Below are 231149 nucleotides of genomic sequence, written 5' to 3' on the forward strand. Positions count from 1 at the left end.
CCCACTGCCCCGCGTGGCACAGCTCCTGCCACTTGTGGTCTTTAACTGTGTGTGGGCCGCTCCCCCAGGGGGAACCCAAAGGCTTCCCCCACGGGTGCCCAGTGCAGAGCCACTTCTGGGGATGACAGGCTGGCCACCTGAGCACTGCTCGGCCATGGAAACAAACAGGAAGCAGAGCAGGGAAGCACAGGAGGCGGGCGTGCTGGCGGCAGTGGAGGAATGTGGAGAGTTGGGCATGGGGCAGGAAAAGCCAGGGCAGCCTTTGGCTGCGTAGACGCGTCTAGTGAGGTTTTGCTTGAGTGTCTTAAGGTGGAAAAGACTGAGTTTGATCCTGATGGTGAGAATCCTAGAGAGAGAAAGATGAGGCTGGGGCATCAACAGCAAACAGCCAGAGGTGGGTAGAGGGCAGGAGGGGCAGAGCCTCTGTGTAACTGTGATGGGGGGCAGGGGTGGGCGGGCGGCGGGGGCTGAGGGCCAGACTTGCCGTGATGCAGGTCTGTTTTCTCTGTGAAAGAGGCCAGCGGGGTCATCTCTGAGACACATGAGCGGGCACCAGAGGTTTGAGGAAACTGCAGAGCGAAGAGCGCTGGCCAGACGTGGGCTGGCTGGGCGGCGGGGAGAGCAGCGACCCACAGCTGGGGCCGTGGTGTCACTGTGTGGTGCCACTCCGCACCAGCTGGTGCTACAGGCCTGGAGGAGACGGGTGGGCAGGACTGTGCGTGGTTGGGGTTTGCCAGCTGGGTACAGTGAAAACAGTCGGGGAGGTGGGGGCGAGGGTGTTGGCAGGGTGACGGGCATTGGAGCCATGCCAGGTGGGGGTGAAAGGACGGAAAGGGAGCCAAGGGGCCCAGGACTGGAGAAGGCGCGCCCGCTGCGGGTGGGAAGGTGCAGACGCTCAGGAGCAGGGGACGCACCCTGAGGGGGACAGATACAGGGTGCTAGCAAGAAATCTGAGCAGGGGCATCATGCTCGGGAAGCGGCCCTAACCCTACCGTTGACCCTAAAGTGCCTCTGAGAGGGCTCAGGGAGTGCGCTCCTTGCAAACAGGGCCTGAGGGTGGGGGAATATAGGGGGCAGGGTCCCCACCGTCTCTGCAGGAGAGTCTGTCCTGGGCTCAGGCGCCAAGCCAGAGGGCTTGTCGGGGACACTGCCTGCCCATGCACGAGCTCAGTGGTGTGGCAGTGTGGTGGCCAGGACCTTTTGAGGTAGAAGTGAGAAAAACCAATTCCAGCCAGCTGGGGCAGAAAGGAGGGGTTCTCATCCCAGCACTCATCAAAAGCAGAAGAGGCTGTGACAGGGCCTGTGCCCAGGACAGGGCGGGGGGCCCAGTGGTCCTCTCCTCCAGCCCTCTCTGAGTTGGGTTCTCGGGGCTCCCGCCTGCGAGGGGGGAGCAGGACCATCAGCTGCTGCTGCTGCTAAGTCACTTCAGTCATGTCCGACTCTGTGTGATCCCATAAACAGCAGCCCACCAGGCTCCCCCGTCCCCGGGATTCTCCAGGCAAGAACACTGGAGTGGGTTTTCCCACTCCAATTCCTTCTCCAATGCATGAAAGTGAAAAGTGAAAGTGAAGTCGCTCAGTCGTGTCCGACTCTTCGCGACCCCATGGACTGCAGCCTACCAGGCTCCTCCGTCCATGGGATTTTCCAGGCAAGAGTACTGGAGTGGGGTGCCATCGCCTTCTCCGCAGTCTGCTCCTTCACAGGTTCTTAAAGCGCCACACTCATCCAGGAACGAGTTCCCGGTCCCAGTATGTCAGCGGCAGCCCCGAGGCTCCCCCCACCGCGTGGCGCGTCTCCTAGTGTCTGCCCCCAGACTCTGAGACCCTCCTGCCCATCCGTGTGCCATGCGGGGCCCGAGGGTGGGCGGCACTGCCGGGACCCTCAGCGGGGCAGCCTGCTCCCTGCTCTTCACGGCAGGGTGTGCGGCGCGCTGTTTTGAAGGCACGTATGTTAAGCGTTTTTTCGCCTCACTGAGACCGGGCTCCCGAGTGGGGCCCGTGAAAGTGGGGCCTCCGTTCCTCAGGCAGGGAACCCCAAGGGCAGGCCTGAGTGGGCCCCCTCCCTTGCCAGGATGGCGGCGTCCGGGACGTCCCAGGGCCCCTCCCAGTCCCGGAGGCCCGTGCGCAGGGCTGCGCCTTCCCGTCTTTCTCCGGGCTGACAGCGCGGGCGGGGAGACCCTTGGAGCCGCGCGGACCCGAGACTGAGAGCGCCCGGGGCAGGGCCCGAGCCCCCACGCCTTGCGAGGGCGCCGCGGCCGGGGGGCGCGCTCCCACCCGGGCCGAGCGACCCTGCGACCCGGAGCCGCTGCCGCTGTCACCGCCTGGGGGCGGGGAGACGCGGAGCCCCGCCCCCGGGAGCGCGGCCCAATAAGGGCGCGCCGCTTCGGGTTCCTCCCACCAGGGGCGAGGCCCAATGAGGGCGCGCGCTCCGGGCCACGCCCTGCAGGGGGCGGGGCGAGAGCGCGCAGGCGCACGGCGCGGCCGGGCGGGCCGGCGGGCTGGGAAGATGGCGGCGCGAAGCCTGGTGGCCGCCGCGAACCTACCCCGGGGCGTCCGGGGCCCGCGGGCCGGGGCCGGGGCCGGGCCATGAGCGCGCCGCCCTCGCGTGCCCGAGCCGCGGAGCCCGCCCGCGCCCCTCGCCATGGCGCGGCTCGCGGACTACTTCGTGCTGGTGGCGTTCGGGCCGCACCCGCGCGGTGAGTGCCGGCGCGCGGCCGCGGGCTGAGGGCCGGGGGCCGGGAAGGGGCGGGGGCGCGGCCCCGGGCCCGCCGGGCACTCGCTGCGCCGGGCCCGCCACCCGGGGTCGGGGGTCACGGGGCCCGGCCTCCCCGACGTGGGCCGCGCGGCGTGACGGGGCGGGCCGAGCTCGCCGGCCGCCGTCAAGGCAGAGGCGGCCGGGCCGCGCCTCGGCGTCGCCGGGAGGCGGGAGGGCCCGGGGCAGCTCGGCCTGCGCCTCCCAGCTGGGTGGGACGGGCTCCCTTCGCGGGGGCCGACCGCCGGACGGCCCTGCCTCCAGGGGCACGGGCCGGTCAGCTGCAAGCCCCTTCTCTGACCCCCGGGACCGCTGGCCTGGAGCCTGTGGCCCCTGTGCCGTGTCTCAGGCCCGGGAGGCTGGGGGGCGTGCAGACAGGGTTGGGGCTCAGGGACTGCTTCTTGAAGAGGCGGCGTTTGAGCCGGAATTCGGAGGACTCCGGAAAGAACTGTGGGGAGGAGAGACAAGAGTGTTCCTGGCAAAGGGCCTGCCCACCTCATACCTGCCCACCGAGCCTGGTGACTGGTGCCCGTGGCCGGGGGGTCCGTGTCTCGGGTCACCACCTGTGTCTGAGAGCCCTTCAGCCCAGAGGGTAGGAAAAAGCCTGACGATGACATCAGCACCGGCCGCGGAGACGTCGCGTTGGGGAGCGAGCTCCGTGTGCCAGGCCCCGCACCGCCCTTTGTGTGCATGAGTGCGTTCCCTCCTCCCAGCAGCCTGCCCAGGGTTCCCTGTCGTTGCCCCCATCTGTCCACTGGAGTCCGGGTGGAGAGGTTGAGTACCTGGTCTGAGCCACTACAGAGCGAGTGGGACTCGCACCCAGGCTAGCCCAGAGCCTCGCTGTGGCTCAGACCCCAACTACAGGAGGGCAGGCATGGCTTTGGGGCTGGTGGAGACAGCTGTGTGGTCAGGTTGGGGCTGAGCCTTGAGCCTGAGGGTGGGGCCAAGACCCCCAGTCTGCCCTGCTTCTTGGCGCCTGGGCTGCCGCTGCCACTCTCCTGGCCTTGCCTCTCCCCGAGCCTGTGCCTGCTGGGCCCCCACCCTCCTCAGCGCCCTTTCGTATAGCGCTTACTCCTCTACCTGTCCTGTCCGCCCGACACCCTCGACACCCTGGCTGCTGAGCACGTCTCTGCCTTCAGGGGCGGCGTTCTGGGCCAGGACCAGTCGTCCTCGCCGTGCAGCCTGCACGTGGCAGGCTGTGAGTGTCGTTCAGGCCCAGAGGGAGAGCCGTCTTCTCCAGGACATGTGGGGTGGGGCAGCGAGAAGGCTGTGCCACCTGCAGCAGGGGGTGCACAGGGTCTGGGGCGACCGGGCTGGCTGAGGTGCGGCCCCAGCGTGAGGGCCCCAGGACTGCGTAAGCAGTGTGGGCTTGGGGGCTGAGGGCGCCGCAGGCGCGCAGGGCGGCTGAGGAGGCAGAAGCCGGGGGAGGCTGATGGTGGCGGCAGCTGGAGTGCGTGTCAGGGAGAGGAGAGGCAGCCTCGGTGGGCTCCACGACGAGCTGGCTGGAGCCTCGTGGGCGGTGGGCACCCGCGGAGCATGTGGCCTCTGAGCGGGACAGGGCGGAAGGCTGGCACCACAGTGCCAGTCACCCTGAGCGACAGGAAGGAGGGAGTCTCAAGATGTCCCCTGCAGTAGGGCTGGGGGCCGTGGAACCCCCTAACCATTACCTTCCAGGATTGGAGCTGCTGCTGGAGCTGCTGGCTGGCCACCTCGCCTCAGGGCCTTCCTTGGCAGGCCTGGTCCAGCCTGTGAGGAACAGCCCCCCAGGCTGAAGCAGAGGAGCACAGCCTGAGGCTCCTGCCTTGCCTCTTGATGCCTCTGTGACTTCGGGCCAGTCTTGCGGCCTCTGCGCCTCAGTCTCCTCTCCTGGTGACGGGATGAGTCACGGAGGCCTCCCGGCCGGCTGTGTGAGCACGGGGTGGGCATGCACACATGACGAGTTCACACAGGAAGCTCCAGGAAGTGACGGGTGCCTTGTTGATGCTGAGCCGCACACGTGTGGACGCTCGCGGCAGTGGGCGCCTTCGCTGGAGGTGGAGGGCCCCTGCCTGCTGGCAGGCCTCGGCCTTGAGCCCAGGGTCACGGGGCCTTTGGGTTCAGTGGAGAGGGTAGGCATGGCAGGTGTCTTGTCCCTGGCTGGCATCTGGACATCTTCCTTGCTTGAGGGAGCTTCTGGTTTTGTGGGGCTACCTAGCAGAAGGCTCTAGGTAGCAGGGCAGGGAGGGGCTGGGGTGGGACCCTTCCATTCATCTCAGAGGCTGCAGGCTCCTCCACTGATGAGTTGGGGGCACTTCTCACTGAGGACCTGGGTTTAGCACATTTTACACCCTGGCCCAGCTCTGGGGACATCATGGGGGCCAGAGAGCCCCTTATGCCCATATCCTGGCCAGGGTGGGTGGTCTTGTCTGAGGACAGGGCTCTCCAGCCCTGAGCCAGTCACCTCTCCCCACCCATGGCCTTGCCCCTCCCTGGAGCAGGTCGGAGCTGTTTGGGCTGGCCAGGGCTGGGAGCCCGAAGGGTCCAAGGCCTCAGGTCAGACCCAGGCTTGTCTGACCGGCAGGTTGGAGAGGCTGCAACCCCTCTGCCGAGTCCTGTGCTCTGGCCTCGGGCAGGGGGGCCCTGTGTTGAGGTCTGGGGGGTGGACCAGCAGGAGGGTGCTGTCCTTCCGACGGCCAGGCTGGTCTCCGAGCGTGAGCGCTGAGTGGGAGGGGTGGCCGAGCAGGCTGCCCCCCTTCCGTCGCCTCTGCCCCCAGCACTTGCTGGCCTGGGCTGGCCCGCGCGTCGGAGCCTGGCACTGGTGACGGCGTTGCTGGGGATGACAGCCGCGCGCTCTGTGTTCCCCCCGCGGGGTTGACTGTGCGGAGAATGGCTGCAGGAGGAAGCTCTGCGCTGCCTGCATCTCAGGGGGCATCTGTGTCCTTCCTCCAGGCCCCCAGAGGCCGGCCCTGCAACTCCCCGCCGGCTGGCTGCGTCAGTCCTGTCACGGGGGTGGGGGTGTCCTCTCTTCTGTCTACCCGAGGTGGGGCAGGAACTTCAGCTGCTCTAGGTCCCCTCCGTGGCCTCAGAAGCTGGGATTGCTGGGGGTGCTGGGCGATGTGGCAGATACCTCCCACCCCCAGAATGCAGGCCCGCAGCTGGGTTGCAGCCAGGCCCCTGTTGACACAGAGCAGAGGTGTAGGTTGGGGTCTTGGAGGAGGGGGAGGGCATCAGGGGAGGCCCACGTCGCGCCCAGTGTGAGTGGGGCTCAGGAAGCTGCCCGCACTTCCCCCCAGGAGCCAGTCTGCCTGTGGGGTGGGAGGGGCTGGGCGTGGGAGCTGCGGCGAGGCTGGTTAGCCTGAGGGCCATGGGGCACAGGATGTAGCTTCTTGGTGGTGGAGCGCCTGTCTGGCCGGCAGGTGCCCCAGGAACCCCAGAAGGCAGTGGTAGGGGGTGGGAGGTTCCTGGGGTCCCACCGCAGCCCTCGTGCGTGGGCAGGATTCGGAGCGCTGGCTTGAGGAGGTGATGCTCGTTGGGCTGAGGCCTGAGGGCCAGTTTTGGGGCTGGTGTGGCTCAGGGGAGGAGCTGGCGGGGTCCGCTTACCACCCTGCCGCCTCCCCAGCCCCCGCTGCCTCTCACTTCTGTCGGTGGCTTGGGAGGGCTCCGGGTCCAGGAAAGCCTGCTCTTTGGAGGCAGAGCCTGCTCTGGGAGTTGACGCTCTGCACAAAGGGTGGGCCATGGGGGGCCAGTGGCCGGTTCCTCTGCCTGCCTCCAGAGGGTGGGGCGTGGGGAGCAGCCCTCTGCAGGCCGCCTGCCCCAGCTCTAGGGGGTGCTGGGGGCAGAGGCTGCCTTCCTCAGCCGCGCACCCCCTCCTCCTCCCTCCTCCTGCTGCCTCGTGGCCAGAACTGGGTGAGCCCTGGGTGCGGTTTAGGGCTGCACACAGGCAGCCTCTGGGGGCGTGGATGGGGAGGAGCCCCGTGCAGGGCGCGCGAGTCTGGGCTTGTTGAGGGCAGCCCTCGGGGTGGGCCTGGAGGGCCCGGGGTGTGTGTGTGCGTGCACGCGTGTGCGTGTGTGTGTGTGTGTTTGGGTGTGGCGGCAGCAGACACCTGTCCTCCCCACCCTGGCTTGTCTGCCACCTCCTTCGGTGTCAGTGGGGGAGGGGAGGGCCGCAGGAAGCTGAGGTTTTGTGAGTCAGAGTCACAGCCCTTCCCCCTCCCCAGCCAGCAGCCACCTACCTGCTCCTGGTCTTCCTCCTGGAGGGTGGTGGGCGCGAGACTAGCCCCCTCCCCTGCCCTCTGGGGCCTGTTTGCCAGCGCCCTTGGGTCCAGGCCCCAGCTCTGTCTGAGGCTCCTGCGTCCGTCCGTTCAGGTTCGGGCTGGCTGGACGTGGGACCGCGTCTCGCAGGTCCGCAGAGGCTGCACACTTCGGCTTTCCTGCCCTCCCTCTGCCCCTGCTCCTCTGCCGGCTTGGGCGGCAGTCAAGGCTGGTCTGAGCAGACGGCGGCGGGACCTGCTTGAGAGTGGGACGTGGAGGTGGAGGGATTTTATCTTTCCTGCTTGAGCTGCTGCCTTGCTGGGTCAGAGACCCCTGTTCATCCTCCTCGAATTCTGTGAGGAAAGTGGTTCCCCGACTGGGCTCGCATCACGCCTCCAGATTTGGCTCCGTGGAGGGTGGGCAGGAGGGAGGGGTCTCCAGCTGGCCCTGCCTGTGTGGGCTGGACTGGGAACAGTGCCTTGCGCCTGGAGGGGGTCTCTGGGGAACACGTGGGAGCTAGGAGGCTGGGGGCACAGGGACATGCCCTTCCCCTGGTCCAGGGGGCCCAGGGCTGCACACAGCCGTGTGGCGTGTGCACGGTGGGTGTGCGTGGTGGCCCGTGTGGGCAGGGGGCAGAGCTGTGCCCACCAGCTTCAGGGCTCAGAAGAGCCTTCCTGTCCTTCCTGCCAGCCCCACCCTTCTCTGGCCTTCTTCTGGGACCTTTGCTGGTCCTGTTTGCCTCTGAGGCAGCAGGAACACGCAGCAGTCTGGGGCCATAGGCACGGGTGGTCCTTTCCTGGCACCCACACCGGTGTGAGACCTTTGTTGGGCTGGCGGGTGAGGGGAGGCAGGGCTGTGGGCTGAGGGCCTGAGCTGGGGGTTGGCTGGGGAGTCAGGAACAGCTCTCCCCTTCTGGAGCTGGCTCGCAGTGGGGGGCTCTGATTGGGGGAACAGGCGTGGGGGGCGGGACCTGGGCCCAGGGGCTGAGGGTGGGCGGGTTGAGCTCCCCTTGCTGCCATCCCCTGGGCCAGGGCACCTGCGTTCTTTTTTTTTTTCTTTTTGTGTTTTTGAGGCTCTCATAGTTTTACTGTTTAAAATTTCCAGGTCATTAAATTTTTTTTTATTCGATTATAGTTAATATATAATGTGTTAAGTTTCTGCTGTGGAGGAAAGTGAATTAACTATTGAGACAGTGAAGAATCTGCCTGCTGTGCAGGAGACCCTGGTTCAGTCCTCCCTGGTTGGGAAGATCCCTGGAGAAGGGAGCGGCTACCCACTCCAGTGTTCCAGCCTGGAGAATCCCATGGACAGAGGAGCCTGACGGGCTACAGTCCACGGGGTCGCAAAGAGTTGGACACGACTGAGCCAGTAACACTGACACAGTTTTATAGATTCTGTTCCCGTGAAGGTCATTGCAGAGCGTTGGGTCGTTTCCCGTGCTCTGCAACGGCCCCGGTCGGTTACCTGTTTCTGTTGGTGGTGTGCAGGCGTCAGTCCCAATCTCCCAGTGTATCTACCCGCCCTGCCCGCTGGCGACTATCAGCTTGCATTCTATTCTGTGGGGAGGCCCATGTGCTCTTGGGGACCCCGACCCACAGCCGGGCTCCTCTCCACACCCCTGGTGGCCCTGGGCTGCAGAGCCCGGCAGTGTCTCCTCATGCGATTGTCTTTAGGGAAACTGTAGGTCTGGGAGCTGGGGCTGGTCTGGTGCCAGATGAGGGCAGGTGAGAGAGATGGCTCCGCTCGGACCCTCGAGGCTCCTGTCGCGTGGGGGTGTGGGGCTCGGGCGGTGCCCTGACCCCCGCTCCTGTCCTCAGGGAGTGGGGAAGGCCAGGGCCAGATCCTGCAGCGCTTCCCAGAGAAGGACTGGGAGGACAACCCATTCCCTCAGGGCATCGAGCTGGTGAGTGGGGCGCCCCAGGGCCTGGGGCTGAGGGCTGGGGGTGCCGAGGCGGCGGGGCAGACACTGCGGGTCACCACAGTGCCTGGCCCTGCTGGGTACAGGGCGACGTCGCTGCCTTGGAGGGTGGGGAGCCCCCGTCACGTCCCTGCCTCACGATGGGGGCCTGTCCCTCGTCTCAGGGTCCTCATCCCTACGGAGCGGCCAGAGGCTCTTCCCTCCTCCTGTGGGCAGGGTGCTGAGCTCTGGGAGGCAAGGCACTTGGGTGGCAGAGCCTGCTGCCCCCCGGTGCTGGGCCTGACCTGCGGCCCCTCGAGGGCTGGGGGCAGTGGGCGCTGACCGCTGACCCGCCCTCCCGCCCAGTTCTGCCAGCCCAGCGGGTGGCAGCTGTGTCCTGAGCGGAACCCGCCCACCTTCTTCGTCGCTGTCCTCACCGACATCAACTCCGAGCGGCACTACTGTGCCTGCCTGACCTTCTGGGAGCCTGTGGAGCCCACGCAGGTCAGCCCGCCGGGCCAGCCTCCGGCTGCGGACGCTCCCCCGCCACGCGTGTCTCTCCCTGTCTGTGTCTGGTCCTCCACCCTGCGGAGGCTGCACTTGCCAGCTTGCCAGGCCTGTCTGCGTTGCCTGGACCCCCGCCCCCTCCCCACTGGGCTTGGGGATGCGCCCAGACCCCGGCAGACGGCTTCTGTCCGCAGGAAGAGCTGTGTGCCCGGGACGCCGCCGAGCGGGATGAGGAGGCCGATGAGGGGGGCCCGGGGGCACTGCCGCCCCCCACGCCCGGCCAGCTGTTTGCTCCAAAGACGCTGGTGTTGGTGTCACGGCTGGACCACGTGGAGGTGTTCAGGGTGAGGCGGGCAGCTGGCTCCCCAGGTCGGCTGTGGGGTGCCCTCGCTGGCTGGACTGTCATCCCCAGCCTGTGATCCTTGCAGAACAGCCTTGGCCTCATCTACACCATCCACGTAGAGGGTCTGAACGTGGGCCTGGAGAACGTGGTCGGGAACCTGCTGACGTGCGTCATCCCCCTGGCCGGGGGCTCGCAGGTGGGTTGGGGGGCAGGCCGTCACCTGCAGCCTCAGGCCCTCCTGTGTCCGAGGCTGTGGAGTGGGGCCTGGAGGCCCTCGGGGTCCCGTCTGGTGGAGCGGCCCGCCTCGGATGCCCTCCTGTGTCGGTGCCGCTGGCAGCTGCCGCCTCCCGTGGCCCTGCCGGCCTCGTGTCCCGGCTCCCGCCTGGCTCTCCACCCGCAGCTGTGTGTCCTCTGCCCACGCGCTCCTCGGGTGTGCCTGTCTCTGGTTGTCTGTGCTCCCGGTCTGTGCCCCCGCGTGTGGGTGTGTCTAACCGTGTCTCTCTGCCTGTCTGTCCTGTGCAGCTGGACTCTGGTGAGGATGGAGTGGTACGGATTCTTTGTTTCTTCTGCCCATTTAGGCCCTATCCTCACCCCAGGTCAGAGGCCCAAAGTTTTCTCTGGAGCGCTGCTGGGGCTGGCAGAAGCCGGGCTTGGCCTTTGCCCCTCCCCATCCCTGCCAGTCCCACCTGGGGGTCTGTCCACCCCCCAGGCTCTCCTGAGGCTGTGGAGCCCAGGGCTGACGCAGGTCTGGTCGGAGCAGCTGAGCCCTGGCCCCTCTCTCTGCAGAGAACCATCTCTTTGGGCGCTGGGGACCGGCAGGTCATTCAGACCCCGCTGACCGACTCACTGCCCATCAGCCGCTGCAGCGTGGCCCTGCTATTCCGCCAGCTGGGTGAGCCTGGCCCCCCGTGAGGCCCCCCAGCCCCCCTGCACAGTGCCCCGTCCGCCTGCCCGGCCGGTGGTCCGACGCCGAGGCCACCCTGCGCGCCAGGCCCCTGAGCCCGTCTCCCCCCTCAGGCATCACGAATGTGCTGTCCCTATTCTGCGCGGCGCTCACCGAGCACAAGGTGCTCTTCCTGTCGCGGAGCTACCAGCGGCTCTCGGACGCCTGCCGGGGACTCCTGGCGCTGCTGTTCCCGCTCAGATACAGGTGCCTGCCTTAGTGCCGCCCGCGGCCCCTCTGCCCGCCCCAGCCCTTGCGGGGCGGCCGCACTGAGCCCCGGCCTGTTGCAGCTTCACCTACGTGCCCATCCTGCCGGCACAGCTCCTGGAGGTGCTCAGCACGCCCACGCCCTTCATCATCGGAGTCAACGCCGCCTTCCAGGCAGAGGCCCAGGAGCTGGTGAGGCCTGCTCGGGACCTGCCTTGCTGCTCCGGGCCGGGCCGACCCCGGGCCCTGCCGAGCGGCCCGTGGTCCCTGACCTCTGGCTCCCTTTGCTGCACAGCTGGACGTGATTGTTGCTGATCTAGATGGCGGGACGGTGACTGTCCCCGAGTGTGTGCACATCCCTCCCCTGCCTGAGCCGCTGCAGAGTCAGACACACAGCATCCTGAGCATGGTGAGGCGCGCGGGGGCCGCGGCGGGGCCGCGTGGTTGGCAGAGAGGCCCGTGGCCTGGGGCTGGTGTGCAGCCGACCCTGGTCCTTGCTGCCTCCACAGGTCTTGGATCCAGAGCTGGAGCTGGCCGATCTTGCCTTCCCTCCACCTACAACGTCCATTTCCTCCCTGAAGATGCAGGTGGGCGTCACTGCAGCTCTGGGGGCCCCCAGCCGCTGAGTCCTGGAGGAGGTGCCATGGCGGGTGTGTGGGGGTTGGGCAGGAGGGTGGGGCGGGGGCTCAGCCGCGCGTGTGCCCCAGGACAAGGAGCTGCGCGCCGTCTTCCTGCGGCTCTTTGCTCAGCTCCTGCAAGGCTACCGCTGGTGTCTGCACATGGTCCGCATCCACCCGGAGCCCGTCATCCGCTTCCATAAGGTGGGCGCCAGGCGGGGCGCGGGTGGGCAGAGAAGGGTGCCCAAGGGCTGACTTCTTTGTGTACCCCAGGCAGCTTTCCTGGGCCAGCGCGGGCTGGTGGAGGATGATTTCCTGATGAAGGTGCTGGAGGGCATGGCCTTTGCAGGCTTCGTGTCCGAGCGCGGGGTCCCCTACCGCCCTACGGACCTGTTTGATGAGGTGCACCCCCACCCCAGCTGGGAGGAGCCCCCCACCCCTGTCCTGCCCCAGCCAGCCCTCCTGACTCTGCTCCGCCCCCAGCTGGTGGCCCATGACGTCGCTCGGATGCGGGCAGATGAGAACCACCCCCAGCGAGTTCTGCGTCACGTCAAGGAACTGGCCGAGCAGCTCTACAAGAACGTAAGGCGGGTGACGCGAGCTGGGGGCTGGTCTGGCGAGGCCATCCTGCTGCCCCGGCGGGGCCGCTCGCCCACCCTGCCTGTGTCCCCAGGAGAACCCGTATCCTGCTGTGGCGATGCACAAGCTGCAGCGGCCGGGCGAGGCCAGCCACCTGCGGCGGGCGCCCCGGCCCTTCCCCCGGCTGGACGAGGGCACGGTGCAGTGGATCGTGGATCAGGCCGCAGCCAAGATGCAGGGCGCGCCCCCAGCTGTGAAGGCTGAGAAGAGGACCACTGTGCCCTCGGGGCCGCCCATGAGTGCGTAGCTGGGAGGGGGGGCGTGCGTGTGGCTGAGAGCGGCCACGAGGTCAGAGGTGAGCGTGTTGTCTGCTCCCCAGCGGCCATTGTGGAGCGGAGTGGCGGGCTGCATGGTACCAGCGCGCGCCGGCTAGAGGTGGTCCGGAACTGCATCTCCTACGTGTTCGAGGGGAAGATGCTGGAGGCCAAGAAGGTGAGGGGTGCCGGGCGCTCTGTGTGGCTGCTCTGGGCCGGGACGGCAGCCCCCAGAGGAGCCCTGGCCCTCCTCCCCTGTGGGCCACTGACGGGAGCTGGGCCGGCGAGAAGGGCGGGTGGACGCCAGGCCTGGGTCCCCCTCCCTCCAGCTCAGAGCAGCTGGAGGCGGCCTGCAGGGGGACTTCCTTCAGCGTTTAGGTATCAGAACATCCTAAGGGTTTTAGTGGTTTTTCTTTCTCTCTCACAGAAAGTAGTGTAGATGTACAGGCATCTGTGTTTTTTTAATTTGTAGAAAGTGGACGTCACTTAGCATTCCACCCTGTGATGTCCACTGACGCTTCAGGTCTCTCAGGACAGTCAGTTGCGTCTGTCTTGTGGGTCGTGGCTGTGTGGTTGTCCATGAAGCACTTAGTGCTCACAGCAGCCCCGCATGGGTTCCTGATCATTTCAGAGAGCACGGTAGTAACAGAAGTCTCAGTGTAGCCCTTCTGAGCCCGCGGTGCTGAGCTGGCTGCTGGCACATGTGTTCTGGGCACAGGGACTGGCCAGCCACGGGGTCACCTCCCTCAGAGCCCCTCGGCACGCGGGCCGTGTCGTGAGCCGCGTGTGGGCAGGGCTGGCTGCGCTGGAGTGCCGGCCTCTCCTGGGCAATGGAGCGCCGAGTCTGGTGCAGATCGGACCTGAGTGGCTTCCAGCCTCCTCTGAGCGGAGAGCCTGTGCTCCAGCCCCCACCTCTGGGCCGGGCCTTCCCTGTGCCTCCTTGCAGACCCGCGGGGCACGGTGGGGGTGTCCACAGGCTGGAGCCCTCATCCCTGTGGCTCTGTCTGCAGCTGCTCCCAGCTGTGCTGAGGGCCCTGAAGGGGCGTGCGGCCCGCCGCTGCCTCGCCCAGGAGCTGCGCCTGCACGTGCAGCAGAACCGCGCCGTCCTGGACCACCAGCAGTTCGACTTCGTGGTCCGCATGATGAACTGCTGCCTGCAGGTGAGGCCAGGCTTCACACCCTGCTGGCGAGGATGCCGCGGGCGGGGGCGGGCAGGGCTTTTGCAGCCAGCCCGTGAGGGTGCCTCTTCGGCAGTGCGACAGCTGGGAGGCCCTGGTCTGCTGCTGAGGGTGGCCCAGGAGGGCTCGCGTGCAGAGGCCTCCTGCTCTCAGCCTCTGGGCAGCCTGGGGACTGGTGCAGACAGGTCAGGGATGGCAGGAGGTGCTGCTCTTGGCGGCGGTGCCGGTGGGGCGCACTGGGCAGGGTTCCGACACCCCTGGCTGCCGCAGGACTGCACCTCCCTGGATGAGCACGGCATCGCAGCTGCTTTACTGCCCCTGGTCACTGCCTTCTGCCGGGTGAGTGCTGGGGTGGCCGGGGTCTCCCTCCGCCCGCTCCGGCTGCCCCGCTGACTCTCGCACTGGGCCTCCGCAGAAGCTGAGCCCAGGGGTGACGCAGTTCGCATACAGCTGTGTGCAGGAGCACGTGGTGTGGAGCACACCGCAGTTCTGGGAGGCCATGTTCTACGGGGACGTGCAGACCCACATCCGGGCCCTTTATCTGGAGCCTGCCGAGGACCGAGACCCCTTCTTGGTGTGTGGGGGCTCCCTGGGCCGGGGGATGGGCGGGCCTGGCTCTCGCTCACCTGTGGCCCTGCGGCAGGTAGGGGAGGCGCCTGTGCAGGAGGACGAGCGTTCTGCCCTGGACGTGGCGTCTGAGCAGAGGCGCCTGTGGCCCACGCTGAGCCGAGAGAAGCAGCAGGAGCTGGTGCAGAAGGAGGAGAGCACCGTCTTCAGCCAGGCCATCCACTATGCCAACCGCATGAGCTACCTGCTCCTGCCCCTGGACAGCAGCAAGAGCCGCCTGCTTCGGGAGCGCGCGGGGCTGGGCGAGCTTGAGAGCGCCAGCAACAGCCTCGTCACCAACAGGTGGGGCCTGGCCTGGGGTGGGGACGGGTGGCGTGGGCCTCAGGCCAGGGTGGGTGCCCACTGTGCCCCTCCCTGGCCAGCATGGCAGGCAGCATGGCGGAGAGCTATGACACGGAGAGCGGCTTTGAGGACGCAGAGACCTGTGACGTGGCCGGGGCTGTGGTCCGCTTCATCAACCGCTTTGTGGACAAGGTCTGCACAGAGAGTGGGGTCACCAGCGACCACCTCAAGGGGCTGCATGTCATGGTGCCAGGTACGGGGTCTGGGCCTGGAAACACCCCCCTTGGGTGGGCGGGCCCAGGCCTGGGCGTGAGAACTGCTCTCCCCCAGACATCGTCCAGATGCACATCGAGACCCTGGAGGCTGTGCACAGAGAGAGCAAGAGGCTGCCCCCCATCCAAAAGGTGAGGGGGCGCCGCGGGGGGTGGGCCCAGGACCCGGCCGTGTCCTGAGGCACCACTCCCCTCCCCAAACAGCCCAAACTGCTTCGGCCACGCCTGCTGCCTGGAGAGGAGTGTGTGCTGGACGGCCTTCGCGTCTACCTGTTGCCCGACGGGCGAGAGGAGGGCGCAGGAGGCCCCGGGGGCGGCCCTGCCCTGTTGCCGGCCGAGGGTGCCGTTTTCCTCACCACGTACCGGGTCATCTTCACGGGGATGCCCACCGACCCCCTGGGTGAGCCTCGGGGCCTCTGCACCCACCCCACCCTCGCTTCCCCTCTCCTCCCAGGTCCCTGGGCGAGCGGGACTTTCTCTGCCCCTCCCTCTCCCGTCTCAGGGGTGGGGGGTCTGTGGAGACAGGCTGTTGTTTACCCCTCCCTGCCTGCCCCGGCTGCCCCGTAGCTCTGGTCCCCTGAGGCTCTGTGACCCCCTTCACTCCCTCTGACTCCGCACCCGGCCTGTTCCAGTGGGGGAGCAGGTGGTGGTCCGCTCCTTCCCGGTGGCTGCGCTGACCAAGGAGAAGCGCATCAGCGTCCAGACCCCTGTGGACCAGCTCCTGCAGGACGGGCTGCAGCTGCGCTCCTGCACCTTCCAGGTGGGCGGGGGTCTGAGGGCCCCTCGTGCCCTCCTCACGGGCGGGCAGTGATGCCGGCACCGAGCCCTCTGTGGCCCTGACTCTGTGTGGGGGCCGTGGCGCCTCAGCTTGGGGTCCTCTGCCCATGCCACATGCTGGCCATTGGGGCTCGCCGTCTCGTGTGTGAGGTTGGACCCCAGGATCCGGGTCGAGTGTGCTGCGTGAGCACGCCTGACTGAAACCCCTGCGGAAGGGATGCACACAAAGATGGGGGCGTCCGTCTCTAGCTGCGTGCGGTTTGGGGAGCAGACCCTCCGTTAGCCCTGTGTCCTTGGGGTGCTCCCTCAAGGGTGTCCGTCTCTGGACGCAGAGACGAGACTGACCTTCACGGTCCCATGGTAGACCCAGCCGCCTTCTCCGGGGCCCGCCTGGCCATAGGGCTCTCACCCGTCCACCCTATTAGAAACACTTGCGTTCCGCTGATGCAGTGTGGGCTGTCCCGGAGGCCTGTCTGCCTTGGTGGCTGGGCTCAGGCCCACAGGCCATCCAGCCTCTGAGGCCCTCCTGTCTGACGCAGCTCCTGAAGATGGCATTTGACGAGGAGGTGGGGTCTGACAGCGCTGAGCTCTTCCGCAAGCAGCTGCACAAGCTGCGGTACCCACCGGACGTCAGAGGCACGTTCGCACTCAGCCTGGGCTCTGCCCACACCCCCGGCCGGCCGCCGCGTGCCAAGGACAAGGGACCTTCCTTCAGGTAGGGCACTGGGCCCAAAGGCCAGGACACGGTGTGTGTCCCCTTGTTCATCTCATCTCTGTGGCTGTGCTCTCCCACCCCCCAGGACCCTGTCCAGGAACCTGGTGAAGAACGCCAAGAAGACTATCGGGCGGCAGTATGTCACTCGGAAGAAGTACAACCCCCCCAGCTGGGAGCACCGGGGCCAGCCGCCCCCCGAGGACCAGGAGGACGAGATCTCTGGTGGGGTGGGGAGCCCTGGGTGGTCTGGGTGAAGACCTTCACGTGGAGGGTAGGGGACCTGGGAGGTCTGTGAGTGATGAACCGTGTGTGCCTGGTCCGCCCCAGTGTCAGAGGAGCTGGAGCCCAGCACGCTGACTCCGTCCTCGGCCTTGAAGCCCTCGGACCGCATGACCATGAGCAGCCTGGTGGAGCGGGCGTGCTGCCGGGACTACCAGCGCCTGGGGCTGGGCACGCTGAGCAGCAGCCTGAGCCGGGCCAAGTCTGAGCCCTTCCGGATCTCCCCGGTGAACCGCATGTACGCCATCTGCCGCAGGTAAGCCCTGGCGCGGCCCCGGGGCGCTGGCTGCGGGTCCACGGTGGCTTTGCCGCTGCCCTCACCCGCCGCCACTGCCTCCTCGCAGCTACCCCGGGTTGCTGATCGTGCCCCAGAGCGTCCAGGACAACGCTCTGCAGCGCGTCTCCCGCTGCTACCGCCAGAACCGCTTTCCGGTGGTCTGCTGGCGCAGCGGGCGCTCCAAGGCTGTGCTTCTGCGCTCTGGAGGCCTGCACGGCAAGGGTGTCGTAGGTCTATTCAAGGCCCAGAATGCGCCTTCTCCAGGTAGGCGCCCTGCTCCTGCTAGGGCCTCGCCCCGCCCCGCCACCCTCGCCCCGCCCCGCCCCGCCCCCCTCGCCCCGCCCCAGCACCTGGCCCCCTCCCAGGGCCCAGGGCCCCACCCCACCTCCGCCTCCCCCGCCAGGCCAGTCCCAGGCCGACTCCAGCAGCCTGGAACAGGAGAAGTACCTGCAGGCTGTAGTCAGCTCCATGCCTCGTTACGCGGATGCATCCGGCCGCAACACGCTCAGCGGCTTCTCCTCCGCCCACATGGGCAGCCATGGTGAGTGTGTTTGGACGGGAGGACTTGGGGGCAGTGGCGGCATTTACGGAGGGCAGGCCCAAGGGGGCAGTGTCTGGGTAGTGCGACCAGGTAAGTGTCCTGAGGCCCTGCTCTGACCACTCCTTTGGGGGTTTGCAGAGGAGGCAGTAGGCCCAGGGCATGCACCAGGGGCCATCCTGGGCCCTGCCCCTCGCCCTCAGGACACAGGTGCCAGGTGACTGGGGAGGTGCTCAGTGGTGCAGGAGAGCTTGTGGTGCTGTGCAAAGGGGATGGTGTCCCGGGGTGGGAACGCTGTTGTGAGCCGCGTGAGTACCTGGCACTGAGAGAGGATTCTAGACAGACATCCACGAGGGCCCCAGGGCCTGCAGGCAGGGGAAGGGTGTGTGCTGGCAGGAGCAGCCTCCCCAGGGGTCTTGCTCCGAGGCAGTCACCTCTACATTGCGCTTACCCTCCCCCAGCCCCATCCGGCGCCCTGACCCCCTCCTTGAGGCCCTGTGATGGCCTCCCCTTTCCCTGCCCCCGTCTCCCCTCCCCAGCTCCCCTCCTGGACCCTCATGATGCTCTGGCCTCTTCTGGTTTGTTCTCTTGGCCCACTGGGCCTCCTCCAGCTGCCATGTAACCCCTGTTGCTCCTCTGTGTTTGGGGCTTGGTGATCAGAGGCCTCTCAGTCTGTGCTTGGAGGGCTCATCTGCCCGCTCGAGGCACGAGGTCTGGGAAGCTGCCCACCCTTGGCCTGACTGTGGCCCAGATGCTGGCCTGAGCCGACTGCCGCCTGTTCCTCAGCAGATGTGACAGTCTCCACCTGGGACCTGTGCACACCTGGTGCCGTCCTGGCGGCTGTGTGTGCAGTCGGCAGAGGTCACATGGGGGTCACCTGTCTGTGAGGACCCCCCTTACCCTGTCTGGTACAGGGTTCACACCAGGGGTCACTTGTCACTCAGGCCTTCCTGATTCCCTCCCTCGCTTCAGACTTGTCTGCGTTTTCCTCTGCTGTGGCTCTAGCTGCCAGATGCGCTAGGGTCCTCAAGTGGGCTCGGGGGCTGGTGGCACCGCCTGTGGGCCCAGCCTTCCAGAAGCCCAAGCATCTTCCTTGATTCTTCCGCCGCCCACTCTTGACTCCTGTGAGCTCACCACCCACGTCTGCAGCCCTCCCTGCGGTCAGTTGCCCCCGCCCTGAGGCACAGGACCTGTGTCGGCTGTGGAAACGGGCGGTCCCACTGTCATGGTGGTGGTTAATGGGGATGCCGACCCAGGGAGGCCCAGCTTTGGCACCCAGCCTTCTGAAGGGGCACACACCTTACCCCGTCATTTCTCTGCTGGGAACGCCGCTTTCTAGTTAATAGTGTTCCGTCCTTCAGTACGTTTTATGGTCGTGCTGTCTTGCCTTCTGTGCCCTCCAGAGATTCTGAGCAGCCCCTGCAGGCAGCAGGCACCCTCTCCACAGGGCCGCTCGTCCCCTGGTGCCTGGGTTCCCCTAATGGTGCTTGTGCTGCTGCTTGGTACCCCCAGCTCTGGGCATGGGCTGTGCCCGCATTGCCCGGGGTGGGCAGGGGCTCAGCTCACCTCCGCTGTACACGGTTTCGGCTCCGACTGTCATGAAGACACAGCGTGCTTGCTGTGGGTGGCGATGCTTCTGCCTGCAGCGGGGCAGGCTGCCTTCATGCTCACCTCCAGTGGCCTGCACCCCGCTCAGAGGAGGGGCGGGGCTTGGTGCTGGCTTTGGAACCCAGAGGCCAGGGCAGAGCCTCGTCCTGCCAGCTCCCTGCACGTCCAGCCCTCGAGCCTCGAGCCTGCCTGTGTCCTGGGTTGAACCAGCCTCGGAGGTCCCAGGCTGGGGGCTGCCTCCTCTCTGGGCCGCACTTCATGGTCACCTCCTGCTGCCGTGTGCCTGGCAGGGAGTGCTGGGTGGCCACGTCATGAGCAGCCCTGGCAGTGTCCATGGGCTGAGGGTGCAGAGGAGGCCCAGTGTCCTGCCTGTCCCCTCCCCTCTCTACCTACCGTTGGGTCCTCTGTTCCCTGGGGGCCCAGAGGGTCTTGGTGCTGACCCCCACTGTCTCTGTCTCCCCGGGGCTTCCTGGGGGTTTGGGGCAACCCAGCTCTGCACCCAGTCTCCTCGGGCCATAGTTCCCCCCTTGCTGGGCACCCCCCAGGCCTGGGGCCAGGTCTGAGCTTTCTCTCTGCTGTACCCCCAGTGCCCAGCCCCAGAGCCAGGGTCACCACGCTGTCCAACCCCATGGCGGCCTCGGCCTCCAGACGGACTGCGCCCCGAGGTACCGTACTGGCCACTCAGGCCGGCTCCCCCACATCTGGCCCTGATGGTCCCCATGGGACTGAGTGGTCATGGGCACTAATGTCCCCATGTCTGGCACTAACGGCCCCACTTGACAGATTGGTGTAACCCAGCCCTCCCCACAGCCCTGGGCACTAACAGCCTGATGCCCCGAGTCCCGCCCTTACCCTTCCTGGGAGCTCAGCCCTAGGTAAGTGGTGCCCTGGCCCCGGTCTGGCGCTTACCTGGCTTCTCTGTGCAGGTAAATGGGGCAGCGTCCGGGCCAGTGGGCGCAGTGGTGGGCTCAGCACTGATGTGGGCTCCCGGCTAGCAGGTGTGGGCCCCCCCCAGGCCAACGGGGCCCCTCCTGAGCCAGGCTTTCTGCGGCCGCAGCGTGCAGCCCTGTATATCATTGGAGACAAAGCCCAGCTGAAGGTGACTGGGATGGGGTCCCAGGGCCGGGTGGGGATGTGAGGTCTGGGCCCGCCTTACACAGCTGGCTTCTCCCAGGGTGTGCGGCCAGACCCCCTGCAGCAGTGGGAGCTGGTGCCCATCGAGGTGTTTGAGGCGCGGCAGGTGAAGGCGAGTTTCAAGAAGCTGCTGAAGGCCTGCGTCCCTGGCTGTCCTGCCACCGAGCCCAGTCCCGCCTCCTTCCTGCGCTCACTGGAAGACTCAGAGTGGCTCATCCAGGTCTCTCCCCTGCCCTGACCCTGCTGTGGGGGATGGCACCGGGAGGGGGTGCAGAAGCCACGGGGAGGGACTGTCCAGTGGCCACCTGGCTTTTTGCCCCCCAGTTATTTAGGGCCACAAGTGGGTGGGGTCTGGACTTGCTCATTGGCTTTGGGAGGAGGTCATGGCTGTTTCCCAGTGGTGGGAGGTGGACAGGGGCGGAGGCCAGGGCCCGGCGGTGTGGGTGCCCACTGCTCTGTCCTGGTGGGACTGGGCGTGTCAGGGAGGGTCTTTGGGGCCAGAAGGCGCTGACAGGTGGGCGGGAGGAGGGACGCACCCCTGCGCCCTTTGGGCCTGTCCAGCCTTCCCACGGCACAGGCTGTCCCCTAGCGGGGGCCTGCACAACCACCTCTTCCGTGGATGTGTGGGGCCTGGGGGCCTGGGAGGTGCTGAGGGGTTCGGGTCCCTGCAGATCCACAAGCTGCTGCAGGTGTCGGTGCTGGTGGTGGAGCTCCTGGACTCGGGCTCCTCCGTCCTGGTGAGCCTGGAGGACGGCTGGGACATCACCACGCAGGTGCGCGGAAGGGGGGCGGGGACACGGCGCGGGTGCGGGGGGCGGGGTGCCCACGCCCTTCTGACCCTCGCTGCTGCCGCAGGTGGTGTCCCTGGTGCAGCTGCTCTCAGACCCCTTCTACCGCACCCTGGAGGGCTTCCGTCTGCTAGTGGAGAAGGAGTGGCTGTCCTTCGGCCATCGCTTCAGCCACCGTGGGGCCCACACCCTAGCTGGGCAGAGCAGTGGCTTCACTCCAGTCTTCCTGCAGTTCCTGGACTGTGTACACCAGGTGAGTGGGTGGCCGTGGCTGGGGGCTGTGCGTGCTGACCGCTCTACGCTGACCCCTGATTGCACACAGATCCACCTGCAGTTCCCAATGGAGTTCGAGTTCAGCCCTTTCTACCTCAAGTTCCTTGGCTACCATCACGTGTCCCGCCGCTTCCGGACCTTCCTGCTGGACTCGGACTATGAACGCATTGAGCTGGGTACAGGGGCAGGGCGGGTGGGTACGGGAGGTGGTGGTGGCGGCCCGGGAGATCACGGGGGTGGGCGCGGTCCGCGGTGGAGGGCGTGGCCTGCGGGAGGGGCGTGGCCCGTGGTGAAGGGCGTGGTCAGCAGGCCGGCGCTGCCCCCCAACCCGCCCGCAGGGCTGCTTTATGAGGAGAAGGGGGACCGCCGGGCCCCACAGGCCTGCCGCTCGGTGTGGGAGTACGTGGAGCGGCTGAGCAAGCGGACGCCTGTGTTTTACAACTACATGTATGCGCCGGAGGACGCGGAGGTGAGCCGGGCCCCGGACGAGGTGGCCGGGCCCCTCCACGCCCAGTGCTCATGCCAGGCCCGCCCCCAGGTCCTGCGGCCCTACAGCAACGTGTCCAACCTGAAGGTGTGGGACTTCTACACCGAGGAGACGCTGGCCGAGGGCCCCCCCTACGACTGGGAACTGGCGCAGGGGCCCCCTGAGCCCCCGGAGGAAGAGCGGCCAGATGGGGGTGCCCCCCAGAGCAGGCGCCGGGTGGTGTGGCCCTGCTATGACAGCCGGCCCAGAGCCCAGCCCGACGCCATCTCCCGGCTCCTGGAGGTGCGTGCGGCCCCGGGGACTGGGAGTGGGCTCCCCCACCCGCCACTGGCCTGCAGTGCCCACCCTGACTGCTGTCTGCAGGTAGCGGTGGCCGAGGCTGTGGGGAACCCCCCAGTCTGAAGAAGGTTTGGAGTTACCCTAAGGGCTGGCAGGGTTTTCGCAGAGCCTGTGTCCTCTCTAGACCCCTGCGCTCTCCTTCCTGGCTGTGCACACCCCCGTGTGGACGGCGCTCTGCTGGGCTCCAGCTGCCTGGTGTCTCTTCAGAGAAGCTTGGGGTGGATTCTCAGGTCGCTCTTGTCCTCTGTCTGCCAGACCTGGCGGGTGCGCCCTGGAATAGAGGGGGCTGTGCGGTAGGCGGAGCCTCCCGCCCCGCCCTTGGCTGGGTGGCTTCGGGGATTTCTTGGTGTCCTGAGCTGCTGCTGCCTGTGTGGAGAGCGGGCAGCGGTGAGGAGCGAGCAGGCTGTAATGTGTGTTGAGAACCAGCACTGGCAGCCTGCCACCCAGGGTTTGGGGGAGCCTGGGTCCTGGCTCTGTGGGTGAAGGGGGCTCACAGGCGCAGAGAGCGGCCTGTCCTCCCCCCATGCTACTTGCGGCCTTGGAGTTGGCCTCCGAGACCAGCATCCGTGTGGCGTGTCCTGCCTGTGCTGCTTCCACTGCTGACTGGTCTGTGTCCTTCCAGTTAAGCTGAGCTCCTGGTACTCATGTGGTTAGGTCTTCTTTTTATCCATTTCTATCTTTCATTGGACTTCTTGGTCTATTTATATTTGTATTTTCACGTCTAAGTTTTTCTCTTTATTAAAAAAAATTTTTTTTTAATCTAGTTGGGGGATAAGTACAACCCTGTGTTAGCCTCTGCCGTGCAACACTGTGGATCCGGCAAAAGCATTTACACTTAATCACCGATGTGTGATGGGTTTTTCTGGTGGCTCAGAGGGTGAAGAATCCTCCTGCAGTGCGGGAGACCCAGGTTTGATCCCTGAGTCGGGAAGATCCCCTGGGGAAGGAGACGGCTGTCCACTCCAGTGTTCTTGTCTGGAGAATCCTTTGAGAGGACTGCAAAGAGTTGGACACAGCCGAGCAGCTAACACTCTGACTGACGTGGAGCCTGACCTCCAGCCTGCTCTCCTCGCTGCTCTTCTCTTGCTGCTGCTGCTCTCCTGATGGTTGAGCGCTGTCGCTCCCGTTACCAGCACCGTGTGGCTTTGAGCTGTATCTCTGCAGCGCGTGTAGCGGCCGTTAGCAACTGCAGCCGCAGGTCTTCTGGGACTGAGTTGTGCCCACAGCCCTGCCCCACGGAATGCCCGCTGCTGTCATTGCCCGTCTTACCTCACCTGAGCTGTCAGCGCTCAGCGTGGGTGACGAGGGCCCGCCTGTCTGCCGCCCAGTGACTCCTCCTCTCCCTGCAGGTCTGCTGTTGCGTCACTGCTCTTCAGCCTGAACTTTTATCTCTAATACTTATGTATGGATTTTATTTATTTGGTTGTGGGGGCTCAGTACTTGTGGCACACGGGCTCAGTTGCCCTGCAGCACGTAGGATCTTAGTTCCCCAAGCAGGAATTGAACATGTGTCGTCTGCATTGCAAGGCAGGTTCTTAACCACTGGACCACCAGGGAAGACCCTGAAGAACTTTTAATGTTTCTTGTAAATCAAATCTGCTAGGGATAAATTCCCCCAGCTTTTTTTTTTCACTTGAAAATCTCTTTATTGTGCCTTTTTAATTTTTTTTATTTTCACCATTTCTTTTTTTCAAAGTACAGTTAATTTACATTGCTGTGTTTCGGGTGTGTAATAGAGCGATTTAGGTGTATCTGTATATGAAAGTGTCAGTCGCTCAGTCGTGTCTGACTTTGTGCAACCCCATGGACTGTATAGCCCATCAGGCTCCTCTGTCCGTGGGATTCTCCAGGCAAGAATCCTGCAGTGGGTTGCCATTCCCTTCTCCAGGGGATTTCTGCGACCCAGGGATTGAACCTGGGTCTCCTGCATTACAGGCAGAGTCTTTAGTGTCTGAGCCACCAGGAAAGCATATATATATATAGTAGGTTTTTTTCCATTGTCGGTTTTCACAAGACACAGCGAGGCTCCCTGTGCTGTGCAGGTCCTTGCTGATTACCTGTTTTACACAGATAGAGCATGCACGCTAATCCACACTCCTGACTCGCCCCTCCCCTCAGCCCCTTTGGTGACCGAGCTTATTTTCTGTCTGTGAGTCTGTTGCTGTTGTGTAAATAAGTCCACTTATATAACTTCTTTAGATTCCACATTTAAGTGATATCAAATGGTATTTTCTTTCTCTGACTTAGTTTCACCTGGTATGATAATCTCTAGGTCCATCCATGTTGCTGCAGGGGCGTTACTTCATGCTTTGCACGGCCGAGTGGTACTCCTCTGTGTGTGCGTGCCACACCTTTATCCACCCATCTGCTGATGGACATTTACGGAGTTTCCATGTAGGCTATCGCAAATACTGCTGAAGTCAGTACTGGGGTGCGTGTGTCTTTTCGAATTAGAGGCTTTGTCTTTTCTGGATGTGTGCCTGGGGTGGGATTGCAGGGTCACGTGGCAGCTCTGCTGTTGTTTTTTAAGGAGCCTCCACACTGTTCTCCGTAGCGGCCGCACCAGTTTACATCCCGCCAGCAGTGGGGCTGGGCTCCCTCTTCCGCACACCCTCCCAACATTTACTAGTTCCAGAATTTTTCATGATGGCCTTTCTGACTGGTGTGAGGTGGGACCTTACTATAGTTTTGATTTGCATTTTTCTAATAATTGGTAACAGTGATACTGAGCATCTTTTCACGAGCCTGTTGCTCATATCCATGTCTTCTTTGGAGAAATGTCTATTTAGGTCTTCTGTCCATTTTTTGATTTGTTTTATTTTTGGCTGCGTGGCTTTGTTGCAGCGAGTAGCCGTTGCTCTTGCTTGCGGTGAGCAGGCTTCCCGCTGTGGAGGCTCCTCCCGTGCGGAGCGGGGGCTCCAGGCACACGGGCTTCCGCAGTCGCAGCCTGAGGCTCGGTGCTTGTGGCTCTGCGGCTGCGGCAACTGGGGTCTTCCCAGATGAGGGACCGAGCCTGTGTCCCCTGCGTTCGCAGGTGGGTTCCCAGCCACTGGACACCAGGGAATTTCTGCCGTTCACATTTTGCTGTCTTAGGGTTTTGTCCCAACCTTGTGTATGTTATCAACGTGAAATTTTCAAAACTGATGCTTTGTGAAGTTTTGAGTGAAGAATTTTTCAGTGGATCTTACGCAGATGCTGTCTCTGATTGTCTAAGTGATATATGCACTAATGTCTCAGAAGATGATAGTTCTTCAGAATACAGTTCTGTTCAGATGATGTGAATATTAGATCAACGAAAGCCAAAAAAACCTTAGTGATTGATTCTGAAATGGGAAGTGAAAATGAAACTCATGGTACTGGAGAACGTTGGAAACAGTGTGTGGAAATCAGCTTCACAGGCGGGCCATAACCTGCAAAGTGCGAAGAAGCAGGTGAAGTTTGGGCCAGCTGCACTATAAAACCACTGGCCACAGGCGCTCGTTTCTGCAGACACTGGCCCGGTCAGGAATGAGCTAGCAGCGCTGACTCCCCTAGTCCCAGAGCGCGTGGCGTCTTCCCCGCTGGCCGGGCATCTGCAGCTTCTCCCCTCGGTGTCTCACGGTTCTCCGCGTAGGGCCTTCTGCCTCCGCGGGCAGGTGCGTTCCTGGGTGTTGTGCTCTTTTTGGTGCGCGGCAAACGGCGTTGTTCCCTTCATTGCTCTCTCTCTGCTTTCCTTCTTGAAAGGGTGTTTTCCTTGGATGCAGAACTCTAGGTTGACAACTTTGAGCCCTGGCAGTTAAAAGGCGTCATTCCAGGCTCTTCTGCTGGCGATGTTTCTGAGTGCTGACGCTCCTTCTCACCCTTGTAAATTGTCTGTGACGTCACCCTTTTTCCCCGACTACCTTTCAGGTCTCCTCTCCATTCTGACTCATTTACTTGTGGCCCTGCTTTTCTCCAGCTGCGGTGTGCAGGCTTCTCAGTGCAGCGGCCTCCTCGCTGCCGACCTCGGCTCTGGAGCACATACAGGCTCTGTAGTGGTGGCACCCGGCCTTCGTGGCTCTGGGGCGTGGGGACCTCTCTGGACCGGGGCTCAGGCCTGTGTGTCCTGCGCTGGCGGTCGGGTTTCTCAGCACTAGGCCCCTGGGGAGCCCTCCTCTTCACCTTCAGTGAATTTGGCCATCATGTTGGCTTTCCTGTGTGTGTTTGTTCTGCTTAGAGCTCTTGAAGCGTCTTAGACGTTGTGGGGTGATGGTTTTATCAAATATACCAGATTTTAGACCACTATTTCTTTAAAACGTTTTTCCTCTATGATTACACCCTCGTTTCTCCTCGGACTTCCTTGCCCCGTAGCTCATTAAGGCTCTGCGGGTTTTTCGTCTGCAGCTCACGTTGTACGATTTATATTACCTGCTTTCAAGTCCACTGCTCTTTTCCTTCTTATGTTTAAAATGCTCTGAAGCTTATTTAATGAATTTTCTATTTTAGATATTAAGAGTTTTCAGCTCTAGAGTTTCCATTTTCTTTAGTTTTTTTCTCGCTAGAGATTCCCCATCTTCTCAACCGTTAGGTTCATCTTGAAATCTTAAATGTACTTACAACTGCTTTGAACTTCTTGTATGCTACTTGAGTATCTAGTTCATTTCTGGGTCTTCTGTTCCACTTTCCTCTGACGATGCTTCTTCCCTCCCTGCCTTCATGCTTGTCTAAGAATTGTTGTGAGCTGGACATTGTTGAAGATCAAAATCTCTTTGTCTTCATTCAGGGTCATGGGTTTTCTTCCTGCTGGCACTTAGTGACCTAGTGGGTCAGCTTGGTCTTTTCAGGAGCTGTTCTTACACTTTGTTAGGCAGCTGTTCAGTTCAGTTCAGTCACTCAGTCGTGTCCGACTCTTCATGACCCCATGAATCGCAGCATGCCAGGCCTCCCTGTCCATCACCAACTCCCAGAGTTTACTCAAACTCAAGTCCATCGAGTCGGTGATGCCATCTCATCCTCTGCCATCCCCTTCTCCTCCTGCCCTCAATCCCTCCCAGCATCAGGGTGTTTTCCAATGAGTCAACTCTTCTCATGAGGTGGCCGGAGTATTGGAGTTTCAGCTTTAGCATCAGTCTTTCCAATGAACACCCAGGACTGATCTCCTTCAGAATGGACTGGTTGGATCTCCTTGCAGTCCAAGGGACTCTCAAGAGTCTTCTCCAACACTACACTTCAAAAGCATCAATTCTTCAGTGCTCAGTTTTCTTCACAGTCCAACTCTCACATCCATACATGACCACTGGAAAAACCATAGCCTTGACTAGACGGACCTTTGTTGGCAAATGTCTCAAAGCATTTTTAATATGCTATCTAGGTTGGTCATAACGTGCCTTCCCAGGAGTGAGCGTCTTTTAATTTCATGGCTGCAGTCACCATCTGCAGTGATTTTGGAGCCCCCAAAAATAAAGTCTGACACTGTTTCCACTGTTTCTCCATCTATTTGCCATGAAGTGATGGGACCAGATGCCATGATCTTCGTTTTCTGAATGTTGCGCCTCAAGCCAACTCCTTCCCTCTCCTCTTTCACTTTCATCAAGAGGCTTTTTAGTTCCTCTTCACTTTCTGCCATAAGGGTGGTGTCATCTGCATATCTGAGGTTATTGATATTTCTCCCGGCAATCTTGATTCCAGCTTGTGCTTTTTCCAGCCCAGTGTTTCTCATGATGTACTCTGCATATAAGTTAAATAAGCAGGGTGACAATATACAGCCTTGACGTACTCCTTTTCCTATTTGGAACCAGTCTGTTGTTGCATGTCCAGTTCTAACTGTTGCTCCCTGACCTGCATACAGGTTTCTCAAGAGGCAGGTCAGGTGGTCTGGTATTCCCATCTCTTTAAGAATTGTCCACAGTTTATTGTGATCCACACAGTCAAAGGCTTTGGCATAGTCAATAAAGCAGAAATAGATGTTTTTCTGGAACTCTCTTGCTTTTTTGATGATCCAGCGGATGTTGGAAATTTGATCTCTGGTTCCTCTGCCTTCCGTAAAACCAGCTTGAACATCTGGAAGTTCACGGTTCACGTATTGCTGAAGCCTGGTTTGGAGAATTTTGAGCATTACTTTACTAGTGTGTGAGATGAGTGCAATTGTGCAGTAGTTTGAGCATTCTTTGGCATTGCCTTTCATTGAGATTGGAATGAAAACTGACCTTTTCCAGTCCTGTGGCCACTGCTGAGTTTTCCACATTTGCTGGCATATTGAGTGCAGCACTTTCACAGCATCATCTCTTAGGATTTGAAATAGCTCAACTGGAATTCCATCACCTCCACTTGCTTTGGTTGTAGTGATGCTTTCTAAGGCCCACTTGACTTTACATTCCAGGATGTCTGGCTCTAGGTCAGTGATCACAACCATCGTGATTATCTGGGTCATGAAGATCTTTTTTGTACAGTTCTTCTGTGTATTCTTGCCACCTCTTCTTAATATCTTCTGCTTCTGTTAGGTCCATACCATTTCTGTCCTTTATCAAGCCCATCTTTGCATGAAATGTTCCATTGGTATCTCTAATTTTCTTGAAGAGATCTCTAGTCTTTCCCATTCTGTTGTTTTCCTCTATTTCTTTGTATTGATTGCTGAGGAAGGCTGTCTTATCTCTCCTGGCTATTCTTTGGAACTCTGCATTCAGATGTTTATATCTTTCCTTTTCTCCTTTGCTTTTTGCTTCTCTTCTTTTCACAGCTATTTGTAAGGCCTCCCCAGACAGCCATTTTGCTTTTTTGCATTTCTTTTCCATGGGGATGGTCTTGATCCCTGTCTCCTGTACAATGTCACGAACCTCCGTCCATAGTTCATCAGGCCCTCTGTCTATCAGATCTAGTCCCTTAAATCTATTTCTCACTTCCACTGTATAATCATAAGGGATTTGATTTAGGTCATACTTGAATGGTCTAGTGGTTTTCACTACTTTCTTCAATTTCAGTCTGAATTTGGCAATAAGGAGTTCATGGTCTGAGCCACAGTCAGCTCCTGGTCTTGTTTTTGCTGACTGTATAGAGCTTCTCCATCTTTGACTGCAAAGAATGTAATCAATCTGATTTCGGTGTTGACCATCTGGTGATGTCCATGTATAGAGTCTTCTCTTGTGTTGTTGCAAGAGGGTGTTTGCTATGACCAGTGCATTCTCTTGGTAAAACTCTATTAGTCTTTGCCCTGCTTCATTCTGTACTCCAAGGCCAAATTTGCCTGTTGCCCCAGGTGTTTCTTGACTTCCTACTTTTGCATTCCAGTCCCCTATAATGAAAAGGACATCTTTTTTGGGTGTTAGTTCTAAAAGGTCTTGTAGGTCTTCATAGAACCGTTCAGCTTTTTCAGCGTTACTGGTTGGGGCATAGACTTGGATTACTGTGATATTGGATGGTTTGCCTTGGAAACAAACAGAGATCATTCTGTCGTTTTTGAGATTGCATCCAAGTACTGCATTTCGGACTCTTGTTGACCATGATGGCTACTCCATTTCTTCTGAGGGATTCCTGCCGGCAGTAGTAGATATAATGGTCATCTGAGTTAAATTCACCCATTCCAGTCCATTTTAGTTCACTGATTCCTAGAATGTCGACATTCACTCTTGCCATCTCCTGTTTGACCACTTCCAATTTGCCTTGATTCATGGACCTAAGATTCCAGGTTCCTATGCAGTATTGCTCTTTACAGCATCGGACCTTGCTTCTATCACCATTCACACCCACAGTTGGGTATTGTTTTTGCTTTGGCTCCATCCCTTCATTCTTTCTGGAGTTATTTGTCCACTGATCTCCAGTAGCATATTGGGCACCTACTGACCTGGGGAGTTCATCTTTCAGTATCCTATCATTGAGCCTTTTCATACTGTTCGTGGGGTTCTCAAGGCAAGAATACTGAAGTGGTTTGCCATTCCCTTCCCCAGTGGATCACATTCTGTCAGACCTCTCCACCATGACCCGCTCGTCTTGGGTGGCCCCACACAGCATGGCTTAGTTTCATTGAGTTAGAGAAGGCTGTGGTCCATGTGATCAGATTGGCTAGTTTTCTGTGATTATGGTTTCAGTGTGTCTGCCCTCTGATGCCCTCTTGGGTTTTTCTTACCTTGGACGAGGGGTGTCTCCTCACTGCCGCCCCTCCTGACCTTGAACGTGGAGTAGCTCCTCTCGGCCCTCCTGCGCCCGCACAGCCGCCCCTCCTTGGACGTGGGGTTGCTCCTCGTAGAGAAGCCTTTCCTCCAGGCTCCACGGACACGATCTTTTCAGGTTTCAGCAGGTGGTGTCATCAGCAGGGCGTCCCCATGGATTCTGCATCTCCCCGCACTGTGTGGCCTCCAGCGTCTGCACGTAGCTCACAGCTTCTGAGTAGCTGCTCTCTGCCAGGCCTCGTGGGATCTTGCTGCACACGCGGCAGTTGCTCTTGGCTAGAGATGCTGGGGGCGGGGGGTGTCTGTGGGGAGACGGTCGAGCTCCTGCTCCCCCCACCACTGCCTCTGCCCCACCTGCCGGGGCCCCGTGTGCCCCTCTTGGGCCTCAGGCCGTGGGGCGGCCCCGTAACCGCTGAGCTCCACATGTGTGTGCCAGCCAGCGCCTTGTTGCTCTTTTGAAGATAGCGTGTCTTTTTTTTCTGGCTCGTTTTGGAATTTTCTCTTTGAGAAGTTTTTCTGTAATAATTTTCAGAAGTTTTTCTGTGGGGTGTGTATGCTCAGCTTGTCTTGTCTGGGGTTTGTAGTGTTTTGATTGCATTGTTGATGTCTCTTTTTAGCTGTTTTCTCCAAGTGCTGGTTTCGTCCAGTCCCTCACGCTTGCACATCTTCCTCGTGGATGACAGTCACACACTTGTTGCATCTTTTCACCGTCTTCTTTCTGCGGTCTTTATCCTTTTGTCTTTAAGTGTTCCCTTCTGCAGAATCTTTTACTTCACTGGTTCCCCCCCGCAGGAGATGCAGCGGCTGGAGACTGAGCTGGGCCGACCCCCCGAGCGCTGGAAGGACGCCTGGGATCGGGTGAAGGCGGCCCAGCGCCTCGAGGGCCGGCCAGACGGACGTGTGAGCAGGGCAGGTGTGGGGGGTGGACGGGCAGGCCTGCAGCCAGGAGGCGGGGAGGCCCCCCTGACCCAGGCCCCCTCCTGCCTGCAGGGCACCCCCAGCTCCCTGCTGGTGTCCAGCGTGCCCCACCACCGCCGCTCGCTGGGTGTGTACCTGCAGGAGGGCCCCGTGGGCTCCACGCTGAGCCTCAGCCTGGACAGTGACCAGAGCAGCGGCTCTACCGCGTCCAGCTCGCGGCAGGCAGCCCGCCGCAGCACCAGCACCCTCTACAGCCAGTTCCAGACGGCGGAGAGTGAGAACAGGTCTGCAGCAGCCCCCCGACGGGCGTGTCGGGGGCGCCTTCGGGGGGCTTGCAGGGATTTTTCAGGACTGATTGGTGGGGGAGGCCCTGCCGGTGGCCTCCACATGATCTGACCAGTGCTGGGAAGAAGCAAGTGGGCTCAGCCTTTGGGATGTGGAGCTGGTGACCTCAGCCAGAGAGGGAAGGGACGGCTGGGGTTGGCACGGGCCCTGTGGGGTGCACCCCGCTTCTGGGCCCAGGGGCTGCGTGGCCAGTCGTCGGAGACCTGCCCGCTTGTCGGGACCTGCTGTGCGTGGGACGTTGTTGCCCTGAGGCCCTGGCGGGGCCCTCGCGAGTGTCTGTCTGGGGACCAGGGCTCCGGGGTCGGGTTGGCTTGGGGGCAGGCGCCTGGGTCTTCCTGCCAGGCCTGGCAGGGGTGCAGAGAGGGCACCGGGGCCGGGCCCTGAGGTGGTCTGGCCGGTCCTGCTGCAAACACAGGTCCTACGAGGGCACCCTGTACAAGAAGGGCGCCTTCATGAAGCCCTGGAAGGCCCGCTGGTTCGTGCTGGACAAGACGAAGCACCAGGTGAGGCCCGGAGGAGGAGGAGCGGGGCGGGGCGGGGCGTGGAGGGCGCCCTGCCCTGACTCCTGCCCGCCGCCCCGCCCCCAGCTGCGCTACTACGACCACCGCGCCGACACGGAGTGCAAGGGCGTCATCGACCTGGCCGAGGTGGAGGCTGTGGCGCCGGGCACGCCCGCCATGGGCGCCCCGAAGACCGTGGACGAGAAGGCTTTTTTTGACGTGAGCTGCGGTGGGGGCGGGGCGGGGCAGCTGCCCCCCGGGAGGGCCGAGCGTCAGCGTCCTGTGTCCGCAGGTGAAGACGACGCGTCGTGTTTACAACTTCTGTGCCCAGGACGTGCCGTCGGCCCAGCAGTGGGTGGACCAGATCCAGAGCTGCCTGTCGGACGCCTGAGCGCGGCCCTGCCCCGCAGCCCTGCGTCCAGTTACTGACCACGAGGGGTGGGCAGGGCCCCCCGGCCATGTTTACAGACCCCGCCCTCGACAGTATTGAGGCCCCCCCCCCCCCCCCCCCCCCCGCGTGTACAGCCCCCCGCCCCGCCCCGCCAGGTCCAGCTCCTGGAGGCCTGGCTGCGTGCCCGCCGGGAGCAGCACGGTACAGCCCTCGCGGTGGGCCTGTAAATAGTCCCCCCCGCCCGGCCGGCCCCAGGCGCCCTCTTCCTAGAATGAGAGTCTATAAAGAGCTAACGACACCGCGTGCCTGCGTCTGCTGTGCCTGCTCTCCCCCCACCCCGTACCCGGGCCGCAGTGGGGGGGGCGGGGGGCATCGTCAGGGCCTTGTTTGGGGTCTGCTCCCCCCCAGGCCTCAGGCAACCCTGGGGCTGGTACAGAGGGCGGGTGCCACTTGGAGTGTGTTGTGAAGAGGGGTACAGAGGAGGGGACCCCCAGGAAGCTGTCCTGTGTCCAGAGGGGTGGGGGTGGCAAGGATGTGCAGACTCGCTGGCCTCTGGTCAGATGCGAGTGCACGGGCCTGGGGAGATGCCAGGAGGCTGGGCTCTCTAGAGAACAGGGGTGCTCAGGGCAGACGTGGGTGGCGGGGCCCAGTGCCCTGACTGCATCCGTGCCGGGAACCCTGTCCAAATGCCCGTCTCTTACTCTCCCGTGAGTCCTGCCTTTTGGCCCTGACCATCCCCACTCCCCTATTCTGGGCTGTAATGGGGGTCACCTGGACTGGGTTTCACTTGCAATGAGTGCCAGCCAGCGGCGGGGCGGCAGCAGGTGGGAGGTGGGGTGTGGCACCGCGGAGGCCAGAGGCCCCCTGAGAGGTCCCAGGTGGAGACCACAGCACGGGGTCAGTGGGCCCGCTGGACGGCCCAGCAGCAGCAGCACCCACCATGGGAGGCGTGCTCCTGGCCCGGGGACAGCCGTCGGGCTGAGGTCCCTGCCCAGTGCTCAACTCCAGGCGGAGCTGCTCTCGGTGCTGACTCAGATGGGCCCGGGGCAGTGGAGGGCCTGCTGCTGAAGAACACGCGAGACACGCAGGTCTGTAGGTGACAGTAACAACCTTTATTGGAGTCGAGGGTCTGGGTGCCGTCAGAGCGTCAGGTCATGTGAGCTGAGCCTGCAGAACCCCCCCCCCCCCCGGACAGCTTGGCGCCCCCCTGCACTGCTGGGCGCGCCACACCCCGCCCATGGCCCGCGCCCCCGGCGTGCACTGCGGGAGGCCCAGGACACCCTGCCAGGCCGCAGGGGGTTGTGTTTTAAGGCAGTCGTTTGCAGCCTGGCATGGGCCGCACCCAGCTCTGGGCAGCTAGGACCCCATCTGGCCAGCCCTGCTCCAGCCCCGCATCTGACCCCAGAGCCGTGGAGACCCTCTCCTGCGCCAGATAAAAGTGCAAACATGGCTCTTGCTGCATCTTAAGAAAAAACTGGTAAAAAACACGCAGGGAGTCTGTGGAGTCTGGCCTGGCCCTTGGGCCTCTGGGGTCGCGGCCCCGGGCTCCCACAAGCAGAGCCATGGCCAAGGCCTTATTGCTGTGTGCGGGGCTGGACCCCTGTGGCCGCTCAGTGGGGCTCAGGCAGGAGAAATGCAGACGGGGCTGTCCGGCTGGTTCCAACTGCCAGCTTTACCAATGCAGCATTTATTTTAAAATTAAATTAAATTAAATTAAAAAGACAGATTGCATCACCAGGTGCTTTTCTGGGCTGGGTGCCAAGACTGCACAGCAGCAGCGTCACACGGGGCCATTGAGGGCGGCTCCTGAGGGCGGCGGCCCACCAGCCTGTCTGCGGGGTGGGGGGCGTTGCTCAGGGCCGGGGTCCCCCGCCCGGGTTCCCCCGGCCCCCCCCCCCGGGCCTGACCGGCTCACCTGTCTCTCGTCACTGTCCCCAGGGCGGCCGCCATGGAAACCGCTGGGCTGGCGGGGGCCGCAGTGGTGACCGCCACCATGGGCCCCGGGGCGACGGCCACGGCCAGCACTGGGGACAGGGCCCGGGGCGCAGGGCCCGTCACGGCGGCCTCGGCAGGGGCAGCGGGCGCCGGGCTGGGCGGTGAGCTAGGGGCACAGTCAGCCCTGCACGGCAGATGGGCTCTGGTTACCCGCGCCCCCGCTCTGCCACCCCAAGTTCCAAACACTCCAGAGACCCCCCTGGCCCCTGTGCGGCCTGCCAGGTGGCCACCTCCTGCCAGGAGCACTCACCAGGGCTGCCCATCCCTGCGCCCCCCGCAGGCCCCCACCTGCTCTGGAGTGCCCCCACAGCCCACGCCCTTCTATGGACCGTGTGGCCTAGAGCCATTGCCTGGACAGCCGTAGGCCATGTCTGCCCAGAACACACCCACCCACTCCTAGAGACCGGGAGCACAGGAGGGCAGCCTGGGGTCCAGGAGCGCCCACAGCACCCAGCGGCCGCACCCGCTCCCGCTACACAGCGTCACCCGCTGCCTTGCGAGGACTCTGGGGAGGCAGCGAGGGTGGGGGAGTCCTCACGTGGCGGGAGGAGCCTGCAGACAAGCCTGGCTCATTACCCACAATAGCCCAAAGTGCACCCCCCAAACCAAAAGACTTGCTTTCAGAACATTGCCAAGTGGGTTTCAGGGGACACCAGGGGTCAGGAAGAAGCTGAGCCATGGGTCTCCCTGGGTGGCTCAGTGAGAACCAGCCCCTCCTGACGGGCACCTGCTCCCTCCCGGCTGTGCTCACGAGTGAGCCCAGCACCGCGGGATCGGTGTGCCCTGGGTCCCAGGAGCTAGTGTGTGCTGAGGCAGAGCTGGGCCCCCACAGACAGGCTGAGCCCAGAATGGAGAGGGAGGCTCCGAGGGGGCAGGGGAGCCGGAAGCAGCCCTGTCCTCCCTGCCCGCCCAGCGCCCCTCACGCCGACTCAGCTCCGCTGCTCCCCCGGCCCAGAGCCCTGCCGCCCACGTCCCGTGTCAGCACACGGCTCTTGCTGCCTGCCCAGCCTGGAGCCTCTGTCCACAGTAGGTCCCCCAGGCCGCGGGCTCGCCCTACGCACGGAGTGGTTGCAGGGCTGAGCTTGCCAGGGAGCACCCCCGTCAGGGCCTGGGCCGAAGCAGAGCCCCAGACAACCCTTGTCCTACTGGTCCAGCAAGACAGAAGTGCGTGTGTGTGAGGTGCCCAGCAATGTCTGTGACTGAACTGGGCACCCACCCCCAGGACGGCAGCAGCTCCAGAACCCCCCTGCCCCCCCAGGACCCCCGAAGCCTGGCCAACCCCTCCAGCGAGGCATGGGGTGGGCTGGCCCCTCGTTACCTCAGTGACCACCCGTGGCTTCCCCTTAGAAGGGGTGTCCTTCCTGTCCAGAGCTGGCCTCTGAGAAGTCACAGGGCCGTCAGGACGAGAGGGAGCAGAGGTCCGGGCCTCCGTGCGCCCCCGGGAGCCCCCTGCCGCCCATCCCGCCTGCTCACCTGGGGCCCGACATGGACAGCGGGGAGGCCTTCTGGCTGGGACCCACACCAACAGCCTCCGAGGCAGCAGCCGCCTTCTGCTCATCCTCGTGGCTGCTGGCGACCACCAGGGGGGCCTTCCTGGGGACACACGTGCTCCAGGCACCAACTGCAAGACGGGGCAGCGATGCCAGGTGAGGACAGAGCGCCGGTGTGCAGCATGCAGGAACTTCAGCCCTCAACCCAGAGACACACCTGTCCCCCACACCCACTACCGTGCCCGTGTAACGCACACGTGTGTGTCTGTGAATTCACAGGAACTGCAAAGAACTGTCCTCCCCACAGGCAGGGCCACCACTCAGGCCAGTGGCTTCCGAATGTCTGACAGGGCTCAGGCCGGGCCCTGCACAGGCCCCAGCACGAGCACAGGGCGGCACGGTGCGCCTGCCGTCCTCTCCTGGGGGGCAGCAGGCCGGCCCAGAGGCCTTGCCTGGAGGTGGGCCTTCCCCCCCAAGACAGGCCCGCTCCAGGCCCACCATCACCTGGGGGATGCAGCCACCCCGGGATCCTGGCCGCCCCAGCCCACTCCTCTGCCCTAAGGCGGCCCCCACTCACGGGTTCTCTCTAGGCCCTGATTCAGGCCAGCCTGGGTGTCGCCGTGGCCAGTGTCCACCGGGGAGCTGCACCTCGGCCCCGACTCAGAGCTGTGGACAAGGCCGACACTCAGCCTGAGCCAGGAGACCTGGCTTCAGGCAGCCGGGCCCCCGCTCCCCCCAGCGCCCGCCTCACCAACAGAAAGGCTGGAAGTCGGCAAACTTGGCCCAGCCTTTCTCCTCTGGAGCAGAGGTGCTGGGGGAGCCGGCTGCCCACACACTGGAACCCACGTCCAGCGCCACTGCTGGGGCAGGGCTGGTGGCCCTGGGAGTCACTGGCCCATCAAACACAGCCCATGAGGAGCCTGCTGGGGGAGACAGGACGCCCATGCCCTCGTCCAGCAGGCAGACCGGCCCTGCCCTGGGGTCCAGGCGTGACTGACCGTGGAGGCCCCGCAGCAAGGGGGCAGGCATGCCTCCCCCAGAGTCCCGGGGACACCCACCCTAGCCAGGACGGCATGGCCGGAGGGTGACTCCGGGCTCCACCCAGAGACCGTCAGGGGCTGAAGGCGTCTGCTGCAGGGCAGGGTCACCAGACTCTTTGTATCTGCATCTCCACCAAGCCCCCCGCAGCCCCATCACCTACCTTCTGAGCCGCCCTCGCATGGCGAGCCTGCCTGAACTGCGTCCACGCCCTCGCCTGCACCCTGGCCTCGGCGCTCTGGGCCGTCCTTTGGGCAGCGCTCTGAAGCGTGGGGGCCCCCGAACCTGGGGGGAGAGGAGTCAGCCGCCCTCCCCGCGCTGGGGCGGGGCGGGGCGGGGCGGCGTGTCCGGGGCCCACCTGGCTCTGGTCACGCGGGCCGCACGGTGCGTCTCCTCGGCCTCCCAGAGATCGTCATCCTCGTCGAAGGGCTGGATGTGGTCGCTGCAGCAAGCCTCGAACAGCGCAGCGCCGGGCTGCGGGAGAGCACACGTGGGCCCCCTGGCCTCGCGCCCGCACAGCCTGGCTGCCTCCCCGAGACCCCGCGGACTCACGCTGTCGTCATCAGCGTCGACGCTGAAGCTGATCTCCGCAATCCTGTCAAACGGGGCGCTGCGGGGACAGCAGGGACGCCGTCACCTCCACCAGAAAGGCTGGGAGGCGGCCCTGCCGGGACCTGAGGCCGGGGACGGGGGCACCACGCTGCAGGCTCACAGCCAGGGCGACCCACCCGCCACCCTCCCGAGGGCACTCCAGACCCTGGGGTTACATGTGTGTCCAGCTGAGGAGTGGCTGAGGGACTGAGCAGCGCTGACCGCAGGCCGGGGACCTGGTCAGGCCAAGCGGCACCCGGCTCCCGCCCACAGGCACTGAGGATGCGGAGGGCACAAGGGAGGTGGGCACAGGCTGCTGGCTCACTTGACACTGTCGTCCTGCTCAGCAAATTCCTCATCGCTGAAGCCAAACTGGTCCACGAAGGTGGCCGTCATCTGCTGGACCTGGTACTCAGAGAACGCCTGGACAGGGCCGGCTACTCTTAGGAGACGCCCTCAGCGGCTTCTCCCAGCTCCTGCCCCCTCAGGTGGGTGCCCAAGGCAGCCACGTCCACATACGCCCAAGGGTCCCGTGGACACAGAGTGCCCGGGTCCCCCCGGCCCCACCTGTGGCTCTGGTGGCGTGCAGGGCGAGGCCTGTGGGGACACGGAGGCCGGGCTGCACGCACCTGTTGCAGGGACAGCTCGCTGGGGAGGACGCCCTCCGCGTCCTCGTCCTCACTCGAGGGGTGAAGGTGGTGTGTGCTCACCTGCAACGGCCAAGGCGGGCAGGGGTGAGCGGGCACCCCGCCGCCCCAGCCCCGTGCACGGGCAGCCCCGTGAGCCCAGGCCGGGCGGGACCGCGGGGCCCACAGAGCTCTGCCCGGAGGCCGGGCCTGCTCACCAGGTCCACCGCGTTCCTGCGGTTGGCCTCCGACAGCGTCTCCTCCACGAAGCTCTCCCAGCGCCCGCGGCAGTCCGCCGGGAGCCCTGTGGGAAGGCCGCGCACTGAGCCCCTGGTCTCCGGAACCCCGCGGCAGCGCGCACCCATCCTGGCCTCACAGGCCCGAGCCCGTGGGCGTGTGTTCCCAGGGAGCTCTGGCCCCGACACCCGCCCCTCACACAGGGCCGTCGGGGACGCATGGCTCCATGAGAGGCACTGACCCAGCCCACCAGGGACTGAGCGCCTCACTGGTATCCGAGGCCCCCAGCTGCTTAGCTCACAGCTGTCCCTGGCTGTGGGGGCCATGGCGGAGACCACTGTGGAGGTGCCTGGCAGGGCACGCCAGGAGGCACGCCAAGGCCATACGCGTGTGAAAGACCAGCTGCACGTCGGCAAGGCAGCTCCCCGCACCCGCGGGCTCAGGGGCCAGACGGCACGCACAGCTGGCCAGAGCTCCTGATGGCGCGCGCCTGCTCAGCGCTCCCCCGCGCCCCCTCGCCCTGGGCCGGCCCTGTCCTCAGCCTCCGCGCCACAGCCCCTCAGTGCCCTCAGACTTTGGGCCTGGCTCGTGTGCACTCACCCCCGTCACCCCGAGCGCACGCCCCTGCTGGCACCCACTGCTTGGGACGTGCTGTCCTCCTCCCCAAGAGGCCAGGCTGCTCACCTTCTCCCATCTGAACCCCCTCAGGCCCCCCAGCTCAGCCCAGGACACGGTGCTGGGAGCTGCAGAGTGGCATCCGGGACATGCAAGGGGCACGCGGCAGCCCCAGGTGGAGAGGCCACAGACTGCGATGAGAGGGGGCCCCACAGGGCTCCGGGCTGCTCTTACGAACCGCACAGGCGGGGGTGCAAGGCTCGGCAGGGAACCGACTGCGGCCCAGGCCCACTGGGAAGGTCACCCCGTGGGAGGCAAGCTGACCGTCCAGCAGCAGGGCCAGTCCCACCCGCTGAAGGCCACAGTGCAGGGGGCACCGTGGGCAGCGATGCCCGGGCCTGGAGGCGCTCACCTCGGAAGACCTCGCTGACCTGGCTCTGCAGGGGGCCCCCCTCCAGGTTCTGCACCACCGCATTGGCGATCCGGGTGAGGTGGCCCATGTTCCCACGCCTCATGCCGCCCGCTGCCCTAGGAGAGGGAGTATCAGGTCGGCGGGGCCCGGCACGGCCCAGCGTTGGCCGCCACCTCCCACAGGGCTCCTCCCCACGGAGCTCATTGAGCAGCACATACACGGCGCCAGTGCCCCCCACTCCCAACTTTGCACAGCCAGAGGCCTGGCACACCAGCGTCGGGTCAGGGCCGCGAGAGCTGCTCCAGGGCGTCCCGGGACCCGGGGAGACTGAGGGCTGACCGGGGACCAGCAGTGGGCAGCAGCAGGGGTGGCTGTCCCTGCCCTGGCTGGCGGCCACCAGCACACCCACACGGCCCTTCCTCAACCTCTTCTCTGCCCCCAGGCAGCCGACACCAGAGGACGGGAAGACGCAGGCTCTCTGCACTCGGAAAGGCAGCCCTGAGTCCCGGGGGACGGCGCCTGCTCTGCACCATGTCCTCTCTGCTCAGTCCAGTGGCAGCCCGAGAGAGCACTGAGGGAGCTGGCCCGGTGGCCCCCGGCAGGGGAAGGGGGTCAGGAGACTGGGAGGAACCGGCCCAGAGGCGAAGCTGGACGAAGGTGGAGGCCTGTGAGCAAGCTGCTCAGGACACGGGAGAGCTGGGTTGAGGCGTCACACACCTGTCCGCTGCTTCCTGGGGCTCAGAGACTCCTCGGTTAACAGCGCTGAGCCGTTTCTTGACACAGGTACACACATGTGTATCAACAAGCAAAACACAGGAGGAGATCCAGCACAGGCCTCCCGAGTCCCCACACCCGGGCCCAGGGGAAGCCAGGGTGGCCCCACCGTGCCTGGGGCTCCGTGAGGACGGACGCAGATCTGTGGGTCCAGCACAGCAGGACGGGAAGAATGAACCAGGTGAGGTCGCAGAGACCCCCGCCCAGAGCAGCCCTCAGGAGGGCAGAGTGGGAGCAGAGGGGGACTGGGTGGCCCACTGGACTCTGCAGCCACACCAGGTACCCAGGCAGTCAAGACCTTGGGTGTCACCCAAGCGGCGGGTGACATCACCCGCTCGTTTCAGAGACGCCCCAGCCGATCAAAGCGACCAAAGGCCAGGAGGGGCAGGGCGGAGGCAGGGAGTGGCCTGGACGCTCTGTCCAGGGTTTAAGGCTTCCGTGAGCGCCACGGCTGGAGGCCAGCACAGGGACCTGAGAGGGTGTGGAACACAGGACTGCGGTCTCCGCTGCTGAGCAGGTGAGGGGCCCCAAAGCCGGGCAAGCAGGCCTCAAGGAGCAGGACCCTGAGTGCGCCTCAGCCCCGCCAGCAGCACAGCTGCCCCCGGCAGCGGGACCTGTCCTCGGAAACAAAGCCTCCGCAGCAGCCCCCAAACCCCACGCAGGCCCCAGCTCTTACTGAGTGTGGTCATTGGCTTCCCAGGCCTCCAGGATCCTCTGGACCAGGCAACACTTCTGGAACAGCTGGGGACAGGCGGCAGCGGTCAGCACGCAGACACGCCAGCCCCGAGCCCCCTGTGGGCACCCGACATCAGAGCCCAGCCCTAGGGTCCCCGCCACAGCCCCGGGCAGGTGCCGCCCAGGGCCATCACGAGCGGACACGCGTTCCGCCCTGTCCCCTCCTCTCGGCCGCCGCCTCCCACTGGCCATGCCCTGCTTTCCCTGTTCAGGATGGAGGCCACTGGCCCGGGGCTGCCCTGCTTCCAGCCCTTCACAGCTCCCCCCGCCCAGAGAGTCTGTGCTGGCTCTCAGTCACAGTCGCACTGTCTGGGAGGGCCCGAGCGCCGCCCCCTCGCCCCGTGACGCTCTCCCCACTGAAGCTGCCTTTGCTGTTGCCCAGGTCAGGCCCGCAGGCGTGGCCCCTCAGGACTCCCTCCCAGGCCTCTGGCCACAGACCCAGGGGCCCCTTGCCCAGCCCCTCCCAACCCGGCCTCGCATCACCCACAGCAGGGGTGGCACGGCTGACTCCCGGGGCACAGCGTGTACCGCTGGGCTCCTTGGCTTGGGGACCACATGTGCCACGTTCTGCTTTTCCGTCCCCTCCTTAGTGAGCGCCAAGGAGCCCTTAGACCAACCCCCTGTAGGCCTGGCGCTGTCCACGCAGGGCTTGTAGCCCCCAGAAGGCCGGCCCCTGGGGCCTCGGGCCATCGGGAAAGATGGGAGAGCCACGCAGAGCCGCCACTCTCCCCAGAGGCTCACAGCCCAAGAAAGCCCCCCATAAGGATCAAGGCGTGTTTGCTCTTCCTCAAGCACTCCTGCCACGGCAGACACGTCATCTGGGGGCCACTCGCCACCACAGCCCAGATGAGCCACCTCGGCACCCCTCCTAGACCCTCCACCCACGAGCACTGGGGTCTGGCAAGTGATCTCCCGTCTCGTGGTTTTAAAAGCAGAGCAGCCCACCCACATCACGTGAGGGTTAAGGACAGAACACAAGGCCCACAGCACTGCGTGTGCACACAGCCTGGGTGGACCTCAGGGCACACAGGACGCACAGAGACCGGCAGGACACGGCAACTCACATGACCCCGGCTGGACTTACGTGGGTCACCATGGTGTTCTCGGGGAGGCTGCTGGCAGGCTGGGGGGCTGCTGGGTCCCCGCTGGAGGGTGGAGGCTCCAGCGCCTCCTCGGGTCCACTGGCTGCGGCCCTGTCCTCCCGGGCAGCGTGGGACAGGATGGCGGCTATGCAGAGCTCCACTTGGAGGTGCAGGAAGTTATTCCAAGTGTACTTAAAAAACAGGTCCTGCAGAGATGGGACGAGGGACACACCCAGGCTGTCTCCTGTGGGCGGAGCCTGAGGGGCCTTGCTGTCCGGCCGCCTCCCACACTGCCCCCCTCCCACTCTGCCCTGACATCTGGCTGCAGGGCTTCTAGCAACTTCTGCAAAGAGCCACCTGCAACCCCTCCCCATCCAGCCCAGGCCGTGCTTCTGTCTCTAATCTCTGCTCCTGTCTGACCGCTTCCTGTGGGTTTGTTTTCCCCCGTCCTAAGTGGGAGGCTTGGCCCATGGTGGCTGAACCTTGCTCCCTCTCGGGTGCGTTTCCATGAAGCTGCGAGTTTCCTGTAAAATCACCTTCACTACACGATACACGTTTTGCTATGTCATATTTTTATCATCTTTCTTTTATTATTTTATCTTTGACCCACAAATCACTGGGAGCGTGAGCAATTCTCCACCCCCTGGGGGGCCACGAACAGGCGCACGTGTGGACATTCCCCAGGGGCCTGGGTTGGAAGCCCCTGGCAGCTGAATGGGCAGTGGCTTCTCTGGCGAGGCCTCCTCCAGACCTGCCTGAGGTCAGCAGGCCGCACCAGCGAGGCGGGGAGCGGGCACCCTCACCCACGCCCCGTGACCACCTCACACCCAGCAGGGCTCATGGCAGCCCGCGCCCAGACCCCCTACTGCCCCCACGGAAGGAAGCCAGGTGCGCAGGGTGGCGAGATGGGGTGGGGGGACGGGGCACATGCCACCCCAGGGTGTGGGTTTGGGGCCTTCTTCCAGGCAGGGGGGTGGGGGGAGCTGGATAAAAGGAGGCGGCCTATGGGCCTGCACAGCTCTGCTCCAGAGACACAGTCTCCAGGCTTCACGTCCTCTGCCTGTGTGACCTTGGGTGACAGGGAGGTTGCTTCATCTTCAACAGAGTCAGAACCACCTCCCTACACAGACCACACGACTTCACTGGTGAGCTCCACCAGACATTTAAAGAGGAAAGACCACCAGCAATCTGCTCAAAGCTTCCCAAAGAACTGAAGAGGAGGGGGCACATGCTACCTGCTCCGTCCTGAGGAGAGCATGCCCACACCAGTCACCACGGGGAAGAAAACTACAGCCCCACATCCTGATGAGCAGCGAGGCAGAAACCTCCACGGGGACAAGCAACGCAGCAGCAACAATGACGTGCTGTGACCAGGCGGGTAAATCCCCCAACACACGGGCGCAGCGCCACACGCAAGGTGGTGTGACACGCCACAGGGAAAGAATGACGGGACAGACCTACACAGCCAGCTCAGCTGACGCTGAAGCAGCATTTGACAAAATGCGATGCATTTTCCTCACGGTGACAGGTGGAAACCGCCTCTGGTGGTGAACGTGCACAGGAGCACAGGATTAACACCACGCACACGACACTGATACTAAGAACACGACGGTCGCTGCTGGGCCGGCCGCGCGGGAGAGTGAAGCCGCCTCCGACGTACGCTGCGCACGCAGACCAACTCAAATGGACCAAAGACCCGCAAAAACTTAGATGTAAACGCTCTTAGAAGAAAACCCAGCGGGAGAGCTGCAGGACAGTGGGTTTGGCCAGGCTCTTAGGTACAGGTGTGACACCAAATGCTCAAGCAACAAAAGGAAAAAAAGATAAACCGAACTTAATCGAAATGGAACCCTTATGTGAGTCAAAGGACACCATCAAGAGACTGTCAACTCACATGATAGGAAAAAATAACCGCAAATCATACGTCTAAGAGATTAGTATCAGAAAACATACAGAACTTCTTCAATTCAACAACAACAAAAAAACAAACATCTCAATTCAAAATGGGCAGAGGACTTGAAGAGACATTTCTCCAAAAAAAGATACTCAAACGGCCAGCAAAACACATGACAAGACGCCCAACATCACCGACTGTCAGTGTGAGGCACGCTCAGCTGCTCAGTTACGACCAACTCTTTGGGACCCCATGGACTGTAATGGTCCACTAGGCTCCTCTGTCCACGGGATTTTCCAGATAATACTGGAGTGGGTTGCCATTTCCTACTCCAGGGATCTTTGCAACTCAGGGATTGAACTTGTGTCTCTGGTGCCTCCTGGATTGGCAGGTGGATTTACCACAGCGTCACCAGGAAACACAAATCAAAACACACTGAGGACTTGCCTGGTGGCCCAGTGGTTAGGAACCTGTCTTCCAATGCAGGGGCCATGGGTTTGCTCCCTGCTCGGGGAACTAGTAATAACGTCCCATATGCCAAGCGGCAGCTGAATCTGCACCACAACTGCTGAGCCCTTGCAACACAATTAAAGACTCTGCGTTCTGTAACTGAGATCTGATACAACCAAATAAATATGAAAAAAAAAAAAGGGAGGTGGGGCTTCCCTGCTAACAGTGGTAAAGAATCCACCTGCCAACACAGAAGACACAGGTTCAGCCCCTGATCCAGGAACACCCCACATGCTGTGGGGCAGGTGAGCCTGAGCACCGCAGCTACTGAAGCCTGAGCTCTGTGACGAGACGCCACCGCGATGAAAAGCCCGTGCACCACAGCTGGAGAGCGGCCCCCACAGCAACAAAGACCCAGTGTAGCCAAACACAGAAATAAACTTATTAAAAAGACACAAAATAGTGAGATACCACCTGAAACCCGTCAGGATGGCTATTATCAAAAAAACCAGAAAGTGCGTGTAAGTGAGGCTGTGAAGGAATTGCTGGTGTGAATCCCACTGCCTCCAACAGCTGAACACAGAATTACGACGTGCTCCATCAACTCCACCTCTGGGGATGCAATGAGAGCAGGTGAGAGCAGGCACTCAGATTTCTTACACACCCACAGTTACAGGAGCATTTTCATGGGTTCTCAAGGTAACAACACTGAAGTGGTTTGCCATTCCCTTCTCCACTGGACCACGTTTTGTCACGTTTTGTCTCCACCATGACCCGTACATCTTGGGTGGCCCTACACAGCATGACTCATAGTTTCACTGAATTAGACACGGCCGTGGTCCATGAGAGCAGACTGGTTAGTTTTCTGTGATTGTGGTTTTCAGTCTGTCTGCCCTCGGATGGATGAGGATAAGAAGCTTAGGGAACCTTCCTGATGGGAGAGACTGACTGAGGGGGAAACTGGCTCTTGTTCTGATGGGTGGGGTCATGCTCAGTAAATCTTTAATCCAATTTTCTGTTGATGGGCAGGGCTGTGTTCCTTCCCTGTTATTCAACCTGGGGCCAAACTCTGGTGGAGGTGATGAAGGTAACGGGACCTCCTCCAAAAGGTCCCACGCAGGCACTGCCACGCTTAGTGCCCCCGACCCTGAGCGGGCCAGCGGCGACCCACGCCTCCGCCGGAGATGCCTGGACACTCACGGGCAAGTCTGGGTCAGTCTCTCGTGGGGTCACCGCTCCTTTCTCCTGGGTCCTGGTGCCCCAGGTTCTGTTTGTGCCCTCCCAGAGTCTGTTTCCCGAGTCCTGTGTAAGTTCTGGAGGCTCTATGGTGGGGTTAAGGGCGACCTCCTCCAAGAGGGCTTATGCCACACCCAGGTCTGCTGCACCCAGAGCCCGTCCCTGCGGCAGGCCACTGCTGACCCTACCTTGTTGTGGATCACAACAAACTGTGGGAAATTCTTAAAGAGATGGGAATACCAGACCACCTGACCTGACTCCTGAGAAATCTCTGTGGAGGTCAGGAAGCAAGTTAGAACTGGACATGGAACAACAGACTGGTTCCAAATAGGGAAAGGAGTACGTCAAGGCTGTATATTGTCACCCTGCTTGTTTAACTTATATGCAGAGTATATCTTAAGAAATGCTGGGCTGTATGAAGCACAAGCTGGACTCAAGATTGCTGGGAGAAATATCAGTAACCTCAGACATGCAGATGACACCACCCTTATGACAGAAAATGAAGAAGAACTAAAGAGCCTCTTGATGAAAGAGGAGACTGGAAAAGTTGGCTTAAAAGTCAGCATTCAGAAAACTGAGATCATGGCGTCTGGTTCCATCACTTCATGGCAAACAGATGGGGAAACAGTGGAAACAGTGACAGACTTTATTTTTTGGGCTCCAAAATCACTGTAGATGGTGGCTGCAGCTGTGAAATTAAAAGACGCTTGCTCCTTGGAAGCAAAGTTATGACCAACCTAGAAAGCATATTAAAAAGCAAAGACATTACTTTGCCAACAAAGATCCGTCTAGTCGAGGCTATGGTTTTTCCAGTACTCATGTATGGATGTGAGAGTTGAACCACAAAGAAAGCTGAGGGCTGAAGGATCGATGCTTTTGAACTGTGGTGTTGGGAGAAGACTCTTGAGAGTCTCTTGGACTGCAAGGAGATCCAACCAGTCCATCCTAAAGAAAATCTGTCCTGAATGTTCATTGGAAGGATTGATGTTGAGGCTGAAGCTCCAACACTTAGGCCACCTGATGCGAAGAACTGACTCACTGGAAAAGACCCTGATGCTGGGAAAGATGGAAGGCAGGAGGAGGAGGGGACGACAGAGGGTGAGATGGCTGGCTGGCATCACTGACGCTATGGACATGGGTTTGAGTGAGCTCCGGGAGTTGGCGATGGACAGGGAGGCCTGGCGTGCTGCGGTCCATGTGGTCACAAAGAGTCAGACACGACTGAGCGACTCAACAGGAGCATTATTTAAAATGGCCATAACGAGGACTTCTGTGGCAGTCTACTTCCAATGCAGGGGGCACAGGTCTGATCCCTGGTCAGGGAACTAAGATCCCACACGCCATGCCTCATGGCCCAAATGAAAACTAAGTATACAAATTTTTTTAAAAAATGGCCAAAATGTGGAAGCAACCCATTGTCCATCTGTATGGACGGATAAACAGAACGTAGTCTATCTACACAACAAACTATCATTCAGCCTTGGAAACGAAAGAGACTAGGACACGCGCTACAGCAGAGGTGACATCACCCGACGTGAAACAAGCAGACGCAGGAGGAGCCCAGAGGCCAGCGCCCAGCCGCACAGGCCAGCGGGCTAGTCAGAGCCACCGCCCGGACGCAGGGTGGGGCCGGGGAGGGTGGGGGGAGGGCCGAGTGAGTGGCGGCCACCTGAGAAGGCGAGCACGGCCTGCACGCGTGGGGACGGCGTGCCGCACGCGACAAGGAGCCCCGTCGGCGACAGCTGTGCCCGCGCGGCTCCTCGCGCTGCGCACGGGTTTTTGCCAGAATCAAAGAAGAGTGAAAAGTCGGAGAGACAGAATCCGCTCTGGAGGAGGGCAGCGGAAATGAGGCCTTTCCCAGCCGCCCTCTGACCCACGTCTGAGCTCCACGGTCACAGCAAAGCCCAGGACTCCGCCTGAGGCAGGCGGTCCTTCAGGCCCAGTTCCAAGGTTGCTCCTTGTGGGAGGAAGAGGCGTGGCTCTTCAGGCTGTTTTAGGCTGAAGAGCTACAACGTTCTGAGGCAGAAACGAGAAAGGGGAGGCCCGTCTCCCCACCACCTCTGCTTTCAGGGCAGCCCTGTGGGAACCGACACTGAGGCAGGGCCTGGGGGCAGGACGTGTCTCTGTGCAGCCTCCCTTAGGCGGGCCTGGCCCGGGGCTGGCCCCGTTCCTGACCGGCGCCCGCAGGCGCACTCACCAGCAGCAGCCCCATGGTGTCCAGCCGGCAGAGCTCCTGGTTGATGCTGGGTGTGCCCGTGTGCAACAGAGCGGCCATGAGGCGGGCGCTGTGCAGGCGCGCGTTGCCCAGGGGCTCCTCCAGCACGCCGACGGTGGTCAGGATGGCTGCTTTCTGTGAACACAGAAGCACCGCCAGTTCAAGCCTGTGCCCACCTGTGGGCTTCATTTAGCTCAGGAGCCAAATGTCAAAGGACCAGGGCCACTGCTGTGTGACGTGGCCTAGCCGGGGAGGAGCCCTCAAGGTGGTCTGCAGGAGGAGACAGGGAGTCGGTCAGGTGAAGAGCCTCGGCGCTTCCCTCAGGGCTCACAGAGTGGCCCCGGGCGGGCTGCTGCTGCTGCTGCTGCTGGGAGCCCGGGGCACCCTGGTCTCAGCCGGCCAGCCACATGGGTGTGACCTGAGCTCATGACAGAGGAGACTGATGACAAAGCTGGCCACGTGACAGGGTCATCCTGCATGCAGTCCACCTTTTCATTAGCAGAATGTTCCAGAATCCCTGCCTTGACAGGCCCTCCTTTCCAGTGGGAAGCAGACCACAAGCAGGTGGGTAAACAGAACAAGCGGCACAGGAGAGCACAGACGGTGCAGAGCAGGAAGCCCAGGGCGAGGCTGGGCGGGTGGGCAGCCCTGGCGACACTGAAGGACCAAGGGGCGAAGAACTGGGCCTTCCTTAGTGTCGCCGGCTCTGCCCAGAGCTGCTCAGAGGAGCTGTGGGGCTCCCTGGGGATCCCCTGACTCTTGGCTGGGTGTCCCCCACACAGAGGCCAGGCCTACAGTGTACCTGGGCCTTGGGCAACCCCTTACCAGAAGGCAGGAGTCATCTGGGGGTCAGTGAACCACTCTACTCCCAGGCCTCCCGCAAGAGAAGACAGACACTCAGCAGATGGGGCTTGAGTGTGTCCACCATTGCAGGCAACGCATGAGGTCCTCACCTCGCCAGCAACCCCACCCACAAGGTCGCCTCTGCTCAGGACGCCTACCTTGGGTGGGCTGAGCAGAAGCTGGTGGAAGTCCTTCAGCCGCGGCTCGATGCCGCGCAGGACACCGGGGCTGACGGAGCACGGCCTGTCCAGTCCCTGAGAGCAGGAGTCCAGCAAGCCCTCTGACCTGTGGACCAGAAGCGGCTGGACGCAGGGACGCCCCGTCACCCTGCAGCCCTCCTGCTCCTCTCGGGGGGCTGCTGACTGCACGGGAGGCGGGGCAGGCGGGCCGCGGCATCACAGCCCAATGAGCTCGGCTCCCTCCTCCCGCCTCGAAGACCTTCCTGCTGACCCCTCTTCGCCCGAGACACAGACAAGACTGGCCACACCCCCGTCTTTGGCTTCTTTATATAAACAGTGTTTCCAGTTACAAAAGGAATATGTAGTCATTATAGAATACGGTGTTTAAACACACGAAAGAATGAAAATACAGAGAAAGCCGGCGGCGGGCTCTTCCCAACGGCCCTGCTGTCCCTGCGCTGCCGCAAGGCCTCGACCAGAGGCCCCACTTCCTGCGCGAAGGGCCCAGCCTCCCTGGGCTCATGCAGATAAAACATCGATATTCTGGTTGCTGAGCCAGAGAAAACGATGATAACGTCATAATTCTAGTTTTAGGTAATAAATATGTTTTGGGTATCAGAGTGAGAAAGAGGAACTGCCAACAATCTCACCACTGAAACTAAGTCAATTTCTTGTCATTTTCTGGTTTTCTCTTTCTTTAAAAAACAAACAAACGGCACGGGCTGCAGTGAAGCCCCTCCAGAGCAAGGACGCAAGGGGACTGCGGTCTCCTTGGGGGTCAGACCGCCACCAGCGCGTGCGGCAGGGCAGGCGGAAGAAGTGCGCACGTGCCACGTGCACACCCACGCCACACGCTGCAGGGACGCAGGTGCGCACAAACGCTCTGCAGACTGGAGACGGGCTTCCTTCGGGCTGAGGTGGGAACGTGACTGATGGCGAAGGTCAAAGGAGACTTGGCCCCTGCCATAGGGTTTATCTTTCAATGAGAAAAGTATCCCCAGGATTACCTGCGTAACTAAAAATGTTAAAAACGCCTACAGCACACCCCAGCCGCTGCCCTGGGCCTCAGGCCACTGAAGGGGCAGCTCTTCCCTCTCGGGGGACACTCACCCCGCCCGCCTGGGCTCCAGCAGGGTAAGTAACACCTGCGTCCCGCTGACGAGGCAGAGCTCGGTCTGCACTCCATCAAACATGTTCCTCAGCAGCTGCTCCACGCACTCCTGCCTGTAGGACACGCAGGAGGTCACGGCCCGGTGGGCAGACACACAGACCCCACCCCACCAAAGGAGCGGCACCCCGGACCCCAGAGAGGCCCTACTTGGGGCTCAGGCTGAGCACCCAGGGTCCTCAGGACACAGCTGCCCCAGGGCCCGCACTCTCTGGACCTGCCAGGAGACCCCCAGAGACCCCTCCCCTGAGGAAGAGGCCCATCAAGGTAACCCTGGGTCGGGGCGAGCTCCTGAAAAGTGATCAGAGGCAGCGGCATCCCTAGCCCCCGCCCCCAGGCCCGCAGCGCTGCGGCCCACACTCACGACTCCAGCACCGTGAGGAGGGGGTCTGGCTGCGGAGCCTCCAGCAGCTGGCTGCCCTGCTCCCTGCCCAGCCGGATGATGTCACAGAGCGTCTGGGAAGCGTTGGACTGCCTCTGCAAGATGGGCACACAGAGCCGCCCTCAGGGCCAGCCTCTGCCCACAGGGTGCAGACCTGGCCCCCCCTCAAGAGCGCGCACTGGGCCTTGGTGGGCAAGTGCGCCCCGCAGACCCTGCTCCAGGTCTCTGCTTTAATACACAGGGTGAGTCCTGTGAGCTAATGACAACAGGAAAGTTGCTACAGAGAACCCAGAGGACTCAGCTTTTCCATGGAAATACAAAGCCCCTAAAAACGCAGACTCTTTGTTGTGGAGCACCGTGTGGGAGCAGTGTGTGGGGTGAGGCTGCGGAGCAGATGAACAGGGTCAGACGAAGACTCAGCTGCCGGCTTCAAGCAGGCAGCATCGCAGGCCCAACCCTGACGTGCGTGGCACAGGGGACGGGGCTGCAGGACACATTCTATGGCTCTTTCAGGGCAAACGAGGGCAGCCAGGCGCCCCCAGGCCTGCAGAGGGGCCAGTCGGCGCCCAGCGCTCACCCCAATCTGGAGCCCAGCAGCCCTTGCCCGCTGCCTGGTCAGCGCATGGGCAGCAAGGCCCCACACAGCACAGCCAGGCAGCGGGCAAAGGCGAGACCACGTTCTCCAAAGCACGGAGGATGTGCGCAGCTGTCCAGAGTGGGAGATGCCTCTCGGGCTCCACCCGACACCCACAGGGACACCACAGGAGAAGGGGGGCCATCCCACAGGCTTCCTCCAGGGCTCAAGCCCTTGGACGACCCCCTTGGGAGCAAGACGCGGCCAGTGAGGACCGTCCCCGAGAGGGGTGCCTGGGCCGGAGGAGCAGCAGCTGTGAGCTGCCTGCGGAGCGGGGGGGTGCACAGAGCTGAGGGCAGCCTCGGACAGCGCCCTCAAGAAACTCAGTCCTGCCAAGCCCCCAGGGGTGGATCCTGAGATGATCACAGTCTTATGAGAGACCCTGAGCAGAGGACCTGTGACCCTGGCCCATAAAACCTGAGATAAAAAATACTGTTACAAGCAATTAATGTTTGGGGTAATTTGTTACTTAGCCATAGATAACTAATACAATTCTTTTCAAACTGATTTTTTATAATATGTATGCTTTATGTTTTAGAGAAAAACTGTCTAGAAGTCAGTGCCTGATTAAAGGAAGAGGAGAACTCGTCAGTCCGCGTCTGAGGAGGAGTGGCCTGCCCTCAGACAGTGCCGGAGAGCGCCCGCGGCCGCCCTGAGCCGGGCTCCCGCCCCAAGGTGGCTCCGTGAGCCCCTACTCACGTCTTCATCCTGACTCGGATGGATCAGCTCCACGAGTCTCTGAATGGTCTTCTCTTCATTAAGCCACTGAAAGGGAAACGGAGGCGTGTCAGTGACCGCTCACATCTGACTGAATGGAAGGGAAGTCCAGGCTCTAGCAGACACCTCACCACACCGGCGTGTACCCAGGCCCAGCAAGCACAGGCAGTGGCCGAGTTCTGGAGTGACCCGAAGATGCCAAGAGGAGGGAGGCCCCGTCCACACGCGCCCGTGGTTCACTCGAGCACTGCTCACAGGACACCCCCGCGGCAGAGCCAGGGGCCCCCTGCCGGGGCCTGGGGATGCGCTTCCACACACAGCCCAGCTGCTCCCGGTGGCACTTGGGCCTTCCAGGGCAGCCCGGCTCCTCCCCACACTTCCTTATCCACAACAGGCTCAGCGTGTCCAGGGCAGGGTTCCCACCAGCTCCTAACAACGCTGATGTTCACGCCGTGCTAACCAAGCCACATCAGCTCCTAGAGTTCGTTCTTGGTGGGCGGCTGTTCTGTGATGAAGTGAGCTATGAACCTAAGAGTGGCACCTGTCAACGCCAGGAGCTGGAGACTGGCCAGAAGGCCGACGGTTTACTCATTCTACTTTAAACTACAAACACAGCCTGCCGATCAACAGCTAACAGTGACTGGCAAAGGTCTCCCCCGGCCGAGTGCCCTCTCTTTTCTGGGAAGCCCAGGGAGCCGTGGGGGGCGCCTCACTGCGAGAGTGTCAATACCGACAGCAGGCCAACTCCAATCTGCGTGACCTCTCTACGTGAAGCCCGGAAGGCGAGTGCTTCCTCTCCGGCAGGCGCCTGGGCGCAGGACGAGCGCCCAACAGAGCCCTGGCAGCCCCCTGGTGGGGAGGCACAAGAAAGGCAGCCCCCTTCTGCTCTCTGCTCATGAATGGATCGAGGCAAGACAAGAGAACAGGTGCAGAGGACAGACCCCGCCTCAAACACAAGCCACCATGAGAACCTCTGAGGGCCCAGACAGGAGGGAAGGTCTTGCTGGGTGGAAAGCCGGGTGCTGGGCACCCCAGTGCTGCTCCGCCAGCCCGCACCTCCCTACGCCAGGCGCTTAGTCCACAGGCAGAGAAGCTGCAGACCGCGCAGACGGGGAGGAGGGGCCCACACACTCACGTGCAGGACTTCCTGCCGGAGCCCGGCAGGCTCCACGCAGCTGACCAGGCGCAGCAGCAGGTCCATGAGGGCCGACGTGCCGATGTGCTTCAACACCAGGCTGATGAACTTGTCCTTCTTCCTCAGGAACGCAATCACCTGCAACCAGATGAACCCTGAGAGGCGAGCAGGGCAGGCCCTGACCCTAGGAAACACTGTCTTCCCCCGAGAACTGCCACAGAAAGATTCATTTTCAGCAACACTGAGCAGAAATAATGGAAAGACGTGGAAAGAGTTGTGAGAAAGACGCTCTCAGTGACAGGCAGAGACCTGAGCACAGACAAGTCCAGGAGGTAGTGGGGAGCCTGAGAGGGTCCTGGGCTGGCAGAATTTCCCCCACAGCCTGGGCACCGACGGGGCCCAAACACCTGAGTGAGATGGCGCAGTGACCACTCCACACGCACTGCCTCAGGTCTTCCCAGCAGCAATGACCAGTGCAGACAGAGCTGACAGTCCCTGGACACGGGTCACAAATCCGGAAAGCTGACAGGCCCCATAGATGGCAGAAGGGACAGGACAGGAGGGTGGAGGGGCAGCTGGCGGGTGGCTGAGCACAGATGGCTGGGAGGGGCCCACGCAGAGGTCTTCTTGGCCACCGAAGAAAGGGGCCTGCGAGTTCAGGCCACTGCACTGAGGCAGACCCAGGGCTCTACGGGGGCCATGGGGACACGCGGGAGGCAGCGGGTCCCAACCATCCTCATTCTGGAAGTGAAGCGGGGAGGAGAGGAAGGGGGAGGAAGAGAGGGAAGAGAGGCAATGGGGAGTGGGCGGACTGGTATTTGAAAAGAGAGAAACAGGAGGCAGCAAGACGGCTCCAGGAACACCCCTGTGCACCTACAGACATTGTTACAAGAGCGCATCAGGAACAAGTTTATGCCAAATTCTATAAATTTTAAAAGATAAATTTCTTTGAGAAACACACTTATGTAAACTGACAGAAAGAAAAAAAAAAAAAAAACTGGAGTTCTAGGGTGTCAAGAGAAACAAAATCTATAATTAAAAGCATCCCCATACAGAAAACTCCAGACTGCAATGGCTTTACTAGAGAATTCTGTCAAACATTTGAAGAAAAATATCCCCATCTTATGCAGGACTCCTCCGGGGAACATAAAGTGAGAGAATATGCCCCATATCATTGTATAAAGACATAAAATATTGGTTCCAAAACTTGCTGTGGGCACTTTAAGAAAAGGCAGTGATGGAAGGACCCACTATCATGCACTCTGCTCAGCGCTCGCGAACGGCCCGTGTGGGAAAAGAACCTGAGTGGACATATGTATGCGCATACTGCTTTGCTGTGTGACTGAAACTAACACAATACTAAACCAACTATACCCCGATAAAAGTTTTCTTTTAAAGGAAATTATAAGCCAACCTCACTGATGACAACAGATAAAAAATTCTTTTAAAAAAAAAGGCAAATATGAAAAAAAGTATAATGTATCACCATCAAGTTGAATGTATTCCAGGAAATCGACAATTATCTTAGTAAAGTTTCTCAATAAAAAAGACAGAACAACATGAAAATATAAAGCACCTAAGAATAAACATAACAAAAAATATTTAAGACTGATTCCCTGAGAACGAGGTTACTGAGAGAAATTAAAGAAGCCCCAACTTCTCAGCTTTTCCGTACAGTACAAAAGCAGCCACAGATAATATGTAAATAAATGGGAGGTGATGGAATTCCAGTTGAGCTATTCCAAATCCTGAAAGATGATGCTGTGAAAGTGCTGCACTCAATATGCCAGCAAATCTGGAAAACTCAGCAGTGGCCACAGGTCTGGAAAAGGTCAGTTTTCATTCCAATCCCAAAGAAAGGCAATGCCAAAGAATGCTCATACTGCTACTGCTAAGTCACTTCAGTCGTGTCCGACTCTGTGCAACCCCACAGACAGCAGCCCACCAGGCTCCCCTGTCCCTGGGATTCTCCAGGCAAGAACACTGGAGTGGGTTGCCATTTCCCTACTACCGCATAATTGCACTCATCTCACATGCTAGTAAAGTAATGCTTAAAATTCTCCAAGCCAGGCTTCAGCAATACGTGAACCGTGAACTTCCAGACGTTCAAGCCGGTTTTAGAAAAGGCAGAGGAACCAGAGATCAAATTGCCAACATCCGCTAGATCATCGAAAAAGCAAGAGAGTTCCAGAAAAACATGTATTTCTGCTTTATTGACTACGCCAAAGCCTTTAACTGTGTGGATCACAATAAACTGTGGAAAATTTGCAAACAGATGGGAATACCAGACCACCTGACCTGCCTCTTGAGAAATCTGTATGCAGGTCAGGGAGCAACAGTTAGAACTGGACATGGAACAACAGACTGGTTCCAAATAGGAAAAGGAGTACGTCAAGGCGGTATACTGTCACCCTGCTTGTTTAACTTATATGCAGAGTACATCATGAGAAACGCTGGGCTGGAAGAAGCACAAGCTGGAATCAAGATTGCAGGGAGAAATATCAATAACCTCAGATATGCGGATGACATCACCCTTATGGCAGAAATTGAAGAACTAAAGAGCTTCTGGATGAAAGTGAAAGAGGAGAGTGAAAAAGTTGGCTTAAAGCTCAACATTCAGAAAACTAAGATCATGGCATCCGGTCCCATAACTTCATGTCAAATAGATGGGGAAACAGTGGAAACAGTGTCAGACTTTATTTTTGGGGGCTCCAAAATCACTGCAGATGGTGATTGCAGCCATGAAATTAAAAGGCGCTTACTCCTTGGAAGGAAAGTTATGACCAACCTGGACAGGATATTAAAAAGCAGAGACATTACTTTGTCAACAAAGGTCCGTCAAGCCAAGGCTTTCCAGTGGTCATGTATGGATGTGAGAGTTGGACTATAAAGAAAGCTGAGCGCAGAAGAATTGATGCTTTTGAACTGTTGTGTTGGAGAAGACTCTTGTGGGTCCCTTGGACTGCAAGGAGATCCAATCAGTCCATCCTAAAGGAGATCAGTCCTGGGTGTTCATTGGAAGGACTGATGTTGAAGCCGAAACTCCAATACTTTGGCCACCTGATGCGGAGAGCTGACTCATTTGAAAAGACCCTGATGCTGGGAAAGATTAAGGGCAGGAGGAGAAGGGGACGACAGAGAATGAGATGGTTGGATGGCATCACCGACTCGATGGACATGGGTTTGGGTGGACTCCGGGAGTTGGTGATGGACAGGGAGGCTTGGCGTGCTGCGGTCCATTGGGTCACAAAGAGTCGGACACGACTGAGCGACTGAACTGAACTGAAAACAATAAAGCTTCTATAAAATAATACAGAGTATCTTTATGATTTTGAAGTAGATAAAAGTTTAACGGACAAAACAAACAAAAAAACCAACCATAAATAAAGAGTTATGAATTGCACTACATGAAAATCAGATCCTCTGTTCATTAAAAAATAAAGAGAGTAAAAACCAAAAAAAAAAAAAAAAAAAAAACAAAACCCAAAAAACCAGCAAACAGAGTAGGAAACAATGTTTGCAACACAAAATCAACAAAGGGAGAATTCCCTAGCAGTCCAGTGGTTCGAACTTGAGATTCCATTGACAAGGGCATAGGTTCAATCTCTGATAGGGGAATAAAGATCTGGTAAGCTATGTGGCACAGCCGAAAAAAAATCAGAGGACTTGTATCCACAAAATAGACAACTGCTACAAATGAAAACAGAGAGGCTGAAAGAAACTGGGCAAGAGATCTCACACAAAAAATATCCAAATGGCTGATTAATATACAAAAAGGTGCTCATCCTCAGCAGTCACCGAAGTGATGCAAATTAAAACCACAATGCTGTTGTGTACAACTAGCAGAAAAGCTGAAGTAAACCGACTGATCACATTAAAGGCTGGAGAGGAAGTGCAGCAGCAGGAACCGTGCTCTGCTGCTGTGTGCCAGGCTCTGCTCTAGGCACCCATGCCCACCTGACGTGACACCAGGAGAAAGCAAGTCCTCACGCTTCCTAGACTCACACCGCAGTGCTTACAGAACCAACACGCTGTCTGGGGTTTGTTCTGAAACTGAGTACTGGGGCCGGTGAGCGGGGGCAGGAGGTGAAAGACTGACACGCTGGCTCCTGAAGCGGGCGCCGGGCACAGGCGCCTGCACACCGCACGGCCGTTCGGGACGTGTGCGGTGCGTGGTGCCGAAGCATGCCAAGGCGGTGTGGGGCAGGCGCACGCGTCGTCCCCAGAAGAACCATGCACCAGCTCAATGAGGTGAGTTCACCCGTGCTCTACAGGAACCTATAACTGGGCATTCGTTTTATTTTTTGGCTGCACCATGCGGCTTACAGGATCTTAGTTCGCCAACCATGCCACCTACAGTGGACACACAGAGTCCTACCATTGCACAGAGGAGAACTTCCTTTTATCTGTTTGAAACAGTAAGTGCCCTAGACACAAAGAAGTGATCCCCAGGTGGCACCAGAGGTAAAAAGTCCGCCCGTCAGTGCAGGAGACGCAGGTTCCACCTGAGTCAGGAAGATTCCCCAGGGAAGGAGATGGCTACCACTCCAGTATTCTCGCCTGGAAAATCCCATGGACAGAGGAGGCTGGCTATAGTCCATGGGGTTGCAAAAAGCTGGGCACGACTGAGAACCCGTGCATGGTATAAACACAGACACCCGACACCCACACAGACGCAACAGCAGGAACCCTATGGTCCTAGCACGACGCAAGCAGGGCCTGGGCCTCACAGTGGGACTGGTCAGCGAGAGGGCAAGCCGGCCTCGCCTGGGGCCCTGTGCCCCCCGGGACAGTGCGAGTGCCGCTCATCCAGAGCAGGCCCGCGGCCCTCTCTCGGGAAGACAGCCTCTTCATCCACCCCGGCTCCCACAGCAGCAGCCATGCGGCTCCAGGTGTGTCCCTCGGAGCAGTCAGAACTGCCCTCCACACAACGGCTGACGGCATGATCGGCATTAGCCGAGCCTCCCTCCCAAAGCACGCAGGCTGGGCGGATGATTACCTGTTCAGTTTTTCTTGCAATGAGATTACCAATGGTCTTGCTGAAGAAGCTGGCGAGCAGAGGATTGAGGGGCGGCTCACGGTCCAGGAAGTTGTAAAGAACGTTCAGCAAAGTCTCATCCCCTCCCAGCCTATCGCTGATTTGTGGCACATCGCACGTCAGTAGCTCACAGGCTGTGTTCGGGTACCTGCAGGGGCGCAGAGCGACAGCTGGGTGCGAGCTGGACTTCTCCACTGCTCAGGAGCTGCTCAACAGTCTTCTCTTAGGAAGCAGCTCCACAAGCAAAAACCAAAATGGCTAGACCTCGCAATAGAATAAAAATGTGATTATTCTGTGACCAACCAGCATTTTTCACTAGAACCTCAACGTTTAATCATCCTTTCTGCTGGCTCCTTATACCCTCATCCTGACAACCTACATTTTCAGACTCCGTTTGTGTTTTCTATGGAGCCTCTTATGGCCTTCCGGCCTCTTCTCCGCCCTCCACTCTCCTGCCAGGCCTCTCACGCATGTCAGGTCGTCCTTCCCTCTCCACGCCCTGCTCACCCCACACAGCAACCAGCACAGACCCGGCCTGTTCCCAGACTGAAGAGGCCCCCGTACCACAGCTTACGCAGCACCAGGGCACGCGCTATGCGGGTCATGATTAAGAAGTGCTGTCTCACTGCATCTCACCGTTGACTACGCCGGCTGTCTTGCTGTCCACACTGTTAGCTGAACCCAGGGGAGGCAAGGCGTGAGTGGGGAGGCTGGAAGAAAGCTCAAGGAGCCGTAGGAACGGCGGACGCGTTTATTCCTTCCTGACTGGCACAGCCGCCGGAGCAGCAGACACACGGTGGTCTCTCCTCTTGCTGTTGCCCCAGTGGACAGTCGTGATGCAGCCGTAACGTAGCCATAACCTGGAGGCCAGGGCTTTTCAGGTGGAGCTTATGTATGTTTACTGAATACAAGTGGCCCGTGGCCAGGTGGGTGCCCCGTGCCGTGCATGTGCGGTAAGTGACCTCAGCTGCTACACAGCCGTGCATTTACAAACGTGGGGGACGGGCTGGGCTCAGAGAGCCTGACCACTGCCATTTTGGCTAATTGGCTACCTCCCTACAAATATATGTTAAAATGTATTATTCCTTTGATAAAAATGATCAGACAGAACACAGTCCTGATCCCAGCAGGTATCACCTCGTACCACTGTGTTCCCTGCCTGACCCTCTCACAGACACGGGCCGGACAGGCCTAGCCGACGCCCTGCGGCATCCAGAGCCCGCCACGCGGTGCAGTGACAAGGCCTGGTGCACACGCGGCACGGGACCTGCTGCGTAGCCTCAGGCACATGACTGAGTCTCTCTGAGCCTGAGCTGCCGCATCCAAACATGGGAGCTGAGAGTCCACCCTCCCCAAGGCTGTGCATAGAGCAGAGCCTGGCACACGGGCAGCCCTGGATCAAGGTCAGCCGCAGCGACCCTCCAGCTCCTGGAAGCCACCCAGAGGGCCACAAACTAAGGCGCTCACTGTGGGTTAAGAGGTTCCAGAGGAAACAGCTGATGGAGTGCACAGCCAACCAGGTGCAGAAGGGGCGAAGGCAGGGCCATCAGCATGGCTGTGGGACAGGTGCTTCTGTTATAACAGCCCAGGGGGCAGAGGCCCCACGGGGGCCCCAGACGATGCCTTCAAACTGTGGTGCTGGAGAAGACTCTAGAGAATCCTTGGAGAGCAAGGAGATCAAACCAGTGAATCTTAAAGGATATCAATCCTGAATATTCACTGGAGGGACTGACGATGAAGCTCCAACACTTTGGTCACCTGATGCGAAGAGCTGACTCACTGGAAAAGACCCTGATGCTGGGAAAGACTGAGGCAGGAGGACAAGGGGACGACAGAGGATGAGATGGTTGGATAGCATCATTGACTTGACATGAGTTTGAGCAAACTCCTGGAGATAGTGAAGGACAAGGAAGCCTAGCGTGCGGCAGTCCACAGGGCTGCAGAGAGTCAGACCCCACTGAGAGAGTGAGCAAGCACACACATACCTCCCCCAGGTTAGGAAGGGCAGGTTCAAACAGCAGCTGATGAGGGAAGCGCGGGACAGGCAAGAAACGATGGTGCAGCCCTGGGGCAGGGGCCTTAACGGTGTTCCCTCATTCAGTCGTTTCCTCCTCTTTGCGATCCCAAGGACATGCCACGCTTCCCTGTCCTTCATCTCCCGGAGTTGGCTCAAATTCATGTCCATTGAGTTGGTGATGCCATCGAACCATCTCATCCTCTGTCTTCCCCTTCTCGTTCTGCCTTCAATCTTTCCCAGCATCAGAGACTTTTCCAGTTAGTTGGCTCTTCCCATCAGGTGGCCAAAGTATTGAAGCTTCAGCTTTGGCGTCAGTCCTTCCAATGAATATTCAGTGTTCATTTCCTCCAGGATTGACTGGCTGGATTTCCTTGCAGTCCAAGGGACTCTCAAGAGTGTTCTCCAACACCACAGTTCAGAGACATCAATTCTGCAGCACTCAGCCTTTTTTACTGCCCAGCACACATAATTATACATGACTACCGGGAAAACCATAGCTTTGACTAGACGGACCTTTGCAGGCAAAGTAATGTCTCTGCTTTTTAATATGCTTTCTAGGTTGGTCACTGCTTTTCTTCAAGGAGCACGCATCTCCTGCTAAAGGGATACACACAACAATACCTTTGAGCTCTTCAGCAGAACTAAGCTCCCGCCCCACCCCCAGACTGATGACAGTAACTTTAGGCTGAGCCCAAGATTTCTGGAACTCTGCCCTGTTACCTCACCACCAACCAAAGAGAAGAAAGCACCACACCCCGCAGCCCTCACCTCAAATCTGCCTGTAAGCCTCTCCCCTAAAACTACTGGGGAGTTTGGGGCTTCGGGCACTGATGCCAAGCGGGCCCCTAGGTCTCCCAGGCAAGGGGGCCTTTTTGCCCCCATGTCCTTTAGACGAAGCATCAATTCTTGGCTCAGTGGTCAAGAATCTGCCTGCTGACACAAAAGACACAGGTTCAATTCCTGGGTTGGAAAGATCCCCTGGAGAAAAAAATGGCAACCCACTCCAGTATTCTTGCCTGGAAAATTCCATGGACAGAGGAGCCTGGTGGGCTCTAGTCCATGGGGTCCCAAAGAGTCGGACACGACTGAGTGCACGCACACAGCCTTCTTATAGACAAGACTGCAGCTTCCATGCCCTTCTTTGAGTTCCAAAAGGCAGAACAGTTACTAATCAGAGGAGCAGCAGCCAGGAAACCATGTGAAACAAGACTAAAGGGTCCAGAGAGACCCATAAAAGATTAGGAGACGACCACCAGAGGCCCTGCACACGAGACCCTGATCTTGTCAGCAACCCCACTCCTTAGAGACTGAAGAAGAAAGAATCAAGACTGTTTCAGCTCTGGTCCTTATCACAGACCCCTGCCTGACTACATAATCTCTCCCAACTCACCAGGAAGTGGGGGCACAGCCCCTGAGGCACTGGCCTATTCAGCGTTCCCCTTTTGCCTGGCAAAGTAATAAAGCCATTTCCCTGGTGGCTTAGACGGTAAAGAATCTGCCTGTAATGCAGGAGACCAGGTTTGATCCCTAGGTCGGGCAGATCCCCTGGAGAAGGGAATGGCTACCCACTGCAGTATTCTTGCCTGGAGAGTGCCATGGACAGAGGAGCCTGGTGGGCTATAGTGCATGGGGTCGCAAAGAGTCAGACACGACTGAGCGGGTAACACTGTCCCTTTCTTTTCCTTTTCCTCCACAACTCTGTCTTCATACTTCTGTTTGGCAATGGTGCATAGAGAGCCAACATTTTGGCAACAGCACAAGCCACCTATTCTTGCCCAGCCCCACAGTAAAACACATCTCTCTGCTCCAACCTCCGACGTTTCGGTCTGGCCTCACAGTGCTTCGCGCACAGGAGCCGTGCTCTGTGCACTCAGAGAGGCCTGGGTGCAAACAGTGGTCCCCAGACAGGCGGAGCGCTTGCTGCAATGAGACTCCCTGCTTCCGTTTGCTTTGTTTTGTATGTATTTATTACTAATTTCTCCCAAACTCTTTGCCTTTAAAGTTCTCCTGGATTATTGGTGCCACTTCTGAGATCCCCCTGTCCTGACCCAGGGGATAAAGTCCTGGGAAACTGCAGAGCAACAAAGTTAGAAAAGGCCCTAGGAGGCCCCTGAGGAAACTGGGGGCCTGTGGCATCAGACCTCTCAGCAGCAGGGCCGGAGTCAGGAAGAGAAGGCGTGAGTGAGCCGCGTGCACATCTCTGTGAACACAGGCCGCCCCGGCCCTGGGAGCCCCGCGGGGATCCTCTGTCAGAGCCGCCACCCTCAACGGCGAGCCGTGAGGGGACTCAGGATGGGAGTGCACAGGATGCGGCCAAGACAGCGGCAGGGCAGGTCAGAGGGGTGGCGCGTGAGCCCAGACCCCGCACCTTCCCAGGCACAGAGAGGCGCTCAACCCACAACGTGAGTCGTCTGGTCTTCTTTAATGAACAGCAATCGTCTGAAGTTCTGACTACTTGGTCTTTGTTGGAAAAACTCCTACACATCTTGGCTCCTCACTCACCTCTTCAGAGGTGTCCCTGAGTTATCGGGGAGTCCTCTCCCCAGGGTTTAAAGTCTTCAGAGAGTCCACCAAGTAAAATGTAATTCTCAGCTTTTAAGTTGTGCCTATTTTTTCAGTTGACAAAGACAACCCTAGAGTCTTCAAAACAGCAGGAGAACCATGTCCAGCCTGGACGTGACCCGGCAGAGCCAGCCCAAGGGAGAAGGGTGCACTCAGGAGGCTGTCAGAGAACAGAATTTGCCAGGGGCAGCAAGCGAAAGAGAGAAGAACGAAACCCAGGAACACAGGAGGTGGCCGCAGCAATTACTGGGTGAGGAAGCAGAGTCCAGGGCCGTCACGGTGGAGGCTCCTGGGGCCTCTGCACGCCTCTCTGTGGCCTGCCCGGCTGCTCCCCAGGCGCTCCCTGGGGCTCGACGTCCCCCTCTGTGCTGCCCTGCAGGGCGGGGTGGGGGTGCGGGGAGCCCTTCCTGGGCTGCTGGGCCCAGCCCTGCTCCCCACAAGCACGCAGGTCTGTGACTTGGGAAGAGGAAGGCCTCCTCCACCCATCGCCACACCACCGCGTCAGAAACAACAGTGTGAGCTTGGCATCCACCTGCGGACTCTTTCGTCTCATTTCTCAAATGGCCTAAAGCTTGGCAGGCAAATTGCACGGGAACCTTAAGAAAGAGCCAGAAGCATCCTCAGGAATCTCGGGCCAGCTCCCGGCCCCAGGCTGCTGCACAGGGCCCCAGGTGCATGGAGCTCCTCTGGCATTAGAGCAGCCGACCACTCAGGGTGGCCCCTGAGCCCCGCGGCTCAGAGGCACCCCTACATCCCGGACAGGTCTCTGCATAATCCAGCCTGCAGCCAGTGGGCTGACGCGGCCGTCAGGGCAGCCACGGGGGCAGCCGTCTTGAGGCTGAGATGAGGGGGCTCCTGCCCACCGCGCTCACGCCCAGCTCACCGGGCGCTGCCACACACCCCGAGGGCCACACGGAGTGGCTCAACAGAGACCCATGGCTCAGAGCGTGAAACAGGTCCAATCTGTACCCTCGGCACCTCTGAAAAATAATCCTGACCCCCCATCCTCTTCCAGCTACTACCTCATCCATCTACCCAGCCTATTTCTCTTTTCAAAAACTATATTTAATTTTAACTAAAAGCAAACTAATCTTTAATAAGCAAGTTAATTTTAAAATTAACTTTTAAATCAAAAAGGTTGTTCTTTTTTTAACAGGCGACATGCACACATGCTTTAACAACTCAGCATGACCAGGGTCCTGAGGAACAGCCTGCATCCCCACTCGCAGGCCACACTGCTGGGACGGCCACCACAGGCCACACTGCTGGGACGGCCACCACAGGCCACACTGCTGGGACGGCCACCACAGCCTCTTGGCACCTTCTCTACTATTCACCTCCATGTTTCCAAATAAAACACAAACACACATCTTCAGCAACTGCAGACATCACGAACTGACCTCCTGTGTGACGGCTGGGGCTCTCACACCAGCCGGCCCGTCCAGCCCAGCGCCCTCTCCCCGCCTCTATAAAATTAGACCACAGTTGTTAATTAAATCCCTATCTGGGGCTGCCCTTTCTGAATAAGCACGCAAACACCGGCCCGTCCGCTTACTTGTACGTGTCCCTGCCCAGAGCGGCAGGTCTCCTTGTTGCCTTGTTTGTGCTCGCCGACTGCCGATCTCCTCAAACTCGGACTGTAAAGCTCCCCCGGTCTCTACTGCCGCGCTGGGACCCTCTACCCAGAAGCACAACCAGCCAGCCGGCCCTTCTCCCCATCCCACTGCTGCCAGCGCCTGACAGGAGACCCTGCTCGGGCAGCAACAGGGCCCATTCGGGAGCAAAAGACTGAAAGGAACGGGGTCACTAGTGGCGACGCGGACATAAGACCAGGCACATCTCAGGAGGCGGCCCGACGGCCTCTGACCCGCCACACCGCGCCCCGGCTCCTCCACGAGCAAGCCCCTGCCTCTCCCTGGAGCACTCCAGTCAGACAGGTGTGCAGACCACAGCCCTACCGCACCCCCGCCCTCATCGGCTCATCTTGCTTTATTTGCCTCCTGAGTCAGCAAAAACATTCTACAGACGGTCAGAGAGTAACTGTTTTAGAGGGTCTATGCTGTCACAGACAACAGGTCATAGGTGTATCCAAAAAGACTTTACTGATGGACAATGAAATGTGAATTTTGCCATTTTCAGGTAAATATTTACAATTTTTTCATTTTTTTCTCAACCATTTAAAAATGTAAAACCATTCTCAGCTGGCAGGTCCTACAAAAACAGGATCTGACCTCAGGCCATAACTCCCTAGCCTGTTCTAAGACGTGGCAACACACGCCGACCCCAGTGGCACACATGAGCAGCTGAGGGCACCCTGTCTGCCCTGACTCCCCGTGCCACCAACCCCTGCTCCTGCACGTCCCAGAGTCTGAGTGGGACCCGAGAGGCACCCTCAGAGTCAGAGGCCAGTGCTGGGCCCTTCCCGCCCCCCGAGGCCCCGCCGTTCACACTCCTCTGTCCGCACCCAGCCCCGGTCCCAAGTCCCCACTCGGTGCCCTCTGTCATCACCTAAGGTCACAGCTCTGTCTTAACGTCACCAGTCGGGACAACTAAGGACACAGAATGCTTCCTCCAGGCAGAAGGCCCCACAGTCAGTGGCCACACGCCACCCATCGCTGGGGACTGGCCGCTTCACCAGGCCGGGCGCACACGTCCACCTGTCAGGGCTCAGCCTTTTTCCAGCATTTCCCCAAAATGCTTCAACACGCTGCACCGCTGCTCGCTACCACCCAGGGTGAGGCACCACACACAGGGATCCAGACCTTAAACATCACAGAGACAAAGCCCGCCGGTGGCCCTCCTCACACGTAGGGTGGGGTCAACGCTCAGGGTCAGCTGCTCCCTTCAAAAGCTCGGCCCCGGCCGTCCTCAAGCCCTGCCCGCTGCCCCCGAGCGCGGCCCGGCCCGGTACCCACTTGAAGCGGGCCCTCTCCTCCAGGTCCAGGGCCGGGTCCTGAGTCACGAGGCCCACCAGCTCCTCCATGCTCTGCCGCCGGCACAGGAAGTCCAGCAGCTTCCGGTTCTGGGCCTTGCACTCCTGCAGGATGTCTTCTCCGTCCATCAGCTCCCGCAGCGTCACGCCCTCCTTATCCAGCAGCTTGTCAACGTGCGACATGGCGCTCAAGTCAAACTTCCAGAACATGGTGCTGGCCACAGAGCTGCAAGCAGACAAGAGGGTCACTTCCCCCAGCCGGCGCACGCGGGCCTCAGCTACCCTGCAGCCGAGTCCCAAGTCCACGGTGGCCGGCCCGGGTTGCAGGGGGTGCCCCCATGGGCCGCCCCCGCCTCCTCCCCTCTCGCCGGAGCTCCTGCTCACGGCCCCTGGCCCGAGGCCGCATATGCCTGTCCCCGTGTCAGACAGCGGATACCCCTCCACCCAGAGAGTTCACGACTCACAAATCTCCTCCCAGTGTCCACCTCCCTCCTCAATCAACACTGCCCACCTGTTCCCAGATGTCTCCGAATCATGTACTTTTTAAATTTTCTGTACACTATCTTTGAAAAAACTTTCTGCTTGAGGAGAGACAGCCCCTCCTGTGCAGCCAACTCTTAGAGCAGCAAAGCGTTTCCGGGAGCACATCTCCAGCCTAAAGGCTGATCCCCCAGGCCCCACGCCCCTGCCCCGCCGTGGGCCCACAGGCCAGGAGACCCCTTCCTCTGCTTTCATCATCCCAGCGCCAGGGACCAGGGGCCAGGCAAGCAGAAGCCGCACACACAGCTTAAAGCCTGCCAAAATTATCCAAGCAAGCTGGGCCTAAGCAGCTCCCCCTGCCCAGCCTCGCCTTTCACGCGGAAACCCCACAGGGGCCACAGCCTCAGCCCCTCTCTCCTGCCTCTTCTGCCTCCTGACCCCCGGGCTTCCCTACTCGCCCCGCTGAGGTCGGGGCCGCCCGCCTCCAGGACCCAGGAGGGCAACAAGCTTTGCTCTCCTGTCTCTCCACCGCTGCCCCCACCTCCCTGCCCCTGTCCCGTCCCCTTGCTGGGTGGCCAGGGCTGCCCCTGAAGCCCCTCCTCCACCTGCACACCGAGGCTCTACACTCCCCACCTCGGGCTTCTCGCCCAGCAGCCCTCAGGCCACAGCCCCACCCCGTCTCCAGGTCTGGCTCTCTGTGCCTGGAGTATACAACATGTGACCACTCAGCAAGTCCCTGTGGCAGTCTGTGAGCCTAGGCTGGTTTGCAGCAAAGTTTTCCGTGTTGGATACAAAATGAAAAACCTAAGCCTGTACTTTTTAAAAATTCATCAATTATTTATTTTTGCGTTGCTGCACTGGGTCTCGGTTGCCTTTCTCTAGTTGCGGCCTCAAGCCTCTTCTCTCTGCGGTGGCTTCCCTTGCTGCGGAGCACGGGCCGCTGTGCACAGTCTAGAGTGCGGGCTCAGCGATTGTGTTAGGTTCAGCTGCTCTTCACATGTGGGATATTCCTGGACCAGGGATCACAGCTGTGTCGATCTGCACTGGCAGGTGGATTCTTAGCCACTGTACCACTAGGGAAGTCCTCAAAGTCTGTATCTTTAACCAAGTTAAACCTGTATTTTGAGATTATGAATCTTTTCAGTGTTAAATCACTATTTACAAAATCATGATGACAGATGGGGGATTTATCTGATCTAATATTTTTATTCGGAAGAGTAAAGGACTCCCCACATGACAGGAAGCCCTAGTTTGTGTGTGTGAAGCCCACCTCTCAGAACCCCATGACACCAGCCCCTCAGCTGTCCAGCCATGCCCTCCACAGCCTCTTGTCTTTGCTGCATTAAACTCCCTTTCCCGAAACAGACATCTCCATGCTCCTCTCACGTCGGCGTCAAAGCCTGTCTGGCCCCAAAGGCCACCACTCGCCAGGGCGCTGTCCCCAGTGTGCCTCCAGGCCCTCTGGGGACTCCCCGCTGCCGCCCAGCTCCACCCTTGTCACAAGTACGCCATGTGTCTCCCGACACAGGCTGCACTCGGCCCCTACCCTCCTCACACGCTCCTGTGCTCAGGCCCTTCACTGGCGAAAATCCCCCCTGCCCGCCAGACGCAGACGCAAGGCACTTGAACACTCAGGGCAGGGGCTCCACAAGTCAACCCACACTCAATTTCCATCCAGGTCCTAACATCTTCTTTATTTCTCTTGTGAGGAGTGCAGATGGGTATCTGCGGTGTTAGTGACAGATTCTAGGGGACCAGAAAAAACGACTGCTAGACGGGCCTTCAGGACAAGACTGCTGCCCCCACACATCAGGCGCCCTCTCTCCTGAAGCCCTACAGAATGGCCTGTGCACGTGGATAGCACACAATCCAGGGAGGCAGACCCCCGCCTAACCAGGGCTTTTTACCCAAACAAGAACTTGCCGAGCAGCGCAACCAGAGGTGGTCTCTCTGCGTCCTGTTCTCAGCCAGAGTGGCCGAGCGTCCCACACTAACACAGCACGCCGTTCCCCTAGTTCACACTGGCCACATCCTGCAAGTCCTTGTACTGTCCACATATCTGTATCTGCACGCTTACAGTGTTTCTTTTCTAAACAGCACACAATTGATATGGTCTTGCTTTGTTATTCTGTTATTCTTTGCCTTTTAATTAAAGTACTTAGATTATTTAATGTAACATGGTTGGGTTTAAGTAATTTGAAAAAAATATAACACACTTTTATGACAAAACTAAAGCCTCTTAATGAACTAGAAATAGAAGGGAACCTCCTGCACTTGGTGAAGGAGCCACAGAACACCTGCAGCTACCAGCACGCTTAATGCGCTGAAAAGACCGCATGTTTTCCTCCTAAGACTGGAATAAGAAACTGAGCACGTCTATTCTAGATCCTATTCAAGATCTACTTCTTTCCAAGGTAGTCCTAGAAGACAAGGGAAAAAAACACATACAGGTTAAAAAAGAATAAGTAAAACTGTCCTTACTCTCAGATGACATGACTGTATACGCAGAAATGCCTAAGAAATCTGCATGGAAAAGAGCTACTGGAATTAACGAGTGAACCTAGCTAACTTACCAGTGACAAGGTCAACATCCAAAAAGGAACTGTACCTCAATATACTAGCAATAAAAAATTTTTAACTTCTGCTGTGCTGTGCTTAGTTGCTCAGTCGTGTCCGACTCTTTGCAACCCTGTGGACTGTAGCCCGCCAGGCTCCTCAGTCCATGGGGTTCTCCAGGCAAGAACACTGGAGTGGGTTGCCACGCCCTCCTCCAGGGGATCTCCCCAACCCAGGGATGGAACCCATGTCTCCTGCACTGCAGACCGATTCTTCACCAGCTGGGCCACTAGGGAAGACCATGTTAAGACATGGGTTTTTCTTAAACTGGTTTACGGATTCAATGCAATCCCAAATAAATTCTAGCAGATTTTTAAAAATAGAAATGGACAAGTTGCTACTAAAATGCATATGGGAAAAAACCCAGGAGAACCAAAGCAATTTTGAAAAGAAAGAACAAAATTGGAGTGCTAACACCGCCTGATTTTAAGGCTTCCTATAAAGTGCGATTACGCAGGAGAGTGTGGTTCTAGTGGTTCAGCAGAACAAGAGAGAGAGGGAGACCCACGCGGCGACGTGCACCAAGTGCCACAGCAATGTAACGGGGAAAGGGTGATCCTTGTTAACAAACAGCTCTGGAAAGTTGAGTATCTGTATATAAATCAGACCTCAACCCTTACCTCACATCATACACGGATCACAGACTTAACCATAAACACTAACACTAAAATCTTTAGAAGAAAACTTAAGAATAAAATATTTGTAAACTTGTGATAGATAAGACACAAGGAAAAACAAACTATTATTATTATTATTTATTTATTTATTTTTGCTCAAAAACAGAAGACACGCTTACAGAAGGAATCGAATGCTGGGCTGCAATCACGGGCATCTTCAGGAAACAGCAGCAGTGCTCCCGGGCAGCGCGAGCACACGCGGAGACGGGAAAGAAGCGGAGGCCCAGGAGGGCCTCAGGCGGACGGAGCAGAAGACCCGTAAGCCTCCTCTCCAAACCCCAGAAAGAGAAATCTTTTTCCAAGAAGGAGCTGGTTGGCACTGATCTTGAAGAGACAGCTGGCACTGTAAGTCTTCCCAAAAGGAAGAACTCCTTCCCCAAAGGCGAACCAGACAGTGACCCTGAAGAGTCAGGAAACAAGAGTGATCCCGAGAAAAAGAGGAAATTCTCTCCCAAAGAGAAGCCACTCAGCAGTGGGCCTGAAGAGGCTGCCACAGCAAGAGCTGTGGCTGCAAGAAAAAGAAAAAGCTCTGAGAGCCATCCCAGGAAAATCAGAGCAGACGTCTCCCTAATGGGCCATAACTTGAAGAGAGAAGTTTCCAACCCACCCCTACAGCCCAATAAAAATAAAAACATCTGATAAACAGGACTATATCAAAATTGAAAACTTCCTGCTCTTTAAATGATACCATTAAGAAAATACAGATAAATCACAGAAAGGGAGAAAGTATTTGCTCTCTATATCTGATAAAGCATTCTTTTTTAAAAATATAGTTTTATTTGTTTTCATTTTTGGCTGTGCTGGGTCTTCACTGCTACGCAGCTTTTCTCTACTTGTGGAGAGCAGGGGTGTGCAGGCTTCCCACCGCGGGGGCCCCGCTCGTTGCAGAGCAGGGGCTCTAGGGCACTGGGCTCAGCGCTGCGGGTCCAGGGCTCTGCAGTCTGGCGCATCCGCTGCGGTGCACGGGCTGAGTTACTCCGCAGCAGTGGGCTCTTCCCAGATAAGGGATAGAACCCATGTCTCCCGGAGTAGCAAGCAAATTCTATATCACTGAGCCACAAGTCTCTAACAAAGCATTCCTAACGAGTTAACATGAAGAACTTTTATAAAGCAATAATATAAAAAAATACTCAACTAAAAACATGGACAGGGACTTCCCTGGTGGTCCAGTGGTTAAGACTCTGTGCTCACAACGCAGGGGGCCTGGGTTTGATCCCTGAACAGGGAGCTAGATCCCACATACTGCAACTAAGGGTTCACACGCTGCAACTAAGACTAATAAAAATATTTTTTTTAAAAATGGACAGAAGATCTGAACACTTTGCAAAAAAAGATATAAAAATAGCCAATAAGCACATGGAAAACTATCACCGTTGTTATCAGGAAACGTACGCTAAGGGGCACCACTCCAACAGCTGAGATTAAAATGCTGTCAACAGCGCGGTCCATGCGGATGCGGGGCAGAAACCCCCACACTGTGAGCAGGACTGTAAAATGGCATGACCACCCTGCAGAACTCTTTGCCAGTTTCTTATAAAGTTAAGCATACACTTACCATGTGACCCAGCAATTCCAATCCCAGGTATTAACTTTAGAGAAATGCAATCATAAATCCAAACAAAGACGCCTTGTAAACGAAGGTTCACAAATGCCTTATTCATAATAGCCAAACACTGGAAGCAGCCCAAATACCCACCGACAGATGAGAGATAAGTGATGCCATTCCTACAACGGAAGACTACTCAGCAGAGAGGAGCAAGCACCTCTGTGAGAACAGATGAAGCTAAAAACCCTGGTGAGTAAAGAAGCTGGACACGAAAAAGCAAAGCTAAATCATTCCATTTATATGCAACTTTAAGCACAGCAAACTGAACCCATGGTGCCAAGGAGACGAGTGGCTGCTCAGGGTCACAGGCTACAGGCGAGAGCGACAAGACGGAGCTGTGGGGGCGATGTCAAAACACTCTGCATCTTGACCGTGGCGGTGTATTTATTAAAATTCACAGAACTACAAACATAAAATGGGTCCACTTACTGTATGTAAATTATACCTCATATAATATTTTTATCATTCTTTTTTTTTTTGGCTGCACAGCACGGCACGCAGAATCTTAGTTTCCTGACCAAGGATCAAACCAGCGTCCCCTACAGTAGAAATATGGAGTCCTAACCAATGGAGCACCAAGGAAATCCCTCAATATTATGTTTTTGTAATATTATTACATAATGGTTTTGTAATATTCTTTTTTTTGGTATTATTCTTAACAGTGGTTAAGAACCTCTTACACTATTGGTGGGAATGCAAACTAGTACAGCCACTAAGGAGAACAGTGTGGAGATGCCTTAAAAATCTGGAAACAGAACTGCCATATGACCCAGCAATCCCACTGCTGGGCATACACACCGAGGAAACCAGAATTGAAAGAGACACGTGTACCCCAATGTTCATCCCAGCACTGTTTATAATAGCCAGGACATGGAAGCCACCTAGATGTCCATCAGCAGATGAATGGATAAGAGAGCTGTGGTACACATACACCATGGAGTATTACTCAGCCATTAAAAAGAATGCATTTGAATCAGTTCTAATGAGGTGGATGAAACTGGAGCCTATTATACAGAGTGAAGTAAGCCAGAAAGAAAAACACCAATACAGTATACTGATGCATATATATGGAATTTAGAAAGATGGTAACGACAACCCTGGATGCGAGACAGCAAAAGCGACACTGATGTATAGAACAGTCTTTTGGACTCTGTGGGAGAGGGAGAGGGTGGGAAGATTTGGGAGAATGGCATTGGAACATGTATAATACCATATGTGAAATGAATCGCCAGTCCAGGTTCCATGCATGATACAGGAAGCTTAGGGCTGGTGCACTGGGATGACCCAGAGGGATGGGATGGGATGGGGAGGGAGGTGGGAGGGGGGTTCAGGATGGGGAACACGTGTACACCCGTGGCGGATTCTTGTCAATGTATGGCAAAACCAATACAATATTGTAAAGTAATTAGCCTCCAATTAAAATAAATACATTTATATTAAAAAAAGGGGGGGGGGAGACCCTGCCTGACAATATAGAAGATACAGGTTCAATCCCTGATCTGGGAAGATCCCACATGTTGCGGGGCAACTAAGCCAGTGCACAACTACTGAGCCCACGTGCCGCGTGAAGGAAGCCCCGCACCCGGAGCCCAGTCACGGCACGAGAAGCCACCGTGAGCACGGAGCACCGCAAGCAGAGAGCCGCCCCCGCTCGCACCGCCCAGAGAAAGGCCGGGCGCAGCCACGAGCAGACACAGCACTGCACGCAACAGTCACAGAGGTCAAGAAACCGTTAAAAAAAAGACTTAAGGCTAAATGCTGCTGCTAAGTCGCTTCAGTCATGTCTGACTCTGTGCGACCCCAGAGATGGTAGCCCACCAGGCTCCCCCGTCCCTGGGATTCTCCAGGCAAAGAACACTGGAGTAGGTTGCCATTTCCTTCTCCAGTGCATGAAAGTGAAAAGTGAAAGTGAAGTCGCTCAGTCGTGTCGGACCCTCAGCGACCCCATGGACTGCAGCCTACCAGGCTCCTCCGTCCATGGGATTTTCCAGGCAAGAGTACTGGAGTGGGGTGCCATTGCCTTCTCCGGTAAGGCTAAATAGTTACTGACAAAACAGCTATAAAGCTAAGTGCAAGATTTAGAAAGGATTCATAAATTGGAGAGGCTTACTATAAAATAATCTGCAATTTACAAAAACATCTACAGGATTTCAGTAACAACAACAGAAAACAGACTCCCTCAGGGCCCCTCCGCCTCTCTGTCTGCAGCCTGACCTCAGCCTCACCCGTATCCACCGGTCTTCTTCATGGAGACAGCAAACCACCACCCACCACTCCCTCCCAGAATCACTACAAGACTGCTACTAAAACAAGCTTTGCATTATCCAGTAACATGATAAGGAATCCTAACATATCCTTTTTCCAAAAACTTGTTTATGCACTCTGGGCTGTGCCGGGTCTTGCCTCCTGCACAGGCTCTTCTCCACCTGCAGTGAGCAGGGGCTGCCCCTCAGCGCGCCGTGCGGGCTCCCCACTGTGGTGGCTCCTCTCGCTGCGGTGCACAGGCTCCCGGGCACGAGGGCTTCACACAATCTTAGCTGTTCCAAGGCCCATGGGATCTTCCCAGAGCAGGGATCAAAACTGTGTCTTCTGCATTGGCAGGCAGATTCTTTACCACTGAGCCACCAGGGAAGCCCTAGAATCCTAATATATCCTTCAATCACTACTCACATTTTTAAGTACAATAGAGCAGAGGTCAGAATTTTGGGGCATGTCAATCAGGAGAGGACATGCCTCTCCTGATTAGGACAGTTGTCCTACTGAAGGAAAGCAAAGATCCTATAAAGCTTGAAAAGTCAAACACCCATGAAAAAGGGTCTTAAGTTCAAGGTCACACACAAACACACAAAATAGAACGTGTAACTTTTAATCAGGAGTAAAACAAAAATAATCTATCCGACGGAAAATAGAAAAGGAGATATAAAAACAGGGAAGTACTAGTAAAGGAAAATGTGAAACAAAATGGTAGAAATTAATACTAACATACAGCACTGTAAATCAACTATACTTCAATAAAAATGAATTTTAAAAAAGAAATTAATCCTAATGATAATTTTAATAGTTGTATAATATATGGAATAAACTAATCAATGCAAAAGAATTTTCTCAGATTTAATTTCTAAAAAACAATCTCCAACAAAAGACACACACTTTAGGGGACTTCCCTGGTGGTCCAGTGGTTAAGAGATCTGCCTGCAAATTCAGGCGACACAGGTTCGATCCCTGGTCCAAGATCCCACATGCCACAAGGCAACTAAGCCTATGTACCACAGTTTCTGAGCCTGTGCTCCACAACGAGAAGAGCCCTGCAACAAGAAAACTGCCAGCCCAACTAGAGAGGAGTCTCTCCTGATCACAAATAGAGAAAGCCCATGAGCAGCAACGAAGACCCAATGCAGCCAAAAATAAATAAATTTAAAAAACAATTTTTTAAAGAAAAGCTCACCTTTGCTCATCTCACCTATTACATATAAACCAGCACTGTGACTAGAAATAAAACTAAATTACTCTCAAAGTCATTCACTTAAACTGACCATTAGCTCACTGGCCCACACCGCTACAGTTCTAGGTCATTCAACCAAAAATCTGTGTACTAACGTTCCTGAGCTTCGGTGACTAGCCACGCACTGTAAGAAACGGGTGATCTCAGCAGCGGCATCCCTGGAGAGTTCACAGCGACAGCCCCAGTTTAGGCGAGCGCATCTCATGGCCAAGGAACTGGTATAAAGTGGCTCTAGAACTGTCACTCGGGTAGCGGCTGCACACGTCTTTTCCAAACACTTCTTGTATCCCAACAACTCTGTGCTACCCTCCAAAGAGATGCTAGCATCCTCTTACTGCACCCTCGCCTACCAGAAGGCTAACTTTCCTTCCCAAGATGACCCAGAGGCCCGCCACTGACAGCTTGTCTTTAGAACAAGGCACTGGCTCACGACTGCGGCTCAGATCATGAGCTCCTTATAGTAAAATTCAGACTTAAAACTGAAGAAAGTAGGGAACACCACTAGGCCATTCAGGTATGAACTAAGTCAAATTCCTTAGGATTATACAGTGGAAGTAACAAATGGATTCAAGGGATAAGATCTGATCAACGGAGTGCCTGAAGAACTACGTAGAGGTTCGTAACACGGTACAGGAGGCGGTGAACAAAACCATCCCCAAGAAAAAGAAACGCAACAAGGCCACGTGGCTGTCTGAGGAGGCCTTACCAACAGCTGAGGAAAGAAGAGAAGCGAAAGGCAAGGGAGAAAAAGAAAGACATGCCATCTGAACGCAGAATTCCAATAGCAAAGAGAAAGAAGAAAGCCTCCTTTCCCCTGATGGCTCACACAGTAAAATATATGCCTGAAATGCAGGAGACCTGGGTTTGATGCCTGGGTCAGGAAGATCCCCTGGAGAAGGTGGCTACCCACTCCAGGGGAGAACCCCATGGACAGAGGAACCTAGTGGGCTACAGTTCATGGGGGTGCAAAGAGTTGGACATGACTGAGAGACTAACACTTTGACTTTGACTTTCAGCGAACAATGCAAAGAAACAGAGAAAAACAACAGAATGCGAAAGACTAGAGAGCTTTTCAAGGGAATTAGAGATACCAAGGGAACGCTTCACGTAAAAATGGGCACAATAAAGGACAGAAATGATATGGACCTAACAGAAGCAGAAGATACTAAGCAGAGGTGGAAAAAACACACAAAAGAACTCTACCAAAAAGATCTTGGTGACCTGGACGACCAGGATGGTGTGATCACTCACCTAGAGCCAGACATTCTGGAGTGTGAAGTCAAGCGGGCCTTCGGAAGCATCACTACCAACCAAACTACTGGAGGTGACAAAGTCCCAGCTGAGCTCTTTCAAACCCTAAAAGATGATGCTGTGAAAGTGCTGCACTCAATACGCCAGCAAATTTGGAAAAGTCAGTAGTGGCCACAGGGCTGGAAAAGGTCAGCTTTCATTCCAATCCCAAAGAAGGGCAACGCCAAAGAATGCTCAAACTACCACACAACTGCACTCATTTCATATGCTAGCAAAGTAATTCCCAATATCCTTCCAGCTAGGCTTCAACAGTACAGGAACTGAGAACTTTCAGAAGTACAAGCTGAATTCAGAAAAGGCAGAGGAACCAGAGATCAAATTTCCAACATCTGCTGGATCACAGAAAAAGCGAAAGAATTCCAGAAAAACATCTACTTCTGCTTCACTGACTATACTAAAGCCTTTGACTATGTTGATCACCACCAACTATGGAAAATTCTTAAAAACACGGGAATACCAGACCACCTTACCTGCCTCCTGAGAAACCCATAGAAGCAAAGAAACCAAGAAGCAAAACTTAGAACCGGACATGAAACACTGGACTGGTTCAAAATTTGAAAGGAGTACATCAAGGCTGTATACTGTCACCCTGCTTATTTAATTTATATGCAGAGTACATCATGCAAAATGCCGGGCTGGATGAAGCATACATAAGCTGGAATCAAGACTGCTGGGAGAAATATCAATAACGTCAGGTATGTAGATGACACCACCCTTATGGCAGAAAGTGAAGGGGAACTGAAGAGCCTCTTGATGAAAATTAAAGAGGAGGGTGAAAAAGCTGGCTTAAAACTCAACATTCAAAAGACTACGATCATGACATCCAGTCCCGTCACTTCGTGGCAAATAGATAGGGAAAAAAATGGAAACAGTGACAGACTTTATTTTCTTGAGCTCCAAAATCACTGCAGATGGTGATTGCAGCCATGAAATTAAAAGTTATTCTTGCACCCTGGAAGAAAAGCTATGACAAACCTAGACAGCATATTAAAAAGCAGAAACATTACTTTGCCAACAAAGGTCTGTATAGTCAAAGCTATGGTTTTTCCAGTGGCCATGTATGGATGTGAGAGCTGGACTATAAAGAAAGTGGGGCACCAAAGAATTGATGCTTTTGAACTGGTGCTGGAGAAGATTCCAGAGTCCCCTTGGACAGCAAGATCAAACCAGTCAATCCTAAAGGATATCAACCCTGAATATTAATTGGAAGGACTAATGCTGAAGCTCCAATCCTTTGGCCACCTGATGGGAAGAGCTGACTCACTGGAAAAAACCCTGACGCTGGGAAAGACAGGACAGGAGGATAAAGGGTGACAGAGGATGGGACGGTTGGATGGCGTCACCAACTCGATGGACACGAGTGTGAGCAAACAGGAAGATAGTGAAGGACAAGAAAGCCTGGAATGTTGCCGTTCATGGAGTCGCAAGGAGTTGGATGTGACTGAGCGACTGAACAACTGGCCTGTGAAGTGGCGTGGTGACTCGAGATATCTCTGGTTATACCTGAGCTCCAACACACTACAAGCATTCCTGTCACATCCTGACAACGCCCTCCAGTCTCTCTGGAATGCCAAGCAAAGTATTACCATTACCCTCCAGACTCCTATCCAACAGCCAGTGAAGAAACTTCAAGTGCTGCTGCTTGTTTGACTTTTTCTGGTTAGTAGAACCATCAGACAGAAGGCAGCTTCCAAAGAGAAACGCTGCCCATACAACCACGCAGTTCCATGAACAGAGCCCTTCAGAAACGGACATTCTGTGGTCGAGACTGTTGCTAAGAGAAAAGGAGCCTCCGACCACAGGTCAGTCCAGCGCTGGCTCTGCTGGGGGACCTGGCCTCCTGTGTGTCGTGTCCTCACCTGAAAACTCGGACAAGGAGCACCGCCAAGGAGGGCTGCTGTGAGGGTGACTCGAGCTGCCCTCTGGGTGAGGAGCCCGGAACAGGACTGGCACGGCCTCTCCTCAGACGTACTGATGGCAGAGAGGAGGAAACAGAGACACGGCCACCGTGCTGCCGAGGCTGGGCGCAGCAGCGGCCGGGGGAGGCACAGCTTGCCCAAGGGAGCGGACCAGAGCCTCTCCCGGAGCCAGCTTCAGTGGCATCACGGTGCAGCTGAAGGTGGGCATGAGGGAAGTTCTGCACTGCGCAGTCAACAGATGCTGTAAGCGAGGAGGGTTCTGAGCCTCCCTGAGAGTCAGTAGTTAAACATTTATCAACACACCACTGAAACCTCACTGGTCTGGAAAAAAATGACAAGGCAAGTCCATGGAGAGCAGTGAATACCTGCACGATCAATCAATCCACAAACAAGATCATGTTTATACTGGACATAGTCCACCGGGGGCGGCAGGAGGGAGACCCAGGGAAAGGGAGTGGCTGGCAGGAACAGATGAGTAAAAATCTAACATCAGAAGTGAAAAGAAGAAATAACCACAAACACAAAGGCAAGTTCAAATGATTACCGGAGAATAGTTTACCTAAGACCATGCTGAACCATCTGGACTCTGCAAACCCACAGTCGAGCCCTGTCAGATGCAGAACTGGCCAGAACCTGCCTCCAGAAGAGGGTGGACATGAGTCTGAGCAAACTCCGGGAGACAGTGAAGGACAGGGAAGCCCGGTGTGCTGCAGCCCGTGGTGTCGAAGAGTCGGACATGACTTAGAGACTGAAGAACAAGTCTCTTTCGACTTCTGAAGAGATGGCTTAATTTTTTTTTTAAGTTTTATTTATTTACTTAGCTGGCTGCAATGGGTCTTAGTTGTGGCACTCGAAATCTTGGCTGCATCGTGAGGGATCTTGCATCACAGCGTGCGGACTCTCAGTGCAGTGAGCAGACTCTCAACGCAGTGCGCGGGTTTAGTGGCTCCACAGCATGTGGAATCTTTGTTCCCGGACCAGGGATTGAACATCTGTCCCCTTTATTGCATAGTGGATTCTTGCCCACTGGACAAGCAGGGAAGTCCTCTTGGCTTGATTAAGCACTGAAGCACACACAAGAAGTTGTAAATACCGTAATTCATCCAAGATCTGACTGGATTGCAGTGGGAGGGCTTTCAGGAGCTTCTGCTCCTGTGGAGGCACGAGTCCTTCCCTCCCTTTCCGGCGCCTGTATGGACTGTGCTCTGACGCTGACCGTGCTCACGCCTAAGCCCGCGCCACCTGCTCCGCACGAGTGACACAGAGCACTCGCCACGCAACACACACACGACTTGGCTGTTTTATTTGGGTTACACTTTGGCTTAGAGAGGCCACGTCACTTTTCCACAACACAGCACCTCAAAACCAGAAACACAAGGGTCAAAGAAACCCCAAAAGTCAGGAGATCATATACACAGCTTCAAAACTAAAATTTTTGTTGTCATCCATCCTTGAATGTCTCCTCATACCGCGTATTTGTATACACCACACAATTAACGAGAATCAAAAACAATTCTTACCTTCTATGGAAACTCCTTCTTTAAATTTTATATTTAGGCAAAATATAAAAACATTTGGGATTTTTTCTTGGAGTATATGCAACTTTAAGAAAAAATTTTTCATTCAGTAGATGTATAATCTCTTCACCTGAAAAATAAGAGAGGAAAAAAAACTTAAGTTCTACATCTTTAAAGTCAACTCACCAAAATGATACAGAAAAGGAAAACAAAAGTCATTACCTTAACTGAGAATCAGATAATCAGAACAATTCATGACCAAGGATCTAAAAACTCCCCTGTCCTTGCCTGCTCTGCAGGGACTGGTGCCCGCGCCACACGCCCACCCTCCAGCTGGTCAGCCAGCTCAATGGCCGGGGCGCAGCCATGAGCAGGGTCTCTGTGTCCACTTGCAGGCCTACACTACCAACACCAACACACACACATCCGGACAAGATGACAAGACCACGTCCCTCACGGCTTCCAGAAAAAAGTGTTCCAGAGTGTTCCAGGTGGGATTGCTAGACAGCATCTGCAAGCAACGTGACTAGCAATCCTCGGAGAAAATCCTGACTTCAAGGCGTGCAGCAAAAACGGACCAAGAGAGCCCTGGGCTGTTCACTCTGCACGAAAGTCATGATTTTACCACTTGAAAATCATACTTACGCAATAAGGAGGGATGACCATTCTAGAATATAAGAGCCTTAAGAGACTGATTCATCAAATACAATATTTAAATCTTGTTTGGGTCCAATTAAAATGAATCAACTTGAAGAGTGTATTTTTGATGCTATTGGGGAAATCTAAATACAGACTGGTATTAGCACTAAGGAATTAATGTACATCTCTTAGTTGTAAAAATAACATGGTCACTTGTTTTTAAAAATAAAAACCTCCCTTATCTGGCAGAAAAAATGAAGTATTCATGAGTGAAATGATATTATTTTTTGGATTTACTTTTAAAACACTTTACCAAAACACAAGAGCCAAACAAATTTTAAAGGTGTCAGAGAGAAGAACACCACCAACAAAAAAAAAACTGGCGAAGTGCTGATCACCGATTAAGCTGGGAAATGAGCACAAGGGTATTCAGTGTTTTCTGGTGTATTTTTAAATTTCATATAAAAAGAAAAAAAAAGTACTTGGAGTTGTGCTAGTAAACCAGCAGTAAGTCAATGTCATATCCTAAGACAGGAAACTAGTTTTTAAAACTGAGAAACAGAACAAAGGACCCTTCCTTTAAAATTGAGTCAGGAGGTCCAAAGGGGAGCCCTCACCCAGCACTACCGATCACAGACTCCCATGGAGGAAGGCTTCCCATTTGCCCAGCAACTCAGTCAGTAACAAACCGTCAGCACCCTGAACTCTCATTTCCTCCAAGGGACTTTTGTTCAAGAGTACCTCCCAACTTCCTCCTTTTTCTCTACATAGAAACCTTCATCTTCTTTGTTTGGGAGACTTGCCTATGGCTTTTGTTATTGCTTGGTTGTCCTGAACTGCTTTTCTCCAACTCCCACCCAATTCAAAATTGGCTTTTCAGCACTTCACAGTTTCAAAACAAAGAACTATCTCTATAAAGGCCCTCAGACCTGTTTATTCTGCCTCTGAACAGGGTGCTTTTATAACACTGCAACTTCTTGACACATTCTCCTCAGTGTGAGCTGGAGGAAGCCCAACAACTGGGACATGGGGGTGCAGCCGGGACATAGGGGGGTGCGGCCGGGATGTGGGGGGGTGCAGCCAGGGAATGGGGGGTGCAGCTGGGACATGGTGGGGGGTGCAGCCGGGACATGAGGGTTGCAGCCGGGACATGGGGGGTGCAGCCGGGGAACAGGGGGTGCAGCCGTGGAACGGGGGGTGCAGCCGGGGAATGGGTGCAGCTGGGACATGGGGGTGCCGCCGGGACATGGTAGGGGGTGCCGCCGGGACATGAGGGGTGCAGCCGGGAAACAGGGGTGCATCCGGGGAATGGGGCGTGCAGCCGGGACGTGGGGGGTGCAGCCAGGACATGGGAGGTACAGCCAGGGAACGGGGGGTGCAGCCAGGACGTGGGGGTGCCACTGAGACATGGTGGGGGGTGCAGCCGGGGCATAAGGAGTGCAGCCAGGGAACGGGGGGGTGCAGCCGGGGAACGGGGGGTGCAGCCGGGACATGGGGGTGCCTCCAGGACATGGTGGGGGTGCAGCCGGGGTGTGAGGGATGCAGCCGGGGAATGGGGGATGCAGCCAGGGCATGGCGGGAGGTGCAGCTGGGGAACGGGGTGGGGGGCCATGCAGCTGGGGCACAGGGGGTGCAGCCAGGGAACGGGGTGGGGGAGAGGGTGTGCAGCCGAGGAACGGGAGATGAGGCTCCTCAGCAGGCAGGGACCCTGAGCACGCACCCCATGCTCACACTGCCTGGCAGCGCCACCCTCTCCCATGCCCTCCCTCCCAAGGCAGGCACCCTGTCCTCCTGCTCAGACCACAGCAGGCTCTCAGATCTCATTGGCAGCCTGATTTTCCTGTGACCCCTTTCTCCCAAGCCCTACCCCACCTCCTTCCTTAAACACACGTATTCCCTGAGGTCCACACAGGCACCCCAAACTGGAAGGGGGCAGCACTCTCACAGGCCCCAGCACTCCCTTCTGTGCCTCCTGATGCCTTCACTCAAGGATCTGTTTTTGATATTTTTGCTTCTAGCCGAGATGAAACAACAAGGACCAGATTCACAAATGAAACGGCTCTCAGGACACTGGCTATCTGGCAGGGAAAACAGTGATCCTCAAGGAGGGAACAAGAGGAGCCCATTAACTGCCAAGCTTCCTGCCTGACAAGAGTTCTGGGTCACAGCAGAGGAACCAGGTGGGTCCAGCAGTCCCCGAGGGGAAGAAAGAGCGCTGGGAGTCCAGGGGGCAAGGCGCGAGCGTTGCCAAGCAGAGCACAGGATGAGACAGAGGCGCAGAGAGCGGAGGATGTGCCTGCTCTGGCCAGGTACTGCTCAGCCCAAGCAGCCAAGCCAAGGGTTAGAAGAACGATCCTCCAAGTTCACACGGGTCAAGGAGAGGTACTCCTCCTCCCAGTCACAGTGGCTATTTCCCTAACTTCAAGACACTGCACAAAGTATTCAGAAGACTTCTGCTTCACTGGTGGGGCAACATGAGACCTGGACTCAACACGACTGTGGTCCCACCTGACAAAGCCTAAAAGCCAGACCCACAGAATCTAGCTTAGTTGGTAAAGAATCCGCCTGCAATGCAGGAGACCCCGGTTCGATTCCTGGGTTGGGAAGATCTGCTGGTGAAGGGAACAGCTACCCACTCAAGTATTCTGGCCTGGAGAATTCCATGGACAGAGGAGCCTGGCACGTTACCGTCCATGGGGTTGCAAAGAGTCGGACACAACTGAGTGACTTTCACTTCACTTCACAGAATTAAACTCTTTCCAAGTAATTTAACAACATTCCAGACAGAGGTCAAGAATATTTATAGAAAACAAAAATACCCAGCATCCAACAAGATAAAAGTCACAGTATCTTGGCATCCAATCAAAAATGACCAGATATGCAAGGAAGCGGGAAAACACAAACCATAATCCACCCAGAAATAACACAGACAGTAAAATTAATAGACAAGGACATTAAGCAGTTGTTCTAACTGTATTCCATATGTTCAAAAACCTAGAGGGAAGATGAGACATGTTAAAGAGAGACGTGAAAGATATACAAAGACCCAAAGAGAATCACAAACAGACTCTCAATCCAGCAAAAGGCAGGAAGAGAGGACAAGGCCCCAAGAGCACACGCTGAGCCCTGACCGCAGGCCACGCCGGGCGCCGCTGCACTCTCAGCGCACCCCTGCTCCCCCGCCCGCCCTGCACTATTTCCCGACTCACTGCCAGCCTCTGCAGCGGACATCTCGGCACATGGGCCTCTGCCTGAAACGCCCTCCCTCCACCTTCCTTACCTGGCAAATTCCTATCTGCCCCTCAAATTCAAAATTCAAAGACAATCACTTTTATCAGGCTTTCTTGAGTCCTTCCTCAGCACTATTGCAAGAGAATCAACATGCTGTAATCTAGTTTTAAGTATTTTTTATTTATCTTCAATCATGAAAAAAATATTTAAAATATTAAAAAGTCCAGAAAAAAATATAAAAATATCCACGTATTGAGATCTAATAAATGTTAACTATTTGCTTACATATGGAGACCGTATTAGTCGCTCAGTCGTGTCCGACCCTGGGTGACGCCATGGACTGTAGCCCACCAGGCTCCCCTGTCCATGGGATTCTCCAGGCAACAATCCTGGAGCGGGATGCCATTCCCTTCTCCAGGGGATAGCATCAACCCAGGGATCAAACCTGGGTCTCCCGCATTGTGGGTAGATCCTTTACTGTCTGAGGCACCATGGAAGACCACTGACATATGCCACCTACTTAAAAAAATGTTTCTAGGAGTTCCCTGGTGGCATGGAGGGTAAGAATCTGCGCCACAGAGACCCGCCCCAGCAAGGCCCTGGGGGGCACCCGCCCCAGCACACAGATGAGACTGGCAGGCAGTGCCTGCCTGGACCTGCTCTCAGCACCGCGCTCCTGGGAGAACCAAAACCAAGGCGGCAGGCAGGCACGCTCGCGCCTAGGCTGCGCCTGTCACTCCGGCTACACCGGGTCCTCGTCGCTGCGCGTGGGCCCTGTCAAGCAGCGGTGAGTGGGTGCTGCCCTCCAAGTGCGGTGCAGGCTTCTCGGTGCGGCGGGCTCTCTCGCCCAGGAGCGCGGGCTCCAGGGCGCAGAGCTTCAGGAGTTGTGGCACACGGGCTTAGTTGCTCCAAGGCATGTGGGATCTTAGTTCCCAGACCAGGAATCGAACCCGTGTCCTCTGCATAGGCAGGTGGATTCTTAACCACTGGACTACCAGGAAAGTCTCTAGGCTGAGACCCTGGAAGGAAAAGTAATGTTAAACAGGCAGCTAAAAAGCAGTGCCAAATAGGCAGAAAAACTCCCCAACAGCACGAGGGTAGAAACCGGGGCAATGAACAGAGCTGAGTCCAAACAAGAGCACAAAAGGACTAATTTAAGGAACACTGATGCAGGGTGACGCCTACCCTAAGAAGCAACAGGAGCCGCTGTCATGGGGGCCTTATTACTAAGGGCCGGCAGCCCGTGAGCCAAGTACAACTCAGTGTAGTGGGGAATCCGCCACCAAGCCCGCCACCAAGAACCCAGGTCACAAGTGAGACTGCAGAGGCCGCAATCGTGACAGGACCAGACCAAGGCCACGAGGTTACTGTCAGCTCTCGAACGGGAGCCCAAGCTGTCTGACAGCAAAGTCCATGCTCTCAGTCTCTACATGATACCAGACTCTGGCCCAGATTCTAGTTGATACAGGAGGAAAGAGGCCTCACAGAAGGGGCAGTAGGCTGAGGCAGATGGAATGGAAGCAAAGGCACGACCCAGGGCGTCACCCAGCGAGCCCCCGGAGTAGAGCGCCCAGGGCCTTCACCGTGACGAGCTGGGGTCAGGCAGTGGCCACGGCGCACGACCTTCTGAGTGTGCTCAACACCAACGAACTGCACCCTTTACAAGAGTGGATCTCACAGGACAGGAATTACATCTTCATGAAAAACACGCACACTCAGTGGGCTGACAGGCAGGAGTCAAGTTCCCAGAGGAGAGCAGACCAGAGGCGCCAAGGCCCCAGGAGCCACAGCTCGCCCCCCAGCGAGAAGGCAGCTCTGTGGTGCCCCCCGAGGAGAGGCTGGGGGGCTGGGAGAGAGCCCGCAGGACTGAACTCAGGAGGCAGGGCGGCGACGGCTCCCATGAGGAAACCTGCTGGAGCTCTATCTGCTCCTTTGAAGTTACTGACCACAAACCTCATGTGCACAGAGAACACAGCCCGGCGAGCCTACTTCCTCTTGGAGCGAGCTTGCCTCCCCTGAGACGACTGGGACAGATGCTGGACAGACACGAACTCTGCACAACCCCTCGCATCAAAAAGCAAGGCTCCCTGCCCAGGACCCCCAGTCACCACAGGTGGGGAGCGATGGGGCGGGTCCAAGTCTCAGCTCCGAGAGGCCTCACGGCCTCTGCTCTCGCCCCCGAGGAGCCCTGTAGCCGGTGCAAAGAAGCACTTCCAGCCTCCCTAAGGCTGACTGAACCCTGGAGAGCCCCGGCTCGCGAGGAGGCCCAGCTCCACACACACAGCAGACAGGAGCCAGCGCCACCCAAACTGGGTTCAACCCAACTCAGGAAAAACAGTCCTTTGATTCCTTCTGCTCCCTCGAAACCCTTCAACATCCTTACCCCCTAATTCACAGAAAAAGCACACGGTCTCAAGTGGGAACCCTCCAGTCTTCCTGCAGGTTTGGCTCACCAAATCTGCAACCCCCATCACAGTCCCTGCCCCCGCCATTACAGCACAAAAAGGGCCTTGCTCCCGCCAAGACAGCCACTGCACCCGCACGCTCAAGCCTGCCCTTCACACCGCTCGTCTGCCTGTCTCCCCTCACTCACTGTGCACACGCACAGGCGTGCACACCCCACCCCACAGACGCTTCTCCGATCCTGCTCACAGCAATGCTTCCCCGAGGGACGCTGGCTCGCGCCGTCCCCTCCCATCCAGCTCCTGCGCCCACCACGCCATTAGACTGTTGCCATTAAGGAAGTCAGTGCCCACCCAGGACTGCCCCCTCAGCATCTCCCAGCCTGACACGGTGGAAGTAACACCATGTCGTAGCTTCCCTGACACCATACCCTGCAGGGTCCTGCGGCCCCCAGAGCCACTCTCTGTCAGCTCCCACTTCGTCTGCTCAGTCCACCAGCGGGCACCTCCCAGCGTCAGTCCTATCTCCCTCCCTGCCCTCTGCTGCACAGGTTCAGAAGTGTAGCTCCCTGAGTTCTGGGTCTAGAAAAACTGGAGCAGCTATATCACACTAATCTCCCTGCTGATAATAAGTATAAACTCTAAACAAAACATAAAAACAGCTATTTGAAGATACCAGAGACCACTCAAAAACATGCAGTAAGTGGGGGGAACACAGTCACCGAAAGAAGAGCGAACCCCATGAGCTCTACACTGAAGAGCTCCTGACGCAGCGTCGACCACAGGAGAGAGGTCCGATTTCAGGGCTACCAGGACGGCTGAAACAGAATGGGAAAATCAAAAAGAGAAGTGCACGCGTGTGCTCAGGCATGTCCAACTCTATGAGAGTGAAAGTGAAAGTCAGTCGTGTCCGACTGTGTGTGACCCCATGGACTATAGAATCCATGGAATTCTCCAGGCCAGAATACTGGAGTGGGTTCCCTTCTCCAGGGGACCTTCCCAACCCAGGGATCAAACCCAGGTCTTCCACACTTGCAGGCGGATTCTTGACCGGTTGAGCCACCAGGAAAGCCCAAGAATACTGCAGTGGGTAGCCTATCCCTTCTCCAGGGGATCTTCCCAACCCAGGGATCAAACCCAGGTCTCCCGCATTACAGGCGGGTTTTTTACCAGCTAAGTCCAACTCAGTAAGACCCCACAGACGTCAGCCCATTAGGCTTCTCTGTCTGTGGGATTTCCCAGGCAAGAATACTAGTGTGGGTTGCCATTCTCTTCCCCAGGGGATCTTCCCAACCCAGGGATCGAACCTGCATGTCCTGCATTTGCAGGCCAATTCTTTACCATTGAGCCACCAGGGAAGCCCAAGACGAATAAGGTCTGAGGACTGGATGTAAAACATGGTGACTACAGTTAATAACGAGGCACTGAAATCTGCTAAGACAGAACTGAAATGTTCTTAGCATATGTGTCCGTGTGTATGTCCGTGTGTACACATAGTAAGACAGTGTAACTGTGAGAGTTAGCTAGGCGGGAAGAATCCCTTCACGGTGTTCACATTCATCAGATCATCACAACGTCCTTTTAATATATTACATTTTTATTTGTCAATTACACCTTGATGAAGCTGGGGGAGGGGGGGGTGGAACTGAGCAGAAAACAGCTGTTGTGAGATGAAAGAGCTAAGCCAAGATTTGGCCGCTGTCCAGCACTGTGGAGACAATTCAGAGGTTAAATTTTGCTAAACTAGATGGGTTTTCTATTAAAATCTCAGAAGGGCCATGCCTTAGGAGTAAAACCCATGTTCCAGAGCTAAAAGTTATGCCCTAAAACTTAGAACAAAACCAAAACATATCTACTCTAAAAAAGCTTCGACAGGATTAAGATCTTCTAGTCATTTAACAGCCTGCCCTAACAAACCTCAACACTCTTTAAGGAGAGACAACCTAAAGCAAAGTTTCTAGCAGACACTACCCACAATGTCCATTTTGCAATTAAAAAAAAAATTTATTACACATGCAGAGAAGAAAAATGTTACCCATGATCAAGAGAAAAAAAACAATCTACACGAAGCAAAAATGACCATATATTGAAACTGGAAGATGAAAACTTCAAAAGAGTAATTATAAATATGTTAAAGGATTTTAGGAAAAGAGAACAGAAGGAATGACAGGTGGAGAATATTAGCCTGGAAATGCAAACTTGAAAGAAGAACCAAAAGGAAATTCCGGAACTGAAAAACTCAGTGAAAGTGCGAGTCGCTCAGCCGTGTCCGATTCTTTGTGACCCCACAGACTGTAGCTTCCCAGGCTCCTCTGTCCGTGGGATCCACCAAATCAGAATGCCAGAGTGGGCAGCCATTCCCTTCTCCACAGGATCTTCCCAACCCAGGGATCAAACCCAGGTCTCCCACACTGCAGGCAGATTCTTTACTGTCTGAGCCACTAAGGAAGCTGAAAACCACAGCATCTGAAATGAAAATGTCACTGGACAGAATTAATAACAGAATGGGCACAAAGAGGAAAAGCGGGGAGCTTGATGACAGATGAAAAGAAAATATACAAATGTAAACAAAGAGGGAAAAATGAGTTTGAAAATACCAACACATTCAAAACCTGTGGGGCAATATCAAACAGTCTAAAATAGATACCACCAGATTCCAAGAGAAGAAAGATTAGGAGGTAAAAGAAATATTTAAGAGGCAATGGCCAAAAAGTTTCCAAAGGTGATTAAATACATCAACCCACAGATCCAAGAAGGATAAATACAGAAACACCACACCTAGAAGATTATACCCAAATGGAAAAAAAGTTGTTAAGAATTTAATAAAAATAAATATATATCTTAAACACAGAAGGAAAAAGGATATCAGGTAAACAAAAGTAAGAATGACAGCTGACTCCTCATCAGAAACAACAGAGACCAGAAGACAATGGAAAAGGGCTTCCCTGGCGGCCCAGGGGTTAGGACTTCACATTCCAATGTGAGGGTCAGGTTTGATCCCTGGTCGGGGCGCTAAGATCCCACATGCTTTGTGGACAAAACACAAAACAAACACCCATAAAACAGAAACAATATTGTAACAAATTCAATAAAGACTTTAAAAATGGTCCACATTAAAAAAAAAAAAAAAAATCTTAGAAAAAACCCACAATGGAATAATTTTTTCAAAGCACGTAAGGAAAAAAGCTGTCAACCTGGAATTCTATATTCAGCAAAAATACCTCTCAAAACTGAAGGGTAAGTAAAGACTTCTTCAGACCAACAAAAATGCAGTGATTCTGTCCCCAGCATACCCACAACATAAGAAATACTAAAGAAAGTGCTTTAAGTCAAAGGAAATTGATCCCTTATAGAAATCCAATCCACAAAACGGAATGAAAAACTTCCCAACTCATTCTTTGGGACCAGTATTCCACAGATATCAAAACAAAGAATATCATATGGGGGAAAAATTCATACACAAATATCTCTTATGAATATATATATGATATATGCAAAAAAATCCGTAACAAAAAACTAGTGAACAAAAATCCAGCCACCTTTTTTTTTGGAGGGGAGGGGCCATGCCTGGCGGCGTGCGGGATCTTAGTTTCTTATTCTTAGTTCCTCAACCAGGGAATTCCCCCCATACCCCCACACTAAGGGCATTTATCCAAAAATGCCAAGTTACTTTAACGTCTGAAAATTAATTAATACAACACATTACACTGGTGGGGCTTCCCCGGCAGCTCAGATGGTAAAAGAACCCGCCTGCCATGTGGGAGACCCAGGTCTGATCCCTGCTCGGAAAGATCCCCTGGAGAAGGGAATGGCGACCCGCCCCAGTATTCTTGCCTGGAGAACTCCGTGGACAGAGGAGCCTGGCGGGGTACAGTCCATAGGACCGCGAAGCGTGGGACTTGACTGAACGACTAACACTTTCATTTTCGTTACACTGATAAGATAAAGGACAGACACTAAATAACCATCCCAACAAATGCAGAAAAGGCACTGGACAGAATCCAGCACCCTTTCATGGTAAAAACACCCCCAAACAAACTAGAGGGCAACCTCCTCAACCACTGAAGACCCACGGCACCCACACCACCACTTCTACTCCGCAGTATAGTAGAGGTCCTAGATGGTACTACAAAGAAAAAGAAACAAAAGGCATAATAATTGGAAAGGCAAAGTAAAACTGTCTTTATTTTTATGCAGACAGAATACAAACCTACCATGAGAACAGATAAGTAAACTGAGCAAAGTTGCAGGATGCATGATCAGTATACATAAACCAACTGTGTTTTTGCATATGAACAAGTAACTGAAAAAATAATATAAAAATATTTTAAATAACATCAAAACTATCAAATACTTACAAACATACTGAATGAAAAAAGTGATCTTTCACACCAAAAATTACAAAATGTTGCTGAGAAAAATTAAGGAAAATTTAAATAAATGGAGAGATGTACCATTTGCACAGAAGACTCAGTTAATATAATAACTCAATTCTAAAACTGATCTGGACTTCCCGAGCGGCTCAGTGGTGAAGAATTCTCCTGAAATGCAGGAGACTCGGGTTCGATTCCTCAGTCGGGAAGATGCCCTGGAGAAGCGAATGGCATCCCACTCCAGTATTCTTGCCTGGAGAAGCCCATGGACAGAGGAGCCTGGCAGGCTATAGTCCATGGGGTTGCAAAAGAGCTGGACACGACTTAGACTAAACACCACCACCACGGATCTAGAGATTCCATGTGATCCCAACCAAACTCCCAGAAAAAATTCATGTCCAAATTGAAGAGCTTATTCTAAAACTGGCAAGACAATCTCGTAGAGGAATAAAGGTGAAAGTCTTATACGACCTGAGTTCCAAACTGACCGTAAAATCGCAGCCATTAAGACAGCATGGTGTTGGCATAGGATAAAAAATAGACCAATGGAACATAATAGAAAGCCCAGAAATAAACCTGCATACACATGTTCAGTTAATTCATAACAAAGGTTCCAATGCAATTTAATGAAGACAGTCTTTTCAACAAAGGATACTAGAATGATTATCTAATTCATATGGGGGGGAAATGTACCCTTTTCCACTTCACACAAAAAAGACACAAGATGGATCATTCATAAAGGAGATCAGTATTTGCCTGGAGGTGAAGGGGCAAAAAGGGTTGGCAGGAGGGATCCCAAAGGGATGTGAGAAAATTTGGGAAATGATGGATACATTCACCATCTTGACTGTGGTGATGATTTCACAGGTATGTGCATATGTCAAAAGTTATCAAATTTTACACTTTAAACACGTACGGTTTAGGCACTTCCTTGGTGGTCCAGGGGCTAAGACTCTGTGCTCCCAATGCAGGGGGGCTGGGTTCAATCCCTGGTCAGGGAACTAGATCCCATGTGCCACAACTAAAAATTGTGCATGCCACAAGACCCCACTTGCTGCAACTAAGACCTGGCACAGCTAAATAAAATGGACAATTTTTACAAACACGTAGTTTATTCTATGTCATTTGTATCTCAAGATAGCTGTTTAAAAGAAAAAGAGTACTCATAAACTTGAATACAAAAGCTACCACTACAAAGCTTCTATGAAGACAAAAAAGTGGACAGTGTCTTCACAATTCTGATGCAGGCACAAGTTTCTTACAACATATGATAAACATAAAAAGAAAATACTGACAAATTTTTACTTCACCCAAATTAAAATTTTCTCCTCATAAACAGATACCATTAAGAAACAAATAGGCTGAGACTTCCCTGGTGGCCCACTGGTTGAGAATCTGCCTGGCAATGCAGGGGACATGGGCTCCTTCCCTGTGGAGGAGCTAGGATCCCACATGCCACAGGGTAACTAAGCCCACTCACAGCACAACCACTGAGCCCGCACACGCTGGAACCCACAGCGCAACCATCAGAGAGCCCGTGTGCCACAGCTGAGACCTGTCGTGACCAAATAAATAAATTTTTTTCAGAAAAAAAAGAATCGGGCAAATTACAAAATAAGAAAAAACATTAACCCCTCATTTCCTCTCCTCCTCCCACTCCCTCACTGTGTGTGTATCCACATCATAAAAGACTTCAACCAGAATTTTTTTAATTGCTAAAATTGAATAATAAAGACAATCCAACAAAAAGCAGACAGAAGACTGGACACTTAACAAGAGATACACAAATGGTCGAAAAGCACATGAAAAGTCACTCACCATTGTTTTGTTTAATTGTATTTATTTACTTATTTTTGGCTGCGCTGGGTCTTCCTTGCTATGTGGGCTTTTCTCTAGCTGCAGTGAGCAGGGACTCCCCTGGCGTCTCACTGCCGTGGCTTCTCTTGTTGCAGAGCACAGGCCCTATAGAGCACATGGGCTCAGAAGTCGCAGCTCCCGGGCTCCAGAGCACAGGCTCAACAGTCGTAGTGCACAGGCTTAGTTTGTTCCGCAGCATGAGGGATCTTCCCTGATCAGGGATCGAACCTGTGTCTCCTGCACTGGCAGGGAGATTCTTTACCACTGACCCACCAGGGAAGCCCCACCGTTGTTATTAAAACCATAATGAAACACCACTACCACCTGCATTAAAATTAAAAAAAAACTGATAATATCAACTGTTGGTATGGCTGTAGAGAAACTAGAACTCTCATACACTACTGACGGGAGTATAAGATGGTACCAGTTTGGAAAACTCACAGTTTCTAAAAAGATTAGACATAAATCTATTCTATCACCTAGCAATTCCATTCCCACACATTTACCCCAAAGAAATAATACATATCCACAAAAGAATGTACAATAAACTTAGTGACTAGTTACAACAGCCAAAAGGTGAAACCAACCCAAACATCAATAAGAAAACTATTTTCACACAAAGGAATATTATTCAAATGAAAAGCACAACTACAGATAAAGGAATCAAAATATATTTCAAAAATACTGAGCAAAAGCAGACAGACACAGCGATTCCCCTGGCGGCCCAATGGCTAAGACTCCACGCTCCCCACGCGGGCAGCCCGGGCTCCACCCCCGGTCAGGAACCGCAGCACTCGCGCCACAGCTGAGAGGCTGCACCTGAAGACCTTGCACACCTCAACCAAGACCCAGCACGGCCACACAAACCCAGACACACAGAGGACTATATACTGGACTTTCTGGCTCCATGTGTATGCCGCTGAAGGACCTGCAAAATTAGTCTAAAACACAGAAATCAGAATTAGAAATCAGAATCAGGAATTGTTACCTTTCACTTTTGAAGGACGGCTTTAACAACCATGGGAAAGGGAAAGGGGAAGTGAAGTCGCTCAGTCGTGTCCGACTCTTTGCGACCCCGTGGACTGCAGCCCACCAGGCTTCTCCGTCCATGGGTTCTCCAGGCAAGAGTACTGGAGTGGGGTGCCATCGCCTTAACAACTAAAACGGCACAGGAAGACACTGCACTCACTCCCAACATCCTGCCTCTCCCTCTGTGATTCCTGTGCTGATGGCACTCCCCAACTCAACCTGCAGCCTGGGGCCCCTCACAGCCCAGAGTCAGCAGGTACAAGAGACGACTGGAAGGCCAACGTTTTAACCAAGGCTCTGAGTGTCTCCCCTTTACCCCGGCCACATATCGGTCTTATCCAGGTTCCTGGAGGAGGTCCAGGATCTTTGCATGTGCTGCCCCCTTAGTCCAGAACGCTCTTCTTGCCTTTCAGGGTTTAGCTGACATTCAGTTCAGTTCAGTCCAGTCACTCAGTCGTGTCCGACTCTTTGTGACCCCATGAATTGCAGCACGCCAGGCCTCCCTGTCCATCACCAACTCCCCGAGTTCACCCAAATTCTTGTTCCATGGAGTCGGTGATGCCATCCAGCCATCTCATCCTCTGTCGTCCCCTTCTCCTCCTGCCCCCAACCCCTCCCAGCATCAGAGTCTTTTCCAATGAGTCAATTGTTTGCATGAGGTGGCCAAAGTACTGGAGTTCCAGCTTTAGCATCAGTCCTTACAAAGACATTAGAGAAGCCAAAAGGAAAGGTAAGCCAAAAAGGAAGGGACGTGAAGAAGAGGTGAACAGCTGAGAGAACCAGTGACAACTCAGGCCCTGAGAAGCCAAGGGCAGGGCAGGAAGAGGCCACGGGGAGAGGTGCGTGGGTGAAAGTCGCTCAGTGGTGTCCAGCTCTTTGCGACCCCATGGACTGTACAGTCCACAGAACTCTCCAGGCCAGAATACTGGAGGGGGTAGCCTATCCCTTCTCCAGGGGCTCTTCCCCCACCCCAGGGATAGAACCCAGGTCTCCTGCATTGCAGGCGGATTCTCTACCAGCTGAGCCACAAGGGAAGCGGGGAGGTGACAGGTGGATAAAAGAGTAACAGGTTGGAGAAGGCCTTATGGACAAGGCAGGGGGGTACAGGGACAGAACGGGGCCGGGGTAGAGTGACATGCAGGAAGTACGTGGAAGTGACTGGACGAGCTGGTGGTGATAGACCAGGGCATCAGCAGCGAAGTGGGAGCACTGAGTAACAAGTCTGTGGTCGATGCAGGGAGTTAGGCTGTGAAGACACAAAGCGGAAGGGGGGCTGTATGGAGGACCCCACAGTGATGGTGTGAGGACATTCACGGGGCCTGAAAAGTGCATAAGGGAAGGCGACAGGTGTGAAGGAGAGGTGATGGAGGGAGACACGGGGCAGTGAAAGGGCACTAAGAGAAGTCGCTCCGTCGTGTCCGACTCTTTGCCACCCGTGGACTGTAGCCCGTCCACGGGGTTCTCCAGGCAGGAGTACCAGAGTGGGTTGCCATGAAGGTGTAAGGAGATGACAGATGGACATAGGCGGCTGGAGAAACAGGAGCCCTAACGGTGACGGGAAGGGCACAGCGCGGGAAGAGGAGGCAGTGATGGGGACGGGGCCAGATGACAGAGGGCTCCGGCGAGGGGAGCGCCAGGCGGCGGGCACCGAGCGGGACACGGGCAGTCCCGGGAGCACTGCCGGGCACCTCGCCGGCGAGCGCGGCGCTGACTGTGGGGGCCCTGGCAGCACGGGGGGAGGGGGGACACAAACGCGAAACTTACTGACGAGGAGGACGGTCTCTGGGGGGTCGCTGACGGGGGCTCCGACTGGGAGGGCGCCGCAGGTGCGGGGTGGCCGCCGCCTCGAGGGGCGCTGGTGGGGCGGACATTAGGGAGCGAAGACTACTGCCCTGGGGGCCCTAAGAAAGCGGAGGGGTGGTCCCCGGCGGGAGGTCACCGGCGGCGGGCGCGGACAGAATGTCAGCCCGCGGGGCACACGTGGAGAGGACGCGGACGGGGCAGGGCTGGCCTGGGGGACGCTGACTGGGGGCGCCGGCAAGGTGAGCCTCCCGGCGGCAGCTGACATGGGCACACGGAGGCGCGGGCCCCGCCGGCTCCGCAGGCCAGCACCGCCGGCCCTCAGCCGCGGCCGCACTCACCTGCCCCGCGGGCCGGGCGTCGCGGCGGCTCCTCGCAGGCCCGGGTGGAGGCCAGGGACCGGGCGGAGGCGAAGCCCGGGCGGCCCGAGGTAGGCCGCGCGCACATGGGCCCGGCCGGGCTAGGCGCCCACAGACCCTGCGCCCACAGATCCGGCGCGGCCTGCCGGCGCCTCAGAACCGGCTCAGGCCCCGGGCCGCGCTCCGCTCGCTCCAAAATGGCGGCGGCGGCGGTCGGCCGCGCGCACGCCGGGGGCGGGGCCTCGCGCCTGGGTGGGGCGGGGCCTCCGTGTGGGTGGGGCTGTTGTGGGCGGGGCCGCGCGCGGTGGGCGTGACCGCGGGGGTCGGAAGGGCCTCAAGAGGTAGGGGCGGGCGTGGCTTCCTCCTCCTCTAGTCCCTCCATGTAAACATCTCTTCCTCTGTCGTCGCCTTTCTCCTCCTGCCTTCAATCTTTCCCAGCATCAGGGTCTTTCCAATGAGTAGGTTCTTCTGAGTTCTTCAGGTGGCCAAAGTATTGGAGTTTCAGCTTCAGCATCAGTCCTTCCAATGAACATTCAGGTCTGATTTCCCTTAGGATGGACTGGTTGGATCTCCTTGCAGTCCAAGGGGCTCTCAAGAGTCTTCTCCAGCACCACAGTTCAAAAGCATCAATTCTTTGGCCCTCAGCCTTCTTTATAGTCCAACTCTCACACCCATACATGACTACTGGAAAAACCATAGCTTCGACTAGACAGGCCTTTGTCAGTAAAGTGATTTCTCTGTTTTTTAATATGTTGTCTAGGTTTGTCATAGCTTTCCTTCGAAGGAGCAAGTTTCTTTTCACTTCAAAATGGATCTGATCCCTGGCTATGCCGAGCCTTGTCAGCAGAGGGTGCTGGAGAGGTTGCCAGAGAAGGTTTGCTACAGGGCCGCTCCGCTGGCGTCAAGCGCTGCTTCCCCGGGCTCCCACATTTGCCTAGACAGCTCCTCCCGAACATCTTTCCCAGGTAGACCGCAGGGTGGATTTCTGGCAAGTTCTGTAGGGTGATCGTTCATGAAATGGGGGTTAAAAGCATCAATCTTACAACCGAGAATAGATTACAAGCCCTGAAAACGAAGACCCCACCCCACCCCCCACCTCTGAGGCTGGAGGGGCACTAGGCAGAGTTTCAGAATAGGGGCCAGTGCTTGCGACGCTCGGGCTGGTTGTCCTGCTGTGATAGCCGGCAACCCTCAGCCTGATCATGATGCTCTTCTGGGGTCAGCTAGGACCCCTCTCCTCTCCCACCCACCCTGAGTTCCAGTCCCTCCACTTCTAACTGGAGCCCCTCTCCCCGAAGCCCTAGTCTTAGAACAGTCTCTCCCACCAAACTCACAGCAGCAACCTCCCCACGGGCTCCCTGCTGCTACCCTGCCATACTTGCTGGAGGCCAGCTTGTCATAGTCAGCAGAGCACCCAGTGGAAACAAGTCCAACTGCATCCCTCCCCCAGGGGCTCCCGTCTCACACAGCGTGAAAGCCAGTCCCTGCTGCCACCCACAGGTCCTACACAGTCGGGTCTCATTTGTGCTCTGCTCCTTGTTCATTTAGCTCCAAATCATGACACCCTCCTGCCACAGGCCATCCTCTGTGCAGCCTGTCACACCCTCCAACTGTCCCCGTGCTAACTGACCTCCCACATCTTACTCCATCGTCCCCTTCTCTCTGAGGACTTCCCTGGCCTCCCTACTTAAAATCTCAAACCTCCATACACACACGCACGTGTACACACACACATGCACGCAGGCACACTCACAGCCCCTTTCCCTGCTTGGTTTTTCCTCCTTGTATCAGTAGTCAGGGTTCAATAAGGAGACAGAGACCACACAGTGACTTCAGAGAAAGTTTGATATAAACACTACTGATAGTGAGATTAATTATAAAGAATGCTGTATTCAAGAAAGGACAGAACATTCCCTGCTCAGTGCTCCCAGGACCCAGCTCCATTATTGCAGAGCAGCAGAGAAAACTGGATCTGGATTTGAGGCAGTAAGTGGAAAGTGGACTGACTTCTGGAAAGTCAGCTTCTGCATGCAGCCTTTCAAACATACCTGAACTTCCTATCAACAAGAAACAATGCTATATTTTCACCTGACGAGGGACACCTACTCTTACTGTGAGTGAAGAAGCCTCACTTTCCCCTGAGGGAGAGCATCTGTGCAGTCCCAGCAGCCCCCGCATCATCACTGGCTCATTCATCACTCCTCAGATGGTCACTGCCGCACTGAGTATTCTCTTATGCTGTCAAAACTCGATAGTAATGTTAACTTTGGACAACTTGTGTATTTTTTAACTAAATTTATTATTCAGTGTATGTATTCAGTTCAGTTCAGTCTCTCAGCTGCGTCCAACTCTTTGTGACCCCATGCACTGCAGCACGCCAGGCCTCCCTGTCCATCACCAACTCCCGGAGCTCGCTCAAACTCATGTCCATCGAGTCAGTGATGGCATCCAACCATCTCATCCTCTGTCATCCCCTTCTCCTCCTGCCCCCAATTCCTCCCAGCATCAGGGTCTTTTCTAATGAGTCAGTTCTTCACATCAGGTGGCCAAAGTATTAGAGCTTCACCTTCAGCATCAGTCCTTCCAATGAATACTCAGGACTAATTTTCCTTTAGAATTCACTGGTTTGATCTTGCAATGCAAGGAACTCTCATGAGTCTTCTCTAACACCACAATTCAAAACCATCAACTCTTCGGCACTCAGCCTTCTTTGTGGTCCAACTCTCACATCCATACATGACTACTGGAAAAAACATGGCTTTGACTAGATGGACCTTTCTTGGCAAAGTAATGTCTCTGCTTTTTAATATGCTGTCTAGGTTTGTCATAGCTTTTCTTCCAAGGAGCGTCTTTTAATTTCATGGCTGCAATCACCATCTGCAGTGATTTTGGAGCCCAGAAAAATAAAGTCTGACACTGTTTCAGTTGTTTCCCCATCTATTTGCCATGAAGTGATGGGACCAGATGCCATGATCTTCGGGGGTTTTTTTTATTTTTTTATTTTTTTGATCTTTGTTTCTGAATGTTGAGCTTTAAGCCAACTTTTTCACTCTTCTCTTTCACTTTCATCAAGAGGCTCTTTAGTTCTTCACTTTCTCCCATAAGGGTGGTGTCATCTGCATATCCAAGGTTATTGATATTTCTCCCAGGAATTTTCATTCCAGCTTGTGCTTCATCCAGCCCAGCATTTCGCATGATGTACTCTGCATAATACTTTGGCCACCTCATGTGAAGAGTTGACTCATTGGAAAAGACCCTGATGCTGGGAGGGATTGGGGGCAGGAGGAGAAGGGGACGACAGAGGATGAGATGGCTGGATGGCATCACTGACTCAATGGACATGAGTTTGAGTGAACTCCGGGAGTTGGTGATGGACAGGGAGGCCTGGCGTGCTGCGATTCATGGGGTCGCAAAGAGTCGGACACGACTGAGCGACTGAACTGAACTGAAATGTTGTTCCATGTCTGGTTCTAACCGTTGCTTCTTGCCCTGAATACAGATTTCTCAGGAGGCAGGCAAGGTGGTCTGGTATTCCCATCTCTTGAAGAATTTTCCACAGATTGTTGTGATACACACAGTAAAGGCTTTAGCATAGTCAGTGAAGCAGATGTTTTTCTGGAATTCTCTTGCTTTTTCTATGATCAAATGGATGTTGGCAATTTGATCTCTGGTTCCTCTGCCTTTTCTAAATCCAGCTTGAACATCTGGAAGCTCTTGGTTCACATACTGTTGAAGCCTAACTTGAAGAATTTTGAGTATTACTTTGCTAGTGTGTGAGATGAGTACAATTGTATCGTACTTTGAACATTCTTTGGCATTGCCTTTCTTTAGGACTGGAATGAAAACTGACCTTCTCCAGTCCTGCAGCCACTGCTAAGTTTTCCAAATCTGCTGGCATATTGAGTGAAGCACTTTCATAGCATCATCTTTCAGGATTTGAAATAGCTCAGCTGGAATTCCATCACCTCCACTAGCTTTGTTCACAGTGATGCTTCCTAAGGCCCACTTGACTTTGCACTCCAGGATGTCTGGCTCTAGGTGAGTGATCACAGCATTGTGGTTATCTAGGTCATTAAGATTTTTTTGTGTAGTTCTTCTGTGTATTTTTGCCACCTCTTCTTTATAACTTCTGCTTTTGTTAGGTGCATACCATTTCTGTCATTTATTGTGCCCATCTTTGCAAGAAATGTTCCCTTAGTGTCTCTAATTTTCTTGAAGAGATCTGTAGTCTTTTCCATGCTTTTGTTTTTCTTATTTCTTTGCATTGATCACCTAGGAAGGCTTTAGTACCTCTCCTTGCTATTCTTTGGAACTCTGCATTCAGATGGATGTATCTTTCCTTTTCTCCTGTGCCTTTCGCTTTCCTTCTTTTCTCAGCTATTTGTAAGGCCCTCCTCAGACAACCATGTTGCCTTTTTGCAAACTGTGTATGTAATATTTCAAGTCATTTAACATTTCTAATTGAAGGATAGTTGATTTACAATGTTGTGTTAGTTTCTGCTGTGCAGCGAAGCAAATCAGTTACAGATACACACTCACCCATTCTTTTTTAGATTTCCTTCCCGTTTCGGTCACCGCAGACCACTGAGTAAAGTTCCCTATGCTGCTCAGAAGGTTCTCGTTAGTCATCTACAGTATCATTACTGTGTGTATGTCAATTCCAACATTGTATATTTCTTAAAAATGGAAAACAGAGAAAAGACAATAGTTAGTTTATATATTATATATGCAAAGAGAAAACATGCCAAGCTACTACAGTCCTTGTTTCTGAAAGTGGTCGCAAGATGTAGTTGATAGTTATGGCTTTTCCATAGAACGTTCTTCCCATAGTGTACACAGAGCACCTAGTCCAAAGCCAGGCTGAATCCAGAATTTCTGGACAGAAGGACCAAATAAAATAAACTCTATCACTATAAACACCAAAAGCAAAAGTATTCACCAATCAATTAGGAAAAGTAAAACTGTGATATGAAATAAACGTGCCTCTGGAGCACAGTCAGAGCAGGAAGAGCCATGGCCTGTCCTGCTCTCCTCAAGAGACCAGCGGCGTGGCAGCTCACACACGGGGGTAACGGGAACTGATGCCTGCGCGCTCAGTCACTCAGTCCTGTCTGACGCTCTGTGTGACCCCCTGGACTGCAGCCCACCAGGCTCCTCTGTCCATGGGGTTATCCCAGCAAGAATACTGGAGTGGGCTGCCATTTCCTCCTCCAGGGGAATCTTCCCGACCCAGGGATTGAACCTGAGTCTCCTGCATTGACAGGCAGAATCTTTACCACTGAGACACCTGGGACTCCCCAGATCAGAAAACTGCTCCTCCATAAACCGAACAGGATCAACACAGAGACACCCACACCTGTATACACCATAACCAAATGCCTGGATGTCAAAGACAAAGAAATCCATGAAAACCGCAAGAGGAAAATGACCCCCATCCCACCCATGGGAAGGAGGACACGGTTAAATATTTGACTTCTCACAAGAGACGATGGAGGCCACAGGCAGTGAAATGGCGTGGGCAAAGTGTTGAAAGAAAAACGAAACAAAAAAGAAAAATGTGCAAAGGAAAGACAAAACCTGCCAATGAATAAATTTTATACTCAGCAATACTATCCTTCAAAAATGAAGGCTGGAGAGAAAAATGAAAATGAGATAAAGATAGTCCCAGTAAACAAAACAGGAAATTTATTGGGAAGAGATTTCCCTTATCAGAAACACTAAAGAGAGTTCATCAAACTGAAAGAAAATGAAAAGAAAAAGAAAGTTCTTCAGGCTGCTCTCTCAAATCAATAGGAGTGAAGAAAAAAAATTTAAGACAGAAAAAAAAAACCAGGAGTGAAGAACCAAATTCAACAACTTATAAAAAGACTTATCTACCAAGATCAGTGGGGTTTATTCCAAGAATGCAAAGTTGGTTTAGCATCCAAAATTCAATTAATGTAATACACTATATTAATAGAAAAGAGGGTAAAACCCACAAGATTGCCACAATAGCTGCTGAAAAGGCATTTTACTAAATTTAACACACATTCAAGATAAATACTCTCAAAAAACTAGGACCAGATGGGAGATTTATCAACTTCATTAAAGGAAAATATCTATAGCTAACATCAAACTTAATGGTGAAAGATGTTATGCTTTTTAAAGACTGGAAACAAGCCAAGGATGTCTGCACTCACCACCTCAGTTCTACACTGTAGGATTCTGCATGCAAGCAGCTTGGAAGTCACCAATCTCTGCTGAGAAGTAAAGGGCTAAACAAACTGAAAAATTAGCGACTCTTCTTGGGTCTGTAAGAGAAGAGAGAACACAGCAAACCACTCTTCCCAAGGTAGGAGAGACAGGCAGGTGAATACAAGTCGTCACAGTCTGCAAACATTCAGGAGAGAAACTGACTTGAGACTCTGTGTGAGGAAGTGGGACCGAACTGTAATTAATAAATTTCTGGAGGCTCACCATAGACAAGTCTGAGAGTTAAAAACACCACGGGGACTCAGTCCTAAGGGAGTCCATACAGTGCTGTGAGATTTACTCCTGGAACATGACCAGGTTCCCAAGTAAATATCGCAGCAAAGTCCCCTCAAGCTTTCTGCCGAGGGAGGGAAGGAACCATTCCCAACGTCCTGAGCACTCTGTTTTTCCTAACAAGGCTGCCTTCAAGGAAATCTTGTTAGCCAGAGCCTGACCTGCTGGGGTGTTATCAGAGCCTAACTGACCTGGGAAAGGGAAATGTCCAGCTCCAGCCTCCCCTGGACATCCTGCCCCAACCAAGGGGAGATATAAAACGGAGAAACACTTGTGAAGTTCCCATCCAGAGGCACAGACTCAGTAAGAGACTGGGGCCTCATCCCAAGATGGATTGAGGCCTGGGCTCTGGTCCCAGGAAAGAAGGCTTCCCTTCCCCCACCCCTCACCTGATATTACTAAGGCTTGTTTTTAGCAGGTCCTTCCACCCAGTACATCATGTCTGGCTGTCACAAAATAATTACAAGGCAGATCACACAATTAAATGGCAAAAGACACAATCTGAAGAGACAAAGCACAGTTCAGAACCAGACATGGCAGAGAGATTGGAATTATCAGACTAGCCAGGATTTTTTACAGGAAAAGGATACAAGGTAAAATCAACAAAGGGAAAAGGCTCCTGGGGCCAAGCCTGGGGAAGACCACGTGCCAGCTGCCAGGGTCCTCCTGGAGTTACACTGGAGAAGCTTAATTGTCCCAGGGAGTCATGACAAAGGGTGTGAAGCGTTGCCAACCAGGGAAGTTCATTAGAAACTCAGCAGCCATGGTCCTGGCAGGAGCTTATATTTGTTTGCTAAGGCTGCTGTAACAGATACAAACCTGGAGAGCTGAACAACAGAAATCCGTTCTCTCACAGTGTAGGAGGCCAGGAGTCTGAAATCAAGGTGTCAGCAGGCTGGGTTCCTTCGGAGGCTCTGAGGGACCATTTCACACATCTGCTAACTTCCGGTTGCTGCCAGCAATCCATGTGGGTTTCACACTCCAGCCCCATCTCTGTCTCTCTACAGGTTTATTTGCGACTGCCCGGGTCTTCATTGCTGCATGTGGGCTTTCTCCAGTTGCGGTGAGCAGGGGCTCCTCTTCCTGGTGGTCCGGGGTTGAGAATCTTGCTGTGCTCCACAACAGCAGAGCTGCCCCCACTTGCCGCAAGGAGAGAGAGAGCCTGTGCACAGCAACAAACACCCAGGGCAGCCAAAAAACAATGGAAACGAATTTAAATTTTAAAAAAGTAATAAAAAGGCTGACCACATCAAATGTGGCAAGGATGTGGAAAAACTGGAACCTTCGTACATTGCTAGTGGTAACATCAACCAGTAAAGCCTCTTTGGAAAATAGTTTGACAGTTTCTTATACACTGAACATACAGCCCAGAAAAGGGGGAGAAGGAGGAGCTGTGATAATATAACTGGAGTCCACTGGGGGAGCTTGGAGGCTTCCCAAAGGTTGGGCTGTGACAGTGTTTGATTGGCTTGGATGTCCTTGGGTGGACGGAAGTTTTCTGCTTCCTGTTAGAGAAAAAGTAGAGACACCTGTCTTCCTGTTTCTGATAACTGACAGTGAACCATGAGCATGGGAATGCTCCCAACCGGAGCGTTCTGGCTATCCTGGCTCCAACTTCAACTGAAATTTCTTTAAATAACTCCACTGAGAGTGGATTATGAAAATGTCATGCATCCAGACAATGAACTACTAGTCATATGAGGGAACAAATTACTGATATTCACAACAACATGAATGAACTTCAAAAATACTATGCTAAGTTATGACCAACCTAGACAGCATATTAAAAAGCAGAGACATTACTTTGCCAACAAAGGTCCATCTACTCAAGGCTATGGTTTTTCCAGTAGTCATGTATGGATGTGAGAGTTGGACTATAAAGAAAGCTGAGTGCAGAAGAATTGATGCTGTCAAACTGTGGTGTTGGAGAAGAGTCTTGAGAGTCCCTTGGACTGCAAGGAGATCCAGCCAGTCCATCCTAAGGGAGATCAGTCCTGGATGTTCATTGGAAGGACTGATGTTGAAGCTGAAACTCCAATACTTTGGCCACCTGATGTGAAGAGCTGACTCGTTTGAAAAGACCCTGGCACTGGGAAAGATTGAAGGCAGGAGGAGAAGGGGACGACAGAGGATGAGATGGTTGGATGGCATAATCAACTCAATGGACATGAGTTTGGGTAAATTCCAGGAGTTGGTAATGGACAGGGAGGCCTGGTGTGCTGCGGTCCATGGGGTTGCCAAGAGTCAGACACGACTGAGCAACTGAACTGAACTGAGGTGCAAGAAACCAAACAGAAAGACTGCATATTGTATGTAGTAGTTTACTGCGTGCCTGTTAAGTCACTTCAGTCCTGTCTGACTCTTTGCGACCTTATGGACTGTAGCCCACCAGGTTCCTCTGTCCATGGGATTCTTCAGGCAAGAATACAGAGGTGGGCTGCCATGCCCTTCTCCAGGGGATCTTCCTGAGCCAGGGATCAAACCCAAGTCTCTTATGTCTCCTGCACTGGCAACTGGGTTTTTTTGTTTACCACTAGCATCAGCTGGGAAGCTATAGGGCTGTGCAACAAATTATGACAAATTTAGTGGCCTAAAACAATGTACACTTACAGTTCTGGAAGTCAGAAATCTGAATTGCATCTTATGGGGCTTAAATCAAGGTGTCAGCAGAACTGCATTCCTTCTGGAGGCTCGAGGGGAGAATCATTCCCTTGCCTGGTCCTAGCTTCTGGAGGCTGCCTGCTTTCCTCGGTTCATGGTCCCTTCCTCCATCTTCAAAGCCAGCAGTGTGGCAACTACCAGTTTCTGATTCCATTTTCTGACTCATTTTGGCCCATGGATTCTAGGCAGAAGTGTTATATCACGTGTTGTTGTTGTTGTCTAGTCTCTAAGCTGTGTCCAAGTCTTTTGCAACCCCATTGACTCGAGCCTGCCATGGCTCCTCTATCCACAGGATTTCCCAGGCGAGAATGCCGGAGTGGGTTGTCATTTCCTTCTCCAGGGGATCTTCCTGATCACTTGTAGGCCAAGGCAATTAATAGCTAGCAGGTCTCCACTAATCTCTTTTCCACTGCCAGTGCCATAAAAGGCCATGAGTTCCAGAGGTAAGTCAAGAAGAGACACCTGATTCTCCCATCGGTCTATGGACAGTGAAAAATCTACTGAAGACTTGGGAGCTGTTACTCCGACCTAGTCTATCCTAGGCTAAGTGCGGAGCTTTCCTTAAAAAAAAAAAAAAATATATATATATATATATATAGAGAGAGAGAGAGAGAGAGAGAGAGAGAGAGAGAGAGCGAGCGAGCGCGCGCGCGCGCGCGAGCGCGAGCGTGTCAGTTACATTATTGTCTCAGCTCCAAAGTCGTCCTTCCATGATCCTGTGTGTGATGGGGGTGGGGGGTATGAGACTCTGAGGCCACATTTTGAGGGGCAAGGGCTGATGATGCCGTAGAAGAAGAGGGGGCTTGCCATCTGCCCCCAGCCACACTTCCCCACCGCAGCCGAAAATAAAACGGCACTGCTGGCTGGAGTTACGCGTTATACACAGAGTTCGGTTTGGACAGACGGATCTGAGACAGTATGCAAAGGCTGTCCAACAGGGGCCCAGAAATGTTTGGAAAAGCGCTGGACCCAAGAGGCGAGGAGGGCACTTGCGGGGGTCTCCCAGCACCGGTATCCGGGCTAAAGAAACCAAAAGTGCCCCAGAGGTCACACACGGACCCTCTGCAAATCCGCACACCAGGAGGCGACCACGGGGACAAAACTCGAGGGAGACCAGGACAGCCGGTAGAGTGGGAGGTCAGAAACGACGAAACCGTGCCGGGCAGGGCGCTCGCCCGACTCAACCAGGCGGGGACACGCCGCGCCCCCCGGGGCCGCGCCCCGGCCCTGGCTCGGCTTCCCCGATCACTCCTCCCACCGGAAGTCCCTCCTCCAGGCTCGGGCCGCTCTGGCCCGCGCAGGAGCGTCTCGCTTGTGGTCTCGGAGCCTCTCCGCCGCACGGCGCTCCTCCAGTCGCCAGGGGTGCGCGAGATCGCTCCTGGGCCGCTCTGGCCCGCCATGGCCTCTCGACTGCTCTGCCGCGCGGTGCTGTCGCGCCGGGGTTGCTGCCGCCGCTCGGTTCCCTCGGCAACGCCTCGGGCCGTTTCCCGGGCAACGCTGGGCGGTGCCGGTAGCCGCGGCTATGGACCAGGGGGCAGGGGCCGGCGCCGGGCCGCAGGGGGCTCGCGGCCGCCTCGGCGCGCCGTCGTCCGGGATGCGGGCCCCGGGGACGCCCTGGGCACGCTTCTCGGCCTGGCTGGAGTGCGTGTGCGTGGTCACCTTCGACCTGGAGCTGGGCCAGGCGCTGGAGGTGAGGGGGCCGCGGGCCGGGGCCGGGGCGGCCGCGGAGGGCGGGTCCTGCGCTGTCGCTGGAGGCGGATGCGGCTCAGGCGTTGCCGAGGGGCCTGGGAATCCCACTGCCCGTGAGATATCCTCCGGTTCTTCCCCCTCTGGAACCCTGCGCTGGTCCCCTCCTGAAACACGCCCCCCAAGCAGAGGGGAAAATGTGAAGTTGCCAAGACCTCCCATCGGGATGGAGGAGAGGGGAGCCCTGCACTTCTGATCCCCAAAGTGGCACACTTGATCCCTCCCCAGGAAAAGCCTGTCTCTCCCCGCTCCCCCCGCCCCCGCCTTTCCCACACTATGACACCTTCTCCCCTCAGTTACTCCGGCCAGAATCCCAGGGGTCACCCTTGACTCCTCCCCTCCCTCCATCCCACATCCCGGGAGGATGCAAGGCTGACAGCTCCACCTGCGGAAGGCTCCAGATTCGTCAACCCCAAGTCCAATATCTGTGGTCTCTTGCTTAAACCTCTGGCCTCCTCCTTGTTCACTTAGAACCTGATCCAGACCCCTGGTGGGTCACATCCAGCCCCGGGAGTCATCTTTCTGTGCGCTGACTGCAGCCAGCCCACCCAGCCCAGGGCATTCTCCCTGCCTTCCAGACTCTTTCCCACCCCCACCCACATGGATGTAGATGACAACGTGACAGACTCGGGGAGGAAGGCCTTCTGTAGTTGAGCAGGCCTGGCAGGATGGTCTTCCCTGTGCCCTGAAGGCCATGACACAGACCGTGGAGCTGACCAGGGCAGGGGAGGCTTAGGACGTAGGCTTCAGCACACTGTCTGAGGCAGCTTTCTGAGAACCCAGGTGGTGCATCCCGTGGCTGCAGTTGGCTGAGGTGAGCCTGGTCAGCTGTCATGGGAAAGCCAGCATCAGGGTGAAGGGCTGTTTTCCAAGGCCTTGCTGAACTCCACGAGGCTGTGGGAAGCTCAAGTCCTAACGGGCAGAGGGCTGACACCACCCAGCTCGCTGTGGGGACCCCACTCACCGCACCTGTCCCCTGATGGCGCACCAGGCTAACTTGATGCAGGAACCTGAGAGCAGAGAGGTCAGGTGATTTGCCCAGCATCTCAGAGTCCATATTCCTGCTGGTGCCCAAATTGTTTCCGATAAAATCACAAGGGAAGGGAGTCTACTGTTTCCTTAAGGCATTCTCATGTGTGATTTTCTAGAACTTAACCATTCAAGCAAGAACAGTTAAAGGCTCCATGTGCTGGGCTTCCGAGCTTTGCTGGGGCTGTATAACTTCCGGGGTGTTGGGGGGCCGGCGCGTCTGTGCAGGGATCAGGTAGGGCAGCCCCCCGGTGCTCACTGGTTTGAGTCTTGTCTTTCTTCTCCCCCCTGGAGATTGTGGGGAGGATCAGGGGTCATTTCAGCTGAATCCACAATCACTCATGGAGCACCTGCCCTGCCCTTGCTTGTTTATCCTGGGCTTGGCCTGGCTGAGCACCACAGAGGCTCTGGCACTGTGCTTGGCACTGGGGAAGGATGGAAGACCCAGGAACTGCCCTCCGGGCACTCGTGCGTCATGGAGACTTCCATGGGCAGACGCAGCTCAGAGGAAGGAACAGCACTTGGCCAGATCTTGGAGGATGAGAAGGAGGCATCCAGACCTGGGAGGGGGGCTGTTTCAAGTAACCCCTCCCCCCAGAAGCCAGCAAAAGCAAAGGCAAGGAGCCAGCCATTCAGTCACTCAATAAATCCAGTATCAAGCGACTGCCACCAGCCAGGCTCCATGGTCTTGGTGCTGGACATGAGGACACAGAGCTGGGTGCGATGCTGGGGCCTGCCCACCGGCAGTTCATGTCCTGTGCTAGAGACACAGAGAGTCAGGGGTTCAGGCCCCGCCCCCCCGAGAGCATGCGGGATGTCTGTGGTGTCCCACCCACGTGGGTGCTCTGGAGCCTGCAGGCAGGCAGGGGTCAGACATGTGGGGAGGGCGGGCAGGGCTGTGCTCCCAGCCGAGCAGAGGGCCCAGCTCCGCTGCCTCAGGCCTTGGCAGCGCTCCTCTCTGCAGCCCCGCCAAGCACAAAGCCGGTGCAGTGAACCACAGCCGAGAGCCCAGAGGGTCCTGGCTCCAGCGGGTATCAACGTCCCCTCAGCTGGCCACAGCTCCCGCATTGCAGTCTCATGACTCTTTCAGTCTCTGAAACTACCGAAGGCCCAAGGGGCTTTTTATGTGGGTCGCATCTATCAACCTTCTCTACACTAAAAGTTAAAACTGAAAAATTAAAAATGCATATTAATCCATTTTGAATCAAGATACCATTTATATTAATATAGCTATTAATATTTCCACCAAAACAACCGTATTTTCAGAAGCAAGTTTAGTGAGGAGAATGGCATTATCTGATACTTTTACATCCTTTTAATGTCCGGCCAAATGGAAGGCAGCTTGAGAGAGCCCCGCGTCATGAAGACCCCCCACGTCAGCTTCAGTCAGTGCCCCTGACGTCCTGCATCACAGCCTCGGGAAGCGATGCTGCACGTGTGAGAAGGAGAGACTGGAAAAGGCAGCCTCGGCTCAGGGAGCCTAGGGCACCCACACCGCACATAGAGAAGCGCTTTCCTAGAGGTACCTCCTCCAGCAAGGCGAGGCTCCGAGGCCCCCACGTCTGTCTTCCTCAGGACGCCCGGGTTACAGCAGCGCCGCCCTGAGCCCTGAGGCTCGGGTGGAAAGGATGAGACCCCGTGGCTCCAGGGGCCAAGGCTCACCATTGCAGGCTCTGCGCCCTCTGCCCATCTCTGTGGGTCTGCCCCGCTTGTCCCCTCGCTCAGGCGTGGCCTTCCCTCTGGCCTGTGCTCCCAGCTCCTAAACTCTGAACGCGGAGCCCTTGGCAGGGCTGCAAGCCTGCTCAGACGCTGCAAGCCTCCTGTGCCTGCGGACCAGATTCAGACCCCTGACCTCAGCACTGAGAGCCTGGTGTGCCCTGCCCTGGCCGCCAGGCACCCGCCTTTCCTCTGCCCTTCTCAACAGACACGCAGAGGCCTGGCCCGCGTGGCCCTGTGGCTCCTGCCTCTCTGGGTGCTGTCTCCAGGCACCTCTGTGGGCCCGCCCCACAGACAAACTGTTTGGCCAGCTCCCCTCCTACCTCTTCCCAGGAGGTTCGGTGGTAAAGAATCTGCCTGCCAAGCAGGAGACGCAGGTTCGATCCCTGGGTTGGGAAGAGCCCGTGAAGGAGGAAATGGCAACCCACTCCAGTGTTCTTGCCTGGGAAATCCCATGGACAGAGGAGCCTGGCGGGCTGTAGTCCGAGGGGTCGCAGAGAGTCACGCGACTTAGGGACTAAAGCAGCAGCAGCAGCAGCCTCCCTCCTCTTGGCTCTTCCTTCTTGCTGCCGCCTTAGCTGACATCTTGTGATTTCTACGTGACCCACCCGTTCCACTGTCCTTTAGAGACATGTTTTCACACTCTCCATAAATATAGGCCCCTCAGAGTTGTTGGGGGTTCAGTTCCAGGCCACTGTAGTAAAGCCAGTCACACAGATTTCCTGGCTTCCCAGCACATAAAAAAGTTATGGCTACACAGCTTTCCTGGTGGCTCAGACAGTAAAGAATCCGCCTGCGATGCAGGGGACCCGGGTTCAGCCCCTGGGTTGGGAAGATCCCCTGGAGAAGGGAATGGCCATCCAGCCCAGTATTCTTGCCTGGAGAATTCCATGAACAGAGGAGCCTGGTGGGCTACAGTCCATGGGGTCGCAAAGAGTCCGACACGACTGAGCGACTAACGCTGCTACTACTACCCTAGACTCGGGTGTAACGAGCAAGAAATCGCACCGTATCTAAAAACGATGTATGTACCTTTATTTCAAAGTGCTTCCCTGCTAAAAAACGCTATCGTTTGAGCCTTCAGTAAGTCATCTTTTTGCAACAGTAGTATCAAATACATAGATCACAGGTCACTGAAATACATAGAGTGGTGAAAAAGTTTCAGATATTGTGGAAGTTACGAGGATACGACGCAGAAGTGTGACGTGAGAAAATGGCACCCGTAGAATTGCTAAGCCCTTAATTTGTGAAATAGTCACGACGTCCAGAAGCACAATAAAGCAAAGTGTAATAAAACGAGACACACCTGCGGCGCGGTATCTGGTGAGGGTCTGCTGCCTGCCAGGGGTCCAAGGCAGAAGTGCCTGGGACACAGTCCCGGGCCTCGGGACACTTGGTGGCCGCAGAGGAGACTGTAGGCCCAGAGCAGACAGAGGCAGGAGCTACACGATTGCGCCAGCGGGAGTCCCAGGGCCCAGCACTCAGCATCTGGGGTTCAGGGCACAGCCCAGAAGAAGCCTAGTTTCAGCCAAAGCCCACGTGCTCCTCTGCCTGGGAGTTTGGCACAGAGTGAGAAGGGGGCCACGCACACCAGCCCCCTCAGCTCCTGGTCCACTGCAGGCAGCCACTGGAACCAGCCTGCTACTCTGAGCACAGGCCAGGGCAGCGGCGCCGCCCAAGGAACAGCAGCGCTCTGGGGGCTGCCTGCTGTTTTTTGCTTCCCGCAAGAAGATCCATTCAGACCCGCTGCCTGAGCACAGGGCTGCTGGCCGGACAGGCAAGCCTCAACCTGCTTGGCTCCCCTCGAGCATGCCCTGTCTCCTAGATACAGCCTGGCCAGCTGGTCGTGCTCCCTGGACACTTCTGGGGCTTGGGTACCCCACAGGTCATGCTCCAAACCGGGAGCAGCCCGGAAGCTCCCGGACCCCTCACTAGTGGGGGTTGGAGTGAAGATGCTCAGAGGCAAGGGTGTCAGCGTCAGGCACCACCTAGTGAAGCCGGGACGAGGAGGCTGGTTGCCCGCGCGAGCAAGCGGGGAGGGAAGGGTACGGCCAAGCCCCTCTGGGTGGGCAGGGCAGGCACGGAGGCCAGCAGGGCCTGCCCCCCTCCAAGTGAGGGGGCGTCTCGGGGACAGGCAGTTGGTCCATGGAGACAGAGAGGCCAGTCTGAGCAAGCGGCCATGAGGGTGAGAATGTGGGCAGGGAGTCAAGCTCGGTCAGGGTGTGCCAGCCAAGAAACGGGAAGGACGGGGCCGGGGGTGGCCCCATGTTGCAGGGGCCAGGACGCTGGGGTGGGTGTGGAGCCCAGGAGAGGGGGAGGGTCAGCAGGGAGTCAGAGGAGGCGGAGGGGGTGCAGCCCAGCACCAAGCCGGCCCAGCCCCGTGCCACCAAGTGGTCTGTGTCCCCCACAGCTGGTGTACCCCAGCGACTTCCAGCTCACGGACAAGGAGGTGGGTGCCAGCCCTCTCGGGAGCAGACCTTGCCTGGAGAGCAGACCCTCACGGGGTTTCTGTGTTTCAGAAAAGCAGCATCTGCTACCTGTCCTTTCCCGACTCCCACTCAGGTAGGCCACCCCACCACCTCTCCCTGCCTTGCCCTGAGCATCGCTCTGGGACCGGCTCGGCCCGCGCTGCACCACCTGGAGCTCCGGCCCCGCTTCCTCTGGGGAGATATTCTGAGTCCTGCGTGGCCGCCAGGTTCCCTGGCTCCTGTGGAAAGAGGGGTCTGGGCAGAGGGACCCGCGGGGTCTGGTCTTCGCCCCGGCAGAGGGGCCACGGGGTCCTGGCCTCGGCCCTTCCCCGGGGCTCACATGTGCGGCCAGCCTGTTTTCCATCCCAGGCAGGCTCAGCCAGGTCACATGGAGGTCCTGCCACCCCACAGCGGGCTTCCTCCGTGCCCATGCTGCGGGGCTATCTGTGCACGTGTCTGTGTGCTGAGGTTAAACCCCGAGATACAGGAGTCAGGGCACAGGGGCCTCTGTGGGGAGATGAAGGGGCCCTGGCCTCCCGCCTCCGACCCCCCAGGGGCTGGCAGGAGAGACTCCAGCTGGACGCAGCGTGACGGGCCTTCTCTTCCCCAGGCTGCCTTGGGGACACGCAGTTCAGCTTTCGCATCCGTCAGTGTGGAGGGCAGAGGCGCCCCGGGCACGCGGGTGAGAAGCGTGGCGACAGTGGGGCCCCCGCGTCACTTCAGGTGAGCAGCTACCCCCTCCCCTGCACCACGGGGCAGGACCCGGTCGGGAGCTGCCCCTTCAGGCCGCCTGGCCCACCCCCAGCCGGCAGGGTCTCCGACTGCCGCAAGCTGAGCCTGGCGCCCCAGCCTCAAGCGGGGGCTGGCCAGCCCTTCTGAGGCCCTGCCGGTGTCCCTGGAGCTGGTCCTGGGCGCTTGTGTGCACCGGGGCAGGGCTCAGGGTGCAGGCCTAAAGGCCTCCCGAGCCCCGAACCGCTGCCCAGGTCTGCAGAGATGTCCCTGGAGAGGTTCCCAGGTTCCCAGAGCCAAGGTTCACAGGCCAGCTGGAGGCTGGGGAGAGAGTGCTGCGCCCTGGGCCGGGGTCCACGGGGGCAGCAGGGAGCGTGGGCGGGGGCGCGGCCTGGCTGACACCCCTCCTTCCAGAGAGAGCCTGCACACTACTTTGGCTACGTGTACTTCAGGCAGGTGAAGGACAGCTCCGTGAAGCGGGGCTACTTCCAGAAGGTGAGCCCCGGGGTGGCCCCACTGGGAGCTGGGGGCAGCCGCCATCAGGAGGGACTAACGGCCTTGGGGGCCGGAGCCTCCAGGAGCACCCCCTCTTCTGCAGCTCCGGGCACTTGGTGCCGGGCTAAGCCCACCACCACCCAGGCCGGGGTGTGGGCTCTGTGGAGGCCCCGCCTCGCCCAGCCGGGCCCGCAGCCTTGTCCAGCCCCGGCTCCCTGCCCCCCCCAAGCTGGGATGTGGGTGGGGCGCCTCATCACAGTCTCCGTGACTTCAGTCTTGAGCTCAGGAACCAGAGCAGAAGGCGCTTGAATGCCAGGAGACCCTCCCAGAATCCTGGCCACGTGCCTTTCCCAAAGGCCTGGGCTCCAGCTTGCTCTGCTGTGGTGGTGGTTTTCTAGTGACCTGAAGTCCCTCGTCAGGCTGTTCCTGAGACAGCTGTCCTAGAAAGCCGGTGGGACGCCCTGCCCCGGGCAGCCCTGGAGAGCCAGGCCCCAGGGGTCCCTGCGGGGTCCCCACGGGCTGGGGCGGCGTCTCACGAGCCCCGGGGTCCCTGCAGTCGCTGGTGCTGCTGTCCCGCCTGCCCTTTGTCCGGCTGTTCCAGGCACTGCTGGGCCTGGTGGCCCCCGAGTTCTTCGACAAGCTGGCGCCCTGCCTGGAAGCAGGTGAGCAGCCAGCAGGCGCGGCAGGGCCACTGCGTCCACCCAGCTGTAGCTTGCGGCGGTTCCGCTGGGCAGCTTCCTCCAGGCCCAGCCTCTGACACCAGCCGCCTGTGTCCACAGTCTGCAACGAGATCGACCAGTGGCCGGCGCCCGCGCCGGGGCAGACCCTGAGCCTTCCCGTCATGGGAGTCGTCCTCCAGGTAGGGGCTGGCAGCCGGGGCGGGGGCCCCTGTGCGTGTGGCCCTCCCGCCGCAGCTGCCCCTCGGTCCACAGGTGCACATCCCGTCGAGAGCGGACACATCTGAGCCCGGGCCCCTGGAGCCCAGCGGCCACGAGGTGGGGCCCCTCTGCCTGCCGCAACCCTGCCCCCGGCCCGGGCCTCCCAGCTCCCCTGCTGGGGTCCTGGGGCCGCCACACCCCAGACAAAGCCCGTGACCCAGTTGGGGGCGGGGTGGCCCCGCCCGCTCCTGGGTGCTGGGCTCAGGGAGACCTGTGGGTAGGGATGCAGCCCGAGAACTCCTCTGGGGGGACAGGGGCCGCTTGGTGCTCTGGGGCAGCAGCCTCAGTCTCAGCCTGGCCCCTCACCCCTCGCAGACCCTGCTGCCAGCCCCGGTGGTCCTCCACAGCGTCCACGAGCTGGACCTGTTCAGGTGAGCCCTGCATGTCCCCTCCTCACCCCCACCCCCCACCCCCGCCCACCGCAGACGGTGAGTGAGCCCCTGAGGTTCAGGCCCATCCGGGCGGGGCTGCCAGGGGCACTGCCAGTCAGGAGCTGGCCCCCCGGCCAGTTCTGAGAGGGAGACTTGGGCAGACAGGGAGCCTGGTGCCCAGGGTCTGCACCCAGAGGATCCGAGAGCCATGGGCAGGCTGCGCAGGGCCAGCAGTGACAGTGCTGGGAGGTGCCGCGGGGGAGGCCATGCTCCCTGGGGGGTCGGCGGGGGACCCCACCTTTGGAGCCCCGCCAGGTCCAGCAGGAGCCAGGGATGCCGGCCTCCAGCCTGGGGGCCACGGGGGCGGCCTGGACGCGCCCTCGGCAGGTTCCCACGTCTCTCCACCGTTTCCCTCTGGTGTGAGTCCGGCGTCCAGTCGGAGCAGGGCCCGCCCGGACCTGTGGGGGCAGGTGGTCGGGGCTGGGGAGCCCCCCGCCTGGCCGACACGCCCGCCGGCCCCCCCCCGCCCCCCCCAGGTGCTTCCGGCCCGTGCTGGCCCACGTGCAGCTGCTGTGGGAGCTGATGCTCCTCGGGGAGCCCCTGCTGGTCCTGGCGCCTTCGCCCGCCGTGTCCTCCGAGATGGTCCTGGCGCTGACCAGGTGGGCTGGGCGCCCGGCGGGGGGCAGGGGCCCAGGGCCCGCCCCGCGTGCTCACTGCCCGGAGGGCCCCCACCCCCGCAGCTGCCTGCAGCCGCTCAAGTTCTGCTGCGATTACCGCCCCTACTTCACCATCCATGACAGCGAGTTCAAGGAGTTCACCACTCGCACGCAGGCCCCGTAAGCGCCGTCCTCGGCCCCGCCCCGCCCCGCCCCTGCCCCGCCCCTGCCCCGCCCCGCCCCTGCCCCCGCCACGCCTCGCCTCCTTCCCTCCCTTTTTCTCTCTCTCTAGACCAAACGTGGTCCTGGGAGTCACAAACCCTTTCTTTATCAAAACGCTCCAGCACTGGCCCCACATTCTCCGAGTCGGGGAGCCCAGGATGTCAGGTGAGGCTGTCCCCGCCTCCACCCAGGGCCCCTGGGGACGTGCGTGGGGCCTTGTGGGGTCTGAGCCTGCAGACAGCTGAGGCCCTGAGGCCCGGCCGCGGGGTGTGTCTCCTAGGGGACCTTCCCAAGCAGGTCAAACTGAAAAAGCCCTCGAGGCTGAAGACCCTGGACACCAAGCCAGGTCTGTGTTCCTCTTCTCCCGGGACCCAGAGACAGGCCTTGGGTCCGGGCAGGGGCGGGCAGTGGGGCTGGCAATAGCCGGAGGGGTGCCCCCACCCCCAGAGCAGAGCACGCGGCTCTCTGCCCTCCCCAGGCCTCTACACCGCGTACACGGCCCACCTCCACCGAGACAAGGCCCTGCTCAGACGGCTGCTGAAGGTACCGCTGGGGGTGGGGTGCTCCCCGTGGGAGGAGGACCCAGGCCTGGTGCTTTGGCTCAGCCCTGGCGACCCCCAGGGCCTGCAGAAGAAGCGGCCGTCGGATGTGCAGACGGCGGTGCTGAGGCGCCACCTCTTGGAGCTCACTCAGAGCTTCATCATCCCTCTGGTGAGGCCAGCACGGGGCAGGGGACCGGGGACTGGGGGCGGGGGTGGGGTGGCGGGCTGTGGCCCGGACTCACTGCCCTCCCGCCCCCAGGAGCACTACATGGCCAGCCTCATGCCGCTGCAGAAGGGCATCGTGCCCTGGAAGGTGTGGTCCCGGGGGGGCTGGGGGTTCTCCGTCAGGGCCAGGGGTGTGCCTGGGAAGTGCCCCGGGGAGAGTCCTAAGTGGCCCAGGCGTGCCCCTGTGAGGCTGGTCCTCCAGCACCAGCTCGCTCGCCACTCGCCCCGCTGTCACAGACTCCTCCCCAGATCCGCCCCTTCCGCCAGGATGACTTCCTGCAAAGCCTGGAGCGATCTGGCCCCCAGCTCACCTGTGTCCTCAAGGGCGACTGGCTGGGCCTCTACAGGTGGGCGGCCCATTGGTGGGGTCCAGGGCTCCCGCGGCCAGTGGGCGCACGCAACCACCGTTCAGCCCACGGGAGCCCACAGCCACCGCCCCCCTGCCCCGACAGGCGGTTTTTCAAGTCCCCCCATTTTGACGGGTGGTACCGGCAGCGGCACAGGGAGATGACCCAGAAGCTTGAGGCCCTTCACCTCGAGGCCATCTGTGAGGCGGTGAGGGGAGTGCTGGGGGAGGGGGCTTGGAGGGGAGGCTGCTGCCAGAGTTGGGGGGGCCTTGGAGACAGACAGCCCATCGTCTGCGCAGAACATCGAGATCTGGATGAAGGACAAGTCTGAGGTGGAGGTTGTGGATCTGATCCTGAAACTTCGGGAGAGGCTGGTGAGATGCTGTGCGGCCCTGCCCGCCCTTGGCCAGCCAGCTGTGCAGGCTGCCTGCCCCTGAGCCCTGCTGTTCCTGTAGGTTCGGGCGCAGGGCCACCAGCTGCCCGTGAAGGAGGCGACACTGAAGCGGGCGCGGCTGTACATCGACACGGCCATCGGCTCCCTGCCCAAGGACCTGCAGGCCGTCCTGTGCCCTCCCTAGGGCGGTGCCCGTGGGCCCCGGCCAGAGTCTGGCAGCTGCTTTCCTCCCCCGCCCCCCCACGAGCTCCCTGCTTCCCCCCACCTGGCACTACCGTCGTCCAGCAGTAAAGGTGGCATTTGGAACCATAGCCTGGACCCTGACTGTTGGTGGCTCGTGTGCCAGCTGAGCCTCACCTCCCCCTGGGCCCCACCTGCCCGCCCCAAGGTCTTAGGCGGGTGGGGGCGGCACACTGTGAGCCCTTACTGATCTGATCTGGGCCAAGGCCACCCACCCCCTGCAGAGGCCCATCTGCCCGCACCCTGCAGGCCCAGGCATTGCCTTTGATGCGTCCTTTAGACCCACCTACCAGCAACATTCCCTGGTAGCTCAGAGGTTAAAGCGTCCCGGAGACCTGAGTTCAATCCCTGGGTTGGGAAGATACCCTGGAGAAGGAAATGGCAATCCACTCCAGTATTCTAGTCTGGAGAATCCCATGGATGGAGGAGCTTGTTGGGCTACAGTCCATGGGGTCGCAAAGAGTCGGACATGACTGAGCGACTTCACTTTCACTTTAGACCCACCAGGATGCCCAGCTCAGGACCAAAGACAGAAAGTGGTGGCTGCCAGGCAGCCGCCTCCCTCACACAGGCGCCCCCTGCCCCCCTTCTTGCCTGGAGGGGAATCTCGGCTCCAGTCCTCGCCTGGGAGGGGGAGAAGCCGGTTCGCTCAGAGGAGTGCTGCCCTGCGGCTCGTGGGGCTTCTGCCAGGCCCAGGGGGCTGCCAGGCGGGTCCAGGGCCCTGTCTCAGTTCCACTCGAGGGACACCCCGCTGGGCACCCCTCCCGCCACTCTGCCTTGCCCTGCCCCGGCTCACGGGCGCTCCAGTGGCCCCCCACGTGTCCATTTGCCCCCGCAGGCAGAAGAGGGTCTTAGACTCTAGCCGGACCCGGCCCCTGCAGCTAGAGCCCTCCAGAGTTTCAGGGCCCCAGGCTCCTTGGCAAGGACTGAAAGCTCCCTTGAAGTGACCCACGCCCCCGTGGGACACCTTGGAGCACTGGACCCAGGCCCGACCTGTGCCGTTAGCTGCACCCAGAGGGAAGCTTGGTCAGCCGGAGGTGGGGTGGGGCGGGGCGAGGCTTGGACCCAGAGCCGCAGGCCTTCTGGAGGTCCCAGCGAAACGGCCCCAGAGGCTGCACCTGAGAGGCCCCCAGGGCCTTGGCGGGCGGCGCGGGTGCAAGCGGGGGACCTCCTGTCTCCTCTGGAGCGCCCCCCCAGGCCGGGCCGCACCACTGCTCCCCAGCTGGGTGGGGGCGCCCCCGGACGGCAGCAGCGCTGGTCTCGGAACCTCCAGTGTCGGCTCGTCCACCCTGAGCGCCGCCTCCGGTGGCCCCCTGCACCCTGCCCGCTCTGGGACAAGGCTGCCAGGCGCGGGGTGCCCGGCTGTCACTGCAGCATGTTGCCCGGTCTCCTTCCTCTGTTTTCGGAGGTGACGGCCTGTGCTGGAGGGCAGCCTCGCCCATGGTCCTCCCAGGGCTGCGCTGCAAGGGGGCTCCGGGGTGTCCTCGACCCCCCAGACTTCTGGCTCCAGCAGTCCCAGCGGGCACCGCCAGATGCCCCTGGATGCCGGGCCCTCCCTCCAGCACCGCCTGAGTCCACGCCGCGGCCCCTCACAGCAGCTTGTTCCCCTGGTGGGGGGTGTGGGGGAGGGCCGCCTGGCAGGGTGGGCATCGCTGCCCAGGGTGGACTCCAATGCTGGCAGCCTCTGGGCACAGCACAGCCTGGCATGGAGTCCTGCCAGCTCCATCCTGCCCCCCACTGAAGTTCCCTGGTTCTCTCGCAGGATCAGGTCAGCCCTGGCTAGGACAGACGGTGAGGAGGGAGGAAAGGTCAGGAGGGTCAAAGGAGCCCGATGCACCACCAACCAGAGCTCTGTGCACAGCAGGGCCTGGATGGGCAGGAAGCAGTGGTCCACGGGGGCTCCGCGGTCAGCCAGTGTGGGAGGCCGCTTTCTTCGGGAGGTTGTGTGTGGGTCTGGAGTGGTGGCCAGGGATGGGCGTGGGACGACGTCGGCTGATCCAGGGGCAGGAAGGACAGTCGTCACCCCCAAGCTTCCTGCACGCTATTTAAAGCCTCGCCTTTAGTCTGGGATGGGGGGCCTTCCCGCCTCTTTGGTATTAAAGTGTCTTTCTGTGACACATGCTTGTCTTTCAACTTCCTCTTTGGATGAAAAGTTGGCATTCCTATGAGATTCTGGTAACTTGAGGGCTCTCTTGGTGGGGTGTGGATGGGCCTTGGTGTGGATGGTTCAGGGCTGAAAATGTGAAGGTGTGGCCTTGCTGGTGGGGAGCATGTCGCAGAAAGAAGTCATGTGCGACCCTCTCCAACAGCTTCATCCTAGTGGGTTTTGAGCACTGGAGGCAGGTCCCAGGGTGGAGGAAACAGGCTATCTGCAGGGAAGGGGAAGTTGGATGGCAGCTCCCTCAGAAAGGGAGGGGGTCCAAGTGTGGGAGTTAGGGTTAGGGCTGGGAAATGGCCTCACGCTCCCCTGGGTCCCTAGCAGCCGCTCACCACACCAGGGCTTGTGACCAGAGAGTGTCCATGAGGGAGCGGGAGGACACAGGAGAGCTGGCCTCCTGGGGGGGATGGTCCCCACCTCTGCTCAAGTTGGGTAGGGAGCAGCCAGGGGCATCAGGATCAGGGTGGATGGGGCCAGAGTGGCCAAAAGTGGGGCAAGCTCTTGTCTGGAACTGGACTCCCCAGGGAGGGGCTGTGTCTGGCCACCCACCTCTGAGCGCTGGAAGGCCAGTCGATGGATCCTGGGTGCGAGCTGGGGGGGAGGGTGGCTGGAAGCCAAGGACCCCTCTTCCCCCAGGAGGTGTGGGGACAAGGCCCTGCAGGCCTCAGCCCTGCAAAGGACCGCTGTGACGGGCCTGTTCCCAGTCTGTTCCCCAGTCTGAGTGAGGGTTGGGGTGCCAGGGGTCTCGGACACTCTCCTCCAGAGCCCAGATTTGGGCTCCTCGGGCAGGCAGCGAGGCTGAGCCTGAATCAGGCCGAACCTCCCAGGCTACACGCGGAGTCCACCCCCTGAAGCCGCTGGGCGCCGGGGGCACGCGGGGAGCGCCCCGCCCGGCGGCCCTCCCCCCCTCCCCTCCCGCGCCCCCTCGCCTCCCTCCCCTCCCCCGCCCCCTCCCCTCCCCTCCCCCGCCCTCTCCCCTCCCCTCTCCCCCTGCCCTCCCTCCCCTCCCCCGCCTGGCGAGCCCTCCCCTCCCCCTCCCTCCCCTCCCCCTCCCCCGCCGGGGGCGGGGCCGCTGCTCCCGCGCGCTCCGGCCCCTCCTCGGCCACACAAAGGCCCGTCTCCATGGCAGCCGCGCGGGCCACAGCGCTGCGCCGATCGCGGCCCGGGCGCCATCGAGCCTCCGCAGCAAACGAGCAGGTACCGGGACGGGGCCCCGCTCTCGCGGACGGCCGGGCCGGGGGCGGGCTTCATCGTCAGCGCCGCTTGGCCCTGGCCTGCGGCGCTCGGGACGCAGGGACCCGGGAGGCAGCCGCCCCGCGGAGGGCGACCCGGGCCTCGGCCGCTGTCGGTCCGTCCGGGCAGCCGGGGCAGGGCCCCTCCCGCCTCGCGCTCTTCCAGGCGGTGGGCGAGGCCCGCGGCGCCGGTGGTGGCCGGGCCGAGGGTCGCAAGTGGGGCGCCGCTCCCCTCCGGAGCCGCTGTGGTTCCCGACCCTCCGTGCTTGCCCCCCAGCCCTCTGGCCACCGAGATCCGTGCACAGGGCGGAGGTCGGCCCTAGCCGTGCAAGAGTCCCAGGCCCGCGCCCACCCAGTCTCGTTCCGGGGTGGCTGAGCCGGAGCTCTCCCGAGGGGCTGGGCCCGCGGTCAGACCTTAGCGGCTCCCACACCCCCGGGCCTGGTGAGGAGGGCATGAGCCAGGGCCACCCTGGGTGCCCCTGTCTGCACCTGCCTGGGTGGAAGGCGGGTGCAGGTTCCGGGTTGGGAGGAGGACGGCCTGGCACCGGGCGAGTTCTGGCGGCCGGCTGCTTCACTGCGCCGCCGGCTCCCGCGGTTCCGGTGTTGTCTGATGTTTGGGTGGACACTCTGGGACCCAGAAAGTCTCTGTACTCTGCCCGGACCCTGCCCCTCTGTGTGCCTCCGCCTGCGGGAAGCCCTCCTAGATGGGCCTTTCCCACCATTCTGTGTTCAGGTTGCTTGTAAGATTTGAGGAGGGTCCTTGGGCTCAAGGGCTTCAGAGCTTCCTGCCACGTCACTGGGCTCCTCTTCCCAGCCAACTTGGAGAAAGGAAGGGGTCTCGATGGGCTCTGGGGCTGTGGTGGGGGGTCAGGACTGGGGGTGAAGCTCGACCCCAAAGCCAGTGGAACGTTCTGAAGCTTGGAGGGCCCTCTGGGCCTGAGCCTGCCCTGGGGAACCCCTTTCATGCTTAACCTCACCCCCTGGGTCCCCCCACACGTCCAGGCTGGGCCCAGTGGAGACGGGAGAACAAGGCCCCCAGAGGTGGGGGCTCAGCCCGACCCCATACCTGGACATCACCCTGGCATAGAGCGGGGAGCCCCAGAGTTGGACAGCTGGGGCAGGGGCTGTCGGTCCTCTGTTCTGAGGCGAGGGTCCCTAGGAGGGCACGGTCAGCATCGGCCTGGCCAAGCCGTTAAGTATGTTTTGTGGCGTGTCAGCTTTTAGGAATTCCCGGAGAAGACTGAAAACAAGCAGGTGTTTTCAGCACATCTGAGCTTGTCACCTCTTCCCAGCACACCTATTGGTGGCCCACCTTCGTCCGACTGTGGGGGGAGGCGTGAGGTCTGGCCCAGGGCTCCTTGCCCCAAGAGAGGAGTGAAGTTGCAGAGAAAAACAAGGGTTTGGAATTCAAGTCCCCCCTCCCCCGCCAGCCGCCTGCCAAGAAGGAATTATTTTGGATTATCCAGCCGTGTCCAGCCACCCAAGGGGGAGGCTGCAGCCGTGGGAGAGAGATCCACTTCCGGGGCCATGGGTTGAGAGCCCCAGGAGGGAGGGACAGGCAAGTCCGGGCAGCTCCAGCACCTTCCGCGGCTGCTCAGCCGGTCGGGGGCGGGGTGGGAGGGGCTGCGTCACCCGGGCCTGGAGAACGCCCCAGCAGGCCCGCCGAGCCAGCCTGGGGTGCGCCCGGGTTCTCTGGGGGAGGCCGTGGGCCAGGAGAGATTCCGGACCTCTGGTCTCAGGGCTCCAGGGCAGCCACCCCTCCAGGAGACCCCCCTTCACCTCTGGAGGGCTCAGCACCACGGCCCCAGGCCCCGTGAGGCGGCCTCCCGCGCTGGGTTCAGGGACACACCTTGGGCTTGTTACTCACAGCTGGCGGTCGTGCAGTGTGTCCCGGGTGGCGGGGCAGGCAGGGGCATGACCTGGGCTGCCTGGAGTGGGTGGGGCGCTGGGGTTCCCCTGGCCGAATCTCTGACCATTCTCCCGCCTCCTGATTGGCCCACTGACAGAGGCACCCTTGCCTGAAGCCCCTCCGACCGCCCGGCCCCTGACTCCACTTCCCCACCTGTCAGTCCGTCCCACCTGTGACGGGTCCCCCACGGGAGGGGCCCTGCCAGGAGTTGTCTGGGCTGCTACCCGACACGTGGCCTGCGGGGTCCCTGCGGGCTTGCCTGCAGCCACACCCCCAGCGGCCCCTGGAGAGTCTGCACTGGGAGGCAAAGTGAGCAGCTGGGCTGGAGGGCCGCAGCCCAGGGGCCTGGCCGCAGCCCAGGCGAGTGGAGCAGAAGAGATTGGATTGGAAGGCTGGGGAGGGGGGCGGTGGCGGCAGCCTGGGGCGGTTCCATATGACATATGCCCCTCTGCCCCCGGGACAGCTTGGTTACAGGCCATGAGCTGTCCCGGGACCTGGGCCGTTCCCAGAGCATGGTGCTCTCTTCCCTGCCTTGGTCTCACATTGCGGGGGCCGAGCTGGTGGTGCCTGGGGACGCTGGGCGTGGGACCGGCTGTGGCTTCGGCGCCTCCCCACGTGGCCCCTGGTCTGGTCCGGGCAGATCCACGCTGCGATGCCAGGCACTTTGTTCCGGGGCTGTCCTGTGGTCGGGAAGTCCTCACTCAGGTCAGGTCTCGGGACTTGTCGCTGCAGCAACAGCACAGCCTCCTGCCTTGGCTTCCTGGGTGGGGGATGGGCTTTTCTCTCTGCTGAGACCCTCTTGTGTCTAGAACTTGCTCTAGACAAGAGTGTGGGAAGCAGTCAGGGCAGAAGAGGAGCGATCAGACCTGTCGAAAGCCGAACCGGGCTGGTCTTCCAGCCTCAACCCCGCTCGCTGAGGTGGGCGCAGTTTCACAGGGGCCAGTCTCTAGTTCTTGTGGGGGCTGGACGAGTCCCTCCCCCTGAGGTTAATGGCTATTGGTGTTTGGGGCCTTTAAACATCTTTGGTCTCAAATTATAGGACGGACTGGGCTGCTGGTGGCCCGTAATTGGTGGGGGGCACCGGGCTGCGGAGGGCTGGGGGGCACACTCCGTTTCCCTCTTCTCCTCCTGCCGCATGTAGCCCCTTCGTGGTTTTTCCCTTCCCTGGTTTCATATCCTCATGTGGGTTTCTGCTTCCCTCCGTCCCTGAGGCTTTGAGGACCTCGGTCCCTCAGCTGACCAGGCAGGAGCCCTGCCCTCTCCTGGGCCCCCCAGCCAGACCAGGGCACAGCTGCTCGTCTAAAGGGCGGGGCAGGGCCTGTGTCCTGCCTGCAGCGCCGACCCCAGCGCGTCCTGACTCGGTTTGCTTCCTTGGTGTTCACACGCCCATGACAGTAGCTGGACCCAGACCCTCAGGTGGAGCCCGGAGTGACCGTGGGCACACCCGCAGGTCTGCCCCTCTGGTCCCGGGGAGGAGCCCAGGGCTGCCCCCCTCCCCTGGCGCTGGGGTCCTGTTTCCTGCCCTCTGGGCCTCTCTGGCGCCCCTCTGCAGCTCCGTGGGGCCTCACTCAGAGACCGGCTCCCCCATCACTGGCAACTCTCCACCCTGTGGGCTGGCCGCGCTGGGCAAAGGAGGTGCGGTCCTGGGGTGGGGCGGGGCACCTGGGAGAGGGCTCGGCCTGGGGCCCACGTCCTCAGCCCCTGAGATCACAAGACCTCTAAAACCGGGCGCATCCTGGTGCCAGATGAGTCCGGGCCTGGGCACGCGGTAGCGAGTGAGGCCTTTGGGTGTCACCCAGGTTCTGACCCTTGTGCTGGCATCGGCCCTGCCCTGGACTTGACTCTTCTGGGTGTGGAGACACGGCTGCTCAGCGCAGGTGGCCAGCGGTTCCCCTGGGGGTGCGGGAGGAGGGGCACTGCGCTGAGCTCAGATCTCTGTGCCTGATGCGGGGCCATCTGAAGGCCCTGCTCAGGAAGAGGAAGAAAGAGGAAAGAGGTTTGATGTCAGCTCTGCAGAGGGCCACCTGTGTCAACACAGCATCTGGGCAGGGGCCTCTGCCCCCAAGGCAGGAACAGTTCCGGCCACCGGCCTTCTGCCCGGGTCTGGGCCAGGCTGCTGCCTCGCAGGGCATGGGCCCTGATGGGGGCTTGGCCGTGGGGCCCCTTCAGCTCCCTCCAGGCCCCCTGCCCAGTCCTAAGCTGGCCACTGAAGGCTGAGGGGTTCCAGAGGTCTGCGGTCTCAGCCAGACATGCAGCCTGGGTCCTTGGGTGCCAGAGGTGCCCCGGAGCAGCCCTGATAGCTGGGGCCTGAGGGACCGTCCTGGAGGAGGAGCGGTGAGATGGGGGGGCTGGGAGGGGCTGGCCAGGCCCTGAGGGTGAGTTCCCAGACCTCTAAGTACTGCGGGCTCCAGGCCTGAGTGTGGGGTCCTGCCCCCACCCCCTCCCCAGGCTTTTTCAGAGCCGGGCTTGCTTTGCAGAAGGGCCGGGCCCAGGACACTGCTGTGGGAGGCCAGTGCCCGCCCCAGGAAGGTGGCCACTGCTCTGCGCACACCCCGTGGTGGGAGAAGCAGTCTCCAAGCCTCCCTGGGCGAGGGCAGGTGGTTGCAGTGAGGCCCCTGCATGGCCCCCAGCTCCCCTTCAGCCTTCAAGTCTCTCCCCAGGCTGGCCAGGGGACGTGAGGGGCTAGATCTCCCCTGTCCTGGCATCAGGCCAGATCTGGGGGCCACCGTGGCCATCTCAGGACCCAGGGAGGGAGGTCAGGATGAGAGACAGGAGGCCAAGGAGGAGCCAGAGGGGGAGACTGGCAACGCTTCCTGCAGAGACCCTCGGCCCCGGCCCGTGGGTGGCAGCTCTGGGCTGAACCGAGCCAGCCCTGAGCTGGGGTGGGTGCGGGGCCTGGCCCCAGGGGCTGGGGGCCACTTCCAAGGCGTGCCATCGCAGGGAGGCCAGGTGTTCCCCCCAGTCCTGGCCGCCCCACTGCCCCCTGGCACCTGCAGAGTCCCCCCTCAGCACCCAGCCTCAGCCTGAGCTGGGGCGTTTCCTTGCTGGAAACTCCCGGTGCCTCTGCCCTCCCAGAGCCTGACCCTGAGCCCATCCACTACCCCCCCGCAGCTGGACTCCAGACCCTCCCAGCCCTATGAGGCCCCGCCCCTGCGGCCCCTGCAGCCAGCGCAGAGGGCCCAACCCCCCCCTTCCCACGCAGGGTGCCCGGGGCCCACTCCAGGCCTCTCTGCCCTTCTGGGTGCCCTGGGCCAACGCTGAGCGGGGGCTGCCTGAGACGCCCCCAGCCCGAGTGGTCGGGTCTGGGGCTCTTTGTCCCACAAACACTGTGGGCGGAGAGGCAGGACCCCCGAGGCATCCCAGATGTGCGCCTGCACGAGTGTGCTCACGGGTGTGTGTGGGGTGGCTGGCACTCCGGCCTGGCGCGGTGCCCCAGGCTAATGGTGGGGTTCGGCTGTGATGTAGGAGGCGGGGTTGGGGTGGCCGCCACGGCGCTGACAGACAGGCAGATTACGGGCCTCGCCTGCTGCGTGCTCGCCGGGCCCTCACCCATCCGCCCCCAAGCCTTGCTCCCGCCCCTGTACAGGGCCTGGGAAGGGGCCCCGGGCCGGGCCTGGGCCTGGGCCAGCTGCAGCCGCCGTGAGCTTCAGACAGCCCAGCCAGCAGCACCCCACCAGCTGCGGGGGCCAGCCTGGAAAGGGGCGGGCATCAGACATCAGAGCCAGTGGCCATGCCTGCCGCGGTGGGCCCCGCATCCTCTACACGGCTCCAGCCTCCCTGCTTGCTGGGGGGACGGGTGCAGCACCTCACGTAGGAGCCCCTCGGGAGCCGGGGCGGCTGGGCCTCCCTGACTCTGCGCGCAGAGGCCCTGCAGTGCCCTCCCTCCGCCAGCCAGCCCAGCCCACACGGCGCCTCTGATGCCTCAGTGTGTCTTCCTGTCCCTCTCAGCCTGGCCCTGACCGGCTGCCCACAGGCGGGGAGTCTCTGGGGGTGTCTACCTTCACCCGAGTGCCAGCGCCGCGCATCTGTGCACCAGGTGTGGCCTGAGGCCGCTGTGGGCCAGGGCCGGCCAGCTGCTGGGAGTGCCGCGGGGCCTCCTGACCCTGGGGCGGGGAGGCTCGTCCCCATGTCCCCAGCACACAGCAAGCATTTGGGGGCTTTGGGATGAGCAGATGGGGCAGGTCGGCGGGCCCATCTGGGGGTCCCCTTGAGCACAGGGAAACTGACAGAGGCATTAAGCTGCAAGGTGTTCTGGGGGGCGTGGTTCTGCAGACGAGGGATGTGGGCAAGCCTGAGGGGGAATCAGGGCCCAACCGAGTCCAGGTGGGGCACGGGCGGCTGGCACTCAGGAGGGCAGGCCATGCAGCACAGTGGAACCCGTGGGCGCCTGGCCCCACTAAACCCCACCTTCTGCCCCAAGGGCCTGGGAGGCCCAGGAGGCTGTGGGCTGCTGGCAGGGCCCGGCTTGTATTCTTGAATAACAATTCATTGAAACGGTGTCCCCCTAAGCCTTCTCTCCACAGGGTCAGGGTCAGGCGGTGACTGGGGCCTGTTGCCAACAGCATGGGATCAGCCCGGGGCAGCTGCAGAGGTGCCTGAGGGTCAGGGGGGGACACAAGACCCCAATGAGGGTGACCCCAGACGAAGGCGGAGGGGTGCTCTGAGGTAGCTGGAGTGGGGAAGGCCACAGGGTCGAGGGGAGCGGGCCAGGAGACCCCTCAGGCAGGCAGCAGGGAGAGCCCTGGGGCTTCTCTGCACCTCCTCACCTTGGCTTTGGGTCTTCGGCCTTTGATCTCTGGCCACCCGGCAGGGGTAACTTTCCTGCTGGGCCCCAGAGCCCCAGCTGCAGGGGAGGCTGCCCAGTCTCCCTCAGCCCCAGCTGGGAGGAGAGGAGCGGCTGGGAGCCAGGCGGGTGGGGCGGGGGAGGTGACACCCTACACCTGGGAGGGTCCCTCGGGAGGCTCTCCCGGCGCTGACGCAAGGCTCCAGCTAGACGTCAGCCAGGCCCCGGCCCGCCCCGGCCCGCCCCCGCTCGGAGGTGTCTGCCGATCGCTCGGCCTTTGCCCGGTGAGTCTGGTTGGGGTGGGGTGGGGCGTCACGCAGGCGGCACTGGGGCCGCAGTGGGTAACTGGCGAACAGCGGAGCGCGGGAGCCTGGGCCTGGGGCCGGCGGGGCTGCGCACCGCGCCCTGGCCGGCGGAGGGACAGCCTGACTCCCGCCAGGCTCCTTGGGGACGGGTCCCTGGGACCACGTGGCCGCCGCCACCGTCATCGCGACTGGAGGTCAGTCTCCCCGCGACCGCGCGCCCAGGGGCCCCGGGGAGCCCCGTCAGAGGCCCAAGCGCGGTCCCGGGGGCGCGGGGTGCAGGCCGGGCCTCGGGAGGGGTGGTCCGCGGGCGCCGCGCCGGCTCCGGGCCGCCCCGGGTTGCGAGGCCGGGCAGCCCCTCCCCATCGGGGCCGCGCCCCGCCTCCCCGACTGAACTCTGACCTGGGCCCCGGGGCGCGCGGCGGGCCCGCCGGGACTCCTCTCTCCCTGGCCCGGGTGCCGCGACACTACCCTCCCTAGCGCGCCCACTCCCCGCTCTTGTTTTGAAAACAGCGGAGGCTCCGATTTGCCGGCGTAGCGCCGGTTTTGTTTCCTCTGATTTGTTTCGCGCTCCGGGCTAATTGCAGATTTGCATTTTCGTCGCGGGAGCGGAGCGCAGGCGGGTCTCCCGCCGCCAGCTGCCCGGCGGGGGAGGGGCGGCGCTCCGGGCCGGACCGCAGCCCTAGCTACCTCCCGGCCTAGGGTCGGGGGAGTGACTCACGGCCCCGAGCTCTCCGCCAGGGGTTGATTCCTCCACCCCCTCGGTCCTGGGGGTCCCGAGTGCCCGCCGCGCGGTGCTAAGGCTGCCCCCCGCCCCCACCATTTCGGAGTGTCCCCACCTGGGCCTGAGTCTCTGTCTGAACGGCCCCTCTCCCTGTCGGCTGAGCCTGGGTCCCCTGCCCGAGCCCACAGGCTGCCAAGGGCCAGCCCCCATTCCCGCCCCGCCCCGCCCGCCACCGCTCCCGCCCCCCCCCCCCCCCCCCCCCCCGCCGCCGCAGATCTGGCTGCTTTGCGTTGCAACCTCAGCGCTGAGATGTCACTGCGTCAGTTTTGCTTGAAGATAGTGACAGGAAGGGCCAGCCTGCGCCCCAGGGCCCTCCTCCTGGGGGCCAGGGCTGCAGGGGGCCCTAGCCTGGGGTTGGATCCCTGCCCTGCCCAGTGGGCATCTCCTGTTTGCCTCTCACTGGCAGGGGAGCAGGGGGTTAGGCTGCTGCTTAGGAGAAAGGAACCGAAGGAGGAAGCCTCGGGGGGCCCGCTGGGCGCGGCTCCTCTGCTCCCCCGGCGGTGGGTGTGTGAGGAGAGGCCCTGTCCACTCCGGTGCTCAGGCTGGGGAACACCCGCTGAGTGCGGGGGGCTTGGGGACCAGCCCTGGGGGCATGTGCATGCCCAGCCTCCTCCGCCATGTGTCACGCCCGTCCAAGAGGCGCTCACCGGCCCATCATCACGGCCCATCATGAGACCATGGGCCATGGTGGGTGAGAGACGGTCCTGCAGGGCTGGGTCAGTCTTGCTGTCTCCGGCTTCTGGGGGAGTGGGTAGGCGTTTTCCAGGGGGACGGCAAAAGCAGAGGCACAGTGGCATCATGATGTCACCCTGAGTCCCTCCTCCAGGCACAGACTCACTCACACCTCCCAGCCTCACACTCGGGTTGGCACTGTCGTTACCCCCGTGTCCCTCACAGGGAAACTGAGTCACAGGGTAACTTTGTCCATAGCCCATATAACCCTGGGTCGAAAGGGATTCGGCAGTGGCATTGGGTGTGTGTGATTGTGGCGGGGGTCACCCAGGGCCTCGGACCTGTGGGTGTTCAGGAGAGGGGCCTTCATCTGAGATGGCAGGAATGAGTGGGGCTGCCAGTTGGAGGCAGGGTGGACATGATGGGGCAGCTGGAGGCCAAGCGGAAGGGAGGTGTCCAGGTCCTTCTGAAGGAAATGTGGGCTGGGGGCGCCTGCTGTCGGGAGGAGAGATCTGAGGACCGCCTCCAGGAGAGTCTGAGAGGGGGTCCCTCTCAGTGGATCCCTTGGTGCAGGTCCCTCAGGTGAGGCTGCGGCTGGGTGTGTGGGCTTAGGAACAGCGGGTCCCTTGGAAGAGGCTAGCCTCCCTTGGCCTAGCCTCCAGCACACATGCAGCACCCCCCTCCCCGGGACCTGGGCAGGTGGAGGGCTGGGGCTGGGGACTCGGCCATGCCAGGCGGAGGGAGCAGGCACGGGGCACACGGAGGCCTGTCCCTTTAGGGGCAGGCCTGCATGCTCCGGCTCCAGGGCTGTGGACCCCGCAGCCTCGAGGCCAGGCCCGGCCCGGCCCTCTCTTAGGCTCCACCATCCGGACGCCCTTTGGTTTGGCCCTGACTTTGCCTGTGGAGTGGCCTTTGCCCTTTTCACAAAGGCTGCCTAGGCACCTTCACCCCCACACCTGGAGCCTTGAGCTCCTGTTTCTGGTTAACCCTTCCCTGCTTAGCTGGGGGCTGAGGACGCCAGCGGGATTTCCTGCCCCATGTGTGTAGGTATGGCGCCCCCCACCCGCAGGCCTTGCCCCTACTGGTCTCCCTCAGACCTGCTGGGGGTCTTTCCAGCCCTGGGCCCTCCTCACAGTGTTGGTCCCCACATTTGGGGGCTGTCTGGCACAGGAATGAGGTGCCCGGGGGCATGCTGCTGGCGAGCCAGACAGGGAGCCAGTGGTCAGTGGCCACGGTGGGGCGGGATTCAGTAGACCAGTAGCATGTGCATACTCAATATAATCTTGCAAAAACGTTTTCAAAAAGTGGCAAAAGAAGCTGCTTTAGTGTCTCAGCCCCTTCCTCCCTGCCTCAGGGCTTCACCAGGACTTTCAGTTTGGATGTCCTTCTAGAACTTCTCAATTAAACTCACGTGTGTCTGTATCAACCCCCGCGGGTGGAGAGGCCTGGAATACTGCACCAAAGCTGTCCTCAACAGGTCTGGGCTCTGTCGGGGGTCCACACGGACCACCCATCTTCACCTGCACCGTGGGTTCTCAGGGTCCTCCGATTGCATACTTCCGCGCTGAGAAGTATCCTTGACCAGGTCCTCCCTGCGGGTACGCAGGCCTGTTTATCCAGGAGGAGAGGATACAATCGCAGCTTGTTGAGTGCTACAATGTGACAGGCTTTTCAGGCACATCCTTTAGTTCTTACAAACCACTGGGCTTTCACAGATGGGGAAATGAGGCTCAGAGAAGTTAAGTAACTTGCGCAAGATCACACGTCTAGTAAGGAGAATTGCGGCGTTGTGTTTTTTCAGAAAACAATTTTAGTTTTAATCAAAGTAATGTATGTACCTTGCAGGATCTTAGTTCCCCCAACAGAGGACTGAACCCAGCCCCTCGTCAATGAAAATGCAGAGCCCTAACCACTAGATAGCCAGGGAATTCCCTTCTCTGCCTTTCTGAGCAGAGGCTGGAGGGACATGCAGGCATACACACCAAGTGGACCTGTGTGCACGGGGGTGCTGGGCTTGAGGCTGGGAGGCCAGCCTCTGGGCGGGGCTGAAGGTGGGATGGAGGAGGCAGGAGAGACAGTCCTCCAGGATGGCAGAGGCCAGCTGGGGCCCCACGGGCTGCTCCTCGCACCCCAGATGTGGAGGCAGGGGCCAAGCTTGTCGTGAGATCACCATCTCTCCTTTGCTTTTTAGAGAACCTCAATGTTGGCCTGGAGCAGAGACTGAGCCGGACCACTGAAGCCTGGGTGAGTGGGGGCTAGCACAAGCTGGGGAAGGTAGTGGGGGCCATAGCCACGCAGTGACAGAGTGAGGTGTCCCCACAGGTTTTGTCTGGCCAGGCCCAGCAAGCACGTCTGCCCGAAACCAGGTGCCCTGATGTGGGGGCCGCTGGCAGGATCGCGTGGGAGGGTGGGCTCTGCAGGAGCCAGAAGTGCCGCTGGGCGCTGACTGCAGCGCTGCCTTCTGGGAATCAGGCCTGGAGCGGGGGGCACTTGTCCAGACGGCTTCCGGGCCGGCAGCAGGCTGGAGCTGTGGACTTCTTGGAAGTGCACCTCCGGATTTCGGCCAGGAAGAGGCTTCTGGTGCCCCTGAGGAAATCCCCGCTGCCCCGGTGAGCAAGCAGGGGTCCCGGACTGCCTTCAAAACAGGAAGCGCCCGTTCCAGGAACACCAGCCGCAGGGAGCTTTGCCGGCTGGGCCTGGCGCCTGCGGTGCGGCGGCCTGAGCGTGGCTCCTGGTCAGGTGGGTCACCCTTTGCTCCTGGGCCTGGCCAGGCAGGTCACCTGAGGCTTTTGTTTGTCCAGGAAGTGGAGGGAGCTGCCGCCTAGAGTCCTAGCCCCTCCTGTGACACCGTACAACCTGGGCTTGTGAGAGGGGCTCACTCTGTCCACTGCCCAAGAGGGCTCCTGCCGGTGGCAGGGAGCCCAGGTCTGGCCCCAGCCCCCTGGGGGTGGGGTGGGGCAGGGAACAGCCCAATGTCTGGGCCCCTGGGAGTCAGCAGCAGGATCTGGTCCCCTGGGTGAGGGCACACAGTGCCTTCACCCAGCACGTCTGGTGTAGCAGGCCCAGGGCCCCGGCCCCAGGGGCTCAGTCAAGTGGGCACTAATCAGAGGACGACAAGAACATTCGGTTTAGGCTCTGTGACCCTCCCATCTCCTGGGACCGAGGGAGAGGAGCCTATGGGGGAGTGGGCGTTGTGCCCGATCGGTCGGTTCTGGGTTCAAGTCCTCCGCGCGTCTGCCGATAGGCAGAGGGGCCTGGACACGGATCCGTCGGAGACCGGGGGCCCTGCTCCCAGGGGCGGCTCCGGCTCCGGCCGCAGCTCCGCCCCCGCCGGCCGGCCCGCCCCCGCCCGCCCGCTCGCTCCCTCCCTGGGCTCGGGGAACATTCCATTCATTCCGCGGCCGGCCTTGGCCGGAGCCGCAGCCGGAGCCAAAGCCGAGCTGGGCCGGGGTCGCGGCGTTGGCGACGCGGGGACGCGGGTGAGCGGGGCCGGGCGTGGGGGGCTGGGGGGTGGCGCGCGCCAGCAGAGGCCCTGGACGCCCCGCCGCCCGCGCAGCGCCGCCGAGCGGACTTTGCGACGCGACGGGCCGGCCAGCGGGGCGGGGCGGCCGGGGCGCTGGGCGGCGGGGGAGGGGCGGCGGGGCGGGGCCTCCATCCCAGCCGCCCTCCCCCGGGCCTGGGGGGCAGCACCGCAGGCTCCCGAGCGTCCGGCCTCGCGCAGTCCTGGACTGGCGGGTGGCCCAGCCCCACGCCTGGAGGCCTCCGGGGCGTCCTGTCCCCCGCGCGGGCTCGCCGGCCCGCCGAGCCAGAGCCGACTGTGCGCTGGTGGGGCCCCTGCCCCGGGCGGGCCTCCGGAATCTTCCCTCTCCTCCCCAGCCTCTCCGCGCGGCCCGGTCGCCCTGATTGCCCCGCCCTCCTCCTCCTCTCAGGCCACCTCCGCCCCTTCCCAGGTCCCTGCCGTCTCCCCTGCTGGACACCGTCCGGCCAGCCTGTGGGTGGCTCCTTTCCCAGCAGCTTGTCAGGAGGCCCAGGCGGGAGCGCTTCAGAGCAGGGCGTCCTGCGCGGGGGACCAATGTCCCGCCGAGCTGCCCCCTCCCCGGCCGGGACCCGCTGGCGCCCCTCGGTGGCTCTGGGCTGAGGAGGCTTTGTCACCTGGTTCTTCTCGGCTACGCCTCCTCCAGGGGCTCGCGGGACTCGCGGGACGTGGTGGAGACGGGAACAAAGGGATGGAGACCAGCCACAGCCTGGTCGGGGGGCTTCCTAGTGGCCCAGGGATGCTGGGCGGGGGGCGGGGAAAGCAGCCACAGCCTGGGGGGTGGGGGTTCCTAGTGGCTCAGGGAAAGAAGGAAGTCTGCTTGCTTCTGTGTAATAGTCACAGGTCCATGAGAGGAAGCCAGACTCTTCCAGTCAACACAGCTTTGCCCAAAGCCAGTGCCCCCAGAGAAACCTCTCCCCTGGCCGCGGAGCAGACAGCTTTCTCCCTCCCGGAGGAGGTGTGAGCAGGAAGGGTGTTGGAGGAGAGGACCAAAGTAGTCGTTTCTTGAGTGAATAAGAGTGTGTGTCCAGGGAGGTGGTTGTTGAAGGTGGCTGCAGCGGCCGGTGTGGGCAGTCTGGGAGGCCAGGGCCCCTCCTTACCTCTGCCACTCGGGCCAGTCTGCACTTGGCCCTGTGGGCACGGACAGGGCTGCTCTAAACGTCTTGCCAGGCACAGACACCCTCAGGGCAGATGTCAGGGGTACAAGGATGAGGGCTGGGACACAGGTTGGGAGAGGGCAGCCCGAGGGGGTGGTGGCAGAGACTCTCAAGATTGTAATCAGGGTCCCCAAGGTGGGGAGATGCTGGACCACCCCAAACCGGGAGAGGCCTGCATGTTGGCAACCCTGAGCTCAGCCCTTATGCGCACGGACATGGGAATGGGCCTGCATACCCACACAGGGGCGTGTGCTCAAGTAGATCCCTGCACACTGACATGGCTGCTGCTGCCCACACGCTCTCAGTGCTCTGAGAGCACTGCTCTCAGACTCCGGGGTCCCCCTCTCAGAGACATGAGGGTCTCCCCAGCAGGGCAACTGGACAGCCGTGGCCCTGGGGGGTGGGGGTGGGGGTGGGGGTCAGGGAGGCAGGCCGGGCTGCAGTCCCCGCAGCTCCGCTGTTTCTGGTCAGATCACACTGTGTGCTGACAGTCAGGCGCAGAACAGGTGTGTGACCCCGTTTGCATGTTCGGAGCTTGTCAGCTCGGGTCTTGTGTTGGGGAGCGTGGTCTGGGGGTGGTGCCTCTCAGATCACCCGCGCTGTGGGGTCATGGGACGTGAGTGCCTGGGACACTTTCTGGAGGAGGTGCTCTGTTGCCTCAAGGTGGGCCTGAAGGTGCTCTGGGAACCTGGGGGCGGCTGGCCACACCCAGGCCTGGAGCTGCAGCGCTGGTAGCCTGGCCCATCAGAAGTTAGGTCACAGGGTGGTCCTCTTGTGGAGGCTTGGGAGACAGTCTCCTTGGAGTTGAGAGTGGGTGTGTCTGGCCAGAGGGGCGGGAAGGCGGGGAAGGGAGTGGGCCTTGGGCTGGGCGTCAGGAGCAGGGTGGGTGGGCCCTCCAGGCTGGCGCAGCCCTGACCCTCCTCTCTTCCTGCAGGGTTCAGGGACGATGGCACTGCAGCTCTGGGCCCTGGCCCTCTTGGGCCTGGCGGGCACGAGCGCGACTCTGCGGCCCCGCAAGCTAGATTCCTTCCGCAGCGAGACGGAGCTAAACCACCTGGTGGTGGACGAGGCGTCGGGCATGGTGTACGTGGGCGCGGTGAACATGCTCTACCAGTTGAGTGCCGACCTGCAGCTGGAGCAGCGGGCGGCCACGGGCCCGGCCCTGGACAACAAGAAGTGCACGCCTCCCATCGAGGTGAGCCAGTGCCACGAGGCCGTGCTGACCGACAACGTCAACCAGCTGCTGCTGCTGGACCCTCCCCGGAGCCGCCTGGTGGAGTGCGGCAGCCTCTTCAAGGGCATCTGCGCCCTGCGCGCCCTGGGCAACATCTCCACGCGCCTCTTCTACGAAGACGGCAGCGGCGAGAAGTCCTTTGTGGCCAGCAACGACGAGAGCGTGGCCACCGTGGGCCTGGTGGGCGCCGCGGACCCTGGCGGTGAGCGCCTGCTGTTCGTGGGCAAGGGCAACGGGCCGCACGACAACGGGGTCATCGTGAGCACCCGCCTGCTGGACCGGACTGAGGGCCGGGAGGCCTTCGAGGCCTACACGGACCATGCCACCTACAAGGCCGGCTACATGTCCTCCAACACGCAGCAGTTCGTGGCCGCCTTTGAGGACGGTCTCTACGTCTTCTTTGTCTTCAACCAGCAGGACAAACACCCGGCCCGGAACCGCACACTGCTGGCCCGCATGTGCAAACAGGACCCCTTCTACTACTCCTACCTGGAGGTGGACCTGAGCTGCCTGGACCCCGGCGACGCCCAGGCCCCCGCCTTCGGCACCTGCCTGGCGGCCTCGCTGGACCGGCCGGGCTCCGGCGGGGTGCTGTACGCCGTCTTCAGCACAGACGGCCGGGGCGGCAGGGGGCCTCGGACCGGCCTCTGCCTGTTCCCACTGGACGAGGTCCACCGCAGGATGGAGGCCAACCGCGACGCCTGCTACACAGGCGCACGTGAGGTGGCCCGCGACACCTTCTACAAGCCCTTCCACGGCGACATCCAGTGTGGCGGCCACGTGTCGGTACGTGGCCTCAGCGTCCTCACAGGGGCTTGGGCCCCACGCGGGGGGTCTGTGTGTGGCCCTGCTTGACGTGTCCACGTGCCGCCCTGTTGTGAGGGCGTGTGTGTGTCTGCACGGGTGTGTGGGGTCTGCACGGGCAGGTCAGCGTGAACACCCACATGGGTGCCTCTTTTCCCAGGTGTTGGGTGCACTGGGGGTGGGGGCTTGGAGCAGTGAGCACCCAGGGGCCCTTGTGTGGCCGGGCTGGTTCTGAGGCGTGTGTGCGGCCCTGAGTGCTGGGGGCCATCGCGGGAGAGAGGCCTCGGGCAGGCGTTGACGCCGTGGTCCGCAGGGTGCCAGCAAGAGTTTCCCGTGTGGCTCGGAGCACTTGCCCTACCCACTGGGCAGCCACGACGGCCTCTCGGCCAAGGCCGTGCTGCACCGTGGAGGCCTGAACCTGACGGCCGTGACCGTGACCTCCGAGAACGGCCACACCATCGCCTTTCTGGGCACCTCGGATGGCCGGGTCCTCAAGGTGAGGCCCAGGGCTGGGGCAGGGTGGCTCCCGGCGGGGTCCTCGGTGCACAAGACGGCCCCGCCCTCACTGCGCGCCTGCCCTGTGCCCGCAGGTGTACTTCGCCCCAGATGGCAGCTCCACGGAGTACGGCGCCGTCCTCGTGGAGATCAACAAGAGAATCAAGAGAGACCTGGTGCTGGCCGCAGACCTGGCCAGCCTGTATGCCATGACCCAGGACAAGGTGGGCCCATGGGGCCCTGGAGAGGGGCCGAGCGGCATGGCAGGGGCCAGCTCTCCTCTAGGGCCCTGACCATGTCTCTGAGCACCTTTCCCGCCTTTGAAACTGTGTCTGTCTGGCCCATCTGACCGGAGAATCAGTGCTCCAAGTAGGCCTTCCCCAAGGGCAAGCTGGGCTGAGGGCCACTCCTGTGAGCTCAGATGGGCCAAGACCCACAGCCTCTTAGGAGCTGATGCAATAGGCACCAGGGAGGTGCCATAACCAAGGGCTCCTTGGCTTCTTGGAACCTGGCGCCAGCTGATCCTGGGTGAGGTCTATCCTCCTGGGCTGCCCGGAGCCGTCCCTGCTCAGCCTTGCATCGGTGTTGAGGCTCCTAAGGCTTAGCGGGTAAAGGTGGGGTTGAGCTGATGGTCCCAGGCGTCGGTGTCTGGGGGGGGTCCTCTCTGGCTGGAGGCCATAGTCATGCTTGCCGCCCTGGTGCCCTCAGGTGTTCCGGCTTCTCGTGCAGGAGTGTGCCAGCTTCTCCAGCTGCACTCACTGCCAGAGCTCACAGGACCCCTACTGCGGCTGGTGTGTCGTTGAGGGCCGGTGAGTGCACAGGGTCTCGGCCCCGCCCAGAATCTGGGGGTGCAGCCCTGCCCCAGCCCGGGGGCTGACGGGCACCAGTCTAAGACTGCCCCCCACCCTTGCAGCTGCACCAGGAAGGCGGAGTGCCCCCGGGCGGCTGAGAGCGGCCACTGGCTGTGGAGCCGCAATGAGTCCTGCGTGGCTGTCACTGGGGCCCACCCGCAGAACATGAGCCGCCAGGCCCAGGGCGAGGTGAGTGGGGATGGCCGGGGGCCCACACAGGGCTGTGGTCCTGGCTGTGGTGCTGGGCCTGGGCACAGGGACTCCATCCTTTGTGTGGTCCCCTTTGACCTGGGGTACCCTGAGAATCCAGGACAGACCCAGGCCCTGTCCCAGGAGTGACCCAACGGGGTCCCATTTAGGAGAAGTGGATTGGGTTCTAGAGAGCTTTCCAGGGGGCAGGGGTCCACATTCAGGAGGGCGGCCATAGAGCAAACCAGGGGACAGGTGCCCTGGGTGGGGCCGGGCCGGGAGGAGGCCTGCTTGCCAGGTCGGGGCGGAAGAGACCTGGCGTGAGCAGCATGGCCCTTCCCCAGGTGCAGCTGACGGTCAGCCCCCTCCCGGCCTTGAGTGACGACGACATGCTGCTGTGCCTCTTCGGAGGATCGCCGCCTCACCCCGCACGCCTGCAGGAGGGCGCTGTGGTCTGCAACTCGCCGAGCAGGAGCAGCCTCCCCCGCACGCCGCCTGGCCAGGGTGAGGCAACTGCTGCCGCCTGCCAAGCCTGGCCCCGGGTGCCCACCGAGACCCCAGGGTGCCCACCGAGACCCCAGGGCCATACCCTGCCCAGGCGGCGTGCAAGCAGCGTGTGCTGGGCACCCGCCCCGCCCCCATCCCCCGCCCCAGCCAGCTTAGACCGGTGAGGCTGTCCCTGGAGGCCAGGCCCGGCGCCGAGCCTGTCCCCTGAGCACGTGGGGCGGTGGAAGCCGGCTCACGGGTGAAGGCAGGGCCTGTGCAGTAACGTGGCCGGGATCTAGCAAGCACTCTGCCCTAGACGCCGGGGAATCACGGCTCTCGACGCCCACAGGGACAGAAAGGTGGCCAACGTTTCAGGGCGGGGGCCAGGCAGCGCAACACCGGAGCCAGGATCTGCCGGAGGCCTGGCTGAGCCCTCGGGCCGGTTTCAGTCAGGGTCTCCGCACTTGGTGTCCTGTGGGAGACTGACGCAAGGCTGGCTTGGGACCATGGGAGGCCCGGTTCCTGCCTCCCCATCCCCCACGGGCCAGCCTTGCCCGCGGCCCCACCCAACGCCATCCCTCCGCAGATCATGTGGCCGTGACCATCCGGCTCCACTTCAAACGCGGCAACGTCTTCCTGACCTCCCACCAGTATCCCTTCTATGACTGCCGGGAGGCCATGAGCCTGCAGGAGAACCTGCCGTGAGTGGCTCCCCCGCCCACCCCTGGCCCCCGCTGCGGCCCCCAGGCCCCTCACCACCCCCTCTTCCAGGTGCATCTCCTGCTCCAGCAATCGCTGGACCTGCCAGTGGGCGCTGCTCGAGCACGCGTGTCAGCAGGCCTCGCCTGGCCCCGAGGACGGCATCGTTGGCGCCCACATGGTGAGGGCCCGGGGCCGCTGGGGGCCCAGCTGCTCAGCCGTGGCCCGGCAGATCCTGACCGCTCCCCCTCCCCAGGAGGACGACTGCCCCCAGTTCCTGAACCCCAGCCCTCTGGTCATCCCCGTGAACCACGAGACGGACGTGACCTTTCAGGGCAAGAACCTGGACACGGTGCAGGTGGGGGTGCTGCGGGCCCGGGCCTGGGGGCGGGGCTTACTCTGGGCCCGCCCCCTGCAGACCGGAAACCATCTCCGCTTAGCACTCAAGGCCCAGTGTGTGGGGGAGGCAGAGAGGTCTGGGAGGATGGGCGGCGTTTGGATGGGCCGCGCGCGTTCAGGGTTTAGGAGCCCGGCAGCGAGTGCTGCTCAGGAGGCAGCAGTAGGTGGGCCCATGCGGGGACCGCGCTGTGGCAGAGTGTTCCTTGGGCGGGGACGCCCCAGCGGCCTGGGAGCTGTGTGGCGTGGCGGGCTCCGGGGCCCAGGGCAGGGTGGGGTGGGGTGGCCCGGCCGGGGTGTCCTGACTGGCCCGTCTGGCAGGGCTCCCCACTGCTTGTGGGCAGTGACCTGCTCAAGTTTGAGGCGTCGGTCAGCACGCAGGAGCCAGGAACCTTCTCCTTTCGGACTCCGAAGGTACGCCTCCCTGGGTGGGTGGGCCGGGTTGGTGGACCCCATGGAGGCAGCCAGTTCCCTCCTTGGCTTGATGGCATCACCGACTGAATGGACTCGGGTCTGAGCGGGCTCCAGGAGGCGGTGAAGGACAGGGAGGCCTGGCGTGCTGACCCCCACGGGGTTGCACAGAGTTGGACACGACTGTGCAACTGAACAGCAACAAGCTTGAGGGGCGTGGGGGGCAGGCCCACCACACCAATCTGCTGAGGAAGCAGGCGGCAGGCAGGCACAGCCTCGGGGCGTCCCCGTGTCCCCCGGCTCCCTGGAATGGGAATCGCCCTCTGCCGTGTGGGACACGTGGTCGTGGCCGTCGGCGACCTTGTGGGAGCCAGGGGTGCAGTGTGCCCCCATGTGCCCCTAGCTGACCCATGACGCCAACGAGACACTACCCCTGCACCTGTACGTCAAGTCCGCCGGCAAGAATGTTGACAGCCGGCTGCAAGGTGGGCCGGCGGGCGGGCAGCTGGGCGGGCGGGCGGGTGCGGGAAGCAGGACGGCCCTGCCGACGGCCGGCTTCTCCCTCCGCAGTGACCCTCTACAACTGCTCCTTCGGCCGCAGCGACTGCAGCCTGTGCCTGGCCGCTGACCCCGCCTACCGCTGCGTGTGGTGCAGCGGGCAGAGCCGCTGTGTGTACGAGGCCCTGTGCAGCAATGCCACCTCCGAGTGCCCGCCGCCCGTCGTCACCAGGGTGAGCCCCCCACTCCCCTCACCCACAGGAGAGCTCTGGCTCTGCCACCCTGGGACCCCCGGGACAGCCAGGCTCTGCCAATTTCAGATCCAGCCTGAGACCGGCCCGCTGGGCGGAGGCATCCGCGTCACCATCCTTGGGTCAAACCTGGGGGTCAGAGCGGACGACGTGAAGAGGGTCACCGTGGCTGGCCAAAACTGTGCCTTTGAGCCAGAACGGTACTCCGTGTCCACCCGGTGAGTGGGCAGCCCGTGACCTGGACTCCCAGGGCTGGGCTAGGCCCTGTCCTAGGGGGCCAGGGGACTGGGGGGCATGGAGAGGGGAGACGTCCAGGTGTGCGTGGGTGCCCAGGCCTTGCACACCCACAGAGTGTGCCCACCTGCCTGCCACCCATGCAGGATTGTGTGCACCATCGAGGCTGCAGAGGCGCCCTGTACAGGCGGCGTCGAGGTGGACATCAACGGAAAGCTTGGCCATTCACCTCCCCACGCCCAGTTCACCTACCAGGTAAGTGCCTGGCAGGTCAGTACAGATGTGGGCGGGGTCTGGGGGCCTCTTGAAGGCGGCTGTGGCCCAGGGGAGGCCCGAGCTGGGCGGAGGGCCTGCGTCCCCACCCAGCCCTGAGCCAGATGCCCTGCCCGTCTTCCAGCAGCCCCAGCCCCACAGTGTGGAGCCCAAGCAGGGGCCACAGGCGGGTGGCACCACGCTGACCATCAATGGCACCCACCTGGACACAGGCTCTGAGGAAGACGTGAGAGTGACCCTCAATGACGTCCCTTGTAACGTGTGGGTGTCACCCACAGGTCGCCAAATACTGGTCTCCCCTGGTCCTGGGGACAGGGTGAGGGCCCTCCGGCCATGACCCTGTGTCCATCCTGGAGGGGGTAGTGGAGCCACTGACCTGGGGCTGGGGCGGCCCCCGGGTGGGCTGGCGCTGACTGGCTCTCACACCCTCAGGACACAGTTTGGGGCCCAGCTTCAGTGCGTCACTGGCCCCCAGGCGGTTCCGGGAGAGCTGGCCCTGAAGATCTACTATGGGGGCTCCGAAGTGCCCAGCCCTGGTATCACCTTCACCTACCGTGAGAATCCAGTATTGCGGGCCTTCGAGCCGCTGCGGAGCTTTGTCAGGTGTGACGGGGGCCCCTTGGTAGCAGGTGCCCCCCACACCCACCCCGTCCAGCTGTTTCCCAGACGCTCTCTGCCCTCCACCCTCGTGAGGATTGGCAGATGCTGGTCTGGGTGACAAGAGGAGGCCTCCCAAACTCCCCACTGTCCCCCCAGGTCCCTTCCCCCCTAGACCCCCAGGTGGACAGCTTCCCTGCCCTCTCTCAGTGCTGGAGGGCAGTGCTCAGTCGCGTGCTCTGGGCACACCTTCCGCCTTGCAGCAGGTCTGTGCTCACACTGACCTGCAAGTGTATCCCAGATGGTGGTGGGGGGGGTCAGGGACGTAGCCTTGCAGGGCACTCGCCTTGCCCGGTGTGCCCACTCTGTCTCCTCCCTGTCCCCCAGTGGTGGCCGGAGCATCAACGTCACAGGACAGGGCTTCAGCCTGATCCAGAGGTTCGCCATGGTCGTCATAGCTGAGCCCTTGCAGTCCTGGAGGCGGCGGCGGGAGACCGGACCGCTGCATTCTGTGACGGTCAGTCCTGGTGCCCGCTGCGGGTACAAGCCAGGGCTGGAGGCCCCCTCTGCCAGGTGGCCTAAAGGTCCCGCCTCGGCCCTCAGGTCGTGGGCACGGAGTACGTGTTCTACAATGACTCCAAGGTCGTGTTCCTGTCCCCGGCCGTCCCTGAGGAGCCTGAAGCCTACAACCTCACTGCACTCATCCGGATGGACGGACACCAGGCCCTGCTCAGGACGGAGGCTGGTGCCTTTGAGTACGTCGCGGACCCCACCTTCGAGAACTTCACCGGGGGTGTCAAGAAGCAAGTCAACAAGCTCATTCACGCACGGGTGAGGACCAGCGCAGCCCCGGGGGCAGGTCCTGAGCAGTGCGGGCAGGGAGCAGCCCCGGGGGCAGATCCTGAGCGGTGCAGGCAGGGAACAGCCCAAGGCCTGGCCTGAGCTGTTCGGGGCCTCCCTGATGCCCTCCTGGTCACTGTGACGACCCCCCACCCCAGGGCACCAATCTGAACAAGGCTATGACCATTCACGAGGCTGAAGCCTTTGTGGGTGCTGAGCGCTGCATCATGAAGACGCTGACGGAGACCGATCTGTACTGTGAGCCCCCAGAGGTGCAGCCCCCTCCCAAGCGGAGGCAGAAGCGAGACACGGCCCACAACCTGCCAGAGTTCATTGTGCGTGTGGGTGGCGCGGGCTGGGGGGCGTGCAGGGGTGTCTTTGGTGCGGGCCCCCTGGTCTTTGCTGAGTCTCTCCCCACGCAGGTGAAGTTTGGCTCACGGGAGTGGGTGCTGGGCCGAGTAGAGTACGACACGCGCGCGAGCGACGTGCCTCTCAGCCTCATCCTGCCGCTGGTCATCGGGCCCATGGTGGCTGTCATCGCTGTGTCTGTCTACTGTTACTGGTGAGCCGGCCTCCACCCCTCGGCCACACCCACCAGCTGGCACCACCCAGGCCGGGTCCCAGGAGCTTCCCTGTGCCCCCAGGAGGAAGAGCCAGCAGGCAGAGCGCGAGTATGAGAAGATCAAGTCCCAGCTGGAGGGCCTGGAGGAAAGTGTGCGGGACCGCTGCAAAAAGGAGTTCACGGGTAGGCGGGTCCCGGGAGAGGGGGGTCTCAGGGGGCAGGTCATGGGAAAGGTGGGCTCGGGGGCCAGGTTCTGGGAGAGGGGGTCTCGGGGTGGGGGGGGCAGGTCCCAGGAGAGGAGGGCTCGGGGGGACGGTTCCTGGGAGAGGGGAGCTCGGGGGCGGGTCCCAGGAGAGGAGGGCTCGGGGGGCTGTCAGAGGAGGGTGGGCGGCCAGCGACGGCCATGCGTGCCTTACCCCGACCCCCTTGCAGACCTGATGATTGAGATGGAGGACCAGACCAACGACGTGCACGAGGCAGGCATCCCCGTGTTGGACTACAAGACCTATACCGACCGCGTCTTCTTCCTGCCCTCCAAGGACGGCGACAAGGACGTGATGATCACGGGCAAGCTAGACATCCCCGAGTCTCGGCGGCAGGTGGTGGAGCAGGCGCTCTACCAGTTCTCCAACCTGCTCAACAGCAAGTGCTTTCTCATCAATGTGAGCGGGGCCTTTGGGTGTGGGCGGGGGCGGGGCCCTGCATGGGCGGGGCCTCTGGAGGGGCGGGGCTCTGACCGGCCTGCACTTCAGTTCATCCACACCCTGGAGAACCAGCGGGAATTCTCCGCCCGCGCCAAGGTCTACTTTGCGTCGCTGCTGACCGTGGCTCTGCACGGGAAGCTGGAGTACTACACAGATATCATGCGCACGCTCTTCCTAGAGCTCATGGAGCAGTACGTGGTGGCCAAGAACCCCAAGCTGATGCTGCGCAGGTGTGTGGAGCAGGGCGGGGGCCCACCTCTGGGGCCTGGGGTGGGGCTGCAGCAGGGCGCACGGGCTTGTCCAGGCACCTGGTCGGCCAGCAGGCGCAGCCAGGGCTAGTGAGTAGGGCAGGAGGAGGCATTGCTCCCCCGTGTGGTCAGCACTGTCGCATGGGGTGGATGATGAAATGCCCTCCCTGAGGGGCCTGGGAGATTGGACTGCAGGAGATGGAGACCCAGGACGTGGATGGAGCCTGGGCTGCCGTACCTGGCCTGGGTACCTGAAGGAGCCAGCTGATCCTCAGGACACTAGCGGGTCCCTTGTACAAAGCCTTTCTGCACCTTCAGGTCTGAGACAGTGGTGGAGAGAATGCTGTCTAATTGGATGTCTATCTGCCTGTACCAGTATCTCAAGGTGGGTCCCACCCAGCTCTGCCGGGGGTGGGGGCAGGGTGAGGTCCCAGGGGGTGCTGGAACCCTCCAGTGTCCACCTTCCTGGGGCCCAGCTCCATCTGGTTGGGTCTGCTTCCCACCCTGGTGCGGTCAGTCCCAGCCCTGGCTCAGCCACCTTCCTTTGCTCCAGGATAGTGCGGGGGAGCCGCTGTACAAGCTCTTCAAGGCCATCAAGCATCAGGTGGAGAAGGGGCCGGTAGATGCTGTGCAGAAGAAAGCCAAGTACACCCTCAACGACACAGGGCTGCTGGGGGACGACGTGGAGTATACACCCCTGGTGAGCCCCCAGGGCCGGGTTCCGGGCCAGCCTCAGAACCAGAAGCTGGATGCCACTTGCCTCCTTCACGGACTTACATTAGCACCAGTCCCCTGTGCTGGGCCCACCCCTGCCCAGGGAAGGGTTTGGGTCCTGGATCCCTGGAGAGGGGCTCTAAGGGCCACAACCCCAGGCCGGCTGCCTCCTGGGTTCCCGGGCTGCTGCAGGCGTGTGTGGGGCCCAGCGCACCGAGCGTGTGGTGGTAACCGTGTGTACGGGGAGGCGGTGCGTGGCGTGTGCTCCTGTGACTCCTTGTGTGTGTTGTGATAGCTGCATGAGCAGCTCCCTGTTGTCTGTCCTGCGGAGCCACAGTGCAGGAAAGGTGAGGCCCCGAGTACTGTCGGGGCTCAGGACGCTCTGCCCCTTCTCCTCCACCAGAGAGGTTGCCATCAGGAGGAGGCCCAAGCCTGCTTCCAGTTTGGGGCGAGCGAGGGCGAGGGCCCCTCCACAGCTGGGCCTCTGTTCTGTGCAGACGGTGAGCGTGATCGTCCAGGATGAAGGGGTCGACGCAGTTCCAGTCAAGGTCCTCAACTGTGACACCATCTCCCAGGTCAAGGAGAAGATCATTGACCAGGTGTACCGCACACAGCCTTGCTCCCGCTGGCCCAAGGCTGACAGTGTGGTCCTCGGTAAGCCCTGTCCCTGGAGGCTTGGCTCTGCCCGGAGAAGCCGGCTCAGCCGGTGGCGTGGGGGTGGAGAGAGGGAGGCCAGCCCGGTGGGCTGGGATGGGGTTCCTGGAGCTGGGCTGTGTCCTCCCGCAGAGTGGCGTCCTGGGTCCACAGCCCAGATCCTGTCAGACCTGGACCTGACCTCTCAGCGGGAGGGCCGGTGGAGGCGTGTCAACACACTGATGCACTACAACGTGAGTGTGGCCGCGGGGCGGGCCCGTGGAGGGGGGGTGTGGAGCCGGCCCTCACGTCCCTGTTCCCCAGGTCCGGGACGGAGCCACTCTCATCCTGTCCAAGGTGGGGGTCTCCCAGCAGCCCGAGGACAGCCAGCAGGACCTGCCTGGGGAGCGTGAGTCCCTTCCCCTTGTCTGGCCCCTGAGGACCTGAGCCAGGGTCCACCTGGTGCTGGGACCCCGGCCCTGGGCTCTGGTCCTCGCCCCTCAGCAGCCACTCCCACAGGCCACGCCCTCCTGGAGGAAGAGAACCGGGTGTGGCACCTGGTGCGGCCCACTGACGAGGTGGACGAAGGCAAGTCCAAGCGCGGCAGCGTGAAGGAGAAGGAACGTACCAAGGCCATCACCGAGATCTACCTGACCCGCCTGCTGTCCGTCAAGGTGGGCCTCGCTGGGCATGTGGGCGGCAGGCCTGGCCCTCCCGCCCCTCGTCGCCCGGCTGAGCCCCGCCCCCCCAACAGGGCACGCTGCAGCAGTTCGTGGACAACTTCTTCCAAAGCGTGCTGGCGCCCGGGAACGCGGTGCCACCGGCGGTCAAGTACTTCTTCGACTTCCTGGACGAGCAGGCAGAAAAGCATGACATTAAGGATGAGGACACCATCCACATCTGGAAGACCAACAGGTGGGGAGTCTGCCCCGCCCCACCCCGCCCGCCCTGCTCCTTGACGCTCCTCCTCATTCCCTGTTGTTCTGCCTCAGTTTACCACTCCGCTTCTGGGTAAACATCCTCAAGAACCCCCACTTCATCTTCGACGTGCACGTCCACGAGGTGGTGGACGCCTCCCTGTCGGTCATCGCACAGACCTTCATGGACGCCTGCACACGCACAGAGCACAAGCTGAGCCGCGTGCGTGCAGCTGCGGGCCGCCCGGCGGGGTGGGGCCCTGGACCGGGGGCGGGGGGAGGGGGAGCGTCAGAGAAACAGGCTGCAGCGGGGTGAGGGGGTCAGTTCAGGTGTGGGTTTGCACGTGGAGGCTGGAGGTCAGGAGGAAGGCAGGTGCCGGACCCTGGCATGCTGGGAGACCCTGTGGGGAGCGGCACTCTGGCCGTCAGGGGCCCTGTCGTCCTTCCCCTTCCACTAGAGAGAGTGAGTTTTACTGTAAATTACAAAACGACAAAAACAGCGTCAGGTCTGCCGCCGGGCAGGGCAGCTGCCCTGTGGGAGCCCTTCCCCCACATACCCTTCTTCCTCTGGGTGTCTTGGCCTGGGTGTCACTTTGCTCCAATCCCCACAGGACTCTCCCAGCAACAAGCTCCTCTACGCCAAGGAGATCTCCACCTACAAGAAGATGGTGGAGGAGTGAGTCCCGCACACCCGCCTGCCAGGCCAGACCCCGCCTGCCCACCCTCGGCACCCACCCAGCAGGGCTCCTGGGTGGTGCCTGTGATCAGGAGGAGGGCCCAACCTCTGGGAACCACTGCCCCCCACTTCCAGTTCCCCCCACCCCGTGTAACTCTCTCTCCCCCACAGCTACTACAAGGGGATCAGACAGATGGTGCAGGTCAGCGACCAGGACATGAACACACACCTAGCAGAGATTTCCCGGGTAAGGGGGGAACAGGGGACACAGGTGGTGACCCCACCCCCTGGGGATTAGCCCTCTGCCCCACCCTAAAGGCCCCACGGAGGCAGGGATGCGGAGCAGGCAGGAGACAGCCCTGGGGGCAGGTGACGTTGTGCCCACAGGACCCAGAGAGGCGCCGGCCAGGGGCCCCGGGACACGTGGGGCGCTGGGGACAGCTCTGAGCCAGCCCCACCTGCCCGGGGCCCGCATGGATGGGAAGCTGTCTGTGCCTGGCACGCTGTGTGTCTGAGTGTTGTGACGGGGTCGGAGGGGGGCCCTTCGTATCTGCCCACCCCCTGGGGCACAGCCTCCGGCCCCCGTGGGTCATGCAGCCCCTGCCCCGGCCCTTCAGGCACACACGGACTCCCTGAACACCCTCGTGGCCTTGCACCAGCTCTACCAGTACACGCAGAAGTACTACGACGAGGTAGGGGGCCCGGCCTCCCCAGGGACGGCCGTGCTCATCGGGCGCCCCCTCCCCTGGCCTGTGGTCTGACATCTCCCGCACCCCCCTACCCCAACCAAGATCATCAACGCCCTGGAAGAGGACCCCGCCGCTCAGAAGATGCAGCTGGCCTTCCGGCTCCAGCAGATCGCAGCTGCGCTTGAGAACAAGGTCACAGACCTCTGACCTCCAACCTCCAGTGTCATGGTCTGGGACACAGGTGTGTGATGCGTGGTGCCGGGCGCTGGGCAGCACTGGGGGAGCGGGCTGAGCGGGCAGGACTCACCCCTTATCTCTCCGGCAGAGGAAAAGCCCTGGGCTTCCGAGTGTGTGTGGCGGGGGACCACCCCCCCTCAGCGTTTGTAGCCATGTTCGCATCTTTCCCTGAGCAATAGAGCCGGGCGCCACCAACACCAGCTCCCTCTCGAAGAACCAGCACCCGTGTGTCTCCTGAGTGATTCGAAAAACGTGCCTTACGTCCCGGTGCCACGCTGGGCTGCTGGGGGCAGTCAGGCCACAGTCCCCTCCCCGAGCACCAGCAGCCGCCTCAGACACCTGGGTTTGGCCTCCAGCGGCAGGGCCTGAGTGCCTGCGGCCCCAGGGACCCAGTGCCCGGACTGTGTGCGTCCTCCCCGCCCGGACGGAGGCAGAGAAGCGGTACGATGCCTCGCTGACCTCGTGGGCCTGCCCTGCGGGGTGCCGGCACTCCAGGGACTCCGTGCTGCAGGCCCCACCTCAAAGGTCAAGCTGGACGTCAGACGTCGAGGCCCAGGCGGCCAGAAGGGCCCCAGCAGACGGGGGTGTCCTGGTCTCGGCCTGTCAGACAGGCTGAACTGGAGGCCCTGCCCAGGTCTGGGGGGCCAGGAGCAGGTCTGCCAGGACCACCCCAACCCTTTTTGTAAATCTTGTGAATTGTAAATCGAATACAGCGGTTTTTTTCACTCTGCTGGTTGGCTGGGCTCTTGGAGCCGCCCGTCTGCGTCCCTGCACAGCTGCCGTGTCCCCGATCGGCCTGTGGTCTCACTTCCCATGCATTCTCTGTGGCCCCAGAAGCCCGCCTCCTGCTGTGCCTGTGGGGCCTCGGTCCCCGTCTTCCCTGCGGCCCCAGCAGGACAGGATGCTGGTCAGACCTGGGCCGGGAGCTCTGGGCTGTGGAGAGGAACTGGTCCCAGAGACCCTGAGAAGCTAGGAGACGGCCCCGCCCAGCGGGGGGGGGGCTGCCTCGGCGCTGTTTGGCAGCAGGGGCGGGCATGGCGTGCGCACCGGAAGCTGTCTCCTCCTCGCGGAGGTGGGGCGCCCCGCAGTGTGGTCCACCCAGCACACGTTTGCTCAGCCCCCACTGCGTACACGCGGGTGGGCACGGTGGTTCCTGGAGAGAGGCTCTGGGTCCCTGCTGCTCACGGCTGTGGGTCCTTTAGGGTTGGCACCTCTCGGGTGCCCTAGACCAGCCCAGGATGACTCAGCACATACACAGAGCTCAAGGGCCGTGCTCCCAAGAGCATGAGGCCCCTTTGTTAGTGCAGGGAGTGGGGCTGCCCCAGAGGCTGCCCTGGGGGAAGGGGCTCCTTCCCAATCGCACGTTGCACACAGCACAGGAACCAGGAGGTGTACCAGCCTGTGGCCATCAAGCACATGTGCCATGAGCACACAGGCGTGCACACGCACGCACACAGCACCAGTGTGTCGGGGCCCTCATGTGTTCGTTCATTCAGCACGTCCTGGGCACTAGCTATACAGCAGTAAAGGGGGCAGAAAGGGTCTTCCCTGAGGGAGCCTGTGTGGTCCAAGAATACCAACCCCAGTAGGAAAGGGATTTAGTGGCTTCATAAAAGCAAGTGAAGGGCCCAACTTCAGATCCGGCTCCATCCCCGTGCTCACATGTTTTTGGGTTCCATCCGTCTGACGTGCTTCGCGGTTTGTGCGGCTTTATTCTCAGGATCTGGAGGCTACTGGCAGGCCCCCCGGCCTGTGTTTCCACCTGGTGTACACCACTGCGGTTGGGAGGTCTCAGCGGGTTAGGTTTTCGATCATGAGCCATTTCAGGACAGGCAGCCGATTTCAAGCCACATGAAACAAGAGTGGGCATCTCCCACGTGGAAGGCACACACCTGGCACCCCCGACCCCAAGGACCACTGACACGACACCCGAGACCCAGCCCGTCAGGAGGTCAGAACAAGACACTGCCAGACTGGAGCAGAGGGGCATAACGGGGGAGTGCTAGCCCGAGGGTGGGGGGAGGCCAGAGGGAGCAGGGGCCTAGAGGCCTTGCTCCTAGACTGGACCCCTGCAGGCACTTCTACCTCCTCCCCACTGGTAGTTGGGGAAGGGTGGGTGAGACTGCCTTCTGCTGCAGGTCGAACAGGCGGGGTGCTCTCCCCCGTGGACAGGCCTGTGAATGGATCCAGAGGCCAACCTTTCATGGGGCCAGCCAGCGGAGAAATGGCGTGGATGCTGGGTGCACAGGGGTGGGCTGGCCGGCCTGGAGGGGTCAGGAGACTGACAGACCGAGGCGTGACGCAGCCTTCCGTCATTCTGCACTTCCCATTTTCCTCCCAGTGCGTGGGAGCCAGGAGAGGCGAAGACAGAAGGGTGACCAGCAACCTCGAAGACTTTTCCTTCCAAGCTGCAGAAAACAGCCAGCCCAGGACCACACCCTGCTTGATTGTTAAGAGCATGAGACATCCTCTAAGTCACGGGGCCCCTGTGATAGGGCCAGATAGCATTTTAGGAAGTTCGTCTGACCTCCCTAAAGGTTTCGTCCCTTCAGGGGGACGTGCAGCCAGTCAGAAGACCAGTGTGGGGCTGAGGAGGGGGTGGTCTGGACGTGTGGGGAGGAGACAGTGGACACGGCATGCGGGATCTTGGTATGCCCCCCGCCCCGTGAATCACAATAGGGAGTGGAAAGAGGCCAGGGGTGGGGTCGGGTAGGCAGCCCAGGGCTCACGCGGGCTCGTCTGTGCCAGCCCCACCACGCCCTCCTCACACAGGCAGTGCCTGCCGCTCTTGTCTGCCCTTGATCCATGCCAGCCCTGCTCCAGGCTCCAGACCTCCCAGGACGACCCTGAAAACACAGCACAGTGAGGAACAAAAAATGCGGATCCTGTCGGAGGACAGAATCCCCACTCGCGTTTGCGATTCCGGAGGAAGAGGGCGACAGGAGAAGGCGGGGCGGGGCTCCCTTAGTCGACAGACCGCTTGGCCCCCTTGGAGGAGGGAGGGCCCTGCACCCGCTCCACCCCGCTCGGCCTGGGACCCGGGTCGCCATGGGAACGCGGCCCGCCCCACGCGGCCTCGGCGCAGACAAAGGCCGCCCCTCCCTGCGGCGCGCGGCCGGTTCCCACGGCCCGCTGCTCCCCTCCCTCCTCGCTTTAGCTGAAGCTCCATTAACTCCGCACAAAACCTCAGTCATTTCGCCCGGCCGGGAAAGGTGTCCCCATCGCGGGGCCCCGAGGAAGCGGGGGTAGGGCCGGGGGCTGGGGGAGGGGACACCAGCGTCTTCACCGCATCCCGCGCTCCCAGCGCCTAGAGAGGAACTGAGGCCCGCGCGCTGGGAGTGGGACCCGGCACCCTTCTTACTTTTAGGCTCCCTGCAGGACCCAGATTCGCCAGGCACAACTGTCCATTTGCCTGGGACTGCGTTGACATGTTTTAATTTGGTTATCAATATTTCAATATCAGGAAGTTTTACACAAAAACTCAGATTTTTGCTTGTTTCATAAAAGGGGAAGGTTGGGCACCCAGCCTGAGGTCGCACTCTCTTGGGATGGGCAGCCGAGCGCCGGCCCCCCCCGCGCCCCCCCCCCCCCACCCCCCCGCTTTCCCAGGGTGCGGGTCAGGGGGCTGACTCCCCAGAGATGCTCTATCCCAACCCTGGTCACTTCAAACAGAAGCAGCCGCTCCCGCCCAGAGCTCCAGACAGATGCTGAAACAGGCCCAGCCCCTTTCAGTGACAGCAGCCGGTGCAAACCGCAGTCTCCAAAGGCAGAGAGGAAATGCCCCGTGCGGGGTGGAGTTCGCAGTTCGAGACCCCGCAGTACCTGGGAAAGTCAGAGTGGGCTTCCTGGAAGAGGTCACAGCTGAGGGGGCTACTTCAGCAGGAGGACGGGTCCCAGGCCCCAAAGACGGCCCAGGTGGGGAGAGTTTCCTGAGTCCAGCCCTCCATCCCCTCGGCGCTGCCGCTGTCCCTGGTCCTGAGGGCGGGTCTCCGGGCCGGCCCGGCAGTTGCGCTTCCCCCAGGATGCGGCTGAGACCGGCCCTGGAGCCACCAATGCAGGAGGCCCCACCAGGTCGGGGAAGCTTTACCAGGAAGCGAACCACACGGCCAAGGCCGGATGGCCAAACGGGAAAGGAAGCCAGGCCGACCCAGGGTTCAAGGCAACGCCATCGGCCCACACGGAAGGGACCATACCCAACCAAATGCCTAGCTTTTATTAGGGGAGGGGAGTTCTATTCTGAAAAATATGTATATGAATATAAATATATGTGTTCCATGATTTGCCCTGGCTTCTCTGATTTAAAGGATTCTGCCTTCATTCCAGGGGGAGCTCGCTGGGGGAGGGGAGGGGTGCAGGGCCCGGATGAGGAGCCGGGAGAGGAGGGGTGCCCGCCCCCGAGCAGGCTAGAGCGGGGAGACGCAGGACCTAGAGCAGGCGGGTGGCGGAGTGCGGGCGAAGGCAGGTGGGCAGGGGTGGCGCCCTGGGTGCGGGCACGGGAGAGTGCGGGGAGCCGAGCCCGGGAGGTGGCGGCGGCCCGGCCCGGGCGGTGCCGCTCCGAGGACACACGCGGCGCGCTTGGGGGAGGCGCGCGGTCCCCGGGAGGAGGCCGCGGGAGGAGCCAGGAGCCGTTCCACGGCTGCCGCCCTCCCCTCTCCGGGAAGGCCGCTTTCCGCCCGGCAGCCGCCCGGGGCCGGCTGGAAGCCGCGCGTCGTCTGCGGGAACCCCCTCCCTGGCCCCGCCCCGCCCCGCCTCCCGCCGCCGGCTGGGGCTCCGCGGGGCGCGGGGCGCTGGGCGGGGCGCGCGCCGAGCTGCGGCCGCTCCGGACATGTCGGGCCCGCGCGCCGGCTTCTACCGGCAGGAGCTGAACAAGACGCTGTGGGAGGTGCCGCAGCGGCTGCAGGGGCTGCGCCCGGTGGGCTCGGGCGCCTACGGCTCAGTCTGGTAGGGGCGGGCTGGGGCGGGGGGTCTCCGCGCGCGCCCCCCCCTCCCCGTGCGGGGTTCCGACGCGGGGAGGGGCTCGCCCTGCCTCCGCCCCCGGGCCTTACGCAGATCCGAGGAATGAATGCGGGGTGGGGGTGCGAGGGAAATTTTCCTCCCGGAGCCTCTCCTTGGTCGGGCAAGGGGCATCCCTCTGCCCCTCCAGCCCGGGGCGTCCTCCTCCGGGTCTGAATCTGCGGCGTCACAGCTGGCGAAAGGGCCGGTCTCGTGGCCCTGGATGTCTGAGCACGCATCTGGGATTCCCCGGTCAAGGGTCAGGCAATCCTGGGCTCCGGTAGATACCCCCGCCCCAGGGTGGGTAGTTTTGCTTGTAAAAGAAGAGCCCTGCTTAGGGGTGGGGCGCCAAGACCCCTGCCTAAGAATGACCTTCAGCTCCTCCGTGGGCCTGGTTTCCTCCCCCGTTTTCCAAGGGGTCTCAGACTCCGAATGGGGCTCAGGCCTGATCAGAGAAGCCTACCATCCCCCACAGTCTTTAGGGGGTCTACACCCCTCCCCATTTTTGCCCCAAACAAGAGAGCGCACACTGCATGGAGACCCTGGGGCCCAGAGAGGAGGGAGGGTGGGGCCTGGGGAGGCCTCTGGACCTGGTGGGGCTGGGTGGGGCTTGCAGACCGTCCTTGGGGTTTCAGTGTTGACACTGTGGCCAGTTGTGGGTGTGGGTATTGCAGGGTGCCCCCCAATCCAGAACCGGTGAGGTGCCAGGTGTCTGTGGGGCCATGGGTATGGGCAGGCAGGCCCCTGGGAGAGAGTTGTTGCTCTAGGACGCGGCAGAAGGTTCCAAGTGGGACTCCTCAGATCCCTCCCAGGGCCCAGCGCTGGAGCCTGGAGCAGGGGTTCGGGGTCCCCTGGGCCTCAGGCCTCATGCGGTCACTGGCCGTCGGGAACCCCAGGCCACTCCAGCTGCCCCAGCCAGCCGGCCCTGGCTTCCCACTAAGGCCTCAGGGGCAGGAAAGGGTGTGTGCGCATGGCCCCTGGGGGAGTTGACAGAGCCCTGGCTGGAAGCGGGCCCCCAGGCAGGTGTCACTCCTGGGCTCCCTCCTCGGATGAGTCTGATGGCCTGGTGCCAATCCCCACAGTCCTCTGTTGACCCTGCGGACAGAAAAGGGTCTGCTCCCCTCCCCTGTGAGGGGCAACTCCCCCTGACTCCCACCCCAGAGCAGCTTTCCTCCACCATCACCCACGAGCATCCCACTTGCTGCAGGAGGCTCCCTGCGTGGGCGTGGAGGGGTGGGGTGGAGGGGTGGGGTGGAGCGGTGGGGTGGCTGCACAGGACAGCTCGCTGGAGGGAAGGCGGATCCTGAGACAGCAGTGGAGCGGGAGGGCGGAGGGCTTGGCTCGGTCAGAGGGCGCACTGAGCAGCTGGGCATGGCGGATGCAGGTCTGGCCCTCCGGGGAGTGGGGCTGCAGGAGGGGAAACGCTCTGGGGGTCCAGACACCAGCCTCTGCTGGACAGTTCCTACTGTCTGGTTTCTCACTGTCAAAGATAGGCATGCAACACACACCTTCGGTCAGGTTCTCCTCCACGTGTTTAACATTCCGGGGCTCTGGACGTGGCTTTGGGACCCCTTGGGGGCCTCCCAGACCCCCTGGCTCACAGGGAGCTGGAGGAACATCTACTCTGGGAACACACTTCTGGCTGTTTCCCTGGGGTGGTATTTCCACCCTGAGTGGGGGCAGGAGTCAGGAGAAATTCAGGTGGGCTCGGGAGGCCGGAAGTCAGGGGGTCAGTGGAAGGGGACCTGCCTCTGGAGGAAGGAGCAAGACCCCAGGAGGGGGACTTCGCTGGTGGTCCAGTGGCTAAGACCCCTCCTTCCAATGCCGGGAGGCCAGAGTTCAATCCCTGGTCGGGGGACTAGATCCCACGTGCCTCAGCTAGGACCTAGCACAGCCAAACAAATAAATATTTAAAAAAATGAAGACCCCAGGAGGGAGGGGAGAGCCTGGGAGTGAGTGGGGTCTCATGCCCGTGTGGGTGGCCTTCTGGTCAGTGACCGAGGCGGGGCCTCACGCGCGGCCTTGCAGCTCGGCCTACGACACGCGGCTGCGCCAGAGGGTGGCGGTGAAGAAGCTGTCGCGGCCCTTCCAGTCTCTGATCCACGCGCGGAGAACCTACCGGGAGCTGCGGCTGCTCAAACACCTGAAGCACGAGAACGTGAGCGGGGCTGGCGGGCGGGCGGGGCGCGGGCCGCGGGCCGCGGGCCGCGGAGCTCTGACTCACCGCACCCCCAGGTCATCGGGCTGCTGGACGTGTTCACGCCGGCCACCTCCCTGGAGGACTTCAGCGAAGTGTGAGCGGCGGCGGCGGGGCGGCCGGGGCGCGGGGGCGGGGCGGCGCGGCGGGGGCGCGGGGGCGCGGGGCTCATTCCCGGCCGCACCCAGGTACCTGGTGACCACGCTGATGGGCGCCGACCTGAACAACATTGTCAAGTGCCAGGCGCTGAGTGACGAGCACGTCCAGTTCCTCGTGTACCAACTGCTGCGCGGGCTAAAGGTGGGCGCGGAGCGGGAGCGGGTGGCGGCGCGGGGGCCAGCGCCTGACGCCCCGCCATCTCCCCCTCGCAGTACATCCACTCGGCCGGGATCATCCACCGGGTAGGTGCGGTGCGCGGAGGCGGCGGTGGTCCTGCGCCCGGGACTCTGCCGTCCTCTCACCGCGCCCGCCCGCCCCGCAGGACCTGAAGCCCAGCAACGTGGCCGTGAACGAGGACTGCGAGCTGCGGGTGAGCGGCTGGGGCAGGGGCTGGGAGGCGGCTGCGGGGAGGTGGAGACCCGCAGGGCTGAAGCCGGGGGGTCGCCGTAGATCCTGGACTTCGGGCTAGCGCGCCAGGCAGACGAGGAGATGACTGGCTACGTGGCCACGCGATGGTACAGGGCCCCCGAGATCATGCTGAACTGGATGCACTACAACCAGACAGGTGACGGCAGCCCCACAGGGCGCGGCCTGTGGAGGGGTGGGTGGGACCCAGAGGCCGACGGGGCCTTTGGGACAGGCCAGGCGCTCAGGACCAGACCTTCAGAAAAGCAGGGCACCGCGGGTCCTGGGCTGACCCTTGCCCTGCCCATGGTGCCGTCAGGAAGGGGCCTGGATGTGACCGTGGGGCCGTGGGTCCAGCCCCCGGCTCTCTGGGGCGGAGCTTGGGGTAGGCAGACCGATGGCCACGCCTTCTCCTTCAGTGGACATCTGGTCCGTGGGTTGCATCATGGCTGAGCTGCTCCAGGGAAAGGCTCTCTTCCCCGGAAGTGACTGTATCCTTGGTTCAGGTTGGGGAGGAGGGTTGGGCCTCCTATTGCGGGGTGGGGGTCAAGGGAGGTGGGCTCTGGCCCTTTCTGGCCAGTCTTGCCTCCTCTGCCCCACACCATGCCACCTTGGGCTCACTGTCCCCAGCGGCAGGAGAGCAGGGTCTGGGCAGTGACCCAAGGTCTGGGGTCTGGGATCCCAGGAGAGTCCATGCCTGGCTGTTGGACCTTTCCTGAGCCAGGCAGACATCGACCAGCTGAAGCGTATCATGGAGGTGGTGGGCACGCCCAGCCCTGAGGTTCTAGCAAAGATATCCTCAGAACATGTGAGTCATTGGTCACCAGCCCCTCTGCTGACCTGGTGGAAGGGGAGCTGTGGGACTAGATGGGGCCCTATGGGGGGAGCATGGGTCACAGTGGAACAGACACGAAGGCGGGCCCGGCCCCCTTCAGGGAGACCTAGGGAGACCCTCCTGGCGTGAAGGACAGGGCGGGTGAAGCCTGGGCACCTGCAGTGTCCTGGCTACGGACCGTGGAGTGGCACCACACCTGCGCCTGCCGGCCTGTGGGGCCAGGCGAGGTGCTGGAGCCCCCAGATCCGAGGTGGGAGGTCTTTGTTCCACGCATGCTCTTGGCCAGTCCTGTTGGAGAGGAAGGCTGGGGGCCTCTCCCATCAAGCCCCTGCCTGGCTTAGGGCCGGGGGCGGGGAGGCCCTGAACAGCCCCTCAGACCCTTCCATGGGCACCTAGGCCCGGACCTACATCCAGTCCCTGCCCCCCATGCCCCAGAAGGACCTCAGGAGCATCTTCCGCGGAGCCAACCCCCTGGGTGAGGACGGGCCAGGGGCTTGGGTGGGGCTCCACGCTCGGCCCCAGGGGTGGAGCTGACTTGGCACCCCCGTCCCTGCAGCTGTGGACCTCCTGGGCAGGATGCTGGTGCTGGACAGTGACCAGAGGGTCAGCGCGGCCGAGGCTCTGGCACACGCCTACTTCAGCCAGTACCACGACCCGGACGATGAGCCCGAGGCGGAGCCCTACGACGAGAGCGTGGAGGCCAAGGAGCGCACGGTGGAGGAGTGGAAGGGTGGGGCCGCATCCCCGAGGCTGGCCCTGGCCATTCTCAGCAGGGGGCTCCTGTTCCTCCGAGAGGGTCTGAATGGGGGGACATCTACCCCCCCAACACTGGGGCGGGCAGGGGCAGCTAGAGCTCGGCCTGGGTGAGTCCACCAGAAACCTGGGGGCCGCACAGGGCGGGCCCAGGAAGGGGGGCTGCTCCCAGAGGGTGGGGGGCCTGGGCCGCTGGGGGCCTGAGCGCACGCTTCCCCCTCCCTGCACAGAGCTCACCTACCAGGAAGTCCTCAGCTTCAAGCCCCCAGAGCCCCCGCAGCCGCTGGGCAGCCTGGACGTTGAGCAGTGATGGAATGCCGCCGCCAGCTGCCCCGCTGGGACTCAAGCCCCGGCCTGCCAGGCCCCCACGGGGGGCGCCTGCCCTGGCGCCCCCACAGCCAGTGGCACCCAGCCCTGGCCTGGGACCCCCGTCCTCACACTGCGCCTTCTGGGGAACTGCGCGTGTGTGGGTGCCTGCACGGGCGTGAGCCGCGGTGTGGGAGCCGAGGCACAGCGTCCTGCACGTCCTTGTCCTCCTGCCCCCTCCCGAGGTCCCCTGTAGGGCCTCCCTGGGGGACCTGGGTGCCAGAAGAGCTCTCCCTGGGCAGTGTGTGTGTTCCTAGACCTGGATCCCAGAGGGCTGGCTCTGGGGGGGTGGGGGTAAGTACACTGGGGCTGGAGCCTCCCTGAGACAAAGGAAGAGTCTTGATGGTCAGAGCTGCTCCGTCTGGAAGTGAGGGGTTCCCTTCAAAAGTGCTGAGGCTCAAAGGGTCTTCTGTGGGGGTGGTGGAGTGGGGCGGCTGCCTGGAGCCACGTGTCCTCATGCTGTATGCGGTGCGTGTGTCCTGGAATCCACATGTCAGAGCAAACTGAGGCCTGTGTGTCTGAGGGCCCCTGAGAGCTGCGGTGTGACCAGCCGCAGGCCCAAGTGGGGGTGACTGTACCCTTGCCTCCCCTGCCTTCAGTCCTCGAGGTGGGTGGGGCGCAAGGCTTTGCTAAGAGCCTGCTGGGCGGCATGCAAGGGGCTCAGGTGTCCACGGGCACCCTTGTGAGCAAATCCCCTCTCCCCTTGGACGTGGGAGCTGCAGCAGACTCCTGAGGCACGGGGGTCCGGGCCCGCCTGGGGGCTGGCAGGCTTGGGGGGCTCCGGCCTCGAGGCGCCCATCAGCGTGGACGTGGATCCTGGCCCCGAGTGGATGGAGAAACCTGTGCCCGCCCAACCCCTGCCTGCCCTCTGGTCCTGCTGCCGGGACCTGGGGTGCCCTAGTCTGTGCGTCCGCCCTTGTCCTCTGTCCTTCCAGAGTGGAGGGGACCCAGCAACCTCTGGGACAGGCCCCTGCTCCAGATGTGTTGGGGGTGTGGGCCCGCCGTCAAGGCGCTTCCCTGCCAGGTGGCGACCTCTCACCCTGCGGGACCAGGGAGGTCTGAGTGTCAAGTGCCTGCACGGGGGTTTTGCAATAAAGGGGGTCCTGCCCGCCATGAAGCTCGTGTCTCAGGCTCCAGTTCCTGCTGCCCCTTCTGCCTGTAGAGCAGGGCCATGTCCCGCTGGTCCCTGAGGGCCAGCGGGATCTGAGGTGGACAGAACAGGATGTCCACCCACAATCAACGCGCTGCCCTCAGAGGTTCACTGGGCAGCGTCTGGTCCAGACCCAGACCTGCCCCTCACTCTGGTCAGGGAGCATGCAGGGTGGGGGAACAAAGGCCTGCCTTCCCCAGGGCCAGGGAGAAACTTTCATTTCTTTCCAGGTCAAGGAGGGCTGCCCACTGAGCGATCAGCCCCTGCTGCTCCCTGCAGCTCAGGCTGGGAAGGCCCAGGCCCTACTGGGGACCAGGCAGGGTATCCCTAGTCTGGGGACATTCCGTGCCTTTGCCCCGCGCCTTGGGAGGGCTGTGGGGATCATCTGGGAGCTGGGCCTGCAGAGACACCTGGTCAGCGTGGCTGCTTGGCCTCAGGTCCCGGAGGACCCCCTGCGACCAGGCTGGGCCAAGTCCTGGGGGCGGGGCGGGAGCAGCAGAACCCTCCTGGACCCCGCACCTCAATGCCCGCAGTCAGGGGGCCAGCTGGGGGCTTCCTGGAGGAGGCAGGTGGCGCTCCACAGGGCATGAGGGGCACGGGCAGGCGTGACTGTGGCTCCAGGGCCCCTGCGGCGGCCGCGGACCAGCCCGCCGCTCCCGAGCGCCAGCTCGCCACGGGGGAGCAGGTGTAAAGCTGCTTGGGATCCATGGCGCAGGGCGCGGAAGGTGGCCGGGGGGCCCCCAGGGATCGTGTTACCCTGCTGTGTCTCAGGCCTGGGTCACTGGGCTGGGGGAGGGCATGGAGGGGGCTCTGACGCGTGAAATGATAATACCCCCCCATCTAAAGGTAAGTGGGCGCCCCTTCGCCTTGGGGGTCAGACGTACCTTCCTGGTGCGAGTGAGCCGCGCTGGCTGTGTTTTGAAGAGTAAACCTGGGGCCTGGGCTGGACGGGCCGGGACCCGCAGGGCGGCTTGCACATCTCTGGGCAGTCTCCCCCCCTAGGTAGGGGGCCTGCAGGACCACCCTCTCTGCTCCAGCGTGGTAGGCACCCTGAGTTTGGGAGAGAGGATCAGCTTCTTCACAGGGAAAGGGGGATAGAGGCAAGACGGGTGGGAATGCAGCTAGGGTGGGAGGGTCAGCGCAGGGTGAAGGGGCATCCTGGGGTGGGCAGTTGGGGCTACAGTGCTCAGGTCAGGTGCCTCAGGGTGGGAGTTTTCTGGTGCGGGGAGGAAGTTGGCGGGACTGCTAGACCTGGTGATTTGGGGCTGGGGGTAGAAGCTGACAAGCTCAGGCGGCCAGGGTGGGCCAGCGCCCCGGGGCGCGGCGGGAAGGAGGAGACACGAGCCTCAAGGGCTTCCCGCGGAGACACCGTGCGCTTGGGCCGGGGAGTCCAGCCCGAGGGCGGAGCGCGGAGGCAGGCCGGTCCGGGCGCCGCGTCGGCTCCGGGCCCGGGGCTGTCCTGAGCGGCGGCGCTCCCCTCCCCCGCCTCCGGCCTCCCGTGCGGCGCCGCCTCAGGTTTCCGGAGGGGCCGCAGGGCAGCGGCGCGGGGGGGCGGGGGCGTCACGTGCGCCCGGGGCCCGGGGCCGGTTGGTCATCCCGCAGGGGAGGGGCCGCGGGCGGCCCAGCCTGGGGCCGGGGTCGGAGCTCCGGACGGGACAGCCGGGAGCCGGGTTCCCGGCGGCGGCGGCGGCGGCGGCGGCCCGAGGCGCGCGCCGGTTCCCCCCGTGAATTCCGGGTCCCCGGCCCTCGAGGCACGGTGTCCGCGGCGGGGGCGGTGCTCGGCCAGCCATGAGCTCTCCGTCGCCCGCCCGCAAGGGCTTTTATCGCCAGGAGGTGACCAAGACGGCCTGGGAGGTGCGCGTCGTGTACCAGGATCTGCAGCCCGTGGGCTCGGGCGCCTACGGCGCCGTGTGGTGAGCGCAAGCCGGGCGGGGCGGTCGGGGGTGGGGTGTCCCGGCCCCTCGCTGAGCTGTGCGTCCCGCAGCTCGGCGGTGGACAGCCGCACGGGCGCCAAGGTGGCCATCAAGAAGCTGTACCGGCCCTTTCAGTCCGAGCTGTTCGCCAAGCGCGCCTACCGCGAGCTGCGCCTGCTGAAGCACATGCGCCACGAGAACGTGAGTCGCGCCGCCCGGACCCGCGGCCACCGCGCTCCGCTTACCCCCCGCCGGCCCCAGACCCCGCCCCGGAGACCCCTGGGCTGCTCCTCGGGGTGGCGGGGCGGAGGCCGTGGGTCGGGCCGTGTCCCTGAGCGTGCGGCGGAGCGGTCGAGAGGGCTGCTTCCCCGTTTCTCGACCGCTCCGCCTGGGCCAGTCCCGCGACCGCCGCCTCTGGCTCTTCTGCCCAGGGCCTGCTCGCGGATGGCCGAGGCCGGGGTTCCTGCCCTACTCACTCCAAACCTTGACTTGAGCCCCGGGGACCTCAGTGGGTAGGAGGCATTTTCCTGGAAGGCCCCCCTCCCCGCGCTGGCCGGCTGCCCCCTCCCTGCTTCTCCAGCCCCTCTCCTTGCCCCACTCTGCCTCCTGAGCCCCAGCCCTGGGGCTGCGCGGAGGAAGGCAGAATCGGAGTTGTCAGCTCCCTCAGAGCCCCCGGGTCTCTGACGGTGAAGGGGTTCAGTGAGCCCTGTGTGGAGGGCGCTGGGCACCCGCAGGCACGCAGACCCTTCCTGTGACGCCCACCCCCACAGCGTGAGGAAGGGCTGGCCACCACCAGGGAGGGGTCTCTTCTGTCTCCAGACCTGCCCGCAGGAGACCCCACGAGGCTGCCCCAAGCCTCTCCCTGCACAGTGTGGGCCGCAGAGGGCCCTTCCCTTCTTCCTCCATGCAGTTCCTCCTGTGACCCTGAGAGCTGCCTGCTTCCCCGCCTGCAAGCCACTCCTGCCCAGTCTGACAGTGATCTGGGTGCCCAGACCCTGGCCAGTCATGGCGGGCTGGCACCTTCTGGTCCCCATGTCCACCAGGAAACTCCCCTCAGCTCCAGGGCCCACCCACTCAGTGCCTCGGGTGGGTCCTGTCCTCTTATTCCTGGGTGGAATCCCCTTCGTGGAGGACACCCGCCGAGCACTGGCTTTGCTTCCTGCAGGCCACACCTGCTCACACGCAGGACTTGTCCCCATGAGGACCGACCCCTCTGCCTTCCTGCGGTCTCCTCCCTCCCAATCCGTGCTCCCCGACTCGCCCCGGCCTGTCCGTGCTCTCCCTGGGCTCCTGCTCCGTGGCCTCCCGGCCCTTTCCTTGCTCGGGCCTCCCCACTGCCGCTGCTCTCTGCCTTCCCCCAGACCTCCTGACCCACAGCAGCTGCCCCTCTTAGCTGGGAGGCTCTGCCTTTCATGACCCCATGTTCCTGGGAAGAAACAGTCTCCGAGAGGCTAAGGCGTGCCCCATTCCTGCCTGTTCTGTGCCCATCTCCGCCCATTTACCCCAGCCCCTCACCCTCAGCACCGGCCTCCCTGTGCAAGGCAGAAGCCTGGAAGTTTCCATCAGTCTGACACGCCTCCCCCGAACCTCCAGGATCCTTGCTGAAACCACCTCCTGACACTTCTCCTGCCTCTGGCCCCTCTCTGGGTGTCCCCGCCTCCTCACCCGTGTCTGGCCCTCGAGGCTACGGTGGTTACTGAGGTGTCCCTCCGCCTCGTGTCCACTTTGTCCCCGCACCGTGGCCAGGGCCGCACCCAGCAGCATGCCCGCCTAACCCCCTGCGGCAGCTCCTAGGATCAGGGCAGTCCTCACCTGGTGTCATGGGCCCGCTCTGTTTCCTCGGCTTCTCCTTGGCGGCTCCCAGGCCTGGTTCTTGGCCACCTGGCCTCTCTCCCTTGTTCCTCAAGTGCTCCGAGCCCTCTGTCTCCTACTTCAGCCACCACTTGTGTGGCCTCTGCCAGGCCTGCCCCCTGCCAGCTCACCTACCCATCCCTCCAGTAGCTTGGATGTGCGTGCTTCGTGGGGTCCCTGGAGGCCCGGGTGCCAGCTGTCGCGCTGCCCGTGTGCCCTGTGTCACCCCCCAAGCGGAGGCCTGCGGGGCTGTGGGTTTGGCCCTAGTGCTGCTGCCTGGACCCATCTGGCAGAGGCATGGTCCCTGCTAGGCTCTGGCTGCCCCCACGCTGGTCCTGGGTCTTCAGTAGGGATAGGAAGCGGGGGGAGGACAGGCCAAGGGCTGAGCTCCTTGGATGGCTGGGGGCTGCCCCAGACTTGAGGCTGCCCCTCCCCCAGAGGGTGCCTGCGGTCTCCATCCAGAAATAGCTTTTGTCAGTGGGCATGTGTGCCAGAGCAAGGTAGAGCTGCCAGTGGGCAGAGCCGGGCCTGTGGGCAGCTGCAGGGGGCTCTCCTGCACTGGGTGCCCGAGCCCCCGCCCACCCGGCGCTTGGCCTCCTCCCCAGGTGATTGGGCTGCTGGACGTGTTCACGCCCGATGAGACGCTGGATGACTTCACGGACTTGTGAGTGCCAGCTCGGGGTTGGCTGGGTAGGGAGCTGGTGTTGGGTGGCTCCTGGGTGTCAACTTCAGGTTTGGGGTTGGCGGGGGGCCCTTTGAGGTGAGCCTTGCCTCGCAGCCTGGCTGGGGGTCTGCCACATGCCCCTGATGCCGCGGGGTGGACCTGGACCTCCTCCAGTGCCAGAGGTGTGAGTCTTGGCCTCAAGGGCTGTCAGCGGGTCCTGTGCTCCAGGACACGGGCCCTGAGGCTGTGCCTGTAACTGGAGCTGCTGACCTTTGCCGGCGGGAGGGGAGGGGCACAGGGGGCCCAGTGCTGACTGTTCTGCGGTGCCTGCCACGTGACTGCCCAGGTGGCTACCCCTGGACTCACGCTCCCCTCGGCTAGGAGCCCGGGGCCCAGCCGGGCAAGAGCCGAGGAGACGGGCTCCTCGCCACCCAGCCTCGCGGAGGTCAAGGACGCATACAGACTGGCCTGGCTTCCTGGTGGGGTGCTCAGGGTGTCACCCCCTCTCCCCATCCTGTCCAGCTTGCCCCCCGATGCGGATGCCCTGCGTTCGCCCCTGTCCAGAGGCACCACTCTCCTTTTTTGCGCCCCCTCCCCTGCCTCGAACCTCAGTCTCCCTGGTCACCCTTCAGAAACGCCAAAGCACAGTCCTCACCTGCCTGGCATCGCGGGGCCCGCAGGGTGGGGCCCGGGGCAGCGCCGTGGGAGGCGGGGACTGCGTGCCGCAGGCTGACGGGGCCCCGTGCAGCCCTGAGCGTCTGTGCCCCGTCGTGCGCCGCAGCTACCTGGTGATGCCGTTCATGGGCACCGACCTGGGAAAGCTCATGAAGCACGAGAAGCTGAGCGAGGACCGGGTGCAGTTCCTCGTCTACCAGACACTCAAGGGGCTGAAGGTGGGACACGGGGCTGCTGGGCTGGGAGGGGCCCCGCGCCGGCCGGAGCGCGGGCTCCTGAGCCAATGGCCGCTGACTGCTCTCTGTCCCCACAGTACATCCACGCTGCCGGCGTCATCCACAGGGTGAGTCCTGGCCCCGGGGGGGGGCACCTCTCCTGGCTGTGGGGCCACCGGTCCCACCCCTGAGGGGGTACCCCGTCTGCACACAGCCTGGGGCGGGTACTCCACCCTTCCTGGAAGGGATGCGGGGAGGCCAGCCGTGCCCCCACGTTCAGGCGCTGCTCGGGCCCTGGCTCTGCTGGGCGGCGCTGTGGTAACACCTGCCTCTGTCCCCAGGACTTGAAGCCCAGCAACTTGGCTGTGAACGAGGACTGTGAGCTGAAGGTGTGTGGGGCTGGGTGCTTGGGGCCCCCCGCACCCGCCATCCGCCTGCTGCGCCCCTGCTCTCAGGCCCGGAGGTGGGCTGGCCCAGGCCCACGCGGACAGACCAGACCCCAGCCTTCTGGGACATGGCTGGGGTCCTAGGGCGGCACTCAGTGGGGTGGCCCGGGGCATGTGCCCATACCCGCTTGAGGAGAAGGGGGGCGGAGGGGATCTGCACAGAAGCACTGGCCGGGGCCGGGCGTCTGCAGGGGCGGAGCGTGGGGGAGGAGACCCTCGGGGGCCTGTTTCTGAGGGTTGGGGGCAGGTGCGGCCCATTGGGCTGGGGGCCCTGGCTGTGACGGGGGGCCCTGCGGGCAGGGTTAGGGGCACGTGGCCGAGACCTCAGCCCCAGAGGGTTGGCCCGAGGCCCTGGTGTGCCCAGGCCCCTTGGGGTCTTCTGGACCACAGTCGGCCCGCCCACTCCCCAGGGACCGCTTTGCCTCCCACCCCCTCTGACTCTGGCTGTAGATCCTGGACTTCGGCCTGGCCCGGCAGGCAGACACCGAGATGACTGGCTACGTGGTGACCCGGTGGTACCGCGCACCCGAGGTCATCTTGAACTGGATGCACTACACGCAGACAGGTGAGGAGCTGCCCGCCCGTGCCCTGCTCCCCGGGGGTCCGTGGCAGCTGCTTGGAGCTGGGCTGGGCGCTGGGCGGGGGGTTGGCAGGCCAGATGGGTCCGGTGCCCCCTCCCCTGTCTGTGTGTGCCCCCCTCCCCAGCCCGCAGAGCCCTGACACAGGGGCTTCTGTCTCAGTGGACATCTGGTCCATGGGCTGCATCATGGCCGAGATGATCACGGGGAAGACGCTCTTCAAAGGCAGCGACCGTATCCTACACCGAGGGCCGGACTGGGGCTTACCCTGAACCTGGGGCTGGGTTTGGGGGGGCTTACCCTGCACCTGGGGGGACACCTGCCCAGACCAGGTGGGTGGGCGAGCCCCGTCTCTGGCCCACTCTGTGTTCCTGACCTCGGCCAAGACCTGGACCAGCTGAAGGAGATCATGAAGGTGACGGGGACGCCTCCAGCGGAGTTTGTGCAGAGGCTGCAAAGTGACGAGGTCAGCCGGGAGCCAGGCGGGGGCTGGGGATGGGCCTGGGACTGGCCCCTCACGCTCTGCTCCCGTGCAGGCCAAGAACTACATGAAGGGCCTCCCTGAGCTGGAGAAGAAGGATTTTGCCTCCGTCCTGACCAACGCGAGCCCCCTGGGTAGGTGGCACTGGGGTGGGCGTGGGTCCTGGGCCTGGGACGCTGCCCTTGGCTGGCCTGACCTGCCCTTCCCACAGCCGTGAGCCTCCTGGAGAAAATGCTGGTGCTGGACGCGGAGCGGCGGGTGACGGCGGCCGAGGCGCTGGCCCACCCCTACTTTGAGTCGCTGCACGACACGGAGGACGAGCCCCAGGCCGAGAAGTATGATGAGTCCTTTGACGATGTGGACCGCACGCTGGATGAGTGGAAGCGTGAGTGGGGGCCCCAGGTCAGCTGTGCGGGTGGCCGGGCTCAGGGTCCCGGGCACCCCCATCCCTGGGATGCAGGTTCAGCGGGGAACGCAGCAGGAGGTCAGAGGGCAGATCCAGGCACTGGGTCTCTCCCGGCGCTCTGAGTGGCCAGCGTGCCTGTCCATGTTTAGGCCAGGGCCCGGGCTGACCCGGAGCTCCTCGGAAGCCCTCCCCAGGCCTCTGTTTGTACATCTTGGTTCTCCTGGCCTTTTTGCCCCTTTGAGGACCCCCTCCTACCATACAGCCACACGGCACCCTTGTCCTGCTGGGATGGTCAGGTCCATGCCAGGCAGCCTGTCTGCCCTCCCCCTTCTTCAGCACCCCGGCCCGTCCCCTCCAGCCCACTGAGCACCCCCACCTGCGCACTGTGCCCCAGGCTTTGCGCCGACTGTCCCCTCAGACCGAGGGCCCTGCTGGTCTCTGAGGGCTGCCTACCCCTGCTCAGCCTGAGGCTGGGCTCAGGGACGCCTGCCTGGCCCCCGGGCCCCGCCTCCGTCGGGTCCCGTACACCCCACGCTGGATCGGGCCTCAACCAGCACATGGTCTCTCTGCGGCTTTGGGCCCCCCAGAGGGAGAGGGGACACAGCAGTGGGGCCGCTGTCCAAGACCCCGTCCCGGCCAAGCCTCAGGCTAGCGCTGTGGTCCTGGACATGGAGGCGCGGGCAGAGCCAGACGGCTGTGCTGCTCACACCAAGCTCCTTAGGGTCACTGGGTCCTCAGTGCCACCAGTGGGGGCTCCACCCATGTCTGTGCTGTTTTGTGCTTGTAAGTTTTCTGTTGCTAAAAAGAGACCAGAAAACCAAAACCCGCGGGCCACAGGATCCTGTCTGTGGTTCCCGCCCCAAACTGTAGTAAGAGCTTTTGCTTTTACTACAGACCGTGTTTGCGGTTAAGCAAGCTCATCACTTCCTGTCTCCCTGGGAAAGGCCATTCTTCCAGCAGGGGCTTCTCCACACGGACCTCCCCAGTGTGGCCCGGCCCCCTCCCTGCATGAGCGTCAGACGGAAGGCCTGGGAGGCACCCCACGGAGGGTAACACGACGGTGCAGCTCACTGGGCAAAGCACACAGACCACTCGCTGTCGAGGCACGGTCCTCTGAGCGGGGCCCCGGGAGCCCCAGTGGTCCCCCAGACGGGCGCTCTCCCAGCCCGGCGAGTGTGGGCACGCGGAGCAGCACCCCCTCCCTTGGGACTGCCCGCTCTGGGCATGGTGCGGGGAACGTGGGGACTGGTGCAGAAGCCCGAGATGCAGGTGGTCAGTGGGGATTCCACTTTTGTTTGAGGCTTCATAGACGTTCTGGATGCAGAAGCTGGAACGCCCTGGTGGGACTCTGCGTAGCTCCACTCAAGTGAACACACTGGTTTATGTTCCTGCAACATCCTCTGTTCACTGAGGCAGGCTGTGGGGCCAAAGCCACTCTAGGGGCTGTGGGTGTGGGCTGGCTACAGGAGTCCCATCAGGGTGGACAGTCCCTGTGGATGGACACGGGAGGACTCGCACATGTGGGACAAAGGAGCTCCCTTGGTGCCTAAGCCCTGGCAGTCAGAGTCAGATCTCTGACTGTCATTTAGGGGGGCGGTGAGCCCCTCAGTCAGTGACCTGTGCTCTGGGCCCAGGAGTTTTCCCCACCCCCACCCCGAGTGGAATCTCAGGAGTTACCACTGGTCCGGGCAAGTACTTGGTTTTGGTCGCTGGCGTCGATCCTTGGTGTGCAAGGTGGACCTGTCTGATGGGTGGTGGGCTCCTTCTCCCGTGATTCTCTCCTTCTGGCCCCAGGTGTCACATATAAAGAGGTGCTCAGCTTCAAGCCTCCCCGGCAGCTGGGGGCCAAGGTCTCCAAGGAGACAGCCTTGTGAAGACTCCTGGGCCCTGGCTGGGGCTCCACCTGGATGGGAGATCCCGTCTGCCACTGGGACCTTGGCTGAGGCTGGAGTCCCCGTGCTCCACGGAACGTCTCTTGGAAGCCTGTTCCTCTGCTTGCAGACCCCATCTCAGCCTAACCATGGAGGAGCATCTGGACTTTCTGGACAGGATGCCCACCTGACCTGGGGCTGGCCTCTGGCCCTGCCAGCAGAGGCCCCCGCCCCCAGGATGCACCAGAAGCTTCAGAGCCAGTGGGGTGGGACGGGGCTTGGGGTCAAGTCCTGGCCTCTGACCCTGCCTTCTCTGAACTGTGCTGAGGAGCAAGGACAGGATGCCGACTCAGGGATGCGTCTCCTGGGGGCGTTCGCGTGGACGCTTCTTCACCCCCCAGCCTGGAATGTACATTGGCCACATGGTGTGGCCCCTCGGCTGGAGGAAATAAACCCTTTTGTAGGTCTCCCTCTGCTTCACGTCCTCATTCCTGGGCTGGAGCTCCACCTTTAGGCTTTTGTTTGGAGTAATGAGGCTGGTCTGGGAGTTTCTCCCCACCCTGAGCCACTGGGCCTGGGCAACCCTTCCCTCCCAGGTGACAAAGCTGAGCCCCCCAACCTGTGTCAGTGAGCCTCAAGCCTGGAGCCCCCAAGTCAGGGCTTGGCCCCGCCCTTTGGTCCTGTTGTGTAGTCGGTTGCTCAGTCTTGTCCGACTCCTTGCGACCCCATGGACTGTAGCCCGCCAGGCTCCTCTGTCCATGGCATTCTCCAGGCAAAAATACCGGAGTGGGTTGCCGTTTCCTTCCTCTAAGCTTAGACCCTGGAGCCAGATGCAGGGCAGGGCCTGACGGGGGTGAGGGGGTCAAGGCCCAACTCAGGTGTCAACTCTGGGGTCCCCGCCCTAAGGCCAGGTTCTTGGGGTGGCAGGGTCACGCAAGACGCTCGCGGCTTCTCAGGGGCCTCTGAGACGCTGTGCTGCAGCAGAACAGCGTTTCTGAACACGGAAACAGCAGAACAGGTTTCCGTGTTCCTCTTCCTGTCGCAGGCCCGGCCATACCCAGCCGGCGCTGGCGAGCCCGCGGAGCCCTCTGCTGGCCGTTGCAGAGGACTTGCCGATGGGCCAGGCGCCACCCTGGGGCTCCTCCCGACTGTTTCCCTCTGCAGGAGCGCGCAAGGCGGGATTAGCCCGTCTTCCTTCTCCCGGCCTCGCGCACAGCTGGTTCAGCCGAAAATACGGTCAAGACAAGTTGCACAGTGGATACCGCCCGTCTCAACCTATGCCGGCCCGCGCCCGTGACGCAGGAGTTCAGGCGTCTCGGCGGGGCGGGCGGCCGCGGGCCACGCCTCGCGATCACGTGCGCCGCTTCCGGGCTGCTCTGATTGGCTCCGGGGCGGGCACGCCTCCCGCAGCCCCGCGGCGGCCAGAGGCCCACGCGGGCAGGCTACCCGGCCGGGACCGGGTTATTTCGAGTGAGGCTGCGGGCTGCTGGCGGCGTGGCAGTGCCAGGGCCTCCCTCTACAGCTGCCCCGCCGTGGGGGTCATCCCTGTACGGCTGGGGCGACCGAGGACCGGAGTGAGCACGCCCGCCCAGGGCCCCACCCCCAGAGCCCAGGGCCCCAGCCCAGTCTCCAGGTCTCCCGCCGCGGAGACCAGCCCTCGCATGCCCAGCCATCTCGCCCCTACCCGAGACCGGCTTAAAAAGTCTGCCCTCCAGGCCCAGGCCTGGCCCACGGGCTCAGTCCCCCGAAGCCCTCGGTTTAAGGCCGGGGGCTCCCTGTTTCCTCCTGTCTCTGACCCTTCGGTTCTTGGCTGGGCCCGCTCCTCCCTCGCGGGCCGCGTTCCTTCACGCTCATCCCTCGCCCGGACCCTCCTCTGTTGGCCCCCTTCCCTGGCTTTCTCCACGCGGTGGCGCTCCTGTTCGGCTTCTCAGCCACAGCCCTGACCCCCTCGAGTCTCGGCCCGGGGTCTTCCGAAGCTTCAATCAGACACTTCCTGCGCCTCGGGGGCAGCGCTGCGCTGCAGCCCCGGCCGGCCTGAGTCCCGGCCCCCATCCCGGGGCGAGGCTGTCTCATTGCCTCGCTCCCGCGGACGCTCGGCCTCGCGCTCCTTCCCTTCTCCCTGAGCCCTCGCTGCGGGGCCTCGGGCAAAGCGGGGCGGTGATGGACAACCGCTGAGTCTGAACCGCGGCGCGGGGTCTGGGCGGGCCTGGAGGAGGCCCGGGGCGGGGGGCGTGGACCCGCGTGGCGCCGCCGCGACAGCCCGCGGAGCTTAGGCACACTGGCCGTCCCGCTTCGCACCGGGCCGCTCGGACTCCCGCAGGGGTGCGAGGCCGAGAGCCCCCCCTCGGCGCTGGAGGACGGGGAGAGGAAGCCGCCGCTGGCGGGAAGGGAGGCGCGCGGAGCCCGAGGGGCTCAGTCCTGGGCCCGCCCCGCTGCGTCGGGGCGGGGACTGGGGCAGCCGGAGGCGGGCGCAGGGCAGGCCCGCCTGGGACAAGCTGGAAGCCAGGGCTCGGGAGCTCCCCGGGCGACCCCGGCCTGGCTCTGTGGCCAGCTGGGGCTGGGGCCTCCTTCCCGTCTGGGCTTTCTGAGATCCCGCCCAGGCTCTGGTGGCGCCCCGGCTGCTCTCTGGGGTTACCACGAGGGTCGGGCGGCGCATTGACCTGCCTGTGAGCGGGGGCGTTGGGTCCTGCCCACCCTGAGTGGCCCACAGTGACCCCGGGCGGGCCATGGGGACCGCACTTGTGTACCACGAGGACATGACCGCCACCCGGCTGCTCTGGGACGAGTAAGTGGGGCCTGGCAGAGGGAGAGGAGGGGGGGTGAAGACAGAGGCTCCGGACGCTGAGTGCTCTGTCCACTCAGCCCTGAGTGTGAGATCGAGTGTCCTGAGCGCCTGACCACTGCCCTGGAGCGCCTGCAGCAGCATGGTCTGAAGCAAAGGTGTCTGCAGCTGGTAGCCCGCGAGGCCTCGGAGGCGGAGCTGGGCCTGGTGCACAGGTCAGGTGGGGGGTGGGCAGTGGCCCTGGGAGGTGGGGCCTGCCCCGACCTGCGGTGCAGGCACACAGAGCCTCCCACCAAGCCTCAGTTTCCCTATCGAGTGGGTAGGCTAGCGAGCAATGAGGTGGGCACTCCCTCTCTCCTCTACCTGCTCCTCCTGGCGACCCTGCCTTGCCTGCCTGCCTCTTTGCAGCCCTGAGTATGTAGCGCTGTTGCGGGGGACCCAGGCCTTGGGCACCAGGGAGCTCCAGGCCCTGTCCAAGGAGTATGATGCCATCTACCTCCATCCGGTGCGTGCCCTGGCTAACCCACCCACCCAGTCACACATCCGGTACTTGTGCCTGTTTATGGCCCATGTTCCCATGTGCCGTGCCCTGTTGGCTGCCACTGCAGGTACCCGGGACTGGCCTGGCCGGTTCTGCTCACTGCTTGGTGCCCTGTAACCTGGCACCGGCCTTGGTAGAGCCTGGGAGGGGTGGGGGGCTGGGGGCTGACCTGGACCCTCGCCCCCGCAGAGTACCTTCCACTGTGCCCGGCTGGCTGTGGGGGCCGCGCTGCAACTGGTGGACGCGGTGCTGACGGGAGCTGTGCGCAACGGGCTCGCCCTGGTGAGGTGAGCGCTGCCCCCCACCCCCGACCCGCACAGGGCCCTGTGAAGGCACGATGACCCTGACCCGCCCCACGCTCACCCCCAGGCCTCCTGGGCACCACAGCCAGAGGGCTACTGCCAACGGATTCTGCGTGTTCAACAACGTAGCCATAGCAGCCAAACACGCCCAGCAGAAACATGGGTTGCGCAGGTTTGTGCCAGTCGGGCCGCAGCGTAGGGCCCAGGCCAGGTGGCGCGGACAGAGGGGCCCCTCCCATCCTGGGCCTGCCTCCTGGCCAGGAGCGGGAGGCCCGGCCCCTCAGCGACCCCAGAACTGTCTGTCCCAGGATCCTCATCGTTGACTGGGATGTCCATCATGGTCAGGGCATCCAGTATATCTTCGAGGATGACCCCAGGTAAGTGGGGGCCTCCCTGCTACCCCACTTTTCAGGATGAGCACAGCCTGAGAGGGGAGACACCATTGTGTGCTCGGCAGCTAGAGGCAGGGGTCAGGGTTCTGCCAGGAGCCCTGAGGCTGAGGGGGCCTGACCTCTGACCCTGGCTGGCTGTTGCAGCGTCCTTTACTTCTCCTGGCACCGCTACGAGCACGGGCACTTCTGGCCATGTCTGCGGGAGTCAGATGCTGACGCTGTCGGGCGGGGAAGGGGCCTCGGCTTCACTGTCAATCTGCCCTGGAACCAGGTACTGGTCCCCGCCCCGAACCGCCCCCCAGGCCATTACCCAGCCTATGTTCCCCTAACCCGTGTGTAGCCCAGGGCGGCTGGCCAGAACCACCCCCAGAAGCTGGGCCTGGGGCTGAAGACCCTGCAGTCGTCCCTGGCAGGGCTGCTCTGACGTTCCTTGGCTGCAGGTTGGGATGGGAAATGCTGACTACGTGGCTGCCTTCCTGCACGTGCTGCTGCCCCTGGCCTTTGAGGTGACTCTCAGTGGGGTGGAGGCAGGAGGGGAGGGGGATTCGGTACCCAGAGCTCCCCTCTCCCCACCAGAGTGGAACAGGACTCTTGGGGGTTAGGAGGGTCTCTCTGGAGGGGCCTCTCCTCTGCCTCTGCTCCAGCTTCTTTTCTGCTCCTTCCCACTGGGTCTTGCCTGCAGTTCGACCCTGAGTTGGTCCTAGTCTCCGCAGGATTCGACTCAGCCATTGGTGATCCCGAGGTGAGGGCCTGGCCTGGCTGCCAAGTGAGGGCCTGGGGGCTTCTGCGGCCCCGGGCCAGGCCCTCCTCACGCCCGGCTCTGGCTACAGGGGCAGATGCTGGCCACACCGGAGTGCTTCGCCCACCTCACGCAGCTGCTGCAGGTGCTGGCTGGCGGCCGGGTCTGCGCCGTGCTGGAGGTGACCACGGCGAGGGGGAGGACGCCTAGGCTGGAGGCAGGGGTGCCGTGGGAGGTTGCTGCCATGCGGGGCGGGGCTCCTGCCTGGGGCCCTGACCCCCGTGCCCTGTCCTGTCTCGGCTTCCTCCTCCTCCCAGGGTGGCTACCACCTGGAGTCCCTCTCCCAGTCTGTGTGCATGATGGTGCGAGCGCTGCTAGGCGACCCTGCCCTGCCCTTGTCAGGGCCCATGGAGCCCCATGGCAGGTGCGGGCCGGGAGGAGGGAGGGTGGGAAGGGCCAGGGTGGGAGGCTGGGCCTCACGATCCTGCTTCTCCTCGCAGCGCCCTGGAATCCCTCCAGTGTGTGCGGGCAGCCCAGGCCCCTCACTGGGTGAGCCTCCAGCAGCAAGGTCAGCCTGACTTGGGTTGGCAGGTGGGATGGTGCCTCAGGCTCCCGTCTGTGGCTGTGACTCTGAACCACCCTGTACCCCTAGGTGCCGGCCCTGTACTGAGCCCTGGCACTCCCTGCCCAGAGGGGAGGCCCTCGCCGCTGCTGCTGGGGGAGCCCCAGTTCAAGGCAGTGGTGACCCAGGCTGCTGCTGCTCTGAGTTCGCTCCTGGACCAGCTGCGCCTACACCCCACACCCCCTGTCCGTGTAGCTGTTGCCCTGACTGCGCCAGACACAGGCCTGGCCCTGCCCCCGGGTGTCCCCTGTGAGGGGTCACTGCCGCAGGAGGAGACGCAGGCCTGGGCCAGGTGGGCAGGGCGGGCCTGGGGGGCGGGACCAGGCCACGTCTGCATTTGTGAGATTCAGCTGTGGTCTGTGTGTCATGCCGTCTCCTTGCGTCCCCCTGGTTTGTCTACCACAGGCCACATGAGGCCCTGGCCCAGGACGGGGCCCTCACTGCACTCGGGAAGGTCCTATACCTCTTGGACAGGATCCTGGATGGGCAGGTGGGGGCAACTGGGAGTCAGGGCAGGGCTGGGTGGTACAGAACCATGTCGGCATGAGTGTTGCTTTGTGCCCAGGATCCTTCGCAGAACAGCCCCCAGGGACAGAGTTCAGGAGCACCCCTAAGTTCCCTCAAGAAAATTCTCTTGGCAGACAGGTGAAGAGAATGACTTGTAGTTTTAAGCGTCTTAGTTTCAGGAGTGAAGCAGCTGAAGCAATTTGACCTGGTTGGACAGATGACACCCGTAGTCAGGGGCAAAGAAAGGACAGATGGGTATGTTTACCCGGCTTGGGAGTTGCCTTTTACACCTGTTACCCACCCCACAGGTGAGCAGTGGCGTGGCAGCCACCCCAGTCCCTGCTGCAGCTGCCACCCTGGACGTGGCTGTTCGGTATGGCCTGTCCCATGGAGCCCAGAGGTAAGCCTCTCCTGGCTGGTCTAAGGCTCCAAGGCAGGGCTCGTGGGCTGGCTGCGTGGGGAGGGCTCTGGGAATGGGCTCCAGGTGGGGTGCGTGCAGCTCATTCAGGAGCCGACTCTTCCTCCAGGCTGCTCTGTGTGGCTGTGGGACAGCTGGATCGGCCCCCAGGTCTCACCGATGACGGGTATGACTCTTGGGTCATGTGTACCTCCAGTTTCACAAGTGGGTGGGTGAGCACATCACCCTGGATTCCTGGGTGACAGGTGGGCGGGGCCTTCTGCAGCTGGAACTCCAGAAGGGCCCCCTGGGAGCAGTGCCAGGAGGATCTCCAGCATGGAGGGTCAGCAGTCCTAGCATCTCTGCCCCTGAGCTGTCCCTCATCTGTCTGGGCTCTGGAGGGTGGGCGGCATCTCACGCACAAGCACGTGTATCCATATGCTTGCTCCCCCTGGAAGGAGAAATCTATGGCTGAACATTGGGGGTGAGGAGGCAGCTGCCCCGTCCATGTTCCACGTCTCTGTGCCACTGCCGGTGGTGAGTGGGGGCTCACAGGGCAGGGCAGCTGCTGCTCACTAGCGCCGGCATGAGGGCCAGACTCCGGGCCTTTACCTGCCCTTCCTGGCGGGACTGTGGGTGTGGGTGTCTGCCCACCCAAGATGGGGAGGTGGGGTGACCCGAGCTGGCCAGAGTTCCCTGGATGATGGGCTGGGCTGTGCCGCTGTCACTCCCATAGACAACTGGTGGGTTCCTGAGCTGTGCCCTGGCCCTGGTGCTGCCCCTGGCCTACAGCTTCCAGCCTGACCTGGTGCTGGTGGCGCTGGGGCCGGCCCATGGCCTGCGGGACCCCCAGGCTGCACTCCTGGCTGCACTGCTTCGGGGCCCGGCAGGCGGCCGAGTCTTCGCTCTTGTGGATGAGGTGAGTTGGGTGGGGTGGACCTGCTGTGGGACGGGAGGTGGGGAGAAACCAGTGACTCACGGCTTCCACCTCTGCTGCTGGCCCAGGAATCCACACCCCAGCTTGCGACAGTCCTGGCTAGGGTGTTGAACGGGGAGGCAGCCCCAAGCCTGGGCCCCTTATCCATGGCCGCCCCAGAGGACACGCAAGCCCTGGTGTACCTGAGAGGGCGACTGGAGCCAAGGTGGAAGATGCTGCAGGTGGCTGGTGAGGCTGCGGGGCCAGGCTCGGGCTGAATGCGTGGGGCCTTGGGCGACAGCTGCCTTCGGGCTCTGCGGGGAGAGGGGCTCACGTCCCGGGGAGCGGGGAGCTGCCCTGAACCAGCTCAGGGCCCTGTCAAGCAGTTGTGCCCCGCTTCGCAGCGCCTCCTTGAGTGCTGTGACCTGGCAGCTTGAAGTCGGCCAGGGTGGGAGTATCTACACCGTGGAAGAGACACTACGCACCAGTCCCCCGGGAGCCTGTTGTTAACCGTGCGCGAGCACGTCTCTGCACGAGGCCTCTGACCTGAGGGCCAGGCTGTGGGCCTGCCCAGGACACGGGCTCAGGGGCTCGGGACCCCTGCTCCGGCGCCAGCCTCGATACGGACGGGCCCTCCCCGGCTCCCTCCTCCCAGCCGTCAGTAAAAGTAGGTTAAGCCAAAGTCTGACTCCGCCTCTTTATTGAGCCCCGTGTAGTGGACTCGGTCGGTTCTGGCTGAGTTTCCCCACCGGCGGGGATGAGGACCCAGGCCGGAAGTGCTGGTGGACGCGGCCTCCAGGCTCCGCCCCCTGCGCGCGGGCCGCCCGGCCCGCCCGGCCCCCCGGGTAACGCAGTTCCGGCGCGCTGGCGCCTGCTGTCGGGCTGGTCGCGCGGCGGTGACGCGTTTTCGGCGCCGCCGCGCGCGCCTTCCTCCGGCTGAGGGGACCCTGAGAAGGCGGGTCAGGTCGCGCGCGCCTTCCTCCGGCCGAGGGGGCCGGGCCCACGCTCCGTCCTCGGCGGCGCTTCTGCAGGTCGTCGCTTTTCCGGGGCCCCGAGAAAGCGAATCCGGCCGCGCGCGAGGCCCCGGCGTGAGGCGGAGGCATGGCCAGCGTCCCGCAGCTGGTGGACGACCTGTGTGAGGTCCTCCTGCCGGCCGCCAAGGCTCCCTCGGGCCCGCGCCGCGGGAGCCGCAGGAAGGCCAAGCGGGGCCTCAAGAGGGTAGCCTATGACGCCCTGTTCATGGGCCTCTTTCAGGAGGAGGGCCGCGGGCTGCAGCCCGGCCTCCCGAGGCTGCCGGTGAGGAACAGGATCCTCATGCTGTCCTTCGACCTGCGGGTGGGCGGCCTGGGCGCCGAGGCCGACCGCCTGGAGGAGCTGGTGGAGGGGCTGGAGGCCGCGCCGCGCCAGCCGCTGGCGGAGCTGGGCGCGGTCCTGGAGCTGCTGGTGCGGCTGGCGGGCAGCGGGCCCCCGCGAGTGCGGCGGCGCCGGCGGGGCGTCTTCCTGCACGGCCGGCCGGTCGGGAGAGCCCTTCCCTACGGCGGCTACGACTGCGCCGACTTGAGCGAGTTGGAGGCGGATGTGCGGTCGCTCATCTCCGGAGAGGAGTCTCTGTGTCGAGACCTGGTCCGCAAGACGCGGCAGGTGATGGAGGCGGCACCGGGCACCGGACTGCCCGCCGTCGGGCTCTTTTCGTACGGCGACCCCTGCTGGGACAGGTTTGAAAGGGACACCCGCGTCTCGCTCTTCGGAGCCCTGGTGCACAGCCGCACGGCCGACCTGGACGTCCGCCTGGACCTGCCCCCGGTGCCGGACAGCGCAGACCTCTCCGGACTGGCCATCAAGGTAGAGTGTTTGCTTCCCGTCTGCGGCTCCTCGGGCTTGAGAAGCGCCTCGTTTGACCCTCCTTCCACTGTGGCAAAGGGAGGACAGCCGGAGTCCCTCACTGGCGGTGGACCCGTGGGGTGGGGCTGCTGGTGCGGATTCCCAGCGGCCCCCTCCCCGCAGGCCCGAGTCACATGCCACTGTTTTCTTGTATCTGTCATTCAGTCATTTCTCCTGCCTTCCAGTTGATGTTTAAATTCCCTGGTGGCTCAGAGGGTAGAGAATCCACCTGCAGTGAAGGAGACCCGGCTTCAATCCCTGTGTCGGAAGATCTCCCCGGAGAAGTATCCCACTCCGGTATTCTTGCCTGGAGAATTCTATGGACAGAGGAGGGCTACAGCCCTTGGGGTTGCGAAGAGTCAGAGGCGGCTGAGCACAGCATGCCTGCTAGGTCACTTCAGTCCTGTCCGATTCTTTGCAACCCCTTTGGATTTTAGCCTGCCAGGCTCCTCTGTCCATGGAATTCTCCAGACAAGAATACTGGAGTGGGTAGCCATTCCCTTCTCTAGGGAATCCTCCCGACCCGGGGACTGAACCCTCATAGCTTATGTCTCCTGCCCTGGCAGACCGGTTGTACAGCGTAGCACGCAAAATGAAGTCTGATTCCTCCCTGTGTACTCAAGTACTCAGTAGCCATAGGTGCCAAAAAATCATTTCTCCTGGCTATTTGTGCCGTATTACATGCTTTTTTCTGGATGAAGTGGGATTTTTCAGACCTTGTTAATCATCCTTTGCCTTTGCATTTTGTAGCTTTGCTGAAAGGATGTGGTGTTATTGTTCAGTGGTTCCTTTAGTGGGAGACACTTACATTGTTTCCAACCATAATGCTATAGCAAACACCCTGGGAGAAGTGAATCTTTCTGTGTCTATGTGATTTTTTTTTTTTTTATGCCGGGTTCCCCAAAATGGAATTTCCAAATCAGAGACATGTTATGGAAAATGTCATTGTAAATTATGTTGAGGCTCATAAGCCTCAATAAGCTTGTGTTGTGTGAAATTGGAAATTGATAATGAATAAATTTAATTTCTTAAAATGACTCACTGGGGGCAAAAACATGGTGTAGTAGCTTGTGTGCTTGAGAAAAAGAGAAGAAATGTTCTGTTTGGTCTTTCCCATAGAGTGAACAGGAGTGTGTGGAAGGGTTCCTGGAACTCTTCTCACACTGGGGTGGAATCCAGACAGCATGCCACAGGTAAAGTCCTTTTCCCACGGGCTCCAGGTCCCTCCGAGCGTGGATCAGTCGGAAGATGAAGGGTTCCAGTCAGCATCCAATCTGACTCCTGACTCCCAGTCTGAGCCGGGCGTGACGCCAGACGTTGACCTGTGGGACGCTGTGCTCACCTACGAGGCCAGCAAGCGGAGATGCTGGGAGCAAGTTGGATGGTTTGTGAGCCTTTGCCCTAAATGCAAACCCTGCCCCTCCCCTGCCCTCGAATGTGGCCTTTACTCAGCCCAGATTAGGGACTTGGAAGTTTCAGTCAAGCTGTGTGCAAGTTGTCTGAGGGTTGAGAGAACCACCGGGAGAAACCTATAGAAGTTCCCACTGAGCCAGTAACGGCTGCGGCTCACATCCTGGCCGTGACGGCTCCCGGTTGAGGTGGTGGGCTCTGTGGTTGGTGCCGGGCACGGGGTGCTGCTGAGGGAGTGCTTCTCACACCTGGGAGGCCTGAAGGTGGTGCTCCCCTGAGGGAAGCCTGTCATCGCAGTGTTCCCTGATGGGTGCTCTGAGGCCAGATCTTTCAGCCCATGGCGTGCTGGCGTCTCGCAACCTCCCAGAGTGGGGGTAGAGGACCCATCTCCCACATGTTTGGGCACCTCTTCTCTGCTGACAGATCTGTGGGACGCCAGCGCGGGGAGCATTGAGGGAGAGAGTCAGGGTTTTCAGGGAGCCGAGTGCCTTCCGACGCAGCCTTGGCTCCTGTGGGGCCTCCCTGGGACGAGCACGTGCTCGGGGTGTTGTGTGGGCCCTGCTCCTGCTGGAGGGGCTTTCCTGCCGTGTGCACCTCCCCCGGGCGGGGCCCACTCCTGACTCCCCGAGCAGCGCCAGCACTGGTGGCCATCTGGTCCTGCAGGAGCGCCCTCGCCCTGGGACTTCCTGTTCGGCCTTCATCTGTCTTGTGTGTACAAAGCAGACCTGATCGCCTGCTGCCTGCAAAGCCCTCGCAAGTCTGCACACTGGCCATCCAGCAGCACTACTTTCTTTTGTGAATGTTCACTAGTGGATTTCATTTGCCAGTTCTCAATTTTCTTGGCTCAGTTTTTCAGCTCACTCTTTAGTAGCAGACATGATTGCTCCGCTGGTCCATGTTCTTATCCCCTTTTGTGAATGCACTTAATCTCTTCAGTGTCCCCCTGAAGCAGAACTGACCCCACAGCTCCAGAGTGAGGATTGCTTCTTGGTGTCCCTTCAAGCAGGATGGTGGCCAGCACTTAGCCTGTGCCCCCGCAGGAGACACCGGCCACCCGCGGCTCTTCCACTGCCTCTTCTGTTGTAACTGGATGCCCCTGCCCTTGAAGCCCGTTCCTCAAGTTCATTTGGAGAATCTTGGGAATCTGTTGCAGTTGGATCCCAGCCACTTGCTAGTTTCTTGCCAGGAACTCTTGACAAATGGGCAGTCAAAGCTTCCTTGGCAGCCACAGCCCTTGATTGTGAACTCTGCCCTTGCCTGAGACCCTCGGAGGACCCCCGCCCCTGTGCTTCACCCTGCCAGCCAGCTTGGGTCTCCCTGCTGCCGGCATCTCAGCATCTGTCACCCTTTCTGGGGAAGTGGTCTTTTGATGTTAAGGGCCAAGTTCTCGGTGGGGACAAGTGTGAATGTGGTGTTTGCTTCACGGGTTCTCATCTCAGCTCTCAGTCACTGAGGGAGTTGACCTGGGAGAGTGGTCAGAGGCCGATGCCTGTGTGCGCAGTGGGGTGGCACCTGCAGCCCTGGGGCCTCGGGGGGCTCTGGAGCTCCAGAGGCTCCTCCTCCGCTCCAGCTCTCCGTGCCCCAAGGAGCGAGGGCTGCTATGGTGGCCTAGCTGGGCCCCCCTGCTGATCTGGACACTCAGGACTGGCCCGCCTGCTTCTCCTGCATGCCCGGCTGTCCTCCGCTTAGCCAGCGCTGCCTTCCAGGGATGGCGATCGGAGTGTGCTGCTCCACCCTGCTCAGCCCTGCCCACTGGGACTGGCCGCAGGCCCCTGCCCTCAGCCCTCCCATGCTGAGCCCAAAGCACCTGGCTCCTTTCTCCTCCCATCTCTAGGCTTCCATGCAGGCCGCTCCCGCCCATGGGGACACTGCTTAGGGCGTGGCCTTGCTCCCCTGGCCTTCCTGACCAGCGTCTCTGTTCCCTCCGTCCCTTTAGGGCCCCTGTCCTGGGTGGCACAGCGCACCTCCTCGCAGCCTGTGTCTCGTTGCGGCGCCGGCCCTGTGAGGCTGGGCTCGTCCGCCTGACTGCTCTGGCCCCTGCTCTTGGTGAATGAGGGAAAGGGCGCCTTATGATGCACCGTCCATCAGAAAGCATTTTTGGTCTTAGCAAGTTCTAAGGTTTTTCTTGGGCTCCTTTTATTAAGAGTCTACTTCTTCCAGTGGACTTTAAAAGCAGCTGTTTCATGCTTTCAGTAGGAGTTGATGGTGTCCAAAGGAATATCTAAGAAATGATGCTGTCTCTTTGGCCTCTTAAACAGTATGACCAGGCTGGTAGACCTTGTTCTTGAACTTCCTGCAGATCCCCTGTAGGCAGAGACCCTAGGGCAGGCGTGTACCTGTTTTCTCCTAGAATTTCAGGGAACTTTTGGCTCTGTACGATCTTTGTGCTTTCTTGGGCAGAGGGCGATAACATCCTATGACGTGAAGTCTAACATCTTAACCCTTTTGACGTTTCCATCAGTGGCGTTAAGCACATTCATGTGAGGTGACCATCAGCACCATCCTCTCCAGAACTTTTCATCCTCCCACACTGAGACTGTCTCCATCAGACCCTCACTCTCCACCACTGTCCTCCCGCGCTGGGCCTCCACCGTCTCCTTTCTGTGTCTGTGACTTCGGGGACCCCACAGGAGTGGGGTCGTGCAGCACTTGTCCTCGCGCACGACTGGGCTGATCACTCGGCCTCACACCCTCAGCGTGCCTCCGTGTTGTAGCAGCTGACACACGGGCAGAATCCTGCCTCCTGAGGCTGGATTAACGTCCCTCTGCGTGGACAGACCACGTCTTTATCCAGTCCTCTGCTGACGGACACTTGTGCGGTCGTGACTGTGCTGCTCCGGGCCCGGTGTTGTCTCCCACGCAGAGGTCATCGCAAGCGAGCGAGGCCTCAGCCAGACGACCACTGTGTGCCCCGTGGCTGCGGGCTGGGTGGGGACACTTCTGTGCAGTGCTGTCTGATGGGCCTGCTGGACGCAGACTGGGGAGCAGTGGGGAGTCTCATCTGGCCTTAGACATCTCACGCTATTGAGTTGCTCTTTGTCCTGCCCTCTGCTTACCTCAGCTCCCTGCCCGCTCTGTCCCCACAGTCCCCCTGGCCATCGAGAGGAGCCCTACATCACTGAGGCAGGAAGGGATGCCTTTGACAGGTTCTGCCGACTTCACCAAGGGGAGCTGCAGGTGCTGGGCGGGAGCCTCCTGCAGGCCCCACAGCCCGTCCTAGTGAAGGAGTGCGAGCTGGTGAAGGATGCGCTCAACGTCCTGATCGGAGTCGTGTCTGCCACATTCTCCCTCTGCCAGGTAAGGAGCTGAGGTGTGGCCAGGAAGCCATCTTGGCGGCCTCCCTGGGGATGGTTGTCTTGTTTCAGTTTTAAAGTGATTTTCCCCATACGAATGGAATCACGAAGTGTTTGTCCTTTGTGTCTGACTTATTTCATTCAGCATAATGACCTCAAGGTTCATTCATGTTGTAGTCTGTGTCAGAATTTCCTTCCTTTTTAAGGCTAGAAAATACTCTACACGCATGTTGTTTAGTCACTAAGTCATGACTCTCTGCAACCCCATGGACTGCAGCATTCCAGGCTCCCCTGTCCTTCACTGTCTCCCAGGGTTTGCTCAGATTCACGTCCATTGACTCATTGATGCTGTCTCACCATCTCATCCTCTGCCGCCTGCTTCTGCTTTTACCTTCACTCTTTCCCAGCATCAGAGTCTTTTCCAGTGAGTCGGTTCTTGGTATCAGGTGGCCAAAGTATTGGAGCTTCAGCTTCAGCATCAGTCCTCCCAATGAATATTCAGGGTTGATTTCCTTTAGGATGGACTGGTTGGATCTCCTTGCTGCCCAAGGGACTGTCGAGTCTTCTCCAGCACCACAGCTTGAAGGCATAAGTTCTTTGGCCCTCAGCCTTTTTTATTGTCCAGCTCCTATATCCATCCATGACTGATGGAAAAACCATGGCTTTGACTCTGCGGACCTTTGTAGGCAAAACGATGTCCCTGCTTTTTAATACACTGTCTAGGTGCGTCATAGCTTTCCTTCCAAGGAGTAAGCGTCTTTTAATTTCATGACTGCAGTCACCATCTGCAGTGATTTTGGAGCCCAAAAAAATAAAATCTGTCATTGCTTCTACTTTTTCTGCATCTATTTGCCATGAGTTGATGCCATAGTCTTAGTTTTTCAAATGTTCAGTTTTAAGCCAAGTTTTCACTCTTCTCTTTCACACTCATCAAGAGGCTCTTTCTGCCATTAGAATGGCTTTCTGCCATTAGAATGGTATCATCTGCATATATGAGGTTGTTGATACTTCTCCCGGCAATCATGATTCCAGCTTGTCAGAGTGTATGTTGTCAGAGTGACAACATACAGCCTTGACGTACTCCTTTCCTAGTTTTGAACCAGTCTGTTTTTCCATGTAAGGTTCTAACTTGATCTGCATACAGGTTTCTCAGGAGACAGGTGAGGTGGTCTGATACTCTCATCTCTTTAGGAATTTTCCACAGTTTGTTATGATCCACACAGTCAAAGGCTTTAGCGTAGTCAATGAAGCAGAAGTAGATGTTTTTCTGGAACTTTCTTGCTTTTCTATGATCCAGTGTATGTTGGCGATTTGCTCTCTGGGTCCTCTCCCTTTTCTAAACCCAGCTTGTACATCTGGAAGTTCTCAGTTCACGTACGTCTGAAGCCTCACTTGAAGGATTTTGAGCATAACCTTACCAGCATGCAAAGTTAGCACAATTATACGGCAGTTTGAAGATTCTTTGGCATTGCCCTTCTTTGGAATTGGAATGAAAACTGACATTATCCAGTCCCGTGGCCGCTGCTGAGTTTTCCAAATTTGTTGACACACTGAGTGCAGCACTTTAACAGCATCATCTTTTAAGATTTGAAGTAGCTCAGCTGGAATTTTGTCACGTCCAATAGCTTTGTTCATAGTGATGTTTCCTAAGGCCCACTTGACTTCAGGCTCCAAGATGTCGGACTCCAGGTGAGTGACCACACCAATGTGGTTATCTGGGTCATTAAGACCTTTTTTTGTACAGTTCTTCAGTGTATTTTTGCCAGCTCTTTTTAATCTTGTCTGCTTCTGTTAGGTCTTTACCGTTCTGCCCTTAATCATGCCCATCCTTGCATGAAATGTTCACTTGCCATCTCCAGTTTTCTTGAGGAGATCTCTAGTCTTTCCCATTCTGTTGTTCTCCTCTACTTCTTTGCACTGTTCATTTAAGAAACCGTTCTTATCTCTGCTCACTATTCTCTGGAACTCAGCATTCAGTTGGGTGTGTCTTTGCCTCTCCCTTGCTATGTGTATAAAGACCACGTTTTGTTAGCTGTTCATCAGTTGATGGATGCTCTGGTGGATCTCACCTTCTGACTTCTGAATAGTGCTAATGTGCACATGGGTGCATTTAGTTCTTCAGGGTATATTCCTGGGAGTGGACTTGCCGGGTCCTGTGGTGATTGGTTTGTTTATTTGGCTGCACCGGGTCTGTGGTGGCACACGGGACCTTTAATTGTGGCATGCAGGGCCTTTTCAGCTGCAGCCTGGGGATCTAGTTCCCTGGCCAGGGAGCGAACCTGGGCCCCCTGCACTGTAGTCAGAGCCTTAGCCCCTGGACCACCAAGGAAGTCCCAGTAATTCTGTTAACTTTTTGAGCAGCCAACAGACTACTTTTCACCGTGGCTGTGCCCTTTTGCACCCCCTCCAGCAGTGTGTGCTGCTCTGGGGTCCAGTCTGCTACGTCCTCACCAGTGCTTGTTACCCCCACTCCTTTTTTGGTAAATAGTAGCTGTCCCAGTGGGTGTGACGTGGTATCTCATTATAGTTCTTTTCCCCAAAATCCAAATGCTGAATTTTTCTGTTTATTAATTGGAGGATAATTGCTTTTTGGTGTTGTGTTGGTTTCTGCCGTACAACAATGAGAATCAGTCGTGACTATATATATATATATATATATATATACACACACACACATATACATATATCCGTGTGTATATACATCCCCTCCCTATTGAGTCTCCCTCCTGCCGCTTGCCCCCAGCTCTCCCCTGACTCAGGCTGTCACGGAGCGCCACGCTGGGCTCCGTGTGTGCTATGGCAGCTCCCCACTGTCCTGTCCTGCGTGCTCGGTCATGTCTGACTCTCTGAGGCCCCGTGGGCTGTAACCGCCCAGACAAGGACAGTGGAGGGGTCGCCATTTCCTCCTCCAGGGGTCTTCCCGACCCGGGGACTGAACCCATGTCTCTGGCATCTCCTGCACTGGCAGGTGGGCTCTTCACCAGTAATGCCACCCACCAGACAGCTGTTTTATACTGGTAGTGTATCTATGTCTCATTATAATTTAGATTCACATTTCCATCATGAGTACTGCTCCTGAGCACTTTTTCACTCGTATATCTCTTGGGAGAAAGTCTACTTGAGTTTTTAGTTCTTTGCCTCTTTTTTTGGTCAGAGAACGGAAACGTGTTTCCCCGCTGTTCTGGGTGCTGCGGCACAAGGGTGTGGCGCCCAGAGTGGCATCTCAGCCTGCGGACTGCCGCCTCCTCTGTGCCCTCGCCTGCCCTCTGCCCGTCGTTGAGTTGGGCTCTTGAGTTGTAGGAGTTCTTGATGCATTCTGGATATTAATCCCTTACCAGATATATGATTTGCAAATATTTTCTCTCATTCTGTAGGTTGTCTTTTCACACTCTTGATAGTATGCTTTGAAGTACAAAGTTTAATTTTGATAAAGTCCAGTTTATTTTCTTCCTTTTGTTGCCTGTACTTTTGGTGTCTTATTTAAGAAATCACCAAATCCAAGGCCTCTATGTTTCCCTCCAAGAGTGTCACAGTGTTGGCTTTATTCTTTTTAAAATAATTTTGTTTGTTTATTTATTTTTGGCTGCACTGGGTCTTCATTGTTCTGCTCGGGCTCTCTCTGGTTGCAGCGAGCAGGGCCTCCTCGTCACTGTGGTGCTCAGGCTCCTCGGTGCGGTGGCCTCTCTGTTGCAGAGCGTGGGCTCTAGGCGCACGGGCTTCAGCAGTTGTGACTCTCAGGCTCTGGAGCACAGGCTCAGCAGCTGCGGTGCACGGGCTGAGTTGCTCCTCCACATGTGGGGTCTTCCCGGAGCAGGCGTTGGACCCTGTGCCCTGTGCTGGCAGGTGGATTCTTATCCACTGCACCACCACGGAGTCCCATAGTGTCAGCTTTACACTTTAGATGTTTGATCTGTTTTGAGTTCATTTTGTACTTGGTGTGGCTTTAATCTTTTGCATGTGGAAATTCTGTTTACCCAGCACCCTTTGTTGAAAAGACTCTTCTTTCCGCATCGTATGTTCTTGGTATGCTCGTGCATCAATTGACCATGTGTGAGTTGTTTATTTCTGGACTCTCTTCTGTTCCATGATCTTCCTGTTTCTCCTGATCCCACTCCTGTGATGTTTTTTGTGGCCACACCCCTCATCTTGCAGGATCTCAGTTCCCTGACCAGGGATTGAATCTGGTCCACGGCAGTGAAATCTGGAGTCTAACCACTAGACAACCAGGGACGTCCCCAGTTCTACACTGTTTTGATGACTAAAACTTTGTAGGAAGTTTTGACCTTGGGAGGTATGAGTTCTCCACCTTCTTCTTCTTTTTTTTTTTAAGATTGTTGTGGTTATTTGGGGCCTTTGCAATTTCATATGGATTCTAGGATGAGTTTTTCTATTTCTGCTAAAACATCATTGGGATCATGATAAGGTGGCACTGAGTGCACAGGCTGCTTGGGTGAATCATCATCTACTTAAACATCTTTTTCATCTATTTGTCTGTGTCGAGTGTTCGTTGCAGCATGGCGAATCTTCGTTACAGCTTGTGGGGTCTTTCATTTCTGCGAGTGGACTTCGTTGCCCGTGGCATGGGGGATCCGAGGTCCTGGACCAGGGATTGAGCCTGTGCCCCCTGCAGTGAAAGCATGGAGTGCTGGGGAGGCCCTGGGTGCATGACCCTGACGTTATTAGATGCTCCAGTCCATGAACATGGGATGTCTTTGCATTTATTTAGGCCTTTAATTTCTCTCAGCAGTGTTTTCTAGTTTTCACTTTAACAAGTCTTTTGCCTCCTCATTTAAATTTACTTAAGTACTGTATTCTTATACTGCACTTGTAAACGGAATTGTTTCTTACTTCCCTTTTTTGGATTGTTCATTGCAAGTGTATGGAAATATAAATGCTTTTTGTATGTTGATTTTGTATCCTGGTACTTCGCTGAATTCATTTAACGGCTCTAACACGTGTTTTGTGGATTCTTTAGCATTTTCTGTATATAACATGATGTCACCTGCAAATAGATCATTTTACTTCTTCCTTTCCAGTCTGCATATTAAAATTTCTCCTTGCCTAACTGCTGCGTCTGGGACTTGAGTGTTACCCTGAAGCGGTGAAAGCACGTGTCCTTGCCTTGTTGCTTATCACAGGGAGAAGCTTTCAGTCTCACTACTGAGTATAATGCAAGCTGTGGATTTTTCACATACAGTTTTTATCCTGTTGAGCCAGTTCCGTTCTTTTCCTAGTTTTTTTAGTGTTTTTAATTGTGAAAAGGTATTGTTCAGTTGCTCAGTCATATCCAACTCTTTGCTACCCCATGGACTGCAGCACGCCAGGCTTCCCTGTCCTTCACCATCTCCAGGAGCTTGTGAAAACTCATGTCCATCGAGTCGGTGATGCCATCCAACCATCTCATCCTCTGTTGTCCCCTTTTCCTCCTGCCTTCAATCCTTCCCAGCATCAGGGTCTTTTCTAGTAAGTTGACTCTTTGCATCAGGTGACCAAAGTACTGGAGCTTCAGCATCAGTCCTTCCTCTGAGTATTCAGGATGGATTTCCTTTAGGATTGAATTGACTTCTGTCAAATGCTTTTTTTGCATTAGCTGACATGATCGTATGTATGATTTTTCCCTTTGTTCTGTTAATGTATATTACATTGATTTTTGTATGTTGAACTACCCTTGCATTCCTAAGATAAAACCCACTTGGTCATAGTGTATTATCCTTTAACATGCTGTTAGATTCAGTTTGTTAATATCTTCTCAAAGATTTTTGTATCTGTGTTCATAAGGGATGTTGGACTGTAGTCTTTTCCTTGTAATGTCTGTATCTTGCTTTGGCATCAGAAGAATACTGGCCTCTTAGAATTAGGAAGTATTCCTCCTCTTTAAGTTTTGAAAGAGTTTAATAACAATCGGTGTTCTTTTTTTTTTTTTTTTTTAATTTATTTATTTGGTGCCCTGGGTCTTGGTTGCAGCACACAGAATCTTTGATCTTAGTTCTGGCATGTGGGATCTAGTTTCCTGACCAGGAATCAAACCCAGGCTCCCTGCATTGGAAGTGAGGAGTCTTAGCCACTGGACCACCAGGGAAGTCCCAACAATTGGTGTTCTTTAATTGGTAGAATTTACCATTGAAGCCATCTGGTGTTGGACTTCTCTTTTTTGGGTTTTTGTTTTCTTTTGTTTTCTTTAAATCTTAAAATTCACGTGACATTAACATTTAGCATATTAACCTGTGGGAGGTGTCATGTCACATTAGTGGCAGCCTGCTGGCAGAAGGCTTTCTGTGTCCTGTGCCCTCCCTGTGTGTCTAGGTTTGGGGCTCCCGGTCTGGGGGTGCTTGGGGCAGTGCCAAGGTTGGGTGCCCGGGTGTAGTGGGAGGCGGCACCACCCCAGGTGCCCACCCCCGTGACCTCCCTTTTGTCCCGTCCAGCCAGCTCAGGCCTTCACGGTGAAGCGGGGTGTCCACGTCTCAGGAGCATCCCACGAGAGCATCAGCAGCCTCCTCTCCGAGGTGGCCGAGTGCGGGACCCACTACGTGCGCCTCAGCCACTTCTCCCTGCAGCCTGTGCTGGACTCCTCCTGCAGCAAGGGTCTCGTGTTCCAGGTGCGGCCCCACCTCACGCTGCTGCGGGTCCCCGGGTGCTGTATGCAGGCCTGCCCCGGGGTCTCTGAGCCAGGCCGTACTCTCCTCAGTGACGTCAGAGACTGTCAGTTGCCCTTTGGGAATGGTGGCCGGGGACCACGTCTTGCCTGGCCCATCACTGCATGGAAACCTGGGTGGATGTGTTGGGGCCGTGAGAGCGTGGGAGGCATCTGTGGCTAGTGCCGGGGGCCGGCCAGTGGTGTGGAGGGAGCACGCGCTGCCTGCTCCCCGCCGGGCCCCTGGCGCGGGACTGAACCAGGTCTGCCTGAAAGCCTTGTCGTCAGTGCATACGCTGGGCAGGCCCCCAGGACAGTGGGCAGCTGTGGGGTGGGGGGGTTGCAGCGTGAGGCCTGAGAGAGAGCGCAGGCACTGGGCCGGGCCCTTTTCACTTGGGCATCGCAGCAGGGCTGCTGGGGTGATGTGACGAGGTTCGGATTCTAGGATGGGCCTGAGCAGGGCTGGGAGGGCAGAGGGAAACCCAGACAGGACTGCCGTGTTGACTGTCTGGGATGGAGGGCAGGACAGCGGTCTCCTGGGTGCCTGACGTTTGCGCTCGCGCGCTCCAGCAGACCTCCTGGAAGCATGTGAGCTGTGTTGGGGCCATGCTCCCGGCACCGCCCCAGACACCAGTGTCCTCGGGACTGCTGTGGCCTGAGCGGCCAGAGACCCTCTGGGAGTTGGCGTCTGTGCACACAGCCCAGCTGCCCGGGATCTGCACGGCCTGGCGGAGCTTACAGTGGGCTTGGGCTTCTGGCCGGGCTGGGTGTCCACATGTGACCCGCAGATGCCCGTTCCTGGGAAATGGAGCCCCAGGCTTGGGGGTGGAGGCCCAGCTTTTTCCCGCACCGAGGTTGTTCTCTGGTTCTGAGCTTGGTGGCCGTGCCCCGTGCCTGGCCACCCTCCTTCCGGCCCCTGCCCCACAGGCCTTCAGCAGCGGCCTGAGGCGGTACCTGCACCACTACCGCGCCTGCGTGCTCTCCACCCCGCCCACCCGGAGCCTCCTCACCATCGGTGTTCTCTTCAAGAAGCTGGGCCGGCAGCTCAGGTGAGCCTCGGCGTGCGACTTGGTGGCTGGTGAGGCAGGCATGGGCCATGCTGGGTGGTGGGCGGCCTCCTGGTCGGCGTCTGGATGGCCCTTGACCCAGCTGAGTTTATGAGGTGCCCACCAGCAGGCTCAGCCCAGGATCAGGGCTCCTACCCGACAGGCACACAGGGGCCCTGCAGACAGACCTGGTGCCTACACTCAGGAGCTGGTCAGTGAACATGGGCAGAGTGCCTGCTGGCAGATGCCATCTGGAGAAGGCAGAGTGGAAGACTAGGGGTTGGGGGGTGGGTTCAGTGGAAAGGGGTGCCTGCAGGCTGAGGGGAGGAGTGTGGAGGCCCCGGGGCTGGAGAAGGGGTACGAGGGGGAGGCTGAGCCCGGAGGTGTCAGGAGGGCGTGATGGGAGCACAGCCTGGAGTGGGGTGGCGAGGCGGGAGGCCTAAGGGGACTTGGTAGCCATTCAGGATGGCAAAGGAGGTGACCTGGGGGATGCGGTGGGTGCAGGAGGGGCTCTTGGGGGAGAGCAGCAGGAGTGGGGAAGAGTCGTGGACTCAGAGTCTTGGCCAGACCTGGGAAGGAGGTGGGGATGCATGGGGTTCCTGGGAGGGTCTGACAGGCAGCTCTCAGCTGAGCTTCTTGAGGTGCAGGCAGTTTTAAAGCTGGACTATGTGGACAGGCAGGGGAGGGCCTGGGTCTTCTGCCCACCTGGTCTCCCCGCCTCTGTGTGCAGGTACCTGGCTGAGCTCTGTGGTGTCGGCGCCACTCTCCAGGGCTCCGGCGGCGGAGAGCCCAGGGCTGCCTTCCCCACGGTGAGGGCTGCCGGGCTCCGGGCAGGGCAGGGCTCCCCCTGCTGCGTGTGGTGTGGCTGAGCCCCCCTTGCTGTCTGCAGGGCGTGAAGCTGCTCTCCTACCTCTACCAGGAGGCCTTGGATAACTGCAGCAATGAGCACTACCCAGTCCTGCTGTCTCTGCTCAAGACCAGCTGCGAGCCCTACACGCGGTGGGGCGGGGCGGGGGCGGGGCGGGTGGGCTTGGACTGCAGCCCCCCCACTCCCAGGGCGGAGTCACGCCCAGCTCACCCCCCCTTTCCACGCGCATTCAGGTTCATCCACGACTGGGTGTACAGTGGGGTCTTCAGAGATGTTTATGGCGAGTTCATGATCCAGGTGAACCACGAGTACTTGGGCTTCAGAGGTAGGTGGGGGCTGCTGCTGGGCGGGGACGCTGCCGTCGGCCGGGTCAGGGCTGCACTGGTCACAGGCCTGAGCGAGCCGTCCCACATGCAGACAGGTTTTACTGGACCCACGGCTACGTGCTCATTTCCAAAGAGGCGGAGGACTGCGTCCCCGTGTTCCTGAGCCACATCGCCCATGACGTGTACGTCTGCGGGAAGACCATCAATCTGCTGAAGCTCTGCTGCCCCCAGGTGAGGGGCGGAGCGGCCAGCCTCCGCCAGCCCCAAGCTGCCTGCCCATCTGCCCTCAGCCCGGGTCCATAGGGTTCCAGCCCAGGTTGGGTGACCTCAACCTGTCCCCTTGAGAGTTTCATGAGCAGCTCTGTTGAGTTTCTGGTGCTCCTTCAAAGATGGGAGGAAAGCCGAAGGCCTTTCAGAGGCCAAAGGGGCACTGGGCTCCTCCCCCTCCCCCACCTTGGAAACCGCCCCAGAGGGATGGGAAGGGCTGTGTCGGCAGGAGGGTGGACCCAGGGGTCATGTGAGGGGTCCCAGGGCTCAGCCGTGCCCTAGAGCAGAGGCCTGAGCTGGTGTCCATGCAACCAAGGCCTCTGGAAGATGGCCAGTGGCAGTGGGTGGGATGGGCGGCCCCTGTGGGAGGCACTGTCTGGTGTCTGGACAGGCCAGCGGGTGTGGACTGGGGGCTCCTGGCAGCAACAGCCAGGTGCAGGCCAGAGCGGGGGGCAGCGGCCGGCCGAGTGCAGGGCTGCGAGGAGCGAGCTGGAGCGGCCAGCATGGGCTCAGGGCTGCTGCGGGGGCTACAGTGTCCATGCGCCCCCAGGAGCTGCCCAGGTGTTAGCTGTGGGGGGCGGGGCTCCCGTGGGGGGCGGGGCTGACTTCAGGGAGGCCCTGTGGGTGTGTCTGGGCCTTCCCACCTTTTCCTGGAGCCTTACTTGTGGGAGCCAGGCCTGGCCCTGGGCGGAGACCCACACCTGCTGTTCTGGAGCCGTGGAGGGTGTCAGCGGGGAGCACAGCACTCCTGAGGCAGGCTGTCCACGTGGGTCGCCAGCGGGAGGCAAGGCGGGCTGTGGCCGCCAGTCCCTGGGCTCAGGTGCCGCCCCCCACCCCCACCCTCCAGCACTACCTCTGCTGCTCAGACATCCCGGTCCCGCGCATCTCCGTGATCTTCTCCCTCGAGGAGCTGAAGGACATCGAGAAGGACTGTGCCACCTACGTGGGCCGCATGGAGAGGGTGGCGCGCCACAGCTCGGTCAGCAAGGAGGAGAAGGTGAGGGCACCACAGCCCGGCCTTCCCTGGCCCTCCCTCTCCTCTCCTCCTGGGGTGGGCTGGGCGCTAGGCGGCCCTATCCTGGCCGGGCCGTGGCTCCAGGGCAGCAGGGCCTGAGCCTCCTGGCCTCAGTGGCTCCCTTGAGCCTCCGTCCTACTCAGAAGGGTCAAGTGCACTGAGGCCCGAGCTTTGAGTGTCCTGTGTCCTGGGGAGGGGTTAATGCAAAGTCCTGGCACCTGTGCGCAGCAGGAAGCTGTGGGCGGGGCAGACCCTTGAGAACCAGTCGGGTGGAGGGGCGAGCCCTGGGGGTGCAGGGGGCTGGCCTCTGTGGGAGGGCCAGGGTGGGCATGAAGGCTGGGGTCTTGGCCCCAGGTCACTCTGAGAGAGGGTGTCACCTGCCTGGGGACCGCCTCACTGCCTTGCACGATGGGCGCTGCACCCCCAGAACCGGTCTGAGCAGACCCCTCTCCCTGGCTGTCCCAGGGGTGGGGGCTGAAGGGTCAGACGCATCAGTCGCTGGTGGTCTTTTCCAGGAATTACGGATGGAAATTGCAAAGCAAGAATTAATTGTCCAGGCCCGGGAGGCGGCGTCCAGGGTCCTGCGGGCACTCAGCGGTGCGTGTGGCTCGCCTGCCCCTCCATGTCGGGGGCCTGCTGCTGGGGCTTCTCACCATGGCCCCTGGCTGTCTTGTTCCAGATCGGCAGATGTCGGAGCGGATGGTCTCGGACGCCCGGAAGCGAGAGCAATTCCAGAGGCTGAAGGAGCAGTTTGTGAAGGACCAGGAGGTGGGGGGGCTGGCCCTGGGCCGGGGGGGTGGGCTCGAGGGGTCGGCTTCACTAGCGGGCTGCCTGTGGGGTGTTTTGCAGCGACGCCGGGTGGCCAGGCAGGAGGAGCTGGATGAGGACTTCAGCTACGCCCGCGAGCTCCGGGATCGGGAGAGAAGGCTGAGGGCCCTGGAGGAGCAACTGGAGAGGAAGGCCAGGTGGGTGGCCGGGGGCGCCATGGCCATGGGCTTGGCCTTCCTGGGAGTCACGGCTGGCTTCACCTTTGTGGTGGCTGGTTGCCTTCTGTCTGTATCTGGCACCTTTCAGGCGTCTGTCAGGCGAGAGCAGTGGCGGCCTGAGCTCGGTCTTCTTGCAGTCGCTCTGTGTGGACTGGGGTCCAGGCTCGGTCCACGCTGTGCTCGCATCCTGTCTCTCTCTCTCTGTTTCCTTTAAGTTAAACTGCCTGTTTCTTAAATTTGTCTTTAAACCTGTTAGCAGCCTGACTGAGAGACAGGGATTTACCCAGCATGGCGTCCGGGGTCTGTCTTGTGCTCTGGCATCCCTCCCTCCCTCCCTGCATTTCCTGCGAGCTGCCAGCACATCTGGCGCCTCAGAAGGAGCCCCGCCTTTCCTCGCCTCCCGGTCAGTGGTCCTGACTCGGGGACTGTTCATGGAGCGTGACAGAGCCAGTCAGTGCTGAGTGCATATGTGTCTGCGTGCATCCATTCTGACTTGGGTGTGTACACACGCGTGTATGATGATGTTATTCTCTTGTTTACATGTGGAGGAGATCTTGTTTACTAGTAGAGGAGATCTTGTTTACTAGGTATGGAGTGTGTCCCTGGCCTGTGGCAGCTGAATTAAACGTGGCCAGGCTGGGTTTGAAACCAGCTTCGTGTTGGTGAGAGGGTCAGCGTCATTGGCTGTAGCAGGGCGAGTTTTGAATTGAGTGAGGTGTTCCCACTGCCTCGTGCCGTTTGCATCACCTCTTGATGCTCTGGACCTGGCGCGGCAGTGCGAGAACCACCTCCAGTGAGGAGCGAGGTCACACCTCCGAGAGGGTTTGGGCCCGTGGCCCGCACTGCTCCCTGTGCTTCAGGCTGTGGGGGAGCTCGTCTGGGGTTCACTCTGAGTGACTGCACTGTGCTTGCCCACCAGGGGCTCCCATGTGGGGGGAGGCAGAAAGACCTGCCCAGTAAGGCCCTGCAGGTGTTGTGGGGGCTCCAAGGGGCCCGCTGCCCACCTGGGGAAGGTGCTCGGGGGTAGGCTTCCCGTCGGGGGCCCCCACATGGGGCACTGGCTGGACAGTGGGGTGACTGGTGGCCCGTGCTGTCTGGGTGGCTGCAGGCAGGCGCTGGTGGATCATTACAGCAAGTTGTCTGCAGAGGCGGCTCGTCGGGAGCAGAGGGCACTGTGGAAGGTCCGGAGGCACCGGCTGGCCAGCGCGCGGCTTCGTTTTCTCCTGGAAGACGAGACGCACATTCAGGTGTTGCCACTCGTCACCCAGGAGTTCTTCCCTGGGCTCTCGGGGACTCAGGAGCCCTGAAGTCACACACAGACCCACCGTGTGCCCACCGCGGGGTTTGGGTAACGCTCTAACCAGGTGCCCAGAGGGGCGTGACCGGGACAGGCTGGGCCGCCCTCAGGTGACATGGGTGGCGCCGGATGCCGGCTGGGCTCTGGGCAGCTGCTGCGGAGCCCCGCTGCGTCGGCGTGCCTGCGGGCGTGGGGCTGGGGCTGGGGCTCTCACCCCCCACAGCTGCCGCCTCATGTCCTGCTGGTTCCATTTCAGGGGATGCTAGAGGCCGTGGCCGAGGGGAGGCCCCTAGAGCAGCCGGCCGTCCTCCCTGGTGCCTGCTCCCAGACAAGTGCCCGCTCACAGGCAGGGGACCAGGTAGGACCCAGGCCATGGAGGGTGGGCTCTGGGTTGGCTGCCCCAGGCCTGGCATGTGTCCCCAGTGTCCCCTTTCATGGGCTTGAGTGTTGGGTGCAGAACTGAACCTGGGGGACAGAAGCAGACACCAGGGGGAACCCACGTGCGCTTGTGTTGCAGGCCTCCTTTCTGGGCCCCGTGCCCCCCGACAGAGGCAGCAGCTGTGACCCCGGGCGAGAGGAGCCGCGGGAGGCGGCCCCGGCCGGCCCTCATGGGCAGAGCGCACTCACGCTGCAGCCCCTCAAGTCTCCAGGAGCCGGGGCCTGTGGCGCGGGGCCCGGGGCAGGCCTGCTGTCGGGGCAAGCAGAGGAGCCGGGGCCGCTCTCCGCGGGCCTCAGCCTCCGGGACTTCCTGCCCGCGGCCCAGGGGGCTGAGCCTGGGCTCAGCGGCATGGCCCCCCTCCTGGAGGAGGCGCTGCAGACCATTGGCTCCGACCTGCCTCCCGTGGCTCCATCCACAGCAATGGACTTGACACCTGTCAGGCCACAGGAGTACGACTTCAGAACCGTCCTGAGGCCCACTGTGGCCACCTCAGGTTCCGCAGGGGCTCTCCAGACCGCAGGAGGCAGCCCGGGCAGCAGGGGGCAGCAGCTGCGGGAGGACATTCAGGTGCCGCCGGGCACATGTGGCCCGGACCCCCCACAGCACCCCTCCCCCCAGGAGGAGCGCTGCCCAACCACCGCGCAGGTCCTCGGGGCAGAGCCTGGTGTTCCCAGAGGGGGCTGTGCTTCTGGAATGACCCCCTCCCGGCCACGGTGGAACGTCCATGGACACGTGTCTGACGCCAGCATCAGGGTGGGGGAGAATGTGTGGGACGTGGCCCCCTCTCGACCACGGTGGAACGTCCATGGACACGTGTCTGACGCCAGCATCAGGGTGGGGGAGAATGTGTGGGACGTGGCCCCCTCTCGACCACGGTGGAACGTCCATGGACACGTGTCTGACGCCAGCATCAGGGTGGGGGAGAATGTGTGGGACGTGGCCCCCTCCCGGCCACGGTGGAATCTTCATGGACACGTGTCTCAGTCCAGTGTGATGCTGGGGGTGCTCTCAGGGGAAGCCGAGCCCAATTTGCCCAGGCCCCCGTTGTGCCCCCCTGACCCTGGGCCCCAGTTGGGCCTCAGCTCAGGAGCCCAGGGACCTGCCCAGGAGCACACGCTGCAGCTGCCCGTGGAGACAGCCTCAGGCAGCTCCAGCGCACAGGTGGCTGGCCCAGGCCCTGGCCACGGGGAGGAGGGTGGCCCCCAGGCCTCACTGTCTGCTGAGGCTGTACCTGCTGCTCTGGGAGACGGCACCCTGGAGGAGCCAGGTCAGTGGGACCCAGAGCCGTCCTGCCCCTGGGGGTGTCTGTGAACCCAGGAGGGGGAGGACCGGTGGGGCGGTGGATGTTTGCCCCTGACCCCCCTCTCCTGCCCCATTTCTTCTGCTCAGGCCTGGGGATGAGTGAGGACTCCAGGGACCTCTCTCCCAGCTCACAGGTCAGGGGTTGGGGGGTGTGCTGGGCCTTTTGTGGGCAGGCACTGCTCTGTCCTGGGACTGGGCGGGGCGGGTGCAGTCTGCCTGCCGGTCCCTCCTCTCACACGAGGGAAGGAGGCGGGTCCCTCAAAGCTGGGTCATCTTAGGAGAATGCAGACGTCCAGAGCAGCCCAGACGCTGGTGAGGCAGCGGCCCAGCTCTGGGACCGGGAGCAGGCCTACCTGGCGGGCCTCGCGGGGCAGTATCGCTTGGAGCAGTACCCGGACAGCTACGAGGCCATGTGTGAGTGGGCTGGCCACGGCGGGCAGGCAGGAGGCAGCCTGGCCCCGTGTCCCTGGCGCATGACTGCAGTCTGTCACCCCACAGCGGAGCCTCCCGTGGCCCGCCTCCTGCACCACGGGCTTCCCCGAGCCTTTGCCCTCCCCGAGGACGCCGGGGTCCCATCAGATGCAGACGAGAGCGCCGTGCAGCTGAGCGAGCTGCTGCCGCTGCCCGTGCTCATGAAGCACTCTGTCACTGCCCCGCTGGCTGCCCAGTGAGTGCCGCCTGACCCTCTGCGCCCTCCCCGCCCCACCCGGCTCTGCCCCCCAACGGTCAGTAATGCCAGGTCCCTCCCGCCAGCGTCTCCCTGGTGAACAAGGCCGTGGTCGACTACTTTTTCGTGGAGCTGAACCTCGGGGCGCACTTTGAGGCACTGCGGCACTTCCTGCTGATGGAGGACGGGGAGTTCGCCCAGTCCCTCAGCGACCTGCTCTTCGAGAAGGTGAGCCCGGGCGGGCCAGGTGCCAGAGCGGCAGCAGGCAGGCTCTGGACAGGCAGGCTCTGGATGCTCTGGGACTCTGTGTCCTGTCCCTGCAGCTCGGGGCGGGCCAGACGCCCGGGGAGCTTCTCAGCCCCCTGGTGCTCAACTCAGTGCTGAGCAAGGCCCTGCAGTACAGCCTGCATGGCGACAGCCCGCACGCCGCCAACCTCTCCTTCGCTCTCAAGTTCCTGCCCGAGACGTTCGCCCCCAACGCCCCAGACGTGCTGAGCTGCCTGGAGCTCAGGTACAAGGTCAGCAGCGCCCCCTGGCGTGGGCAGTGGGGGTGGTCCCAGGACGCAGCTGTGCTGAGCCCGCCTCCCTGGCAGGTCGACTGGCCTCTCAACATCGTGGTCACCGAGGGCTGCCTGAGCAGGTATGGTGGCATCTTCTCCTTCCTGCTGCAGCTGAAGCTCATGATGTGGACGCTCAAGGACGTCTGCTTCCACCTCAAGCGCACAGGTGAGCCTGGGGGGCCCGAGGGGCCCACTCTGCCTGCGGTGGGCCACACTCACCCCTGCCCCCTCCCCCCCCAACCCCCAGCTCGGGTGAGCCAGGCAGCCGGCTCGGTGCAGTTCCGTCAGCTGCAGCTGTTCAAGCACGAGATGCAGCACTTCGTCAAGGTCACCCAGGGCTACATCGCCAACCAGATCCTGCATGTCAGCTGGTGCGAGTTCCAGGCCAGGCTGGCTTCGGTGGGCGACCTGGAGGAGATACAGCGCGCCCATGCCGAGTATCTGCACAAGGCGGTCTTCAGGTGAGCTGCGGCCTGCACCCGTGCGCCCCCGGCTCGGGCGCACCCATCGCAGCCCCCGCCTCCCCCCAGGGGCCTGCTGACGGAGAAGGCGGCGCCGGTCATGAACGTCATCCACAGCGTCTTCAGCCTGGTCCTCAAGTTCCGCAGCCAGCTCATCTCCCAGCCCTGGGGCCCGGCTGGTGGCCCACGCGGCCCCGAGCACCCCAACTTTGCCCTCATGCAGCAGTCCTACAGCGCCTTCAAGTATTACTCCCACTTCCTCTTCAAAGGTGACGCACCCTGGGGCAGGGGAGGGCTGGGGAGGGACTGCCGCTCACTGAACCTGCGCCCCACCTCCCCTCAGTGGTGAGCAAGCTGGTGAACCGCGGCTACCAGCCCCACCTGGAGGACTTCCTGCTGCGCATCAACTTCAACAACTACTACCAGGACGCCTGAGCCCCGGGCTCGGCTGCAATAAACGTGTGCCCGCCCTCCAGCCTCCGTCTCCGGGTTGGGCGGGGGCGAACAACCACGCGGGGCTGCTGAGGAAGCTGCCGGTTTATTGGGGGGCCGCGTCCCCCCACCCCACCCCCGCCAGGTGGGTGGGGGCCGAGCGGCCGGTCCTCGGGGCTGCGCGGTGCGGGCGTGGGGCATCGGTCGTGGGGAGCAGAGGCTGGGCAGGGGTGGTGAGTCGGTGTCGGGCGGAGACGGGTCAGGTCCTGACTGGACATCCCCGCCGTCACGGAGAGACGGGAGTGGGGCCGCCTCGTGGACTCAAGGGCTCGGCCCCGGGGTCTCCTGCGCGGAGTCCCCAGGGCAGTTACGAGGATCACGTCACGCACAGCTCCGCCGCCCAGAGAGGGGGCTTGCCGCTGTAGGAGCGCCGCCGGCCGGCCGCCCCGCCGGTCTCCTCGGCCGCCTCGCTGGCCTCCGTGGGCTCGGCAGCCTCTGCCTCCCCGCCGTAAGGTGTCTCCAGCAGCTTCAGCACCCGCCGCACCTGCAGGGGTTGGAGAGCGAGGGGGGCTGTTGGGGCCCGGCCTCCTCCGCAGCCGATGAAGGCGGGGGAGGGGGGGCGGCAGGTGGCGCTTGCCTCCGAGAAGTCACCGCTCTCCGCAGCTTCAATGGCGCCCTGTGCGATGTAGTTCCTCAGCACGTACTTGGGGTTGTTGGCGCGCATGACTCGTGCGCGCTCGGCCTGCCAGGCGGCCGCGTCGCTGCTGGCCTCCCGGTCCTCCTCCAGCCGGGCCCTGCAACCCACTGGGCGTCAGCCGCGCAGCCCGGCCCGCACTGGGGTTGGGGTGGGGGAGGGGAGGGGCACCTGTAGTCGTGGAGCCACGCGGCCCAGCGGCTCCTGTTGTTGCCGCGCAACTCGGCCTCGCTCAGCTGCTCCAGCCGCGACTGCTGCTCCACGCGCTCCAGCTCCCGAGCCAGGCTCGCCCGCGTGCCGATGAGCGCCAGGAGCTGCGGGTTTGACTGCGCCAGCATGAGCATCATGGACAGCTGCCTGCGCGGAGCGGGCGCGTGAGGGGCCCCAGGCCGGCCCTCCCGGCCTGCCACACTGCTGTGCTCGGGGGCCCCCCCCAGGGCGGAGCCCGGGTCCGGTGGGCGGGGCAGATGGGGGAACATGACCAGCACCCCCTGCACATGACAGGCCCGTCTCCTGCTGTTGACTCCACCCATGGAGACCGCAGAGCTGGATCCTCCAGCTGGGGAGGGTGGCAGGGCAGCCCCTGACACCCCCTTCTCAGTCACCCTGGCTCTGTGCTCAGCAGGTCCTGCCAGCTCAGCCTCCCCACACACTGCTGCACTAGATTCCTGCTGGCCCCAAACTTGTTGATGGGTTGAGTGTGGGCCCCACCCCCAGGACACAACAGGTGTAGAAAGCCTGAGTGGCTGGAGACGGCAGGCCACACCCAGGCTGTTCCTGGGGAGACTCCCTGGAGCAGAAGCCACCGTGCCCCACCCTGTGCTGCCTGGCCCCCCATTCCAGCGTCAGCATTGCGTCCTTTCCTCTGACTGGCGGGCCTCAGGGCCACACAGCCAGGGTCTGACCACCCATGGCTTCATTCTAAATAGTCCTCCCTTTTCTGGAAACAAATTCCTGGGAAGCAAGACCCAAGCACGCACCGGGGATCCATCTGAGGTCGGAAGGCGAGCCTCAGCTCCTCCAGGGACGCACACTGTGCAGTCAGCGCGGCCAGGAACTCATCCAGGTCTGGGGACTCTGGTGCAGTTGGGAAGGAGCTCAGCAGGTAGAAGGAGTTTGTGAAGTCAGCCCCTGGAACACAGAGCTGCTCAGGGCACTGCCCTGTCGCCAGACAACCACACGTGTTCATCCAGCACGTGTGTGGAGCCCTGCTGGGCGTCAGGCCAGGGGTTCCTGACGCCCCCACCCCCAGCCTGTTCTCAGTGCCGCCAACTTGGTCCCCACTCTGAACCTGACAAGTCACGCTGTCTCCCAAGGCCTCCAAGGCCAGTCTGTTCATCGGTGGCCTGAACAAACAGTCCAGGCGCTGCGGCCGGCCCGGCCCCCATCGTGGCCAGCGCCTTCAGCACTGCGCGCTCTGGGAGCTGCAAGGTTGAGGCAGCAGAGGACCTGAGAGAGCAGGCGTGTTGTGTGGGGCCTGGCTGGCTAAACCAGCGTCACCATAACCCCTAAGGAAATGGCCAAAACCAGACAGGAAGAGTGGGGAACCAGAATGGTGTACACAAAACCCACCGAAACACGAGCGTGGTGACAGAAATTGAGGGACAAAAATGATGTAAGACAAAACAACAAAGCAGTACAAATTCTTCCTTATCTGCAGGTACTTCTAGAGTAAGTGGCGAGGGCGCTCCCTGGCCCCGTGGCTAGCGCTGTGCTTTCACCGTCAAGGGCGCGGGTCGGCCCCTGGTTGGGGAACTAAGGTCTTGACAGGACCCCCCCCACCCCGCCACAGTAAACGGATTAATGTCACTATTCAAAGAGCAAAGACCAGCAGGATGGATACAAAACACGATCCGATGACAGTAAGACACTGAAGACACTTCAGCTGAAGGCGAAAAGAGGGAAAAAACAGCACACAAATAGTGGCCTGCAGAGCTGGGTGGCTGTGCTGGCCTCAGGAAAGGAGACTTTACGTGAGCACTTGACACGGAGGAGCGTTAGCTACGGGTGAGCCAGTTCAGCAAGAAGATAGAACAAGAGCCCCCAACACACGAAGCAAACACGTGTAAAACTGAAGGGCAAACACGTGTTTTGGCTATGCTGGTCATCCCTGTAGTTTGCGGGGCTTCTCTAGTTGCGCAAGGGCTTAGCTGTCCTGCGGCAGGTGAGATCTTAGTTTCCCGACAAACGATCAAACCCATGACCCCTGCATTGGAAGGCAGATTCTTAACCACTGGACCACCGGGGAAGTCCCTGAATACATGTTAAAGAAACTGTACTCCAATGAACAACAACAAAAAACAACTGAAGGGCAGAGTCTAGCAGTTTTGTAGGAGCAGGGATATCAGCACCTGACCCTTGGACAGAAGGTCAACAAAGAAACAATGAACACCAAACACAGCTCTCCACCCAAGCTCTCAGCTGCATGTTCTCCAGGCCATAAAATTAGTACCCTGAGAACACTGGTGTATCCTGCAACCACAATGGAAAGAAGCTAGAAGTCACAAATGGAAGGAAAATCAGAGGGTGAGATGGTTGGATGGCACCATCGACTCAACGGACCTGAGTTTGAGCAAACTGGGACAGGGAAGCCTGGCTTGCTGCAGTCCATGGGGTTGCAAAGAGTCAGACACAATTTAGCAACTGGATAACAATGTTAAAATTAATCAACTACTGGGTCTAAAAAGAAATCACAAGGGAAATGAGAAAACACTTGGAGGTATGAACCAAAAGCAGCAGAGCTCAGAGGGAAGTTTATAGTTACGTATGTCTGAACTAAAAGAACAGCGCTCTCATCACCAGAGGAAAAACGTAACTGTATGTGGTGGTGGTCTCATGTTGCACGTGTTACACAGCCATGCTGCACACCTGAGGCTTGTAAGATGCTACACATTAGCTACTTCTCAGTAAAAGCATTTCAAATCAGTAACCTCATCTTATATCTAAGGAACTAGGAAAAGAACAAGACCAAACTTAACAGAAAGAAGATGAAAGCAGAGATAAACAGAATAAAAGTGAGAGAATGAGACCAAAATTAGTTCTTCAGAAAGATCAGTAAAATTGATGAAATTTTAGCTAAACCAATAAACAAAAAAATTGACTTTATTGACTACACCAAAACCTCTGACTGTGTGGATCACAATAAACTGGAAAATTCTTAGAGAGATGGGAATACCAGACCACCTGACCTGCTTCCTGAGAAATCTGTATGCAGGTCAAGAAGCAACAGTTAGAACTGGACATGGAACAACGGACTGGTTCCCAATTGGGAAAGGAGTACATCAAGGCTGTATATTGTCACCCTGATTATTTAACTTCTGTGCAGAGTACATCATGAGAAACGCTGGACTGGATGAAGCACAAGCTAGAATCAAGATTGGCAGGAGAAATATCAATAACCTCAGATATGCAGATGACACCACCCTTACGGCAGAAAGTGAAGAACTAAAGAGCCTCTTGATGAAAGTGAAAGAGAGTGAAAAAGTTGGCTTAACACTCAACATTCAAAAAGCTAAGATCATGGCATCTGGTCCCATCACTTCATGGCAAATAGATGGGGAAACAATGGAAACAGTGAGATACATCATTTTGGGGGGCTCCGGAATCACTGCAGATGGTGAATGCAGCCATGAAATTAAAACGCTTGCTCCTGGGAACAAAAGCTATGACCAAGCTAGACAGCATAAAGGTCCGTCTAGTCAAAGCTATGATTTTTCCAGTAGTCGTGTATAGATGTGAGAGTTGGACCATAAAGAAGGCTGACTGCTGAAGAATTGGTGCTTTTGAACTGAGGTGTTGGGGAAGACTCTTGAGACTCCCTTAAACTGCAAGGAGATCAAACCAATCAATCCTAAAGGAAATCAGTCTTGAATATTCATTGGAAGGACTGATGCTGAAGCTGAAATTCCCAATACTTTGGCCACCTGATGTGAAGAACTGACTCATCTGAAAAGACCCTGATGCTGGGAAAGGCTGAAGGCAGGAGGAGAAGGGGATGACAGAGGATGAGATGGTTGGATGGCATCACTGACTGAATGGTCATGAATTTGAGCAAGCTTCGAGAGTTGGTGATGGACAGGGAGGCCTGGGGTGCTGCAGTCCATGGGGTCACAAAGAGTCGGACACGACTGAGCGACTGAACTGACTAACTGAAAACAATAAAAAAAAAAGTAACAGCGACAATATCATTACTGATTAGACAGAAATAAAAGACTAAGAGGACACTATGAATAATAATCCAGATAACTTAGACGACAGATTCCTAAAAACATAAATTACCAAAACTGACTCAGGAAGAAAAAGAAAATCTCAATAGTCCCATAGCAAGTAAAGAGATTGTAAACTTCCTGACATATGAAAAGTCAGGACCAGAGGGCTTCATGGTGAATTCTACCAAACATTTAAAGAAAACTTAACACCAATCCTTAGACTTCTAAAAAATAGGAGGAAAGATTTTCTAACTCATCTCATGAAACCAGCACTGTCTCGATACCAAAGCCAAACAAGGGTACCAGGAGAAAAGACAGTCACAGACCAGCATCCCTCGTAAGCACAGACGGAGAAACCAGGAGAAAAGACAGTCACAGACCAGCATCCCTCGTAAGCACAGACGGAGAAACCAGGAGAAAAGACAGTCACAGACCAGCATCCCTCGTAAGCACAGACGGAGAAACCAGGAGAAAAGACAGTCACAGACCAGCATCCCTCGTAAGCGCAGACGGAGAAACCATGAGAAAGAAAGTCATAGACCAGCATCCCTCGTAAGCACAGACGGAGAAACCATGAGAAAGAAAGTCACAGACCAGCATCCCTCGTAAGCGCAGACGGAGAAACCATGAGAAAGAAAGTCATAGACCAGCATCCCTCGTAAGCACAGACGGAGAAACCATGAGAAAGACAGTCACGGACCAGCATCCCTCGTAAGCACAGACGGAGAAACCATGAGAAAAGAAAGTCACGGACCAGCATCCCTCATAAGCACAGACGGAGAAACCATGAGAAAGACAGTCACAGACCAGCATCCCTCGTAAGCACAGGCAGAGAAACCTCAGCAAAACCCTAGAAGGACCACGCATGTGGGGTCCAGCCCAGCATGCAAGGGCGCCTGTGTGTCCCCTCCCCGATTCACACCTGGAGACCCAAACCTCAGGGGGATGGTGTTTGGAGACGGGGCCGTTGGGAGGTAGGTACGAGGGTGCAACCCTGCTAGCGTCTCTGTGTTCCTGCTCCCCACTTTGCCCTGTGAGGACGCGAGCAGCAGATGGCAACCCGAGGCTGGACGTCCAGCCACGAGGCTGTGAGAAGCAGTAAACAGAGGCAGCATATGGACAAAGAAGTAAAACTGCGTGGTCACCTGGCTGATGCGCAGCGTGAAGGCACGCAGCATGGATAGAAGCGGGTGTGCTCTACTGAAAGGAGTCATGTGTGAACTGGCCGGTGGCTCATGGCACGCTCGTGTGAAGGATGCTTTCCCCAAGGGCGCCCGGCCGGCCACTTCTGTTGGGCAGCACTGGGCCTCCGAGCCGGATCAGCCAGGAAGTCACACACACCCTGCAAAGGCAGTCCCAAAGGACGGGAGACGGACCCAGACAGCCACGGCCCGTGAGCAGCCCGCCCCCACTCACCGGTCAGGTGCATGGTCTCCAGGAGCTGGGCCACCAGGACGCCATCGCCCTCCTGCTCGGTCTGCACGAGGCCCAGCTTCCGGCGCATCTTCTGCAGGTAGTGCCGGCCGAACTCTGCGTCGAACTCCTCTGCCAGGATGGCCTCGGCCAGCTCGAGGGGCAGCGCGGGGTCCAGGGCCTCGGCCAGCTTCTGCAGGTTCCACTTGCACACCTCGGGCTGCTTGCTGTACGAGTAGCGCCCGGCGGTGTCGGAGGCGTTGCATACGTGGTCAGGGTCGTACCTGCCGGACGGGCAAGAGTGGGTGGTGACTAAAGAGACCCACTGAGGGACCCGGGTGGACACCGCAGTCCTGCCCTGTCCCACGGGGCCCTGCAGCCTCACCTGCCCCTTCAGCCCACTTTCTACCCAAGAGTGGAGGGTGCTGGTTAAACGCTTCTGTGCTAAAGCCCTCTGGGGGAATTCCTGCTCTGGGAATGGCTAGCTGACCAGGCCTTACTGAGAATCAAACACTGAACAAAACCTTCACGAAAGCAGCCATGCGGGCCTATGGTGCCGTGCTGATGTGTGCCCCCCCCGCGGGCTGATGGCAGGCAGCGGGACGCCCACCTGTCCAGGAAGCCGAAGGGCCCATAGTCGATGGTGAGCCCCACGATGCTCATGTTGTCTGTGTTGAGCACGCCGTGGCAGAAGCCCACACACTGCCACTCAGCCACCAGCCGGGCCGTGCGCCGGGTGACCTGCAACAGGACGGCCGCCACTACTCCCTCCGGGCCCAGCCCCTCCCCGAACCACCTGTGCCCGCCTCACACTGCGCAACTCCCGGGGGGCCTGCCCAGTGTCCTGTCCTGACTTGGGAAGAACGCCCGAGGACATGTGACAAGGAACCCCCCCCCCCCACACCACCGTCTCTTATATACTCTCTATTCTGGCTTTTACCCAAACCAGAGAAATCAGGGAACCCTGACATTCTCACGATACAGGCCCCCACGTGGGATGACCATGTCAAAAGAAGGAAGCAAGTCTCCACATTATCAGGCAAACCCGCCCCAGGTCCAGCCTCACCGGGGGCTGCAGGGGACGAGGCTCCACCAGCCCACCTGGGCAGCCAGGGCCCTGCCAGCCCTGCCGCCCCGCACCCAGCCAGGAGGAGCCCTGCGAGCCACAGGTGTGCCCGACGGCCCTGTGGCCCGCTGAGCAGCCCACCCACAGCGCGCCTTCTGAGGCCGCGGGCGCTGTCTGCGTTGGACGGCACCACGCTCGGCTTCACTGACCAAGAGGCCAGGCTCAGGCCGCCACCTTGGGTGTGAGCAGAGCCTCAAGTCTCCCGGCACTGCCCGCGTGACAGATGGGAAGACACTGCCTGGAGGGTCTGGGGAGGGGCCAGGCCTCCCCAGCGTCTCTGCATGAGGCCCCGGACGCAGGCGGGGCCCAACACGCTGCTCTGTGCCCACTTGCGGGGGCGCCTGCACGGCCCCTGGGACCACACCTGAGAGTTGTGGGGCGCGTTCAGCCCTGAGCCAGGACAGTCAGTGTGCCCCCAGTCAGGAGGCCTAGGGGTGTGTGCTGGGGCGCCTGTGTGCACAGGCCCCGTGCGGGAGACCCAGCACCCGCCAGCCCTGACCCCCCCAAGATCTCTGCACGGCTCCTCGAGGCTGCTCAAACAGGCGTCCGTCCCAGGATCCTGACCCTCAGCATCTGAGAAGCTAGCCGTGGGCCAAGCCAGTGGGTGGTGATGAGGGTTTGGGACAGGAGGGGACTCAAGAGGGCAGGACACCCAGCTCCCACCCTCAGGGGGCCGCCCCCACTGACCTCCCGGAAGAAGGCAGCATGTCTCTGCACATGGTCCCCGGGGTGAGAGGCCTGGATTTCGGGGTAGAAAGTGCTGATGACGTAGTCGAGCATCTGCAGTCGGATGTCATCCCTCCCCACGCTGGGGCCCGCCCGGCCCGTGTGCTCGTCTCTGGACTTGAAGATCTCGAAGGATCCGAACCTGGAGGGGAGACCCACGTTGACCACAGGTTAAACATGACGCCTCCCCTCTTGAGTGAGGCGGGAAGGGGGTTGCTGCCAGCGCTCGTGGCCAGAGCAGGGGTGAGTGGGGGACAAACCATACAAACACGGCCTATCTTCAGGGACACAGGCTGATATGGGGCGCCTCCCAGGGCACATGGGGTGGGACAGCACAGCCGCCCTGCAGGGACTGGGGGATCCGTGCTGTCTCATGGGGGGAGGGGGCCTGTACTGGGGTGAGCTGGGGTCAGCAGTGGGGCAGCTGCACCCCCAGGGGGCAAGGCAACGTCCAGAGCCAGGTTTGCTAGTCACACAGGCCGACTACCAGCAGTTTGTGGGTGGAGGCCAGGGGTGCTGCCCGACCGCCTACGCAACACAGACCAGCGTTTAGCAGACTGTCTGGTCGGGCCCTGGGGGCCCAGCACCTCCACCCCAGAGACAAAGGCGAAGCCAGAGACGGCTGAGCCATGGGGTCGGCTGAGTCCCCTGATCCCCGACGGCCACAGCTGCCTCCTGGTGACTGGCTTTGGGTGGCTGGTACCGAGTGCTTGATTCCAGACAGCTTGGTGACCGCAAGGACTCACAGGCCCCCAGCAGCAGGAGGCCGCCACTCGGCAGACTGGGCCCTGGGAGCGGGCGTGCTGGGCGTCACGGCCACTTGTCCAGCCACGCAGGTGAGGCCATTTTCCCGGCGTGCCTGACGCAGCCCCTGGTCATAGACCCCAGGTCGTGGCTCCAGGCTCGCTGCCCAGCCCCTGGCCTGGGGACATGAGTGCGCGGGCCTTACCTGAGGAACGTGGGGGCCAGGCGCAGCACCACGGCGCACGGCTCGGGCCGGGGGTTCCCGTCGTAGAAGGCATCGCGTATGACGGTGGACTGGGATGAGACGCAGGAGCCGGCCCGCGTGGTGGGGACGCCCAGGTGGAACATGGCCTCGCTGCACAGGAACTCGCGGATGCTGGAGCGCAGCACCTTGCGGCCGTCCGCCTGTCTGAGGTCAAGCACAGAGGTCACTGCCGGGCGCCGGCAACACAGCCGCAGGCTGAAGGGACTGGAGGAAAGCCGCTACTGGCTTCTGAAAACCAGCCCCCGAGCAGCTCTGCCGTCAGCGTAGAATGAGTCTGTTTTGCATGACCCCAGACGCTGTGCCCCTAACGTCCTGCAGGTCTAGATCCACAGCACGGGTGCCAGCCTGCCGTGGGAGCCGAGTCCACACTGAAGAGGGGAAGAGCTGTTCCCTGGGTCACACGCACCGTCACATGCACACTCGTGCCTACAGTTCTGTGTCTAAGAATTCACTTTGTAAAAAACGCAGCACAGACACAGCACCGCTTGCGGTGGGGGGAGGACTTCAGTCCACCTTGGGCAGCTCCGAATGACTCGGACGTTCTCTTCTTATCCTAAGCTGACATTAATTATTATTTTAAGTTGACTTTATTTTCCTAGGCACTACTAGGTTCTCAGCAAAAGCGATCAGAAGGCAGAAATTTCTCATATATGCCCCAGCATCAGCGTTCCTCCCAGACAGGACATCTGTCAGTCAGTGAACCCACACTGACATGTCCTCACCCCCAGAGCCCATGTTTACATCAGGGTTCACCCTTGGTGTTGCCCATCCTGTGGGTCTGGACAACTGCCCAGACAGGGATCCACCGTGACCACAGGGTCACACACAGAAGTGTCACTGCCCAAAGCCCTCCGTGCTCCACCGAGCCATCTCTCCCCTCCCAACCCCCGGTCTTTTTACTGCCTCCAGAGTTTTGCCTTTTCCAGAATGTCATAGTGTCACGGATGGAATCATACTGTGTGACCTTTTCAGATTGACTTTCTTCACTTACTGATATGCACCCAAGTTTCCAACATGTTCTTTAATGGCTTGATGGCTCATTTCTTTTTTTTTTCTTTCTCCTCTTTTGCTGAATAACATTCCATTGTCTGGAATTATCTATTTCACTGTCTGTTCTATCTGTTCACCTTGAAGGGCATCTTGGTGGCTTCCAGGTTTTGGCAATTAGGAGTACAGTTGCTGTGAGCATCCGTATAGAGTTCCCTGTGGACACGTTTTTAACTCCTCGGGGTAAATACCAAGTCGTATGATTGCTGGATCATATGGTGACAATATATTTGGCTTGGTAAGAGACCACCAGTCTTCCCGAGCCGCCAGACCATTCTGCACTCCCAGAAGCGATGAATGTGCTTTCTGTTGCTCCGCGCCCTTGCTAGCATTTTGTGTTATTAGTGTCCTGGAATTTGGCTGTTCTCATGGGTGTAGTGGTGTCTCACTGTTTTAATTTGCATTTTTCCGATGACACATGATGTGAAATATCTTTCCATGTGCTTAGATGCCATCTCTCTATCTTTTTTGGGGAGGTGTCTAGCAAAGTCTTTGCCCCATTTTAAAATCAGTTCGTTTTCTTATTGTTGAGTTTTAAGAGTTCTTTGTATGTTTTGGATAACAGACATTTATCAGACATGTCTTCCACAGGGATTTTCTCCCAGTCTGTGGCTTGTCATTCTCCTGACACTTTCACAGAAGTTTTATATTTAATAAAGTCCAGCCTATCATTTCTTTCATGGATCCTGTCTTCTGTGTTGTATCTAAAAAGTCATTTCCATACCTGAGGTCATTCAGATTTTCTGTTTTATCTTCTAGGAGTTTTACAGTTTTGCATTTTGTGTGTAGGTCTGTCATCCAGTCTCAGTTAATTTTTGTAGAAGGTGTCAGGTCTGTGTCTAGATTCTCCCTTTTTTTAATGTGGACGTCCAGTTGTTCCAGTTCAGTTCAGTCGATCAGTCGTGTCCGACTCTTTGTGACCCCATGAACCGCAGCACGCCAGGCCTCCCAGTCCATCACCAACTCCTGGAGTTCACCCAAACCCATGTCCACCGAGTTGGTGATGCCATTCAACCATCTCATCCTCTGTCGTCCCCTTCTCCTCCTGCCCTCAATCTTTCCCAGCATCAGGCTCTTTTCAAATAAGCCAGCTCTTCGCATCAAGTGGCCAAAGTATTGGAGTTTCAGCTTCAAAATCAGTCCTACCAATGAACACCCAGGACTGATCTCCTTTAGGATGGACTGGTTGGATCTCCTTGCAGTCCAAGGGACTCTCAAGAGTCTTCTCCAACACCACAGTTCAAAAGCATCAATTCTTTGGCACTCAACTTTCTTTATAGTCCAACTCTTACATCCATACATGACCACTGGAAAAACCACAGCCTTGACTAGACGGACCTTTGTTGACAAAGTAACGTCTCTGTTTTTTAATATGCTGTCTAGGTTGGTCATAATTTTCCTTCCAAGGAGTAAGCGTCTTTTAATTTAATGGCTGCAATCACCATCTGCAGTGATTTTGGAGACCAAAAAAAGAAAGTCTAACACTGTTTCCCCATCTATTTGTCATGAAGTGATGGGACCGGATGCCATGATCTTAGTTTTCTGAATGTTGAGCTTTAAGCCAACTTTTTCACTCTCCTCTTTCACTTTCATCAAGAGGCTCTTTAGTTCTTCTTCACTTTCTGCCATAAGGGTGGTGTTATCTGCATAGCTCAGGTTATTGACATTTCTCCCAGCAATCTTGATTCCAGCTTGTGCTTCCTCCAGCCCAGCATTTCTCATGATGTACTCTGTATATAAGTTAAATAAGCAGGGTGACAATATACAGCCTTGACGTACTCCTTTTCCTATTTGGAATCAGTCTGTTGTTCCATGTCCAGTTCTAACTGTTGCTTCCTGACCTGCATACAGGCTTCTCAAGAGACAGGTCAGGTGGTCTGGTATTCCCATCTCTTTCAGAATTTTCCACAGTTTGTTGTGATCCACACAGTCAAAGGCTTTGGCATAGTCAATAAAGCAGAAATAGATGTTTTTTCTGGAACTCTCTTTTTTGATGATCCAGCAGATGTTGGCAATTTGATCTCTGGTTCCTCTGCCTTTTCTAAAACCAGCTTGAACATCTATCTGGAAGTTCATGGTTCATGTATTGCTGAAGCCTGGCTTGGAGAATTTTAAGCATTACTTTACTAGCATGTGAGATGAGTGCAATTGTGTGGTAGTTTGAGCATTCTTTGGCATTGCCTTTCTTTGGGATTGGAAAGTTGTTCCAGTACAATCTGTTGAAAATACTATCATTGCTCCATCGGACTGCCTTTGCCCCTTTGTCAAAGACCCATATTTATGCAGGTCTATTTCTGGGCTCTCTGCTCTGTTCCACTGATCTATCCATTCTTTGGCCAAAACCACACCCTCTTGATTACCACAGCTTTAGTCAGTCTTGAAGTGGGGGCGCTACCAGGCCTGACTTTGTTCTTCTCCCTCAATAGTGAGCTATTCTGGCTCTTCTGCCTCTTGATAAAAATTTTAGAATCATTTTGTCAATTTCTACAAGATAACTTGCTGAGACTTTAATTGAGGTTGCATCGAATCTATAGATTGAGTTGGGAAGAACCGACATCTTGGCAATATTAAATCTTCCTATCCATGAACATGGAATATCTTTACGCTGATTTAGTTATTTTTTAATCAGTCTTGTAGTTTTCCTCATAGAGATCTTTTGTTAGATTCACACCTAAGTATTTCCTTTTCAGCAATGCTAATGTAAACAGTGCTTTTAATTTCACTCTCACTTGTCCTTGCTTGGCTGTAGTGCAGGAGTGACTCCGCACCCCGCAGTACTGTTGTAGCTGCTCTGAGCTCACTTCGGTCCATTCTTTGAGATTTTCTACGTAGATGTCCATTTGCAAACAAAGACAGGTTTTATTTCTTCCATCTCGATGTGTATACCTTTGGTGTTCTTACCTTGTTGCATTAGCGAGGACCTCCAGGGTTGCTGAGAAGCAATGTGAGATGGAACATCTTTGCCTTGTTTATGATCTTAGTGGGAAAGCTCTGAGGTTCTCATGATGAAGTAGATTTAGCTATAGGTTTTCTGTAGAAACTCTATTCTTCTCTATTTCTGATTTATCATGAAGAGTGTTAGAGTCTGTCAGATGCCTTTTCTACTTCAACTAATATATGATTTTCCTTCTTTAGCCTGTTGATCTGATGGATCACTTTGATTGATTTTTGCACGTTGAACTAGCACTGCATACTTGGAATAAATCCATTTGGTGGTGATGGATAATTCTTTTCATACATTGTTGAATTTTATTTGCTAATGTTTTGTTGAGGAATTCTTTGTCTATGCTCATGAGGGATTTTGGTCTATAGTTTTCTTGTATTGCCTTTGTCGAGATCTGGTATCAGGACAACGCTGGACTCAGAATGAGTCAGGGATTAGTTCCTCTGCTTCCATTCTCTGAAAAGAGTGGCGTAATTTTGTCCTTAAATGTTTGGTAGAATTCACCAGTGAACTCATCTGGGCCTGATGCTGTTTTGGAAGACTACTAATTGATTCAATTTCTTTAATATATATAGGCCTATTCAGATTGTCTATTTTTTCTTGCGAGTTTTGGTAAATTTTGTCTTTCAAGGAATTGGTCCTTTTCATCTAGGCTAGCAAATTTGTGAACATAGTACTGTTCAAAGTCTTTTAATTTCCTTTTAATATCTATATGAATTGTATGATCTTCCCTCTTTGATTTCTGGTATTAGTAATTGCGTCCTAACTTTCTTTCCTAGTTAGCCTGGCTAGAGGCTTATTGATTTTATAGATATTTTCAAAGAGAAAGCTTCTGATTTCACTGATTTCTCCTCTATATTTCAATTTCATTAATTTCTGTTCTCATTCTTTTTATTGTTTACTTTAGAAAGCAGCTGTGCTCACCACTATACCACCAACACACACAATGTTTGTTTGTTTTTGTTTTTGCTTACTTTGGATTGGATTTGTTCTTTTCTTTGTCGTTTCCTAGGTGGACGCTTAAATACTGGTTTTAGAGCTCTTTTCTTTACTAACATGTGCACTCACTCGCTGCTATAAATTCTCTTCAAAGCACTGCTTTCACTGTACCCCACACATTTGATATTTTTACTTTCATTTAGTTCAAAACATTTAAAAATGTCTCTTGGGATGGTGGCTCAGATGGTAAAGAATCTGCCTGCAATGCTGGAGACTCAGGTTCCATCCCTGGGTTGGGAAGATCCTCTAGAGAAGGGAATGGCTACCCACTCCAGTATTCTTGCCTGGAGAATTCCACAGAGGAGCCTGGTGGGTTACAGTCCATGGAGCTGGAAAGAGTCAGACATGACGGAAGCAACTAACATGCATTATTTAGAAGTATGCTGCATAATCTCCAAGAATTTGGGGTTTTCTAGTGATCTGTTGGGAGAGGGCAATGGCAACCCACTCCAGTACTCTTGCCTGGAAAATCCCATGGACGGAGGAGCCTGGTGGGCTGCGGTCCATGGGGTCGCTGAGGGTCAGATATGACTGAGCGACTTCACTTTCACTTTTCACTTTCATGCATTGGAGAAGGAAATGGCAACTCACTCCAGTGTTCTTGCCTGGAGAGTCCCAGGGACGGGGGAGCCTGGTGGGCTGCCATCTATGGGGTCGCACAGAGTTGGACACGACTGAAGTGACTTAGCAGCAGGAGCAGCAGCAGTGATCTGTTATTGATTTCTAGTTTGATTCCATTGTGGCCTGAGAACGGACACTGTATAATTTCTATTTTAAAAAATTTGTTAAGGTGTGTTTTATGGCTTAGAATGTGGTTTATCTGGATAAATGTTCTATGTGGGCCTGAGAATATATATTCTGTTGTTAGATGAAGTAGGCCTAGATGTCATTATATCCAGTTGATCGATGGTGTTAATTGAGCTCAAATGTGTCCTTATCAATTTTCTGCCTGTTGGCTCTGTCCATTTCTGATAGAAGGGTGTTGAAGTCTCAACTATGATAGTGCGTTCCTCTGTGCCTCTCTGAAGTTGTCAGTTTCTGCCAAATGGCACTCTGATGCTGCTGTTTGACACATATATCTTAAGGATGGGCTTCCCTGATAGCTCAGTTGATAAAGAATCCGCCTGCAATGCAGGAGACCTTGGTTTGATCCCTGGGTCAGGAAGATCTGCTGGAGAAGGGATAGGCTACCCACTCTAGTATTCTTGGGCTTCCCTTGTGGCTCAGCTGGTAAAGAATCTGTCTGCAATGTGGGAGACCTGGGTTCCATCCCTGGGTTGGGAAGATCCCCTGGAGAAGGAAAAGGCTACCCACTCCAGTATTCTGGCCTGGAGAATTCCATGGACTGTATTGTCCATGGGCTCACGAAGAGTTGGACACGACTAAGCAACTTTCACTCACTCACCGTAAGGATTTTCTGGCGTGTTGGCCCCCTCTTTATCCCTAGTAACTTTCCTTACTCCAAAGTCCACTCTTCCTGGAATTAATATGGCCACTCCTGCTTGTTTTTGGATTAGTGTTAGCATGGTACACTAGTATCCATTTACTTTTAATCTACATGTTTTCATATCTAAAGTGGGTTTCTTATGGACAACATATAAGACTTTTAAACAATTCTTCTGACAGTATCTTGTTTTAATTAGTGTGTTTAGATCTAAACATCTAAACCAAAGTGTTTTCCTTTCGCTCTCTTCTTCCTTTTTCTTTCCTTCCTTCTTCCTCTCCCCGCCTCAACCCCATCTTTTGTGGTTTTAATTGAGCATTTTGTGATTCTATTTTCTCCTTTTTCACTAGTTCTCTCCTGGCGTATCAGTAATACTTTTTTGTGTTTTGTTTTCTTACTTTTTGAAAAATGGCTGCCCTGGAGTTTGTAATACACATTCCCAACTAATCCAACTCTACTTGCAAGTACCATGATACTACTCCGTAGGTAGTATGAGTACTTTATAACAACAAAATAATCCCAACCTCTTCCTCCCACCCCTTATTCCATTTGGTGTCATGAATTTCACTTACACATAACCAAATGCATTGTTTCTACTACTTTAAACTATTACCTGTTATATCAGTTAAGATGAAAAGTAAAGCTTTTATTCTACATTCACTTCCTTCTCCTGTGCTCTTCCTTTGATTATGTTGATTCAAGTTCCTGACCTGTATCATTTTCATTCTCTACAAAAAACATCTTTCAACATTTTTTGCAAAACAGATCTAATGGTAACAATTTCCCTCAACCTTTGTTTGAGGGAGTCTGTCTCCTTCACTGCTGAAGGATAATTTCACAGGGCACAGAATTCTAGGTGGGTGAATTTTTCCCCCTTACTCCACTTTCCTTTGCTCGCCTGGCTTTTGAGAAGTCAGCAGTCATTCTAATCTCTGCTCCTCTGTAGGTGAAGTATTTCCTTCCTCTAGCTTTTTTCACTTTTATTTTTGCTTTTTTGTAGTTTGAAAATTATACGCCTAGGTGTAGTTTTTTTTTTTTTTTTGGTAGGGGGTCAGGTAGCCATTTATCTTGCTTGGTGCACTCTGAGCTTCTTGTATCTGTTTGGTATCTGGTATTAATTTGGGGAAATTCTCAGTCACTACATTAAATATTTCTTTTGTCCCCTTTTTCTCTCCTGGTATTCCTACTACATGCTACCTCTTTTGCAGCTGTCCTGCAATTCCTGGGACAGTGAGAACTTTCCAGTTTTCTTCTTTGCATCTTTGTAGGTTTCTCCTGAGATATCCTCAAGCTCAGAGATTTTTCCTCATCTGTGTCCAGTCTAGTAATATGTCCATCAGAGGCATTCTTAATTTTTGTTAGTGTTTTTACTAGAAACCTCTAGCACTTCCTTCTGGTCTTTCTCAGAACTCCCATCTCTCTGCTCACACTGCCCATCTGCTCTTGCAAGCTGCCTACTCCATCCGTTAGAGCCTTTGACATATTAACCACAGTTATGTCAAGTCTTTGGCCTGATAGTTCCTACACCTCTGCCACATCTGAGGCTAATTCTGATGCTGGCCCTGTCGCTTCCAGCTGTGCTTTCTGCCTTTCGGTGTGTTCTGTAATTTTTTCTTGATAGCCAGGCATGTGTTTGGGGCAAAGAGAGCAGCTATAAGCAGGCCTCTGCGGTGTGGTGGTGGGCTACAGGTACTTGGTGGAGGCCTCAGACCGTCAGTGCAGCTGGGCGTCTGGACCGAGAACATCACACACACTGTTCAGTCTCCCCTCCGCCAGAGGCTGCTGCTGGGCCCTTCCCCTTCCCCAGGTCAGTTAGGCTCTCAGAAGACCCCAGCAGGTCAGCCTCGGGTTAATTAGCTCCCCCTGAGGGCAGGCTTGGTAAGAACACGGTGCTCCTGTGAATTTCAAACGGCTCGATTTCCCCACTCCTGCCAGAAGCACAAAGGGATTTTCCACCAGCATTCACTGTGAGGACCCAGTAGAGCTCCAGGAGATAAAACTCAGCGAAGCGCGGGGGCCCCTTGTGACTGGGGCCCTTGGGGTTTTAACTGGCTTGTCCACACTGAGCCTCCAGCAAACCATCACTTGCAGTGCAAGTGCTCCTGGAGATGCCTGCTCGGGTGATGAAAAATTCTCTGTCTTTGCCTGTCGGTCTCTCCAATCGGGGCGGGGTAGGGGGTGGGCAGCGATTTGCCCTCTGACCTCACTTTTCTTGCAGATCTAAGAAGACCTGTTGATTTTTCAGTTTGTTCAGCTTTTCACCCATTAGAATGGAGTGACGATATCCAAAGTTTCTTACTCTGTTTTTTTAAATTAAAGGAAAGTCACAGCAGTGCATGAGAACGGCTGGCCTGCACGAGCCATGTCCTTACCCCTCCCTGTAAGGTGAGGGGGCTGGACACCTCGACCTCCAAGAGCCCCCAACCAGCAAGCAGCCACAACAAAGTGAGTTTGGATCTCTGCCCTTCAGAGTTGGGCCTGGGACCCTAGCCTGGCCCAGGGCACAGAAGTGTCCAAGCACTCCCCCAGCAGGAAGGCACTTGAGACAACTTAGAAAATTCTCTAGGAAAAACAAACTCTGGGCTCACTTCTGTCTCACCTGCCAAAGGACAGAGACGCTGCATGAAGGTGCCTGGGATGCACCTCTACCCATGTCCTCTGCAGGGAAGAGGCCAGTATGAGCTTGAGGTGCCGGGGCATACGCCTAGAGTGGGATCAGGGGTCAGCAGAGACCTCCATGGGCCTCCACACAGCGTGGGGACCACCTCGGCCTCCTGCCTCACCTTCACCCGGGAGGGCTTATTCCAGGTGCGACTGACCCCTCTAGAAACCAGGCTTGACGGTCACCCCAAGGCTGCCTTCAGGCTGACCGCACCTGCCTCTGGTTGGTGAGACTCAACACACAGCTGCATTAACCCCCTTGTGGTCTGTAATCTGTCCTCAGATGTCACTCCACCCCCACCCTGGCCTATTCAGCAGGAAGCCAGCACTGTTCAAGCTAATTGTGGATCTGGTAAAAAATGATCCGGAAAACAGGCAGGCTACCTCCTTGCCCAGGGCGAGGTGCCCAAAGCAGAAACCAGAACTGTGTAATGATCACACAGCAAGGGCACAGGGCCTTCCCTAACCCTGCCCCCACAGAGAAGGACACATGGCAAGCGCGCCTGCACCTGCCATCCTGAAACCCCAGCCCCCATGGAGGCAAAGGCAAGGAGCCACCTGTCCCTCCACCCCCAGCTCACACCTGGGCACTCCAGCAGCTGCTGGCCTAGGCCACTCACACCACTTCAGATGTTAGCCTCAGTGTTGTTGAGGCTGGGGACCCCAGGAAACGTTGGAGCTGGTGGGTGGGCACAAGCCTGTGAACAGTCAGACAGCCCCTTTCTTTCAAAGGACTTCAGGTCTGGAAACAGACTTACAACCCAAGTCTTCAAATATTAAAAGCAACTTCCAGCAGCCTGTTACTCTCAAAAAAAAATTTTTTATAACAAAAACAAATAGTCAAAACAAACACAGGAAGTTGAAAGATGCTCATACAATGTGCAAGCCCCAGTGTGAGGCATTCACACATGGTCGAAGGTGCAGACAACTCTCAGCAGGTTGTTCCAGGGCCGTGGTGGGGGTGCCAGGCTGAACTCAGGACGTCTCAGACACAGAAAGGTTTGAAGGCTGGGGTGTGAGGAAGAACCTGAGGACCTGAAGTGGAGGAGCTACAGAAGGAGGTGCGGGCGGGTTCAGTACCTGGACAGAGGGGCCAGACAACAGCCACACCTTCAGAATGTCTTTGAACATAAAACTCCAAGTCAGGTGTAATTCTTCTGGCCATTCAACAGGCATTTAACAGTATGGGCGACGGATATAAACTTTTTTGTGTTAAAGAGCAGAACAGCCTGTCAGCCGCGGGCACACAGCACAGGCGACAGCTGGGCACCCTGCTGGGTAGGGCTGTCAGGATCCGGACCCAGGCCGGCAGCACGAGCCCCCAGGGGAGCACGGACAGCGCCCACCTCACTGCGCCCTCAGAGCAGGGCTGGCCCCAAGTGCTCGGAGTAAGTAGGCATCCGCGGTGCTAAGTGTGTGGGAGGCAAGCCGACGGCCCGGTCAGCATTCAGACGAGGCCTTGAGCGCCGGAGCGCTGGCAGCCCCGCGGGGCACGCAGTAAACACGAGCGTGTCATGCCAGAACTGGCTCCGAAGTCCGTGGGTCGTTTATCAGAACAGAGCACGGGCAGCGGCCAGCGCGGCGGGATCAGACGCTCAGCCCGACCTGAGAGGCCGCAGGGCCGCACCGTGCCAGGCGGGGGCGCGGGGGCGCTCGGGGGCGGCCAGGAGCCGCGCTCAGCTCCCGGCCTCTCGTCCGGGCCCCGGGCTTGGGCCTCCGCCCGGGCGCGCCTGCCCAGCTCGCTCTAGGGTCCCGGGCCACACGCCTCACCCGCGGGCGCACCCCCAAACACACCTGGAGAAGGGCGTGGGCCCCGCGCCCTTGAGCTGCAGCTCCCAGCGCTCGCCGGCCTCGGTGCACACCTCGCCCAAGTACATGGCGGCGCCGTCGCCCAGCTGCCCGGCGAACTGGCCGAACTGGTGGCCGCAGTAGCAGTGCGCGGCGGGCTCGGTGCCCGGCAGCAGCGCGTTGCCGCTGAAGAAGAGCGCGGCCTCGGCCTCGCGCGCCTCGCGGGCGGCGGCGGCGGCGGGCGGCGCGCCCAGGCCTAGCAGCGCCAGCGCGGGCTCCGACAGCGCCACGACGCGCGGCCGCCGCAGGGGCTCGGGCCGCGCGCGGCTGAAGCAGGCGCCGGGCACGGGCCGCGGCGCGGACGGGGCGCCCTCGGGGCCGGGCGGCGGCGTCTCCACCGGCAGCGCGCGCAGGGCACGGTTGTCGAAGCGCAGCCCGGCCAGCCAGCGGGGCGCGGGCTCCATGGCGCCAGCCAACGCGGAGCAGCAGGCGGACGGCGGGCGGCGGCCGAGGGGTGGCGGCCGGGTGCGGGCGACCGCGAGCGAGGCCGCTAGCGCTGCGCGGAGCGCGGCCATCTGAGGCGCTGCGGCGGCGGAAGCTCCGCCCCCCCGAAAGGAAGTCCCCCTGCCCCGGAAGCCCCGCCGCCCCGACAGGAAGTCCCTCCCCGGGCTCGCCTCCCGGTTGCCCGGGCCGCGCCTGACTGACAGGGATGCTGCAGTCCGTGGGGTCGCACAGAGTCGGACACGCCTGAGCTGAACCGGACGCTCGCGGAAGCCTGGCTCTGACTGGTCGCGCCGTCCGCCCGCCTCCTTCCCAGGTCCTGCCTGGGGGACCGCGAGGGCCCGGCCGGACCCGGGGGGAGCGCGCGGCGGGGACTGCCCCGCGCCACAGCGGCAGGTCCTGGAGGTCCGCCCTGGGGGGCTCCGGCCCGTCCGGACTGAGCGCTCCGGGCCGGTGACCGTGCCGAGTGACTGCCCCAGGGGACCCTCGGGGTGCCCCGCAGTTCTGCCTGAAGCAGGACCAGCTTTGTTGGGGTCTGGCCCTTGACTGTCCATTGCCCACCGCGCACAGGACAGGGGGGAAAGACGGCGGCGCTGGTCCAGATCTGGCCGGAAGTCAGGGGTCAGTTTCGGGCCAGGAAGGCCCCGGGGTGAAGCCGAAGCCGGGAGCGCGGCCGCTTCCTCCTCTGGCGGGCCGGCGCCTCTCCTCCCGCTGCCCTCTCCCGGTCGGGAGTTGGCGCCCCGCTGTCCCGCTGCCCCTCCGCCCTCCGCCCCTCCGCTTGCCTGTTCGGCCTCTCTCCGGTCACCCCGTGCTTTTCCTTGGCGCTTCTCCTGTTTATTGTGTGTCTTTCTCCTCACCACGCTCTGGGAGGGCAGCAGCTGTGCTGATCCGGGCTGCAGTTCCCCCAGAAACCCCCCTGTGGACGCCCAGGAGGCCGGGGCGGGCACGGGGTGGGGAGGGCCAAGCCTGGCCTCGAAGGGTCCGCCCCAGGTGAGGAGTTGGGGTCAGTGTGCAGAGTGACTCCGGGGTCCAGTTCAGAAGAGCCTTGCCTGGAGAGGGTGGTCCTCGGAGGGGTTCCAAAGCCCCCGCCCACCCGGGGCCCAGAGCAAAACCTGAGACCTGGACAAACTCCAGAGCGCCCTCCTGTCCGGGCCACTCTGTCCAGCAGCCCCGATCCACATCTGACATGAGGGGCTGCCCGGAACTGCCTCCGGGGGCCACCGCACAGTTCCCAGACCTCGTGTGACGCGCCCCCGCCCCGCTCTGCCCTGCCGGCTCCGCCCCCTCCAGCTCCGGTCCCCTCTGGGAAAGGAGCAAGGATGCTACGGTCTGCCTGGACGACTGGGACAACGCGGTGAGGGTCTGGCGGGTGCTCGGCACCCAGAGTTGCCTCCTACAGCCCGACAGCTTCCCTTCCCCCTGGGCCCACCTGGGGTCTTCTCACCTGGCCTGCGGGCGGAGTCCTCCGTGCCCAGCCTTCTTCCTAACTGCCTGAGAGACCAACCTGAGCTCCCCATCTTCCTGACCTGCCTCCTGCCCCCGCCCTTGGCCCCGCCCTGCCCGCACTCTGGAACCTGGTGGGCCTGGGTTTTGAGAGCCTGTGGGTGTCAGGCTCTGTCTGTCCTGCTGGCCGCACACAGCAGAGGGAACATCAGGTTGGTTCCAGTGGTCCCAGCAGGTCAACCCGGGAGCGGCAGTGGCCCTCCCCGTCCTGCAGCCTTGACTCTGCCTCCCCGTTTGGCCGCCTGGCCTCTGGACCTTCCTAGTCTGTCCTGTACAGATGGGTCCATGTGGCCCTGCTGTGTGGGGCTGAGCAGGCCCCTTCCTGGCCCCTCTCTGTAGAAACTCGGCCAACAGGCAGGTGCACTGAGTGAGGCTGGGCCCTCCTAGGCCTGTGGGCCCCCCGTTGTTGGTGCCCCTGTGTGGCCCTGACTGCACCCTCATTATGGACCCTGGCCCCCTGGGCCCCCAGATCCCTGGGAGCACCGTCCTTTCCCAGAGCGCGCAGACTGGCAGCGGTAGGCCGAGAAGATGGGTCTCTGGGGCCTCAGCCTTCTCCCCAGCCCCCAGTCTGGAAAGCATGTCAGCAAAATGGGGTGCTTGTGGGCAGGGGGGTGTCAGCAGAGCCCCCAGCCCCCCAGGCACTCACCTGTGGCCAAGGACAGGCCGAGGGGCGGCCAGTAAAACTGGTCCAGGAGGTCCACACGGTCATCGCAGCGGGCCCGCAGCGTGTGGCTGTCCGTGTCCGGCAGGTCCACCGGCAGCGTGGTGCACAGGCCAGGCGGGGAGGCCAGGCCCGTTTGCTCCGGCCCCAGCCAGGGGCCACCCGTGGTGGGGGGGCCCAGGCTCAGGGGTCACCCGTGGGGGGGACCCAGGCTCAGGCTCAAGGGTCACCCGTGGGGGACCCAGGCTCAGGCCTGTCGCACTGGCCACCCCTGGCCTGTCCTGTGTTCTCTGACGAGGTCCTGGGACCCAGTCTCTAGTTCTGCCGGCGCCTCTCAGAGTCCAGCCGCCCACCCCCCCCCACCCCCCGCCCCAGTCTCCACTGGCCGTGCCCCCTCACAGAGGAGCCCGGTGGGCAGGGAGGCCAGCACCTCCTGTATGAGCGCCTGGGTGGGCGCACAGGCCCCTCTCCTCCAAGTACTTGTCATATATTTGAAAGATGAAACCTTGTTGCTTTTCTGCTTGTCAATGTAATACAGACTTGCATTGGATACATTAAAATTCCCAGGGTGAAGATTCAAAGTAACTCTCCAGGCCTCAGGCTGGGCTTTATACCTAACTGTGTCTGGTGTTGTGGTTCCTCCTTGCCTTTCGGTCCCAGGAACTAGCACCTGAGTATGGTCTCTGAGCAGGGGTGCCTGGCGCCGGCCACCCCCCCCAAACCTCCGACGCTGGCGCCTCTTGTTCTCACCAGTGTGCCGCACAACCGTCTCTGCGCCCCCGGGCTGCCGGCTGCACCCTGGAAGGGGGTGCGGGCTCCCCAGCGGGCTGACACACACCACCGGGGTCTGAGAGCGGCCACTCCCGGGGAGATGTGGCCAGGAGGGCTCAGAGCTCTCGGGGGACCGGGGTCCGAGAAGGGCCTGCGGGTGACCCAGCAGGTGACTCACCACCTGGTCACTGTCCCTTCACCCTCAGGCCTCCTCCTCTGGAAGAGGCTGCCCCCGCCCTGGATTCCTCCCACTGCCGTGGTCACCGCTGCCCCGGTGGGTCCCACCCGGCCCTCGCCCGCCTGCCTTGGCTTTCCTGCCCTCCTCCCTTGCCCAGCTGCCCCCCAGGTTGGGGCTGGAGGAGCCTGGTCCCTGTCTGCCCCTCCCCGGGATGCTCAGTGCAGGGACCCCACAGGGTCCTCACGGGCAGCAAGAGGTCTACAGGGTGCAGACTTGTGGGGTGAAGGGTCAGAGTTCACTTGGCCCCTCCTGCTCCCCATCCCCAGCCAGGCCTGTGGGACCTTGGGGGTCCCAGCCCCACTCCCTGCGCCAGTGGAGAGAAGACCCCTGGCAGGGGGAGGCCCAGTAGCCCTGGGGGTCCCCAGCTCACTATGCCCACCGGGCACTCTTACGGGCCTTCGACTTGGCCCCTCTGAGCTGGCCCAGGGCAGAGGAGCACAGAGGAGACCCATCACGTAGCTGAGCATGTGTTACGGGGGAAAGGCTCCTCTCTGCTCTGGGCTTTCCGGGCAGATCTGAGCTGCAGGCCCCAGCCCACCGCCTCCTGGATGGGCTGGGCTGGGCGGCACTGCAGGGTGGGCTGCAGGGTCAGGGCAGGGCCCCACGGGTGGGGTGGGGGGCGGTTGGGAGCCACCAGCACGCTGGCGCCTCCCCAACCCGCCTTTCACTGGAGCCCCCTTCCCACACATTTCACCAGACAGCTTCCAAAATTAGATTTTATTTCAGTTTCTAAGAGACGGATATATGAGCATGTGAATGACAACAACCTGGTCCAGCCCGGGGTGTGGATTTCACCTCATCTGGACACTGAGTCAACACACACACAATCAGATGTGGCCGTGGGCCCCAGGCGCCACGCTGACAGGAGCCCAAGAGACACGCAGACAGGCGGTGACGAGGCAAGTGCTGTGTGGGGCCCAACTGTACCCAGGCTGGGTCCCGTGCAAGGTGGACGCCCTGCTGGCAGCCTCCGGCTGTCTGTCCAGAGGGCAAAGGGCAACCCCGGGTCCCTCCGCCAGCCACACAGGAAGCAAGGTCAGCCACCCGAGAGGGTGGAGTCCTGGGCCCCCAGCAGCTGGAGGCAGGCGGCTGCCCACATGCTCATCTTCCCAGGACTGAGACTCAAGAAAAAGATGTTCTCTGTCCCAACCAGGTTTAAGGCTAGTATTTCCTGACATTTGCTTCAGTTTAAGTTAAAATTACCTGAGTAAAAAAGTTTCAGACATTTTTAAAAGCCCAAAACACAATCTCTGCAGGCAGAGCTGCTGCTGGCGCTTCCTGGGGGCCTGAGCCTGGAGGAGTCGCCCCCAGGGGACACCCCAAGGCTGCATGGCTGCAGCCCACCCCGGGAGCGGCCCAAGCCCCGTGAGACACCCCCACCGCCCGCCTCGGAGAGAAGGCACAGGGAGGAAGCGGCTGGTGGGACTCCCGAGCCCGCCCCCGCCCAGGCTCGTCCTGCCCGTGAGCCTCCTAACAGCCCACGAGGCGGGGGCGGGGCGGAGGGGCTGCTGGGAAGCCGGAGCTCAGACAGTGAACCGATTCTTTTATTTGGGCGGGCTGGGGGCGGGCAGGCGAGGCTGGTCCAGGACCCGGCAGGGGGGCCCTCCGCACGGACGTGTGGGCTCCGTCTGTCCTGCTACTTCTGTGGCCAGGCATCGGAGAGTCTCTGCAGGCAGTGCCGGGCAGCGGGCAGGGCCAGGAGCAGGCTGGCGGCGCGGCGCCCCGTCCAGTAGAGGCCGTAGCCCAGGAGGCCCAGGGCGGCGGCCTTCACGGCCAGGCGGGACACTCTGCCCGAGGCGGACGGCGGGGGCACGCTGGGGAGGGAGGGCGGGCTGGGCTGGCTAGGGGGGCGGTCCCAGCCCCCAGCCCGGCTCTGTTGGGGGGTGGGGTGGGGGCGCAGCACTCACGTCATGATCTCCTGGATGTTGAGGTCGGTGGTCCAGTTCTTCTCGATGCCGGGGACGTGGCCCATGCCCACGACGCCCACCACCACGGAGGGGACGCACTTCCTGGGCTCGGCTGGGGTGGGAGACGCATGAGCACCCGAGCACCCCCGACCCCGCAGGGCCCCGTGCCGCGGGCGCCGTGCTTACCGTCGGAGGCGCGCGGCAGCTCCAGGCGGCGAGCGGCCTGGCGCAGCATGTAGGTCAGGTAGACGTCGCGCTCGGACACGATGGTGCGGTGCAGGTCGGGGAACTCGCCCACCATCTCCGCCATCATCTGCTCCAGCAGGTCCTTCTGTTTGCAGCGCTCCACGTCGTCCTTGCTGCGGGGAGGCGGCCGGTGCTGGGGCGGCGGGCCCAGGGCGGGGATCCCCCCCACTGGGACCCCGTGGAAGGAGGTCCCGCCCGGGAACTCGGGGAGCAGGCCTCACAGGGGCGGTCACTGTGGGTCACATCCGGCCGCCTCCCCAGCTGGGAGGCCAATTGGACCTACCTGATGGGGTCCGACAGGAAGCACAGGCCCCAGGCCAACTTGACCTTCTGCCACAGGGAGAGGGCGGCGATGGCCCGCTTGAAGGTGACGGGGATGGGCCGGTCGCCCAGGTGGAACTTGCAGAACGGCACCCTGCTGGCCTGGGTGGAGGTGGGATGTTGGGGTGTCGGTGGGGGACCCCGGGGCGGCTCCCGAGCCCCAGCCCCCGGTCGGGCCCGGGCCCACCTCCTTGAAAGCCTCCCTGAACTCGCCGCCGGGGGCCACGCCCAGCTGCTCGGTGATGTGGGCGGACACCTTCAGCAGGAGCATCTGCATCAATCCCGATGCAACGCCGTTCTGTGGGGTCGGGGGGCGTGTCAGCCGTGCTGGGGCTGGGGTCCTGCAGGCCGCCTGGGGCCGTGTCCACCACACAGGCTCAGGCCGGAGGCAGACCCACGGCCCCACTGAGCCCCCTGCCCTCAGCCCTCCAGCCCAGACACAAGTCCCCTGCCCACACCTCCCTTGGTGCTGTGTCCCTGGGGAGGGACACGCAGTGGGGGTCTCAGCTTCGGGGTCTAGGACACACTGAAGCCCCCTTGCCACCCGTGTGACCTGCCAGCACCCCTGGGGTCCCCAGGGCCGGAGCAGCTCTCGCCTCAGGGCTGGGGGCCAGCTGGCTCTCCTCCGGCGCCTCGGGCAGAGTCCCAGGCCCGGCCCGCCCGATGGCCGCACCTGCCTGATGGCCTGCTGAAGCTTCTCCAGGCTGATCTCCTTGGCCTCGCGCAGCAGCGTGCGCTCATCCATCTTCAGCATGGACACACGGTACTGGCACAGCTCCACCACCACCACATCAGGCTGCACCTCCCGGATGGTCTGCAGTGGACACGCCGGTTCAGGGACACGCCGGTTCAGGGACACACCGGCTCAGGGGCCCGCCCTGGACGCACCCGCCCCGCAGCGACCCCACCCCCGGCTCGGCCGCTGTGCATACAGCTCAGCATGTGAAGCCGTGAAGCTGGGAAGGAGAGGCCAGTCCTCCCGCCCTGCGGCCTCACCTTCACCACATCCCGCTTGCTGTCGTCGCTGAAGTGGGCCGTGCCCACCACGTACACCCGGCTCCCGTCCTCAGCCACCAGCTCAGTCACCGTGTGCGGGAGGCTGGGCCGCGCTCGCCGCCTCTTCAGCTTCATCTCCAGCAGCAGGTTGAACGCGTCCACGTCGGCTGTGGGACAGCCAGCCCCAGCTCAGGGACGCCTGCCCACACGGGGGTCCCTCCCAGTCTCAAGCCGCTGGTCCTCGCCCACCAGGATGAGCGTCGGGGTAGGAGCCCCAGGCTGCTGAGGGGCCCAGGAAAGGCCGCAACTCTGAAGCCCCCGGCCCACCAAGACCTGGCCCAAGCCCCACCCCATGGGGACCCTGGGGAGCACGCACACAGATTCTGGGGGTCTCCAGGGAGCACCCTGGGCACCGCCTCCGAGGCCCCTGAAGTCACGACGGGCTCCGTGTCGGCCTGCGGAAGGAGGAGGCGCTGAGGCTGTGCTGCCCCCGGGCTGTGGGGCCGCAGGCCATGTGTCCCCGACATGCTCCCCATGGCGCCCGGCGCGGCCCTCAACTGGCCAGCAACACGGTGGGAAAACTGGGGAGGCGCCTCTGGGCACAGGAGCCCCCGCACCCGCCACCGGGCCTCTGACCTCGCGGGGCGGCTGCTCCTCCGGCTCCTCCATGGCTGGCAGTAGCTCCGGCACCGATGCGTGAAGCCTGAGAAAACAGGGGCCGTGTTCTCACCTGGGGCCCAGGGCCGGGCACGGGGCCAGCGTGCCAGGGCTCTGGCATCTGGAGCGACCCGTGGGCAGGCCCTGGGCCCTGGGCGTAGAGCGGGGACGCCAGGGCAGCGAGCCTGGAGTCGCCAACGGGGGGACGCACCCGCTCCGCTTGTCCAACAGGGGGATACCCCATGGGGCAGTTGGCCAGACCTGGGTGCTTCTGTTTTGACTTCGGAACAAAAACACAGTTTATAACATTCCCTAAAAAAATGACACCAAGCGGCGGGAGGGAGTCTGTTGAGCTGGCGCGGGAGGCCGCGTGGCCGCAGCCCTGCTCTCACGGGCGGTGACGCGCGCATCCCAGCAGCGCTGGCCTGGGTGTGAGTCTCACAGGGTACGAGCACAGACGCAGGAGGAATCCAGCCTCCTTCTAAGAAGCTGACCGAGAAACCAAGTCCCCGGGGTCATCCGTGAGCCTCTGCGCTGCTCCTACCAGAGGGCAGCTGGGGGCTGGAGCCCAGGGAGGCTGTTCTCACCCGCGGACACCAGGGGTCAGGGCGGTGGGGGCATCAGGGGGACAGGGTGGGGGCTCAGGGGGCAGGGTGGGAGCATCAGGGGGACAGGGTGGGGGCGTCGGGGGGGCAGGGTGGGGTGTCAGGGCAGGGTGGGGGTGTCAGGGGGACAGGGTGGGGGTGTCGGGGTCAGGGTGGGGGTGTCAGGAGGGCAGGGTGGGGTGTCGGGGGTAGGCTGGGGGTCACAGTAGGGGTGTTGGAGGGTCAGGGACAGGGTAGGGGGTCGGGGCTGGGACGTGGTGTTCTGTCCCTCCTCACTGAGGACAGAAGCAGTGCCTGCCGCACAGCCGTGATCTGAACCTCCCAAGGTGCCGCTGGAAACAAACCAGAAACTGAAAGAGCCTCGGTTCCAGCTGAGTTGAGAGCTGGGGTCCTGCGGGGCACCCACAGGCTGAGCCCACTGGAGTGTCTGACAGGTGATGGGACTGTCACACGAGGAACTCTGATCTGGTTTTGGCTCGGTGCTGTTGTGGGCTCTCGTGCCTATGCAGTCACACGTGAACCGCGGGGTGTGCCTGGGAGGTCCACGCAGGCAGCAGGACATGCCCAAGGCCCCATCAGCTCCAGTTTCACAACAAAGAGGAAGTAGAGACGATAAAATAAACACGACACCAGATCAGGTTCCTCCCCCTTGTACCCTGGGCCCCACTCTCATCCGGGCTCCCTTCCCAGCCCCACTCGGAGTTCCGGCATCCTGGCCTGGGGCTCCTGGGAATGAAGCTGGGGGAAGGGTCTCGAGGGCGATGGACAGGCCCCGACCGAGGAGCGGCAGGCAGAGCCGGGGGCCTCTGTGGGGGGTGGGGGGCCAGCGTGGGGTCTGAGCGTGCCGGGCCCTGGCGCCCCCCACGGAGCAGCTGCTGCGCTGGGGCGCCCGGTGCCCACGGAGGGTGGCTCACTGGCCTCCCCGGCCCCGGGGCCGCCTCCTTCCTGCTTCACAGACTGAAGTCCCCGACAGGAACAGACACAGGAAGCTGCGTCCGCGGGCACCCGGCTTGGCCCTCCCTGCTCTCAGGTTCCCAAGCTGGCCCAGGAAAGCCCCCTGGGTCCCCTTCACATGAGGTGCCTAAGGATCAGAGAAGCTTCTCCAGGAAGCATCCCTGCTGTCCTGGGAAGCTTGTGTGACAGCCAGCGGGAGGCAGGCCAGCAAGCCTCAGTCTCCCTCCCCTGGGCCTGGGGGCTGCAGTTTGGTCGGCGCCCCAGACCCACCCTCTGTCCCCAGGGGCAGACGGGCCATGAGCCCCAGACAGCTGGGCCACGACCACAGCACCCGGACCCAGGACCCGGGAGTGCCCCAGGGCGGGTGCCTGGTCTGGGAGGCGTCAGGCGGGAAGAGCCAAGAGCCCGTGATTCTGAGAGCATCTCCACTTCCCTCACCTCCCAGTGTCCAGTTTCCCGGAAGCTCAGTCAGGGCCCCCGGTGGACCCCTCCAGAACCAGTTCAGAGGGTCGTCGACCCTCCTCCCACCACCACGCACCCTCAAGCCTTTACAGCCGGGACCGACCGCTCGGCTGCCTGGAGGGGAGCAAGGGCCCGGCCTCCCGCTCCTCACACCGCAGGTGGGTTTCTGGATCTCTGGAGGACAGGTCCTGGCAGCCCAGCCCAGCAGACCCCAGGCTCCATGCCCAGCCCCAGGGATCCCGCGCCAGGCTTCCGCCCAGCAACCCGGACACCAACGCCAAGCCCCTGGGGAGCCGGCACAAAGCAGCCCTTTCTGCCCGATCCAGGTACTCTCCTTGCACCCCAACAGCTGTCACTGCTGAGTTAGACTCAGGGGGCACGGCCTGGGGAGGCCTCCTGAGCTGGGTGGCCCGAGGCCGGTCCTCTGGCCAACAGGCAGCTGGGCTGTCAGCCACCAAGCGGTGGGGGACGTCCGCAGGGCTGGCGGCTCTCAGACCGCCACCTGGCACAGCGTGGCCTCGGGCAGGTCCCCCCAACCTGCCCGGACGCTTAACTCCGGCCTCCAGGGCCGCGGTGGTTCGAAGAGCCACCCAGCCGTCCCATGATGGGCACAGGGTGTGCCCTGGGGCAGGACGACCAGCAGCCCGACTTCAGGAGGCGCCTCCGCAGGAGGGGCGTGACCATGATCTGGCTCCACCCACACACTTCCGGGGAAACAGACTCCAAATGCCAGGCAGCCCCTGACCCCCAGGAGGACCCACTTTGCCGGGTTCACCAAAGAACGCACCGACTCACAGGCAGGGAGGGCCCCGCCTGCGTTGGGGACCCCCAGGGAACGTATCGGGTGCTCTTGCTGGATGTGGTGTTAGCGCAGCAAACAGCCTGCTGAGTGCCCCGCACAGCACAGACCAAGGACAGCAGGCTGCGCGGGTCGCCGTCTCCTCTCCAGGGTCCCACTGCTATGGACTGGGCTGTGGCCCCTCTAATTCATATTTTGAAGCCCTGGGCCCAATGGGATGAAATTAGGAGGCAGGGGCTCTGGGAGATGACTCGGATGAGGTAAGGTCACGAGGCTGGGCCCCAGGATAGGACTAGACAGAGCCTTCCTGGGAAGAGCCCTGGGAGGGCTGGTCTGGGAGGGCATGGCGAGAAGGCAGCTGTCTGGGGCCAGGAAGAGCTCCTCCCAGCAACCAAGGCAGCCAGCACCTTGGTCTTGAATTTTGTCCCCAGGACTGTGAGGAAACGGTTGCTTCAGCCCCATCGGTGGTATTCTGTAATGATCACACTCAGTCATTCCCTCCCATCTGCCTCTAAAAATCAGGAAGCCAGAAACGCCTCCCAGACCCCAGCCCGGCGTCCCCTTGCTGGCCAAGAGCTGACCAGCGCCAGATGGAGTTTCCAGAAAAACCAGCTCCCAATCAGCCCACGAGGCCTGCCTGCTCAGGAGGTCAGGGATCCCAAACTGGACAGACAACAGGCTGCAGAGAGACTGAGTGAGAGGCAGTGGAGTGTGGCTTGAAGCTACACACCTACACCCCCACTTCTGAAGCCACCGGAAACCCCCCTGGGTCTGGTAGGCTGTTTTATGGAGCTGTGGCAAAGGTCAGGATATGGGTAAAGGGTCAGGTCACACCTGAGCTGGAGGCCTAGCACACCTGGCCAACCCTCCTGGAACCTGGACTCTGCCCAGTGGGGTCCCATGCTGACCTCCATGGGGGCACTGCGGGGGGGGGCCTTCCTGCCCACCACGCTGGGCCCTCTTCTGGCGGTTTTGCCCGAGGCCTGACACCGCAGCATCACCGCCATCCTGCAAGACTGCTCAGTGGCGCCAAGGTCAGGGGGCTCCCTCCCAGTCACACAACAACGGGGCGGGCACGACAGCCAGGGAGAGCCCGGAGACAGCGCCGCCTTCACGGGGGCGCCGCGAGCCAGTGGCCTTACACCCTTCTCTCCGGGGAACCCCGAAAGCCCGGAGGACGCCAGCTGGAGGCCACCCATCTCCGGATGCGGTGGCCCTGACACCCGAAGTCCGCCGAGGACTTCCTCGCTGCTCTCCGTGAGCCTCGGCTTTCTTTCTCGGGACAGTTTTCACAGAGACGCATGTGAGAACTTTGCGGCATGTAAGTTACACCTCAATAAAGCTGCTCCCAGAATCGAGGTGAGTAGAGCGCGCCGGGAGCCCAGCCTCGGAGTCTGGGCTCCGGGGCTCCATATGGCAGCCCCGACTCCTCGGCCTGAAGGGCAGAGGCCGCCCGCGCCGCTAAGGGCCCAGGGACCCCTCCGAGGCCGCGCTGCCGCCCCTGCCGAGCCGGGCCGCCAGATCGGACCGCCGCCGCCTCCGACCCCGACCCGGCCGGGTCCCCGCCCCCGGCCCGCAGCGCCCGAGCGCCCTCGCCGTCGCCCTCAGCACCCAGCGCCCCGCGGAGGCCGGCGCTGACCCTCCGGCCCGGGGCCGCGCGCCGCGGGCTGACTGGGCCCGGCCTGGACCGCCCCCGCCACCGCCCCCGACCCGCGCGCCCCGCGCGCCCCCCGCCCGGGACCGAGCCGCGCGGCGTACCGGGCTGGGCGGCGTTCCTCAGCCGGCCTCCATGCGGCGCGGCGCCCACCGGACGGGGTGGGCCGGAGCTGCGGGGCGGGGCGGCCAGACGGGCCGCGGACGGGCCGGGGCGGGCGGTGGGGGCGCGCGGCTTGCCGGGAAGCGTAGTTCGACGCGCCGTCTGCCTGCGCTTACAGCGGGCCTGACCCGCGCCTGCGAACTACAGTTCCCAGGGGGCTGCGCGCGACTAGGCGAGGACTTCACTTCCCAGGAGGCCGCGCGCGAGAAGCACTGCCCGGCCCCTCCTCCAGCGCCAAGCTCCGAGGGCTAAGCGGCGGTTCAGGACGTGGGTTCGAGTCCCAGGCCTGCCGCCTTAGTGGGGAGGCGTTGCGAAGCGCCCCAAAACTCTTTGGCTGCAGCTCCCGGTCAGTAAAAGGCAGTGGATATTCGTGCGGCCTGCTATAATACAGAACCATCAATGCAACGCTAGCGGCAGATTCCAGACCGCAGATCGCGCCGTGCGGGTGCCTGGGCGCCCCCTCGGCCTGGCGGATGGCGTCCGGGGAGGTGCGGGCGGGGTGGGGGCCGCGCAGCCGGACGGGGAGCCCAGAGTAAAGCCGGCCCCATCCGCCTTGCCTGGTCAGCTCCAGGAAGGGGGTGCACCCCGCCCTGGCGCCCCTGCGGGTCCTGGGCTCCCCCGTTCTGAGTTGAGACGCCCCGTCTAGCCTTGAGCAGGGTGGGCTCCTAGCCAGCAGGCTGAGCTGTCAGGAGCGGCTCCGGGCTGACCCTTACCTTCCAGGCTCCTGGCCCACAGCCTGGGCCCAGCCTCTCTGTCGGGTTGGCAGTGCACAGATTGGCTCTGCCCGCCCCGCCGCCTTGGCCACCCACACAGCAGAGCTGGAGCGCTGCCCTTCGCTCCAGGCCTTTGCCCCGCTGGAGAGCCAGCCTGGCTGAGACGCCCCTGCTGGGCTGGTGTGACGGATGCGGGCCCAGGCTCCCGTCCTGGCTGTCCGGTGCCGTCCGAGGCTCTCCTGATGCCCCTCCTCCCAGGAGAGGGAGGGCGCCCCCAACTGCCCTGCCCAGGACTGGAGGGGATGAGCAAGGAGCGGCTGTGGGCCGTATGTCGTGGACCGTGTGTTATGGGCCGACGGCTCCCATGGGGGCCCCTCTGCCTGCTCCCCTGAGGTGCACCCCTGGCCCCGCAGGAGGAGGTCGGCCTCAGTGGGACTCTGACTCCCTCTGTTCCCCAGCCAACCAGGGCAACCAGCCAGTTCACATGCCCAGGCCTTGGAGGACACTGGGCCCGAAACGTCCTGCCAGCCTTGGCTCAGGGACCAGGCTGGGGAGAGCAGTCCTGCCAAAGACACAGCCCAGGACTCAGAGCCGGGGCGCCCCCGCCCTGCCTCACCCCGTGCGCACAGTGCGTGAGCACACCCGCAGGGGCTGGCACACCTCCGGTCTGAGTGAGGCCCTGCGTGGGTGCGAGCCCGCCGGGAGGGGGCTGCCCTCCAGCCCTCAGGGTGGGGGGCCCTGAGGTTGGGGTGGCTTGGGTTCCCGGGTGGGCTCAGCTGCTCTCCCAGGGAGTGGGCACCTTGGCCCTGGTGCTGGGGTCACCATCACCACAGAGCTGAGTGACCTGCGGGACTGGCCCAGCCTGCATGGGTCCTTGGGTCTCTTCCCGAGACATGTGGAGATGGTGCCAGCCTGAGAGGCAGGGGCCACGTGCCCTGGGACGCTGGGCAGGGGAGAGCGGCAGGTATGGGCGAGTGCTTTCTGGGGCAGGGCTGGGAACCCTGCTGTTTGCTGTCTGGGGCTGTGCTGACCCTGGAGAGACCGGCCCTCCCGGAGCCGGCCAGTTCCTAGAGATGGCGAACAGCTTCCCAGGCCATGAGGATGCCCGGAGCACGGCGCCCCGTCCTCCTCGGGCTTCTGTGTGTCCTGGTGCTGCCCTTGGGGTCCCCCGGGCCGGGCCCCCCGCAGCCAAGGGCAGCCCCCTGCCAGGGCCCCCAGAGTATTCACACCGGTCCTGAGCCTGCTCACCCTGCCTCACACGCGCCGTCCCCGTGGAGACCCCAGGAAAGGCCCTGCCCACACGTCCCCCCGCCTGCCTCCTGCCCGGCCCTGGGCCCTCCGCTCGGGAGCTGTCTGCGCAGTGGCGGCCTCCCCCAATCTCGGGCCTCACCGTCCCCGAGTGACGATGGAAACCCGTTAGGATGCCACCCCTGGGCATCAGATCACCCACCGCGTGCAGGAGGGCCCCTCCAGAGAGGGCCTGCCTAGGGTCTCCCTGTCGGCCCTCCACACGGTACGGCAGGTGGTCCCACTCTAACCCCCGCAGAGCCCCCTCGTGATTGTAGCCCTGGGGTTCCTGGCCCGGCTGCCCCAGCCACCTGCCTTCAGACCCCCAGGGTCTCCTGCCAGGGCCTGGGAGGCTCGTGACTCCTCGGTGCACTCGCGGGACAGGCCACACCCCCACCTGCATCCCGAAAGCCCCCTGCCCCAAGTCCCCGCAACACTGGCCCTCTTCCATGAAGCCCTCCTGCGTCCCGCCTGCCCTCGCTGTTGCCTCGGGCGCACCTGGCAGCCCTGCCCTCAGGCATCCGCTGGGGGGCAGCTTCCCAGGGACCGCTCAGTCTCCACCCAGCCGGGGACTCACCCGGGGGCCCAGGGT

General features: G+C 59.9%; 10 protein-coding genes and 1 long non-coding RNA gene across 34 annotated transcripts; 7 read left to right on the forward strand and 4 right to left on the reverse strand.

Moving 5' to 3' along the window:
* The first annotated feature begins 2478 nt into the window (after nt 1–2478).
* Nucleotides 2479–32353, forward strand: SBF1 (SET binding factor 1). 4 transcript variants are annotated; one of them, XM_055557920.1, is made up of 41 exons: nt 2479–2695; nt 8799–8884; nt 9245–9382; nt 9580–9729; nt 9814–9924; nt 10515–10620; nt 10746–10878; nt 10962–11070; nt 11174–11287; nt 11388–11465; nt 11586–11699; nt 11769–11897; nt 11979–12077; nt 12169–12373; nt 12454–12566; nt 13399–13548; nt 13837–13905; nt 13982–14140; nt 14210–14475; nt 14556–14728; nt 14806–14879; nt 14952–15147; nt 15380–15507; nt 16064–16239; nt 16325–16461; nt 16567–16774; nt 16863–17059; nt 17199–17336; nt 19529–19606; nt 19868–20040; nt 20116–20295; nt 20747–20848; nt 20931–21116; nt 21186–21312; nt 21475–21605; nt 21675–21905; nt 30875–30982; nt 31073–31284; nt 31761–31848; nt 31933–32064; nt 32138–32353. In XM_055557920.1, the coding sequence occupies exons 1-41, from the start codon at nt 2641–2643 to the stop codon at nt 32234–32236; spliced, it is 5658 nt and encodes a 1885-aa protein (XP_055413895.1). In that variant the 5' UTR covers nt 2479–2640; the 3' UTR covers nt 32237–32353. The 4 variants fall into 4 exon arrangements, with proteins under 4 accessions (XP_055413895.1, XP_055413965.1, XP_055413829.1 ...); XM_055557990.1 differs by having other exon boundaries at nt 11628–11699; XM_055557854.1 differs by having other exon boundaries at nt 13982–14475.
* Nucleotides 32354–33701: 1348 nt separating this feature from the next.
* On the reverse strand, nt 33702–94760 carry PPP6R2 (protein phosphatase 6 regulatory subunit 2). 6 transcript variants are annotated; one of them, XM_055558252.1, is made up of 25 exons: nt 94534–94760; nt 94157–94293; nt 78865–78991; nt 65217–65459; nt 57684–57870; nt 52685–52822; nt 51532–51597; nt 50181–50293; nt 49759–49872; nt 48628–48754; nt 47609–47761; nt 41834–42037; nt 40691–40755; nt 39241–39356; nt 38195–38280; nt 37980–38060; nt 37676–37773; nt 37312–37369; nt 37118–37233; nt 36923–37044; nt 36473–36644; nt 36299–36387; nt 35705–35852; nt 34152–34355; nt 33702–34064 (listed from the first exon to the last, which is right to left on the reverse strand). In XM_055558252.1, the coding sequence occupies exons 4-25, from the start codon at nt 65441–65443 to the stop codon at nt 33968–33970; spliced, it is 2781 nt and encodes a 926-aa protein (XP_055414227.1). In that variant the 5' UTR covers nt 65444–65459; nt 78865–78991; nt 94157–94293; nt 94534–94760; the 3' UTR covers nt 33702–33967. The 6 variants fall into 6 exon arrangements, with proteins under 6 accessions (XP_055414227.1, XP_055414384.1, XP_055414303.1 ...); XM_055558409.1 differs by lacking the exon at nt 94157–94293 and having other exon boundaries at nt 36473–36611; XM_055558328.1 differs by lacking the exon at nt 94157–94293 and having other exon boundaries at nt 36473–36641.
* A 177-nt stretch (nt 94761–94937) lies between these two features.
* Nucleotides 94938–101314, reverse strand: LOC129641274 (uncharacterized). Of its 2 annotated transcripts, none has more exons than XR_008709282.1 (3): nt 101008–101314; nt 99091–99227; nt 94938–95546 (listed from the first exon to the last, which is right to left on the reverse strand). It is a non-coding gene; the product is annotated as an uncharacterized LOC129641274 (long non-coding RNA). The 2 variants fall into 2 exon arrangements; XR_008709281.1 differs by lacking the exon at nt 101008–101314 and adding an exon at nt 100731–100976.
* Nucleotides 101315–105164: 3850 nt separating this feature from the next.
* Nucleotides 105165–115926, forward strand: DENND6B (DENN domain containing 6B). Of its 7 annotated transcripts, none has more exons than XM_055558822.1 (20): nt 105165–105427; nt 110639–110677; nt 110748–110790; nt 111307–111419; nt 111840–111920; nt 112477–112582; nt 112700–112779; nt 112853–112915; nt 113174–113229; nt 113766–113888; nt 113970–114065; nt 114178–114272; nt 114388–114453; nt 114586–114650; nt 114729–114818; nt 114909–114962; nt 115112–115221; nt 115327–115429; nt 115521–115595; nt 115677–115926. In XM_055558822.1, the coding sequence occupies exons 1-20, from the start codon at nt 105260–105262 to the stop codon at nt 115797–115799; spliced, it is 1749 nt and encodes a 582-aa protein (XP_055414797.1). In that variant the 5' UTR covers nt 105165–105259; the 3' UTR covers nt 115800–115926. The 7 variants fall into 7 exon arrangements, 4 of the variants coding, with proteins under 4 accessions (XP_055414797.1, XP_055414833.1, XP_055414634.1 ...); XM_055558858.1 differs by having other exon boundaries at nt 114738–114818; XR_008706432.1 differs by having other exon boundaries at nt 114586–114818; nt 115327–115421; nt 115677–115741.
* Nucleotides 115927–119115: 3189 nt separating this feature from the next.
* On the forward strand, nt 119116–146755 carry PLXNB2 (plexin B2). Of its 7 annotated transcripts, none has more exons than XM_055559346.1 (39): nt 119116–119210; nt 129887–129939; nt 130168–130434; nt 133322–134407; nt 134739–134921; nt 135016–135144; nt 135629–135729; nt 135834–135960; nt 136305–136464; nt 137033–137147; nt 137218–137326; nt 137402–137503; nt 137863–137955; nt 138356–138437; nt 138523–138683; nt 138771–138919; nt 139082–139190; nt 139333–139469; nt 139641–139811; nt 140193–140322; nt 140409–140636; nt 140804–140980; nt 141068–141207; nt 141290–141390; nt 141640–141869; nt 141960–142141; nt 142478–142544; nt 142713–142859; nt 143371–143527; nt 143660–143760; nt 143831–143915; nt 144026–144180; nt 144261–144421; nt 144499–144646; nt 145035–145099; nt 145271–145346; nt 145717–145791; nt 145891–146029; nt 146114–146755. In XM_055559346.1, the coding sequence occupies exons 4-38, from the start codon at nt 133334–133336 to the stop codon at nt 145993–145995; spliced, it is 5532 nt and encodes a 1843-aa protein (XP_055415321.1). In that variant the 5' UTR covers nt 119116–119210; nt 129887–129939; nt 130168–130434; nt 133322–133333; the 3' UTR covers nt 145996–146029; nt 146114–146755. The 7 variants fall into 7 exon arrangements, with proteins under 7 accessions (XP_055415321.1, XP_055415093.1, XP_055415209.1 ...); XM_055559292.1 differs by lacking the exon at nt 119116–119210 and adding an exon at nt 126240–126436; XM_055559118.1 differs by lacking the exon at nt 130168–130434 and having other exon boundaries at nt 119122–119210.
* Nucleotides 146756–150833: 4078 nt separating this feature from the next.
* On the forward strand, nt 150834–156849 carry MAPK11 (mitogen-activated protein kinase 11). The gene is made up of 12 exons (XM_055559795.1): nt 150834–150966; nt 153046–153175; nt 153253–153311; nt 153403–153514; nt 153586–153615; nt 153696–153743; nt 153824–153938; nt 154198–154269; nt 154507–154586; nt 155010–155088; nt 155170–155343; nt 155597–156849. Exons 1-12 carry the CDS (start codon nt 150851–150853, stop codon nt 155674–155676), a joined length of 1095 nt encoding a protein of 364 aa, XP_055415770.1. The 5' UTR covers nt 150834–150850; the 3' UTR covers nt 155677–156849.
* A 1605-nt stretch (nt 156850–158454) lies between these two features.
* MAPK12 (mitogen-activated protein kinase 12) lies at nt 158455–166453 on the forward strand. Its single transcript, XM_055559721.1, has 12 exons — nt 158455–158795; nt 158867–158996; nt 161252–161310; nt 162092–162203; nt 162299–162328; nt 162542–162589; nt 163097–163211; nt 163387–163458; nt 163611–163690; nt 163761–163839; nt 163917–164090; nt 165906–166453. The coding sequence occupies exons 1-12, from the start codon at nt 158671–158673 to the stop codon at nt 165983–165985; spliced, it is 1104 nt and encodes a 367-aa protein (XP_055415696.1). The 5' UTR covers nt 158455–158670; the 3' UTR covers nt 165986–166453.
* Nucleotides 166454–168472: 2019 nt separating this feature from the next.
* On the forward strand, nt 168473–173862 carry HDAC10 (histone deacetylase 10). The gene is made up of 20 exons (XM_055559610.1): nt 168473–168767; nt 168845–168979; nt 169173–169269; nt 169495–169592; nt 169675–169779; nt 169916–169984; nt 170144–170270; nt 170440–170505; nt 170682–170741; nt 170830–170919; nt 171056–171162; nt 171239–171306; nt 171391–171652; nt 171766–171850; nt 172176–172267; nt 172395–172451; nt 172723–172801; nt 173001–173183; nt 173270–173429; nt 173585–173862. Exons 1-20 carry the CDS (start codon nt 168709–168711, stop codon nt 173593–173595), a joined length of 2010 nt encoding a protein of 669 aa, XP_055415585.1. The 5' UTR covers nt 168473–168708; the 3' UTR covers nt 173596–173862.
* Nucleotides 173863–174084: 222 nt separating this feature from the next.
* On the forward strand, nt 174085–196099 carry TUBGCP6 (tubulin gamma complex component 6). 2 transcript variants are annotated; one of them, XM_055559417.1, is made up of 25 exons: nt 174095–175022; nt 176282–176445; nt 179558–179768; nt 186187–186360; nt 187323–187444; nt 188172–188250; nt 188331–188440; nt 188543–188634; nt 188727–188866; nt 189750–189899; nt 190433–190514; nt 190597–190685; nt 190767–190882; nt 192012–192150; nt 192457–192558; nt 192718–193906; nt 194029–194075; nt 194220–194355; nt 194440–194608; nt 194695–194836; nt 194932–195126; nt 195202–195334; nt 195416–195629; nt 195699–195898; nt 195973–196099. In XM_055559417.1, exons 1-25 carry the CDS (start codon nt 174282–174284, stop codon nt 196062–196064), a joined length of 5028 nt encoding a protein of 1675 aa, XP_055415392.1. In that variant the 5' UTR covers nt 174095–174281; the 3' UTR covers nt 196065–196099. The 2 variants fall into 2 exon arrangements, 1 of the variants encoding a protein (XP_055415392.1); XR_008706716.1 differs by lacking the exons at nt 195699–195898; nt 195973–196099 and having other exon boundaries at nt 174085–175022; nt 194932–195119; nt 195416–195443.
* SELENOO (selenoprotein O) lies at nt 196068–216718 on the reverse strand. Its single transcript, XM_055559489.1, has 9 exons — nt 216127–216718; nt 205178–205381; nt 204190–204370; nt 202987–203117; nt 202380–202660; nt 197736–197886; nt 196927–197112; nt 196699–196855; nt 196068–196605 (listed from the first exon to the last, which is right to left on the reverse strand). Exons 1-9 carry the CDS (start codon nt 216693–216695, stop codon nt 196429–196431), a joined length of 2037 nt encoding a protein of 678 aa, XP_055415464.1. The 5' UTR covers nt 216696–216718; the 3' UTR covers nt 196068–196428.
* Nucleotides 216719–220496: 3778 nt separating this feature from the next.
* On the reverse strand, nt 220497–228608 carry TRABD (TraB domain containing). 2 transcript variants are annotated; one of them, XM_055559941.1, is made up of 10 exons: nt 228500–228608; nt 223901–223967; nt 223641–223719; nt 223265–223431; nt 222942–223082; nt 222456–222566; nt 222231–222370; nt 221888–222060; nt 221702–221813; nt 220497–221608 (listed from the first exon to the last, which is right to left on the reverse strand). In XM_055559941.1, exons 2-10 carry the CDS (start codon nt 223931–223933, stop codon nt 221431–221433), a joined length of 1134 nt encoding a protein of 377 aa, XP_055415916.1. In that variant the 5' UTR covers nt 223934–223967; nt 228500–228608; the 3' UTR covers nt 220497–221430. The 2 variants fall into 2 exon arrangements, with proteins under 2 accessions (XP_055415916.1, XP_055415852.1); XM_055559877.1 differs by lacking the exon at nt 228500–228608 and adding an exon at nt 224133–224153.
* Nucleotides 228609–231149: the final 2541 nt, after the last annotated feature.

Source organism: Bubalus kerabau, chromosome 1 (genome assembly GCF_029407905.1).
Source record: "Bubalus kerabau isolate K-KA32 ecotype Philippines breed swamp buffalo chromosome 1, PCC_UOA_SB_1v2, whole genome shotgun sequence".
Lineage (NCBI taxonomy): Eukaryota > Metazoa > Chordata > Mammalia > Artiodactyla > Bovidae > Bubalus > Bubalus kerabau.

Excerpts from the sequence above, each read along its gene's own strand:
- SBF1 (XM_055557854.1), top strand. The coding sequence starts at position 2,641 with ATGGCGCGGCTCGCGGACTACTTCGTGCTGGTGGCGTTCGGGCCGCAC. Across the intron at positions 11,700-11,768 it reads CCGTCATCCGCTTCCATAAG|GCAGCTTTCCTGGGCCAGCG; the intron begins GTGGGCGCCAGG and ends TGTGTACCCCAG. Across the intron at positions 20,296-20,746 it reads ACTCAGAGTGGCTCATCCAG|ATCCACAAGCTGCTGCAGGT; the intron begins GTCTCTCCCCTG and ends GGGTCCCTGCAG.
- PPP6R2 (XM_055558197.1), bottom strand. The coding sequence starts at position 65,443 with ATGTTCTGGAAGTTTGACTTGAGCGCCATGTCGCACGTTGACAAGCTG. Across the intron at positions 38,281-39,240 it reads GGTCAGCGAGGTCTTCCGAG|GGCTCCCGGCGGACTGCCGC; the intron begins GTGAGCGCCTCC and ends GCCTTCCCACAG. Across the intron at positions 36,388-36,472 it reads GACTTCCAGCCTTTCTGTTG|CTCTGAGTCGGGGCCGAGGT; the intron begins GTGAGGCGGGCG and ends CCTTGTCCACAG.
- DENND6B (XM_055558659.1), top strand. The coding sequence starts at position 105,260 with ATGGACCAGGGGGCAGGGGCCGGCGCCGGGCCGCAGGGGGCTCGCGGC. Across the intron at positions 105,428-110,638 it reads AGCTGGGCCAGGCGCTGGAG|CTGGTGTACCCCAGCGACTT; the intron begins GTGAGGGGGCCG and ends TGTCCCCCACAG. Across the intron at positions 110,791-111,306 it reads CTTTCCCGACTCCCACTCAG|GCTGCCTTGGGGACACGCAG; the intron begins GTAGGCCACCCC and ends TCTCTTCCCCAG.
- PLXNB2 (XM_055559059.1), top strand. The coding sequence starts at position 130,872 with ATGGGGGAGTGGGCGTTGTGCCCGATCGGTCGGTTCTGGGTTCAAGTC. Across the intron at positions 131,175-133,321 it reads TTGGCGACGCGGGGACGCGG|GGTTCAGGGACGATGGCACT; the intron begins GTGAGCGGGGCC and ends CTCTTCCTGCAG. Across the intron at positions 139,812-140,192 it reads CCGCTGCGGAGCTTTGTCAG|TGGTGGCCGGAGCATCAACG; the intron begins GTGTGACGGGGG and ends CCTGTCCCCCAG.
- MAPK11 (XM_055559795.1), top strand. The coding sequence starts at position 150,851 with ATGTCGGGCCCGCGCGCCGGCTTCTACCGGCAGGAGCTGAACAAGACG. Across the intron at positions 150,967-153,045 it reads GGCGCCTACGGCTCAGTCTG|CTCGGCCTACGACACGCGGC; the intron begins GTAGGGGCGGGC and ends GCGGCCTTGCAG. Across the intron at positions 154,587-155,009 it reads CAAAGATATCCTCAGAACAT|GCCCGGACCTACATCCAGTC; the intron begins GTGAGTCATTGG and ends ATGGGCACCTAG.
- MAPK12 (XM_055559721.1), top strand. The coding sequence starts at position 158,671 with ATGAGCTCTCCGTCGCCCGCCCGCAAGGGCTTTTATCGCCAGGAGGTG. Across the intron at positions 162,329-162,541 it reads CTGCCGGCGTCATCCACAGG|GACTTGAAGCCCAGCAACTT; the intron begins GTGAGTCCTGGC and ends CTCTGTCCCCAG. Across the intron at positions 163,840-163,916 it reads GACCAACGCGAGCCCCCTGG|CCGTGAGCCTCCTGGAGAAA; the intron begins GTAGGTGGCACT and ends CCCTTCCCACAG.
- HDAC10 (XM_055559610.1), top strand. The coding sequence starts at position 168,709 with ATGGGGACCGCACTTGTGTACCACGAGGACATGACCGCCACCCGGCTG. Across the intron at positions 168,980-169,172 it reads GAGCTGGGCCTGGTGCACAG|CCCTGAGTATGTAGCGCTGT; the intron begins GTCAGGTGGGGG and ends GCCTCTTTGCAG. Across the intron at positions 169,985-170,143 it reads ATCTTCGAGGATGACCCCAG|CGTCCTTTACTTCTCCTGGC; the intron begins GTAAGTGGGGGC and ends TGGCTGTTGCAG.
- TUBGCP6 (XM_055559417.1), top strand. The coding sequence starts at position 174,282 with ATGGCCAGCGTCCCGCAGCTGGTGGACGACCTGTGTGAGGTCCTCCTG. Across the intron at positions 188,251-188,330 it reads CCAGGGCTGCCTTCCCCACG|GGCGTGAAGCTGCTCTCCTA; the intron begins GTGAGGGCTGCC and ends TGCTGTCTGCAG. Across the intron at positions 192,559-192,717 it reads GCTCACAGGCAGGGGACCAG|GCCTCCTTTCTGGGCCCCGT; the intron begins GTAGGACCCAGG and ends CTTGTGTTGCAG.
- TRABD (XM_055559941.1), bottom strand. The coding sequence starts at position 223,933 with ATGGAGGAGCCGGAGGAGCAGCCGCCCCGCGAG. Across the intron at positions 223,720-223,900 it reads AGGAGCAGCCGCCCCGCGAG|GCCGACACGGAGCCCGTCGT; the intron begins GTCAGAGGCCCG and ends CTCCTTCCGCAG. Across the intron at positions 223,432-223,640 it reads TGGAGACCCCCAGAATCTGT|CCGACGTGGACGCGTTCAAC; the intron begins GTGCGTGCTCCC and ends GCTGTCCCACAG.